At 36.4% G+C, this 264,268-nt stretch overlaps 1 protein-coding gene and 1 pseudogene across 3 annotated transcripts; both read right to left on the bottom strand.

Moving 5' to 3' along the window:
- Nucleotides 1-35,026: 35,026 nt before the first annotated feature.
- Nucleotides 35,027-195,391, bottom strand: ROCK1 (Rho associated coiled-coil containing protein kinase 1). Of its 3 annotated transcripts, none has more exons than XM_030336457.2 (33): nt 194,392-195,391; nt 157,622-157,703; nt 138,234-138,334; nt 137,388-137,525; nt 134,596-134,771; nt 133,657-133,741; nt 132,244-132,388; nt 131,771-131,909; nt 128,044-128,135; nt 116,639-116,798; nt 113,039-113,099; nt 108,211-108,299; nt 106,154-106,202; nt 100,443-100,578; nt 98,996-99,087; nt 98,637-98,883; nt 79,720-79,826; nt 78,040-78,190; nt 73,148-73,308; nt 71,383-71,567; nt 69,756-69,825; nt 66,382-66,476; nt 57,650-57,815; nt 56,340-56,433; nt 55,809-55,897; nt 52,475-52,663; nt 51,461-51,620; nt 44,853-44,923; nt 44,566-44,654; nt 39,298-39,376; nt 38,882-39,143; nt 37,756-37,962; nt 35,027-36,564 (listed from the first exon to the last, which is right to left on the bottom strand). In XM_030336457.2, the coding sequence occupies exons 1-33, from the start codon at nt 194,482-194,484 to the stop codon at nt 36,548-36,550; spliced, it is 4,077 nt and encodes a 1,358-aa protein (XP_030192317.1). In that variant the 5' UTR covers nt 194,485-195,391; the 3' UTR covers nt 35,027-36,547. The 3 variants fall into 3 exon arrangements, with proteins under 3 accessions (XP_030192317.1, XP_030192316.1, XP_030192318.1); XM_030336456.2 differs by having other exon boundaries at nt 35,027-36,567; nt 194,392-195,386; XM_030336458.1 differs by having other exon boundaries at nt 35,027-36,567; nt 108,211-108,296; nt 194,392-194,776.
- A 51,600-nt stretch (nt 195,392-246,991) lies between these two features.
- LOC115528680 lies at nt 246,992-247,508 on the bottom strand (annotated as a pseudogene).
- Nucleotides 247,509-264,268: the final 16,760 nt, after the last annotated feature.

Raw genomic sequence — 264,268 nt, 5'->3', positions numbered from 1 at the left:
GGATCCAGTAAGATAGAAAAAATGCCCTAAGATAGTCGGGAGTTACCTGTAGCCCTCCACTTAGTGGTCTTGGACCTGTTCCCCCAGGAAACAGAGAGAATTTGAATACATGGTTTCTGAGGCCTCTTCAAACTCTAAATTATCCTGGGAGAGGGAAATTCAAGCTTTCTAGATGAGAAGAAGGCCTGTAAATGAAAGGAAAAATTTCAAAGAAATTCGAATTATATTTGAGGTACTTCTTGAGGTAACAGGGACTTTATAATGACCCCAAATTCTGAAAAAGTGTTTAAACTGTCCATATTGCAAAACATAAAAATGATGTCTGTAACATTAAGCGGAAAGATTATGACAAATTTATTGAGCATTATGATTTTAAGTACATAAGATTAATGGTCATAAAGACTTGTTTGAATCCAGTTGTTACTAGCTGTGTGACCTCTCTGAACCTCAGTTTCCTTCTCTATGAAATCAAGGGAATAATATCTACATTATAGGATTGTTATGAGAATTAAATAAGATCATATACAGAAGATGCTTAGCAGAGTGCATTGTACCTAGTACACCACAAATATCTATTACAGATTATACAATAAAAACTGAAGAGGGAATTTGTATGGTATGGTTAGAGTAGTAGTCTATTGGTAGTTTTATTCTCTATTTTCCAAATGTTTAGTCATATAGTTTTATAAAATATACCTGTTTATCTCATTTTAATTCCAGTATATTAACATACAGTGTTATGTTAGTTTTAAATGTACAATATAGTGAGTCAGCAATTCCATACAGCACACACTGCTCATCACAAGTGCACTCCTTGATCCCCACCACCTATTTCACCCACTCCTGACCCCTCTCCCCTCTGGTAACTATTACATTGTTCTCAAGAGTCTGTTTCTTGGCTTGTCTCTCTCTTTTTTCTGAAATGTAGCTTTAAAAATATATTGGATATGGGTGCCTGGGTGGCTCAGTCAGTTGGGCATCCGACTTCAGCTCAGGTCATGATCTTGCAGTTCGTGAGTTCGAGTCCTGCGTCGGGCTCTGTGCTGACAGCTCAGAGCCTGGAGCCTGCTTTGGATTCTGTGTCTCCCTCTCTCTCTCTGCCCCTCCCCAGCTTGCTCTCTGTCTCTCTCTCAAAAAATAAATAAATAAAATTTAAAAAAATATATATATATATTGGATAGATGCTCTATGAGAAAATTGTGTTGCCCTGTATGAAGTTCACAGTAAGGGAGGCCTAAAGATGGAAGGATGTCCCTGCAAATCACCTCTATACTGTACTCTGATTGTGTACTCTGTTTTCCCTCCAGTAACTTTAATCAAACATTTGTTTCTTTAGGGGCGCCTGGGTGGCTCAGTCGGTTAAGCGTCCGACTTCGGCTCAGGTCACGATCTCGCGGTCGGTGAGTTCGAGCCCCGCGTTGGGCTCTGTGCTGACCGCTCAGAGCCTGGAGCCTGTTTCCGATTCTGTGTCTCCCTCTCTCTCTGACCCTCCCCCGTTCATGCTCTGTCTCTCTCTGTCTCAAAAATAAATAAACGTTAAAAAAAAATTTAAAAAAAAAGTTACTTTAAAAAAAAACATTTTGCGGGGCGCCTGGGTGGCGCAGTCGGTTAAGCGTCCGACTTCAGCCGGGTCGCGATCTCGCGGTCGGTGAGTTCGAGCCCCACGTCAGGCTCTGGGCTGATGGCTCGGAGCCTGGAGCCTGTTTCCGATTCTGTGTCTCCCTCTCTCTCTGTCCCTCCCCCGTTCATGCTCTGTCTCTCTCTGTCCCAAAAATAAATAAAAACGTTGAAAAAAAAAAATTTTTGTTTCTTTAATGTCTGTATTCCACTACCAGATTATAAACAGGAATTGTGGCTGTCCAGTAGTCATTCTGGAATTATCTGATGCTGTGAGAACTGGATGTGAGAGCAACCTATTTTGAACTTACTCATTCCTACACATGCCCAGAGAGTTTTCTAGAACAAGTCTGTTTTCAACTCGCACTGACCCCTGCTTTGGTAAAACTAACTTCTGGCCTGGTTTCACAGGTAAGGTCATGTTACAGAAACAGTCTGGCCACTCCTGCCACCAATTTTTGTTTAAGTTTTTTTATTATTTATTTATTTTTAGACAGTGAGTGTAAGCAGGGGAGGGGCAGAGAGAATGGGAGAGAGAGAATCCCAAACAGGCTCTGCACTGTCAGCCCAGAGCCCAACGCAGGGCTCGAATTCATGAACCATGAGATCATGACCTAAGCCAAAATCAAGAGTCCAATGCTCAACCAACTGAGCCACCCAGGTGCCCACCCATGAGTAATTTCTAATTCCTTGTCTGCCTCAATCCCTCGAGGTTCTATATCCTGAGCAAAAGTATATAATTGGCCAATAATGAGGAAAGGAATGCCTGGTTCTGCCTCCCACTTATATATATTGGGGTATAGGACATGGCTGCCCCAAATGGAAGAGCTGTATATTTGTTTTCGATTGCTATTGTAACAGATTATCACAAGTTTAGTGGTTTAAGACAAAACAAATGTATCACCTTACAGTTCTGGTGGACAGAGACCAAGAATGGTCTCAGTCATAAGGTACTATGGGTGCCTGGGTGGCTCAGTCGGTCAAGTGCCCGACTTCAGCACGGGTCATGATCTCACAATCCATGGGTTCGAGCCCTGCGTCAGGCTCTGTGCTGACAGCTCAGAGCCTGGAGCCTGCTTCGGATTCTGTGTCTCCCTCTCTGCTTCTCCCCCATTTGTGCTCTGTCTCTCTCTAGCTCTCAAAAGTAAACAAACGTAAAAAAAAAAAAAATTTAAGACTGTACTCTTTCTGGAAGCTCTAGGGGTGAAACCAGTTTTTACCTTTTCCAGATTCTAGAGAATATCCGCATTCCTTGTCTCACTAAGCCCTTTCAGCAACAGCATCCATCCAACTCCTGCTTCCATCCTCATAGCTCTACCTGTAACTCTAAGCCTCTGTCTCCTTCTTTATAAGGGCCCTGTGATTACATTGGTACCACCTGGATAATCTAGGGTAATCTTCTCATCTTAAAATCCTTTACTTAATCACATCTGCAAAGTTTCTTTTGGCATATAAGGTAACATATTCACGGGTTCAGGAGATTAGAACATGGATATCTTTGGGGGAGCATTATTCTCTCTACCACAGACTTCCAAAAAACCCCACTAAAACTAGCAAATATCCAATACACTTTCTTATAGCATCCATAATTTTTATATTCCTGGGTCTTTTTCCTCTACTAAATTATAAACTCAAGGGAAAAAATCTAAGCCTTAAATAATTTGGGAATAAATATATATTATCCAAATTATTTATTTTTATATAAATATATTTACATATGCATAAAATCCAAATTATTTCTATAAATCCAATATGTATACATATATAATGTTTCATGTATTTTTATATATTTATACCTATAAATATATCCTGAACAGTACTTTGCCTATAAAATGTGTTCAGCAGGTATTTCCTAAATGAATGCATGCCCTGGTTTTGGGTCAACAGATGAGGCAAATTATATTAGTGTGAATTTATGCTACTTAAACAAAGAGGCCGCAAAATTCAATAGCTTTAAGAAGACAACAGGTTATGGAAGGGGACGACAGGGGTGGGGGGAGGGGCGAAGGGAGGGAGAGCAATGGCTCTACTTTATGAGGTTGTTCAAAGACCAACATTCCATCCATAATGTTCATCCGCTGTCCCCAAAAATAGCGCTTCTCAAAGCTTAATGCAAATGTAAATCACCTGAGAGCTTGTTAAAATGCAGATTCTGGTTCAGTAGGTCCTGGATGAAACTTGAGATACTAACAGGTTTTAGGGAATCACCCTTTTGAGCAGCCAGGCATTAAGGGACTTGTCTTTTTCTACTTGGTTGAAGTTGGATTGCAGGCACATCTGGGTTTCAGCTCCCAGGAAGAAGAAATAGAAGGGGGGGGGGGGGGGAAACACAGGGCAGCCATTCCTTTTAAGCCAGAAGAATGAGAGGGATGTATATAAATCACTTCCAATTCACATTTCATTGGTGAAAACAGTTGTATAGCCTAGCTGCATGGAAGTCTGGGAAATGTAGTCTCTAACAGGACAGGGGTATTACTCAACCTTACACTCTACTATTATGCAAGAAGGAGACCAGCAATCTCTGCCATGCAAATGTTGGATTCTTTTGTAAGTAAGCTCCAAGCTTGGAAAGTTTTCTTAAAACACGTGACAAAATTCCTGGTTATTTATGATGTGGAAATGTTGGGGTTCAGAACTGACAGCCAAGAGAGAATTCTTGAGATGTCTTTGTTGCAAAAAGGTGGTTTTATTAAAAACAGGACTCAGTGGTCAGAAAGAGCTGCACTGGGGTTGTGAGAAGCAATTGATTATATACTTTCAACTTGGGAGGGGGTAGGGATAGCATAAGTCTCTAAGGAATTTTGGGAGCAAGTTTCCCAGGACCTTGAGGGGGCTAGCTATTGTTAGGAAAAGGTCATTTATTACTGTCTAATAAAACCTCAGTCATGAGACCCTTCAGATGTATATCAGTGGGCCGTATGCTTGGAATATGATTGCTAACATATATATTGGGGAGTAGAGATAAAGGAAGTTTCCAAAGGAATTTCTACAAGTTAAAGTAGACTTCCAGTATCCTGTAGGTCAGAATAATGTTAAGCTAAAGATTGCCTTTTGCCCTTGGCAAAGTATTAACATTGAGGCAGCTGAGTTCCTAGAAGAAGGTCACTCTGCCTATTTCAAGGACTTGTTAATGGGCTGTAAGCTGTAAATAATTTAATCTTTTCTTTTGCATTTGTTCCCCATATTAGTTTAGTTTTCTTGCCTGTAAAATGAAAATTATATTCTGTCTCTGAATGCTTTCATTGTTGTAAGATTTAAATCACTAGTTGAGTGCATATGTGTTGGGAATAATGACCAAATAGAGCTGATTTAGAACAGAGCAAATACCAGGTGCACTGATATGTTTATACATTTACCTCCTAGGCTAAGTTCAATTCCAGAAGTTTCAATTAATGAACCGAAATCAGAAGAAGCAAATGATTTGTAATCTTCACCCTCAAAAACTTTCTTTCAAAAACAAAAATCTCCATAACCAGACACACAAACAGTTCTGGCTCAATATTTCCCCACCTATCTATTCTACTGCAATTAAATTTGATTATGCTTGAATATACCGTGCTTACTTGCCTTCTGTTTTTTGTCCCCTTTCCCTACCTTGGAATCAAGTTCTCCCCACTTCCTTTCCACTTACATCTCACCCCATGATACATTTCTAAACTTCACAAACTGCAAAGTTTTCAGTCTCTTTGAGCAATTGCTTTTTGCATCATTCATTTAATATTTACGGTCTTCTTTACGTATACACATAACACATATATTTTATCCTTCCATCTAAGTTGTGATTACTTTGTACTTCCATTAAGAAATACATTATAACTGGGGCACCTGGGTGGTTCAGTCAGTTAAGCAGCTGACTTTGGCTCAGGTCATGATCTCACCATTTGTGAGTTTGAGCCCCGTGTCAGGCTCTGAGCTGTCAGAGCCTGCTTCAGATTCTGTGTCTCCCTCTCTCTCTGTCCCTTCCCCGCTCATACTCTATCTCTCTCTCCTCCCTCAGAAATAAACATTTTTTAAAAATAAAGAAATATGGGATAGTTAATTCAATTAGAGAATTCAGGATTATATTGTACTCTGAAATAATTAGATCACTCTCTGGGTCTTATCTACTTGGTGTCTGGAAAACAACTATAGCCATCTTATTCATCTCTGTGTGGCCTAGGTCTGGCACAGACCCAGCACAGAGTAGGCATCTTATGTATTTGCTCAATAATGGATTACATGTGTTGATGATAGGAATTCTGAGAAGAAAGAAATTGCAGCAAGTGGGAGGCAGTTGGGGACAGAAAGATTCTAGAGAAAAAGCAAAAGCAAAACCTCAAAGCAATCAAATTCATTAATTTAACAATTATTTGTTGATTGTCTACTCATGGACCCTGCATTGCAGGAGCTCATAGTCTATCAGAAAATGTAGAAAAAATATTAAAATAAGTAGTAACTGTGAGGATAGGAAGCAGACAAACTAGAATAGAGCAGAAGACATATGCAAAGGGCTGTGTCAATAGACAATGTGAGGTGGGTAATATGGGATATAATTATAGAGAGCCTGGTGCCAGGATAAAAAATTTAGTTTTAGTTAAGTGGGATTTTCTATCTTCTTAAAGCCACTGGTCAACACAAACTAGAAAAGTAATATTGAAATTTTTATATGACAGACTTCCCCAAATTATCTCTCCTTTCAAAGCAAGGATTCCTGTGTGTCAAGGCAGAAAAGTCACTTCAGTATTTTTACTCTTACAATTAGTAAAGTAATACATATACAAGGTTTAAAATTCCAACAGTAGCAGGAAAATATTTAAAGAAGAATAAAACTCCAACTTTTCCCACTCCATCCCCATACTGGTTTCTCACAGGCAACTAACTTCATTCAGCCTTTTGTGATTTTAGAACTTCTGTTGGTCACCTCTGTAATTCTAAATAATATGCTTATAATCCTATTTGTTTATTTATCAAGTTTAAGCAATGCCTCTTGAATCCCCACTATAAAATGTTAGGATGTAGCTTTTTGTAGCTCTTCTTCCCCTTCTCCCTCCTTCTCCCGATTGTTTATAGTTAAAAGTTTTAGTTATTTTATTGGTTACTTTAAAATCTGTAACCTACTGGGGCACCTGGGTGGCTCCGTTGGTTGAGAGTCCAGCTCAGGTCATGATGTCACTGTTCCTGAGTTAAAGCCCCACATCTGGCTCCCTACTGTCAGCACAGATCCCACTTCGGAGATCCTCTGTCCCCCTCTCTCTGTCCCTCCCCCACTTACACTCTCTCAAAAATAAACATTTAAAGAATATGAATAAAATCTGTAATCTACTTAAACCTCCATTTCTTGTTCCATGAGACCTTAGACCATTTCTTGACTGCAACTATACAAGATAAGGAAAGTAGAACTTCTGGCTTCCACTTTCCCTTTGTATCTCCTTTTTCACATTCTAACATTTTCAAACCATACCACACTCTTACACAGTAAAAGATTATCAACAACAGAAACAACGAATATTATGGCATCAACAAGAAATGGACAAAAACGGGGGGTAGCCTCAGGGGGCTAGGGAACAAGAAAGAGGTGATGGCAATGAGTCTGCTCAAGATGATGCTACTCAGATGAGTTAATTCTTTCATCATGTTTTAATATCAACTCAATAATTCTTTTAGTGTCCACTAAACTATATCATCTCCACCACCACTATGTAGGTGATGAACTCTCTTACTTAAGTAGTGTGCAACTTTAATATTTTTTTTCAGTGAGTTTCTGAGAATGGTGAACTCTTTTGTTCTATATTTGGCTCCAAATATCTTTATTTTAATTTTATTCTTGATAATATCTTAGCTGACTTGGAATTAGCAAATTGACAGTAATTTTCCCTCAGCATTTTGAAGATATTTTTTCATTGTCTTCTATCATCTAGTATTGCCAATGAGACTTTATTTTTTAGTTTAATTGTTGTTATTTTGTAAGTATTGTCTTTTCTTTCTGATAATGCTTAAAATTTACTCTTGTTCTTCATATTATGCAGTTTCATTATGATACCTCTGGGTGTGTATTTCTTTTAATTTATCCTTCTCAATACTAGGGGTGAACTTTTGAACTAAGGACTTATATTTTTTGATATTACCCATTCTCTCTTTTGGAATTACAATAGTAGTTTTGTTGAAAATTCTGTACCCTTCATTTCTCTTATTTGGTCTTTAATATTTTTAATCTCTTTATCTCTCTGTGGTAAAGTATATCTAAATACTCAGTACTACCTTCTGAATCATTTGTTCTTTCTTTAATTGTGTCTAGTCTACAGTTTCTCCCATCTATTATTTTATATTTTAATGATTATATTTTGCATTTTCAGGATTGCTTTTTAGGGTTTTTTTCATTATTTTTTATCTTGACTTCTGTAATATTTGCCTAGTTTGTTTTCTATTTTATACTTTTTATAATTTTTAAAGTTTATTTATTTATTTATTTTGAAAGAGGCAAAGACAGCATGAGTGGGGGAGGGGCAGAAAGAGGGTGAGAGAGAGACCCCAGGCAGGCTCCACACTGTCAGCGCAGAGCCGGACTTGGGGCTCGAACGCACAACATTGTGAGATCATAACCTGAGCTGATACCAAGAGTCAGACACTCAACTGACTGAGCCACCCAGGTGCCCCTGCCTATTTTGTTTCCATAATTTATTGGTATTTTTATTTTATTTTAAAAATGTTTATTTATTTATTTTGAGAGAGTGTGAGTGCATAAGGAGGGGGGGGCAGAGAGAGAGGGAGTGAGAGAATCCCAAGCAGGCTCCAAGCTGTCAGCACAGAGCCTGATGCAGGGCTTGATCTCAAGAACCATGAGATCATGACCTGAGCCCAAATCAAGACTCAGATGCTTAAGCAACTGAGCCACCAAGATGCTCCTGTTAGTTATTTGAAAGAAGATAGGATGCTTTCACTCATACTAATTCTTTTGTTGTCATTACTATTTTAATGGCAATTTATTATTTTGAAATAATTTCAAATTTACAGTAAATTTAGAAGACTGACACAGAAAACTCCTGTTCACCCTTTTTCTCAGATTCATCAATTGTTAACATTTTGTCATATTGCTTTATCCACCTATCAATCATCTAAATACACTTACATGATTTTTCTGAATCACTTGAGAGTAAGTTGCAGATATGACGTCTCTAAAGCCCTAAATACTTCAGTATATGTTCCCTAAGAACAGGGACACTCACTTAAATACCAATAGGACAATTACCAAAATCAAGATATTCAACATTAATACAATAATACTATTAACTAATGCATAGACTTTTTTCAAATTGTGTAAAATGTCCTTTATAAGCAATTTTTTCTAGTCCAGAATCCAATCCAGGGTCATGCATTGCATTTAGTGTTATGCTCTTTAATCTCAAACAATTCCTCATCCTAATTGTAAAGTCTTTAAAGGCTTTTATATAAAATTAAATTCATCTAGAATAGAATCATAGTGCTAGTTGTGTAGAGCATAGTACGATGGACCTCTGTATTACAGTATCCAGACCTAACAAAAATTCAAAATTTGCTTAATTGCTTAGTCTACCTTTTCTCCTCCTTATTTCCTTGCTAAAGAACCTCAGTTAGGCATCTTTAAAAATATGTGGGTTATTTTCTTATATAACCACAATGTCATATATAACCACAGTGTCACTTAACAAAATAACAATAATTTCTTGGAATCATCTAATAGGGAGACCATAATCAAACTTCCACGGGGAGGGGGGGCATCTGGGTGGCTGAGTTGGTTAAGTGTCCAACTCTTGATTTCGGCTCAGGTCATGATCTCATAGTTCATGAGATCGAGCCCTGCATCAGGCTCTGCCCTAACGATGTGGAGTCTGCTTGATAAAATGTTTTTCATTGTTGTTTCTTTGTTTTATCTATTTTGTTCTTTCTAGAATCAGGATCCAGCTGAAATCCTTATATTACATTGTTTTTTTTCTCCTAAGTTTCTTTTCAAATAAAGCAGCTCCCACTTACCCCTCCCTCCCTTTACTTTTGTCTACTGACTTCTTTAAAAGCCAGGTAAATTGTTCCCTACTATAATATGCCCCATATTCTAGAGTTGTTGGTTTGCTTCTTAGTGGTATCACTTAATTTGTTTTCCTTTTTACCTCATAGTTTTTGTAAAAAGAAATTAGCTCTAGAGGCTTAATTAAATTCTGGTCAAGTGAAATGGTCTTATATCATTTCATATATACAATCGCTTTTATCATTTTTTCTTTGTTTATTCACCAAGAAATTTTCTCTGAAACTGATTTCTATTGAGAATTGCTTATACATTTCCAAAACTCAAGCTTAGTCCTGTCCCATTTCTCATGTTTTTAAGGTCAATTTTCTTTTTTTTTTTTTTTTTTCCAACGTTTATTTTTATTTTTGGGACAGAGAGAGACAGAGCATGAACGGGGGAGGGGCAGAGAGAGAGGGAGACACAGAATCGGAAACAGGCTCCAGGCTCCGAGCCATCAGCCCAGAGCCTGACGCGGGGCTCGAACTCACGGACCGCGAGATCGTGACCTGGCTGAAGTCGGACGCTTAACCGACTGCGCCACCCAGGCGCCCCAAAGGTCAATTTTCTAAAGATTTGTGGGGGTTATTTTGAGGGGGAGGAATGCATTTTATTCAATAAAAATGCCAAAGCTGATAAAAAAATAAGTGAAAATCAATGTAAAAGTAACAAAACATTAAGTATGTAAGTGTAAGAAGTATGTGAAAACTACATTATACATGTTCTTTTGTGGATGTTTTTCTACATGTACTTTCCATCTGAGGCATTATAGAGTTTTCTGGTAATCTCTGTTCATTAAATTCATTCAATAATCATTTACTGAGCAGCTTCTATTTTTACCAGCTTATTGAGATATAATGACATATAATATTATGTAGGTTTACGGCATATAGCAGGTTTATTTTATTCAGTTATATATTATAAAATGATTACTACAGTACCATTAATTAATACTTAACATATCAACCATTACTTTCTGTGGTGAGGACAGTTAAGATCTACTCTGTTAACAACTTGTAAGTATAGAATACAGTATTGTTAACTATAATCACCATATTGATCCCCCAAACTTATTCATCTTATAACTGGAAGTTTATATCCTTTGACCAACATCTCCCCATTTCCCCCATCCCTCTGTCCTGGCAACCACAATTCCAATCTCTTTTTCTATGAGTTCAGCTTGTTTAGATCCCACATACAAGTAATGAATATATGGTATATTTCTTTCTCTAACTTATCTCACATAGCCTAATGCCTTCAAGGTCCATCCATGTTATCACAAATGGTAGTATTTCCTTCTTTCTCATGGCTGAATAACATTCCACTGTGTATATATACCATATTTTCTTTATCCATTCATCTAGATGGACATTTAGGTTGTTTCCATATCTTGGCTATTGTGATTACTGCTGCAGTAAACATATGAATGCAGATATCTTTTCGAGATCCTGGTTTTATTTCCTTGGATGTATACCCAGACATGGTAATGCTGGATCATATGGTATTTCTGTTTTCCATTTTTTGAAGGACTGCCATACTGTTTTCCATAGCATCTATAGCAATTTACATTCGCACCAACAGTGCACAAATGTTCCCTTTCCCCCACTTGACAACACTTGCCTCCTGTCTTTTTAAAAAATATTTATTTATTTATTTATTTATTTATTTATTTATTTATTTATTTATTTTTGAGAGACAGAAATGGGGGGAAGAGCAGAGAGAGAGGGAGACAGAGGATCCAAAGCAGACTCAGAGTTGACAGCAGAGAGCCTGACGAGGGGCCAGAACTCACAAACTGTGACACCATGACCTGAACCAAAGTCGGAAACTTACCCAACCCAGGCACCCCAAGGGACTTTTTCCTTTTTTTTCTTCTCAGAGTTTTGTAGCTTCAGGTCTTATGTATTAGTCCTTAGTTCATTTTTAGTTTATTTTTGTGAGTGGTGTAAGAGAGGGGTCCAATTTAATTCTTCTGTATGTGATTATCCAGTTTCTCCAGCACCAGTTATTGAAGACACTATTCTTTTCCCATTGACTATTCTTGGCTCCCTTGTCAAACATTAGTTGACCATTTATGTAAGGGTTTATTTCTGAGTCTCTATTCTATTCCATTGGTCTATGTGCCTATTTTTATGCCAGTACAAAACCGTTCTGATTATTATAGCTTTGCAGTATAGTTTGAGACCAGAAAGTGTAGTGTCTCCAGATTTGGTCTTCCTGCTCAACATTGCTTTGGCTATTTAAGTCTTCTCTGGTTTCATATACATTTTTAGGGTTGTTTTCTATTTCTGTGAAAAATGCCATTGGAATTTTGAGAGGTATCGCATTGAATCTATAGCTGGTTGTGGTTAGTATGAACATTTTAACAGTAATTAAGTCTTCCAATTCATGAACATGGAGATCTATTTATTCGTGTCTTCTTCAATGTCTTTCATTAGCATCTTATAGTTTTTGTTGTGCAGATCTTTCACCTCTTGGGCTAAATTTATAAGTATTTTATTCCTTTTGATGTCCAACTGGGGAAACTGAGTGCTCACTCACTTTCCCCCATAGGAGAATTCATGGGCTGAGGGAGGTCTTCCATGGCTCTAAGCTGTGCTGCCTTGGGGTAGCAAGGGGGTGATGTAAGTTAAACTTTCACTTCCTTCTCCAATGCATCCAAACTTCTTTTTTTCCCCTTTCCATTGGTGTGCTGGAACTTCTCTGCTGCAAACATGGACTTCAATAAAGACTTTCTCATCCATGGGTAATTGCCTAAGAAAGTATTTTTTCAGGGGCTCTTGGACCACAGCCAAAATGGGTTGGAGCCAGTTCTCAGGCCACTGTGAGGTCCATAGCTGCAACTGAGGTCTGTATACTTATTATCTAATACACAGGTGTGCAAGACCCCTCTCAGGTCCCTTGGTATATGGTGTTGGTTCCCACAGATCCCACAAAACCACTTTTGTGTATAAATGGATGCCAGATTATTGTTATTGAGGGGAAGGACACAAACAAGAGAAGCTTTACTGAACCATGATGCTGATGCCCAAGCCCTATACTAGAGATTTGAATTAAAGTTTAAGATTCTAAGAAAAATAGGGGTGTCTGGGTGGCTCAGTCGGTTGAGCATCCAACTTTGGCTCAGGTATTGATCTTGTAGTTCATGGGTTCAAGTCCCACGTCAGGCTCTGTGCTGACGGCTCGGAGCCTGGAGCCTGCTTTGGATTCTGTGTCTCCCTCTCTGTCTGCCCCTCCCCTGCTTGCTCTCTGTCTTTCTCTCTCTCAAAAATGAATAAAACATTTTTTAAAAATTAAAAAAAAAGATTCTTTTTTTTTTTATATTTATTTAGTTTTTTGAGACAGAGCATGAATGGGGGAGGGTCAGAGAGAGAGGGAGACACAGAATCTGAAGCAGGCTCCAGGCTCTGAGCTGTCGGCACAGAGCCCAACGCGGGGCTCGAACTCACAGACTGTGAGATCATGACTTGAGCTGAAGTCGGACGCTCAACCGACTGAGCCACCCAGGCGCCCCCCAGAAAAAGATTCTAAGAGTATTCTGTCTTGCTAATCCTGCTGAAGAATGCCCTATTCAAACCACATGAATTTGCCCCAAGTACAGCTGATTGGACAAGAGTGAGCACTTACTCAAAGGGCAACTATTCTTTGGGCTAGCTAGTGACCTATGGGTTGGCTAGCCTCAAACAGATAAGAGCAGCCAATCTGAAGTTCTCAGGAAGTTGAATTTATACTGAGGAAACACTTTAACAGAAATATTTGTGATAAATTATTACTTGGCCCAATCATTTGTTTCATTTCCATCTTTACAGTGCTTCCCTGTAGGTAGTGTTCTTTCCCACCTAATCAACTTTGGGCTTGGCCATGTAACTAGATTTGGCCAATGAAAATAGGTACACGATATATACCATGTCAGAGCAGAGGCTTTATATTTTCCTATGTGGTTTGATTGTTTTTCTCGCTCCTGCTGTCTTTCATGAAAACAGCATCTTGTAAAGAGTAGCTACTCTTTCAGCCCGGGTTGTCAAGTGGGAAAACTTGTTGAGGCCCTCAGAGTCCAGCAAAATTTACCACAGCTGCAGTTGACTTGCAGCCCTCTGTTAATGGGAATAAGAAATAAAATAAGTGTAAGCCCCTGAGAAATTCGGGTTATTCATTACTATAGCAAAAGCTGACTAATGCAAAGGTATAAATAAAAGGAGGTGTGGAGGGTAAAGGATACCATGAATGGTCATAGCAAGCCAATACTTTTTTCTATGAAAGAGAGAAAAGATACATAAAGTAAAGCAGTGATTCAACACGGATGTCCTGGCTCACTAGTGTGTTAGGGTTATCCAGAGAAATAGGACCTAGAGAGTGTGTGTGTGTGTGTGTGTGTGTGTGTGTGTGTGTATAACTAACCATCACAACTACTATACCAAAAATCATGACTTAATTAGAGGAGTTGCCTTTATTGACAGTCAAAACAGAACACAGTAGCAGAAAGGAAGTACCTCCCACCCCTCAAAAAATTGGGATGCTGAAACCAGAAGAAAGGAAAATGGCTGTTGGAGGCAAAATAATACATGATCCTGGGGTGCCTAGTGGCTCAGTCAGTTGAGTCCAACTTTGGCTCAAGTCATGATCTCACGGTTCGTGAGTTCAAGCCCCACGTTGGGCTCTGTGCTGATAGCTCAGAGCCCTGGATCCTACTTCAGATTCTGTGCCTCCCTCTCTCTCTGGCTCTTCCCTTCTCAAGCTCTGTCTCTCTCTCTCTCAAAAATAAATAAACATTAAAAAAATGATACATGATCCTTAGAGTGAGTTTTTGGCCTTGATCAAAAGAGACTAAAATAACTCCAAATCTTCACCAACACTTTTTTCTACAAAAGCATGTAAAATTGGTCAAAAACATGTTGCCTTCAAGGATATTGATATTAGACAAGTCTAACAGTACCATTACTATGGAAAGAGAAAAACATCCTTCAATCACTTATTCCTACAATCCCAGCTCCTTCTCCTTTGTTACTCATTTTTAATTATATAAACAATATTTAAGTATGATATCCTGGTATTATACTCATAAGCAAACTACTTTTGATAAGGTTTTACTCAAGAATAATTATGCAGGGCTACCTGGGTGGCTCAGTCAGTTAAGCGTTCAACACTCGATTTTGGTTCAGGTCATGATCTCATGGTTCTTGATACCGAGCCCTGAGTCAGGCTTTGCACTGACAGCATGGAGCCTGCTTGGGATTCTCTCTCTCTCTCTCTCTCTCTCTCTCCCCCTCACCCCCTCTCAAAATAAATACATAAACATTTTTTAAAAAGTAAACAAAAGAATAATTATTCGGGTATCCCTTTAAACTTAAAACTGCCCATACATATTTACTTGTTTAACATATTAAAGTTTTAGGCTATCTAGTATAGCTTGATTTTTTTTTTTTTATGAAATTTATTGACCAATTGGTTTCCATACAACACCCAGTGCTCATCCCAAAAGGTGCCCTCCTCAATACCCATCACCCACCCTCCCCTCCCTCCCACCCCCCATCAACCCTCAGTTTGTTCTCAGTTTTTAACAGTCTCTTATGCTTTGGCTCTCTCCCACTCTAACCTCTTTTTTTTTTTTCCTTCCCCTCCCCCATGGGTTCCTGTTAAGTTTCTCAGGATCCACATAAGAGTGAAACCATATGGTATCTGTCTTTCTCTGTATGGCTTATTTCACTTAGCATTACACTCTCCAGTTCCATCCACGTTGCTACAAAGGGCCATATTTCATTTTTTCTCATTGCCACATAGTATTCCATTGTGTATATAAACCACAATTTCTTTATCCATTCATCAGTTGATGGACATTTAGGCTCTTTCCATAATTTGGCTATTGTTGAGAGTGCTGCTATGAACATTGGGGTACAAGTGCCCCTATGCATCAGTACTCCTGTATCCCTTGGATAAATTCCTAGCAGTGCTATTGCTGGGTCATAGGGTAGGTCTATTTTTAATTTTCTGAGGAACCTCCACACTGCTTTCCAGAGCGGCTGTACCAATTTGCATTCCCACCAACAGTGCAAGAGGGTTCCCGTTTCTCCACATCCTCTCCAGCATCTATAGTCTCCTGATTTGTTCATTTTGGCCACTCTGACTGGCGTGAGGTGATACCTGAGTGTGGTTTTGATTTGTATTTCCCTGATAAGGAGCGACGCTGAACATCTTTTCATGTGCCTGTTGGCCATCTGGATGTCTTCTTTAGAGAAGTGTCTATTCATGTTTTCTGCCCATTTCTTCACTGGGTTATTTGTTTTTCGGGTGTGGAGTTTGGTGAGCTCTTTATAGATTTTAGATACTAGCCCTTTGTCCGATATGTCATTTGCAAATATCTTTTCCCATTCCGTTGGTTGCCTTTTAGTTTTGTTGGTTGTTTCCTTTGCTGTGCAGAAGCTTTTTATCTTCATAAGGTCCCAGTAATTCACTTTTGCTTTTAATTCCCTTGCCTTTGGGGATGTGTCGAGTAAGAGATTGCTACGGCTGAGGTCAGAGAGGTCTTTTCCTGCTTTCTCCTCTAAGGTTTTGATGGTTTCCTGTCTCACATTTAGGTCCTTTATCCATTTTGAGTTTATTTTTGTAAATGGTGTGAGCAAGTGGTCTAGTTTCAACCTTCTGCATGTTGCTGTCCAGTTCTATAGCTTGATTTTTAAATGTGAGAAGGCATCCACTGAATTTCTGAAATTGAAATTTGTTTTCACAGCTCTTTTTTTAAAATTTTTTTTAACGTTTATTTATTTTTGAGACAGAGAGAGACAGAATGAATGGGGGAGGGGCAGAGAGAGAGGGAGACACAGAATCAGAAGCAGGCTCCGAGCCATCAGCCCAGAGCCCGATGCGGGGCTCGAACTCACGGACCGCGAGATCGTGACCTGAGCTGAAGTCGGACGCTTAACCAACTGAGCCACCCAGGCGCCCCTGTTTTCACAGCTCTTACACTGCGGTAAGGTCCATCTATTTTGTTCTGGAAAAGAAATCAGGTGACTAAGGAAGAAACATTTCATTATCCCAGGATAGGAATGTCTATGCTTTCTGTAGGCTAGGTAGAAACAAAAGGCTGAGAGTCTTGTAAACTTCCAAGTTGGAAATATCCTCAAGAAACAAGATGTAAGGTACTTTTACTTTGGTCACTTTTTTTCTGTTTTAAGTATCAATATACATCCTGAAGTTCATTTCATTGATTGAGTAGTATACCTGAAAGTATAAATTTTTCTGTATTCTCTTTAACAAATAGACAATACAATAAATGATGATTTGCACATCATGTAATTTGGAGCAAGGTTTTTGGAACACTGAAGCAGAAAATTAAAGTGGAAAACTGGGTGGTAGTGACAGAAGCAGTGGTTTAAAATTGCTTGTGTGCTAGGGTGCCTGGGTGGTTCAGTTGCTTAAGTGTCCGACTTTGGCTCAGGTCATGATCTCACAGTTCGTGGGTTTGAGCCCTATGCGAAGGGCTCTGTGCTGACAGCTTGGAGCCTGGAAACTGCTTCAGATTCTCTGTCTCCCTCTCTCTCTGCCCCTTCCCTGCTCATGCTCTCTCTGTGTCAAGAAAAAGAAAAAAACATTAAAAAGAATTTTTAGAAATTGCTTGTGTGCTCTCAGGGTTTTCTTAGTACGACAGGATATGCTGTTGAAAAATAACGGTGGTGCTGTTTTCCTACTAGCAATTCACCGGGGAACCATAGCAACGAAAGGGGAAATTTTTCTCCTCTGCAAAACCTACACATATTTTAACAAAGATTGGTGGTGGGCGGTGTGTTTGGGAGGGAAACAGGAGAAAAATATGTAGACACTTCCCAAAGAAAAACAGACTCTTTTAATCATATATTTTCATTCCCAGTTTATTTTTGATCCTCACATTCAGATTTATTTGATACCACAGAAAAGGTCACCATGTTTATGCTCTAATTTCTTGTAGTAATCATTCCCATGTTTTCCAACATACACCTATTTATCAAATCCATTTCATGGTTTTTTACTCAGTTTTTTTTTTTTTTTTTTTTTAATGTATGGTTTGTGTGGGTCTGACCTCACATGACCGTGATATAACCCAATCAGAAAAGCATTCATTTATGAGCTGGGACACTTGAATTCTATCCTAGTTTGTGTCTAATTGCAATTTAGGACATGAATATGTTGCAATTTCCTCCCTGGATAATGATACAACAAGTAGCTTGATTTGGACTGTCTGTAAGTTCACTTCCAACATAAAAATTTTGTCACTCTATGAAACATAGCCGGGAGGGGAAAAATGGAAAATATTTTACTAAATAAGAGGAAATAGATAAGAAAAAAAAACACTTTTCTTTCAGTAAAACTGCAGATTAAGTTGAGGGGTTCATGTATAAAAACTTGATTTGTTGGTTAAAGAAAGAAACTGTGTGGGGCGCCTGGGTGGCTCAGTCAGTTAAGTGTCCAACTTCGTCTCAGGTCATGATCTCACGGTTCGTGGGTTCGAGCCCCGCATGGGGCTCTGTGCTGGCAGTTCGGAGCCTGGAGCTTGCTTTGGATTCTGTGTCCCCCTCTCTCTCTCTGCCCCTCCCCCACTCAGTCTCAAAAATAAATAAACATTAAAAAAACTTAAAGAAAAAAGAAACTGTGGTAGGATACATTATTGTTCCCCACTATTTCCTGCCTTTCCCTATTGAAATATTATGTATCTTCACCCCCTAATGGCAGGTTTGGCCTTACACTTGCTTTGGCATGAGATATGAATGGAGACACCTGTTGTGTCTGGACAGAAGAGTTAGCTTGTGGGTCACCTGTTCTCTTTTCCTTTGCCATGATGATCAGCAATGTTTCAGACGGAGGTGCTCCATCACCCAGGGTTCCAGAGTGAATAGGACATGGAACAAAGCTGCTGCTGGCCCATAATGGACATGTGGTGTGAGAGAAAAATACACCTTTGTTTTTGTAAGCCACTGTGATTTGGGGAATTGTTTGATACCACAGTATAATCTAGCCTCTCTTGACTAATGGTGTCAGGATGACTAAGCAAAGCTGTATTAAGGTGGTTATGCAGATTCTAAAGATTGTAAACCACATTCATAAAAGCTTGATTTGTTCTATGTATATAACATAGAGTCCAGGTAATCATAATGTAATCATGACTAAGATTGAGGCTAGCACTGTATTATATGGGAAACTCATACAATTATTTTTTTCTCCAAGTGTTTCTTTTTTTTTTTTTTTTTTTTTTTACATTTATTTATTTTGAGACAGAGAGAGAGCATGAACAGGGGAGGGTCAGAGAAAGAGGGAGACACAGAACCTGAAATAGGCTCCAGGCTCTGAGCTGTCAGCACAGAGCCCGACACGGGGCTCAAACCCACGGACCGCGAGATCACGACCTGAGCCGAAGTCGGACGCCTAACCGACTGAGCCACCCAGGCGCACCTCCAAGTGTTTCTAAAATCAGTTGATTAGATGTCAATTGTATTACTTAATAGTAAAAATGTATGGCCTGCAATAGTGCCAGAATCATAAAGGAGCCACATATATAGAAATTCAGTAACAGGAAGTTACTTGAAGCCTGAAGTGATTTTATGTGAAAGGAAATTATGGTTGAAGTAAGAAATAATTATTTATTTTATTTTATTTTATTAATGTTTATTTGTTTTTGAGAGAGAGAGCACACGCACAAGTGGGGGAAGGGCAGAGAGAGAGGGAGACACAGAATCTGAAGCACGCTCCAGGCTTCAAGCTGTCAGTACAGAGCCCAAAGTGGGACTCGAACTCACAAATGCTGAGATCACGACCTGAGCTGAAGTCAGACGCTTAACTGACTGACTACCCAGGTGCTCCAAGAAATAATGATTTTTTAAAATGAGACTGATAGTTATGTGGAAACTGAAATCCAGAGACTTAAACCATAAATGACTGTATAAATTCCCTTAGATATTGGAAAAGAGGTTAAAAATGCCCTCTAGACAAAAGTACGGTAACACCTGAAGCAATAATAAATTGTATTCTTGTGTGCTAAAATTTAATTGTAATTTTCTTTTAGATTTTAAAAGAATATATTGAACACATGCAATTAATACACTTGAGGCCAATGATAAATCAACTTAAAAAAAATTTTGGGGCACCTGGGTGACTCATTTGGTTAAGCATCCGACTTCAGCTCAGGTCATGATCGCGCAGTCCATGGGTTTGAGCCCTGCGTCGGGCTCTATGCTGACACCTCAGAGCCTGGAGCCTGCTTCAGATTCTTTGTCTCCCTCTCTCTCTGCCCCTCCCCTGCTCATGCTCTGTCTCTCTCTGTCTCAAAAATAAATAAAAACATTAAAAACTAATTTTTTTTTTTAAAGAATATGTTTAAAAAAAATTAAAAAACAAAGGGGCACCTCGGTGGCTCAGTTGGTTAAGTGACTCTCAGTTTCAGCTCAGGTCATGATCTCACAGTTTCATGAGTTCGAGCCCCGCATTGAGCTCTGCTCTAGCAATGCGGAGCCTGTTCGGGATTCTCTTTCTCTCCCCTCTCCCTGCCCCTCCCCCACTCACACTGTTTCTGTCTCTCTCAGAATAAAGAAAGAAATAAACCTAAAAAATTAAAAACAAATACCAGGCCAATGAAAATAGAGATTACTTTTTTGAGGGGCATTATTAAGGGATGAGTTACTGATTGAGGGCAATTTTATGTGCCATGATCTGAGGTAGGGAGTATACTATACTGAAAACAAGACTCTGAGGGAGCTTGCAAAGAAAAATGCTTTGAAGGCAATAATGGAGGTTATCCCATAGTGAAGGAGGGTTTTTTGTTTTTGTTTTGTTCTTTTTACAGCATTGGTGTCTGGTGATTTTGAAAATATTTTCCTAGAAAAAATATAACATGAATATTGAAATATAATTAATGGCGGGCTAGGATTTCTAAATTAGAATCTTAAAATTAGTAATAATTTTAGACATCCTATCTAACAATAAGGACCTTCAGAGAGTAATGTCTGATGCACTACTTCCACATCCTAACTAACTCTGAAATACATTTCTTTTTTGGCCAACTCTAATCTAATATCATAAGGGCATGGAACTATGGAAACCATAGTTCCAGTAAAAAACCAGGTTGACACAACAGAAAACCACAGGAAACCTTTAAAAATTTTCTTATATTTTACTTATCTTTCCATGTCTGTACATAAAAATATATTTCTATTTTTTATCATGCATATACAGAATTTTATAATTCAGATGTTAATAAATTGAGATATTTTTATTTTTAATTTTTTCTATGACAAAGGTAATGATATAAATTGTCCCATGACACTCAAACTATAAGAAATATAACATTTGTTTTTCTATATACAATAACATCTACATACAGGTATACCTCGGAGATCTTGCAGGTTCAGTTCCAGAATGCTGCAATAAAGCCAATATTGCAATAAAGTAAGTCAAATGAATGTTTTGGTTTCTCGTGCATATAAAACTTACATTTGCATCATACTGTAGTCTATTAAGTGCACAATAGCATTATGTCTGAAAAAGCAATGTACATACCTTAATTTCAAAATTCGTTATTGCTAAAAAATACTGACCATCATCTGAACTTTCAGTGAGATATCATCTTTTTGATGGTGGAGGGTCTTGCCTACATGTTTTTGGCTGCTGATTGATCAGGGTGGTGGTTGCTGAAGGGTGGGGTGGCTGTGGCAATGTCCTACCATAAGACAAAAATAAAGTTTGTCCCATCAATTGACTCTTCCTTCTATGAACAATCTCTATGTAGCATGAATGCTGTTTGATAGCATTTTACCCACAGAACTTCTTTCTAAATTGCAGTCAATCCTGTGAAACCCAGCCACTGCATTCTCAACCAAATTTATGAGATATTCTAAATCCTTTATTGCCATTTCAACAATCTTCATACCATCTTCACCAGGAGTAGATTCCATCTCAAGAAACCACTTTTTTGCTCATCCATAAGAAGCAACTCATCTGTTCAAGTGTTATCATGAGATTCCAGCAATTCCGTCACATTTTCAGGCTCCACTTCTAATTCTAGTTCTCTTGCTGTTTCCACCGAATCTGCAGTGACTTTCCTCACTGAAGTCTTGAACCCCTCAAAATCATCTAGGAGGATTGGAATTAACTTCTTCTAAATTTCTGGTAATGTTGATATTTTTATCTCTTCCCATGAATCATGTATGTTCTTAATGGCATCTAGAATGGTGAATCCTTTCCAGAAGATTATTAAGTTGACTTTGCCCAGATCCATCAGAAAAATTCAATCTATGGAAGCTATGGCCTTATGAAATATATTTCTTAAATCATAAGCCTTGAAAGACAAAATTACTCTTTAACGTATGGGCTGCAGAATGAATATTGTGTTAGCTGCCATGAAAACAACATTCATCTCGTTGTACATCTCTATCAGAGCTCGTGGGTGACCATATGCATTGTCAATGTAGTATTATTTTGAAAGCAGTCTTTTTTTCTAAGCAGTAGGTTTCAGCAGTGGGCTTAAAATAGCCAGTCAGTCATTTGTAAACAGATGTGCTGTCATTCGGCCTTTGTTGTTCCATTTGTAGAGAACAGGTAAAGTAGATTTAGCATAATTCTTAAGGGCTCTGGGATTTTCAAAATGGCAAGAAAACATTGACTTCAACTTAAAGTCACCAGTTGCATTAGTCCTGAACAGTCTATCCTTTGAAGCATTAAAGCCAGGCATTCTCCTGTCTAGCTATGAAAAGACTAGGGCATCTTCTTCCAATAGAAAGCTGTTTTGTCCACGTTGAAAACCTGTTGTTTAGTGTAACCACCTTCAGTAAGGATCTAGCTAGATCTTCCAGATGACTTGCGGTGGCTTCTACATCAGCACTTGCTGCTTCCCCTTGTACGTTGATGTTATGGAGACGGTGTCTTTCCTTAAACCTCATGAACCAACCTCTGCTCGCTTCCAGCTTTTCTTCTGCAGCCTTCTCACTTCATTCAGCTTTCCCAGAATGGAAGAGAATTAGGGCCTTGCTCTAGATTAGGCTCTGTAAGGGAATGTTGTGGCTGGTTTGATCTTCTGTCCAAACCACTCAAACGTTCTCCATGTCAGCAATAAGGCTATTTTGCTTTCTTACCATTCATGTGTTCACTTGAGTAGCACTTTTAATTTCCTTCAAGAACTTTTCCTTTGCATTCACAACTTGGCTGTTTGGTGCAAGAGGCCTACTTTCAGCCTATGTCTGCTGTTGACATGTCTTCCTCCCTGAACTTAATCATTTTAAGCTTTTGATTTAAAGTGAGAGATGTGCACCTGTTCTCATCACGTGATCACTTAGAAACCATTGTAGGTTATGAATTAGCCTAATTTCAATATTATTGTGTCTCAGGGAATAGGGAGGTCTGAGAACAGGGAGAGAAATGAGGAGAAGGCCAGTTAGTGAAACAGTCAGAACACACACATTTATTTTATTCACTTATTATTTTTAAATAATCTCTACCCACAACGTGGGGCTCAAACTCAGGACCCCAAGAGCAAGAGTCGCAATGCTCTACTGACTGAGCCAGCCAGGTGCCCCAAACACACACATTGATTAAGTTGGCCATATTATACGGGCAATTCATGGTCCCCCCAAACAATTACAATAGTAACATCAAAAAATCACTGAAAGAAAATCACGGGGCACCTGTGTGGCTCAGTTGGGTGAGCTTCTTACTCTTGATATTGGCTCAGGTTATGATCTCATGGTTTGTGAGATCAAGCCCTGTGTCAGACTCTGCATGGTCAGCACAGAACCTGCTTGGAATTCTCTTTCCCTCTCTCTCCGCACAACCCCTACCCCTGCCCCTGCCTGCTCATGCACTCTCTCTCTCTCTCAAAATAAATAAATAAACTTAAAAAAAAAGAAAATCACTTATCACAAATCACCATGACAAATATAATACTAATGAAAAAAATATATAATGTGTGACAATTACCAAAATGTGCAGAGACATGAAGTGAGAAAATGTTAGAACAATGACATGGATAGAATTGCTTGATGCAGAGTTGCCACAAACTTTCAATTTGTAGAAAATGCAGTGTCTGTGAAGTGCAATACAAAGAGGTATGCCTGTATAAATTCCCCTATTTTTCCTATTTTCCAAAGTAGATAAGACATTTATTATTACTATGATGATACTGATAGTATGATCAGTTTACACTGATTGTCTTGGTATAACTCCCTTTCTCTTTCAAAGGTATCCCAGCTTGTACAATAAAAATGTAGGGTCACTCCTGGGGCACCTGGGTGGCTTAGTCGGTTAAGCATCTGACTCTTGATTTTGGCTCAGGTTATGATCTCACGGTTGTGAGATTGAGCCCCACATAGGGCTCCTCGCTGAGTATGGAGCCTGCTTGGAATTCTCTCTCTCCTTCTCTCTCTCTCTTCCCAACCCCACTCTCGTGTGTGCTCTCTCTCTCAAAAAATAAATAAAAATAAACATTTAAAAAATACTTAGGGTCACTCTAATATCAGTCATTATTTGGGGTCTTTGCCTATCTCCACTAGGTGGCACTGGAATCCAGGAACTTATCTTGATCCAGAAAAATGGGAGGGAATCTGGAATTTAATCCACAGTGATTGCCCCTAATACTGCTAATTCTTCTGTTACCTAGATTAGATGCTACTATTCAAACTATCCCCAGAGCCTGAGCTCTCAATGGCCAGTCATCTTTGGTACTCACACAGCCATCCCTGTACAATCCCTATACAAGATCCCCATGGGGTCTTGGACCCTCTGCAGGCTCCTTCTCACCCTCCCCACCTTCCTTCCCAATATTGGTTTAGACGACCCTCAACCCCCCTTAATTTAGAAGACCAACTCTCTTTGCTTATCCTTTATACCATCCAACACTGAATTTTCTTTTAGGGACACAGACCAGTCAAGATAAAGCCTGGGTTGGAGAAATGTTCTAGGGGGCCCTGAAACACAAATATAATGATGAGGGACACTAATATTTTGGTACTGTACTTTTACACTGCATCTCCTTATGCATGTATATGTTGGTGCATATGTGTAAACATTTCAATGAGATTGATAGAAGTGAAATTCCCTATCAAAAGGTACATATATATTTTAAGCCACTATATTGAGGTGTGATTGACATAGAAAAAGCTGTATATATTTAATGTATACAACTTGATGAATTCGGAGAGTATACATACATGAAACCATTACCACAATTAATGCCACAATGCCATAAACACATTGCTCACCTCCAGAAGAGTCCTCCTACCGTCTTTCTTTACTTATTGTATGTGTCATAAGAACATCATAATATTTACCGTGTTGGCAAATTTTTAAGTATACAGTTCAGTATTGTTAACTATAAGCACTATTCTGATTTCTAGGATATATTTATCTTGCATAACTGGAACTTTATACCCTTTGGCCAACATTTCCCCATTTCCTCCTTCCTTAGACTCTGGTAGCCATCATCCTATTCTCTGCTTCTACGAGTTTACTTTAGATTCCTCATATAAATGGGATCATGTAGTATTTGTTCTCTGGTGTCTGGCTTATTTCACCTACCGTAATTTTCTTCAGGTTCATCCATGTTGTCACAAATGGCAGGATTTCTTTTGGCTGAACAATATTCCATTATATGTACATATGACATTTTCTTTATCCATTCATCTATTGACTGACATTTTGGTTGCTTCCATGTCTTCACTATTATGAACAATATATCTCTTCAAGATAATGATATAAATTCCTTTGGATATATACCAGAAGCAGGATTTCTGGATCATTTGGTAGTTCTATCTTTAATTTTTTGAGGAAACTCCATACCTGTTTTTATAGTGGCTTCACTAATTTACACTCCTACTAACAGTGTACAAAGTTTCCCTTTTCTCCACATCCTCACTGACACTTGTTATCTTTTTTTTTTATTTTTACTTTTTTTAATGTTTATTTTTGAGAGAGAGAGAGACAGAGACAGAGACAGAGTGTGAGCAGGGAAGGGGCAGAGAGAGGGAGACACAGAATCTGAAGCAGGTTCCAGGCTCTGAGCTGTCAGCACAAAGCCCAACTCAGGGCTCAACTGTGAGTTCATGACTGGAGCTGAGCCATCCAGGCGCCCCACCTATTGGCCATTTATATATCTTCTTTAGAGTAACGTCTATTCAGGCCCTTTGCCCATTTTTAAAATCAAGTTACTTGTGAGGTACCTGGGTTGCTCAGTTTGTTGAGCATCCAACTCTTGATTTCGGCTCAGGTTGTGATCTCACAGTTCATAGGATTGAGCTCCACTTCAGGCTCTGTGCTGACAGTGAGAAGCCTGCTTGGGCTTCTCTCTTTTCCTCTCCCTCTGCAGCACCACCCCCCCCCCCCCTCTCTCTGTCTCAGAATAAACATTAAAAAAATAAAAACAAGTTGTTTTTTTCACTATTGTATGAGTTCTTTATATATTTTTTGAATATTAACCCTTCATCAGATAGTTTGCAAATATTTTCTTTCATTCCATAGGTTGTTTTTCACTTCGTTGGTTGTCTCCTTTTCCATGCAGAAGCTTTAGTTTGATGTAATCCCATTTGTCTCTTTTTGCTTTTGTTGCCTGTGCTTTTGTTGTCATATCCAAAATAATCAGTGCCAAGGCCAATGTTAAGAAACTTCTCTATTTTCATCTAAGAGTTTTATAGTTTTAGTTCTTATGTGTAAGTCTTTAATCCAATTTGAGTTTTTATATGTGGTGTAAATTGAGTTCAATTTCATTCTTTTGCATATGGATATACAGTTTTCCCAACACCATTTATCGAAGAGACAATCTTTCCTCATTATACATTTTTGGCATCCTTATCGTACATCAGCCAACCATATATGCATGGATTTATTTCTGGGCTCTATTCTGCTCCATTGGTTTATATGTCTATTTTTATGTTTTTACCATACTTGTACCAGTATGCTTGCACCAGTTTTGATTACTGGAGATATAGATAGATAGATAGATAGAGACATAATTTTTTGGCTTTGTAACATATTTTGAAATCAGGAAGTGTGATTCCTTTAGTTTTGTCTTCTTGCTCAAATTGCTGTGGCTATTTGAGGTCTTTTGTGACTCCATGTGAATTTTAGGATTGCTTTTTCTAATTCTATAGGAAATATTTTTAGTATTTTGATAGTCATTGATTGAAATGTAGATTGTTTTGGATTCGATATACATTTTAACAATACCAAATCTTCCAATCCATGAACATAGAGTGTGTTTTCTTTTTTTTTTTTTTTTAATTTTTTTTTAACGTTTATTTATTTTTGAGACAGAGAGAGAGCATGAACAGGGGAGGGTCAGAGAAAGAGGGAGACACAGAATCTGAAGCAGGCTCCAGGCTCTGAGCTGTCAGCACAGAGCCCGACGCGGGGCTCGAACCTACGGACCGCGAGATCATGACCTGAGCCGAAGTCGAACACTTAACCGACTGAGCCACCCAGATGCCCCATAGAATGTGTTTTCATTTATTTGTGTCTTTTAAAATTTCTTTTATCAATGTATTACAGTTTTCAGTGTACAAATCTTTCACCTCCTTGGTTAAGTTTTATTTCTAAATATTTTATTCTTTTTGATGCTTTTGTAAATGGGACTATTTTGATTTAGAGATTTTTTTCTTTTTCTTGACTAATTTCTCTGGTTAAAATTTCTGCTACTATGTTGAAGAGACGTGTCAAGAGTGGGTGGCTCAGTTGGTTGAGCATCTGACTCTTGATTTCAGCTCAGGTGATGAGCCCAGGGTATGGGATCAAGCCCGGCATTGAGCCCTGCATCAGGCTCTACACTGAGAAGACATCCTTGTTTTATCTTGATCTTAGAGGAAATGCTTTCAGTTTTTTACCATTGAATATGATGTTAGCAGTGGACTTTTCATATATGGCCTTTTCTGTGTTGAAGTAAATTTCTTACTCAGTGAAGTAACTTACTCAATGTGAGCTTTTATCATAAAAGGGCATTGAGTTTGGTCAAATACTTTGCATCTATTGAGATGGTCATGTGATTTTTATCCTTTATTCTCTTAATGTTGTGTATCACATTGATTGATTTGCATATGTTGAATATCCTTGCATCCCAAGGATAAATTATATATATCTTTTTAATGTGCTATTGAATTCAATTTGCTAATATTTTGTTAAGGTTTTTGAATCTATATTCACCAGGGATATTGGCTTTTAATTTTCTTTTCTTGTGGTGTCTTTGACTGGCTTTGGTATCAGGGTAATGCTGGCTTTGTAAGTTTGGAAGCCTTCCCCCTGTTCAATGTTTTGGAACCAACAGTTTAAGATGGATTAATATTAATTCTTTAAATACCTGGTAGAATTAAACTGTGAAGCCATCTGGTACTCGGAGTTTTTTGGGGGGAGGTTTTTTATTACTGATTCAATCTTCTTATTTGTTATTGGTCTCTTCCAGGCTACCATTTCTTCTTGATTCAGTCTTGGTACAGTTTGTCTCTAGGAACTTATCTATTTCTTCTAGATCATCCAGTTTGTTACAAATAATTGTCCCTGATTTTTTTTTTTTTAATTTGGGGCATTAGTTGTAATATATCCTCTTTCATTTCCAATTTTATTTGAGTATTCTCTTTTTTCTTAGTCTACCTAAGGGCTTGTCCTTTTTTTTTTTTTTTAAGGTTTTTCTTTTAAAGTAAACTCTACATCGAATGTGGGGCTCAAACTCACAACCCAGAGATCAAGAACTGTATGCTCTACTGACCTAGCCAGCCAGGTGCCCCACTAAAGGCTTATCTTTATGAGCATTTTCAGAAAACTCTTGGTTTTGTAACATTTTCTAATTTCTAGTTTCCATTTTATTTAAAAAATTTTTTTCCATTTATTTCTGTTCTAGTCTTTATTATTTCTTTACTTCTAATTGGGCTTCGGTTCTTCCTTTTTTATATGTTCCTTGAGGTGTAAAGTTGGCTTGTTATTTCAGATTTTTCTTCTTTTTTAATGTAGGAATTTATCACTATAAAATTCCCTCTTATTACTACTTTTGTTGTATCCCGTTTTTGGTAGGTTGTGTTTTATTTTTTGTTTTCTAATTTCTCTTTGATTTCTTCTTTGGCCCAATGGTTATTCAAGAGTGGGTTATTCATTTATTTTTTAGACATTTTATTTTTTATTTTTATTTGTTTTTATTTTAGAAAGAGAGAGAGCACATAAGCAGGGGAGAAAGGCAGAGGGAGAGAGGGAGAGGAAGGGAGGGAGGGAGGGGGGGAGAGAGAGAGAGAGAGAGAGAGAGAGAGGGAGAGAGAGAGAGAGAGAGAGAGAGAGAGAGAGAGAAAGGGAGAATCTTAAGCAGGCTCCACAATGAGCATGGGTTTGATTCCATGACCCTGAGATCATGACCTGAGGTGAAATCAAGAGTCAGATGGTCAACCAAGCCACCCAGCCACCCCACAAGAATGTGTTACTTAATTTCCATGTATTTATGAATTTTTTCATCTTCTTACATTTTAATTTCTAGTTCCATTCCATTGTGTTTAGAAAAGATGTTTGGGATGATTTTAATCTTGCTAAATTGTTAAGTCTTGTTAGACTTGTTTTCTCTCTTAGAATATCAACTATCCTGGAGAATGTTCTATGTGTGCTTGAGAAGAATGTGTATTCTGCTGCTGTTAGATGAAGTGTTCCGTATACATCTATTAGGCCCATTGGATCCATAATGTTATATAATCTCATGAACTGTGAGATCATGACCTGAGCTGAAATCAAGAGTTGGCCACTTAACCAACTGAGCCATCCAGGAGTCCCTATCTATTATTTTTTGTCTGGATGTTTTACCCATAAATCAAAGTGGGGGTACTGAAGTCTCCTACTATCACTGTATTGCTATTTCTCCCTTCACATTTGTTAATGTTTGCTTTATATATTTAAGTGCTTTGATGTTGGGTGCATATATACTCATAATTGTTATATCTTTCTATTGATCTTTTTATCATTATATAATGATAATGACCATCTTTGTCTCTTGTTATAGCTTTGACTTACAGTCTATTTGTCTGATATAAATATAGAAACCTCTGCTCTTATTTGGTTATTATTTTCATGGGATATAATTTTTCATCCCTTCATTTTTAACCTATGTGTGTCTTATATGTGAATCTAAAGTGAGCCTCTTTTATTATTATTATTTTAATGTTTATTTATTTTTGAGAGAGAGCACGAGCAGGGAAGGGGCAGAGATAGAGGGAGACACAGAATCTGAAGCAGGCTCCAGGCTCTGAGCTGTCAGCACAGAGCCTGACATGGGGCTTGAACTCATCAACTGTGAGATCATGACCTGAGCCAAAGCTGGAAGCTCAACTGACTGAGCCACCCAGACCCCCCCACCCCACCATTGTATTCAATTTAATGGCTAAATCATTCTATACAGTAATTTGTGTAAACCTACAGATATAAATATGGATATAGAGATATAGATAGAAATATACAGATACAGGATTAAACAACATATAAATATTACCGTATTCAAGAGCTTTAAATCACACATTTCTAAACATTTTCACTTTTTCTCCTTATAACTTCAATGTCTCAAAGTACTTTATGGGAAAGAAGATGGCTCGGGAAATAGTGTCATGTTCTCATATGACAATTCATAATGTTTTTAATGAAGTAAAATTAACATACAAAGTTAGTTTCAGGTGTAAATACTGACTCAGCAATTCTATACATTACTTAGTGCTCATAAGTATAGTCAACATCTGTCGTCATTCAACATTAATACATTATCATTGACTATATTCCCTATACTGTATATTTCATCTCTGTGATTTATTTATAACTGGAAGTTTGTACCTCTTAATCTTCTTTTATTTATTTCACCCATCCCCTCACCCACCTAACCCTATGGCAACCACCAGTTCTCTATTTAAGAGTTTTGTTTTTTGTTTTCGTTTTGTTCTGTTTTTAGATTCCACATATAAGTGAAACAATATGGTATTGGTCTTTAACTTATTTCACTTAGCATAATACTCTCTAGGTCATCTGTGTTGTTGCAAATGTAAAGATTTCATTCTTTTTTATGGCCAAGCAATATTCCACCACCCACACACACACACACAAACCACACACACACACCTTTTATCCATTCATCTATGGATGGATACTTGGGTTTCTTCCGTATCTTGGCTATAGTAAATAATGCTGTTTTTATCTTTTTGGATTTCTCCTTCTCCTTTTGCCTCCCCCTCCTCCTTTTTCCTCCTCCTCCTTCTTTTTAACTATTGGTTAGTAAATACCCAGTAGTGAAATTATTGGATCATATAGTAATTTTATTTTTAATTATTTTGAGCAACTTCCATACTGTTTTTTCACAGTAGCTGCCACCAACAACGTACAAAAGTTATTTTTTCCTCTACATTCTGACCAACACTTGTCTTTTTGATTCTAGCCATTCTGACAGGTGTAAGATGATGTCTCATTGTAGTTTTGATTTGCATTTCCTTGATGATTAGTGATGTTGAGCAGCTTTTCATGTGTCTGTTGGCCATCTGCATGTATGTTTTCTTTGGAGAAATGTCTGTTCAGGTCCTCTGTCCATTTTTTAATCAGACTGTTTTTTGGTTGTGTTGTAGAAGTTCTTTATATTTTTTGGATATTAACCCCTTGTTGGATAGATCATTTGCAAATGTTTTCTCCCATTCAGTGGGATGCCTTTCATTTTGTTAACAATTTTGGTATAGTCTCAACAGTTAATTTTTGCTTTTGTTTCCTTTGCCTGAGGAGACTTATCCACACACTGCTATGGTAGATGTAAAAAAAAAAAAAAAAATTACTGCCTACATTTTCTTCTAAGATTTTTATGGTTTCAGGTCTCACATTTAAGTCTTTAATCCATTTTGGGTTTTTAATTTTGTGTGTATAGTGTAAGAAAGTGTCCAGTTTTCCTATCTGTTGAAAAGACTTTTCTCCATTATATTCTTGCCTCCACTGTCATAGACTAATTGAGCATATAAGCATGGTTTCATTTCAGGGCTCTATTCTGTTCTACTGATCTATGTATTGATTTTTGTGCCAAGACCATACTGTTTTGATTACCACAACTTTGTAGTATGTATTGGAACTGTGATACCTCCCATTTTGTTCTTTCCCAAGATTGTTTTGGCTATTTGGGGGTCGGGGTGGAGTCTTTGTGGTTCCATACAAATTTTAGTATTATTGTTCTAGTTCTCTGAAAACTTCTGTTGGTATTTTGATAGGAATTGCTTTAAATCTCTAGATAGCTTTGGGTAGTATGAACATTTTAACAATATTAATCCTTCCAAATCATGAGGTTGGTATATCCTTCCATTTGTTTCTTCAATTTCTTTCATCAGTTCTTTATAGCTTGGGTATAGATCTTTCCTCTCCTTGGTTAAGTTTATTCCAACAATTAATTAACATTTGGTGAAAAAGATGAGATATTTAATTTCTGTGTACTTCAGGGATTTCTTCATGTTAAGTAGAATTGTTAGTCTTTCCATAATTCACAAAAGTCCAAGTTACATATATTCTTAAGATAACCTACTAAGGAATTGGTGGGGTAGGGGTGAGGTTTAAGAAGGGCAGACAAGTATTTACTATATGCACTTTTGCATTTCTTTAATTTATTACAATCAGCAGAGATTGCTCATTGCAAAGATTGCTGAAAAAAAATTAATGCTACAAGATATTTGAGATAAAATATACCTAGAGCACTGAGTGCAGCTTTATACAGACATATACAACTAGAAGTTGATTTGTGCAGTAAACATAAAACAATTGTGGTTAAGATTTCTAGTTGTGGATTAAAAAGAAAATTCATTAAATAGATCCTCAGAATATGACCATTTATTTTAATAATCTTATGTGAAAATACTCAACAATCATTATACTTATATAGGTTCTTCCCTTAATTTCTGTGAATGGTTTACAATTTTCTTGGATGTCTTTATACATCTTTCAAGTGGTTTTTATTTTCTTGTAAATATTAAAAACATTTCAGTAATTGTTGCTAGTATACAGAAAAAAACCTTATTTTTGTACATTTATCTTGTTTCCAGTGGCCTTTGAACATTCACTGAATATGAATGCTGTATTTTTAGACTTCTACATATGAAATTAGGACATCTGCAAATATCTCAGTTTTATTTCTGTACAGTGACTTACCAGGTTCATAGACTAGAAGATAAAATTTTAAAGAGGTTAATTTCCCCAAATTGATCTATAGGTTGAATGCAGTTCCAATTAAAATCCTGGCAGAGTCTGTGTGTGTGTGTGTGTGTGTGTGTGTGTGTGTGTGTGTGGAAATTAACATGTTTTTAAAACTTATATGGGAATGTAAAGGGGCCAAGAAGAGCCACATCAATCTGGAAGAACTACAAAGCTGGAAGACTTACACTCTAGCTTTTTTACAGAACTACAGTAATTAAAACTGATATTTACAAGGATAGAGAAATAGATTGGTCACCTGGTTTATGACACAGGGAAGGATAGTCATCAATAAATACTGTAAGACCAATTCGATATCCACGTAGAGGAAAAAGCAAAAAACAAAAACCTTTGATCTTCACACATACACAAAATTCATTTCCAGTTGGATGGCAGAATTACATGTTCATTAAATGATACCACAGAGTTATAAAGCAAGTGTAGTAGGTAGTATATAATGCCATTCGCAATCACCTAATTTTACAAAAACATGGTCTTTATTCAAATGGCTGCTAGTAGTTGCGCTTTATTTCTTAACAGGAAGAATTGTAGAAGAGTTACAAATTGAAAATTAGAAACTGGAAGCTCAAATTAGCAACCCAGTAAGAACCAACTCATTGATTTATGATTACTAAATTTGGATTATTATAGAATTTCTAGTGATATGAAAAGAAAATGAGAACATATTTTATTTAATTTTCTAATGTTTATTTGTGAGAGAGACAGAGTACGTGCAGGGGAGAGGCAAAGAGAGAGAGGGAGATACAGAATCTGAAGCCGGCTCCAGGCTTTTAGCTGTCAGCACAGAGCCCAACGTGGGGCTCGAACTCATGAACTGTGTGAGATCATGACCTGAACCGAAGTTGGACACTTAACCAGCTGAGCCACCCAGGTGCCCCTGAGAACATATTTTATCAAGCAGGGTTTGATTATCATGTTTAGATTCTTTTTTTTTTTTTTTTTAATTTTAAATGAAGTGTACACAAGTCATTTTAAGCTGAAACTTCAAGGAATGGCAAATGACCCATAGTTTCCAGCCTGTGAATAAGGACAGTGGACTGTTTCTTTCTAGCCCAGGTCCCTGGTCTCAGTTCAGGCTTGCAGGAGTGGTGAGTGGGCAGGCTTGATGCTGAACCTCTTAGGTATCTCCCTGTAATAAGTGGCTAGAAAACTGAAAGTACATTTCCCTGATTTCCTTGCAGTTAGAATTCTGGATGTGGTTTAGTTTTGGAAAAGCAGATGTATCCATAGAAGGCAGAAGTGAGATGATGAAAGTGATTTTCTGAGGCAGTGTCGACAGAGATTCCAGTGTCTGGACACAAGGTTCCTTAAGTGGCAACAGGAATTGTAAAACATCTAACTTGGTGTGAACTGTAGCAGACATAACAAATACTGTGAAGAATTAGCAGTAGTGTGCCTTCCTGATCATGGCACTCTCCTGGTTCTTGCCATGTTGGTATACTTTGGGATTGAGTGTTTTTTTTGAACTCAGAAGAGAAGGAGCTCTCTGGCTGACCTGATTCCACATTGTGGCATGCCTCTGTCAGTTCTCAAGAGGTCCATGCTCACGTCTCCTTAAACTAATTAGAATTAAACTGTTCTTTGCAACTTTATAGGACCTTACAGAGCCAAACAATTGTATACTAACACTACAGCAAGCAGCATGAGCTTCAACATTCCTGTCAGTTCTCCTATGCTCCCCCCAAAAATACAGAGTGGCCCAGGGGGTGCTGAGCACTCAGTGGGTTTGCATTACAGCTGAGGCAATCTGAAGTTTAGGGTATTTGAATCTTTTTTAAGGAGTACAAGAAAATATTCCAACTTTTGCTCGGGAGGGAGACGTTACCTTTTATTATACTGGGCTGTAAAACAACCTGCTTTTCTCTTGACAGAGACATGATATTGTCCAAGGCTGTTCACTCACCCCTCTCCCCCACCACCCCCTCCCCCCCCCTCTATACAAATATCTTTGGTAAAGATAGTCCAGAACTAAGGCTGTCAGAGCCACTGGTCACAAGATGTGGAGAAATGCAAGGGGACTTACAGAAAATTGCTTCCCAACAGACATTAGCCGACTTTTCATTTCAACTGTAACAACTTGTTTTAAAGCCCAGACGATATTTTCTTTTAAAAACTCACTTTAATCTAGGCATGGAATTTAACAAACATTGGTATACAGTCAGGGACTAATTTATAACATGGTTTCTATTCATTTCAGCCATGAGAAAACACCAGTCATTGTTAAAGGTATCCATCCATAAATTACTTTTATTTCTCATTAAATGAGCACAGAGTCATTAGCATATTAATAACAGATATGTTTATTATTACATATCCATCAGTGCGGCTTTCAATACCACTTGAAACATGCATATCATCCTAGAGACGAATCAGTTTTCCAGTGCTTCTTATTTGATACACATTACTGCAAAGCCATTATAAATTACTGAGGAGGTATTTGGTTAAAAAAATAAACAATAAATCATACTGCCCATATGAATCAACTCTTGTATAGGACAAGAGTTTAACAGTATTTATCTGGTAATTCCTATGTTAACTGGAAAACATCACAGATGTATTGTCATAATTTTATATTGATATAACCTACATAGTTTGCAGAATTTTATAAAGTCATTCATTATTGTAGCAGGTAGTTTAATGCAAAGATTGTACTCAATTTATGAAAGTCCAACAAACCTCTAAATATTTTAAATTAAACCAATTATCAATGAAAAACCCACTGACATATAATTTTTTGAAAATATGTTCTTTTGAAATTTCTATATTTAGTCATGGCAGTAAAATAATTCTTTCAAATTAAGGCACTAAAAGGGCAATGCAACTCCCATTGAAAGTGTTCTAAGAATAATTTACATTTCAAACAGTGCATACATTTCTTATATGTTTGTTAACTTAATGTCTTTATCACTTAAAACCACAAAGAAATACATTATACAATTACAGAAATGATGTACCCCACAAAATGCTTTTAAAACTTGGTTCTTTTGTACAGTTAGTTCCTAATGTCTCTAGTAGTAAAATAACTCAATATGGCTTGGCAAAAATGCATAGATTAAATGTAAAAAAAAAAATGTTTTTTCGCCTTCTCCCATTCCTCAATCTATAAACGTGCTGAAACACATACAGTATTTTGTAAAGCATAATGTAAATATTTATTCTCCGTAAGTCCACCATGGGCAATCAAAAGTGAGGCTTTTAAATTCTACAGTGAGGGCACTGAAGTCAAGTGATGTCACTGCTTTCTTAAAATAGTTTTGTATAGTCTTGCAAGAGCACAAAGACTGAAGTCATTTAAAAGAATTTCAGTTGTCTCATTTTGAGATATTTTCTTTACTCCTTCCATGAGCTGATCTTCATAGTGATTGGCCATTCCACTTGAAAGTGAAAGTCCCTTCCTCTCACTCATATGAGGAAAACTGTGTTCTATCATGATTGACAGGCGTTTTCTTAGAAATTCAAAAAGGCAGCACCTTTTTAAAAAAATATATCTACCTAAGCTTTCCCCCAATTGTACTTGCATTACACAGTAATAATTAATCTAATCTACCTGTAGGCAAACCCGCAATTAAAACAAAAAACAAAAAAAACCCTCAGTGTGCTTTTGTGCCAAAGCAAGGACAGAATAACAGCAATCTTAACCCTGAAGCCTGTGATATTTGTGTCAAAGGAACAGCCTGTCTGCTCTGCATGGTTAAAGAAGCCTGGTTTATCAGGTAGCATTCCACATGATTCCACAAGGCGTTAGGTCACGTGGTTAACTGCTGGGGTGGGCGACAAAAAAAAAAAAATTGTAATTTAAGAAATATATTCAGTTTAAAAATTCAAGAAACAAATTTAGAGAGAAAGGTAAATAAATATTATTTTTATATGTGATTAATACACACAGTTTGGAAAATAGGAAAAGGAAAAATACACTTTGTATTGTCTTCTTTTTGCTTCTACTCTATTTCAAACACATGGTGTTCTTTTGTTTTTTACAAAACTATAACTCAATTTTACATAGTTTAGATCTAGCTTTGTCCTATACAGTCATACAGGATTTTACAGAAATAGTCAGGAGTCAGGTGATATACACTAGAGTAGTATGGTGGGTGAAGAATCACAGAAGGTGTAATGCTAACTATTTAGGCATTTTCAAAGAATTAGACTTGGTTATTAATAACAGGGAGTGAAGAAATGGTTGAATTAAAATGGTTTTAAGGTCTGCTTGGATGACTTGAGTGACATTAGCAGGAGATGCAAATCAGTGTTAGGTCTCAGCTTCTAGATTAAAATGTTCCTCTTAATACAGGGGTTACACTCTAGGAAAGTTAGTATTTGGTATAGGAGAAAAAAACATAGGCTTCAGAATTGGATAAAATAAAAATAGGTTTCAACCCTGACTATGCCACTAACTCACTGTGTGATCTTGCCCAAGTGGCTTGATTCCTCTGAGCCTCATTTATGTATAAAATGTATAAAATGAGAACTTAATAAGACATTATTACCTCTTTTCAGGAAAGGGTTTAATTATGCCCTGCAGTTTGTTATTATATCATATAAATATTTTGAAAAAATTCTATCAAAATCAGTTAAAAAAAAAGAGGAGAGGGATATTTAACTGGGAAGTTTATTTGCAACACCATTTTCAACTGATAATACCCAAATAATTGTGATTGAAAAACAACCACAATTTGTTTAAAACTTTAAGGGCTAAGTATGTGCCATGTACACCAACCAAGATAGTGGAAATCTGATATGGACTTGGAAGAAAATATGAATTTATAATTTCATATTAATTTCAAACAGGAATCAAACTAATTTGTATAAAGTCATTTCATGTCATATATAAATACTTAACTACAAATGATGCCCTCTATGGGGAAAAGAACAATTAGATTTTAGATTTTAATAGATATTAACCAATCACTTTCACATTTTGTCAAAAGGTTAACACTGCAATCCTTACCCTAGTTTTTGCAGATGTATTTTGACGACTTTTCGGAAAGACTGATTTGCAGTGGATCTTGTAGAAAGTGTTCGAGGGGATGCACGAACAAAACCAGATGGTGGATTCTTAGGGATCTTCTTCACCAAATGTGTTACCCATTTTTTTTGTTCATCCTGAGAACATGCTAACAGCAGCATATCTCTTGCTGATGTTACATCATAACTGACTATTTAAAAAAAAAAAAGACACAAAGTCTTACAGGGGCATCTGGGTGGCTCAGTCAACTAAACATCAGACTCTTGATTTCAGCTCAGGTCTTGATCTCATGGTTCGTCAGACTGAACTGTGCAATGGGCTCCATGCTAACAGTGCAGAGTCTGCTTGGGATTCTCTCTCTCTCTCCCTCTCTCTCTGCCCCTCCCTGGCTTGCGTGCACATGTGCTCTATGTCTCAGAAGAAAGAAACAAACATTTTAAAAATAGAAAAAATAAAGTCATACAGTAAGTACCTAAAATGGTCCCATTGAATGTATAAGTTTGTAAGTTCTTAAAATTTTAAAAGATTTACTATGCTTAAGTTTGGACAATATCTCTCCTTAATTAAGGCTGAAAATTTAAAAGGAGACATTAATCACAAACTACTAAGAAAGATAAAGCAAAAAAAAAAAAATTAAAAAAAGCAGAAGTGAAACTAATGTATTGTAGAACTTAAGTTTCTTATCTTAAAATAGCTATTGTCTATATTCTTTTCCTCAAGCTACCCTTGCTAAACTAGAAGACATTTGTTTATGACCCTGCATGTTGGTCCAGGCAGTGAAAACCGAACAAAAAGAAAACAAGCAGGAGGCAAAAATTCAAGGAGAAATAATATAGTGGAACTCACCTATAGCTCTTCTCTCCAATTTAGAGTAATTTCTTAAAGGTAAGTTTTTTATAAGGCGGTAATTCTCTTTAAAAACATTATGTTCAAAGCTAGATCTGTAGCTGTGAAATGACAGCTACATGTTGGTCCTCTAGTGTCAAAATACTACTTCTTATAATCTCTTTTCAACTTGGTATAGAAAATGCTACGCTTGAAGAAATTATTTTAATGGGACTTAATTTTCTAATTTGTTATAAACTGTAAAAGTAATTTTTATGCCTTACCTTTACATGGAGAAATTAAATCCTCTTTCTTATCTAAGTGATCTCTGTGGCACTTAACATGGCATCTTCGACATTCTAGGGCAGGAGGTGGCTTAAAAACATGCCAGAGAGGTTTGGCACAGGCCTCACAGTTGGCGGGAAAGTGGTAGAGTGTAGGAATGAACTCATGGCCTTTGTGGTTTTGAAAATTAGTCTTTTCAGCTTGCTGTACTGGTTCCATCTCTACATCTTTTCTACATTCACCTTCATTTGCGTATAGTATCTACATTCAGGAATGGTAAAAGGAAGATTTTAAAGTCTTAATTTGTACACATAAGTTTCAAATTATAAAAAACATTGGTGTTTTTGCATACTTCACAAAGTGCATTTAGTCATTAAATAAAAGATTTTCTAAAATTAGAATTTAAGGTTTTCACCTGGAATATTTTAGGAATTTCTTCAGTTTCAGCTCTGTAAACATCTCCTTGGGTTACAGGTCGAACATGAAACAATTTACTAAGATGAAAATAAACAGGACATAAACTATTAAACTCATTTACAGTAAAAGACAAATAAACATTTCATTGAAGAGGACAAACAGGTGGCAGATAAGTACATGGAATGATGTTCAACATCATTAGTCATTAGAGAAATGCAAATTAAAATCACCGTAGGCATCACTGTACACCTATCAGACTTTAAAAAGTAAAAACAGTAATAACACCAAATGCTAACGAAGATGCAGAGAAACTAGTCACTCATATAATTGTGGTAGAAATGTAAAAACTGCAGAGCCACCTTTGAAAAATAGCAATGGCCTGTTTCTTACAAAATGAAACAAACATATGCTTAACATATGACCCAGCAACTGAATTCCTGGGCCTTTATTCCATAGAAATGAACATTTATATTTATAAAAAAACTTGTATATGAATGTTCATATATAGCCCAAAGCTGAAAACAGCCCAAATGAATGGTTAAACACTGGTACATTCATACCATGGAATACTACTCAACAATAAAGAGAAACAAATGGTAACTTGAATGAACCTTAAGAGAATTATGCTGAATGAAAAGAGACAATCTCAAAGGTTATAAACTATTTGATTCCACCTATATGACCATGCTTAAAAACACAAATTATGGAGATGGAGAACAGGATTACAGATGGGGGCAGAAATGGCACTTGTTATGGCTATAAAAGGGTAGCATGATGGTTCCCTGTGATGGAACTGCTCTGTATTTGGTGGTGATCATATGAATCCATTTATGTGATAAAGGCATAATAGACTGGAAAGAGATAAAACTATCATTATTTGGAGATGATGTGATTGTGTTTGTAGAAAACCCCTGTGGAAAACCCAATAAAACTAGTAAATAAACAAGATTAGAGGATTCAAGATGAATATATAAAAATAAATAGTACTGGAATAACCAGATATCCACATGGAAATATACACGCACATACAAAAGTAACTTTAACTGCAACCTCTTACCAAACACAAAAATAAATTCTGAGATTAATCATAACTTAAGGGGTGGCTGGGTGGCTCAGTCAGTTAAGTGTCTGACTTTGGCTCAGGTCATGATCTTGTAGTTTGTGAGTTCAAGCCCGTGATGTGCTCTCTGCTGACAGCTCGGGAGCCTGGAGCCCGCTTCAGATTCTGTGTCTCCCTCTCTCTCTGCACCCTCCCCCTGCCCCCAGCCCCATTCATGTTCTGTGTCTCTCTCTAAAATAAATAAACATTAAAAAATTTTTTTAAAATCAGAACTTAAATGTAAAGCCTAGAAATAGAAAGGTCCTAAAAGAAAACACAGAATACTTTACAATCTTTGGAGAAGCAAAATTTCTTGGACAGACTACAAAAAGCTATCTTTTAAAAAATTAATAAATTTGTTTCCATTAAAAGACACCATAAGAAAATGAATAGCAAGCCACAGATTAGGAAATATTTGCACTGCATGTTTCTGATATAGAACCCATATCCAGAATATATATACAGAACTTTTACAGGGACACCTGGGTGCTCAGTCGGTTAAGCTTCCAACTTCAGCTTAGGTCATGATCTCGCAGTTCACAAGTTTGAGCCCCATGTCAGGTTCTGGGCTGACAGCTCAGAGCCTGGAGCCTGCTTCAGATTGTGTCTCCTTCTCTCTCTGCCCCTCCCCTGCTGTACTCTGTCTCTCTCTCAAAAGTAATTTAAAAACATTAAAAAAAAAAAAAGATTACAAATCTATCTTAAAAAAGGTAAGTATCCAATTAAAATGGGCAAAAGACATGGAGATATTTAAGATATACAAATGGCCAATAAACATCTGAAAAAATTTTTGGTATCATTAGTCATGGGGAAAATACAAGTTAAGACAATAATGAGACAGCATTCATCTTCATTAGAATAGCTAAAATGTTAACTACACTGGTATTAAAATTAAAAACTTAAAAATAATAAAATAAAATAAAATAAAAGAACAGCATAAATCAAAGACTGACAACACCATATGATGGTGAAAACATGGAACAACTGTAACTCATATACTGCTGGTGAGCATAACACAGTGTAACTATTTCTGGGACTATTGGTAGATTTTAAAAGATTAAACACAGATTTACTCAATACCCAGGATTCCACTAAGTAATTACACATGAAAATGAAAACATAAATCCACCAAAAGAATGTTCATAACAGTCTTATTTATAACCAACCCCAAATTGAGAGCAAGCCAAATGTTCCTCAGCAGAAGAATGGATAAACAAATTGAGATATATTAATTTGATGGAATATTATTCAGTAATAAAAGGAATTGCTGAATATATTCAGCAATTGATACACATAGCAAAACACTATGCTGGGTGAAAGATGCCAGGCACAAAGAATACATATCATATGATTCCATTTATAGAAGTTCTAGAATAGGCAAAACTTAGTAACAGAATTCAGATGTTCTTTTTTTTCCCCTGAGAAAATGGTATAAGTGGCTTTCTAGGATGATGGAAATATTCTTTTTTTTTTTTTTTTAACGTTTATTTATTTTTGAGACAGAGAGAGACAGAGCATGAACAGGGGAGGGCAGAGAGGGAGACACAGAATCTGAAACAGGCTCCAGGCTCTGAGCTGTCAGCACAGAGCCCGATGCGGGGCTTGAACTCACTGACCCGCGAGATCATGACCTGAGCTGAAGTCGGCCGCTTAACCGACTGAGCCACCCAGGCGCCCTGATGGAAATTTCTTTATCTTGTTATGGGTAATGATTACATGGGTGTTTGTAACTGTCAAAAGAACAGAACACTTATGATTTAGGCATTTTATAAAAATTATACTTCAATAAAAAGGTAAGACAACAAACTTTCATCAATCTGAAAGCATTTAACTTAGTTGAAAGATGATGTCTCTAATATTAGTATTTATGTATTATTCCATTTAGGTTGAACACTTAAATTTTTACAACCAATGCTTCTTCAAAGAATGAGGAAATCAAAACAGTATGGTACTGGTACAAAAACAAACACATAGATCAATAGAACAGCATAGAGAGCCCAGAATAAACCCATGTTTTTATGATTAATTAATCTGCAACAAAGAAAGCAAAAATACAAAATAGGAAAATGTCTCTTCAACAAATGGTGCTGGGAAATTTACTAGCTACATGCAAAAAATAAAAGTGGACTACTTTCTTACACCATACACAAAAAATAAACTCAAAATGGATTAAAGACCTAAACGTGAGATCTGAAGCCATAAAACTTCTAGAAGAAAAACATAAGTGGTAATCTCTTTGATAAGTCAAAGAATTTTTCTAGATATGTCTCCTTTGGCAAGGGAAACTAAATCAAAATTAAACTATTAGGACTACACCAAAATAAAAAGCTTTTTGCACAGCAAAAAAACCATCAACAGAACAAGCCATCAACCTACTGAGTGGGAGAAGATATTTGCAAATGATGTATGCGATAAGGGGTTAATATAAAAAATATATAAAGAACTTATATAATTCAACACCAAAAAACTCCCAAAGAATCCAAAGAATGGGCAGAGGACACGAATAGACATTTTTCCAAAGAAGACACACAGATGGCCAACAGACACATGAAAAGATGCTCAACATCAGTAACCATCAGGGAAATGTAAATTGAAACAACAATGAGATACACCTCATACCTGTCAGAATAGCTAGAATTAAAAATATAAGAAACAACAAGTGTTGGCAAGGATAGGAGAAAAAGGAACCCTTGTGCACTGTTGGGAATGCATGCTGGTGCAGCCACTAAGGAAAACAGTACAAAGGTTTTTCAAAAAGTTAAAAATAGAATTACCATATGATCCAGTAATTCCACTACCAGGTATTTATTCAAAGAATACGGAAACACTAATTTGAAGAGATATATACAACCCCTATGTTTATTCCAGCATTATTTATAATAGCCAAGATATGGGTGAATAGAGTATTAGCCATAAAAAGAATGAACCTTGCCATTTCCAACAACATAGACGGACCTTGGACCTAGAGGTATAATGTTACATGAAATAAGTCAGTCAGGGAAAGATAAATACCCTATTTCACTCGTAAGTGAAATTTAAGAAACAAATGAACAAAGAAAAAAAAAGAGACGGAAAAAACCAACAGACTCTTAGAGAACAAACTGATGGTTACCAGAGGGGAGGTGGGGGGGGGGGGGGGTAAAATAGGTGAAGGGGATTAAGATTACACTTATTGTGATGAGCACTGAGTAAATATGGAATTGTTGGCTCACTATATTGTACACCTGAAACTAATATAACCCTGTATGTTAACTATAATTGAAAAAAGGAAAAAAACGGGAAATAAAATTTCAGAACGCTCTGGTAGCTGCTCAATTCTTTTTACATTCTAGATATAATTGATTTCACAAATGTTTAATTCCAAACGAATGCCAACACTTCATTTTAAGTTTATATTTTTCATGAATAGCACCCACCACATCTCACTTTGAATTTATATTTTTTTGCATGTTTTACCTTTTCTACTATTTGTATGTAAGCTCCTTAAATATGGAACTGTCTTACTCACCTTTGTACAATCTATAGCACTCACGATGAAACAGACAGCAGTGCTTAAGAAATGGTTTTAGAACGAATACAAGGAAAAATCCTAAGCTTATTAAAGGCCTCTGTGATCTACTACTAAAAGCAAAAGATGTATTTGTATATCCTTAACAATGATTGCATAATCATATACAGCACTTTTGGAGATGCTCTCTGAACCTAAAACTAATAAACATTTGAAATAAAAAATTTGTCTTTAGAATACATTTATCAGCTTTGCAAAATCTTCCCCCTTACATTTTGCTAAAGTTAGATTTAATATGGAGTTCTATTTTTTATTTAAAAAAAATTTTCAAGTTTATTTATTTTGAAAGATAGAGAGAGTGGGGGAGGGTCAGAGAGAGGGGGAGAGAGATAATCCCAAGCAGGCTCCACACTGTCAGTGCAGAGCCCGATGTGGGGCTTGAACCCACGAACTGTGAGATCATGATCTGAGCTGAAATCAAGAGTCGGATGCTCAACCAACTGAGCCACCCAGGTGCCCCGAATATGAAGTTTTAAAATTTGTTAGGAAAAGTAGGCAATATCGTTTAAATAACAAAACATAAACTAAATTGTATGTCTAAAAATAATTATCATAAATTATCACCCTGATGATTTAAAATTCAATGAAAGGCAACTTACTCTATGTCCAATACCATGGATGGATTGGATTGTTCCTTATCTTGCTCATCGTTATAGAACAAAATTTTTTTGCTGCTTACTACAACATACTGAAATGAGGAAAAAAGAGGAAGATATATAGCAACATTAATGTGGTTTAAAATAAGCACAATACTTGTCATTTATGTCTAAAGTATACTGTATTAATCTAAGATCAATGCTAATAACAGAGCAATTAATACAAGCTGTATGTTTTAAAAGTAAAATATGTAACAGATTATCAATTAGAAAAAACAAGGCATATATACCTGTTTCTTCCAGCCATATCGTTTGATATTTCCTCTGTTTGGTATTGAAAGCCAGCCTTCAATTCTTGACTCTAGGAGCAAAAGAATATATAGTATTCAGCCTTAAGTAGTAGTAAGAGGAAAGCTATTACAAGTTGTTTGATGGCATGCAGCAACAGGCATTTGAACACAGCTAAATGAATAAGTGCTACAATTTGCTCTTCCATGCTTCAATCACACAAATCAACTGTAATGGCCATACAAATATTGCAGAAAAAAATTCCAAGCCACTTTTCCCATAAAATTAACATTTGTACTTAATTATAAAAGTATGAAGTAAAACAATACCCTTTAGAGCCAGGCAAGACTGGAATGGATTGCAGCTTAAATGGGATATGATACAGAAGACTTTAAATATCATTTAACACTTATAAAACTATTTAGCAAAATAAAAAATGCAGCAAGTGGAACAAATCAGAGCGATGATTTACACAAGAAAGAGCAAGCAAAAGTACAGAGAGGTGTCCTATTACTCACAGAAGATAAGAATAGAAGATAAATAAATAAGGAATGCAGGCAGAATCAACTAGATACAAAGAATAAGAGACAAGCATTTTATTTGTTTTCTTAGCACAATATTCTGATAAACTTTTTGGTAAAACACCTATAATAATTTCAATAAAATTGCTAAAATCTGGTTGAGGGGTACTTAATTCTAGTGTTAAAGTCCAAGTGTAATTCTTTTCAAACTAAAGAGGTATAAATAAAGACTTTTAAGTATGTGATACCAGAACTTAATAAATAGCCAAAAAACATAGCATTGAGTTGGTCAGCTATTACTTTAAACAGTTTGTGCATACCAGAAATTCCTTGACTAATACAATCAAGGCATTTAAAAATAAATATTATTACTGTTTAAATATAATTAATGTTTATGAGAAATATCTGAAGGAAAAAGATGATTATTAGAAATCATTATTTTATATCAGGTTAGAGATAAGAGTATTTTTTTCTATATCTGTCTTATATTTGAAACACAAAAAAATAAAAAAGTAAGCAATTTTCAAGTACAATGCTTAAATCATGACCCTAACAGGAATATATAATGCCTTTCCCCACATATAAAAGCTGTAAAACATCTAAGTCTTAAAGTAATCGTAACAATAGGTAACATTTACCGAACACTTGTTTGACATGTGCTTTAATCTATGTATATTATCCCATGAATGTATATTATATTCCTATGAATATAGGATAGGATAGATTCTACAATCTCCATTTACAAATGAAGAACACCAAAGCTTAGAAGGTAAACTGACTTGTCCAAGGGTATACTCTATCAGTAACTGTCAAAGCTATAGAGTTTACCCTGGCAGGCTAATTTCTGAGCTTGTGTTCCTAGAACACCATGCTGTTCTGTCCTTAACTAAAAAGCTTTGCAGTTAATTGAACTGAATATTCTTCTTGTACCAACTTCTTCCATGTACCTGTCTTTTGCTTTTGTTACTCCTCTTCATCTAAATTATAGTTGTTAAGGTGGAGAAAATAATGAGAAAACTCAGCTCAAAACAATCCTCTTCTCCCAACTACTCCCAGCAACTTCTTAGTTCATCAATAATTGTTTTGTCTCCTTAAGTAGTTCCTTAGTAAGTTTTGTAAGATCAGGGACCATATCCTGACACTATTTTTATATATTTCAAGGCATCTGACACACAAAGTAGATATATATTTTGATTATTTTACAGTTCTGCTTTTCCCCCCTGAATTAGCCAGTTACAGCTACCCTTTATAAATGATGGTTTAAAAACCAAAGGGCAGTTTTAGGGGCACCTGGGTGGCTCAGTCGGTTAAGTGTCCAACTTCGGCTCAGGTCATGATCTCACATTTCTTGAGTTTGAGCCCGTCAGGCTCACTGCTATCAGCCTATCAGGGCAAAGCCCTCTTTGGATCTTGGGTCCCCCTCTTTCTGCCCCTCCCCTGCTTCCGCTCCCTCAAAAATAAACATTAAAAAAAAACCCAAAGGGCAGTTTTACATTAAACAACACGCAGAAGGTTGCTAATCACTCACAAATATTCTTACAAAAGCATCAAGTTATTGTTAGGAAAATTTTCCTTCGGTGTGCTCCAAATTGCAGCTCGTTTACTCCTCCAATTTACTACCAGTAATTCCTCACAGAAAATATGTGAAAGCCACCGAAATTTTGATCTTTATACAAAATTGTGTATGCCAAAATACCCCACACTCAAGTTATTTCTCCTATGAGAATATATGCCAAAAATATTTATGCTTTATGACTCTAGGTTTGGATTATCTGCCAGTGTTTTCTTTAATGTATTTTCAATGGATTGTTGTAGGTTATGACTTTATCTGTCATTTCAGTGTTTCTTAAGAAATTTTGTACATCAAAGGCATTTTATGAATTAAATAAGCCCTTTTTTATTTGTTCCCATTTAAATTAAGTGAAATTTGGAACTCAAAAAAAGGTGCTGAGGATATGTGAAGGTCTCATCAATTTATAATAATATATTTTTTTAGATTTTTTAAATGTGTATTTATTTTTATTATTTTTTTTAATTTTTTAAAAAAAATTTAACGTTTATTTATTTTTGAGACAGGGAGAGGACAGAACATGAACAGGAGAGGGTCAGAGAGAGAGGGAGACACAGAATCTGAAACAGGCTCCAGGCTCTGAGCTGTCAGCACAGAGCCCGACGCGGGGCTCAAACTCACGGACCGCGAGATCATGACCTGAGCCAGAGTCGGACGCTTAACCGACTGAGCCACCCAGGTGCCCCTGTATTTATTTTTAAAACAGACAGAGTGCAAGTGGGGGAGAGGCAGAGAGAGAGGGAGACACAGAATTTGAAGCAGGTTCCAGGCTCTGAGCTATCAGCACAGAGCCGGATGCGGGGCCCAAACCCACAAGCTGTCAGATCATGACCTGAGCCGAAGTTGGACACTTAACCAACTGAGCCAACCAGGAGCCCCAGGTTTTCACCAATTTAAAACAACAGGGTTACAGGAGAGAATTTTAGTTTTTCCTTCCGGTGCATTCCCTTCACAAAAGCAGGTGAACTAAGCTCAGGGACAAATTAAAAACTACATACTAGCTTCTCCTCTGTTTACTTACTCATGTCTTACATACAAGTTAACATATTAGTTGTGTGTGTGTGTGTGTGTGTGTGTATGTATACATAAACCTCCTTTAAAACCATGACAACTTGTGACATATGTAGCAATCTGAAAGTAAAATGTTTTAAATTCCATCTTTTCCATCACAAACACAGAATCAGCTTCTCCAGATTAAAAAATGTTGAGGACTCCTAACTCTACATTATCATCAATAATATGCTACAAAAGTACAAAGTACAAATACAACTGGCTCCAGGTTTTATGTATTTGTAAAGCAATTTTAACTTATAAAAAATTTATGTATGTACCATGAAAATCAGCAATTGATTCCTTTACCCAAATAAGAGACATAGAGACTATATATAAATCAATATCCAATACAGCGAATTTAAATATCAAAGTTAACTGCTGAAGACTATCAAAGTTTACTTGCATAAACACATACTGCTTAAGAAAACAGAGCTAAGGAACCATTGCCAAATATTTTAATTATATTCAGAAGTGATATAAAAATGAAATTATGTTCAAGAATTCAGATGCATCATCTCCAAATCATTGATTAGATTTGGGCAAGTTGGAAGTTCTCATATACTTAAATACTTGGAAACACACCAAGAAATCCACCATTTACAGGTTTAAATTTCAAGACTGAGAGACATAAAGTTAGATGGAAAGAGAATGAGGCAGATAATCCACAAGAGATAATGAATATTAGAATATTGATACCAAGTGTTTTTCCCTAGTGCTTCATCTTACTTTTACATTCTTTTCAGATTATTAGGTCAATAGTTCCAAAAGAAGGAAAGAGAAAGAATAAGGGAGTTATCACGTTGTCTTTTTGTCACTGAGGCAATAGGAAAATCTTAACTCAAGTGTAATCTTTATATTTACACAGTGTGCTATGCCACAACCTGCTACAGAACCAAAAGGAGGATGAAAACATAAAAGAATTAGAATAAAAGTAATTTAAGAACTTCAGAAGGTTGTACAACAGATAATTTTTTTTCTAAGCTTTTTAGAATTGGGAAACAGGAGAGATTTTATCTACTTAAGGACAAGTAGAGACTGAGCTCTAGATATACAAGATAATTAAATGAGAATCTTTATATTGAATGATGAAATCTAAAACTAAGTTATATTATCAGTTCATCCACCCAACTACCTATAAACACCCATCTCACTGAACTAAAAAATATGATCCATATTTCAAAAGGCCTTTATTTTAACTTGAGTAAATGTATTCCATTCAAAGTTCTTCCTTTTTCAGTCTGTAGTTTAATTTTCTAAAATTAAAAAAAAAATAATGTTTATTTATTTTTGAGAGAGGGACAGAGTGCAAATAGGGGAGGGGCAGAGAGCGAGATGGAGACAGAATCTGAAGCAGGCTCCAGGCTGAGTTGTCAGCACAGAGTCCGACGTGGGGCCTTGAACTCAGGAGCCATGAGATGATGACCTAAGCCAAAGTTGGACACTTAACCAACTGAGCTACCCATGCACCCCTCTGCTGACTGATTCTTAAGTGTATTTATTAGGTCAGGATTCTGAAATCTAAATGGATCCCTAACTTAAGTCAGCGAATCAAACCATCTGATCGTCCTCTGAGTTTAGTTTTCCTGAATAAGCCAGAATGGAGGACAAAACTCATCACCTTCCTCCTCTTTAGATGCCCCTCAAAGTCATCATTCAATTCAAATTTTTTCTGAATAGTATTTACCAATAGTGGATTGACTGAAATGTTTAACCTAATAAAAAGAAAACCAAGATACACATAATAAGACATCATTATAACCAAAGTTAAAGGGAAAGGGGTGGAATAAAGACAAAAAACTTGGACAGGATATTTAACTTTATCTAAATAGAAAGAATTCCTGGACTCTAAGCTACAATTTCAGTTCAACAATTGAAAGAATGTAGCCAAACACCCCTAAAAGTCATACTGATGATTAAATCTAACTTTTGAAAGCTTTTCAAACAACAGCTGAAGCAAGAGGTTCTTGTTAAATCCAAAGTGATTCTCTGATAAAGGACATGCACCTACAAGATTCTGAAGAGGCAGAAGGTTTCAGAAAACCAAAAACGGGAAAAGCGAAGGAATTCCTTGACCACTATAATAGAAATTTACTCCATGCCCTTCTAAGAGATCTGATTTTGGGCTAGAAAACACACAAAAGAAGGAGGGCAGGGATTACATGGTATATAAGTAAGAGTTGAATTCACTTTTCACTTTGAGTCCACTTTCTTGACCAGAACCATAATACCATTTTCTAAGTAGTCTATTAAGTTTTTTATATCAAATTCTCAAAAAACAGTATCTGTTAAAACAGAATCACTATAATATAAAATGTGCTACTTCATAAATATCTATTAACATATTACACAGGAAATACACAAATTAAAATCAATTTTCAAGTTTATGGCCATGTAAACAAAACTTCCAAAACCTTGAACTAAGAATATGCAGTAGTATGTAGGGGGTACCTGAGTGGCTCAGTTGGTTAAGTGTCTTGACTTTCAACTCAGGTCATGATCTCACGGTTCACGGGTTTTTTGAGCCCCGCATCGGGTTCTGTGCTGACAGCTTAGAGCCTGGAACCTGCTTCAGATCTGTATCTCCCTCTTTCTCCCTGCCCACCCCTGCTCGCACTCTGCCCCTCCCTCTCTCACAAAATAAACATTAAAAAAAAATGATAAGCAGCAGTATGTCAAGTTTGTGTGTGTATGTAAACATTATATCTTTAAATTTGTAATGCATGTTTTAATATTTATAACCTATTCACTTCTAAACTGAACGTGTATTATGTGTATTGCTTATCTCTGTTAAAAAGACATAAATGTACTATAACTTACCCTACACTAAATCCAAGAATTTTAATTGATTCTCAACTGGGAGAAAAAAAAAAAGACATCGGAAAAGTCTGAAATCCTAGATACTCTCACTTTTGCCTTTACTTGACTCTCTGCCCCCTGACTGCATCTCTCAATCCCTTTTATCTATTTCTCTAAATTCAAAACTTAAAGTCTGACCGGAGTTTATCTCTACTACTTTAGAAAGGTCTATATATAGGCTGCTATGGTTCTGATTATTAAGTACAGTTCTTAGTTTTTGCACAGAAATACATAAAAACAAAAAAACCCACAGTACATTAAAGAGCTGCTACTCATGAAAACACATATAATAATTTTCTTTAAATAGTGAGAGGTATAAGCAGCTTCAGCTTTCACCATGCAGTTAGGCTGTTTTGGTTCAAAACCTTTTTCAGATTTCTATTCAGGTAGAGCCTCTCAAATTTATTTTAATAGCCTAAAATTTCTTTTGACTGCTTTTATTCTATAAAATGCAAACATAATCAGACTTTGGCTAACAGAAGCATAAATTTCTTCTTAAGGATCCATGGGAAAAATAAAATGACAAAGAGGTAGAAAGCTAAATGAAAGTAACATACATTAATTTCCATGAATGAAGCAAACCTGAATGAAGTAAAAGAAATGTTCTTACCTGGAAGGTTTCCATCAGTTTCATCAGCACTAGGAAAACTAGCAACACTTGTAGAATCCGAAAGGTCCAAAAGTTTAGCACGCAATTGCTCAATATCACTCTCTTTGCTAGCCAATTGCATCTGAAGCTCATTCCTATGTGTACATTCTTCTACCAATTGCTATTTTTGAAATAAAGAAATCAAAATCAAATTTTCAAATTAAAAATTAAGAATTAATGGAACTATGAAGAATCTAAAACTAATACTAAAAAATTAGTATAAACTTCATGAATGTTTACTACCACAGATTTTGATACAATTGTAAAAAATGCAAGTTCTCTTCCTCATTAATACATTGCTTGGTAAACTCCTTTTCTCCTTGCTTTCAACAAATTTTGTTTATATTTTTTAAATATAAAGCATCAAAACACAAAAACCAAACACCTGTTAAAACAGTAGGAAATGCTTTTATGGCTTCAAATGAAACAGTTTAAAAAATATGGAAAGCTTCTCAGGATGGTAAAAACCATAAATGATAGAGAGTCAGTGCTTGTATCCAAGTCAATCTAGGACCAGAGACCAGTTCTCAATTTTGTGCTATTTACAGGCCAGGAAGTATAAAAAAAATTAAGTTTGATATTTTGATTTCAGAAAAGTGAGTCCTGATTAGAGAAAACAAAAAAATATACAATACTTCAAATCCTCTAACTTAACTGTAGTTAGTATTATACCAGTCATACCTCAATTTTAATCAAAAACCAAAAAGGCAAGACTTCTTTTTGATTCTCTCAAAGGAGCATCTCTAATCAAGCAAATGCTAATGGGTAAAAATTATCATGGTTAATAAGAAATGGAGTATCTTTCTAGTTTTTCAACATCATGGTTCATATTAGAGTAATAATGATCAAACTGTGGAGAGTATAAACCTGAATATGCATTTTTATGCTAAAAATATCTAGAGAAGATCAATAGATAACAGGTATAAACAGACATAACAAATTAAGAAAATAATCCTACACACACACAAACCTTACCGCTTGCATGTCATTCAGTTCCTTCTGATGTTTCACCACCATCTGGTTGAATTTCTCTCTTTCTTGGTTGAGTTCCAGTTGAAGCTTTCTATTTTCCTTTTCTTTCTTTCTCAAATCCTGTGTATTAGCTTTCTTTCTATCAATTTTAAAATCTTTCCGATTCATTATTTCTGCCAACTTGTTAACAGCCTATTCAAATATTAAAATATTATTAAATAAGGATCTATGTTGGAACCATCTGATTTAAATCTTCACTAAAAATGTATTTTCTTCCTCAAAATCAGGAAGGACTATTTTGTGTGGGAAAATCAGAAGAACCTAATAAAGGTTGGAACATAACTGGTAGCACAAGTAACTATTACTGTTTTATCTCATTGTTCAAATGTAAGAACCAGATTAAGTCTTGTAAAAATTCATTTACTGTTCAATAATCATTCAGCATTATACTGTATGTAGGCACTTTGATAGGTACTAGATATAAAGACAAAAAATAGAGTTATGCCTCAAAGGTATCATAGTCTGATGGAGGAGCCAGACAAGCACGCATTATAGTACAGAGTGGTGAGTTAAAAGAAAAGAGGCTAACAATGGTGCTATGGGAGCAGTACCTAACTGAGACCTGGGGAAGTCAGGGGTGGCTTCCTGGTGTACCTGCACATGTGTCCACATATGTTTCTTAAAAAGACAAATAAGAGTTGGATAAGCAAAGAAGAAATAGTATTAAAGAGAAGAGCCAAGGAGATGGCATTATAATCAGATGAAACCACACACAGGCAAAAAGGCCCAAGATAATTTTTTTCCTTGGGACAAGTAGGTAAGTAAGGAGACGGTATCTACCAGGCCATACTGAGGCCCTTTTGAATGTACAAGAGAACAGTTGAGGTTAATCCCTTTTGCCAGAAGGAAAGAACATATTCAAATTGAGAAGTGTTAAAAGCATGTGAAATTAAGCTACATAAACTAAAACATAAGTCATGGTATTTTCTGCAATTATGTTTAAAAGAAACCGAAGATTTTTCCATTAAAACAGAAAAAAAGCCCAACTACCATCATTTCCATGTACATTTAGTCCTATCTAGGATGAGGAGCCCATATACATATTTTAATGGAGTAAATGCTTATTTCATTGAACTCATAATGCATATTGTTATTTTTCTAACAGTAAATCTAACATATTAAAAGAAAAATAAAAGACAGAACTATATTATGAAGAAAGTGAAAGCTCTTGTAGTATCACCCATCAAAGAGTACCTCTGCTAAAGTCTCTTTTTTCAATCTGCTGGGTGTGTATCCTTCTAAACTTTTCCTTGTGTATATAAGCTGATTACATGGATATTTATTTATTTATTTTTTTTTTTTGCTTTTTTTTTTTTTTTATGAAATTTATTGACAAATTGGTTTCCATACAACACCCAGTGCTCATCCCAAAAGGTGCCCTCCTCAATACCCATCACCCACCCTCCCCTCCCTCCCACCCCCCATCAACCCTCAGTTTGTTCTCAGTTTTTAACAGTCTCTTATGCTTTGGCTCTCTACATGGATATTTAAATTAGAAAATGGGATCATGCTATACATTCTGTGCTGCAACTCGTTTTTTAAATTTAATACTATATCATATATCATGGGAAATACAGTTTCCCCATGTCATTACATATATGTCTATTTCATTTATTTTTAATGGCTCCTTTGCTCTGTATTGTATGGATATATTATGATTTATCAATACTATGCTGATGGGTGGTTGGGTTATTTTTATTTTTCACCGTTAAAAATAATGTTGTGGGGGTACCTGGGTGGCTCATTAAGAGTCCGACTTCAGCTCAGGTCATGTTCTCGTGGTCCGTGAGTTCGAGCCCATATCGGGCTCTGTGCTGACCACTCAGAGCCTGGAGCCTGCTTCAGAATCTGTATCTCCCTTTCTCTCTGGACGTCCCCCACTTGCGCTTTCTCTCTCTCTCTCTCTCAAAAATAAACATTACAAAAAAAAATGTTGTTGCTGTAGGGGCGCCTGGGTGGCTCAGTCGGTCCGTCATGGCTCAGAGCCTGGAGCCTGCTTTGGATTCTGTGTCTCCGTCTCTCTGCCCTCCCCCCCACTCACGATCTGTCTCTCTCTGTCTCTCAAAAATGAATAAACGTTAAAAAATTTTTTAAAAGTTGTTGCTGTAATTACATTTGTATGTGTTTCTTTTGAGCATTTATGGAGTTATGTATACAGGATAAATTCCTAAGTGTGCAGTTACTGGGTCGAAGAATATGCACATTAAAATATGTTATTCTGTTAATTGTTCTCATAGTTTACTCCCTCAAAAACTACACAAATAAATTTCCCTATGTTCTTGCTAAAGAGGAGTATTATATCTCTCTCACTCAAATGTGCCCATTTGTCAAAAAGATACCTCATTATTGGTTTAATTTTTATTTCTTGGTTTATGGTAATGGGTTAGCTTTTTAAAATTCTTTTTTTCTCAAATGTCTCTTACTTTTTTTTCATAGAAGATTGTCTTTTTATTTGTAGACCCTCTTTTATTCGTATTTCTCTACATTTGTTGTAAATATTCTTTTTAGTTTGTTTTCTTTCAACTTATGTTGTTTTGGGCTCCACAGACCTGAATTTTTATGTAATAAATGTCAATCCTTTTCTTCATGGTCTATGTTTTGATGTAAAAGTAAGTACAATCCTTCTACTGAAGGATTTTCAACAGGTATTAAATACATTTTTGAAGGATTAATCTAGTTGCAACATGAAAAACTGCTGAGAAGGAGAGTAGATAAGTGGTAAAAAAGCTAATATAATCATTTAATAAAAAGTAAAAATATTTATTTTACCATAAAAATCAACTGGGGTACACAGTACCTTATGAAGAATTTAAACTACTGTATAAGTTAGTAAAATGACAAGATACCAAGTTTTAGTAAAAATGTGAACTGCATCATTAAATATAAAATGATGCAGTTCACATAAATATAAAATGATACAGTCACCCCTATAGTTTCTTACTTACTCCTAGTTCTTCTCTTTTGGCTTTAGTCAAGTATTTTCTCTTCATTAAGTTTTCCTACTGTCAATTAATTATAGGTCTTCTGTACAATCTAAAACATGTTCTTACTAGTCAAATGACTAGACAAGCTACTTTCTGAACTCAATTAAAATCCAATTTCCTGAAAAAGACTTCTATATTTAATGAAGAAAGAGTATTACATTATTTGTTCCAGTGAAAAGACTGAACATTACAACCTAAGTTTAAGAAAAGTTCACAAAGAGCAAATGTTACCTTCTGAATATATGATACTCAAATACAAACATATATGGAAAAGGCTGAGAGAGAATGTATACCTGTGTTTTAAGGGTTCTTTCTGTACTGATATTCTTTTCATAGGTAGCCTTAAGATTATTGATCTCTTCCTCTTTCTTCAGTTTATATTCTGTTAGCAAATTATATAAAGTGTTATTATATGACATTAAATTTCTGCATTCAAAATTAATGCTCTTAATTATGCAAATTAGTTTATACATCATAACTTTTAATAACTTCATTAAGATAATTCTTTTTGTTTTATTGAGGTATAATTGACAAATAAATTTGTAAGATATTTAAGTTATACAATATGATAATTTGATAGATGTAAACATTGTGAAAGGATTCTCCCATCAAGTTCATTAACATATCCATCACCTCACATATTTACCATTTTCTGAGATGAGAACATTTAAGTTCTACTAAGATAATTCTTAAGGCTACAGAAGCTATTTAACATATGAAAACAAATATTTCAAAAACCTAATACACAATATAAATAGCTAAGATTTACCTCTGAACTTGATTAAACATAATTAAAACAAAACAAAACAAAAAACCTTACATACCTTCCTCTGTCCTCCTCATTTTATCAGTTAGCTCTTCATTTTCTTTTCTTAATAATTCAAGATCTTTGGTTAGCATGCTGTTTGTTTCTTCAAGCTTAACAAAACACACAAAGGTTTAAGTTACATTCACTTTGCTAGTCTCTTATTTAAAACAGTAACTTCAAAAAAAAAATACTTCACATTCTCCATAGATGAGGACAGGTCAAACGCTGCTTTATTATGAAAATGCCTGGTTTCCGGTTTAACATATGTGGATATAATTAAATTCAAAATATTTTAAAACAATTGTTAGCTTCTAAAAATTACTTCAGCTGGTGTATATGTGTGTGTGTTTTTGTGAAAGGAAGAAAAAAATGTAATGGAAGGAGAACGACTACAAACTTGGGAAATTTAAATTTAGATTTCTAGCTCTGTGATTCTTAGCAAGTCACAATGCTTTTGGGCCTCAATTCCTTCATCTGAATAATGATGATGAAAACGACAATTAAAAACATTTTACTTTCAGTAATGTACTACTTATTCACCATTCTATGTATATTATTTCACTTAATGTTCATAAGAATCTTGTGGAATAGGTATTATTTCTTTTTCTTTTTTTTAAGTAAACCCCATGCCCAATGTGGGGCTTGAACTCACAACCCTGAGATCAAGAGTTGCATGCTCTACTGACTGAGCCAGCCAGGCACCCCAAATATTATTTCTATTTTATAGATGAAGAATCTGAGGCTTAGAGAAGTTAATGCACATTGCCAAGACCATGTAACTTCTTAAAGGCAAAGCTAAGATTTAAACCCAGGACTATCTACACCAGAGCACTTGATGGTAACTTCAAAAGAAGAAAAATCTAACTCCCCCTCCCATTCCCATCATCTATATAGAGAACAGTATAAATTTCAGGAATAGTTAATTATAGTATTGGTTTTCTATAATTAATTTGTAAATATCCATAAAGAATTTCTCATCCCCAAATAGTTTCTCTGAACTTTACAGAATTCTGGCCATAAAACCAGCTGCAATGTATTAAGATAATACAACAAATGAATTTAAGCTAAGCATTTCCTTACATAAAATATATTAAGATCTATAGCCAGAAAGAGAAAAAGTATATTACACTGAAAAAGAATTTCAGTCATTAACAATGGTTTTGGATTATATGAACTATTTTATACAGGAGTACAGACTGACCACCATGTATAAGTAGAGTCAAAGTAAATACACATGCATACATATTCACCTTACCCTAACACTTTAGGATGTGGCCTATTTTTATTTAATTTTAGTCATAAACCTTACGTGAAAACCACACTTACCCGACTAACAGTGTGATCTTTATCTGTAATCTCCTGTCTATTTCTTGAGGCAGCTTTCTTGCTTTCTTGGGTCAATTCAAAATACTGTTCTTCCAGAAGCCCTCGAGCCAACTGCTCAGACTCGGCTTTTGTTTCTGCTAGATCCAACTGAGTAGTAAGAGTTTCTCTGCAACAGATTTATAAGAGAAATGGATATAAAGAAATTCAGTTATTCTTTCAACTTAATGATATGCTTAAAAAGACAACTATATTTAAATAATAATAATTCATTGCTTAAATAAAATCCATTACTTGAATCCACTTGAAAAGTTCTATATAAATAATAAATTTAACCTCTCAGACTCTGAAAAACTATAAATGTAAAGAACTCTTTAATTTTGTATCTGCTATTGTGCTTAACTAAGAAAAGTTAATAAAGCAATGGCAAGTAGTCTACTTTTGAAAAGGAAACTGTTGTGGATTAGAATGGAAGGTAGCATGGCACAGGAGAAAAATAATAGTCTTGTAAACCAGGAGGCCAGACCTAGACCCTTATCCCTATTCTATCACTAACTAATTGGGCCAGGACCCTGGGCAAATTCTTACATTTCCTAGAGCTCAATTTAATCAAATCTGTAAAATGAGAGTTAAGCTAAATGATTTTTGAGGTCCCTTCCAGTTCGGAAATTTAATGAGATTATGAAGACTTATAAACAGATATTTAAACCACTATAAACTGTTCCAAGAATGCTCCTTGGGAATAACACTTTAAAGCTTTTTTGGAATTGACATTCAGACCAGGACCAAATCATTCCAGTTTGCTTGCTCTTCCTGAAGAAGCTATCTTGGTCATAAATGTACCCCTCTATATACAGTAGGTGCTCAAAAAATGTTTGCTAAGTGAATAAATGACTTCCACCTATTTTTTACTAAGGGAATAATACAAATGAAATTTTCTGTCTCAAGCCTCTCTCAAGAGGGAGATATATACTAACTACAGAAAAAAAAAAAAGAACATTCATTTGTCCAAAAAACATTTACCTAAATGGTTACTATGTGCTAAATATGGTTGTACTAAGTAAGACATACAGTAGTAACAAAGTCTCTGCCCTCAGGAAGCATACATTAGTGGGGTGAAAATGGTCAATTTAAAAAATGAGCAAGTAATATACAGTATCCATAGAGAACACAATAAAATGAAAAAGGTAGAAGCAGCTGTGAATGTGGTATTTTATATAGGGTGATCAAGGAGGCCTCTCTGCTAAGAAGACGTGTGAGAAGAAATATGAAGGAAGGGAATGAGCTACGCGTATCTCAAAAGTGGTAAGGTGGAAGAAACATCTAATGAGAAATGCCCTAAGTTTGGTCTGAAAGAAGTTAGTGTACGTGAAGTAGGAGATCGAGGAAAGTTGTGAGAAATGTATTAAAAGAAGTTGGAAGAGATAAAGATCTTATAAGGCTTTCTAAAACAGTATACGGAACTTTGGTTTTACTCTGAATATTCTGTTTTTAAAAGATCATTCTGGGGGCGCCTGGGTGGCTCAGTCGGTTAAGCGGCTGACTTCGGCTCAGGTCATGATCTCATGGCCCGTGAGTTCGAGACCCGTGTCAGGCTCTGTGCTGACATCTCAGAGCCTGGAGCCTGTTTCAGATTCTGTGTCTCCCTCTCTCTGACCCTCCCCCATTCATGCTCTGTCTCTCTCTGTGTCAAAAATAAATAAACGTTAAAAAAAAAAAATTAAAAAAAAATTAAAAAAAAAAGATCATTCTGGTTGCTGTATTAAGATCAGACTGTAGGGGGACAATGGCAGAAGAAGGGATATTAGTTAGGAGGCTACTGAAATTATCAAGATTGGAGATGGTCTGGATCAGGCTGGTAAATGGTACAAGTCATGAGAAATGATCAGATTCTGAATATGATTTCAAATTATAGCTAGGAAGACTTATTAATGGATTGCATGTAGAGTATAAGAAGAAAAAAGAGTCTAGAATAACTTCCAAGTTTTTTATTTAAACAACGGGAAATAATAGGATTACTAATACCAAAATGGGGAAAACAGGGAGCAGCAGGTTGGCAGAGTAAAGGAATCAAGAATTTTTTCTGGACATGTTACAAATGAAATGCTTATTAAACACTCAAGTGGAGATGTCAAATAGATGGCTGGACATACAAGTCTGGAATTCAGGGGAGAATGTGCTTACACACTGATGCTATTTAAAGCCATGAGACTGGATGAAAACAAGGAGGGAGTGATCCCTTGGGCCCTCCAAACTTTAAAGGTCTCAGAGAGGGGAAGGGACAAAGGAGCAAAGGAAGTTAAGAGTAGCCAGTTCAATAACAAAAATACCATGTGGTGGTCCGAGAAGCCAAATGAAGAAATTTCAGAGAGAGTAATGGACTATGTCAACTGCTACTGTTAAATAAGATAAAGACTGAGAACGGACAATTGTCTTTAACTATTAGGAAGTCATCAGTAACCTTGAGAAGGGTTATTTTGATAGAGCGATGAATGCAAAAGTTTGACTGGAATGAGCTGGAGAGAGAAAGGGAGAAGAGAACCTGAAGATAAATGGTATGTCACTTTTCTTTCTTTTTCTCTTTTTTAAAGTTTTATTTATTTATTTTGAGAGAGAGAGAGAGAGAGAGAGAAAGCATGAGCAGGGAAGGGGCAGAAAGAGGTAGAGAGAACCCCAAGCAGGCTCTGCACTATGATTTCTGTGAGATCATGACCTGAGGTGAAATCAAGAATCCAATGCTTACCTGACTGAGCTACCCAGGTGCCCAGGCATGTAACTTTTTAAAAAAATTTATCTAGGGGCGCCTGGGTGGCGCAGTCGGTTAAGCGTCCGACTTCAGCCAGGTCACGATCTCGCGGTCCGTGAGTTCGAGCCCCGCGTCAGGCTCTGGGCTGATGGCTCAGAGCCTGGAGCCTGTTTCCAATTCTGTGTCTCCCTCTCTCTCTGCCCCTCCCCAATTCATGCTCTGTCTCTCTCTGTCCCAAAAATAAATAAAAAAACATTGAAAGGAAAAAAAAAATTTAAAAAAATAAAAAAATTTATCTATTTATTTAACTTAAAAAATATTTATTTTTGAGAGAGAGAGAGAGAGAGGTAGAGAGAGAGGAGGACAGAGGATCTGAAGTAGGCTCCGTGCTGACAGGAGACAGCCCCATGCAGGGCTCAAATTCACAAACGGTGAGATCATGACCTCAGCCAAAGTCGGATGCTCAACCGACTGAGTCACCCAGGCGCCCCCGGTATGTCACTTTTCAAATAAGTTTGCCACAAAAGGAAGCAGAAAAATATGATGGCAGGTGGAAGTGAATATGTGCTCAAAAGATGATTATTTTTTACAGAGACGTTTACCTGTATGCAATAAAAATGACTACAGAAAGGAAAAAATTGATGTAGGAAAGGTGAAGATTACTGGAGTCATGTTCTTAAGTAGGCAGAAAGGGATGGGATCAAGGGGCTGCCTTAGTTAAAAGCACATTTTGTCCATTTACATCAATCAGAAGGAAGGCAGGGTTTATTGGTACAGATGCAGACAGATTAGTAGGTTGTGAGGGTAGAAGACAGTAGAAGTTCTCTGACTTCCAGGAAGCAAGACCATTTGTTGAGTGTGAGGATGAGGACAGGTTGTTGAAGATCTAGGAGGAAGGAGAAGATATGAAATACGTGTCTCAAAGCATAGGGACGTTAGTATGTTAGGAAAAGACGCGAAGTACTGCCAATGGTAAGTCTATGATCCTAGCGGTGGTTCTGCACTATTATACACAGGGCTTCAGACTGGTAACACTCTTATCTGAGCTTACTGCTTTGTATTAAATTCAAATAAAAGTAAGTTATAATTTAAAATTCCAGAAAACCTATTTATCCCAAATTATAGTCCTATCCCTGGCTATGCAACTGTGCAAGAGAAAGCAAGAAACAATGAGATGGTTCAGGGTAAAATTGTCCACAACTACAACCATCCAGACTTCCTTCACAGCTCTCCATAATGAAAGACCTGTCTTTACTGACTCCTAGGGCCAATCTATCACCTTTATTCTCCCGTTTCCTTAATGAAATCAATTAACAACTTCTTTTTCTTCTAGGATGTAAGATTATAAGCAGGGACTTTGTTCTTGTTCACTGCTGTATTCCAAATGCCCAGAAAAGTCTCTGGCCCATAAAAAAGTGCTTAGAAATTTTGTTTCAATCAATGGATAGAGGTGTAACTTTTCTCATTCTGATTTCCTTTCCATGTCTTTAAATATGCTCAAATTTCTACTATCTTTAAAAAGAGATGGCTCTCTTTCACCTTCTCCTTCAGTTAGGGCTCCATCTCTATCTCCTTGCCTTAACACCGTTTCTTAAATTAAAAAAAAAATTATTTATTTTAAGAGAGAAGGAGAGAGAGTGTGTGTGCGCATGTGAGCAGGGGATGGGGAGAGGCAGAGAGAGAGGAGAAAGAGAATCCAAAGCAGGCTCCACAGTCTCAGCTCAGAGCCTCACATGGGGCTCAAACCCACAAACTGTGAGATGATGACCTGAGCCAAAATCACGAGAAGGATGCTCAACTGACTGAGCCAACCAAGCACATCGAATTTTTAAATTTAACAAATATTTACTGACCATCTACAATGTTCTAGGTACAATTCCAGGTGCTACACATATAGCAGTGAATCAGAGTTAAGGACAAAACATTTGAAAATTCCTTTCTTCACTGCTAAATTCTAGCAGAAAGATAAAAACAGCAAGTAAAATAAAATAAGTAAGCAAATTCTATAATATACTGGGAAGGGATAAGTACTGCAGAGAAAAATAAAACAGGGAAGGAAGTACTGAAGGTAGCAAGGTAATGGGGTGGGGGATGTTTGCAATTTTAAGGATTATTTAGGGAAGGCCTCTCTGAGATGACAGTCAGACCTAGACCCAGAGAGGGTGAAGAGGCAGGCTGTGTGGATATTCAGAGAAAATGTTCCAGGTGGAGGGGAGAGCAAGTCAAGAAGCCCTGAGGCAGGAGAGTAACTGACTAGTTTGTTGAATTGTAAGGAGGTAATGTGGCTATTGTCCACATTCTGTCTCTACTTCTACCCTTACCATTAATGTCTCAATCTACTTTAGTATCCATTCTCATTACTATTTAGGAACTGTTCTCAATAAGATAACTAACAACCTTAAATATAATGGACAATGTATTTTTAACTTGACCTTTTTGAGTATTTGGCACTTTAAATCACTTTCTCTTCTTTGAAATATTCTATTTCCCTTAGCTTTTGTGATACCTTATCTGCTTGTCTTCTTGTATTACTGGTGATTTACTTTCTCTTCCTTTGCCCATTCCTTAAAAGTATAGGCACTAGAAGTCTGTTCTTAGCTTTTATGTCTTCTCATCATTCTACACTAGGGGTTACAACTTAGTACCTGAGAGGGTCAAATGAGTCCACATAAGTGTTCCTCCAACTCCCTCCAGACACACAACAATTAAATCTGGGCCAACATTTTACATAAAAATTCAGATTTCTGGGGGCGCCTGGGTGGCGCAGTCGGTTAAGCGTCCGACTTCAGCCAGGTCACGATCTCGCGGTCCGTGAGTTCGAGCCCCGCGTCAGGCTCTGGGCTGATGGCTCGGAGCCTGGAGCCTGTTTCCGATTCTGTGTCTCCCTCTCTCTCTGCCCCTCCCCCGTTCATGCTCTGTCTCTCTCTGTCCCAAAAATAAATAAACGTTGAAAAAAACATAAAAAAAAAAAAATTCAGATTTCTGGCTTCTCTTCAAAAACTAGATTTTGTGGCAGCAAGTGGTTAGAACTGATATGAACTCCTCAGTTTGTTATAATATTCACAACTCACAAAATGAGCTAGTACCCAACTAGCTTCAAATCAGTTACATGTATGGTACCATAGGTTCATGAGTTTATACAATCACCTTAACAAATCTCCTCTATCTCTGTCTCAGTATATCTCTGTTTCAGTATACAATGAATGTCAAATCAGCTTCAAGTCCTTACCTTTCTTCTGAGCTCTGATGCAATAAACCCAAGTGCTTGGAATCCATTCTTTGGATATCCCATAGGCACCTCAAACTCAATTGGTCTGAAATGGAAATAATCTTATCTCCCCTCATTTCATAAACTTGGCATTCTTTAACTCAGGGATTAGTGCTACCATCAACCCAAATGCCTTGGTCAGAAACTTGAGAACCCACCTGAAAATTTCCCCAACTTTTATCCCCATACTCCCATATCTACAGGTCCTATTGCTTCTACTTCTGTTTTTCCCATGTACTTGCCTCCCCTTTACTGTCAATTTCCACTATAATTTTACATCTAGGGATGCCTGGGTGGCTCAGTCAGTTAAGTGTCCGATTCCTGACTCTGGCTCAGGTTCGTGAGATTGAGCCCCATGTTGGGCTCCGTGCTTCTCTCTCTGCCCCTCCCCTGCCCACACACACACTCTCTCTCAAAATAAACAAACATTAATTAAGTTTTACATCTAGATTTTCCAATGGCTACATAATTCAACTTCCTGTATCCACCAGTTTTGCCTCACTCTAATCCATTCTCTAAAGAGTGAAACTTTTTAAATTACCACCTTGTCAATCCCTAGCAATTTGTCATAGACACCTAACTTAATTATAGCTGTCTCCTGACTAGATTCTGAAGTACTGGAGGGTAAGAACTGTAACTTACTAATAATTATATCACTCACATGAATCATAGTACTTAGCACAATACCAGTTACCAATATGTTTCTGTTAAATAGATCAAACAAGAACAAATATATCAACCCCATGAAACAATATATCTGAACACCCTTCATAGTGAATGCACACAACCTGGGATTGTACAGTACACTGTAGATACCATACAAATGATAGACAATAGATTATATAATAGGGGTCTACCACTGTCCCAGAGATTAACCAGGAAAAAAGTATCTTCGCTCCTACCTTAGATTCCACTAAAAATATTAAGTATGTAAGCACTGAGTGTCCATAGTTGCTAACAACACAAGGAGGCAACCGGACAGTACAAGGTACAAGGCAGTCTTCACCTTTCTACCAATCAGATTTGAATATGACTAATACTCCAGATTAGGAATGCCCAATAAAACTTTCTATGAGGATAGAAATGTTCTTGGGGCTCCTGGGTGACTCAGTTAAGCTTCAGACTTCGGCTCAGGTGATGATTTTATCATGCTTTGTGAGTCTGAGCCCTGCATCAGGCTCTGGGTATAGCTCAGAGCCTAGAGCCTACTTTGGATTCTGTGTCTCCCTCTCTCTCCGCCTCTCTCCCACTTGCACTCTGTCTCTCTCTCAAAAATAAACACTAAAAAAAAAAAAAAAAAAGAAAAATTCTATATACCTGTGCTAATATGGTAGATGCTAGCCACATGTTAACTGTTGAGCACCTGAAATGTGGCTAGTACACCTGAGAAACTAAAATTTAAACTTCATTTAAATACACTAAAGCTTGAATTTAAATGGCTATATAAGACTAGGGGCTACCATGTTGGACAGTGCAGCTTTAGATTTAACCGTGAAGCACAGAAGGAGGACAAAAATGTTCAACTAATATGGAAATGGAATCAATAAAATCACAACTGAGGAAAGTACACAGGAAAAATGATCCAGTTCCTTCAACAAGTAAGTGTCAGGATAGTGATTACCCTAGTGGTGGGGAGGGAAGAAGGCATAATGAGGAGGGGGAATACAGTGGGCTTCTAAAGTGGATAGCAAGGTTCTGTCTCTTTCATGGGTGGTATTATAGTATCATAATAATTTATAATTCATAAAACTGTACATGTTTTAATATTTAATGTATTTGTTCAATAATAAAATGGTTAGACTTTTACAATTTCTATATGGAAAGAGAATATAAAAATGTCAGAAAACTAGTTCTAATGTCTGTTCCCTCTAGCTATGAGAAGTTGTTAACACTTAAATAGCTTTAGGTCTTCTCCTTCTTAGGCCCTAAGCACACATGCACGCACGGAACTTAACCTAAGAATACTAAGAGGAAGACCCTAAATACCTTTACCTAGCATAAAATAATGATGTGCAAATGCAGCATGAACGATTTATATACAAATAGATGTTTAAAGATTGAGACCCTTGAAAACAATTTATTGTCACAGTTTAGTGAATCTCTACACAATTGCCATAGTATTAACATATTAAATTATTTTTTCAACATAAAAGGAAATTTTAGCCTAAATTTAGTTTTATTTGTTCTGAATTAGCCCAATAAGATTTGCTATACCACTTCTATCAGAATAAAAGCACATCCACTCTCTACCTTTAAACTTAAAGAATGCTAAGTTTCTCAAGGATCCACATAAGAGTGAAAACATATGGTATCTGTCTTTCCCTGTATGACTTATTTCACTTAGCATAGCACTCTCCAGTTCCATCCACGTTGCTACAAAAGGCCATATTTCATTCTTTCTCATTGCTATGTTTTCACTCTTATGTGGATCCTCAGAAACTTAACAGAAGACCATAGGGGAGGGGAAGGGAAAAAAAAAGTTAGAGAGGGAGAGAGCCAAACCATAAGAGACTCTTAAAAACTGAGAATAAACTGAGGATTGATGGGAAGTGTGAGGGAGTGAAGGGTGGGTGATGGGCACTGAGGAGAGCACCTGTTGGGAGGAGCACTGGGTGTTGTATGGAAACCAATTTGACAATAAATATCATATTAAAAAAAAAAACAATTTAAAGAATGCTATGATGTAGTAGTGACTCTTGTTCTAAAGAAAAATGGACATACTTTTCATTTTGTAGTTCCTGTATTTTCTTTAAATTTTCTCTGTTTTTTTCTTCAATTTCTTCCTTAAGTTCCTTTACCTGGGTTTTATAAAGTGTCTGCAAAACAAGTGATTAGAAGAAATAAGTGTTCATGAGGAGTTTGGTAGTTTCTTATAAAGTTAAACAACATATGATCCAACAATTCCACTCCCAAGTATTTACCCAAGTCAAATGCAAATATGTATCTATATAAAATCTTGTCAATGAATTTTCACAGCAGCTTTATTTCAAATTGTAAACAGATGAATGCAATAAAAAGGAATTACTACTGATACAAACAACATGATAAACCTAAAAAATATTTTGCTGAAAGAAACCAGGTGCTAAAAAGTACATATTGCATGATTCCATGTACATGCAACCCTAGAACAGGTGACAATAATCAATTGTGACAGAAAGCAACTAAGCGGTTACTTGCAGATAGAGGTAAGTGGAGCAGATTGACTACAAAAGGCCACTAGGAATTTATGGTGAAGGAAAAGTTTTATATGTTGATTGTTGTGGTGGTAACACAGCATACAGATTTGTCAAAACGCATCAACACATACATTTATAATGGTTACAATGAAGTATATAGAAATTATATCTCAAAAACATTAAAAGTTATATTGGTTTGGGAAAACATTATAAAGAAACTTAGCAAGCTTACTCATTTAAAAGATCAATTCTTTTTTTTTTTTTTTAATTTTTTTTAACGTTTATTTATTTTTGAGACAGAGAGAGACAGAGCATGAACGGGGAAGGGGCAGAGAGAAAGGGAGACACAGAATCGGAAGCAGGCTCCAGGCTCTGAGCCATCAGCCCAGAGCCCGACGCGGGGCTCGAACTCATGGACCGTTGAGATTGTGACCTGAGCCGAAGTCGGACGCCCAACCGACTGAGCCACCCAGGCACCCCTAAAAGATCAATTCTTGAAGTGAATAATGCTAGAGAAACCACTTCTCTTTTGGGTGGGTGGGATTGAGTGGATGGTTGAGAGATGTACATAAAATACCCACAAACAAGATTTATCAAACATTCTGTTAACATGCAAATAATATATATTTATTATAAAACAATGATTCTTAACAAAATTCATTCGGCTTCTGCCAACTCTATCAACAAATATTAATTTTTTTTTGAGAGAGAGAGAGTGCACAAGCAGGGGAGGGGCAGAGAGAAAGAAGGACAGAGGATCTGAAGCGGGCTCTGCTCAGAGAGCAGAGAGCCCAATGTGAGGCTCAAACCCATGAACTGTGAGATCATGACCTGAGCCAAAGGCAGATGTTTAACCAACTGAACCATCCAGGTGCCCTTCTAACAACAAATATTTAACAGGTGTAAGTGTTAGACCTATACTGTGTTAGGGTGCTGTGGTTACAGAGTAAACTTCTAGTTCTGCAGTCCTTTTTTAAACTATCCCTTTTAGTATAAAAGATAAGGAAAAAAATAGTAAGGACCAGAAAACAGCTGTCGAGAACTATCCTTCTAAGAAATAGCACTTCTCTAGGAGAAAAATACATACATTTCTTATCTATCATTTACCTACCTACCTACCAGAAACAGAGAGCAAGCAGGGGAAGGGCAGAGAGACAGAAGGAGACAGAGAATCCTAAGCAGGCTCTGTGCTGTCAGTGCAGGACTAGATGTGGGGCTTGAACTCATGAACCACAAGATCATGACCTGAACTGAAACCAAGAGTCAGACACTAAACTGACTGAGTCACGCAGGTACCCCAAAGATACATTTATTTCAATGGGAATGTAAATAAAAGAGGACTGATAGCCTGCTTTAGTTTGTAAGTGGTCACAATTTCTAAAAAGAAGTAATTCATTTTGCCTTTAGGAATCAAAATTCCTATCTCTTTGACTTCTGATACTGAAATCTGTATGTATAATCAATGAAAGGATAAATAGAAAAAAATACTCTGATCTGAAAGACCAGATTAAAGAATATCTTATATCTGGTCATAATAGTTTATCAAATTTACTGATACTTAACTCAATCCTCACAAGTAATGAACTAAATCAGAAAGAAGAGACAGTGTCAAGTTTTATATTACTTTATACAGACAAATTTAAGAATCCATAGGAACACCACAAGTCATGTGACATCCATCCCAAAATGTGGAGGCATTGGATGATTACTTTGTGAAAGTATATGGACAAGAAAGTGTGCATGATGTTATAGACCATTTTGCAGAAGTCAGTACTACACACTTTGAACAATTAAGGTTAATCTCTACCCAGGGAAAGATTTTCAATAATACTGGAATTTTTTAAATTTAAAAACATTATTTCAGTGATAGTCTAACAAGTCAAAGTAGGAGATGAGCAGAGTACAGCATGAAGCTCTAAACATGGGAAAGTTCTGTAGAGCTCTAAAGGTGTTCAGATGCAAAAAATTTCCTTTTTGAGTTTATTTATTTATTTGAGAGAGAAAGCGTGCTTGTGAGCATGAGTGGGGAGGGGCAAAGAGGGAAAGAGAATCCCAAGCAGGTTCTGCATTCCTTGCCGAGCCTGACCCATGGCTCAATCTCAGCACTGTGAGATCATGACCTGAGCCTAAATCAAGAGTGGGAGGCTTAACCAACTGAGCCATCCAGGTGCCCTGGTATTCAGATTCTTTATTAATTCATTAATAAATCATTAGTTCCAATACTGTTCACTTGGTTTCTAGGGCATGTTCACTAGCATAACTAGAACTCTCTAATTTAACTGCACTAAAACTTGTAGGAAAAGTGGCTGCCAGGTGTAACAGTAATGGAGAAGCTAGGTAAATGTCAAGTTGAAATGGTAGCATATAAACTTGGCAACCAAAAGAAATAACACTGCAGAACCTTCACTACCTTCAAATCTCAAAGAATTAGCTATGAATGTTAATCAATACTAGTAGTGAAAACAACCTGGCCTGCAGCAAATAAGAGTTAGAATGACTTCTATGGAAAAAAAAGCAAAATAGATACATAAAGTGAATAAAAAGAGCTAAAACCAAAAAAAAAAAAACAACCAAAAACCCTTTTGAGCATAGTTATAACTGTATGCAGTTATACCTGCAAATGGAACATGCATACATGAACCACATATGAAAATACCCAAGTTTGCTAACAGGCAAACAAAACCCTTAACAAAGTCTTACATACAGCTTTAGTTTGATGGCAATTTTAGAAATGTTTCACAAAAACGTTAAGTTTCTTTACAACTTACATAGAGCACGAACTCAGATTCAGAAATGAAATGTAGAGATGGGGACACGAAAAGGGGGAGAAAACCACTTCACAGTCATTTGAAAAAAAGTCAGTTCACATTAAAAATCTAAATACCTAATTTTAAGCCAAGTGTTAAAAATGAATCTTACCGAAAAATATTGCTCTGCTTCAAGCTGATCTTGTAGCTCCCGCATCTGTCCTTCATTTCCTCTATACTGTCTTCAGGTAAAAGAGAAAATAATAAATGAATGCTATTTATACTATACTTTGTATTATTCTTTATTTATTAAAGTTGCTAAAAATAAAAATGTTTACTAAAATGACCTTTGTTTTTAAAAATCATAATTCACTATACAGTATTACTTTAATATTCGTATTTGGTCAGGCCACACTGTCTCATTCTATTTTGCTCCTACTATACAAAGTAGAGGGAACTGTTTTTTACTGAAGGTCACTTTCAGGAGAATATTAATTGTGGATTAATCCAAGTTGCAAAAATAAAAATGATATTTTATAAGTTTTAGTAGAGAAAAGCATCCTTAGGAATAAACCTTAAATGTCACATGTAGTATAGTAAGCGATTAAAAACAGGGCACACGAAAATATTCACAAATAATACTATACATACCATACATTATATATACATATAATACCATACATTATGGCCAATGAAGCATGGAGGTGGGGCTGGAAATAAAAAACCAGGTAAGGAACGAGAAAGAAGGCAAGAACAATACATGACAAAGGAGGAGGAACACAGACACACCTACATATATATAATACACACATGAACACAATTCACAAAGAAACAGACAAGACAGAAACACAATGTAACTCCCGGTTACATATTTTCAAGGATAAACAATTCCATCTGCATCTGCTGGGTTTTCATTTTAGATAGTGATAGATTTGTATTTTCAGCACCTAACAAGGCATATAGTTGATAAAAGGACATAATAAGTGTTCACTGAATGCTGAGTGAAAGTTATTCTGGGAGAAGAAAACTACAGAACACATAATGCGAAAATGAAGGCTCTAAAAGGGGGAAAAGAATTGTGCCAATATAAATCCAACAAAACAAAAACTGACAATTTTACCCAAGAATTACTATGTTGTAAATGAAGCTGGCAAATGAAGGTATTATCACATAAATCTAGAGGAAATAAAAACACGTGACTTGGTATAAAATATACTAATCTTTGACATTAAATTTTTGAAGCATGTCTTTATACAAATTCTGAAAGCAATAATGAAACCTTGCATCATCTCCACTTCAAATAAGTGGACACATCACATTTCAGAGTAGAAGAAAAAAGGTACTTTGCGTTCTGAGATGAACCAAAGGAACAAAACAAAACATAGGGTCATCATGTCTAACTCTAGTTTCTAAAATAAAGAAATACTGAACATTTCCCATAAGACACTGAATACTTAATAAAAAAGTTTATTCCTGATTTTTGTAATTCTAGTGTGAAGAAACAGGCCTTTTGTCGGTATGAAAATCATGAGAAAACTAATTTTTCCACCATAAATGGACTTACTGTAAAGTCAGTGGCCTTGATAATCTCCTTTTTTCTCCCTTTAAAGATCTCTACTTTTTATTCAGTAAGTCTCCCTTGCAAACCTTTGCAAGTAAATTCTTTTTTCTAAATGCTTTTTTCCTAAGTCTTCCTTTCACAAATTGCAAATATATTATTTCTACACATATAAAATATCAAACATAAGCAAATGCAGAACACAAAAAAGAAACAAAAAAATGTTATTTTTGAGACTTACTTTGTAAGCTGAGCTAACTCAAATTCTAATAATCTCTTTGCTTCCAATAAAGTATTTATTTCCTGTTTCATCTGCTTTTCTAGACCTTTTAAATTGTCCGCTTCAAATGCTTGAGTCTTCAATTCATTCTGTAACAATACTCGCTTATTTGATTCCTGCTCCAGTTGCAGGGATAGATTCTTAACCTATGAATAAGAAAAATAATTGCAGTCTTAAATCTCACTAATAATTTAGTAAACATTATTTAAAAGAATATCAATCAAATCTCAAATGTGTTATACTGCCTTATACAGAGAATATTAGTATTCTAAAGAGTCTCCATTGTTGACATGTTATTTATAACTATAGAACTTACTATTAAGTCAAATTAATCCCCAAATTTCAGATATGAGATCTTGGAGGAAAAAAATCTGGTTTCTTTCGGTCCCAACATGTACAGAAATTTTAGAGTAGAGAATGGCTATAAAAGCCACTTTTAGAGGGACATAAGGGGTATTTAAATTCACCTTTTCTGATTCATAAATGTTTGTGCTCTGGTCTATAACCCTCTGAAGTTTAGTGAGGCCTTCCTTAACCCCTGGATGTAATTACTCATAACACTCCTATAGCATTCAGTACTTCCTCTTTAAATAAATGTCATGCTTGTAATTTTGATCTTAATATCTGTCTTTCCTTCTGGGCTGGAAGTTCCACAAAAGTCAAGAACGTATCTATCTTACACAGTAATCCAACTCCCAGCAGAGCCGGGAAGATAAAAGGTGCTCAAAAATTACATTTTGAAATGACTGAGTATGGTCTTCCAAATTTTCAACATACTTTCTTCCTGCATGTTGGCTATAACAGGTATCTGCTAAATCTCTTTTCTTTCTTGTTCATTCTATAGAACACTACCAGACTAATTTTATTTTCTAAAAGAGTATTTTCACCTACAGCCTCCCATTTTAAGTTTAAATCATTATCAATACTTTGGTTCCCAAGTTTCCCATGACTATGTCTTTTCTTCTCTGGTCAGATCAAGTCCTTGTCTTTCACTTACCTATCTTCATTCACTAATCACTCTTTTACTATCATCATTATTGATAATGTTCTCTCTCTATCAACTCTAGCTTCTGACTCTCAAACTGTGAACTTTTGAGGTCTTACTCAATCTTTAAATAATGGAAATATCTCATTCCTCCTGTAAGAAGTCTTTCCTGATTATTCTGGTTTTCTCTCTCTCCCTTTTCTAACATATATGCAGACTGATTCCTTCCAGTCTTATAAGTGATTTTTAAAATACATATAATAACCACAAGGATATAATGGCATTTTATCTTTTATTTATTGCTTTGTAAATGTGTACCCTGTGTTTTCCATCAATCTAAGCCAGTCAAGACTCTGTAGTTAACATTTTTCTTGAGATCTAAGAGCAATTTCTCCTCTTTGGGATTACAAGAGAACTTTACAATAAACTTTTTTGTGTTTGTGTTTTTAAAAAGCAGATGGCAATTTCTTCAGAAGAAGAGCTATGACACTTCTATAGAGTTGTACTGTCATAGTGCAAAATAGTATAAATCCTATGGTGTGACTGTTCAGCAACTATCTGTAGATAAAAATCCTAGGAAGGAAGGATACAGTGGTGGCTTTATAGCAGTAAACACATACACATACAGGTTATTTTATTCAAATCTCCTCCATGTTTTTTAAATTATAGATAATTTTTCACTTATAATTTATGATTACTTCTCTTTTATAAGATCAACAAAATCAATACTGTTTTTCTTACTTCATCCTCCATCCTTTCTTTATTTTCAGTCAAATGCTCAAGCTTCTGCTGAGATTGTTTCAGATCAACATCTAGCATTGAACACTGTTTCTCAATCTGAACAACTCTATTTTCAGCCTTCTCTCGAGCTTCTCTCTCTTCCTTCAGCTTCTTTTCCATTTCTGTGAGGAAAAAAAAAAAGTTACAGACATACATACTTTCACTTGCATGGGCTCTATAAGACAAACTGGTGTCAAAAATCCCTACTGTTTTTATCCTGGGATTCTAATGGAACAATTTATTACAGAAGTCCTAATGTCATTTGAATTATTTGCATAGTAGGATCTCTAAACGAAAGGAGTTATAAAATAAAGTAGAATAAAACCTTCTAAATCCAGCCCACGCCCAATGTTATGAGAAATTATTAAGTGCCATTTCTAGACCAGAAGGTGAAAATATAACTAAAAAAAAAAAAATGAAGTAACTAAAAAGAAAAATGGAGGTAGTTCAGATAAAAGCAGAGAAATAAGGCTGTGGTTATTAATCTATACCTTACATTGTTCCAGAAAAGTTTCAAGGGACTTAAGGCTGATAGGAATTCTAATTTTTGCAATTCAGACAAACAAGATTCCACGGTAGTATAGTACCCACTTTAATTATTATCAAAAGATAAAAGTCTATAGTGAGGCTCCTTTTTTGAGATATGGTAACTAAGGTTCTGAAACATTCAATTTTCCAAGGTCCTGCAACTAGTAAGTTGTACAGACATGATTCAAACTTAGTAAGTCTGCTTTTCCATTCTTGGAGACTGCCCTCTAGGTAACAAAATAGAAACCATTAGAATGGAACTTCCTCATCTTTCCCTCCAAACCTACAAACTTAGCCATACCAGTAATCATTGCCTCTTAATTCCCATCTCTAATCAAACACAAATCCATCCACTTCTGTTCTGGACTTTGTTCCTTCAATTATTTCATTTCTTCCCTGCCTCAACAATTTCCTTCTCCTAACTGAATCATTCTCACCAACATAATAATCTCATTTATTATCTCCCTTCCTAAAATATCCTCTACTGCTCTCACATTCCTCTTTAGCTACTATTCCATCTCTGTTCAGAAACTTCTGGAAGAACTTCCTGTCTCCAGTGCCTCCACTTACTGTCTCCAGTGCCTCATCTACTATACATTTACTACTTTCCCTTTTGGCCTCCATCTCCACCATTCCACTGAAACTGCTTTGTATGATAACCAGTGAGTGAGGTCCATCCTGCAAAATTCAGAAGACCCACAAATGTCTGGGTCTTCATCTTTACTGACCTTAATAGAATTCCGTATATTGAATAACTTCATTTTTTTTCAATATTTTACTCTTTGAAATTCTAACACCACACTTACTTGGTATTCCTGCAACCCCCTTTGACTGTTATTGGTTTCCTTCGTAACATTTGGAAAATGTTAGACTACCCAAGGGCTCTGATATGATTCCATTTCTATTCTGCCCTATTTCCCCTTAGGAGGTTCTGTGCATGACTGTATAACTCCTGCTCTCCTCTGAGCTCCAGACTCATATATCTTTGACATCTCCACCTAGATATCTAACACGCTTTTCAAAGTTAACATTTCTAAAATAGACACCTTTATTTCCCTCCCATCGCAAACCACTCATCCCATCCCAGTCATCTCAATGTCAAAACATATTAACATCCATCCAGTTGTTAAAATTAAAAAGCACCCCCCCCCATAAAAAAAGAGCCAGAGCCTTTCTTCGTTTCTTTTTTTAATTTCCATCCAATTCATCACCAACTCTTACCCTCTTACCCTTTGTATCTACATTTCTTTCATGCTCTACTACCACTAATCCCTACACACTATATAGCCTTCTAGTTGATCTCCATTTTTAAACTGTTCTCTCTCAAAAGCATTCTCCATACAGCAGGAGTGGTCTTTCAAAAACATATGTTACACATGCCAGCACAGCTCAAAACACTACAATGGCTTCTCACTATTCTTAGAATAAGAGTATTGAACTTATCATCTCTTCTGCCTGGAACATACTTTCTCCTGGACGGTTCACTTTGCCTCAAATATTATTAGTTCAGAGAGGCCTTTCCTCAGAACCCCATCTAACATAGCAATACTTAGAAACTATCACACTGTATGTATTTTCTTCATATTAATGATTACAATCTGCACTGATTTTAATTTATTTGCTTTTTTTGATTATCTCTACCATCAGAAAATAATCTCTAAGAGGAAGGATTCTTGTCTTATTCTATGCTATATATTCCCAGGTGTGCCTGGCCTATAGTAGGCAGTCAACAAGTAATGTACGTGAAAGAAATAAAAGTAGTTTAATATGGCTGAAGCACACCAGTTATGTGAAGCACACACATAACAAAGTGCAGAGTAGTAAGACTATAAAGATGGGTAAGTGCCAACTCAAAGGCTCTTTATGTCCTGAGGAGTTTGACGGGTGCCTTGCAAACAATGAAAAGCCACAAAGGACTGGCACAGTAAGATTTAAATTTCAAAAGGATCATTCTGGCTTAAATGAGAACAATAGATTGATGATTAGGAACAACTGGCAGAGTAATAATTAAACAGATCAAGCAAATGATGATGTCACCATGAACTAAAAGAGAAAAGGAAAGGAGGAATATATTGTATATATCATTTGGAAGTAGAATTGCTGAATGATTCCCAGATTTCTGGCTTGGATACCTGGATGCTAAATACCACCACCCTTAGCCATAACAGTATTTCCCATTTATTAAAAGCCTTCTATGTACAGGCACTTTATATGCATTTTTTCCATCTAATGTCTTTTTAATAATCACAGAGTAGGTAAGAGGCAAAACAGATTTGTTTGATTCCAAGCCTGGGCTGCTAAAAACTATACAGCCATTAACTAGGATCATGAGAATAAGAGATTAAAGCAGGTCTGACAGATAGGATCCTAAATTTCCCCTTGAATGAGCAGAATTTAAAGTGCTAAGTGACACTTCCAGATTGTAGCAGGTTACAAAGTAAGTGCAAGGTGAAAAAAGGCAAACTCTTCTTTTTAAAAGTTTGGCTATAAAGAAATAGAATAAAACAGTGGCAGTTAGTAAGGATCAGAGATTACTGCAAGGGTTTGTCTATTTATTTATTTGTTTGTTTATAAAGGAAGAGACTTGCACATGCTCACAAAATTAAAAAAAATTTTTTTTAATGTTTATTTTTTTTTTCTTTTTTTTTTTTCTTTTTTTTTTTCTTTTTTTTTTTAATTTTTTTTTTTTTTTCAACGTTTATTTATTTTTGGGACAGAGAGAGACAGAGCATGAACGGGGGAGGGGCAGAGAGAGAGGGAGACACAGAATCGGAAGCAGGCTCCAGGCTCGGAGCCATCAGCCCAGAGCCTGACGCGGGGAAGCAGGCTCCAGGCTCGGAGCCATCAGCCCAGAGCCTGACGCGGGGCTCGAACTCACGGAGTGCGAGATCGTGACCTGGCTGAAGTCGGACGCTTAACCGACTGCGCCACCCAGGCGCCCCTTTAATGTTTATTTTTGAGACACACACACACACACACACACACACACACACACACACACAGAGCGTTGAGCGGGGGAGGGGCAGAGAGAGATGGAGACACAGAATCTGAAGCAGATTCCAGGTTCTGAGCTGTCAGCACAGAGCCTGACGTGGGGCTCTAACTTAAAAACCACGAGATCATGACCTGAAGGTAAGTTGGATGCTTATCTGACTGAGCTACCCAGGCATCCCACATGCTCAAAAAATTTTATCTATCTATCTATCTATCTATCTATCTATCTATGTATAATGGAAGAGACTTGCACATGTTCACAACAAGAAAGGATTCAGTGGAAGAGAAAAGGTTAAGGATGAAGAAAAAAAAAAGATAGTTAAGATGAGATAAGATGAGGCTAGATCTGAGTACAGGTAGCATATATTAGTCAAACAAGAAGACGGTTAATATCTTTAAAAAAATTTTTTTAATGTTTATTTACTTTTGAGAGAGACAGAGCGCGAGCAGGGGAGGGTCAGAAAAAGGGAGACACAGAATCCCAAGCAGGTTCCAGGCTCTGAGCTGTCAGCACAGAGCCTGACACAGGGCTTGAACCCACAAACTGTGAGACCATGACCTGAGCAGAAGTCAGATACTTAACCGACTGAGCCACCCAGGTGCCCCGAGGATCAATATCTTCTGAGAGGAAAGAAAATGAAGATGGGTAAAGAAGTAGGGTAGATTGATTAAGTAAGAGAACAAGACTTTGAGGCGTTCACACCTATGCTTTCATGATTTCTTTTTCAAATAGGAGAAAAGTTGACCTAAAAGTAGATGGATAAAGAAATGACATACAAAGCTTGAGAACAGAAGTAAAAGTCTGAGAGAAGGAAAACAGTGAGTGATATACTAAAAAACTAACAGCTCGCCTGAGGTTGGAGATAATGCATTGGGCTAACCCTCTCTGAAGAACTTATCTGATGTGAAGAAAGGAACTCATTAGTTTGATCTAGGGTTGTGTTTAGAGTCATAGTAAAGTGGAAACACAAAGGAATTGGAAAATTGAGGGTACTAAACAAGAAAGAAGATGAACTAACAGACAATGATTTTCAGAATGGATCAGGAAGAAAATAAAGGAAAGGGCTAATAAAAACTGGGAGAAAAGAGAGATTCTACTGATATTGGTAGAGAATGGAGGATAATAGAGTGAGGGAAATAGCAGGTAAAATTGTGATTTAAAAAAATGGAAGGTATCCAAAGTGAAAAAGGGAGAATCCTTTTACTAAATGACAATTTATAATTTTTAAGTGTTTATACTACTATAAAGTGAGATTTTAAACAAAACCAGTTTTTTTGGTAGGCATTATTTAAAAATTACTCATGTAGAAAATATGAAAACCAACACTTACCACACATTGCAACAGACTTTGCCTCTTCAATAGACTGATGTTTGTCAGTTAAACGAGCTTTGGTTACTTTATGTTCATTTACCTCTTGTTCTAACCTTTGTTGTAATGATTTAAGCTTATAGTTTAAATCTATCTCTAAATTATTCTTTTCCTGTAAAATGAAAATGACTTATGTAATACACTAAGCAAAAGACACATTATTAAATCTTACATTATGTAATATTCCATAAGAGACAATATATGAATCACACTGGCCTGAAATGTGATACTGTATTTACTTAAATATTTTTATTTAGAACATTTATACTTTCTTGTATATTTCACATTATCATGTCTTACTTTAAAAATCATGATAAGCACATATAGTTAAAAGCAAAATATCACCACCTCCTTCCCCCAGAAGGGTTTTGGTGGTAGTTGTATTCAGGAGGGTTCACTGCTAGAATCAGAAATGAATAGGACAATTCTTTAATTCATTAAAACATTTTTGCTGCCACTTACAAAAAATTAAATTCAGATTTGAAACTATTAATTTACAGTTAAATTAAATGTACACCCAGATTTACATTGCCTTGACTAAAGGACAAGTCAAAATGTATTCCATTTGTTTGGGTGCATCTTCTACTCTTCTTTCTTTCATCCTACATCCACAGTTATACCAGGCTTAGACATACTACTCTATTACAAAACATGTCCAAAGGACAGATAAGTGGTACATTTTCTGATCGTTTATCTGAGGATCTAGTAAACCCACATTTAGGGAGGAAGTGAAAAAGTGAAAGTTAGATCTACATATTATCTATTTAATACTTTTCTTAGCAAGGTAAGGACAGAGGATAACCAATGACAGTTTTTGACTGGTAAGAAAACTATACGCAAGGGCCAATCACTTTATGCTATTTTCTATTTTGCTAACTCTTACCAACAAAATGGAAAAAGCACACATGGTCTACCATATACCTATCCTTTGTTTTCCTTCTTCATAAGGCTAGTAACATTCAGCATCTTCATTTTACCCAAGTACAAAAAACTGGGGGAAAAAATTCTACATGAAAAGATATTTCCAAACGAAAGTAATTTGTGATGATTCGATAATAGGAAACATCTAATACCCTTCAAAGTTAAAAACAAACAAAAATAACACAATAAAAAGCCCTAAGTAAGACACATACACACACTCCCACAAAACCACTACTGATCATAAAAATTTTTAGAAATGCAAGTATATAGGTGTGGCTGGGTGGCTCAGTCAGTAAAAGGTCCAATTCTTGATTTGGCTCACTCAGATCATTATCTCATGGTCATGAGATCGAGCCCCACAGCAGGCTCCTCACTGGGTGTGAAGCCTGCTTAAGATTCATTCATTCATTCTTCTTTCTTTCTTTCTTTCTTTCTTTCTTTCTTTCTTTCTTTCTTTCTCTCTCTCTCTCTCTCTTTCTTTCTTTCTTTCTTTCTCTCTCTCTCTCTCTCTCTCTTTCTTTCTCTCTCTCTCCCTCCCTCCCTCCCTCCCTCCATCCTTCTGCCCCTCTCCCCTGTTCATGTACACATGCTCTCGCTCTCTCTCTCAAAAAAAAAGCAAGTATATAACATCAGGAATGAAGGCTATTTTATAAAAACATGTTATAGTATTTGGTAGCCAAGTACATATATCTCAAAATTGGTACACGTTAAGTCATTTACCTTTTCTGAGTGATTAAGCATGTCTTGAGCTTCTTTTCTTTCTCCTTCCACTCTTTCAAGATTATGCTTGAGATGCTTTACCTCTTCTTGTAAAGATGTAATTCGAGCTATCAAGTGAGAAAAAAGTTCAAGTCACAAAGCCATCAAAAGAAATGTCTTTTTTTCAGCATGACCATTAAGATAAAAAACTTTTAAATTTCCTGATTAGGTAGAATTTATTAAATTATAAAATATTAAAATTATAAATTATTAAATACTAAAATTTTATAATTCATTAATTTAAGAATATTTTGTAATATATATAATAACTACAATATATAGTAGTAAATATGTTATTGCTAATTGGAGACCATTCAGTACATATTCCTAACTTCACAAATGGTCAAAGAGATGAAGCTTGAGCTTTATTCCGAAATTAGATATGAGTCCTTATTCAGTGTTCTTTTTCACCATGTTAAGAATAAGAATCTTTAGTTAATTGAGGCAAGTATTTAAGTTTTCTTTATGGGCCAGACATTCTGAAAAGTGTTTACTTTTTTTTAATATAACTTTATTTTTTTAATTTACATCCAAGTTAGCATATGGTGCAACAACAATTTTCAGGAGTAGATTCCTCAATGCCCCTTACCCATTTAGCCCATCCTCCCTCCCAGTGTTTAATTACTCTTAAACTTAGTGAAACCATACTCTAAAACATGCTTTAGGCTTATAGATTTTTAATGCATAAATATTTAACAAACACACAAATTTAATACATAAACACAGAATCTAACATTAATGAATATAATTATATTGTAAGTAAGAATCTATTTTCTTATTTTGTAATTCAAAGTAACCTAGGATTTGATAAGGAAATGGATAAAGTGCCCCAGAAGGACCAGGAACAATCCTGTACTTTTCAAACTTCAATGTTTAACTTATTGGACCTGCCACAGACTTCAGTGCACTCTAGCTGCCTCTGTATTTTAGTGTTTCTGAATTAGCTTTTTTTTTTTAAGTTTCTTTTATTTATTTTGAGATAAGAGTGTGTACAAGCAGGGGAGGGGCAGAGAAAGAAGAGAGAGAATTCCAAGCAGGCATTGTGCTGTCGGTGCAGAGTCCGAGGCGGGGCTCGAACTCATGAATCATGATAACATGACCTGACTTGAAATCAAGAGTTGGGCACTTAACTAACAGAGCCACCCAGGCACCTCCTGAATTAGTTCTTTGATGGATAAATGAATATTAAATCTTTGGTACCCGATAATGCTTGTCTGCTGGGCTAGTTCTAGGATCCAGACAGCAATGAAACAAATTTATTTACACACAAATTTACAGACAATACTGGCATTACATTCACATAGGAGATATGTTCACATAGGAGAAAGAACTACCTGCCAGTTTCTTTCAAATGGCTGAGCAAAAATACAAATTATGTGTGTGTTTATATGGACAGAGAAAAGGAAATATGGTGATATGTTTAAATGTTGCAGTACTAGTAAAAAATCCTTCTTTCTGTATTTAAAGTAAACAGGCTTTAAAAATCTGTATAAAGATAGTTAATACAGATTAAACTGTATTTTTCACGTGGAATAAGCTTATATAAACCAACTCCTAAGAAGAAAAAGTAAAGAAAATATATAAAATATATATAAAGAAACTATAACTCGTCTGTGTAATACATAAAAACAAAACACCCTCATATACAAAAATTTATAGAAATAGTGAAAGGAATAAGAACCAAAAATCAGGTATCAGAACCCAAACTGATTAAAACAATAAAGCTTCTGGAGGAAAACAAGAACACCTTCATGATCTAATCAAACTATTCAACAGGCCACAATAAATACAGTACTAACCATAAAGGAAAAAAATATAAATTGGACTACATTAATAACAACAAAGGTGAGACCTCTTGTTCATTGGCAGACAGCATTTAAATGTGAAAAGGCAAAAGAGACAGGGAGAAAACAACTATGACACATGTATTTGACAGAGGACTAATACCTAATGCTCATACAAACCAATAAGAAAAAGGCAAACTATCCAAAAAAAAAAAAAAAAAAAAAAAAAAAAAAGAGGCAAAAGACTCGAACAACACATCACAAACTGCCACTAAACATGTGAAAAGTTGCTCAATCTTAGACACCAGGGAAATGCAAATTAGTCCACAAGGAAATACCATCATATACCATTAGAATGGCTAAAACATCAATGCTTGACAAATCTCAAATGGGGAGCAGTACTGTCCTTAATGAGGTTGTGGACCCACTAGAACTCTCATACACTCCTGGTGAATATAAACTGGGGCAGCTACTTTGATATACAGGCATACCTTGGAGATACTGCAGGTTGAGGTCCAGACCACACTAATAAAGTGAATATAGCAATAAAGTGAATCAAATGAACTTTTTGGTTTCCTGGTACATATAAAAGTTATATTTATACTATAGTATAGTCTATCAAGAGCACAATAGCATTGTGCCTAAAAAATGCACATATCTTAATTTAAAAATACTTCATGTGGGGCACCTGGGTGGCTCAGTCAGTTAAGCGTCTGACTTTGGCTCAAGTCATGATTTCATGGTTCTTGAGTTCGAGCTCCATGTCAGGCTCTGTGCTGACAGCTCAGAGGCTGGAGCCTGCTTCAGATTCTGTGTCTCCCTCTCTCCCTGTCCCTTCCCTGCTCTCACCATCTCTCAAAAATAAAATTAAAAAATTTTTTTAAAAAACTAAAAATACGTCATTGTTAAAAAATACTAATAAACGTCATTTGAGCTTCAGCAAGTCATAATCCTTGGCTGGGTGGAGGGGTCTTGCCTCCATGTTTTGGCTGATGACTGATCAGGGTAGTGATTGCTGAAGGTTGGGTGACTGGTAATTTCTTAAAATAAGACAATAACAAAGCTTGCCACATGGATCAAATCTTCCTTTCACAAACAATTTCTCTGTAGCAAGTGATGCTGTTTGAAACCACTTTACCCACAGGACTTCTTTCCAAACTGGAGTCAATCCTCTCAAATCTTGCTGCTGCTTTATCTACTAAGTTTGCATAATATTCTAAATCCTTTGTTGTCATTTCATCAATTTCCACAGCATCTTCACCAGTAGATTCCATCTCAAGAAACCACTTTCCTTGCTCATCCATTAGAAGCAACCCCTCATCCAATTTTTATCATGAGATTACAGCAATTCAGTCACATCTTCAGTGACTTCTTCCATTGAAGTTTTAAATCCCTCAAAGTCATCCATGAGCACTGGAATCTTCTTTCCAAACTCCTGTTAATACTGATATTTTGACCTCTTCCCCATGAATCATGAATATTCTTAATGGCACCTAGAATGGTGAATCCTTTCCAGAAGGTTTTCCACTGACTTTGCCCAGATCCATCATAGGAATCACTATGTATGGCAGTTAAACAGCCTCACAAAATTATTTCTTAAATAGTAAGACTTGAAAGTCAAAATTACTCCTTGATCCCCAGACTGCAGAATGGATGTTGTATTGAAAACAACATTCATCTCATTGTACATCTCTATCAGAGCTCTTGGGTGACCAGGTGCGTTGTCAATGAGCAGTAATATTTTGAAACCAGTCTTTTATTCTTAGCAGTAGGTCTCAACAATGGGCTTAAAATATTCAGTAAACCATGGTATAAACAGATTGCTGTCATCAGGCTTTGCTGTTCCATTTGTAGACCACAGGCAGAGCAGATTTAGCATAATTCTTCTGGGCTCTATGATTTTCAGGATGGCAAATGAGCACTGGCTTCAACTTAAAGTCAGCAGCTGTATTAGCCCCTAACAAGAGAATCTCTGAAGCTTTAAAGCCAGGCAGTGACTTCTCTCTAGCTATGAAAAGACTAGATGGATTGTACGAGAAAAGTCACTTCACCTCTATTGAAAATTTGTTGTTTAGTGTAGCCATCTCAAGTAATGATCCTAGCTAGATCTGGATAACTTGCTGCTTCACCTTGGCTCTTTAATGTAATGGAGATGGCTTCTTCCCTTAGAACTCTGCTAGCTTCCAACTTTTCTTCTGCAGCTTCCTAACATCTCTCAGCCTTCACAGAATTGAAGAGAGTTTGGGTCTTGCTCTGGATTAGGCTTTGGCTTAAGGGAATGTTGTGGCTGGTTTGATTTTCTATCCAGACCACTAAAACTTCTTCTGTTTGAGCAAAAGGCTGTCATGTATTCACTGGAGTAGCACTTTTAATTTCCTTCAAGATCTTTTCCTTTGCACTCACAACATGGCTTACAGTTACATGACAGCTTTCAGTCATCATGGCTTTCGAAATGCCTTCCTCACTAATTGTAATCATTCCTGGCTCTTGATTTAAAGTGAGAGATATGTGACTTTTCCTTCCCACTGAACACTTATGAGGCCACTACAGGGTAATTATTAATTGGCCTAATTTCAATATTGCCATGTCTCAAAGAATAGAGAGGCCCAAAGAGAAGGAGGAGGAGAGATATAGGAGAATGGCTGGAAGGTGGAGTAGTCAGAACACACTCATTTATTAAGTTTGTGGTCTTACATAGGTGTGGTTCACGGCACCCCCAAACAATTACAATAGTAACACCAAAGATCACTGATCAGAGATCACCATAATAAATATAATAATGTGACACAGAGAACATGAAATAAACAAATGCTGTTGGAAAAATGGTGCTTAAAGACTCACTCAATGCAGGGCTGCCACAAATGTTCAATTTGTAAAAAAAATGCAGTATCAGCGAAGTGCAATAAAGCACAGTGTATAAAATGTGGTATGACTATACCTGGGATGTATTTACAAAAGGTAAACAAACTGTATGGCTCTGCCATTCCTAAGTGTATACTAACAAAATGCACAGGAATGTTTACCAAAAAAACATGTACAAGAAAATACCTATAAACACTAATCATAATAGCCCCCAAATGGAAATAATTGCAGTATCCATTCACCACAGAATGAATAATAAACTGTTGTGGCCATACATAATAAATGGAATCCTACATAGCAAGAAAAAACTATTGCCATATACAACAATACAGATGAAAATTTTAAACATAAGGGTAATGAAACAAACCAGATACAAAGGAGTGTTTGCTGCATGATTCTATTCATAAAATTCAAAAACAAGCAACATTAATTTATAGTGTTATAAGTCAGAACAATGATTACTTGGGAAGAAAGGGGTTAGTGACTAAAAGGAAACAAAGGGGGACTTCTGGGTTGCTAGCAGTGTGCAATTTCACAATCTCAATTTTTGTTATGAGGGTGTGTTCGTGTTGTAAAAATTTCTCCAGATGAGTATTTTTTATGTATTATGGTATGTGCTATATGTTAAATTTCAACAAAAAAATGCACTTAAAAAAGAAATCTAAATTTCTTAAAATCCCCAAATATGAAATCTACCCCTTAACCTTGAGGCCCATCAACTACATATAAATCTTAAAAATAAATACATGGGTAATTAGAAATTGCACATTAAGGTGAACAACCCTCAAGCTCAGACGCATTTAATATCATTTATAATAATAAATTCTAATCCAGTAAGAAGATATGTCATAAAACCTTAACACACTAAACAACACTGTATTAAAAATATACAAAGTATGGTATTTATGAAATACCCACAGCTAACACCACTCAAGAAATAATATGAAAAAAAATTAAGGGGCGCCTGGGTGGCTCAGTCGGTTTGGCGTCTGACTTCGGCTCAGGTCATGATCTCGTGGTTTGTGGGTTCGAGCCCCATGTCGAGCTCTGTGCTGACAGCTCAGAGCCTGGAGTCTGCTTCAGATTCTGTGTCTCTCTCTCCCTCTGCCCCTCCCCTGCTCATGCTCTGTCTGTCTCTCAATAATAAATAAACGTTAAAAAGAATTAAAAAAAAATTAAGACAATTTCATTTGAAATAGCATCTAAAAGATACCTGGGAATAATTTAGTCTGAGAGTTACAAGACTTGTGTACTGAAAACTAAAAAACACTGTTGAAATTAATTAAAAAAAAAAAACCCAGATAAACAGAAATACAGCCTGTGTTCATGGACTGGAAGACTTAACATGTTAAGATGGCAATCCTACCAAAAATGATTTGTAAATTCAATATAATCTCCATCAAAATTCCAAAGATCTTTAATGTAGAAATGGAAAAGCATACCATCAGATTCATATGGCACTGCAATGAGCCTTGAAAAGAGCTAAGGCAATATTGTAAGAGAATAATAAAGTTCAAGGACTCAAACATCCCAATTTCAAAATGTGCTACAAAGCTACAGAGATTAAGATGGTGTGGTACTGGCATAAGGAAAGATCTACAGAACACTGGAAAGAACTAAGAATCCAGAAACAAACCCATATAAATACAGCCAACTGACTTTCAACAAGGATGACAAGATTATTCAATGAGGGGTACTGGAACAAATTAATATTTTGACACAAAAGAATGAAGTTGGACCCCTACATCATGCCATTAAAATTAACAAAAATTAACTCAACTTAGGTCAAAGACCTAAATATAAGTGCTAAAACCATAAAACTTTTAGAAGAAGATATAGGGGTAACTCTTGATGATACTAGAGTTGGCAATGTATTCCAAGATATGACACCAAAAACATAAGCAACATATATACAGATGAATAGGATTTCATCAAAATTAACTTCTGTATATCAAAGGACATTTTCAAGACAAACTATAGAATGGGAATAAATATTAGTAAATCATATACCTAATGTACATATATTTTATGTGCAAGTAAGCACATAAAGATATGTTCAACATCATTAGTCATTAGAGGAATGAAAATCAATACCACAATGAGATACCACTTTGCAGCCACTAGGGTGACTATAACCAAACTCACTTAAATAACAAGCATTAGCAAGGATATGGAGAAACTGAAACACTCCTAAATCACTGGTGGAAATATAAAATGGTATAGCTGTTGTGGAAAACAGTTGATAGTTCCTCCAATGTTAAACACAGAGTTATCATATAACCCAGCATTTCCATTCCTAGATATTCCCAGAAGATATGACAACAAGTATTCTAATAAATACATGAATGTTCACAGCAGTGTTATCCACAATAATCAAAAGGTAGAAACTCAAATGTCCATCCACAGATGAATGGTTAAATAAATATGGTATATACACACACTAGATATTACTCAGATATAAATGAAGTACTGATTCATGCTACAACATGGATGAATCTTAAAAATATCCTAAGAAGTCTGACATAGAAAAGGTCACGCGTTGTATAATGTCATTTAACTGAAATATCCAGAATAGCTAAATTCAGAAATACAAAGCAGAAGTTGGCTGCCGGGCACTAGGTGGAGGGGGATATAGGGATGGATAATTTAATAAGTACAAGGTTTTCTTTTGGGATAATGAAAATTTTGGAACTAGATAAAGGAGGTGATTGCACAACATTAAGAATGCATTAAATGACACTAAATTGCACAGTTAAATTTTTTTTGTAACATGAATTTCACCTCAATAAAAAAAATATACAAAGCAAAGCTGTTAGAAATACAAGGGAGCTATAAAAAAAAAAAAAGCCACAATCATAGCGGTAACTTTTAAAACATGTTTCAAAATTTGGGAGACTAGTTGATGGGGGGGTGGGAAGGAGGGGAAAGTGGGTGATGGGCATTGAAGGAGGGCACCTGTTGGGATGAGCACTGGGTGTTGTATGGAAACCAATTCGACAATAAATTTCATATTAAAAATAAAAAATAAATAAAAATTTTAAAAAATTGGGGAGATTAAACACATTTACAGGGAAGATGGTGCAGCAGGAAGAAACTAAGTTTGCTATGGACACACCTTGGTAACAGCCACATCAGTGCAACTAATTCGGAAAAAGACCGAAAGACTGGCAGAACAGACTTCAACAGCTAATCATAGAGAGGAAGCCACACTGAGAAGGGTATGAGAGGTGGAAATGCAGTCAGAAATGAAACTCCATGGTGACTACCCAGAAAGGGGAGGGACACCATAAGCATGAAGAAAGAAGAGGAGCAAACCCTCCCCCAGGCACGCCAGGTATGGGGAACCTGCACTGGGAAGGCAAGTCCCCATAACATTAGGCTTTGAAAACCAGTGGGCTTTAACTTTGTGAGTTTTTATAATCAGAAGGGCTTAACTCTGGGTACTTTAAAAATGAGTTGGCTCAGCTCTGGGAGAGTTGGAGGGCAACAGGAAACTGAGTTACTGCCCCTAAAGAGCCACCATAATAAACAACCCTGCTAAAATACAGCATAGAAGCTGCAATTTGAAAAATTCCTGGAGTATATGGGAAGATGATTCATTAATCTCAGAATGTACACTGGAGGGCCAGGGATCTTTAGGAGACTTCGCCAAGAACAAAAGGCTAAGAGCTGGCAGGTGACAATGTCTCCCCATGGCCCAGCCTAGACTGCCTGACACATTCTTCTGCAGATCCATGCCATCCAACTTGCCCCACTCCAAAGCAGCTTCTGCCAGAGAAACACACTGCAAGTAGCCCTGACAGGGACTCACACAACTTCAAAGCAACTCCTGACCTGGGGAGAGGGGAAGATAACCACACATAGCAGTGCAACTCCAGCCTGAAGATATGGACTAGGGGTAGGAAATGGGTCTGACGCCTGGCCATACCCACCAACATAAGCTTCTTGGGGACAAGGCAGGGAGAACACCCTACAGACTGGCACTACTGTTGGCAGCCCCAATAGACAGAATGGGGTCAGGCATCTGATTTGACTGCAGGTCTTAACCGCCAAAGAAAGCCTCTCCCTGACCTCAACTGAGGTATATGGGCTATGGGCTAAGTTGTGACCTCAACTGAGGTATATGGGCTAAGGGCAGTCATATGCATCAGACTTGGGCTCAGGTCATGATCTCCCGGTCCATGGGCTCAAGCCCTGCATCGGGCTCTGTGCTGACAGCTCAGAGCCTGAAGCCAGCTTCGGATGCTGTGTCTTTCTCTGCCTTACCTGCTCACGCAAACGCATGCACTCTCCTTCCCTCCCTCTCTCCCTCCCTCAAAAATAAACATTTTTTTTTTCTTAAAGGGAAGATTATAGCAATACAGGACTATGTCATGATGAAGCAAGAAAAATCTCAAGTAAACTCACCTTATGCCTAAGGAAACTAGAAAAAGAACAAAGCTCAAAGGCAGTACAAAGAAGGAAATAATAAAGATGAGAAAAGAAATAAATTCAACAGAAACTAAAAATATAATAGAACAGATCAATGAAATAAGGAGCTGGTTCTTTGAAAAGATGAAGACTGATAAACATATAGCCAGATTTATCAAGAAAAGAAGAAAGGACTCAAATAAGTAAATCAGTAGTGAAGGAGGAGAAATAAAAACTGACATCACTGAAATACACAGGATTATAAGAGGATATTATGAAAAATTATATGCCAACAAGTTAGACAACCTAGAAGAAATACATTCTTAAAAACTGAATCAGAAAGAAATAGAAAATTTGAACAGACTGATTACTAACAATGAAACTGAAATCAGTAATTTAAAAATTCCCAACAAACATAAGCCCAGGACCAGACGGCATCACAAGTGAATGTGACAAACATTTAAAGAAGAGTTAATACCTATTCTCAAATTATTCCACAAAATGGAGGAAGAAGGAAAAATGCTATAAGGACACATTACCCAGACACTACAAAAAAAGGAAACCTATAGGCTAATTTCTCTGGTGAACACAGATGCAAAAATTCTCAACATAATATTAGCAAACTGAATCCACCAATACACTGGAAAATCATTCACCATGATCAAATGGGATTTATTCCCAGGAGGCAAGGGTGATTCAATATTTGCAAATCAATCAGAGTCATAAAACACATTAACAAGACAAAGAACAAAAACCACATGCTTTTACAGAAAAAGCATCTGACAAAACAACATCCATTCACGATAAAAACTCTCAACAAAGTAGGTTTAGAGGAAACATACCTCAACATAATAAAGACCATATATGAGAAACCCACAGTGAACATCATACTCATGGGGAAAAGCAGAGCTTTTCCACTAAGATCAGGAACAGAAAAGGATGTCCACTCTCACCACTTTTATTCAACATAGTACTAGAAGTCCTAGGCACAGCCATCAGACAAGAAAAAGAAATAAAATGCATCCAAATTGGTAAGGGAAAAGTAAAACTTTTGCTATTTGCTGATGATATGATACTATATATAGAAAACCCTAAAGACTTCACCAAAAAACCATTAAAATGAATATATGAATTCAGTAAAGCTCCAGGATACAAAGTTAACATACATAAATCTATATACTAATAATGAAGTAGCAGAAAGAGAAATTATGAAAACCTCATGTGCAATTACACTAAAAATAATAAAATACTTAGAAATAACTTAACCAAGGAGGTGAAAGACCTGTACTCCAAAAACTAAAACATTGGTGAAAGAAACTGAAGATGACACAGACAAATGGAAAAATATTCCATGCTCATGGATTAGACGAACCAATATTATTAAAATACCCTTACTACTCAAAACAATCTATAGATTTAACATAATCTCTATCTAAATATCAACAGCATTTTTCACAGAACTAGAATAATCTTAAAATTTGTATGAAACCTTAAAAGGCCTGAATAACCAAAGCAATCTTGAAAAAAAATGAACCAAGCTGGAGGTATCACAATCCCAGATTTCCAGATCTACAAAGCTGTAGTAATCAAAACAGTATGGTACTGGCACAAAAACACAGATGGATCAATGGAACAGAATAAAGAGTCCAGAAATAACCCCACATTTATGTGGTCAATTAATCTATAACAGAGGAGGAAAGAGTATAAAATGAGGAAAAGACAGTCTCTTCAACAAATGGGGCTGGGAAAACTACATGCAGGAGAATGAAAGTGGACTACTTTCTTATATCATACACAAAAATAAACTCAAAATGGATTGAAAACCTAAATGTGACACATGAAACCATAAAACTCCTAGAAGAAAACATAGGTAGTAATCTCTTTGATGTTAGCCACAGAAACATTTTTCTGGATATGTCTCCACTGACCAGGGAAATAAAAGCAAAAGGAAGCTATTGGGACTACACCAAAATTATAGGCTTTTGCACAGGGAAGGAAAGCATCAACAAAACAAATAGGCAACCTAGTGAATGTGAGAAGATATGTACAAATGACTTATCTGATAAGAGGTTAATATCCAAAACATCTAAAGAATTTATACAACTTAATACCAAAAAACCCCACAAATAATCTTATTTAAAAATGGGCAGAATGCCTGAAGAGACATTTTTCCAATGTTGAGATAAGATGCTCAACATCTCTAATCAACAGGGACATGCCAATCAAACTTCAATGAGCTATCACTTTACATCTGGGAGAATGGCTAAATCAAAAACACAAGAAATAATAAGTGTTGATGAGGATGTGGAGAAAAAGGAACTTTCATGCACTGTTAATAGGAATGCAAATTGGTGCAGCCACAGTGGAAAATAGTATGGAGGTTCCCCCCCAAAACTAAAAACAGAATTACCATATAATCCATAATTCCACTAGTGGGTATTTACCTAAAAAAAACACAAACACTAGTTTGAGAAGTTAAGTGCACCCCTGTGTTTATGGTAGCATTAGTTACAATAGCCAGGATACGGAAGCAACCCAAGTGTCTATTAATAAAAGGGTGAAGAAGATGTGGTATACATATACACAACAGAATGTTACTCAGCCATAAATGTGAACGAAATCTTATCATTTACAACAATATGGATGGAGTTAGAGGGTATTATGCTAAGTGAAGTAAGTCAGTCTGAGAAAGACAAATACCATGTGATTTCACTCGTATGTGGAATTTAAGAAACCAAACGAACAAAGAAAAGAAACAAACAAAAATAGACTTTTAAATACAGAAAACTGGTGGTTCCGAGAGAAAAGGTGGGTGGGGGGACAGGCACAAACACAAAGGAGATTGAGTATACTTATCTTTTTTAAAAAATAATGTTTATTTATTTTTGAGACAGAGAGTGGGGGATGGGTGGAGGGTGGGTGGTGCAGACAGAAGATCTGAAGCAGCCTCTGAGCGGACAGCAGAGAGCTCAACGTGGGGCTACAACTCACGAACCATGAGATCATGACCTGAGAGGAAGTTGAACGCTTAACTGACTGAGCCATCCAGGTGCCCCAAGAGTACAGTTATCTTAATGAACAACAACAAATTCACAGAATTGTTGAATCATATTGTATACTGAAATTAGTATAATACTGTATGTTAATTACACTTCAGAAAAAAAAAAAAAACTGGCAGACTAAAGACACAAAGAATAAATGGAATCTTAGAACTAAGTCACCAAGGGGTGAGAAAACTCACTGATTAGAAAATGGACGTTGTTTTTTCTTCCAAAAAGCAACCCTAAAACCATAGTAAGTAAAAAAACCTATACAATTTTCAAGTTCCCATGTAACAGTTAAAAACAAAACAAAAATTATTATGAACTAAAAACAAAAAGAAAATCATTAAACATTTCAGAAGAAGTAAAAACCTGCTAATAGTTTCTGATGACAATACCATAAATTAAGAAATTAACAATTATAATGGGAAATAAGTATTTCCTACTTTTGTCCATTAATAAGTCTTCCAAACATTTACCTACCCATTAGTACTAAGTACCCACAGTACCCAGGCTTCAGTCTCTGAATGCCATATGCCACAAAAAATGACTACTGTTCCTTAGAAAACTGGTAACTCCAGGTCTGGTAGAGAAAATAATTCTAGAAAATATATTATGCATAACAAAAAGAAAAGGAGCAGTAAATTTGAAGAGATTCTCACTGGCCTCAAATGAGCATCAGTAAAAATACTGCAATGGGCTAACGGATATCAAATATATTAAAATCCAGAAGTTCATAAATATATTTAAAAACGTCGTTGGTCATCTTTGGAGGATGGAGGGGAAATGACTTACTGTTCTGAAATACACTAAAAGAATAAATATTTAGTCAGACTTTATTTTATAAGCTGTACCTCATTATAACTATTTAATTGAATAGTAGTATTCCAATTAACAAATGAATGAAGAATGATACAAATAGATCATCATAGTTGAAAACTCCTAAATAGATACAGGATCTAGGCAATGATATTCAATAGCTGCTAACATCACAAAACAAGATAGCCAGACTTTATTTGCTTCCTGGTGCCTAAATAATACTGCTTACAAGTATAAGCTTGTAAACAAAATATTCTTTCAAAGTAATTCAAAAATTCTGTCGAAGCCCTATCTGAAATAGATCAAGCCTCTAGACGCACCAGTTTAAAGTACTACAAGGGACAGAGCAACATGTTTGCTAGTTTCTTCAAATAACAGTAAAAACAAACTTCAAAGAACAAAAAAGAGAGAAGAAACCTATAGATAAAAGAAACCTAAAGGACACATTAATGAAATGCAATGTACAGAGCTTGACAGGATCCTAACTGAAGCTAAATAAATACAACAAAAACAACAGATTATGGGACTACTTGAGGAATGTGAACGCTGACTAGATATTTTACAATATTGTTATCTTTTTTCCAGGTTTGATGATATTATGGTTATTATTCTTTTTCAAGTCCTTATCTTTGGGGTGCCTGGGTGGCTCAGTTGGTTAAGCATCTGACTCGTGATCTCACAGTTCATGGGATAGAGATCCACGTTGGCCTCTGCGTTGGCAGTGTGGAGCCTGCTTGGGATTCTTTTTCTCTCCCTCTCTCTCTGCCCCTCTCCTGCTCATGCTAGTTCTCTCTCTCAAAATAAATAAAACATAAAAAAAAAAAAAGTCCCTGGGAATGCAAACTGGTGCTACTCTGGAAAACAGTGTGGAGGTTCCTCAAAAAATTAAAAATAGAACTACCCTATGACCCAGCAACTGCACTACTAGATATTTATCCAAGAGATGCAGGGATGCTGTTTCGAAGGGGCACATGCACCCCAATGTTTATAGCAGCACTATCAACAATAGCCAAAGTATGGAAAGAGCCCAAATGTCCATCGATGGATGAATGGTTAAAGAAGAGGTGGTATATATATATAATGGAGTATTACTCGGCAGTCAAAAAGAATGCAATCTTGCCATGTGTAACTATATGGACGGAACTAGAGGGTATTATGCTAAGTGAAATTAGAGAAAGACAAGTATTGTATGACTTCACTCACATGAGGACTTTAAGACACAGAACAGATTAACTAACACAAGGGAAGGGAAGCAAAAATAATATAAAAACAGGGAGGGGGACAAAACATAAGAGACTCTTAAATACAAAGAACAAACAGAGGGTTACTGGAGGGGTTGTGGGAGGAGGATGGGCTAAATGGGTAAGGGGCATTAAGGAACCTACTCCTGAAATCATTGTTGCACTATATGCTAACTAAAATGGATGTAAATTAAAAAATAAATTTTAAAAAATAAAAAAAAAATCCAGCGGTTAAAAAAATAAAGTTTATGCAGTATTGTTAAAAACAAAAACAAAAAAACCAAAAAGTCCTTAGCTTTAAGAGATACTGAAATATTTACAAATTAAACAAAGTAATGCCTGAGATTTGCTTCAAAAGAATTCAGTGTCAGAGGTTTGGGAAAGGGAGGTGGGGGTATAAACAAAACATGACTGGCTGCTAGATGAAGATTACTGAAGTTGGATGATGAGTACACACAAGGAGATCATTATAATATTCTACTGTGGTATATGTATGAAATTTTCCAAAATTCAAAGTTGAAGAAACCAACTAAAAAATGGTTTTTAACAAAACTTTTTCAAATGGTTAATTAAAAAAATTTCTCTTTGCATTTCAATCTAAGAATCACAAAGTTACTGGATGACAAGCTTATCATTTCATTTAAAATTGTCATTCCTTAATGACATTTTGATCTGTATCCATTCTTTTTGTTTAAGCCTCTATCTCCTAGACTTTTAGAAGCTAGCTTTTGTCTGTTACAGCAGCCTTGAAATACTAGTCCAAGTGTTGGCAAACTTCAAGCCCTCAGCCTGCTTCTCTATAGACATGAAGCTAAGAATGCTTTTTCATTTTTAAAGGGTTGTGAAAGGTAAAAAAGAATACGTGGGGCGCCTGGGTGGCGCAGTCGGTTAAGCGTCCGACTTCAGCCAGGTCACGATCTCGCGGTCCGTGAGTTCGAGCCCCGTGTCGGGCTCTGGGCTGATGGCTCAGAGCCTGGAGCCTGTTTCCGATTCTGTGTCTCCCTCTCTCTCTGCCCCTCGCCCGTTCATGCTCTGTCTCTCTCTGTCCCAAAAATAAATAAACGTTGAAAAAAAAAAAAAAAGAATACGTAAAAGCAACAGTATGTAGCCCACAAAGGCTAAAATATTTATTAACCAGTTATGTTTGGGAAGTCATTTCCCATACACAACAAAGAAGATTCTGCCCATAATGGATACATGGAAGACATTTAACTAGGAAATAATCATGACCCTGTCAGAAGCCCAGCATCACAAACTATGAGAAATTTATACCTGAGGGACCTGAAATTCCTATGAACCACATAAGATTAATGTAAGATCTGTGGGTTTTTTTTTTACCATGATGAATCTTTAATACGTATATTGAGCCTCATATAAATTGCGTACATCTTTTAAAAGTTTATTTACATGTTGAGACAGAGACAGAGTGCATGCAGGAGTGTGGAGGAGGAAGGGCAGAGAGAGAATTGCTGTCAGTGTGGAGCCTGACCCAGGGCTTGATCTCACAAACCATGAGATCATGACCTAAGCTGAAATCCTGAGTCGAACGCTTAACTGACTGAGCCACCCAGGCACCCCAAGTTGTGTGCATTAAAAAAAATGTGTATTTATTTTTGAGAGACAGCAAGTGGGGAAGGGGAAGAGAGAAATGGAGAGAGAGAATCTGAAGCAGGCTCTGCGAGGTCAGCACAGAGCCTGATGTAGGGCAGAAACGCACAAACCATGAGACCATGACCTGAGCTGAAATCAAGAGTCAGATGCTCAACTGACTGAGCCACCAGGCGCCCCAAGTTGTGTGCATTTTAAATGTATATGAGCTTTTTGATTCATGAAGCATTGAAAAAGGATAAACATCAACAATAAAGCATGCTATATATTTTCCTTACCTTCACCTATATCTAAATATTAGATTCAGTTAAAACCACTGTTGATGAACATATGATGGTCTCTTCCTTGAAAGCAAAAGCACTTCAAAGCTCAGTCATATCCAGCAGATCACAGACTTAAATAATTTTAAAATTGGAGTGATTATAAGGGTCACCTATTCTAATCTCCTTGGTTTATATATACAGAAAGCAGGTGAAGTGACTTTCACACAGGTAATAAGCTGTACATAAAAAGACCTAGAGAAGCAATTTAAGGAAGTGAACTAGGAGGTTTTTTTAACACATATAATGAAGTTACTTTCTTGGTTACATTCAAATCTATTTTAAGTCTAGTCCCTGAGAAATAAGATTGCACAACGCTCCTCAGCTAAAAACCAACAGGAGATCTTAATTTCCGTTTCCATAGTCACAAAAACTGACCCTGACCTCTCTCCACAGAATTATAGCTAGTCATCAAGCCCCATGAGAACCCAAACTATGTTCCCATCCTGTGACTAAGGTTAAAAGGACTACCCCTCCTCCAACTTTCCCCTGAGACATCTGGCAACTTCTATGCGTATCTGTTTTGATTATGTAGTATGGATCCTTTTGCTAATAGGAACAGAAAATAGAAAAATATGTGAGAAGTGGGTAGAGACAGGAATCTTTTTGAAAACAAATTGATTATATTTCCATTACCAAAACTGTTTCTTTACTGTTACACTCAATTTTTTTCCTTTCAGATTTATAAAGACAGCTGATATCTGTAATCCTAACCTTCCTAAGAACATAGTTCTTTATTAGCAATGGGATTCTATTTCTGTAATTCAGTTTCTATTTCTGCCAACAATGCACAAGGAATTCCCAGGTTTTAATAGTTATAATCTTCTTTTGATTAGTCCCACTTTGAGTAAGGCTTTTGTGAATTAGGCATGTTTTAAAATTAAGTTTTCAGTAATCTGGCTGTAAAATTAGAAATACATTACTGACCTCACAGGGGTGCCTGTGAGAGTGAAGAAATTACAATGTGACAGAAAAGTAGGAATTATCCTGAAAGAGAAAGAATGCTAATCACTTCCAATTTCACCAAAGTTATTTTGTTTATGAGAGCAATATGATAAAAAATATATTACTTTACACTTAAAAATGATTAATATGTTTTTAGCCACAATTAAAAATAAATTTTTAAAAATTACCTTCCTTTGATAAACAAAATACGGTATATACATATAACGCAACATTATTCACATTTAAAAGGGAAGAAAATTCTTATTTCTTTTTAAAAATTTAAGTTTTAAGTTTTATTATTTTTATTTATTTTTTATTATGTTTTTCAATGTTTCATTTATTTTTGAGAGAGAGAGAAAGAGAGAGAGAGTACAAGCTGGGGAGGGGCAGACAGAGGGAGACATAGACTCCAAAGCAGGCTCCAGGCTCTGAGCTGTCAGCACACAGCCTAACATGGAGCTCGAACTAGTGAACCACGAGATCATGACCTCAGCCGAAGTCGGATGCTCAACCGACTGAGCCACCAAGGCGCCCCCAAATTTTAATTTTTTAAATTCAAGTATAATTAACAGTGTTATAATAGTTTCATGTATACAATACAATGATTCTACAATTCTATACATTACTCAATGTTCATGGGTAAGTGTGTTCTTAATCCCCTTTACCTAATTTCACCCACCTGTCCGTGGCAACCACCAGTTTCTTCTCTGTATTTAAGATCCTGTTTTTTGTCTCTTTTTGTTTGTTCTTTTGTTTCCTAAGTTCCACATGTGAGTAAAATCATATGGTATTTGTCTTTCTCTGATTTATTTCAATTAGCATTATACCCTCTAGGTTTGGTCATGTTGTTGCAAATGGCGAGATTTCATTCTTTTTTTATGGCTGTGTAATATTCCACTGTGTATACACACACAATGTATACACATATATACATATATATATTACTTCTTTATATAATATACAGTATATGTATATATACACATACATATTGTACATGTTACTTCTTTATCCATTCATCTATGGAGGGACACCTGGGTTCCTTCCATATTTTGGCTACTATAAATAATGCTACATAAAACAAAGGGGTGCACTCCTCTTTTTCAAATTAGTGCTTTTGTATTCTTTGGGTAAATACCCAGTAGTGGAATTACTGGGTCATATGGTAATTCTATTTTTAATTTTTGGGGGAACATCCATACTGTTTTCCACAGTAATTGCACTGATTTTCAGTCCTACCAATAGATGGGAAGTGCACAAGAGATCCTTCTTCTTCACATCTAAAAAAGAAGGAAATTCTGATACATGCTACAACATGGATGAATCTTGAAGACATTATTCTAAAAGAAATAAGACAGATACAAAAGGATAAATATTGTATGGCTCCTCTTTTATGAGGTAGTCAAATTAATAGAGTAGAATAGTGGTTACCAGCAACTGGAAGGACTGGAGAATGGCAAGTTATTGTTTCATGGGTATAGTGTTTTAGTCTGGGATGATAAAAAGGTTCTGGAGATGAATAGTAGCTGTGGTTGCATAAAAATGGACTTTATGCTACCGAGGTGTACACTTAAAAATGGCTAGGGGCGCCTGGGTGGCGCAGTCGGTTAAGCGTCCGACTTCAGCCAGGTCACGATCTCGCGGTCCGTGAGTTCGAGCCCCGCGTCAGGCTCTGGGCTGATGGCTCGGAGCCTGGAGCCTGTTTCCGATTCTGTGTCTCCCTCTCTCTCTGCCCCTCCCCCATTCATGCTCTGTCTCTCTCTGTCCCAAAAATAAATAAACGTTGAAAAAAAAAAATTAAAAAAAAAAAATGGCTAAACCAGTAAATTTTACCACAAGAAAAAATATTACCTTGAAGGTCTCCAATCATCTCAGAATCATGACCTCTGTCTCTTCGTTCAGCTTCTAACACAGCTTGCAGCTGGTAATAGTCCTTGTCCATTTGTGTCTTGGAATTCTCTAAAATTCTATTTCTCTCCTGCAATTCTCTGTTTAAGGACTCTAGCTGACTAATTGACTTACTCATCTCTGTGTGACTCTTCCTTAATCTTACAGCTGTGTCTGATTCTGTCCTAAGTAAGTCATTGGCTTCTTCTAGCTATTAAAAAAAAAAAAAAATAGTGAGAGCAAGAAAATAGGTTGTTGACCAAAATACAATCAAATTTACTTTAATTAATTATAATTTTAAACAGCTTAGTTAAAAAACTCACCTGCTTTTGTAACTGTGTCAGCTTCTCATTGGCAAGCTGTGAATTCTGACTTACTTTCTTTAAGTCTTCTAACTGATCCTTTAATGTAGAAACTAGAAAATGAAGAAAAAATGTAGAAATTAGAAAGTTATTATAGAGGAAACATGTAAGTACCTTAAAAAACTATTGTAGCCATAGTCAGCTACAATAGGTCCACTCCCAAAGTCATATTTCATCATGGAAGTACTTATATTTAAATTCAACAAAAAGTACAGCATTGTTTTACGATATAGACCGCAACAGATTTGTTTTCAGCCTTGTAATAATTAAATTCTTTTTTTTTTTTTTAATGTTTGCTTTTGAGAGAGAGAGAAACAGAGCATGAGCTGGGGAGGGGCAGAGAGAGACGGAGACACAGAATCTGAAGCAGGCTCCAGGCTCTGAGATGTTAGCACACAGCCCAAAACAGGGCTCGAATTCATGAACCGTGAAATCATGACCTGAACCTAAGTCGGACACTCAACTGACTGAGCCACCCAGGTGCCTCAATATTTAAATTCTTTATTCTGTTAATAAGCTCAATCTACTAGTGAAATATAATAAAGCTAGTTCTAGTATTATTTTTGAATAGCATAAATCTTTGAATATCTAAAGATCTAAAAACAGTTCGAAATTCAAAAGTACCAAATGGTCTTAGTGTAGGATAAGCTTCCCTCCCTCCATAGTTTCCCAGTCCTTCTGGTTCTCCTCCCAAGCAACAACTATTACTAATTTCTTGCATATGCTTCGTAAGACAGTGTATGTGTCCATACCCTCATACATAAAAGCACACAAAATATATATTTTTCCACATCTACACACACACTTAAGCATATACAGACAAGCACTCTCATTTTAAACAATACTATTTTTTTCACTTAAAAGTACATGTTAGCCATAATGCTACAATGAATACCTTGTTTTTATATCAGTGTGCATGTGCACAAGTGTATACATAAATTAATTCCTAGAAATGAATCACTGGATCAAGGGTATAGAAAGATATTTTAAATGTATTTTTAACACTAATATAAAAAAACATGAAATTTTAGTTAATAATTCTCAAATTGCTGCTTGTAAGAAATTGCCTAGAGAGCTTATAAAAAATACCAAGGCCCAGGCCACATGTTTAGATCAATTCAATTAGAATTTCAGAGGTTAGGCATGAAATTAGTATTCTTTAAAGCTTCCCAAGAGACTCTAATATGCATACAAGGATGAAAATCACTCTTTTAGCTAAAACAGGACTACTGACTTTAATATGTTATACATTTATCTTGGAACATGGTTAATTAAGTCATGAGGTGTCCTAGGACTGTGACTTCAAAAATATATCATAGGCCCTAACCTTAAGACACCTCATGACAAAGACCTCAAGTATAGTGTTAGCCAGAAATTTCAGTGTTTTTCAAAAGTAGAAACAGTTTACCTTCATTTTCTACATTTCTCCTCTTCTCATTTTCCTGTTCTACTTTTCTTTGGTACTCATTAATTCTATGCTGTAGCAACATTTTCTCTTTCTCAATCTGAGACACTGTAGACTCTAGGTTTCTTCTTTGATTTCCCTGTAAACATAATGATAAAAGTCACCACTGCAATTAAACTCTTTATTTATTTAGAGGAATATTATATTCTTTTAAAATAAAACACACAATGGGGTGCCTGGGTGGCTCAGTTGGTTAAGCATCTGACTCTTGATTTTGGCTCAGGCCATGATCTTCCGGTTCATGAGACTGAGACCTGTGTCAGACTCTGTGCTGTCAGCTTGGGATTCTCTCCCTCCTTCCCTCTCTTTCTCTCAAAATAAATAAATAAATTAAAAAAAAAGAAGACTTAAGATGGATTTTTTTTTGTTTCAAAATCAGAAAGTACCTGTAACGACAACTTTCTAAAAATAGAATTAGCTTGCTTTATAGGAAGACTGAGAGAATCCCCTTATTCAAACTAGATATGGAAAATTTTCAGATTTTTAAATCCATGAATATAAAAAACTATGAATCTTATCAGAAAGCTGCTTTATTAGTTTAAGATGACCACACTGCATTCCATTACCAATATTTTGGTTTATTTATAATCCTAAATTAAAGATATAAATATGAAAGATAATAATTACACATTTGATAATTAAATGGTGCAAAACTCAAATGGTACCAAATGCTAGTGTGTGTAGTAAGTTCACTAGTCCCTATGTGTCTCCTTTAGTCCTCTTCCTGTCTCAACAACTTACCTTTTCTAAAATGTTCTATGTATCTACCCACTAATGCATATTTAAAAAGTAATGGGGGCGCCTGGGTGGCGCAGTCGGTTAAGCGTCCGACTTCAGCCAGGTCACGATCTCGCGGTCCGTGAGTTCGAGCCCCGCGTCAGGCTCTGGGCTGATGGCTCGGAGCCTGGAGCCTGTTTCCGATTCTGTGTCTCCCTCTCTCTCTGCCCCTCCCCCGTTCATGCTCTGTCTCTCTCTGTCCCAAAAATAAATAAAAAAACGTTGAAAAAAAAAATTAAAAAAAAAAAAAAAGTAATGAAGGAGACACTTACTTTAGAAAATAAAACTGCAGGGGAGGGGAGGGTTAAAGAAAAAAAAAATAGCCAAACCTTCACAACTTAAAAATTTATCTTTTTTTTCTGAGTTACCACTTCCATATTGTGCTTTTGAAGCTTCATTTTTTTAAGACTCCACACTGGGAAAATCTCCGTTATAGTGTTTTTCTGGGCTTTCCCATCATTAAGCAAAACTCATGTTTTAAGGACAATGCTGTTAGGTTTAGTAAAATTTGCAGAGATCATCCAAGATCTTTCTAATTCTGAGATTTTATCATTCTAACTTTTAATTCTTTTCATTTTTAAATTTTGATTTCAGGAAGTTGCAAAGATACCACAGAGAGGTTTCTTGTACTCTTCCACTCAGTTTCCCCTAATAGATACATTTTATGTAACATCAGCACAGTAACAAAATCAGGAAATTGATACTGGTATAAGGTATATATGTTTCTGTTATTTTAGCTTATGTGTAGATTCATGGAACCACCATCGCAATCAAGATACAGAACTGTTCCATTGGCACAAGATCTCCTTCCAGCCAGCCACTACTTAAGAGCTTAGAAGATGCCCTTCTCCCACCACCCACATTCCTGGCAACCAGTAATAGGTTCTCCGTGTAATTTTGACTTTCTTTGAGAATACGATATTAATGGAATCACACAGTATGGACCTTTTGGGAAGGCTTTTTACACTCGATATAATGCCCACAAGATCCATCCAAGTTGTTGTGTGTATCAATAGTTCATGCCTTTTTGTTGCTGAGTAGTACTCCATGATATAAATGTATCAAAGTTGGTTCAACCATTCACCTATGGTAGGACATTTTGATTATTTCTAGTTTTTGGCATTACAAATAAGGCTATTATGAACAACAGCATACAGGTTTTTTAAGGATATAAGTTGTTTTTTTTTTTTTTTCTAGGATAAATGCCCACAAGTGCAATTGCTGGGTCGCCTGGTAGATGCATGCTTAGTATTTTAGGAAACTGCAGCAGTATTTTCCAGATTGGCTGTACAATTTTAAATTCCCGTTTGCAATGCATGAGTGATAGTTTTTCTATATTCTTGCCAGTTTTGGTATTGATGCTATTTTTTATTTTACTTGCTCTAATGATTATAAAGTGATTTCTCATGGTAGTTTTAATTTGCATTTCCCTCATGGCTAATGATGTTGAGCATCTCTTCATGTGTTTGTCATTCACTCTGATAAGTGACATGTCTTCTGCCAATTTTCAAATGGGATTGTTTGTTTATTCAACTGCTAAGCTTTAGAGTTCTTTATTCTAGATAGAGTCCTTTGTGATATACATAGTTTGCAAATATTTTTTCCCAATCTATTTCTTGTCATTTCATCCTCTTATCATGTTCTTTCACAGAACAAATATTGTTAATTCTCATGAAGTCCAAATTGTTGAATATTTTTCCTCATGTGGATCATGTTTGTGGTGTCATGTCTAAGAACTTTTCACCAAGCTGTAGGTCCCTAGGGTTTTCACTTATTTTTTTTTTCCTAAAAGTTTCATATTTTCATGTTTACCTTTAGATATGACCCATCTTGAATTAATTTTTGCATAAAGTATGAGACTTAAGTTGAGGTTCATGTCTTGGTCTATGAATATCTAATTGCTCCAGCACCACTTGTTAACAAAGACTCTTTCCTCCATTAAATTGCTTTTACACCTTTGTAAAAAAATCAGTTGGCTGTAAATGAGAGACACTGATTTATGATTTTCTTCGTAGTACTGTCTTTGTTAGATTTTGTCATCTGGGTAATTCTAGTCTCATAAAACTCACTGGGGAATGTTCCCTTCTCTTATATTTTTTGGAAGAGATAGTGTAGAATTGGTATTAATTCTTTTTATTTTTTTTTTTTAAATTTTTTTTTCAACGTTTTTATTTATTTTTGGGACAGAGAGAGACAGAGCATGAACGGGGGAGGGGCAGAGAGAGAGGGAGACACAGAATCGGAAACAGGCTCCAGGCTCCGAGCCATCAGCCCAGAGCCTGACGCGGGGCTCGAACTCACGGACCGCGAGATTGTGACCTGGCTGAAGTCGGCCGCTTAACCGACTGCGCCACCCAGGCGCCCCGGTATTAATTCTTTTTAAAACATTTGGTGGAACTCTCTAGTAAAACCACCTGGTCCTGGAAGATTACTTTTTGGGAAACTTTTAAATTATGAATTCACTTTAATAGTTATATAGGACTATTCAACTAATCTATTTCACATTGTGTGAGTTGAGGTAATTTGTATTTTTGGCAGAATTATTACATTCCACCTAGATTTCACACTTACATGTTTAGAATTGTTTATAGTATTCCTTTATGATCCTTTTGGTATCTGGAGGGACTATAGTGATATGCTTGCCCTGTTTTATTCCTGATACTGATCATTTGTGTCCTCTTTTTCCTTTATCAATCTTGCTAAAGGTCTGTCAATTTTCCAAATAGCTGGCTTTCTGTTTTCATTGATTTTCTCTATTGTTTTTCTATTTTCAATTCCACTGATCTCTACTCTTATCTTTATTTCTCTTCCCTTCTTTTTGCTTTGATTTTACTCTTCTAAGTTCTTGAGGTAGGTGCTTAGATGACTGATTTGAGATTTTTCATCTTTTCTAATGTATGCCTTTACTGCATAAATTTATCTTAGAACACTATGTTAGCTGCATCCCACAAATTTTGATGTTCTATTTTCATTTTCATTATTCAAATTTTTTTTAAAGATGAAGAGCCATAACTTATTTTATTATTGTATAGTTGACACACAATGTTATATTAGTTTCAGGTGTACAGCACAGTGATATGACAGTTCTATGCATTACTCCATGCTCACCATGTAAGTATAGTCACCATACAATGTTATTACAATATTACTGACTATATTTCCTATGTTGTGCATTTCATCTCCATGATTTTGTAACTAGAAGTTTGCACCTCTTCACCAATTTTACCCATATCACCAGCAACCATCAGTTTGTTCTGTGTATTTGAGTCTGTTTTTTTGTTTTCCAGATTCCATATATAAGTGAAATTATATGGTAACTGTCTTTCTCTGCCTGTCTTATTTCACTTAGCATATAACCCTCTGGGCCCATATAGGTTGTTGCAAATGGCAAGATTTCATTTTTTTTTTAGTAAGAGCCATAACTCTAATGTAATGAGATGTAATTAACATTCCAACATAACCTTTCATTCCCGTTTAGAAGTATTCTTTGACCTATGGATTAGTTAGAACTATGTTGTTTAGTTTCCATATGTTTGCAGAATTGCTTGATATATTAGTCATTCTAGTTTGATTACATTTTGGTCAGAGAACACATTCTGTATAATTTTAATTTTTTTTTTTTTTTTTGCAGAAGTTTGCTCAGGATATGGTCTATGTTGGTATGTATTCCTTGAAGGCTTGAAAAGAATGTATATTTTGCTGTTGTCAGGCAGAGGATTCTACAAATGTTAAACATATCTTGTTGGCTGATGGTGTGGTTGAGCTTTCCTATAGGTTTGTGGATTCTCTGTCTAGAGAGTGATAGATATTGAAGTCTCCAACGATAATAATGGATCTGTCTATTCATCTTTTCAGTTTTATTGGCTTTTACTTCACATATTTTGTAGGTCTGTTTGGCAGATACAAATTTATGAATACTATTATTTTCTTAGTGGACTGATCTTAAACTTAGCATACTTGAATTTTACCTGTTTTTTAGAAATGAAATACCCAAAGCTGAGGATTTGCAAAATGGATTTCTTAAAGAGATTTAAATAAATAGTACTAATTATACACTGACCAATGGCAAGTTGGCAAAATATTATACATATATGCATAACATGTATATGTATTACATAAATATGCATATACAAAGCTACAAATGAAAAAAAAACTGACAGATACTATTCCTCAAGAGAAAATTAAGATAGCACAAAAACCACCAGAAAGATTAACTAAAAAAAACAAACAAAAAAACCCCAAAAACAAAACAACAACAACAAAGGAAGTAATCAATAAAAAGGCCATAGAAAGTATATTTCTTTGAAGGGTACTCTTTATACACAGAGTAGAAAGATATCTATAAGCTTATCAAAAGGAATGACAATGTATTATATATTTGCAAACAAACATCTGAATCATGAAATTTTTCCCTGATAACAAAAACTTCTTGCTAGGTGACCATACAAAACATGAATGATTCTAAAATCAATATATTACTCATTTGATCACATAAACTTATGTTAATGTCAGTCCTTTTTAAATTGTATTCTTTCCTCCTTCCTATTTGTCGGTCTCTTTCTGATGTAGTTCGGATCCCATTTGATTCTCTTTTCCTTTCTCACTTTTTAAATGTTAAGTAAGAACAACTGAAATGAAATTTATGTACTAAGATTTCAACATGGTTCTAGCATAAAACTACACAAAGGAAACTGAAGTTTAATCTAATCTGTATCACTTGAACCTACAGCTCCCAAGTGAGGCTTTCATCATAGTTCTCTGACTTTGTTCTGTATTTAAACCTATAAAGTTCCAATGCAATTTTCTTAGAAAACAAAACAATCTGAAAGAGGAAAAACTCTCAAACAGGGAAACTTCTGATTAGAAAACAAAAGTACCTCTTCATCCAATTCTTTCATTATCTTGTCTAGTTTTATGTTTGAAGTTCTGTAAAAACAAAAGCAATATAGATTAGAAATATGTTTATCTTTTTATTGCTCAGGGGTGCAACACCACATTCTTTACTTTTCTGTTTAACTAAGATGTCTTAACTGTTTTTGTGCTGTGGATCCCCTTTGGCACTCTGGTAAAGCCTGTGGGTTTTTCTCAGAATAATATATTTTAAAGCAAAAAAGGATTAAAAAAGCCGAAAATATATTAAATATAGTCTTTTTAAAAAAAAATGTGTTTCAGGAATATGTGTGGCTTCTTTATTAATATATTAAATCACAAGATCTAGCAGCAGTAATTTCAAAGTAGTGATGAGCACAAATGATAGAGATAACTATAATAAATAAAAATATTTGTAGTATCTATTAGTAATAAAAAAATTCAGCTACTGCTAATAGATGTAGATTACTGCTTTTGTTCATAGTGGAAGGAAATGTTGAATATCAGTTATAAGTTAGGGAAAATACTTTTTCTCATCCAAGTTTAAGGACCTTGAATTCATCCATGGACCCTTTGTGGGACGGACCCTATGGATTCCAGGTTAAGGATCCCTGAACTTCCTAACGCACTACTTGCTAATAAACAAAAATTAGCCACTTAACCTTTATACAAGATTACATAGTGAAGAGAAAGGTGGCATATATGGATCAGTAAATATACCACTTAACAAGTAAGGTGAAAAGTTGAGATAAACTAAGAGTGTATTATCTCCATCACATTTTGTTTTCTTTGGCTCTGAACAGAATTCTGAGCTTCAAATCTGCATATGCAATGTTTCACATGTATGTTTCATCAAATATGTCACTCAGCACGCCCAAAATGTTACTTCCTCTGCTCCACACTCTTACCTATGATATTAATTTCTTCCTACTGTAAGTGTCCCTAAGAAAGGACATGACCTAGGAACCATCCTTGACTCATCTTCCTCCTTCATTCCCATTTAGTTGAATAAATGTCAAGTGCTGCCAACTAACTAGAGTGTTCTTTTTAAAAAGCAAATTTGATCAATTTTTTAAGCTTAATAACTTTCAATGTTTTTCCATCATCTTAGGATAAGTTCCAAATTTCTTAGCTTGTTAAAAACAAAGTCCACCAAAATCTACATTCTGTTTATCTTTCCACCCCCATTCCTCTCCTCTAACATTTTCCTATCATTACAGACCACTTTGGCCATTCCTATTACTTCTCAAATTGATTTCCATTGCCACTATCATTAGTTTAATTTTGGATGCAGAAACTTCTCAACATTTATGCATTTCCATATTTTATACTTAGAAATTCCTTCCAAATCCTGAGATCAGTTAATTATTTCCTAATATGTAAGTGCTTTTCTGAAAAAAGTTTGCACTATATACTAATGTATTTAGTCTATCAGGAATGGTATGCAGTAAGAGTTTTACTTGTTTCCTCTTTGGCCCAATCACAAAAATGCCAGTTTTCCAATGCCATTTGTTGAATGTTACTTATTGTTGAATGTGTTACTTATTTATTCAATAGTTTCCACAAAAAATATAAAGTTATTGTTTGTAGTTAATAAGTAACTCAGCATTGTGCCAGGTTATTTTAAATAATATTCATCATTACATATTTCATAAATATACAGGCTCTTATTAGATTTAGTGAATTTTAATATTTAACATTTACATTTTAAAAAGCACCTCATTTAATGTAATCTAATTTGCCTTTTCAGTCAGCTAATTAAAATGGGAGGAAAAAAGTAATAAATCAAGCACTAAGTGAATAGGCACTATAGTTTTTTAATAAAGACTTCCAGGAACAAATACACTTTAAATATTCTGAGGACAATATGTCTATAACTAATGCCAACATAAATATTACTTTCCAATTCTAGGCAAGACATTCTTCATTGAATGTACATAAGCAGTAACCGTATATCGCCATCTTATTTCCAATTAATTTTCAACTGTTTTATAGAAGGCAAGTTTTAAAAAAAGTATTTGCTGTACAACCTTTAATGTTAAAAACATACAAAGTATATTCTCACCTGCACTTCTGCTCCATTTCATCTTTTAATTGCATTTCATTATGCAGTTGTTCTTCCAGCTTATAAATTGTTTTTTGCAAATTTTCCTGCTTTAATCAAAAACAAAACAAAACTCATCCTACAAGAATATTCATAGAGAACTTAAAAATAACAAGTTTATGTTATTCTATACCTACTCAAGAATAAATTATTTGGTTCAATCTTACCCCTTTCCTTTCAATCTGAATTTATTATTAATTTAATAAGCATTTTTTCAACACCTACAAATATGTCAGGCACTGTGGTAGACATTAGTAATACAAAAAATTAAAAAGATTTGGTCCCTGTGCTTATGAAGCTAAGAGTTAAACAGAGAGGCACAGAAGAATAGGAGGATGAAAAGAACCTACAATAATCCAAAGACATACACACAAATATTACAATATAATGTAATGATGATAAAGTTATATATGAGGTGTTCCAAAGGAGGGAAGAGGTCATGTCTAATTCTGCCACGAAAATGTAATGTTTGAAATGAGACTTAAAATATGAGAGATATTTACTAAGCAGAAAAGGTGGTAGAAGAAAGGCATTTTAGCCAGAATGAATGAGTCCAAAAGTAGAGAGGTAAAAGAAAACATGATATATTTTGGAAATGGGAAGAAATCAAATATAGGCAGAGCCCAGAACAGAGAGAATGAGTCACATAAAATCTGAAAAGGTGAGTGAGGCCATGATTCTTGTATGCAAAAATAGGAGTTAGGGACTTTAACCTATAAGCATTTTAAAAAGGGGAACAATATAGTATCTGCATTTTACTTTAGAGAGACAGAGAGAATGCAAGTGGGGGAGAGGAGCAGGGGGAGGGGGACAGAGAGAGACGGTGGGGGGGAAGACAGAGAGAGAGAGAGAGAGACAGAGAGAGAAAATCTCAAGTAGGCTCTACGTTGAGCATAGGGCTCAATCCCACAACCTTAGGGCCATGACCTGAGCCGAAATCAAAAGCTGGACACCCAACTGACAGAGTCACCTAGGCAACATTATTATTATCATTATTATTAGTTTCTGCATTTTAGAAATGCCACTTCAGTAACAATAAGGTGAAAAGAATAGAGGGAAGAGAAATTCTACTCAAAGTAACCAGTTAACAGGCTTTTGAGACAGTTTAAGCAAAAAAGCATAAAGGTTTGATATGAGGCAGAGGCTGTAGGAATGAAGAGGAGGAAATGGATAACTGTGTCATTCAGAAGGCAGAATTAACCTAATAACTGATTAAAAATAAGAGACAAAAAAGTACAGCATAGGGAATAGTCAATAACATAATAACATGTATGATGACAGTTGGTAACTACACTTATTATAGTGAGCATCGAGTAATGTATAGAATTGTCAAGTCATTATATTGTACACCTGAAACTAATGTATCATTGTAGGTCAACTGTACTTCAATAATACAAATGTTTTAAAAATCAAAGTGGGATGGGGCACCTGGGTGGCTCAGTCGGTTAAGCATCTGACTTCGGCTCAGGTCATGATCTCATGGTTCATGAGTTCAAGCCCCAGATTACGCTTTCTGCTGTCAGCACAGAGCTTCCTTCGGATGCTCTATCCCCCTCTCTCTCTGCCCCTCCTCTGTTCATTCTCCCTGTCTCAAAAATAAACGTTTTTCAAAACTAATTAAAAAATTAAAAAGTGGGATTCTGAAAAAAAATGTCAACAGAAGAAAGAAAGAAAGAAAGAAAGAAAGAAAGAAAGAAAGAAAGACAGAGAAAGAACAGAGTACCATTACAAAAGATATGGAACACATAAGAGCTGCTTGGGAGGGGACAGAGAGAGGATGAGTTTAGCTCTGGCATAGGATGAAGTGCTTGTGCCTGACAGAAGGACAGGAAAGGAAATCCAATCAGAGAGAGAGAGAGAGAGAGAGAGAGGAAGAGGTGAGGAGAGAGAAAAGAGAGAGAGAGAGAGACAGACAAGAGAGATACAGCTTTGGAGTTCAGAGGAGCAAGCTGCACACATGAGATTACCTACAAAAAATGAGCAGAGAGCCAAGATCAGAATCATCCTGAGAAACATTTAATAATTAAAGGGGAGGGAGAGAAGAAGAGGAGAGAAGAGGAGAAGGGGGAAGAGATCCTGCCAAAGGGATGGAAAATAAAATCTACACAGGTGGGAAGAAAAAAAGAAAGAAGGGGAACATGAAAGGGTTACAAAAGTTCAAAGAAGGAGGAACTGATTAATCAGTGTCATTTGCAGCAAAAAAGAAAAATAAGATAGGAATGAAAATTATTCATTATATTTGTCAATTGCAAAGCTGTTCATTAGCATTTGCTGGAAGGCTTTCAAGGAAGAGTTGAAAATTACATCAGTTGACTATTGTATTTAGCTGTTAACAGAAATAGTAGGCACATCAAATTTTTCTTCTTCCCCTGTGATCTTTCTTACCAGAGCAAAAGATAAAAGGTAGCAGCAGCCACCGACAGAAACTTCTGGCAATCACCATTGAACAAGATCAGCCCAAAGAAAACACAATTCCACTAAATATTCTTTGAGGCCTGATGTACCACTAATCCCACAGATAAGTAATAAGTGAGAGCTGGGTTACAGCAGCGCCTTATTGTCACATTCCCTAGGTCAAAGATTCTTTAACTTTAAAGATTTCTGAGCCGTTGTTAACTACGTAACTTGAATAGCTCTAATAGGATGAGAATTTAAAAGACATAGATGGTCAATGGGGCGCCTGGGTGGCGCAGTCGGTTAAGCGTCCGACTTCAGCTCAGGTCACGATCTTGCGGTCCGTGAGTTCGAGCCCCGCGTCAGGCTCTGGGCTGATGGCTCAGAGCCTGGAGGCTGCTTCCGATTCTGTGTCTCCTTCTCTCTCTGCCCCTCCCCCCTTCATGCTCTGTCTCTCTCTGTCTCAAAAATAAATAAACGTTAAAAAAAAAAATTTTTTTTAAAGACATAGATGGTCAAAACAGCTAACAGGTACTCACACAGTTCACTCTCCCTTTTTCCACTTTCCCTTCACATCACCTGTTCAATCTTACATTTAAGAGTAAATATATTAAGAAGCAAGAGAATTACATCAGCTTTTAAAACATGATTGCTACTTACACTCCCCTCCTCAGTTAATAATATGTAGGCCACAATACACAGAGTTCAAAGAACTCTCCAAGGATGGCCAAATAATTATTTCTAACATATTTTTTTAAGTAAGCTCTATGCCCAACATGGGGCTTGACCTCAAGACCCCAAGATTGAGAGTCTCATGCTCTACCAACTGAGCCAACCAGGTGCCCCAACTGTTTTTAGTATTTTTAAGAAAAGTCTTGGTCAACTCTAAAGGACCTTCTCAAATCTAAGTAAGATTTTTTAACCTCTGTCCCATGAACATGAGCTAAATGGACAATAAAAAGGACTCCTGTCTCTAATAATTACTTATAACAGTAATTTTCAGTGGACAAATTAGATGGTGCTGACTATACTGGTTATTCTCCCATTTGCTTTCTCTCTTTTCTAGCCATGAAATCCATGCTCCTTGAAATCAATCCTTCCTTTAGCTTGAAATCTATAGACTGCATTACCTGGGTTTACTGTTCTACTTTAATAAATGGGAGACACCAGTAGGAAATCAAAAGGTGGGATAATGAAAGTGTTCATTCTCCCCACCTTTTTATTGCCTTACTGTGGTGATAGCAGTGTTCTACATTCTATGTTCCTCTTTGATGATGCTAGGTTTTTCTGAACTATGGCAACAATACCTGTCTCTCCCTGTCCTTTCAAACTAGGGACAATAGTTTCCCACTATTGTTGATCAATGGGTATTTTCACAGCCTTTATTTATTGCTCCTCTTGACCCTGCTCATGGCACTGTAAATAGTCCTTTCACTAAACTCTCTTTTAATGAACGAACAAAATGTGGTATACACACAGAATGTGATATATTCAGCCTTAAAAAGGAACCAAATTCTGAAACATGTTACAACATGGATAAACCATGGCTAAGTGAAATAACCCAATCACAAAAAGTCAAATATTCCACTTACATGAGGTGTCTAGAATAGTCAAATTCATACAGACAGAGAAAGTAGGATAGTGATTACTCAGGGCTGGGGGTAGTGGAATAAAGAGTTTAATGTGCACAAAGTTTTAGTTTGGGATGAAGAAAAATTCTGGAGACAGATGGTGGTAGAAAACAATGTGAACTTTTTTTTTTTTTTAATGTTTTTAAATTTATTTTTGAGAGAGACAGAGCACAAGTGGGAGAGGGGCAGAGAGAGAGGGAGACACAGAATCCAAAGCAGGCTCCAGGCTCTGAGCTATCAGCACAGAGCCTGACACAGAGCTTGAACCCACAAACCGTAAGAGCATGACCTAAGCCGAAGTCAGACGCTTAACCGACTGAACCACCCAGGCGCCCCTATTACCACAGAACTATACACCTAAAAATGGCTAAAATGGTAAATTTTATGTTATGTATATTTCATCATATATACAACACTCTCTTTAGTTAAGTCTTTTGTTTATGTTACCTGTTTTCTTGTCAAGACCCGTATTGATACCTTGATTTACCATAAATTCCTAATTCTAAAGATTAGAAAGACTGCCACTGTCAATTTGTGTAGCAATTTATAATTTATTAATTATCTCCACATAAAATATCCCATTTGATATTCAGGCAAGAAATCAAATTGGAAGGAGATAGTAGGTTAAAAAATACTATCAAAATTTAAGTTCACTAACTACACAATCAAAAGAAATATGTTTACTTAATGTTTACTTAATATCATGCACACAAAACACACTGTCCACAAAATAACTTTTTAAAAAATAAGAAAAAAATACCTACCAAGCTTTTATCCACATTGGGGCTACTTCGGTTATCATTAGGATTTGCTGAAGACAAGTATCTGAGAGAAAAAGAGTTTTTAGAACTAAAAGAACCAAAAACCTCTTCAATATTCAATAACCAGTAACATATACTACATACTTATTTTTTGGTTTAGTATTGTGCTTGTTCTGCTTTTGAAAAATTGAGTACAAGTTCATGACTCCTTATTTTATATAAAGATTTTATATAAAGATACATATGTATAAAAGTGATACATACATTAAATAAAACCCCCAGTTAGGTCAGAGCAGCACTCTGTAATTATATACCTTACTATCCCTGCAGCCACACATATGACTATTCATACCAAGTAGGATAAATAAAAACTATAAATAGTCTCGAGTTAGTTCAGATTAGGTTTTCGGCCATGAGAGCAGGCTATGGCAGCTTTTGCCACCAAACAAATCACTAAAGTATTTAAAGTTTTTAGAGCTTTTTGCAATAGGGATTGGGGATAAGGAATTGTTGATTTCTACAGAAATGTGCACAGCTTTTCTCTCTGCCCCAAATTACTCTTCAGCCAAGAATGATATTGCCTTTCTGGGCAAAAAAAGAGTTTTTGCCTAAATAGTTAACATAACCTAAGTTCTGGTGATGTCTTGCTAACCTTTTGAGACTCCAAGGCTTTATATTCACTATAAAGGTAGGTAACATATAAGATAGTAGTGATCTTTAGAAGTCTTTAGATATCTTATGAGATTTTTAAACACATCTAAATAGATCATATGAAAAAGATTTTCTAAGCTCTCAAATGTTATATAAAGGTAAGGTACTAGTGCTGCCTTTTCTACTGCTTCTGCTACTTCCTCTACCATGCTACAACTACCACTATTAATACTTCTACCATCACCACCACTATAGTTGCCACCGTGGTCAATCAGTAGAACACTCTCAAAAAGATATCAAATAGCTCCATATACTTCCTAGCTGTTTTAGGGCAACTGATAATGCACTACATATTCACTACTAGTAAAAAACAGAAGATAAGTTCCTTTAAGAGTGTTCTAAAAAAAAAAAGGAAAATATGCCATTTTTATGTTTTCCTTGGAAAATTATTCAGATCAACTAGAGAATAAAATAATCAGAAGACAGTTTTTAGGCACTGTGTAGCAGGTTTGTAGAAAAAAGGTCTCATGTAACAAATGACAAATTCTAGATGTAGTACAATTTCATTCCATTAACTACTGTCTCAGAAATTCAGTGTGAGATTCCACATTATGTGATGTAAATAAAAGAATATGGCAATGCCAGTAGAATCTGAACTAGATAGGAAATCAGACCATTTTCTAAGAGATCTTCTAAATTTTAATATGCTATATAAGTTGAAGTTAATATTTAGCTTCTGCAAAGTTAATAATATAACTTTCTCAAAATGCAGCACTGGAAATTAAGGACACCAAATGTACGCATCCATTCATTCTTTCACTCCCCCCCCCCCCCAAAGTTCTTTTGTATATTACATTGTTGCTTTCATATAGAATCTGGTCATTTAGATAGCTCTTTATGAGAGGTTTTAGATTATTACAAATGTAGCTAGAAGTTTAACCTTTAGACTATTAACAATCTTTGTTCATTTCGCTGTATTTCAGCAATAAAGATCTCTACCCTTGGTAACTGAAAGTATGTTTGGATTTCAGGAGTAAGAATTTCAGAAGTTTTCTATTTCATGCCAATAACTCAAATTATACTTACATTTTATACTAAGGCTAATCAGTATTTTGCTGATTCTTTAAGATCAACCACACCTTCGACCATGTTATAAACAATTACTAAACAACACTATATTATGCAATAAGGTGGTGGTACTGAAGAACAGAGTACAATTTCTGTTTTTGAGAAACTCAGAAATTAGTTTGGAATATGCAACATATGGATGCCAGGAAAAACTAGAGAACATAATCAAGTATGTGACAATGTACTACAAATAGTATGTATAATGTTTATTTAATTCAAGATTACTTTTATATCAATAAACCTAAAAAAAGTGATTAACTGATATAACTACATAAAATCCAAAAACACTGGGGGGGGGGGTGTTTATATCAACATTACAACTGTTCAGAAAGCAAGCCAGAGGATAACTGATAAAAGGTACAAAAATATAGACAGACAGGAAGACAGAAAGAAAGAACTCTTTAGCAAAAACCACTCTGAAAAACTTGTCTGTGTATTTTTTTTCCTCTGTGTATTTCAATATAAAATAGCTACAATGTCATATTCACGAATATTGTGGGAAAAGGATTAAAATACTGGACTTTTCTTAGAATCAAAGTCAAGTACTACCTGCCTGGTTGGTGATACAACAAAAAGTGTTCAGTACTATCTTACAGTTGTATTATTGGAGAAATCTCATAAGGCAGGACTAATCTGCCTTCCTGTTTTCTAAACTTGGCCTGAATAGGGTCTTATAAAAAAGTTTTGACTAAAATGACAAAATGCTACACTTGAAAATATATCCATTTCCTCACTACTGTACGAGCATCTTAAGAGAAGGTACTAATAACTATATCTTATTCATCTTTCTCCCTGCGTGCTTATTCATCTTTGTCTCCCTACCTGACAAAAAATAAGCTGGCAAATATGTTTGTTTGAATGAATGAATGAATGCTCAACATACTGAAATTATGTTAAATGTTTAATTTGTTTCTCATATCGATTTGAAGACTAAAGCTAACATTAGCTCATACTAATAACAGCTAACATTGAGTGCTTATTCCATGCAAAGCATTGTTCTGTTCTACTGTATTGATATAATGAACCCTTACAATAATCCTATGAGACAAGTATCATCGTCATCATCATCATCACCATCCCTATTTTTGAGAAAATGGAAGCACAAAAGGTTGAAGTTATTTGCCCAAGGTCACAAGGTCTAAATGCTGTAAGATATGGTGAATTCATTTAGTGGTTTCTGGGGAGGGATCACTTAATTTTTGAATTACTAAAGCTTACAGGCCTTTGTAACATCAATCTAGTGATGATAATGCTAGAAAACTATATGTTCTTCCAAAGTGTATCATAAAACCAGAATTCTTTGGATAACAAGATTAACTAAAATATAAGTATTAATAGAATCTTTTATTAATTACTGTAACTTTTTTTTTTAACGTTTATTTATTTTTGAGACAGAGAGAGACAGAGCATGAACGGGGGAGGGTCAGAGAGAGGGAGACACAGAATCTGAAACAGGCTCCAGGCTCTGAGCTGTCAGCACAGAGCCCGACGCGGGGCTCGAACTCACGGACTGCGAGATCATGACCTGAGCCGAAGTTGGCCGCTTAACCAACTGAGCCACCCAGGCACCCCAATTGCTGTAACTTTAACACATATATAGTGCATCATTCAGTAAATGATTTCTGAAACACAATATCCTGATCATGGATGAGTCTAAAAGAAATATGGAATAATACAAGTATCATACATCACTGAAAAATGGCATATTAAGATATCTCTTCATATACCATTAAATGTTCTTAAAGTGACTTTGAGATATCCCTAAGAAAATAATAGACTACAAAATTAGTACTTACCCCTAAAATCAATGTTTAGCATACTTACCTACGATTGCTATAATACGTAAATCCTACAAAAGGTAACTGATTGCCAACAAAAGCTTTAGGTATAGGGAATGTTTCTTCATCTCCTTTATCTTCTTCCAAGTCATCAAAATTACTTGTATCAATGTCGCTACTTAAATCAGGTACAACTGGCGCTACAGCTAAAAATGGAAACAAAATTAGTAGCTTACTTCAAATTTAATATAAAAATAAAGTGAAGCAAAGATTCCATACCAACTACTAAGTTTCTTACATACAAATAAGTTGCAAACCAAATTCCAAATGGGTTGAATCCTATTTCACCCAATTTTATTAGGGCTATTAATCAACTGATATTGACCATTACAATTCTATGAAACAATCATCTCCTATAATTATCATCTATACTTCAAGTTTAATTTGAATATTGCAAGTATAAAGGTTTTAGAATATACCATAATATAAATATGCAAAAACAGTCAGGACTCTACAAAAGACTTTGCAGAAACCACAGCATAATAAATTATACTCAAAACTGATTGATTTCAAATGAAACAAACTAGAAATCAAGGTTACCTACCTCTTAGTAGTCCTGGATATAACATTTGGTACTGAAATATATTTATTAATCTAGAATTTAGATGGTTAGTATCCACCCCTCCCCCCAACTCAATATCTCTATAAGACTAAGTCACAAGGAGCAATGTATTTTGAATTTTATTTTCAGTCTAGCTACCTTCCCTGAATCAAGTCATTAAATGATGACTCCATGAGGTATTTATGAAATGGCTGTTAGGAAAAGAGGGTAGAGATACAAAACATGCACACAGAATCTTCAAGAGTTATAAATGTGATGGAGAGCAAGACTCGTAAAAATTTTTTTTAAGTTTATTTATTTTGAGAGACAGAGAGAGAGCGTGTGCTCGTGCACTCACAAGTGGGGGAGGGGCAAAGAGAGAGAATCCCAAGCAATCTGCATACCAGCAGCACAGACACCAACATGGGGCTCAAACCCAGGATCTGTGAGATCATGACCTGAACTGAAACCAAGAGTCAGACACTCAGCCCACAAAGCCACCCAGGCCCCTCGTCTAACAAGTATATACGGCAATGCTTAAATCGTCATAATATGGGAGAAAATAACATGAAACTAATATTACCACTATTTTATTTTGGAACTTGAATAGGCTACAGAGAATACACCTAAAAATACATTTTAGAGAAAAAGCTTTTTAAAGATACAGTAGTATTAATAAAACATTATGGAAATATCAACTAAACATTGAATAATTATTTTAGATATAATCATCTCATGTTTCTTTAAAAAAGATGAAGATGAGCAACAAAAAATAATTGACCTGGTTTCACAGTCTTAATCTTTTATATAAAGGAATCATTTTTCTAATGAATTATCTGGGTATTCCAGGCAAGAAATAACTATTGATGCGCATCACAGATACAGTGAAATATCTCATGAATCTGAGAATGAAACATATTTAACCCAAAGAAGCTATAATATTAACTAAAAATGAATGAGAAAAGACCTTTTCCACCATTCTCTCGTCTTAATGACCAGGAGAACTGCAGTCCTGACTAGATTCTAACTTCCTAATACTACTAACTGCCTAATTTGTAAAATGAAGTGGGAGGAAAGTTGCTTCTTCTTATAAAGTATGTAAGCCAATTATGGTCTTGGCATAAATTGTACTTTTAAACGGTGGGTCTCATTTTTAAAACAACTTTGCCCCCCTGTGGGACATTTGGCAATGACTGAGCTCTTATAACTGAGGGAGGTATGCTCCTGGCATCTAGTGGGTAGAGACCAGGGAACCACTAAACACCCAAGAAAGTTCAGGGTAAGCCACACACAAAAAGACTTATCTGGTCTAGTGTTGAGGCTAAAATCCCTACTTGAAAATTATCATATAAGAATGATTTTAAAAGGAAGCAGAGCATGCTTGGTGATTTTTTTCTTGCTGTTTCAGATGTATCTAGTCTTTTCATAGATAACACAGTAGGGGCACCTCGGTGACTCAGTTAAGCGCCTTACTCTTGATTTCAGTTCAGGTTGTGATCTCATGCCCATGAGACTGAGCCCTGTATCAGGCTCCGCACTGAGCGTGGAGCCTGCTTAAGATTCTCTCTCTTGTTCCCTCTGTCCTCATCCCCTGCTCATATGTGCTCTCTCTCAAACATTAATAAATAAATAAGGAAATACAGATAACATGCCATTTCAGAACAGTTTTAAAATGGGACAAATTCTGTTTAAATTTTGAGGTACAAGTAGGGGAAATCCTGGGAGAATTATAAAAGTAATATTTGTTCTACTTTCAAAGTAAAACATTTAGGCTTTATAGATACCATATAATCACATCAGAATAAATAAGAGTAAGTATAAAGATAGCTTTACAGAATTACCATTGATATATACAGTAGTCTATTTATAAAAATTTACCTTTCAATAAATAACTGGGAATATAGGAACCATGTTCTATAAGAAAGAATCCAGGTGACGCCATAAAAACATGGCAGAGTAAGGAACTCTAAGAAGCTACCTTTCCACTGAAATAACTATTATGCAGGCAAAAACTATCATAAGCAACTTTTTCATAACTCTGAAATCTAAGAAAAGACTTGCAACAAGCAGGGGAATGTTTAATGAAGAGAGAAGCTAGTAAATGTTGGCATTCCGGGAACTGTAACTGGCTGACCAATGAGATAATAATGGGAAAGGAACTTCAGGGGTCACACATGACAAAGAATACAGACTTTGTAAAAACAGTCTGGAAAAGTCACTAAACAAATGGATGACTGAAGCCCACAGCAAGCAATAATAGCAAACCTGGAAGGGGAGAAATCAGATTTCCAGAGTTTATAACACTGTAATATTTATTATGTCCAGTTTTTAATAAAAAGTTACAAAGCGTATTAAGAAACAGAAAAAGTAAGGTCTATTCACAGAAAATGACAGAAAAATCTCTGAGGAAACCCAGGTATTAGATTTATTAAACAAAGACTTTAAATAAATTGCCTTAAATGTGCTCAAGGAAACCATGGACAAAAACTAACTGAGGAGTATGATATCTTAACAAACAGAACATACAAAAAAGGAAAAAGAGGGAACCAAATAGAAATTCTGGTACTGAAAAGTACAATAGCTAAAAGTAAAAATGTACAAGGGTTCAACAGCAGATTTGAGTAGGCAGAGGAACCAATGAACTTAAAGACAGGACCACTGAAATTATCAAGTAGAAGAAAAGAAGCAAACAATGAAAAAGTCAACTTTTGGGGCACCATAAATCATACAAACATATACATTAGGAAAGTCCCAGGGAAGTAGAGAAAGGGGCAGAAAGAATATTTAAAGAAATAATGGCTCCAAACTAACCAAGTGATGAAATTTAAGAATCTATACATTTAAGAACTCCAAGTAAGAAATTCAGATCCACACCATGACATGTTATAATAAACGTTGAAAAGACAAAGAATCTTGAAAACAACAGAAAACTGACTTATCATACATCAGAAATCCTCAATAAGATCAAGAGCCTATTTCTAAGCAAAAACATTGAGGGTCAGAAGGCAGTGGAATGACATATTTTAAAGTGCTGAAAGAAAACAACAGTCAAGCAAGAATTCTATATCCAGCAAAATTATCTTCAAAAATGCAGGGAAATTAAGATATCCCCAGATAAAAGAAAGAGGAGTTTGTTGCTAGTAAACCTGTCTGGCAAGAAATGTTAGAGTTTTTAAGGTTTAAATGAAAGGACACTAGACACTAACTCAAACCTTTACAAAGAAATAAAGAAGGGGCGCCTGGGTGGCGCAGTCGGTTAAGCGTCCGACTTCAGCCAGGTCACGATCTCGCGGTCCGTGAGTTTGAGCCCCGCGTCGGGCTCTGGGCTGATGGCTCGGAGCCTGGAGCCTGTTTCCGATTCTGTGTCTCCCTCTCTCTCTGCCCCTCCCCCGTTCATGCTCTGTCTCTCTCTGTCCCGAAAATAAATAAACGTTGAAAAAAAAAAAAAAAAAAAAGAAATAAAGAAATAAAAGTAACTACACTGATAAATGTAAGAGCCAGCTTTATATATTTTTGTTATATGATCTACTTTAAAAAATAAATAAATAAATAAATCCACTTTCCCCCCTATATGACTTAAAATAAAATGGGTAAAATAATTATAAATTTATGTTAATGAGCACAGAATATATAAAGATACAATTTGTGACAACAACATAGAAGAAAATAGATCTGTATAGAAGCAATTTTTGTATGCTTCTGACAGTAAACTGTATCAATTCAACCTAGACTGTTATCAGTTTAGGATGTTAAATATAATCCCCAGGATGATGACAATAAGAAAATGACAATATATGGAAAAGGAATTAAGAGAGGGAATCAAAACAGTACACCATAAAACAATCCATTAAATACAAAAGAAGGCAATGATGTAGGAGATGAGGAACAGAAAAAAATCAGACATACAGAAAATAGAACAATGGCAGATGTCTTTACATACAGTATTCACTTTAAATGTAAACGAATTAGTCACTAATAAAACGTAGAGATCTGAAAAATGGATTAATAAAATTGATCCAATTATATGCAGTGTACAGACACTCACTTTAGATCCACAGACATAAAAATGTTAAAAGAATGAAAGATATTCCATGGAAAAAAGAGCTGACGTGGCTATACTAACATCAGACAAAATCAGTAAAATGGTTAGAAGAGACAAAGAAAAACAGGACATACTGATGACATTGATAAAACGGTCAACTCATCAAGAAGGTGCAACAATTATAAACAACACATTAACAACACAGCTCCAAAATATTTGTAGTAAAAAATGACATAAATGGAGAAACAGACAGTTCTAAAATAATGGGGTCATCAATAACCCACTTTCAATAAATGAACTAAACAATTAAACAGGAGATGAATAAGAAAATGCAAGACTTGAGCAACATCATAAATGAATTAGATATAACAGATGTACAAAGCTCACTCCACCACCAAGAGCAGAATACAAACTGCACATGACACATTCTCCAGAACTATATGTTAGATCAAAAAAACAACTTAAGCAATTTAGAGAGACTGAAATCATACAAACCAGCCACTATGGAATGAAACAAGATCAATAATAGAAGAAACACCAGAAGGTTCACAAGTATGTTGAAAATAATATGCTTTCTTTTTTGTTAAGTTTTTATTTAAATTCCGGTTAGTTTATATACAGTATAGTATTAGTTTCAGGAGTAGAATTTAGTGATTCATCACTTACATATAACACCCAATGCTCATCACAACAAGTACCCTCCTTAATACCCATCACCCATCTAACCCATCACCCACCCACATCCCATCCAGCAACCCTCAGTTCATTCTCTATAGGTAAGAGTCTGTTTCTTGGTCTGTTTCTCTTTTTTTCTTCGTTTGTTGTGTTTCTTAAATTCCACATATGAGTGAAATCATATGGTATGTGTCTTTCTCTGACTTATTCCACTTAGCATAATATATTCTAGCTACATCCACGTCATTGCAAATAGCAAATTTCATTAAAAAAAAAAAGTTATTTATTTATTTAAATAATCTCTACACCCCACGTGCGGCTCGAACTCATGACCCTGAGATCAAAAGTCCACATGCTCTTCTGACTGAGCCAGCCAAACACCCAAAGATTTCATTCATTTTGGTGGCTGAATAATATTCCACTGTGTGTGTGTGATATCTTCTTTTTCCATTCATCAGTTGATGTACATGGGGTTCTTTCCACAATTTGGCTACTGTTGATAAGGCTGCTGTAAACATCAGGCTGCATATATTCATTTGAAGCAGTATTTTTGCATCCTTTGGGAAAATACCTAGTAGTGTAATGGCTGGGTCACAGGGTAGTTGTATCCTTAACCTTCTGAGCAAACTCCATACTGTGTTCCAGAGTGGCTGCACCAGTTTGCATTCCTACCAACAGTGTAAGAAGGTTCCCCCTTCTCCACTTCCTTGACAACATCTTTTGTTTCCAGTGTTGTTAGTCTGAGCCATTCTGACAGGTGTGAGGTGGTATCTCATTGTAGTTTTGATGTGTATTTCCTTGATGATGAGTGATGTTGAGCATCTTTTCATGTGTCTGTTAGCCATCTGGATGTCTTCATTGGAAAAATGTCTATTCATGTCTTCTGCTCATTTATTAACTGGATTATTTGTTTTTTGGGTGTTGAGTTTGATAAGTTCACTACAGATTTTAGATACTAATCCTTTGTTGGATATGTCATTCGCAAATATCTTCTCCCATTCTAAAGACTGTCTTTTAGTTTTGTTGACTACTTCCTTTGCTGTGCAGAAGCTTTTTATCTTGATAAAGTCTCAATAGTTCATTTTTGCTTTTGTTTCCCTTGCCTCCAGAGATGTATCTAGTAAGAAGTTGCTACAGTTGATGTCAAAGAGATTAAAATAACATATTCTTTAAAAAAAAAAAAAAAACAAACAAGGAGTCAAAGAAGAAATCACAAGGGAGATTAGAAAAAATGCATTGAGACAAATAAAAATGAACAACAACCAAAACTTAAAGGATTTTGCAAAAGCAGTACTCAGAAAAATTTTAGTTGTAAATGCCTATGTAAAAAAAGGAGAAAGATCTCTTGGGGGAATCTGACTTTTTTTTTTTCAATGTTTTATTTAATTGAGAGAGAGAGACAAAGAGAGAGAGAAGAGAGAGAACAAGAGAAAACAAGCGGGGAGAGGGGCACACAGAGAGAGGAAGACACAGAATCGGAAACAGGCTCCAGGCTCCAAACTGTCAGCACAGAGCCAATGTCGGGCTCCAGCTTGTAAACTGCAAGATCATAACCTGAGCCAAAGTCTGTTGCTTACTGACTGAGCCACCCAGGCACCCCATAAGCATCCAACTCTTGATCCTGGCTCAGGTCATGATCTTGTAGTTCAAGTTCGAGTCCCACATCGGACTCTGTGCTAATGGTGCAGAGCCCACTTGGGATTCTGTCTCTCTTCCTCTCTGCTCCTTTCCCTCTTGTGTTCTCTCTTTCAAAATAAATAAACAAACTTAAAAAGAGAGAAAGAGAAAGGTCTCAAATCAATAGCCCAGCTGTCACCCCAAGGAACTAGGAAAAAAGAGCAAACTAAGCCCAGAGCTCAGTTTGGAAAGAAACAACCGTAAGGAAAGAAACAACAGAGATTAGAGTAGCAGATAAACAAAATTAAGAATAGAAAATTAATAGTGAAATTAACAAAACCAATAACTACTTTTTAAAAAAGAATCAACAAAATTGACAACAAATCTTTTAGCAGACTAAGGGGAAAAAACAGAAGACACAAATCAGAAATGAAAGTAGTCAAACTTCAAGCTGTAGTCCTAAGCTATAATCATCAAGACAGTACAGTAGTACTGGCACAAAAACAGACACTCAGATCAATGGAACAAAATAGAGAATCCAGAAATGGACCCACAAATGTATGGCCAACTAATCTTTGACAAAGCAGGAAAGAATGTTCAATGGAATAAAGACAGTCTCTTCAGGAAGTGGTGCTGGGAAAACTGGACAGCAACATGCAGAAAAATGAACCTGGACTACTTCCTCACACCATACACAAAAATAAACTCAAGATGGATGAAAGACCTAAATGTAAGACAGGAAGCCATCAAAATCCACGAAGCCAAAACCTCTTTAACCTTGGCCACAGCAACTTCTTACTCAACATGTCTCTGGAGTCAAGGGAAACAAAAGCAAAAATCAACTATTGGGACCTCAAAAAATAAAGCGCTTCTGCACAGTGAAGGAAACAATCAGCAAAACTATAAGGCAACCAACGGAATGGGAGAAGATATTTGCAAACGACATATCAGATAAAGAGTGAGTATCCAAAATCTATAAAGAACTTATCAAACTCAACACCCACCCCCCCAAAAAATATCCAGTGAAGAAATGGGCAAAAGACATGAATAGACACTTCTCCAAAGACTACATCCACATGGCCAACCAACACATGAAAAAATGCTCCACATCACTCATCATCAGGGAAATACAAATCAAAACCACAATGAGATACCACCTCACACCTGTCAGAATGGCTAACATTAATAACTCAGGCAACAATAGATGTTGGTGAGGATGCGGAGAAAGAGGATCTCTTTTTGCACTGCTGGTGGGAATGCAAACTGGTGCAGCCACTCTGGAAAACAGTATGGAGGTTCCTCAAAAAGTTAAAAATAGAACTACCCTATGATCCAACAACTGCACTACCAGGTATTAATCCAAGAGATATGGGCATGCTGTTTCAAAGGGGCACATGCATCCCAATGTTTATAGCAGCACTATCAACAATAGCCAAAGTATGGAAGAACCCAAATATCCATCGATGGATGAATGGATAAAGAAGAGGTGGTATATATATACAATGGAGTATTACTCGGCAATCAAAAGAATGAAATCTTCCATTTGCAACTACGTGGATGGAGCTAGAGGGTATTATGCTAAGCGAAATTAGAGAAAGACAAATATCATATGACTTCACTCATATGAGGACCTTAAGAGACAAAACAGATGAACATAAGGAAAGGGAAACAAAAATAATATAAAAACAGGGAGGAGGACAAAAACATAAGAGACTCTTAAATATGGAGAACAGAGAGGGTTACTGGAGGCAGTATGGGAAGAGGGATGGGCTAAATGGGTAAGGGGCATTTTAAAGAATCTACTCCTGAAATGTTGCACTATTTGCTAACTTGGATGTAAATTAAAAAAATAAATTAAATAAAAACAAAAAACAAACAAACAAAAGTTTTATAGCAGAAGGAAAAAAAAAGAAATGAAAGTAGGGACACAATTACCAACCTTTTACAAAGAGTGAATAAGATCAGGAAGCTCATGGAATATCTGCCAAAATTCAAGCTATTTTGTACCCTGCGACCACACCATCAAGGAAGAGATGGTGAAGATTAATTGCCATTATAACTTGTAAATATGTAAGTGGTAAAACTACGAAAAGAAGTATTATTTGGAAAAGGTATGCAATACTGCCAAAGAAAATTGGAGTGTCAAAAAAGTTAAAAAGAATTATAACTATTATATAATTTTTAAAAGCTTAGCAGGTCAGAGAGGTCAGTTCACAATAGAAGTATTCTTGGTATTTTAGGGGTGGGAAGTAAAGAAGGGGTAGGAAGAGGGAAAGGGAAGCAGAGAACAGTAAGTTCTACAGACTTCAATTTTTCTTTCTTTCCTCTTTTTTTTTTTTTAAACAATAACTATAAAATAGGAGCCATTAGGATTAGGAAAAGATAGCAAAGTGTTTATGTTAAATCTAAGTACACCATAGCAAAATCACAGATAATATAGATTTTTAAAAAAATAGAGAGGGGCGCCTGGGTGGCTCAGTCGGTTAAGCGTCTGACTTCAGCTCAGGTCATGATCTCACGGTTTATGGGTTTGAGCCCTGCATCGTGCTCTGTGCTGACAGCTCAGAGCCTGAAGCCTGCTTTGGATTCTGTTTCTCCCTCTCTCTCTGCCCCTCCCCCGCTGATGCTCTGTCTCTATCTCTCAAAAATAAACATTAAAAAAATTTTTTAAAAAGATAGAGAAATAACACTAATACTAATATAATTACCTAATTATAGAAATTCTTTAAAGTTTGATTTAAATCAATAAAGTAATTCATTTTACCTGCTCTTTAAATTAATATAAACAGTTACATTAAGGAGGTATAACAATATCATAAAATGCCATTGATTTGGACTCCCCAATTCCACTAGAAGAGCTTTTGTTGGTTTGACCACTGATGTTTTCCTAGTGCCTGAAATAGAATAGTACTCAGAATATAGCAGATGTTCAGTATTTGTTGACTAGGTTACCCCCTCTCCTAATTAATACCAGTTTTTCAGTACACTAAATGAAATATGTCCTCCCTACTGTTTAGAGCGATTTACTCCGTGGTTATTCTATGGTTATTTATGCATCGTTTCATTCTGAAAAATAATTTAAACCAATATGAAAGATACTTTATTTTCTTCAATCGCCTTTTAAATTTTCTTCAGATTATAATTGTATCTGTAAGCTTTCAGCTTTCTTAAACTTCTAAGAGCATAGCTTGAAAAAAAAACCCACAAAATTTTTCAGTGCAACGATTCATCATCCCACTGTCTTCATCCTGGTCTTTACATCAGTTTCTCATGCAGCGTAAAGACAATAATCATGTCACATTTACTTGTCAGGAGGAGGAAGTTCTCTATTTCCCAGTATATAACTATTAATAAATTCTGAGGGTCAAGATGCGCCTGTAGCTTTTCCACATAGCAGGTCGTTCAGTGTCATTCTTTGTAGTAGTATAATTTTTTTAATTCCTCCAAGAATTTATTTCCCCTTTTCCCTCTCAGTCAACTGTATAGCCTGTATACAGTGTATGTGCTGTACCTGAAGGCAATATAACTGTTACTTTAAAAATATTTGATAACTAGGATATTTCACTAATGTTGGCAAAACTACAAACTGCTTCTTCAAAATTAACAAGATTCATTTCTTCTAAGCTTACCCTCACAGTCTCAACTACACAGGGAGTCATTAAGACAAGTATATACTACCTATTTAATTTGTAACTGTCTCTAAAACCACACAGCTGAATTTATTTCCATTATTACTGTTTACTGTTACTGCTACAGCAGGAAGTTAGGAACTGGTATATATTATCCTTTCTGTGAACAGGGAAAAAATTCCTGAGACTTCAACAGGAAAAAGATGAATGCTTGGCCTTCCAAATCCACAAAAAGATGTTGGTCAACTTTGGCACCATTATAATTTTTAGTCCATTATGTTAAACAAGGTTTTCTGTGAATCATTTATAATTTTAACTTTTTTTTTTAAGTAGGGCAATGTCCTAACCTGACTGAAAATGAACTTCTTGCACACTACATACTTTCATTTCTGAACTGCAAGCTGCAAATCTGATGGAATCAAGTATACTGTAATTTCCTGTATCTACATACAAATTAAATTCTGGTATTTATCAATAATAGAACTTTATATTTTAAGTTTAGTAAAAACAAGATAACTTGTCCTTTCACAGGAAATATATTTTAATTTAAATTACCCTTTATTAACTTTCTTCACAATGAGATATTTTAATACTAAGACAAAAGGCAATTCAACAAAGATCAAAGCATTACTGCTGAGCCTAATTCCACCTCATTTATATAATATTTCATCTTGGTATCTCAAATGGGATATAAAAGAAGTAGCAGTACTATTTTCCCAATATTATCAAATAGTCTCTCTCTAATTAGGGTAGGATAATATACATAACCACATCTGTGTACTTTAGATTTTTATTATACACATATATTAGCATGGAAGTTTCAACAGATTATTTACTACAACTACTTTTGAATATCCACTGTATTGTTCAAGAAAAAAATAACTTACTGTCTCTGAGTGTTTCCCAAGCCCACTGATCATTTTTGAAGAAAAGATGTCGTTTGATTTCTTCCACACCATTTCGTCCTAATCTCACCTCTCTGAATAGAGGGAGAGAAAAAAGTTACTAATCATTTAAGATATTATTATAACCTGTCCAGATATCTTTGTGGACATAATGCTAAAATCTGTGCATGATGATAAAAACAGTTTTATGTCACCTTGAAATTACATTGGTTGTCAGTGTAATTTTCAGCTGAAATTTAAAAACTAGTTGAAGACAGAAACCTGAAGAATTTTTAAAAATATGTATGAGGGGGTGTCTGGGTGGCTCAGTCGGTTAAGTGTCCAGCTCTTGATTTTGGCTCAACTCAGGTAATGATCTCACGGTTGGTGGGTTCAAGCCCTGCATTGGGCTCTGTGCTGTCAGCTTGGGATTCTCTCTCTGCCCCTCCCCTGCTTGTGCTCTCTCTCTCAAAATAAACTTAAAAATTCATACATATATATATATATATATATATATATATATATATATATATATAAAACACAGACTTGTTGATACTCGATGACTTTTCTATTGACAACAAAAATACTGATAAATCACTTGCCTTGCTTCATTAGTATCATGAGTAAAACAGTGCATTTTCTTTTTTTTAATGTTATTCATTTTTTAGAGAGAGAGAGACAGAGCATGAGCAGGGGAGGGGCAGACAGAAAGGGAGACAGGGAATCCAAAGCACACTCCAAACTCTGAGCTGTCAGCACAGAGCCCGACGTGGGCTAGAACTCACAAACTGCGAGATCATGACCTAAGCCAAAGTCGGGTGCCCAACCAACTAGTTCACCCAGGTGTCTCATAATACAGTGAATTTTCTTGATAGATTTTCAAAATAGTGGTAGTTATACATTTTTTGCAACCAAGAACTTTACACCAAAAGCTCAGAAAGACATCTTACATTTAAAATTTCCATTTAATACCCTATTATAAATATTTGTGACCAGTCAAAAACCAATGACAACTAATTTTTGACACTACTACAAAACTGAGTTTTAATGGGACAAATTACTGACTCCTGGCCTCTTAGGTGTACACAGAGATAAAATGTTTAAAAATGTGCCTTTAGCTGATTTGGAAAGGAGAACTCAACAACTTCTGTTCTCTACTAGAGTGCTTATAAACAAGAATACCCTGAATTCCAAAATTTTTCATGAGTTAAAAGATAAATTGCTTTTGATATAATGTGACATCTTTTTAAGAAGCTTTCACTGGGGTGCCTGGGTGGCTCAGTCAGGTAAGCCTCTGACTTCGGCTCAGGTCATGATCTCCCAGTTTGTAGATTCAAGCCCCACGTCAGGCTCTGTGCTGATAGCGCAGAGCCTAGAATCTGCTTTGGATTCTGTGTCTCCCTCTCTCTCTGCCCCTCCCCTGCTCACCCTTTGTCTCTCTGTCTCTCAAAAATAAATAAACATGGGGTGCCTGGGTGGCTCAGTCGGTTGACAGTCTGACTTTCGCTCAGGTCATGATCTTGCAGTTTGTGGGTTCGAGCCCTGCGTCAGGCTCTGTGCTGATGGCTTGGGAGTCCGGAGCCTGCCTCAAATTCTGTCTCTCTCTCTCTCTCTCTCTCTCTCTCTCTCTCTCTCTCTGACTCCCCTGCTCACGCTCACTTGCGCTCTCTCTCTCTCTCTCTCTCTCTCTCTCAAGAATTAAAAAAAAAAATTTTTTTTTAAAAGAAGCTTTCACTGACTCTCCCAGGCTGGATCAGGAAACTTCTCCATGGTTGTATGGCACATAAACAGTATTAAACTCAGATCCCCACGTCAGGCTCTGTGCTGACAGCTCAGAGTTTGGAGCCTGCCTTGGATTGTGTGTCTCCCTCTCTCTCTGCCCCTCCCCCACTCATGCTCTGTCTCAGAAATAAACCTCAAAATTTTTTTAAAAAAATAAACATTAAAAAAAATTGTTTTCTAAAAAAAGGTTTCACTGACTCCCCCAGGCCAGATCAGGGAAACTGTCCATGGTTCTATGGCATATAAACAGTACTAAACTCAGAGTACTTATCTCTCTGTACAATAAATGTCTCATTCGCTTGTCTATTTCCTCCAAAGGACTATGAGGTAGTGAACAGTGGATGTATGTCTTTTTCATTTCTTTATCCCTAGCACCTAACGTACAGCATAGTACTTATATTTATAGAGTACATATATTAAATGTAAAAATTTGAAAGACTGTACATTTCAAGCTCTAAAGGAAAAAATGAAGGACAGTAAGTTTATTTTAATTATAATGAATTTAAAATTGAAACATATCTAAAAGCTCTAGGCCTCCCAAATATTTAAATTAACAATATATAAACATAATTATCAAACATAATCTTAGTAAGTCATTTGGTTCATGCTTAAAAAAGTATACCATAAGGGTACACAAAATATGCCATTTTTGTTTCTAAAACACATACATGCATATACATTTATAAAAAGGCTTACTGAATCAGAAAGACATCATACCAATGACCATCTCTAGAGGAAAGGAGGTAGGAAATACATACTTCTTTATAGCTTTGCACTATTTACTTAATTTCAACAAATAGACAGTCATACATAATTAAATCTTTTTTCCAGCTCTGAGGTACATTTGGCAAAATCTTAAGATATGTAGAGTATAAAGTGATGTTTTGACATTGTGAAAGAACTCTCCCATTGAGTTAATTAATACATCTACCACTTCACATATTTACCCTTTGGTGGGGCGGGGGGGGGGGGCGGGAGGGGGGATAAGAACATTTAAATTCTACTCTCTTAGCAGATTTCAACTATACAATACTGCATTATCTTAAACAGTATCAAATGGAAGATGCATCATTTTCCCATCACTAAGATAAATGTTCCCAATTAAATTAATATATGCCATTGACTAGAAGATGTATTCTGATTTCAGAGATGTTCACATGTATTTAAAAAACCCTCAGGGGGCGCCTGGGTGGCTCAGTCGGTTAAGCGTCCGACTTCAGCTCAGGTCACGATCTCACAGTCCGTGAGTTCGAGCCCCGCGTCAGGCTCTGGGCTGATGGCTCGGAGCCTGGAGCCTGCTTCCGATTCTGTGTCTCCCTCTCTCTCTGCCCCTGCCCCATTCATGCTCTGTCTCTCTCTGTCTCAAAAATAAATAAACGTTAAAAAAAATAAAAAATAAAAATAAAAACCCTCAGACTCAAGAAAATATAATTTTTGGGGCGCCTGGGTGGCGCAGTCGGTTACGCGTCCGACTTCAGCCAGGTCACGATCTCGCGGTCCGTGAGTTCGAGCCCCGCGTCGGGCTCTGGGCTGATGGCTCAGAGCCTGGAGCCTGTTTCCGATTCTGTGTCTCCCTCTCTCTCTGCCCCTCCCCCGTTCATGCTCTGTCTCTCTCTGTCCCAAAAATAAATAAAAAAAAAAAAAAGAAAGAAAATATAATTTTTATACTTAACCAAGTTAAAAATTCAACAATGAAATTAAAAAAAATCTAGTCTAGCCATCAGAAAAGAGCATTATTTCAAATTCTGAGGTAACACAAGTGACTTGAGATCCAGAAAAGCCATCTAGAATATCATAAAATATTAGATTTCACTGTCATGAATGATTTGGGGAATGGTTATATTTTTATTTCAATAGTTCAAATATAGGAGCTCAGATACAGACCTCAAATATTGAGCAGCAAAATGAGAATTTCCTTAGAATAAAGTTCAATGTTAAGACTATTTACCTGTCAGTAAGGAAGGCACAAATAAGATTTTTTGCTTCTTTTGATATATCATTATCATCAGGGAAAGTAAGTGAATTTTTATGGTTCATAATCTTACTATAAGTTCCAACCAGAGAATCTGCATAAAAAGGTGTATCACCTGAAAAATTGATAGGGAAACAAAAGAAAAATAAATAAGATACATTAAAAAAATCAGTTTCAAAGGAAAAGAGTCAATATTACCTGTATAAGGATTACTACATATGCATTAAAGACATACTTAATATATATACATAAAAGAAAACATATCACTAAGTTGCTTTAAGCTTCTAAATAGCTTTTAAAAACATACAAAGCAAGTTTGGATCAGTTTGCTTTCTACAAACAAAATTAATATTGCTTAATGTAACAAATATTTTATTAGAAGAAGCAAAATGGCTAAGTTTTGGAATGAACAACTATGTTAGAGGTACACAAAATTCTCCTTTACTCACCTACAAGCATTTCATATAAAAATACCCCAACTGACCACCAGTCACATTCTCGTCCATAATAACCATCACCACCTTGAGATTTTAATACTTCAGGGGAAATGTAATCGGGTGTTCCAACTGCTGTATCACATCGTACCATACCTTCCTAAAAAGAGTGGCAGTTCAACTTTTGAATTAGGATACAAATATAAAGCCTCAATTATTTAAAAGGACTTTCCTAATAAAACCTGTAGAATTCTAAATCTTTGGGCTATAAGATATATTAAAACCTAATGCAAACTTGATAAAAATGAACACACTCTAATCACATATACATATTATATATGTAATATATTTGTAATAATGCGTATGTGTGGATACATCAGTGATTTTTACTTTGTAATAATACTCACTAGGAAGACACACTGCCAAACAGTTGTGCTAATATAATGACTTCATCTTAACAACAGAGAACAACTATATAAGCCAATGCAAACAGATTGAGGAACTGATAGGATGATCATTTGATAACATTAATATATAAAGGTTGATTTAATTATATATATTTTTTTGCTAAAATAGTTGTTCAATTTAATTCTGCTTGAAACTGTGAAGAAAACATTCAAGAATTGACTGTACAAATATAAAATGGGGAAGCATGTGTAAAAGAAAAGGGTGCAATAGCATTGAGCACACTGAATATCTACTTAATATGCATTTTAACTCTCCAAACCCCCCCCCAAAACTAAATGCAAAAACTATACATATCTGTTACTTATTTTAGCTGGTATTAACACAACAGAATTACAATTAAATGTTCACACAAAAGTTCTATGTAGTATTTTCTTCTAACCAAAATAATTCTCCTTTTGAAATAATAAATACGATTTTTTGATATTGTTCTGTGTTAAGTTTCAAAGAATATAAACTGTTTCAACTGAAACAAAGTAAGCATACTGGCTACTTCAGCTATAAATATGTTATTTATTATGTAAGTAATGAGGATAGTATCTTTAAAGATTGACTCCCAAAATACGTAGTAAGATCTTTTACATGTTCTCAGAAGGCTAAGTAAAACACTAAAAAATACACATATCACTGATATCCAATTTTTATGAAAGTCTAATTTTAACACTGGTCTTAGTATTTAGTGACTAATTCCATTTCTAGTTACCAGTAGTAGTGTATATTACAGAGTTGTTATAAAGGATTTAATAAACCTGGCAATGAACACTTACCTTAAATACAGAGAAAAATATAAATCACTTACAAGTTACTAATACAAAATAGAAACCATGCATCTATTTCAACAATCAAGACAGGTCACACCAATTCTGTACAAGACCAGCTACGGTTAGTACATTCTTATAGCATTTTTCTAAAAAGCATCTATCTTGAAATGGCAAAAACTAAATTAAAATCTAATTATTTAACCTTATTCATCTTCATACAAGTACCAAAATCTGCTAACTTCAAATGTCCAGATTTATCCAGCAGCATGTTATCAGGCTTCACATCTCTGAGGGGGGAAAACAAAAACAGTAGAGTGTTTCTAAAACTGGTCAGACACTGATCAAAATTTTATGAGGCAGTTATTTTAGGCCATGTATCTTTACTCATTATAGATAAGGCCATTTCTGATCCCTAGGTGTTTCTATCACATCTATAAATTGAACTTCAGGAGGGAAACTCCTTTACATGTTAATGCCTCAGAGAAGGACATTTAATATTCCCTTTTATTAAAATTTGAATTTGATTCTTACAAAGTGGAAGGCAAACCATGAGAGAGAATAACCATAAAAAACATTACACTCAGACATAAAAGTAACTGAAACACATTTTTCAACATAAATATATAAATAACCCCAGGACTCGGTCTAAATTATGCTCATTTTTGTTATCACTAGCACTTGGCACAGCAACTGCACTGGATTCAAGCAGTGTTTGCAGAAATGAAATTGTTCTTCTAACAAATAAATATGATTTATTCACTAATTAAAAGCAAATTGATTTATATATTTAAAATTTTGCATAAAAAACTAATCAAAAGCAATTTAATTTGTGGACAAAATTTAAAGTGTTTAACTCTCTGGCACATACCTCAGAAAACCAGCTTGTAACTTTTATTTTTCAGAACACCAGATAAAAGCTATGTAATCAGATTAAGGGACATTAAAGAATACATTTATATCAACATTAAGCTGAAATAATAACACTATGAATTTCAAAGTTTTAAATTCTGAAATACCACTTATGTCACATGAGAGGGGAAGAGGTGGATTTCAAGTAGGAAATGCTAATCAAATTAAGTTTAAGTAATTTTCAGCCTCCCCCTTCAACAAATGAAAAAATTTAAAGCATTTTTATCTTTACCTATGAATGAAACCCATGGAATGGATTGCATCCAATGCAAGAACTACTTCTGCAGTGTAGAATCGTGCCCATTTTTCAGGCACATCATAGTTGCTCATTAAGTTTACAAGATCTCCACCAGGCATGTACTCCATCACCATGTAGAGATAACGATCATCTTGGAATGCATAAAAAAGCTATTCAAATACAGAAAAAAAATCATTAAGCAAAACTGTTTCATTAAAAAAATGGCAAAAATACTAAGATTTAATTAAAATAATCAAATTGCAGTAATTATAGTGCTCTTTAAAAAAAAGACACACACAAGCATAAATACCACAAAGACCCTTGCATATTCAAAGGAACTATTAACTGTGATTATTTTTTTAATTTTTTAAATGTTTTTATTTATTTTTGAGACAGAGACAGAGCATGAGCAGGGGAGGGGTGGATAGAGGGGAGACACAGAATCCGAAGCAGGCTCCAGGCTCTGAGCTGTCAGCACAGAGCCCGATGCAGGGCTGGAACCCACAGAGTGTGAGATCATGACCCGAGCCGAAGTCGGACACGCAACCGACTGAGCCACCCAGGCACCCCTAACTGTGGTTATTTTTAAGGAGTTGGAAACTTTTTTCTCTATATGTTGCTATACTAATTAAATTTTATAGAGAATTTTTTAAAAATTATAATACTTTCAAGTCTCCTAAGCAAAGAAATATCGTGATTCTGACTTAACATGTGCTTTGGTGAGGCCTACTGCTAAATTTATACTAATACCACAATTCTCAAGAAGTCTAAAAAAACGATTACAGCCTCAGCTGTCCATTAGCTGTGTGACGGGGCAATCTGTTTAACCTCCTTAAGTCTCTGTCACTACAATCTCTTCCAGAAAAATTTAAGGGAGTATATAAACTTGTTTGACTTTTATACCTGCTGCTAGGTCAAAGACTGGACCTAGCAGCGGCAGTTTGTAAGTGCTTAAAAATGTCTAATGAAGAGAAGCATAAATTAATCTATAAATTGGAGGCATATCAATAAGGATTAACTACCTTTCAGAGTTGTTAAAAAGATTAGTGAATGTAGAACATAATCAGTACAACAGATGCTCAATAAGTAAGAGCAGTCAATAAGAGGAGGAGCAGTAACAACTAACAAGCAGGAAAAGGACAACAGCTAGAGTTAAGCAGGAAGAGTGAGGTCCATTGATATGAAATTCACAAGAATACCAAGCATAAATATAATTTCTTATTTGACCAGCACTGAAGTTAAAAAAGGAGCAAATTTACAAAAGAACATTTTAAATGAGTAAACACAACAAGATTAGAATCAAACTAAAAATAAAGCCCTAGAGAAAATGATACCTTATTTACAGACGTTTGACTTAATCTTTGTTTCATTTTTTCAGTAGTGTTTAATGATTTTAGTTACCAATTTAGTTATTTTAATTTAAAAAGATATTTTAGGGAAGGATAAGAAACTAAGTGGCATCTCATGGCTATCCCAAATTAAAGGATACAATTTGTCATTTGGGCACCATAATTAAAGAAACAATGTTGATTTGGTAGCAGTGGTTCTCAACCAGAGGAAATAACTGTCTTCTGACACCATCCCCCCCCCCCACTACCACCCAAGTAAACATTCAACAGTATCTAAACACAATTTCTGTTGTTGCAAATGGTATGTGGGCTGGGGAGGGCTGCTACTGGCAGCACCTGGGTAGAAGCCAGGGATGCTGCTAAAAATCTGATCATGTACAGGACAGCCCCAACAACGAAAGACTATCTGGCCCAAAATGTCAATAATACTGAGCCTGAAAATCCCTGCTCCATACAACTGATAAAAATAGAGCAGACATTTCAGGCATAAAAAGTCACATGTAAATCTTAAACATTTTCCATATTCTCTTTATTCCAATTACTAGTATGCTTCTTTAGGATACTCCACTATATACTGTAAATTAATAAATCACAAAATTCATATTAGTAATTTAGAAATGATTAGTCTACCAGCAGTTTTTCTTTTTTTAAAACCAGAAGATGATTTACTTACCCCATATGTCTTTACATAAGAACCCCCAATACATAAGACAAAAAAAATATGGAGTCGCTCTAGTTGAGGTAGAAACAGAAAACCCAGAATTATAACCTACCCAAATTCCTGCTTGTCCCCATGACTTCACCTGAGGTATCTCCATAGTTGGAAAAAACAATCTAAGGCAATTTCCACATTTTTGACCAAGGGAATTGAGGCCCAGAGATGTATATCTTGGCCACAGCTTCACAGACAGGTCTTTGACAGTTAAGACTAGAACCTATAACTACTGACTTCTACTGTATTTTTCTTTCTACTGAAAACCCTACAGCCAATACAAGATTATTTGAGGGCCCACCTTAACTCACCTTTCCTTCATTTTCCCATTCCTTCCTCTCCACAAAGTAAGAGAGACAAACAGATGGAGGAACAGATGGTTAAATAAAAGAAAAGGATCTCATATTTGGGGAACAAACTTAAATTTCAATATTAAATAAAAGTATCCTCTTATAAGATAATAATGTACGACTTCCCCCAAATCAAAGCAGATTAGTTAAGTTTTCTAATATTTAAAGTCTATAGGCACATAATTATTTTGCTTTGGCTTTTCTTCCTAGAGACAACCCAATAAAATTAAATTTTATGATTAAAAAATGATATATTAGACAATTCTGTAATCAATAATAAATTCTCTATTACTCTTCTAAAAAACAATCTAAGCTTCTCACATACGTTTAGTTACAAGCTCATAAAGCAATAATGAAGTAGAAGCAAAATCATACCTGAACGACCCAAGGACTGTTAGCAAAAGCCATGATGTCTCTTTCTTCCCAGAAAAAAGCAGAATCAGATCTCTTAATCATTTCAAATTTACTAAGAAGCTTCATAGCATATACCTTCCTGGTAGATTTATGCCTTACCTTTAAAATTGAAAATGGAAAATAATAACCCTTTTGTTAACAATTAAAGCTCAGGATTTACCAGAACAATTTACCAAATTATTTTAACAACTTGTTAAATAATATTATTGTTCTAGCTACTTTTATTTTGTCTCTTCTGCTGAATTATCCCAATTAGATAATCTCAAGGCTTCAATTACCAGAAGCAAGTCATGTTAGAAAAAATCTTTATTCCCTACATTATGACACACTCCATCTCCTCTACCCGGTTATGCATGCTGCTTTCTATTTATAAAACTTATGATTCCACAGCATTTTAGAAGTCTAATATTACAAGTATAGATTTCTCTTCTGATGTCTGAAACCTCTTCTCTACCCATGGATGCTTGGGGAAAATATTTCATATTATCTGCTGTACTTGACTCTAGGCTTTTTCACATCTTTGGCAAGACTATCTAAAATAATTTAAAGCAACAATTTTATAAAAAAAAAAATACCATCCCAAATAATATATCTTAAACACACAAATGGATTTTTTAATTTTAAAGTTATCGTTTTGTTTTGTTTTTAAAGTAGGTTTCACATCCAACACAGAGCCCAGCATGGAGCCCAGCACGGAGTCCAACTGGGATGAGACCTGAGCTGGGATCAAGAGTTGGATGCTCAACCGACTGAGCCACCCAGGCGTCCCTAAAGTTATTGGTTTTTAATTTCATTAAAATAACCTACCAATTGAACTTCTCCAAATGCACCTCTACCAATCACCTTCACTACTTCATAATCTTCAGCTTTCATTCGTAAATCTCTAATTTTATTTATTGTGTCTTTATCTGTATGAAAAGAAAAGTTTATAATTTTAAATCATTGAAGCATTATAGGCAAGTTCTTGAAAAACAAAAAAATTCATTGAGAACTATTTTATAGTAAAATGTAAACTTATAAAAGAGCAATGTTCAATGTATTAAGGATTGTTTTAAATAAATTCTGAAATGACTTCATTCTATTAAAATATTTTCATTATCTCTCTCTGTCCCAAAAATAAATAAACGTTGAAAAAAAATTAAAAAAAAAAAAATAAAATAAAATATTTTCATTAAAATCTAACTTGAGAAATGTTTCAGAAAATAAATATACTACTAACACACACTAAGGAAAATTAGTTAAGTACACAACAAATTTGAATTGAGGGATCACAAGTAAATACTTTAGATTAATGAAATAAAATTTTCTTTTTATCAAGTAAGTTTTGATGATCCAAGAAGATGTAAATAAGATATCCAAGAAAAACATGCAAAAAAAAAATCACTTATATCAATACATTTCTCTATGTGAATTCTCTATTTGAATTTAGTTTTTAACTTAAAACACAGTGGGAATCTCTGCAATTATTTATATAAACCTGTCATGCTACAAACTACAATAATTTACAAATCCCCACTGGATAGATATTCTAATTCCTAATTTGGTCATAGATTAAAATAGGGCTATTTTAATCCACATGGGTCAACACTGGCATGAGATTACATGGAAAAGCTTCACATTTCAACGTGTACAAATACAGAACAGCTATTAAAGTGAAGTTCTAGTTCTTAATAAAAACTCCATATGATATTCTCATCTTTCTTTTTAAATGCACATTTAAACTCAAGTGTTTGTGCACATTATGACCAATAAACACATGCAACAGAAACCAAATTTTTACACAGGGATAACATAAGTACATTTAATTTTAGGTTACGTATCTACTGCAAGATGCATCAGAAAGATACAGGCAGTAATCAAATATACTGCACAATTATTTATGTCTACCATACAGGCTCTTTAGAATCACTGTAGATATAGAAGGATGACTTTAAAACATATTTCCTCCTCTTAAGGAGTCCAACCTCTAGCAAATGAAACAGAAATAAACAATGGAAAAAAAATACAAACAACAACAAAAAAGCTGTAAGGAGGATAAGCAGTTTGTAGAGCACTAAGAAAGATGCCTAACCCCAACCTGCCTGGGAGGAAGGTGGCTAAAAAGGACTTTCTGGAGATAACACCTGAAACAAGTCTAAAATGAAGCAATGCCATTAGCCAGGTGGGGAGAAGAAAAGAAAGAATACTATAGGCAGATGGGTAATATAAGCAAAGGCACAGAGGAACTACATAGAAGAAAGTTCTGTGTTGCTTAAGTATCAAGTTTGTGACAAGGGTTCAAAGGAGGCACTGTAGAACCCCAAACTGCTTAAGGAGCTTGAATTTTACCTGTAGACCAGTAGCTATAAAACTTTAATCATCAAAAATCCTTCTCACAATAAAATTTAAAGCAACTCAATATGTAAAATAGATAAAAGAAAGTGCCCTGCTTCAGGAGGGTAGTGGTGTGGTGGTGGGGATATCAGAGAGAGGCTGGAGCCTCATCTACTTTGAATTCTTCCATAACGCAGTCCCTGAGAGTCCTGTGGGATCTGTTGGGAGCGGAGAAACATCATGAAAGGAAATAAGGCAGATAAACACAGTTAAATTTACATTTCAGCTAACCCACTCTGGAAAATATGTAAAAAGATGAACTGGATAAGGACAATACTGGAAGTGGATAGAATTTTAAGAGTACTGTAATGCTCCAGATGAAAGTTAGAAGAATTCTGAACCAGGATGTGTTATATAATAGGCTGTGGAGTTGAGAAAGGATCCCTAGCTCTGGTTATATGAGGTTTAGAGCGATAAAAAGGCTACAAAGTCTGTTGCTGGAGCTCAGAAAATATATCTGTTGCAAATTTATATGGGAATGATGATCTTGCTTCCTGTTTTAATTTCTGACAGCACAGGAAGTATATAAAGCAGCTTGATTCATGATTCAAACAACATTAGTTGTCAGAATGACTTTATTAATTTACATATGGCATAATAAGCGCTGTTTTGCCTGTTAATTTTAGGTTGTATTCATTAAGAAACATTACCAAGTCTGGGACAAAAACTAACTTCCAAAATTAATCAGTGTTTAATGGAAACTCAGTGACAATTGAACATGGCTCTTCTCACTTAGAAAAACCTTCATCTTGTCTTTGTCTTAGATAGCTCATACTACCATACAAAATACCATAGACTGGGTGCTTTAAACAACATTCATTTATTTTCTCACAGTTCTAAAGGCTGGAAGTCCAGAATCAGGGGACCAACGTGTAATTTCTGGTGAGGCCTCTCTTCTTCGTTTGTTGGCAGCTGCCATTTCTCTGTGTGTTCACTTGATCTCATGTGTGAGACAAGGTTAAGGACACCAACCTATCTTATCAGAGCCCCACCCTAATGGCCTCATTTAACCTTAATTGCCTCCTTATCGGCCCTATCTCCAAATACAGCCATTGGGGTTTAAGGCTTTGACAAAATAAATGGCGGGGGGTGGGGGGTGGGGGGGGGGAATGGGACTACACAAAATTTAGTCTGTAACAATCTTTTTAAAAAAATCACAACCAAACATCACCACTGCTAAGCAATCAACTTGCTTTATACTAAGATAAACTGGATGTTCAGTTCCAATTTCTAACAAAAATTTACAGAATTGATGATGTAAGTCCACAAGAAAGAATGATGTACCACTTACACTGTGGTAAAATAACATATGATAGATTCAGATATTTTCCACAAAGTATCTGCTGATGTATAATAAAATAAATAAATATAGGCTTCAACCACCTTGCTGTTTGCACAAGCTTTGTCAATTTGTCCAACTAAGCCTTTTTCTGTACCATACGTAATTTTAACTACTATCACTTGTAACACACCTTAGCAGACTCCATTTCAAACTGTACCTGTTATTTTCTCATCTTTCTTTAAAAATATTCTTGCCTATACTTGTTCCATGCAGACTACACAGAGAGGATAATTCTTTAGTTACTCCAAACTCAGCACTGACTCCTAAAATAAACACGAATCAAGGAAAATCACTCAGAATTGTTCATCTTATTTTTTAATTGACTATTGATGTTGCTCTCAATGACCTCAATTCTTTGAGCAAGTGTTCTTGCCAAAAAGCTAATGGTCTTAAGGAAATTTTTCTCTCTACACAATATTTTTATTTTTTATTTTTTTTGCTGCTGCAAACACTCACCATTGGTGAACAGCTTTCCCTGTTTGGCTAACAAGCCACTCATAGACTAATGTAAGGTCACAGCCTCATTCCTTTTTACTTATGTGAATAAAATTCTGTAATTAGATATTCCATTTCAAATTTTCTTTTTTTTTCTATTTTTGCTTTCCTGTGATTTGGGAATATGACGATGAGGGCTGACTCTGGTAATGTCAATATATATAATTTCAGCACAGCTACAGTCTCACTGCATAATAAACAATGCTTTGCCATTTAACTTCACAAAATAATCCACACTTGACTGTGCCTCAAAATGGTAACATTCAAAGTTCACTTTTCTCTTTTTTGACACAATGGGGTATGCACTGGTAAAAAAAAATAAAATAAAATGCTGTCGTATGGTGATACACATTAAACTCTGTTCAGCTGTAATTGTATCACTGTGATTTAGCTGAGTAGCCATGTGAAGCAATAACAATGTCCTGTAGGAATTCTGTCTGGACTACTCAATTCAGACACTGTAGCACAAAAACAGTCACAGATAATACAAAAAAGAATGAATGTGGCTATGTCCCAATAAAACTTTATTTTATGGGCACTGAAATCTGAATTTCATACAATTTGTATATGTCATATTTTCCTTCTTTTGAACTTTTATCAATCATTTAAAAAATATAAAAAATATTCTTACCTCATGGGGCATACAAAAACAGGTGGTGGGCCAGATTTTTCCTGTGAGCTATAGTCTGCCAACCAGTGCTCTAATAGAAACCCAGCTCCCCACTAAGAACACTGCTTCCCTTGCAGCTCTCAAGTGGTGACCTTTATCCTCCCCCACACATGTCTTATACCCCTGGCCCTGAAGATGGAACAGAAGAACTGCAATCTCTACATCTCCCACCCTAAATCTGCCAGCTTTGATTTTCATGTTATATGTTAGGTTATATCTCTCACTACCTCTCATTACTGATGTAAGCTACCTCTCTTGGGTCATCAATCTCATTGCTAGACAATTTTAGTTCCTGGTTTACTGACCTCTCCAACATTCACCGGTTTTAATTCCTAAGATTTTAATATTTCCATAGATGACACTTCTAATAACCTGGCCTCTCAATACCTTTAAACTTCTCTCCTTTACTATGTATATATATACATACACATATACATACACTATATACAGACAGCTTCTCTTTCTTATCTCCCCAAATTACATTACATGGTCATTTATTACAATCACTCACTTGCATACATCTTTAATGCCTTCTTGGCTCTCTTCTGCTTCATTGTCCTTAGTTTGTCAAAATCATAATCCTAGTTAAATCCAATTCTCCAACTAACTCTTGTTAGTACCCACGCAGTTAAGTAAGTCTGGATGAATACATAAAATCATATTGACTGATCCCACTTTAAATTCATAATCACAAACATAAAGCTGGCCCCTAATTCTGCTTGGCATTCACACTTCACTAGTCTGTTCACTCTCCCATTCTGCTAGAGACCATATTTTACATTTTCTTCCCTCTTCTCAAACCTCACACAGCTCTCCCATTGATCCTCATTCATAGCTAAGACCTTTTTGGCTACCACTCTGAAGCAAATGAAACCATCAAGAAAACTGCCACAGATTTGTCACCACACACACACCTATATAATTAAATGTCAGCATGGGCACTCATATATTTGGGCACCTTTACTACAGGAGAATACTGTTATTTTATACCAATCTCTTCACCAGTGATGTCACACTCTTTTTCACTAGTTCAGGGACATTGCTTCAGCAATACTACCCTTTTTCTCTTGAATCATTAAGTTTCCGCCTTCCTAACCAGATCCTATGGTTAGATCATGCTACTTTCATTCTCATCTTAAATCTCTTCATCCCATTTCTCTCACCAGCTACTGTCCCATTATTCAACTCCACTACAGCAAATACCCTCAAATGTTGTCTCTCCTCTCAGTTTCTAAATCTTTCTTCATATTTGCTCTTAAATCCACTCTAGGTGGGCTATGGCCATTACCTTTCTATCAAAGCTGCTCGTCAAAGTCACAGACTACCAACATGTTGTTAAATGCAATGACAAATTCTCAGTCCTCATCCTGACGTAACAGCAGCTTTTGACAGTTTGGTCCATCTCTGCTGGTTTACTTTTTTTACTCGACTTCCACATTCTTCCAATAACACCATGGATGTTTTTTCAAACTCAGTGGCTACATCTCAGTTGCCTTTGCTGGCTCTTCCTCCTCCCCCAGAGTTCTTAACACTGAGCATTTCAAGGCCCAGTCTTTCATAGTGTTTTCTTCTCTATATTTATTTCTTTGGGGGGCTTTAAAAGCCATCTACATGTCAACAAATTTTTATTGATTTATTGATTGGTAGTCCAGATGTCTCTCTTAAGCTTCAGATTTATATATTCAAATTGCTTACAAAACATATCTACTTGGGTAACACACCTCTCAAATTTAATGTGCATGAAACTTGAAGAGATGGTTTGATCCAAAACCTCTACTTGTGATCTTCCTATTTCCACTGATAGTTCAATTTTGCTAAAGCCTAGATAGCACATTCCTGACTCCTTTTTTTCCTTACATACCACATCCTATCATTCAGAAAAATATGCTAGCTCTACCTTTGAAACACTATCTCCAACTTTTCACTCTCTATACTGCTTGCTAACATGCTGGACTAAGCCACTATCATCTCTTCCTCGGATTACTATAATTGCTTCTTAACTGATTTCCCTGTGTCTTTCCTTGCCTCTCCATAGTTTATTCTTAACCCTGGGTGATATTCTTAAAAACACAAGTCAGAGCATGTCACTCCTCTGCTCAAAACTCTCTAATGTCTTGCCATCTCAGTCAGAGCAAAAGTCAAAGATCTTACAAGACTCTACATGACCCAGCCTACCTATTTCCTTACTTCTCTGACATTATCCTACTATTCTCTTACTTGCTCAATCCTCTCCAGCCACAATGGCTTCTTCCTTGCTGCTTCTCAAACATGTCAGGTATATTCCGCTCTTAAAGACTTCACACTGGCTATTCCTCTGTATATCATGCCCTTCCCTCAAACATCTGCTTGGTTAGTTCTCTCAAGGACTTCAACGATTCTCTCAAATGTCATTTTTTAGTGAGTACCACTCTAGTTACCTTATCTGAAACTGCAAAAGTCTCAAAACTTCCAATCCTTCTTACAGTGTTCTATTTTTTCCTATAATAAATATCAACTTCTTTGTTCTTTACTGAATTTATTTCATATAAAATTATAAGTTTGGTAAGCCCACATTAATTCTAAGACCAATAAATAGGATTATGTAACCATTAGACCCTTTTACCAATATCTGATTGTCTACTGTGTTGAGTCAAATGATGCTGGCAGAAAGCTAAGATTCAGAGAAGTGAAATATTGTTCCACAGCACAGTAAGCAAAAAATGAAATAGGCAAATTGAGTCACAAATACACACCATAAATCTTGACAGGCCACTAACTAGCTAATCCGTCTCTAAATAATCATAAGTTGCCAAAAGAGACAGAAAGTTTTATAATTTATAGTTTCAGGGTTCCAACAATTCAAAAAGATTTCAATCTTATACAGTCTTCAATCTAACTTTCTAGCAATCAAATGGATGATTTTTCTTAAGGATCTTAAGAAAAAAAAAAAAAAAGACCACGCTTCATATCCAGTGAATTCTACTAGAAATTTGCCCTAAGGAAATTAGATATAATGTGGAACCAAGATTTTTACAATGTTTTTTAAAATGTAAATATTAAATAATTTTACATACATATAATGGAGTATCAGGTGACATTTAAAATTGTGTTGTTAAAAGAATAATCATATAGAACAATAGTCAACATACAATGTTGAGCAAAGAAACAATAAACAACTGCGCAAATATATAAACACAAATACATAATCGGTATGTGTAAACAGAAAAGACCAGAAGGAACTACACCAAAACAAAAATTATAGTCACTTCTGAGTGCAGTGTGATTTCAGAGTATTTTATTACTCACATATTTCAAGTTTTCTATAATTACTATTGCTTTCTACTGAGAAAAAGACATATTTACCTAGTCTAGGATCCAAGATTATAAACTGCACCATAATTTTATGTACCGCTATAGACTGTAAGACACATCCCAACTGCTAAATAAGTTTTTTTTAATGTCAGGACGGGGGTCCTGGGTGGCTCAACTGGTTAAGTGTCCGACTTTGGCTCCAGGTCATGATCTTGCAGATCATGAGTTCGAGCCCTGTATCCAGCTCTGTGCTGACAGTGTCGAGCCTGGAGCCTGCATTGGATTCAGTGTCTCCCTCTCTCTCTGCCCCGCCCCCTCATGCTCTGTCTCTCTCTCTCTCTCTCACTCTCTCAAAAATAAATAAACATAAAAAAATAAATAAAATGTCAGGATGAAATATGGTAATAAAAGCTATGCATAATACACTGACCAAAATACTGCTACTCTTTGCCTAAAGAAACCAGTATACCTTTATACTTTTGAAGTAGTCAAACAAAGCATTTCTAAAAGGCTCTAAAATTACATAAAACTTATCTATAAAATCTACAATGTAATATTCAATTCTATAAAAATCTGATCATTTCAATGCAAAAATTATTTTATGCCCAAATCTTTTAACAAAATTCAAACTCCAGGAAGATGTGCCGTGTTTTGCCAGTGTACACACCCACAAGCGCACACATACACAGAGTAATCCAGTTTGAGAAATAGATGGGGAAGGAAGATAAACCCAAACTCCTTAACACAGTATAAAATGGCTTTTAGACCTTGTCACTGTCTGATTCTCCAGTCTTTTATTTCTACTCCCCCCAGTATGCTCTACCAATGTCCAGTCACTTGCAATTTCCCACATTACCATACTGCTTCACATCTCCATACATTTGCAGATACTGATCATCAGCCTGAAGTGACCTGTCCTACTTTAGCTGACCAAGTTACTATCAAATAATATCTAATTCTGTATGTATCTCCTCTTCAGCCATTGCTGATCCTCTCAAGCAGATGGAATAACTCCCTCTCCTCTGAGACACCACTACTACTTGATTATTTCATCTATCAATCTGGACTGAAATCGCTTATATAGCTATGTTTTTTCTAGTATATAGTACATATAGTACATTCCCATTTCCTTAAGGATAGAGACCACACTTCATTCATGGATACGTCCCTGATGTACATATATACTCAATGATACTGAAACATTAAAAACATTTAATGATATAAATGGAGACAATCAACTACATGCAGCTTTTACCTACTCAGGAACAAAAGAAAAGTCACACATATTTACTCCAAAATAATAAAAGTATATATTTTAAAAATCAGGGGCGCCTGGGTGGTGCAGTCGGTTAAGCGTCCGACTTCAGCCAGGTCACGATCTCGCGGTCCGTGAGTTCGAGCCCCGCGTCGGGCTCTGGGCTGATGGCTCAGAGCCTGGAGCCTGGTTCCGATTCTGTGTCTCCCTCTCTCTCTGCCCCTCCCCCGTTCATGCTCTGTCTCTCTCTGTCCCAAAAATAAAAAAACGTTGAAAAAAAAAAATCAATCTTGTATTTCTCATAGAATTACCATATGACCCAGCAATTCCACTTCTAGGTATCTACCCCAGAGAAATGAAAACACAAGTCTACAAATACTTGTTCACAGTCATAGCAGGATTATTCATGGTAGCCAGAAAGTAGAAACAATACAAATGGTCATCAACAGATAAACGGATACACAAAATGTGGTAGGTATATTTACTCAATGGAATATTATTTGGCAATTAAAAAGAATACATGCTACAACATAGATAATACATTGAATAAATCATGCTAAGTCCAAAAAATGTCACAAAAGACCACATATAATTCCATCTATAGGTAATGTTTATTACCTATAGGAAACTAAATAGACATAAAATAGATTAGTCCTTGCTTAGGGCTGGGGAAATTAGGGGAAAATGCGGAGTGCCTGCTAATGTGTATGGGGTTTATGAGGTTATGAAATGTTCTAAAAGTGACTAGTAATGGCTACACAACTAAAAATACACACAAAACAATGAATTGTACACTTTAAATGAATGAATTTTACAGAATATAAATTACATCTCAATAAAACTATTTAATGAATCAATCTTGGGTTTGGCAATGATTTTTATGCACAACACCAAAAGCACAATCCATAACAGAAATAATTGATAAATTAGACTTTCAAAATAAAAAACTTCTGTGTGAAAGACTACATACAACCTTTTGAGTCTGGAGGTGGAGCTTACTGATCACCCTGACCATAAGTATGGGCAGAACAAGTAACCAGATTGCAAACGACAGGTTTTGGAAAGGGAAAATAGTAATTTTCCAGCCTGACAGACACTATTTTAAACCAAGTGATAAAAGTTAACATTACCAGTGATAAATCATGATGCTATCACAGAACCAGAACCCCAGTCTAACATCAGACAAACACAAATTGACTACAAAATACCTGATCAGTAATCTTCAAAACTGTCATAAAAAAAGGTCATAAAAAATAAGCAAAGACTGGGGTGCCTGGGTGGCTCAGTCAGTTAAGCATCCAACTTCGGCTCAGGTTATGATCTTGTGGCTCATGAGTTCAAGCACCAGGTCGGGGTCTGTGCTGACAGCTCAGAGCCTGGAGCCTGCTTCAGATTCTGTTTCCCTCTCTCTCTGCCCCTCCACCACTCATGCTCTCTCTCAAAAATAAACATTAAAAAAATTTTTTTTAAATAAGCAAAGACTGAGAAACTATCACAGACTAGAGGAGACTAAGAAGAAATGAAAACTAAATACAATGTAATACTCTAGATTGGATTCTGGAACCAAGAGCTTAGTGGAAAAACTGGTATTAAAGTATTTAACTAGTTAACAGTAATACATCAATTTTAATTTGTTATTTTTGCCAATGAGCCATGATTACAGGAGATACTAACGTTAGGGTAAGGACATACAGGAATTTCTATTTTTGCAACTCTTCCATAAGTTTATTATAACATAATTTATTTTAAAAATAAAGAGGATACTTAACATTTCTTTTTAAAAAATCTAATTTAGTGTTATTTTATTTGTAATAGCTTCAAACAAGCTTTTGTAATATACTAGGTCACACTGCATAGTTTATTCAATTTTATGGCTATTTTTAAAATTCCAACTTTCATACCACCTTCTGGTATAAAACTGCATTTGGCACGAAGTATCAAAATGCAAACTGGATATAACTTTTGACTCAGCAATTCCTGGACTCACTCCAAAGAAAGGAGCAGCAAGTACACATCAAACTGTATGTACAAGAACTTTCATCACAGCCTTATTTATAATAGTGAAAAACCGGAAGGACCCTAAGCGTCCACCATTACAGAAACAGTTTTTTTAAATTAAGATAGATTCATTAAATGGAATACACATATTCATTTTTAAAAATGTATTATCTATATTTATTGACATAGAAAGTATTTTGCAACTTACTTTTCATGGAAAGTATCACACTGTGGATAGCTGAAAGATTTCACCCATTGATTTATGTTTGTGTTCTAACTTTTTGACCTAACAACAACACAGATTTGCTATGATGAACATTCCTGTACACTTATAGAGCTGTTTTTGCAGGATATATTTAAGTAAAAGATTAGGTTATGCTCATGAACATTATTAGTTTTAAAATACACTGTCCAACTGCCCTTCAAAATGACTGCACCAATTTTCACTCTCACTTAACAGTCACCAATCCTAGGTATTATTCTTTCTTATTTTTCTCATTCAGATGTGGGGGGTAGGGGAGCCTATTTCTTATTTTAACCCATATTTGTTGAAATATTAATGGATTTGTTCAACTGTTAACTACTCAGTTGTCATTTACAGATTTTCTCCTTTATACTCCATATTCAGTTACTGTGTCCATTTAAAAAATTTTTTTTCTTATTGATTAGAAGGATCTCTTCCTATATTAGAAATATAATTCTATTAAATACATTATAATTCTTTCAGTTTATTAGTGTTCTTTAAATATTTCTTTCCTTACATAGTTTTGATAAGGCAAAAATCTGTCAATGTTTCCTTTACAGTTGCTAGTCCTCAAATCTTGCTTTTAAAAAAAGACATTCCCCCCCCCAAAAAAAAAGACATTCCCTACTTGAAGACTATAAATATAATACATTTAAATTCATCTAGTACCTTATGTCTTTACATTTGAGACTGAAATTCATTTTCTCTTCATATGGATATCGAATATAAATTACTGAACAATCTACCTTTTTCCCAATGACACTAAGTGTCATGTTAAGTTTACTTCAAATTTTCATGTAATTAAAAAGTATGCTTCTGGACTCTCTTTTGGTTCATTTCCTTCAAAAATTACTATTTTTCTTATATTTCAGTATACAGTTGAAGAATTAATCCCAATATATTAGGACTACAACCCTGTTCCCATCTCCCCAAAACAGAGATACATTCACCATTCACGTGCTAGAGTTAACCAAAATATGTAAGCCATTTATAGACCTAATACACAGACACAGACAGACACACACACACACACACACACACACACACACACAATCAAACTTGTCAAAATCTTAGTACATTTCAATGCCTTCTGGCTGAAATATGTCCCACATTAATGCATGCTCATTTTTATACCTTCATACTTAGCAGTGGAGTTTTTAAATGCCACTACCAAATGATAGTTTTACATTTTTATCAGAAGAACCTGAAAATGGAATTGTATGCTAATCACAATACATGATCAATATTATGTATTTATATCTTCTTCTTCTCACATTTATCCTTCTTAAATGTAGAATAGCATATATAGGTAGTACATAAATTGTTTTTATCATTGTTGCTCCTTAGAATTCCCCAAAAAGTATACATCTCTAACTACATCAAACTTTGTATTCAAAGTAGATAAAACGGTCTTTATTTTACTATAGATAATGTAATACTCATCTTCAATATTATAGTACATGATTTTACAAATATAATGAGATACTCTTAGGAGAAACTAACCACCAACATTAAAATAAGGGGTTTTCTACAAGTCATAAAAATGTGTGATGCTTTAATTATTATTATAAGAGAAATATATAAGAGAAAAAGTGTTCCTTTTTCTATTGAGCAATATGTACCTTTTGTGTAATTCTACAAGCAGCTAAGGCAAACAGAGTCAAGTTGTTTTTACTTCTTTAGATGAACAATGGATTCACTGACAATATCAGCATAATATGCTGAACTGAAAATAATTTATTTCTCCTTCATGTTTTTTAATACAAGATAACTGCTCACTGATTTTGATCACCAGGCAATGAATAGCTAATTTAAAGGTAACAGTAACATTCGGTTACCATAATAATCATTTAAGAAGCAGAAAGGTTTCATGATTTTACAAATCTTAAAAGCATGGAAAAAAAGCATTTTATGTTTTAAAACATGCCAGAGTAAAGACATATTAAAACTTCAAGACAGGAGAAGGAGGAACAAACTTTCTAATGATCATTTATGCTTGTTTGCATATAAACAATACCTAATTTGATGTTTAATCTCATTTTTGGAAGGAAAAGAGAAAACAGAAGTTAAACTCCATCTAATGAAACATTAAAATATTGTATGATTGGTTACGAAATATAATTACTTGGAAAAATAAAAACTTAAGATACAACCCTTTTACAACGATAAATGTAAATTATCCTTTGATATAATGATTTAATATAATGATACATACAATGATTTACACCTTAAAATAACAGAAACTTCTGAAAGAAATTTATTTTCTACATCTCAACCAAAATTATTTTGTTCTTGTCATATGTGGCTTGTTTGTTGATCTTTCTGTATGCTTGTTTTTGATTTGGTGATTTTATGTGGGTGGCTTTCTTTTTAGAAATCACTATTCTGAGAAAGTTTAACAAGGACTAAATACGTATATCAATTCTAGGCTAGTGTTCACATCTGGAAGAGGAAGACATGAGGCCCAAAGCTTAGGGTGTAACTTAACATCTTATTTTGAACAAAAGATCAAAAGCAAATAGGGCAAAGAATTAACTACTAACTTATTCATGATCATGGACATGTAGATATGTATTGTATTATCATCAATTCATTTGAAATATGTGGTAATAAAAAACAATTTAAAAAGACAATGATCATATCCAAACTCTACTAACAAAAGGATACTTTCTAGATCATCTCTAACAAGCCAGCATTTAAGCTCTAATACATTAACAAATATTTAATGAGTAACTAATATTCAGTCAGGTTTTGCTATACAAATACAAATGCCCCAGGTTTCATGACACTTTCAATCTACTGATGAGGGAAGGAGAAGAGGAATGGATACTAATCAAATAATCACAAAAATAAATATAACCTAACTGTGATAAGTGCACAAGATGCCATGAAAGCACATGCCTAGCAGCAGTATATCTGACCTAGCACAAGGGGCTAGGAAACTAAAGTGAAGCCTAATTTGAAATTTAAAGGATGACTCTTAAGTTGGATGGGGTTAGAAGGAATTTTAGAAGGAGGAGGGCAACACTGAAAAGTACTGTGGAGATGATATCAAAGTATCTTCTAAAAAGTAAATGTAAGCTGTATGGTGGAGGTGTAAGGAAACAAAGAGTAGCAGTACAGATAAGAATGTAACTTGGGGGTGCCTGGGTGTCTCAGTCGGTTAAGCCTCCAACTTTGGCTCAGGTCATGATCTCACAGTTTGTGAGTTTGAGCCCGGTGCAGGCTCTGTGCTGACAGCTCAGAGCCTGGAGCCTGCTTCAGATTCTGTGTCTCCCTCTCTCTCTGCCCATCCCCTGCTTGTTCTCTGCCTCTTTCTCTCTCAAAAAATAAACATTAAAAAAATTTTTTTTTAAAATGTAACTTGAAAGGTTATATAGCAAACTGTATGAAAGGCTGGGAGTGAGATTTGACTTAAGCAATTTGCAGTCACAACTGAGGGAAAGAAAAGAGCATGCAATTGGCATCTAGAAGGTAGAGGCCAGGGATACTGACTGGTAAACATCATACAATGCAAAGGACAGCCCCTCCTGCCAACAGTGTTATCTGACCCAAAATGTCAACAGTGCCACTTTAGACTAGAAACACTGGTCTAAAATGAACTGAATAGAAAAGCTATAGTATGTTACCATTAAGTATCATTTCTAGGGTTTTTTTGTTTGTTTTTATCTAAACAAATGCTCTCTATCATATTTTTACTCTCAGGTTCATGGAATTTCTCACACACTGCTCTTCCCTCCTCTATTATCTTTTTTTAGACTGTTAGATTTGTTTAATAAGTTTGCTTTTCTACTAACATAATTAACAATCTTATACCCCAAGTCTCAGTGGCATTCATAATGGTTTACAAATATATAGTCATAATCACTGTTCCCAAATTTTCTCTTTCTCCTCCTCCCAATGCACTCCCCTAAACATGTTTCTTCTAAAATGTGACTAACTCCCACCATTTTATTTGGATCTCTAACCCTGACTTAAAATTCACCTTAAAGTATTTATTAGTTATGTGAGGATGATAAACATTTTCTTTGTAGTCCTTTTCATTCAGATATCATACACCAGAGTCCAGAAAAGCAAATCTTTATATTTAACTAATTATTCAGTTAAATGGTCAGATTGTTTCCCTTTTAGTCTGTAAACATTCTTCAATACAAAGGGATGAAAATTAACAGCTTGTAATATAATTAGGCCTGAAGTTTAAAATATTTCAAACTGCTATACTTTAAAGTTGTTACACTCTAGTAAGACTTTAGCTGAATTACTGAAGAGAATGATTTTATCCCACATTCCAGGTATATTTTTAGATCACTATATATGATAACTGTCAACAAAAACCAATTTAAACATTCACCTTTAGTAAAAAATTTTGATGTACTCAATAACAAAAGCTATAAATATCCATATAATTGCATAATGTAAAATATGATCATCCCCTGAAGATCTATTACTCTGTGTGAAATACAACTTGAATTAAAGGGGGATGTTATGTCATACAGACAGAATGATACAGTGTACCCTTTTGTGCCTGGCCTTTTCCACTTACTACAATGTTCTTGAGATTTACTGACGTTGTTGCACATATCAGAATTTACTTAATTTAATTTACTTTAATTTACTCCTGTTTACTACTGAGTATTCCATTATATGGATATACCACAATTTGGTTACCCATTTACCAACTGATGGGCATTTCAGCAGCTTCCAGTTTACAGCAATTTTGAATAAAGCCACCTTAAACATTCTCATAGAGGTCTCTATGTGTACATTTGGTTTCATTTCTCTTGGATAAATACCCAGAAGTGGGATTCCTGGGTCATAAGGTAAATGCATGTATAATTTTATAAGAAAAATGCCAACTGTTTTCCAGAGCGCCTTACCATTTTACAAACCACCCAGCAACATGCCAGAGTTCAATTGCTCCACATTTTCATATATTCTTGATATTGTCAGCTTTAAAATTTTAGTTATTCTTATAGATGTGTTATGGTATCTCACTGTGGCCGTAATTTGGAACTGCCCAATGACTAAACAATGTTGCATACTGGCCATCTGTATGTCTTCTCTGGAGAAATGTCTATTCAATTGACTTGCCTATTTTTAAATTGGGTTGTCTTTTTATTGTTTCTTTAGTTGCTTAAACTTTAGGTATTATATCTAAGAAACTGACTAATCCAAGACCATGAAGATTTATGCCAATGTTTTCCTTTATAGAGAGTTTCATAGTTTGGTTCTTACATTCTGAATGACTTTTGTATATGGTGTGAGTTAACAGTCCAACTTCATTCTTTTAACTATAGATAACCAGTTGTCTGAGCACCATTTGTTGAAAGACCATTCTTTCCCTTTTCACAGGTTTTGCAACTATTTTCTCCTAGTCTATGGCTCTTATTTTCATTTTCCTAGCAATGTCTTCTGAAGAGAAAAAGTTTGAATTTTGATGAAGTCTCATCTATCTTCTTTTAAAAGTAGTCTGTGCTATTTGTGTCCCATCTAAAAAATTATTGCCTAACCAGTCACAAATATTTTGTGTTTTCTTCCAGAAGTGCTATTTTAGCTTTTAAATCTAGGTCTATGAAAAATTCTGAGTTAATTTTTATATATGGTGTGAAGTAAGGCTTGCATTTGAATTACCTTGTCGAAAATAAATCGATGGTTATGTATTTCTGAAGTCTCTATTTTGTTCTATTTATTTTATGTATTTATTCTTTCATTAATATATACTGTCTTGATCTTGAAATCTTGTAGTATTAGTTCTCCAACCTGGCTCTTACTTTCCAAAATTGCTTTGGCTACTCCAGATCCTTCACATTTTCATATGAATTTTAGAATTGCTGGTCACTTTAGAGAAAAAAAAGGCTTCTCAGGTTCTGAGAATAAAGGATTCTATTTATCAGTTAATATGAGGACTCTTAACATATTATTATTGAACTGTCCAATCCATGAACACTGAATATACATTCTTTTTTTTTTTTTTTTTGGTCTTCTGTAATTTCTCAGTAATATGTAGTTTTCAGTATACAAGTCTGATACATATTTTGTCAAATTTATCCTTAAATTAGCCATGTTTTTGTTTCTATTATAAACAATGCTATATTTGTTATGTCAATTTCAAATCGGTTATTGCTAATATAGAGAAATAGAATTGCTTTCTGCATATTAATCTTCTAATTTTCAGCTTTGTTGAACTTAATTAGTTCTTGTAGGTTTTTTGGTAGAATCTTGAGATTTTTATGTATACAAAAGCATGTTGTCTGAATTTTTACTTCTTCCTTTTTAATCTATATGATTTTTTTTTTTATTTTACCTTACTGTACTGTCTAGAACTTCCAGGACAATGTTGAATGAAAGTGGTAAGAGCAGACAGACTTGCCTCTTCATGATCTTACGAGGAAAGCATTTGGTCATACACAACTAAATACAATCTAACTGTAGGTTTTTTTGTGGATTCTTTTTATCAGGGTAAGGAAGTTTCCTTAGTTTTCAGAGAGATATTTTTTTTTTTTCAACGTTTATTTATTTTTTTTGGGACAGAGAGAGACAGAGCATGAACGGGGGAGGGGCAGAGAGAGAGGGAGACACAGAATCGGAACCAGGCTCCAGGCTCCGAGCCATCAGCCCAGAGCCTGACGCGGGGCTCGAACTCACGGACCGCGAGATCGTGACCTGGCTGAAGTCGGACGCTTAACCGACTGCGCCACCCAGGCGCCCCCAGAGAGATATTTTTAAATCATGAATGGATACCTAATTTTATCAAATGCATTTTCTGCATTTCCTGAATGATATTATGGATTTTCTTTTTTAATACATTACTATGGTAAATTACACTAATTGATTTTTGAACCTTAAATTTTACAGTGTAATCCTGGTATACACCCTTCTTTATCACAATTTTTACATAATGCTAGATCCAATTTGCTAAAATTTTGTTATGTTACTCTGTACTTTTCTCCAATTTAAAAACTAAACTATTTAAGTTTATCAGTTAAAAATTTACTTTAGGCTTTATACTTTCACTTTATTTTACTTATTTCTACTGTGGCTTATGATATTTCTATTTATAAAAATATGTAATATAAAGGCATATTTACTATTATGAAAGTAATAATATTGTATAGTAAAATGAGTAATAGCTTAAGAAAGCATGCGTTCCAATCTTTGCTAGCCTATTTCACAAAATCATACAGCACCACCCCCTTGTACTAATAAGCATTTATTCTATGCCTCCCATCAAATAAGAAATGGTCAAGATTCTCCACTTTTTTAGTTTTTTTGCTCTATTTTTGAGTACATTAGGTTGATAAGCAAATGTAACAGTAATAAAATGGTCCTGTAACTTCAGTAAGATGTGAGAAATTAAGAAAACTTATACTTAAAAAGTTCCCAATTCAGACTCTGGCACCAATTACAAAATTAAATCAGACTGAATATTTTTATAAAAAAGAAACTTAAAAAAATTAAATTAACTGATTTAAAAAAATTAAAATTCTGAGGCAAGATTTCAAAGTGTAAAAATGATATAGAAATAGAACGAAGTAAAAAGATCTTACTACTTAGAAAAATAAAATTTTCTAACAAAACATATATAACTAAAATTGAATTTTAACATATTTTAAAACCAGCCTACCCCAAATGTATCACTATGTACAGAAAAGAAATAAAGAAATGGAGTGGGAATATTATATATCCAAATCTTATTGTCATTTTTTAAGATTAAAGTTTAGGGGCGCCTGGGTGGCGCAGTCGGTTAAGCGTCCGACTTCAGCCAGGTCACGATCTCACGGTCCGATCTCACGGTCCGTGAGTTCGAGCCCCGCGTCAGGCTCTGGGCTGATGGCTCGGAGCCTGGAGCCTGTTTCCGATTCTGTGTCTCCCTCTCTCTCTCTGCCCCTCCCCCGTTCATGCTCTGTCTCTGTCTGTCCCAAAAATAAATAAAAACGTTGAAAAAAAAAAAATTTAAAAAAAAATAAAAAAAAAAAAAAAAAAAAAAAGATTAAAGTTTAAAACTATCTTAATAAATTATTTAATCAAGTTTTAATTGATTAAATCTAATATCAAAATCCAAAAAAGTTTTTAGAAAAAAAAATCTGTAAAACCTAATATATAAGCCACCTTCCATGGAGAAAATTCTCATTATCTCATTGGTAGGAGAGCTTTTCATATGCAATCTGTTCTTACCTGCAGGTATTGAAACAGCTAATAATTTACAAAAGAAAAATAAAGAGTAAATATAACACTATTGAAATTCAATATGCATGTATGTATATGATTATTTTAACTTACTTATTTTAGCCATTTACTTTTCGTTCCCTTTTCTGGAAAATATTTTATAAAATATTATAAAATATTCTCCTGTTAGGCATTCATATTAATAAACTAATAAAGTTTCTTTCTTATTTCCTATTATTTTATGTAGGAATTACTGATGAAATAACCAAAGAGTACACAGAAGAAAAAAAAATATTGGCCTGAATTATCTAATATTTCATTATATAGAGTCTGTCATTAACCTCCACAAATAATTACTTACATCTGCTTAAAAAGTTGTCAATATTTTTGTTTTTTCTTAAGGCAGGAAAATCCAAATCATATACCAAAGCATCCAATCCATCCTAAACAAATAAACAAACAAACAGTTAGTTTTGGGATCATACTATGAACACTTTCCTTTATTATGAGTAAAGAATAACACACAACACAAACATTTTGTTTGTCCTCTCTCAAACATCTTGCATTCAACACCTTTTACAAGATTACATGGGCGCTGGAAAGAAGAAAAAAATTGTTTTTATTTATTTCACATATAGATTTTTTACCTTCTAACTCTCCCAGTCTGAGAAGCAGCAAAATCACTATAAACTCACTACATAAAACTTCAACTCATGCCCTTTCCCTTTGAAATTGAAATTCCATTTCCCATGAAATTGTACTTTCACTCCCCCTTCCTACATTTATCTTTATTTGAGATACTCATCAAAAACAAATGGTGTACATTTGTGACTATAAATATTTGACAAGATAGTAACTAAACAGTGACTGTTTGGTATAAAATAAATTCTGCATTTAGATAAATTTTTAATTATAAAAATATATTGCATTTTCATAAGAGTTCTCTTTCTGTGAAGCACTTTATAGGACAACCATTAGTAAAGGACAAAGGCTTTTACTTTTAGGTGGATTTTTAAATATTATCTCAGCAAGTGCAGAGCAGTGTGAAGGTGTACCAATCAATGCTCAAGTGGGAACACATCTATTCGGGTTATATCCATCTTGTGGCAGGAGCAGGAGGAATATTCAGATAATCCCAAGTAATCTTCATTTTATTTACCTGGGGAAATTTAGCGGATCCCAAGAATAAAAACAAAAGCAACAAGGGAAGACACACCTTCTGCAGACCCTGTACAGTCATGTTCATAAAAGGTTGAAGGAAAAATTAAAGCCAGAGGATATGCAGACTTTATACTCTGTGTTAAGCCACAGGTGTGATCACTCAGCTATTTTAGAACACAAGTACTTAAAATATTTCCTGAAGAAACCAGAAAGCAGAGTCAAATTTACACACACTTTAAAATATATCATTGCATAAGTTGGAAACTGAACATGGAAAAAACAGGTAATAATACCAATGCTGTTGATTGCTTAAAAAGACCAATCCATTTGATACTGGCTTTTCAAAATATACAGGTTTGTGCAGATCTGAAGAAAAAGCTCCTCCACTAATGCAAATTCATCTATCTTCAAGATACATTTCCTCCTAATGGCTAACAGACACATAAAAAGATGCTCAACATCACTCAGCATCAGGGAAATACAAATCAAAATGACAATGAGATACCACCTCACACTTCTCAGAATGGCTAAAATTAACAACTCAGGAAACAACAGATGTTGGTGAGAATGTGGTGAAAGGGGAACACTTTTGCACTGCTGGTGGGAATGCAAACTGATGCAGCCACTCTGGAGAACAGGTTCCTCAAAAAATTAAAAACAGACCTACCCTATGACCCAGCAATTGCACTACTATGTATTTATCCCAAGAATACAAAAATGCTGATTTGAGAGGGCATATGCCCTGTATCTTCAAATAAACTGTTTATAGCAGTGCCATCAACAATAGACAAATTATGGAAAGAGCCCAAATGTCCATTGACTGATGAATTAAAAAGATATGTGTGTGTGTGTGTGTGTGTGTGTGTGTGTGTGTGTGTGTGTGTAATGGAATATTACTCGGTGATCAAAAAGAATGAAATCTTGCCATTTGCAAAAACATGGATAGAGCTAGAAAGTATTATGATAAGCGGCATCAGAGAAAGACAAATATGATTTCACTCATATGTGGTATTTAAGAAACAAAACAGATGAACACAGGGGAAGGGAAGGAAAAAGAAGATTGGAAAAAAAAAAAAAACCCGAGCAAACCATAAGAAACTCTTAAATACACATAACAAATTGAGTGTTGCTGGAGGGGAGGTGAGTGGGGGGATGGGCTAAATGAGTACGAGCATTAAGAAGGGTACTTGTTGGGATGAGCACTGGGTGTTATATGTAAGTGATGAATCACTAATTTTACTCCTGAAACCATTATTACACTATATGTTAACTAACTTGGGTTTAAATTAAAAAAAAAAAGAAAAGAAAAGAAAACTATGGGTGTCAAAAAAAAAATACATATCCTAGACTCTTCTAAGCGATTTGAATATTTCTGGTAATTCTTTTTACAGAAAAAACAAAAAACAAAAAAACAGAACCTTTATATGGAAACATGATTTTTAGAAAGACCAGCTGATGCTTGGTCTAATCTAAACTGAAAAGCCAAACCAATAAGTATGTGAATTCACTATTTTCTAGGAAAAGACAAACATGAATTCAAAAAAAAGACTTTTAAGTTAAGGCAGAAACCACAGTTAATATCTTGTTTTCTCCCACAGCACCTTGCAGAATGACCTGAACAAGTAGGCATAAAATGTACATTTAAGCCAGTGATGTTTATGCTCAACAGCAAAGGTATTACATTATTCAAGAAATACTTTTCTCAGATTAGATACTAAATGTCAGTGCATCGGGTTACTCCCCAAAATTAATCTATAGAGTAGTCCAAGTACTCCTGACTACACAATAAAAATTTTAGGCAATATTTTAGTACCTTAAAGTTGTCTGGAAAATGCCTGTACATACAAAGCAATAATCTCAACATATTTTATAATAACTATTATTTTTTTTTTAATTTTTTTTTCAACGTTTATTTATTTTTGGGACAGAGAGAGACACAGCATGAACAGGGGAGGGGCAGAGAGAGAGGGAGACACAGAATCAGAAACAGGCTCCAGGCTCTGAGCCATCAGCCCAGAGCCTGACGCGGGGCTCGAACTCACGGACCGCGAGATCGTGACCTGGCTGAAGTCGGACGCTTAACCGACTGTGCCACCCAGGCGCCCCAATAACTATTATTTTAATAGTTTATAGTAAACATCTACTTCCAAAGATACTTGCCAATTTTAAAAGATTCAGAACTAAATTATAATAGCTTAAATTGTTTTTCACTACCACATGAAACATTAAAAAATGTGGGAAATGTACATTAAATTTTACTCATATGCTCTCTTTGGTAAATATATTAAAGCAACTGCTTCCAATCTTACTCCATATAAGTTTTTTGTTGTTGTTGTTGTTTTTGAGGGTTTTTTTTGTTTTTTTTACTAAATGTTAGGCACAAAAAAATCTCAAAAATTGCCTTGTTGAACCACTTCATCTTATAGCCAGGACAAATAGCAATCAGAAATACTGACTTGTCCAATACTAGCTAGCAACCTGTATCAGAATCAAAATGTTAACTCCTAGTTTACTAGTTATAAATATAACATGACCATGATAAAAATATGATTGAAAAAATCCTGAATATCTCAAAAATGAAATTAGGAATTGAGAATATGTATATTTAAACTCAAGCTGTATTGTTAAAAAATTAACAGAAAACCACAAATCATTCTTCTAACTAGAAAGGTGTCTGGCTAGGATTCAAACTTGTTTTCTCTACTACTCTTTCTCCTACTCTTTCTTCTGCATGACCTTCACTAAACTACTTATAAAAACTGACAGTTCCCCTTGTCTTATTTTTTACTTCAATCTTCAAGCTAGATTTCAAGTGCTTTGAGCAAGCTAAGCCCCAGAACTGAGCATCACATTTTACTGATAACACAGTAGATAGTAAGACTATTGGTTCTCCTACCTCAACAATTATTTCCCCCTTCTACCTTCCTAATTTAACTTCAATTTTGTTCAAGTCACCCAACTTCCTCCACAAGACTATGAGCTCCCAGAAGTAGGGAGATCTTCCTCAGCATCAGGAGGATGGTTCTGATTAGTGTAATCTAAACCAAAATGGTGGCCCATTACTCTTGCCAATGTTCACTTTAAATACAGGAAGATGGTAATAAGCTGGCACATGAAACATGAGGGAAAGTCTTCAGAAGGATTCTGGGGGAAATTTCTTCTCTCTTGAAAGTGATACATGTAAGAAATATCTAGGGGTGCCTGGGTGGCTCAATCTGTGAAGTGTCCAACTTAAGCTCAGGTCGTAAGTTTGAGCCCTGCTCGAATGTGCTGACAGCTCAGAGCCTGGAACCTGTTTTGGATTCTGTGTCTCCCTCTCTCTCTGCCCCTCCTCCCCCATTTGTGCTCTGTCCCACTGTCTCTCAAAAATAAACATTAAAAAAAATTTTTTTAAAAGAAATATCTTCCTTTCATGAGAAAATATCATGTCTGTACGTGACACCTCAAATAACAGCAGCCATCTTGCAGCCTCAAGGGAAGTTGGCAGAGGACAAAGCCAAACACAATGATAATGATAGAGCCAAAGAATGGAAGGAACCTGGGTCCCTGATGATGTTTGTTGAATCACTGAATTAACCTACTCTGGAGCCAGTCTACACATACCTGAGAATGAATTGTCTGACTCAGCGTGCATCGGATTTTCTATTTCTTATAACTTAAAGCATCCTCGCTGAAATACTTAATAGCAGGGGTTCAATAAATGTCACTGCACTGAAATACAATTAACCAATGCATGAGCTATAGGACTTCTTGCACTGAAAGGGCAAGAGAACTGCCCATTTAATAGTCAGGACAGGGGAAAGATGGGGCTGACAAAAGTGTCACTCTTTGGTAAATGTTTGTATAACTGAACAGAACTATGCAGATGAAGGATTTTTGAGTCATGCTTCATAATAAAATGAATTCCAGATGGGTCAAAAGAATTCAAATAAATCAAAAGCATTTTGAAGAAAATAAAACAGTGTATTTGCATGCTACCATTGGGAGGACAAGTCACATAAACTTTCTGAGCCTGTATTCTCCTCTGTAAAATGAGAATAGTAACTACCTACAACTCATAATGGATTTGTGAGAATTAAATAAGTATGTAAAGTGTCCGTTAAGAGTCCTACTTCCCTCTCTTTGCTTTATTTCCCTGACATTTGAAAGTTCTACATATTAGTCTCACTACTGCTAGAAGTGACATAAAGAGAAAAACAGACATTTTAGTCATGTGGTCATAAAACCCTAAGAGTAAATCTTAGGTCACTGTGCTATAAACCCTTCTCCAACATCGTAATCCTGCCTTTTTTTTTTTTTTTTTTTTTTTTTTTTTTAACATTGGGTATCTCACTTTTGCTTGGCCACAGAATTTGATCATACTTTTGTTTATGGAAAATCAGCTGTCTCCACTAATTATATGGTGAGTAGGTGTTTGGACCTAAACCCTACACTTTTAATTTTATAGTAATTTGAGATGGTATATGGCTTTTCAGGATTGTCCATAAGCAAAATTTATATGCCTTTTATCAGAAAAATAAAATGAATAAGAAGGTATTCTAGCATAATCTAAAGCATATACAAAACAGAGGCTAAGGGGAATCAAGACACTGTGGTGGAGGAGAGGTATGCAGGCTTCCACTTTAAAGCAATAGATAAATTACACAAGGAATGAATGTCTATCTCCAACCATAAATCGGAGCAAGGAATTCTGACTTTTATTCAACACTCTAAAGTTCTGTAAATAACAAGTAAGACTTCCCCACTTCCTACAGTCCATATTCTAGTATCAGAACTCAAGACCTTAACAGAAATTAACATTCCCCCAAGTACAAAAACAATTTACAAGACATAACAGCCAAAACATGTAGTCCTACTGCTCCTTCACTTTATTATTTAGGCATGAAGAAAAGCTACCCTCTGCTTTCACAACATGCCCATCATATATAGCTTAATCATCAATTTAAGATCTGAAGAAGAGAGGATACATAAAAGAGGAACCAATGTCAAAGAATTACAATAATTAAATTCTTTGCTACTCATAGCTTAACAATGATACAGCAGTATATTTTCAAAGAAGCTAGTCACATTGGGGAAGTACTTTCACATAAACACATAAAGGCAAGTATAATTAATTACAAATATAACATTTTAAAAGAATATCCAAAGAATGAACATTTCACATTTCCTAAGATGCACTATTATGAGCAAAAGATCGTATAACAAAACTTAAGCAAAAGAAGCAGGAGAAAATTATTCAACTAAACATTTTTACAAATTTTTGTTCTCTACAAAAAATAAGAATCCTATGCATAATATCATTTAAGATTAAATCCATCAGTAATAATATATTTAAGATATGAGAATATAGGGGCCCCTGGGTGGCTCAGTCGGTTAAACCTCCAATTCTTGATTTTTGGCTCAGGTCATGGATCTCATGGTGCCTGACACTGAGCCCTGCATCAGGCTCCACAATGAGTGAGGAACCTGCTTGGGATTCCCTCTCTCCCCTCTCTCTGCCCCTCCCCGGTTCACATGCTTGCTCTCTCTTTCTCAAAATAAATAAATATTTTTAAAAAATGAGAATATAATGGCAGTAGGAAAGAAGATATACTATATATAAAAAACATTCACTTTTAAGTAAAAGTTTAAAATCTAACTGGTTACCATTCTAGACCTAGACATTTTTTTAGAAACTACCAAAAACACATTAAAACGCTGGCAGTAAAACCAGGTTCTCTGAAAACCAAACTACTTCTAAAACAGGCTAACCCTTGGTATTAAAAGATTGATTGGAGTCTGGGTGGCTCAGTCGGTTGAGCGTCAGACTCTTGGTTTCTGCTCAGGTCATGATCTCATGGTTTGTGGGTTCTAGCCTCATGTTGGGCTCTGTGCTGACAGGACAGAGCCTGCTTGGGATTCTCTCTCCTTCACTCTCTCTCCCTCTCTCTCTTACCCTCCCCTGCTCACGCTCTCTCTCAAAAAAAAAAAAATTGATGTCAAACTTTTTTCTTAATTCCCTATGCTGTAATTTTTATCTCTCTGACTTGCTTTATAACTAGAAATCTGTACCTCTTAATCCACTAGCTTGTTCTCTGTATTTGAGTCTGTTTTTTCATTCACTTTTTCAGATTCCACATGAGTGAAATTACAGTGTTTGTCTTTGACTTATTTCGCTTAGCATAGTACCCTCTAAGTCCATCCATGTTGTCACAAATGGCAAGATCTCATTCTTTTTAATGGCTGAGTAATACACCAGTGTGTGTGTGTGTGTGTGTGTGTGTGTGTGTGTGTGTGACATCTTCTTTATCCATTTATCTACCAATGGAAACTTGAGATGCTACCATATCATGGCTACTGCAAAAAAGGATTCCGTGAACATAGGAGTACATTTATCTTTTCAAATTAGTGTTTTCAGGGGCACCTGGTGGCTCAGTCAGTTGAGAGTCTGACTTCAGCTCAGGTCATGATCAGGTGGTTCGTGGGTTTGAGCCCCGTGTCGGGCTCTGTGCTAACAGCTCAGAGCCTGGAGCCTGCTTCAGATTCTGTGTCTGCCTCTCTCTCTGCCCCTCTCCTGCTCATGCTCATGCTCTGTCTCTCTCAAAAATAAAAGAAAAATTTTTTAAAAAATTAGTGTTTTCCTTTTCTTTAGTAAATACCCAACAGTAGAATTGCTGGATCATATGGTATATGTATTTTTAATTTTTTGAGGAATTTCCATACTGCTTTCCACAGTGGCTGTACCAATTTACATTCCCACCAACGGTGCACAAGGGTTCTCTTTTCTCCACATCCTTGTCAACACTTATTTTTTCTTGTTTATTTGATACTGGCTATTCTGACCAGTGTGAGGTGGTATTTCATTGTGGTTTTGATTACACTTCCCTGATGATTAGCGACTGCTGGCCATTTGCATGTCTTCTTTGGAAAAATACCTATTTACATCCTCTGCCCCTTTTTAAATCAGATTTTTTTATGTTCTTTATATATTTTGGATATTAACCCATTATTGGATATATCATTTACAAATATCGTCTTCCATTCACTAGCTTGCCTTTTTGTTTTGTTGATGGTTTCTTTTCCTTTTTTATTTTGGTGTAGCCCCAATAGTTTATTTTTACTTTTATTTCCCTTGCCTGAGGAGACATCCATAAATATGCTAAGACCAATGTGTAAGACATTACTGGCTATATTGTCTTTTAGAAGTTTTATGGTTTCAAGTCTCACATTTTAGTCTTTAATCCATTTTGAGCATATTTTTGATAGTGTAAGAAAACAGTCCAGTTTTCCCAGCACCATTTATTGAAAAGACTGTCTTTTCCTCACTGTATATTCTTGCTTCCTCAGTTGTTGATTAGTTGACCACACAGGCATGGCCTTATTTCTAGGCTTTCTATCTGTTCCACTGATCTTTCTATTTTTGTGCCACAGTACTACAGTGGATTACAATAGTTTTGCCATATGTATCTTGCAATCTGGGATTATAATACCTCCAGCTTTGTTCTTCTTCCTTAAGATTGCTTTGGCTATTTGAGGTCTTTTGTGGTTCCATACCAATTTTTGGATTATTTGTTCTAGTTCTGCAAAAACAAAAACAAAAAAAACAAAAACTGCTCTTGGTATTTTGAGAGAGACTGAACTGAAATCTGCAGATTGCTTTTGGTAGGGTGAACATTTTAACAATACTAATTCTTCCAATCCATGAGGTGTATCTTTCCATTTGTTTGATGGAAACGATGTTTTGGTAACAGAAAATATACCACTTAAAGAAAATATATGGGTATATTTTGCCCTCTTCACTATATAAAAAGAGAAGGAATTTCGCAAAATTAAGCAGTGATATGAAAATGAAAATAGAATTTCCTTAGGAAATTTTAACAACTTCTGATAGTAAATGTGATTAAAATCTGTTAACTAGTGAGACATTACTACATACATCATACTCCCTAAGACAATTATAGTACAAAAAACATATATATTCTATATACTTAGTAAAACATACAGTGGCTCTTTCCAATCAGTCTCTAGCTATACCTTTCCAGCCTCATTTTCTCCATATGCAAGCATCTAGGCTTGGGCCACAGTATGCTCCAGCTATATGCCAAATGGTCATGCTCACTCTACCCCACTGCCTTTAAACCTGCTCTTTTCTCCAGCTGGAATGGGAACATTACATACAAATGCCTCAAATGTTGCTTACTTTGTGCTGCTTTCTCCAACAGTCTGAGAAAATATTAATAAAGACTTCCTATGTGCTATTATAGGAATTATTGTATTTATATTATCATTATTTATAAGTCTGTCTCCTCCTCCATAGAAAAACAGAAGTAATAATAACAGTAATAAACACTTCCTGTATCTGGAAGTAAATAATAGAAGTGTTATAACTAGGTACTACATGATCAGAGAAAGGGCAGTTTAACCAATTTGGGTCTCATGGAAGAGATGAAATTTGAGCTGGTCCTTAAAAACAGAATTTAGGAAGAATAAAATGGAGGTGGGAAAGGCAATCTAGAGAGAGGAAAGGCAAGGAGAATTCAGAAATGAGAAGAGAACGCTCTGGTCCTGGAAGGGTGAGAAGAAGGACATACAGGAGTCAAAGTTGTGAAGATGGGTTACAGAATGTGTATTAAAGGGATAACATACCAAGTTAAGAATTTGAGTATTTATATTCTGATATCCATTTGGAACCACAGGAATTTTGGGGGGAAAAAGAGTGACATAACTGGTTTTAATTTTACTAAAGCCTGGCAATGACAAAGATGATAAATTTGAACAGGAAGAGACAGGTATAAAAAAAAGAGCAATTAGGAGGAAACTGTGGTAATACCAGCACAAGAAGATAAAAGTCTAAACTGAACTGGAGTAACAGGAATGGAACATTAAAAACAAAAGAATCTAGTGAGTGACTAAAAGAGACAGGAAAGGTTAAGAATGATAATGTGATTAGAAAAATAATTATATATCTTCTATTTTAAGTGAGTAGTGACTTCATTAACCAAGGCAGATAATATATTTTGGAAAGAGAAGATAAGTATTTTAGATATACGAATTTGAGGTCCCTGCAGAATACCATTTTATGGTAAATGAGATGGCAGTTGAAAACATGAGTTTGAGTTCAACAGAGTGACTGGACTGTGATATGGATTTGTATTTCATAAGAACACACTTAAATCCAAGAAAACAGATTCAATTACCCAGTGAGTATAAACAATGGAAGAATGGAAAAAGAGTAAAGAATAGCACCGTGGGAAACACAAACATCTGAAAGGTAAGCAGAGCAAAAATGGCTGACAAGCAGTCAGAGAGGTGAAAGGAAGATATAATAGCATCATGAAAGCTGAGATAACTCTAGAACTTAAAAGCAGAGTAAAATACCATAAGAAAGTCAAACAGAATGAAAAATGCAAAAGTAGCCAAATAATTTGTAATTAAATATTACAGATGATGGCTGCACAATGATGTAAACGTACTTAATGTACTGTACATGCAGAAATAATTCAAATGCTAAGTCTCACTTATATATATTTCACAGTTGTTTTTAAAAAGTCACTGTCGGACACCAACAAAATGGTGGACTAGGAAGCTCCAAGCTCTCATTCCCCAGAGAAACAAAACAAAACGAAACAAAAAATCCCAGAAGCTCTCTGAACCAACTTTGCAACAGCTTAGAAAAACAATCAAAGGTTTAGAGTAATCAAGTAAATGTCCAGTTAAGTAAAAGCCATCTTCAAATGGTAGAAAGTTTTGCAACATTTTCACTCACTCTTATCCCACTTCTTCCAAATGAGTAAAGGCAGCAGATGGGTTCTCACTTCCCCCATCTTGAATCAGAGGAAGCAGAGTAAGATCATATTGGGAAGTTATTGTATATCTCTGTTGTAACCTGTCTGGGGGATGCCTTAAAGACTAAGGCAAGGCCCTCATCTCTGTTTTCCATAACTTGGAACACAGGCAAAAAAAAGCAGTGGGCACTGGTCATGAAACATACCAAACAACTATAATATCCATAGACACCTGAGACAAGAGATTATAACAGAAAGGTACAATAGACCATCTAGCCCAGAGGAGAAACAGGGATGAGACTCTCCAGAAAATTAAAAAGAAAAGGTCATTATCAACCTTAAATAGAATGGCAAAAACCAGCTTACAGTAGGAAGAAAAGTTAATGAAAATGAATAAATAAAATAATGGCCAAGGAGTGTGTGGCTGGCTCAGTCGATGGAGCACACAACTCTTGATCCTGGGGTTCTGAATTCGAGTCCCATGTTGGGTGTAGGGATTACTTAAAAAAAATAAATATTAAAAAAATAATAATAATGGCCAAAAGAGATGAGAAAGATTAGAAGCCTGCATGATTAGAACCTAAACTTGATGGAATACTGCTAGGTAGAAGACACATAGTTTTATAGAAGATAAATGATTAAGTAATAATCCAAGAAATGTTAGGGAGAACAGAATGAAAATACAGAGTTGAGACGTTAACCTTGTAAAATAAAAAAAAATATTTTATGTAAACAGTATCTTGTCAGAAGGACATGGGGAGCCATATTCCATTCTAGAACACTTAATAGTCTCTCATGATCTTAAGATGTTATATTAGCCCTCAAAGCCTCAATGCCCTCATCTGTAAAACAAGGATAATAACAGTAACTACTACATAGAGCTGTTACAAGAAAACGATATATCTTAGTAAGCCATGGAAACACTCGTGGACAATTTCAAAGAGGAAATGAGTAAAGGCAGCAGGTGTATAGGTATGGATGAACACAAGCTAGACTTTGTCTTGGTATGAATAAATGAAAAAGTTCAGATGATTTGATATTGCTTTGGGAGACAGTGTTTGCTGTTTTTCAAATTACCCTTTAAGTGACCGATTTATTTTCCCCTTGGGGAAAAACATAGATATCATATGTTCTTTAGTTAGCAGTAGTACAACAACATTAAAAAATACCTAATATTATCTTCTTAATTCCTATAAAAATTTTCATAAGACTAGATCTCGATCATAAGGGGAAAAATGAACTGAGACTCAGAAACCTGTGGAACTGTAACAAAAGGTTTAACATTTGTATTACTGGAAGGCCAGAAGGAGAAAAGACACAGAATATAACTAAAAATGATGAAAATGAAGGCAAAAGATTTCCTACATTTGGCAAAACATATAAACCTAATATAATTGAAGAAGCTAACAAGATATATCCAAAGAAATAACAAACCAACAAAAAACTGTCAGACTAGAATTCTATAGCTGGCAAAAAGAAAAAAGAAGAAGGGAAGGAGATACAGGCTTCCAGTTATGGAATGAATAAGTCATGGGGATAAAACATACAGCATAGGAAATACAGTCAAATAGAATGTAATAATAGCATTGTATGGTGACAGATGGTAACTACATTTATGGTGAGCATAACGTAGAGTTGGGTCAAATCACTTATGCTGTACACCTGAAACTAACGTAACACTGTGTGTCAACTATAATTCAATTAACAAAATGTATTTTTAAAAAAAGATATTGGGGCGCCTGGGTGGCGCAGTCGGTTAAGCGTCCGACTTCAGCCAGGTCACGATCTCGCGGTCCCGGAGTTCGAGCCCCGCGTCGGGCTCTGGGCTGATGGCTCAGAGCCTGGAGCCTGTTTCCGATTCTGTGTCTCCCTCTCTCTCTGCCCCTCCCCCGTTCATGCTCTGTCTCTCTCTGTCCCAAAAATAAATAAACGTTGAAAAAAAAAATTAAAAAAAAAAAAAGATATTGTGAGATGACAGAAAACTAAGCAATTTGTTATGAGTAGACCTAAAATAACAGTTAAAATAAATTCTCTAAATAAAAAGAAAATGATAAAGGAAAGAATCTCGGGCTATCAGGAAGGAAGAACAAATGAAAAGAGTAAAAATATGGGAAAATACAATACGCTTTGATTTTCTTAAAAGTTGAAGCAACAATTATAATGTTACCTAGTTTCTGAATGTATATAAGGTGATATTAAAGATTATAAACAGGGAAAATAAGGGAACATAAAGTGGGTAAGATTTCTACCCTTCACTCAAAATAGTAAAATGTCAACACCAATCAAATGTGACACGGTGTATGTCTAATTTAATACCTGGAATCACCAATTAAAAAGCTATACAAAGAAACACACACAAAAGTGCTATAGGTAAATCAAAATAAAATGGTAAATGTTCAATTAGTCCACAGGAAGGCAAAAAAGGAAACAGAAAAACAAAAAAAGGGGAGATTAAACAGAAAACAAAAAATAAAACAGCACATTTAAGCTCTAAAGTAACAATTATATTGAATATAAATGGTCTGAAGCAACAATTCAAGTTAAAAGACAGATTGTCAGAACTGATAAACGAAACATGACCAATCCCAGACATGAAATTCACTTCAAATGTAACAGTATAGGTAGGTTAAAAATAAAAAGATAAGAAAAAATATACCATGCAAACAGTAATCAAAAGAAAGCTGAGATGGATATATTATTGTGAAATAAATTAGACTTCAGAGCAAAGAGAATTACTAAGAACAGAAAAGTACATGATGATAAGAGAGACAATCCATCAAGAAGGCATAGCAATCTTAAATGAGTATGTTCTAAACAAGACAGCTGCAAAATATGTGAAGCAAAAGTGGATAAAAATGAAAAGATATATAAAAATTCATAAATTTAGTTGAACACTTCTATATGCCTCCCTCAGCAATTGTTAGAAATATTGAGAAAATCAGCAAGAACTCAACACCACCAATGAACCAACAGGATCTAACTGACATTTTTAGAACATTCCACCCAACAGCAGCAAAATACACATTCCTTATAAGTGCTCATAGAAAACTTACCAAGATAGACCAAATCCTGTGCCATACCTCAATCCTCAACAAATACATAAGAATTAAAATCATACTGGGGCGTCTGGGTGGCTCAGTCGGTTGGGCGACCGACTTCGGCTCAGGTCATGATCTCGCAGTCGTGAGTTCGAGCCCCGCATCGGGCTCTGTGCTGACAGCTCAGAGCCTGGAGCCTGTTTCAGATTCTGTGTCTCCCTCTCTCTCTGACCCTCCCCCGTTCATGCTCTGTCTCAAAAATAAACAAACATTAAAAAAATAATAAAAAAATAAAAAATATAAAAATAAAAACACCTGAACCATTATGTTATACACGTGAAACTAATGTTATGTGTCAATTATACCTCAACTGTTAAAAAGTGAAAAGAAAATATAATTCACTACATGAACAGACTAAAGAAAAAAATCATGGTATCAACAGATACAGAAAAAATGAGAAAATCCAATACTTATTTAAGAGAAGAACTCTCAGAAAAATAGGACTAGAAGTAAATTCCTCAAGTTATGAAAAAAATTTACAAAAAACCCTTAAAATTAATATCAGACTTAAAAGTGAAAGATTATGTTTTCTCTCAAAAATTAAGAACAGGGCAAGGATGTCCTAACTCACCACTCTTATTAAACACAGCTCCGGAACTCATAGCCAGTTCAATAATGCAAATACGGGAAATAAAAGGCATACAGATCAGAATGGAAAAAATAAAATTGTCCATATTTACAGATGACATGATTACTTATGCAGAAAGTCCCAAAGATGCTACAAAACAAAAACATACAAACAAAAAACACCTAGAACTAATTAATAAGTTCTACAAGGTCATAAGACAAGATCAACATGCAAAAATCAATTGTATTTCTATACATTAACAATGAACATGAAGAAAACAAAATTAAAAATACAATATCATTTAACTTAAATTTAAAAAAGGGAATATTTAGGTACAAATCTAACTAACAAAACATATAGGACTTATGCTGAAAACCACAAAACACTGATGAAAGAAATCAAAAAAGATCTAAATAAATGGAGAGACATGGTGTTCATGGATTGGCAGACTTAATATTGTAAGGTATATTGTCCCCAAAATGACACAGAGGTTTAACATAATTCCTATCAAACCCCAGGTTTGTGTAGATACAGGCAAGTTTTTCTAAAATTTTATTAGAAAAGCTAAAACAATTTTTAGAAAGAATAATGTGATGAGGCACCTGGGTGGCTCATTGGGTTGAGTGTCAACTCGAGTTCAGCTCAGGTCATGATCCCAGGGTCATGGGATTGAGCTCTGCATCAGGCTCTGCGCTGAGCATTGAGCCTGCTTAAGATTCTCTTTCTCCCATCCTCTGCCCCCTGATCCAATTGTGTTCTCTCTAAAAATAAAAAAATAAAAATAAAAGAACATGGAAAAAAACTACATCCAAGTTTCAAGACTTATACAGCTCTAATAAAAAACAATGTGTGGGGCGCCTGGGTGGCTCAGTCGGTTGAGCATCCAACTTCGGCTGAGGTCATGATCTCGTGGTCCATGGGTTCAAGCCCCGCATCGGACTCTGTGCTGACAGCTGGGAGCCTGGAGCATGCTTCAGATTCTGTGTTTCCCTCTCTCTGCCCCTCCCCCACTCATGTTCTGTCTCTCTCTCTCTTTCTCTCTCTGTCAAAAATAAATAAACATTAAGAAAAATTAAAAAAAATTTTTTTTTCAACGTTTATTTATTTTCGGGACAGAGAGAGACAGAGCATGAACGGGGGAGGGGCAGAGAGAGGGAGACACAGAATCGGAAACAGGCTCCAGGCTCTGAGCCGTCAGCCCAGAGCCCGACGCGGGGCTCGAACTCACGGACTGCGAGATCGTGACCTGGCTGAAGTCGGACGCTTAACCGACTGCGCCACCCAGGCGCCCCTTGAAAAATTTAAACAAAACAAAACAATGTGCTATTCATGGAAGGACAGACATATAGATCAATGGAACAGAACAGAAAGCTCAGAAATAGACCCACACCAAGTATAGCCAAATGATTTTTGATAAGGTACAAAAGCAATTCAATGGAGGAAGGTAGCCTCTTCAACAAATGTTGCTGAATAATTGAATATCCATAAAAATAAACCTCAACCTAAACTTCATAACTCCTACAAAACCTTAACTAAATTGGATCACAGATTTTAACATTAAACATTAAGTGTTTTTCTTTTCCATTTTATTTTAATTCCAGTAGAGTTAACAAACAGTGTTAGTTTCCAGTGTACAATACAGTGCAACAATTCTATATATTATGCAGTGCTTATCATGGTTAAATGTACTCTTAATCCCCTTCACCTATTTCACTCACCCCCCCCACCCACCTCCCCTCTGGGAATGGTGAGTTTGTTCTCTATAGTCAAGCATCTGTTTTTTGGTTTGTCTCTTGTCTTTGTTGTTGTTGGTTTGTTCCGTTTCTTAAATTCCACATATGAGTGAAATCATGTGGTATTTGTCTTTCTCTGACTGACTTATTTCACTTAACATTATACCCTCTAGAACTATCCATGTTGTTGCAAATAGCAAGATTTCATTTTTTTATGTCTGAGTCACATTCCAGTGTGTGTGTGTGTGTGTGTGTGTGTGTACACACATCTTTATCTATTCATCTATCAATGGACACTTGGGTTGCTTGAATATCGTGGCTACTGCAAATGTTTCAATACAGATAGGGGTGCACATATCTTCTTGAGTTAAACAGTAGGTTTTCAGGGGAAAAAACCAAAACAGGGTAAAATATCTGATACCCACAATTTACTGAAGACTTCTGAGACAGGACCAAAAAAGAATGATCCATAAAAGAAAAAAAATTTTTGATAAAATGACTATCAAATTTAACAACTTTTGCTTTGTTGCAAAGATCCAAGTAAGAGGATGAAAGGACAAGCAAATACTGTGAAAAAATACTTGTAAACCAAACATACTAGAGTACTTAAAGAACTCCCAAAGCTCAACAATAAAACACTATCTGATCAGAAATGGGCAAAAGTTATGAACAGACATTTCACAAAGAGGATATACTGATGGCAAATAAACACATGAAAAGATACCTCATTAGTCATTAAATACATGTAAATTAAAATCATTATGAGATATCATTACACATCCTTTGGTACAACTAATATGAAAACATAGTTACAATTCCAGTGCTGATGAGGATATAGATGAACTCTCATATACTGCAGGTGGATATATAAAATGGTAGGGCCACTCTGAAAAACAGCAAATATTATATGGCCTACCATTTGTACCCATGGGCATTTATCCTAAAGAAATGAAAACCCTGTCCGTGGAAAATCCTGCACATGACTGCTCATAACAGCTTTATTTCTAATAGCCAAAGAAGACAAACAACTAAAATATTTTCAATAGGTGAAAAACTAAACGAACCATAATCTATCCATACCATGGAATAATACTGTCATAAAAAATAACAAACTACTGAAAGATACAACTTGAATGTATGTTAGGTGATGAGTGAAAAATCACCTAACTCATTATGATGAGTGAAAAAACCAATCTCCAAAAGTCACATACTGTATGATTTCATTCTAATAACATTTGTCAAATGATAAAATAGAGATCTCCATCTCTATACTAACAGATTAGTGGTTGCCAGGGTTGGGGGGGGCAGTGGGGGAGGGATGGGTAATAACTATGCAGAGGTAACAAAAGGGAGATCTCTGCAGTAATGGAATAGTTCTATGTCTTCTAATGGTTATAGAAATCTACACGTGAAAAAAATGGCTCAGAACTATAAACACACATTGAATCAATTGCAATTTTCTGGTTGTGGTACTGTACTACAGTTATGTAAAATGTAACCACTGGGGGAAAGGTGAAGGTTGTGCTGGACCTCTCTGCAACTTCCTATGAATCTGTAATTTTTTCAAAACAAAAAGTTAAAAAGAAAAACACAGATAACAATGCCAAAATAACACAGAGAGTAAAATGATCTCACAAAGATTTTTAAAATAGTTATTAAAATGCTCAAAAAAATAAGGCCAAACACTCTTGGAATTAATGAAAAGATAGACAGTGTAGTCAATAAAGAAAGAACTAAATGGAAATTTTAAAATGGAAAAACACAATAACCATAATAAAAAACACACTTGATAAGCTTGACAGCAGCATGGAGATGACTCTGTATACTTGAAGATAATTATGCAATCTTAACAACAGTGAGAAAAAAAAGTTTTAAATGAACAAAGCCTTAAGAACCTGTGGAATGACACCAAAAGGGGGAACATTTGTGTCATCAGAGTCCCAAAAGAACAGAAGAAACAGTATGGTGCAGGAAAAATATTTGGAGAAACAAAGGTTGAAAACTTACCATATTTGCAGAAAGACACAAACCTACTGATTCAGGAAACTTAACAACACCACAACAGAATAAACCCAAATGAATCCACTTCTAGACATATGCTGAAAACTAAAGACAAAAAAAATATTTTGAGAACTACCAGAGAAAAATGGCACCTTACTTACAGGGGAAGACTGAACTGGGTAACTCTACATTTCCCACTTGAAACTATGTGAAAACTGAAACGAAGTGGAACACCATTTTTAAAGTGCTAAAAGAAATGTCAACCCAGAATTCTACAGCCGTTGAAAACAACCTGTAAGAATGAAAATGAAGTAATATTCTAACAGGAAGAAAAATATGAGAACTCACAGCCAGCTGACCTGACTGCTGTAAAAGAGCTACACTTGGAGGGAAAACAAACAAACAAACAAATTCCTAAAGGAAGTTCTTTAGACAGAGGGGAAATGATAGAAGGAAACTTGGAACATAAGGCAAGAAAGAAGAGTAACAGAAATGAAAGACATCTGTTCTTCTCCTATTGAGCTCTTTAAAAGGTTTAACAGCTGAAAGCAAAAATCATAACATTTTCCGTTGGGGTTTTCAATGTCTATAGCTGCAATAACGTAAGACACTACAACAAAGAGGAGGATAAATGGGCCCAACTGGTGGTAAGGTTTTTACTTTACATATGAAGTGGCAGCATACTGACTCCAAGCAGATTGAAAAGTTAAGTACGAATATTGAAATCCCTAGAACAGTAGCCACTAAAAAAACTACACAAAAGATACAATAAAAAACACAAAAGGTAAAATTGAATCCTAAAAAAACATATAAATAACCCAAAAGAAAGCAAGAAGGAAAAAAACAGGAACACAGAACAGGAAAAGAAGCACAAACCAATAAAATGGAAGACTTAAAACCCTAACATATTAATATTAAATGTGAATAGTCTTAGCACACTTAACATAAAAGATCATCAGAATGGATTTCTTAAATCCATTACATGTTAATAAAAATAACATTTTTATTAAAACTTGAAGATTTTTTTAAAGTTTATTTATATTTATTTTTGAGATGGGGGGGGGGGCGGCTACAGGCAGAGAGAGAGGGAGACAGAATCCCAAGCAGGCTCTGCACTGTTAGCACAGAGCCCAATGTGGGGCTCGAAATCGTGGAACTGTGAGATCACTGACCTGAGCCAAAATCAAGAGTCGGATGCTTAACTGACTGAGCCACCCAGACACCCCATGAAAACTTTTTTAATTGATAAGAAGAAAGTCATTGCTTTACATTTTTACAAATTTATTTTGGCTAACTAGAAGACAGCTCTCAACTAATTCTGCATTTAATCTGTTGGAATACGCTGTCTTGGTAGAAGTATGAAAATCTAACTTCACATAGCTATGAGTTAAAGAAGTAAAGAGTATTTTTTAAAAGATTTTATTTTTAAGTAATCTCTACACCAAATGTGGGGCTCAGATTCACAACGCTGAGAACAAAAGTCATGCTCTACTGACTGAGCCAGCCAGGCGTCCCAAGAGTATTTTTACAGCATTTTCAGATAATTGTGGAAATTCTTTGCTACAAAACCAAATTTTACAAGTGGTATTTCCTAAAGGTCAGTTGCAATTTGAAATCTTTTATGTTTATTTTGCAACATTAAAATGTATTGGTCTATCTTGAACTTTGAGTAGATCTTTTTAATTCATAAATGATTTTATAACATCATGCATTGGTCATTTAGAAAATATTGGCTCACTGCATTATGAGTTTTTCCAAATGTTGACACATTTCATCATATAATATTGAAAAATCACATTTATCAATGTCATCACCAACCTCACAAGAAAAGTCTTTAGGCCCTGGGAAGTTGTCAAGGTCAGGGTGGCAGATACAACTTTCCAAAATTCTTTTAGCTTTCACCTAAAAGCTCTAATTTTATCATTGGTCACAAATATTATCAGTTGTTTTCCAACCTTTATACTTCAAAGTCCAGTTAGCACAGGTCCTTCCCCAGTGACACACACATACACACAGGTAAAGCCAAACATAGACACACATCCTTCATATTTTAAAGGCCATATATTACCGAATATAGCAAGTAAATGGCAGTTCTGTCACGGGTTAATACGTTCACCAAGTTTTTTTTCCCCTTTCTTTTTTTTTTTATTTTTTTTTTATTTTTATTTTTATTTTTATTTTTTTCAACGTTTATTTATTTTTGGGACAGAGAGAGACAGAGCATGAACGGGGGAGGGGCAGAGAGAGAGGGAGACACAGAATCAGAAACAGGCTCCGAGCCATCAGCCCAGAGCCTGACGCGGGGCTCGAACTCACGGACTGCGAGATCGTGACCTGGCTGAAGTCGGACGCTCAACCGACTGCGCCACCCAGGCGCCCCTTTTTTTCCCCTTTCTTAAAAGTCAGTTTTATTGACGTATAATTCATGTAAAGGAAAATTCATCCTTTTCAGGTTTATAGTTCTATGAATCTTGGCAAACACAGTGTGTAAACACCACCACTGTCATCACAATCAAGATATAGAACACTTCCATCACCCTAAATGTTCTCTTGCACCTCCCTTATCCCATCCTCAGCCCCTGAAAAATGTTCAGTTCCATTATAAGACAGTAATCCAAACACAGGGATATCAATTTTTTTTAACATTTTCTCAAAGTCATCCCATATATTATTTCACATCAATTAAGGAAAACGTTACTACTGTCTACTGTTAAATCATGTACACAATAGTGTTATCAATCAACACCACTGTAAGTATGCACTTTATTCTACTTCAGATCAACATGTTTCACAGCTTAGACTGCCTACCAACACTCATTTTTCAGACATGTCAAATCCAACAAAGATATATTTTAGCAGGTAGCTATTTGAATCTTGTAATACAGTGCAGGTTTAGTCAAAGAACTGGCTCCCATCCCTCATCCAGTCAAGTTACAGATCACTGCTTCTAAGATAAAATTTACAGGACTTATTTTCCCCTCCAAACCAGTCAGTAAATACTTATTAAGATCTTTTCCCTACTATTTCATATCTCATCTTTCCCACTTCATTATTTACCAATTCCCATACATTTCAATTTAAATATTTTTCATTTAGTGTATTCTACATATATATATATATATATCAATATCCTCCTAAGTGCTATGGAAACACTTCTCTTTGTGGCATTGGTGTCTACAACTCTGGTGTTTCCACTATACTACAGGGAGTTTGCCATTTACTGGCTATGTGCTGTTAAGCAAATGCATTTACCTCTTCTAAGGTTTAATTTCATTTACAAAGTGGGAATAATTTTTGTTTTTAATGTTTATTTGAGAGACAGAGAGAGAGGCACAGAGAGAGGGAGAGAGAATCCTAAGCAGGCTCTGTGCTGTGAGTGCAGAGCCCAACGCGGGGCTCAAACCCACAAACCACGAGGTCATGACCTGAGTCAAAATCAAGAGTCGGACACCCAACCGACTGAGCCATCCAGGTGCCTCTGAATGTGCAAAGTCTTATAAAAATGATTATTACTGGCTTTTGGTCCCTCATCCAAAATTCATGTGTCAGGGGGGAAAAGAACCCACCTATATCTTTATCCAAGCCACTATGTTATCCCCCTAGAATAGATACAGCTTAAAAACACAGCACAGAACCCAACAAAGGGGCCTGAAATCAAAAACAGTGAGATGATGGCCTGAGTCAAAATCAAGAGTCGGTCACTTAACTGACTGAGCCACTGAGGCACCCCCTACAAAATCTGTTTTTTAAGTATAGTAAACTATTCTTTTACAGCCTATTCACAACTAACAATTTCTTCGTAAGTTCCTAAGAAAATGCAGGTCCTTTCCTTCTGGCAAAGGGACAAGGTACTAGGGAGTTACCATGATGATTGAGGGTAACACTTCATTTGGACTCGTTATCGAATTTGATTCTCTTCCCCCCCCCAAAACAGATCAAACAAAACCAACTTTTTCAGAAAATGCTCTCTCCTTCATATAACCTGTTTTTTCTTAAACCTTATTTAAAAAAAAGAGAAAATAATTTCTTAAATGGGAGGCAACTGTTTCTATCTAATCCTACTTTGGTTTATTTTTGTTTTCCTCACAGTAGATACCCAAATGAGATATATGCAGGAGGCATAATGTCTGGCTACTTGGCAACTATTCAATTCTTCCCAAATCTGGCTATGCAATCACCTAGGCCCTGTCAAGAACACAAATTTCAGCATACTTATATCTCCCAACTCTAATTCTCATATGGCAGGGCTGTGGTGAAGCCTGCAAGAATCTGTATTTGGTTTTGATGTGGCTGATCCATGAACAGGAATTTGGAAAATTTTCAGTATGTCACCCAAAGATTTAACATTAGGGGTGCCTGGGTGGCTCAGTCGGTTAAGCTTCTGACTTTGGCTCAGGTCATGATCTCACAACTCGTGGGTCTGAGTCCCGCATCAGGCTCTGTGTTTTGGATTCTGTACCTCCCTCTCTCTCTGCCCCTGCCACGCTCATGCTCTATCTCTTTCTCCTTCAAAAATAAATAAACATTAAAAAAAGATTTAACATTAAAGGCAAAGCACCTTACAGGCATCCTTCCATCAAAGGATCAGATGTTATCCCAGTTGTAGTCTTAGGCTGTCAGTCTTTGGCAACTAGTTGGCAATACTTATTTTAAGTCTAGTGTCAGATAACTTAACAATTCAGTAAAAAATTCATTTCCAAAAAATCTAAAGAATAAACTACCATTACTTGGGATTCTTCTGATGAGGAATCTCTACCTAATGTAGTAGAGACTATTTGGGACTGCCCAGCATGTCATTGCCCTTTCTCATGATAACTGACCTCCAATTTCTACCCCTCCCTCATGCAACTCTAATATATCTTGATATAAGGTGTCTTACCCCCCCCAAACTGAGACTGGAGTACATGATGAAAGCCTAAGCTTATGATGATACTATTCTTCTGACTATTGTGATTGGTTCATATACGGGCACATAATCTGAGTTGGCAAAATCAGTTAGAAACTCTATTTGAAGGGTAGAAGAAAAGATTTTTGCTTCCCACTGCATCTGAACAAATAGAGATGGAAGCTACTGGCAATCATCCTACAATCAAAATAAATTATCTACCTCAGGAGAAAAACCATACTAAAGAAGCAGATCTGAAAAACCAGCACCCAATCACATCATTTGAGTCCTGAAAAAGAGATATTCCTCAAGCTAGAATCTACCTGTGAAGTATTCAGAGGCAATAAATGTCCTTCATTGCTTAACCTAATTTGACTTGAATCAAAAGATTCCTGGTTAATACAGAAAAAAAGGAGTAGAAATCTCTATAGGCCCTTAACCTTCAATTCACAAAATCCAGTAGTACTCTGAAACTATTATAAGAAGGAAGAAAGGGGCAGGGGCTGAATTTCAAAGCTACCATTACAAAATAAGCCCACTGCTTTTATTTAGATTATAATTATAATTCATTTAGTTATAATAAATAACTTACTCTAAAACTATCCACGAAAACCTATCTGACACTAATAACTTCTTCCTTCGACTCAGAAAGATGGTAGAAACTACGGGCACAGAGTTGAATAGGGTAATGCCAAAAAGCCAGTTAACAACGTGGAGTGGCAAGATAAGCTCCTATAGGCAAAAAAGCTTTGGGCCAGATGAGCACAGGGAATGAAGGTAAAAGGGACCAAGGGGCAGTCATTTATCATCAGCTTACAGTATTGTTTTCATGAGATTTCAAACTCTATAGATCATCACATTTAATACCCACCACTACCTTATGAAGTAAATTATTTTTTAACATTTATTTTTGAGAGACAGAGAATGAGCAGGGGAGGGGCAGAGAGAGAAGGAGACACAGAATCCGAAGAAGGCTCAGGGTCTGAGCTGTCAGCGCAGAGCCTGATGCAGGGCTCAAATCCCCGATCTGTGAGATCATGACCTGAGCCAAAGTCAGACGCTTAACCGACTGAGCCACCCAGGAGCCCCTGAAGTAAATTATTATTAACTCCATTAACTCCATTGTATAGTTTGAAGAAATGGCTGTTGTAAAGAGTTTAAGTGACTGATCCAAGGTCAAAGAAAAGAAGAAAGGGAGAAGGGATGGTATAATGGACATCTCTTATTGTTTGCCCTGTCCCACTGCCCTCATTTTTCTGGAAACTACTTCCCCATTCTCATAGTTCTCAAGTGATCCTACCCTCTTTATCACAAGTGGTTAGTCTAGGGATAGGCCCTGACCCAAACCAAACTAATGAATCTCTTGCTTCAGAGCTGTCTGGATTTGAGATTTAAAGATCTGAAGTCAGTGGTTAAAGCTGAAGCTGTTAGATACAAAGCTCCAGTGCTCTGGGCAGCCATATTTTCCACAAGTGACTAACACAATCAGAGAGAATGACAACACAAAGAAAGAATAAGAAAGTAAAGGGAGACAGCCATGATTGCATTTGAGGCCCAAGTTCTAGTTCTTACTTCACGAAGCTCAACTGAATCTTTTGAGATCAGGTTTCCCTGAATCTATAAATTCTTCTTGCCTAGGAAAATTCAAGTTGAGTTCTATCATATATAACTGTCAGAGCCCTAACTAATTCAGAGGGAAAGAATAGGAATACAGGGATGAGGGGATAATCATCCACAAAAATCAACAAGTATTAATTAAACAATAATGCCCAGAATTATACTGAGCCCTGATTAGCCCTGAAATTCTGATTAGAGAGGTAAGAACAACACTCAAGGCAGACTCATATAAGATAGCTGTGATCAACTACAAGACAGGGGTGCCTGGGTGGCTCAGCTGATTAAGTATCCAACTCTTGATTACAGCTCAGGTCATGATCTCACAGTTGTGGAGATTGAGCCCCACCTGCTTAAGATTCTCTCTCCCTTAGTCCCTCGGCCCCACTCATGCTCTCTCTAAAATGAAAAATAAATAAACTACATGAGACAGTTACAAATACTGTAAGAGTTCAAAAAAGAAAACTACATTATAACATAGTTATGACTTATGTTAGGCAATAAAGATGAGAAAGGAAATTGGTGAGGAGAATATAGAGGAAAGATAAGGCGTGGAACTGTGAGAACAAACGTTGGGAAAAGCAGTAGAAAGTAGAAAGTGAAAAAATCCACCTGGACCAGACTATTTTGGAGAATAACAGGAAGTAAGGTAAGCTAAATAGGTAAGCTAAGACCACATGACAAAAAGCACTAAAGTTAAGAAAACGAAAGATATAGTATGGACTATATAGGCAAACTGCTAGGATGTCCCACTAATACAAGAATGTTGGGTTAAAAGTCTGGACTTGGGTAGGGCAGCAATAACAGAAAGCAAAGGTAAGACTCAAAAAATATCTCAAATGAAGAACCCCATTCTACTGTTCTCCCAAGTTTATAAGCAGTATTTCTAACTACAGTGGAAACGTCATCAAATCTATAATATAAAGGTAAAGAAAAAAGTAACTATTAACACCTGGATATAAATTATTTCATTTAATCCTCATAAGTAAAACCTATGAGGTAAATATTATCATGATTTTCATTTTGCAGATTTAATATAAGAAAGTTAGATACTTGTCCAAGATCACAAAACTAAATAAAAAGCTGGCCTGTGGTATAGGGAGGTGGATAATAATACACTTGGTCAGCACAAAAGTCTTCTTTCCCAGGACAAATTATAAAGATTTACAACGATGACAACGATGATGATGATAATGATAGCTAACATCTACTAAATGCTGGGAACTATGCAAAGCATGTTACATGCATTATCAGATTTAATACTCTTAACAGCCCTGTAAGAGTTTATGATTAATCTTATTTGAGGATGATGTGTTTGAGGTTTAAAAAAGTCAAGAACTTTACCCAACAATCACCAAGTTGTACACTTGAAACTAATATAAAATTGTGTCTACTATGCTCAAATTAAAAAAAAACAAAAAAAAAACAAAAAAAACTTTACCCCAAGTCACGAGGCTAATAAATGGCTGACCTGAGTAGGATTCAAAATCAGACAGTCTGACTCCAGAGCATGCTCTTAACCATTAGGCTATACTGCCTCTATGATTACAGATTACTAGAAATAAGCAGAGAAAATGCAATTAGGTTGAGATAAGTAAACACTTTCAGAGTGGATGATAAAAATTAGAAAAACATTTTCTTTGTCCCACTGCTAAAGGAACAGTGAAATTTAAGCAATCAATGAAAGAAGAAATAGAAATGTGTATCTGAAACAGAATTTCTTAATAACATTGGAAATTTAAATAAACTTGTATCTAAAGACAAATTAATCTGGACAGGGTTTCAATTAGTAAATTTTGTATTATACTCCTAAAGAAAACTAAAGTTCAGGGACTGGGTATTATCTGTCCAAGGCCAATACAACTTTTCAATTTATAATGTATAGAGTCAATTAGATGAATACAATTTAAGGCATCAGTTCCCCCAACCCCACCGCATTCAGCTCAGTTTTTCTTTCACTATATCATACCCACATTCTTAGAAATCAAACAAATGTGTAATTCTGTTAGTATTGTTAGAAAGATTTTTCATGTAAAAGAAATACAAACTCAAAGTGATGATAAACTGAGATTGGAATTATCAGTATAAAGAATGTTTTCTTCTTTTCAAAAATAAAATTTCATAGTTCTATTCATTAAACAAGAACAAGAAGCAATTTCAACCCGGTAGCAGTGAATACTCCTATAATCCAGATTGTGGTCTCAAAGTATCATTCCCCACTAAAAGGAAAAGTAATGGCTGACTTCCAAGTCTGGGGTAAGAAATGTACAATATGAGCCTGGGCATCTTATTATACAAAAAACAAGGAAGCTCTACCAAAGAGTATTAGAGTCATATACAAATCAGATGGGAGCCAATGTAGAGGCTCCCATTAGTCAAAGGACAAACTGAGCATCAAATAAGGATGACAAAAATCGACTGAAACACACCAAATTTTTTTAATGTCTTCCATAATGATCCTAAAAATAAAAAACAAAACAGAGGGAGGAATGGATGGATGGATGTATGGAGGGAGGGATGCTGACTAGGTAATATCTTGTTTACTGACCCTTAGAGACTGGTTCAATGAGTTCTTTTGCATACTAGCTTTTCAGGCAATGGGAGACCACAGTAGGAGACTATAAGGTAGGAGGTCAATAAAGGCAGGAGATGGTTCTCTCACTGCCAGATCAACATGCTTCTCTCTATTTGAAATCACAGCCCCTGTCAGATATTTCATGGTATGCAAATAGCCCGATTGATGATGAGTGCAAGTTCTTAAATTCATAAGTTCTCTTAACAGGAACAAACAGAGGGTTACTGGAGAGGTTATAAGAGGGGGGATGGGCTAAATGGGTAAGGGGGATTAAGGAATCTACTCCTGAAATCATTGTTGCAGTATATGCTAACTAATTTGGATGTAAATTATAAAATTAAAAAAAGAAAGTAATACATAAGTTCTCTTAACAGAAGAATTATAGCTAATAAATGTAAAAGAAATGATAGAATTAGAAAGTCATTATTTTGCTATCCTTAATGAAATAATTGACTCAATGAAGACCACAAATGGATGGAACCATTAGGTAAAAGGATAATGAAGGATTTTACAAAGGAAGTTATTATAGGCTATTACCACCTGAACACATTAATCAACCTTAGCATCACTAAGGGTGGGCCAACCAGGTATTATATGCCTCTTGATGTGAATCGAAAGAAAACACAATCTATGGGGCGCCTGGGTGGTTCAGTCAGTTAAGGGTCCGACTTTGGCTCTGGTCATGATCTCACGGTGAGTTTGAGCCCCACATCAGGCTCTGCACTGACAGCATGGAGCCCACTTGGGATTCTCTCTCTCCTTCTCTCTCTACCTCTGTCCCATACTCGCTCTCTCTCAAAATAAATAAACTTTAAAAAGAAAAAAGAAAACATAATTTATGAAATACTCTTGACTAAAAATTTATAATAATTAAAATCAAGCCTTTAGATCTAACTACCAATTTACAGGAAATATGGAAGATGCAGGAGCAAATTAAATCACATTACAAGAAAACAACAGAAATCCAGAATGTTAAACACTGTACGGTACCAATGACCCAGTTTTTTTCAGCAAGACAATGTGGGGGTGAGAGGTAGACAAGACAGAGGGAGAAAAGACTAAACTACACAATAAAGAGACTTGAAAGACCTAACCAACAAAAGCAACATGTGGGCTTTGGATCCAGATTCTAATAAAGCGACTGCAAAAAGCACATTGTTTTATATGACCAGATAAATATGAATAAAACTGGGAATCAATGGTACCAAGAAGCTTTTAATTTTGTTAGACATGATAATGGCCATGGTGGCAATGAAGAAAACATTCTTTGTTTTTTTAGAGATACTTACTAAAGTATGTAGGGGTGAATGAAATGATTAGTATCTAGAATCTGGAATTTAAAATATTTTGGCAAGAAAAAATATTTTGGCAAGTAAAAGGGTGATTGTTGAAGCAAGTGTGATAAAATTTTGAAAACTGAGAATCTGGGTAATGGGAGTTCACTATACTATTTTCCCTACTTCTGTGTATGTTAAAATTTGTCATTTACAAAATTACCAAATAAAACAAAAATAAATGTTCTTTCCACTATAACGATAGTTTCCAAACTTGAATATGTCTAAGAATCCACAACCCATGCAGGATCCTAGGACTCATCCCAAAAAATTCTGATTTTGTTTGTCTGGGCATCGGCCCAGATTCCATTTTTAACAAGTTCTCGAGTGAATCTGATACAGACAATCTACAGACACATATCTGAGAATTATACATGTAGACTACTTTACCACAAGTCTTTAAATATATCCCAAGCCTTAAAGGAAAGGTGTGTTCATACCTCTTACCTCCCCTTTAAGCCTTACCCCACTCCTATCTGCTCAAAATTTACCCTTTTCCTGAGACTACCAGTTCTATGAAAGCAGGATCCCTGTTTGAACTCACCATGGTGTCCCCATCTGAGTGCCTAGTACACAGTACACCATATAAACATTTGCTGAATGAATGAATAACAGCAAAGAGAAAAGGGAAGACTTAAAACTCAGGAGCACTATTTCAAAATGAATTCCTCCGAGATAAAATGTCAATTTCTTTCCAAAAGTCGATATAGGAGCATGGAGTAAAGACTATAAAGTATGAGAATAACAGTAAAATAAAAATAAAATAAACATAAATAGGGGCGCCCGGGTGGCTTAGTCGGTGGACTGTCTGACTCTTGATTTTGGCTCAGGTCACGATCCCAGGGTCATGGGATCAAGACCTGCACTGGGCTCCACACTTTACATGGAGCCTGCTTAAGATTCTCTCTTTTTCTCCCTCTCTCTCTCTCTCTCTCTCTCCCTCCCCTTCTTTCTCTCTCTCTCTCTCCCTCCCTCCCTGCCACTCTCCCTCACTTGTCCTCTCAATAAATAAATAAACAAAATTTAAAAATAAACAAACATAGTAATAAAGAAGGGACACAGGTTAGCAAACCTTCTAAAATAAGACACAAATTAAAAAAAGTATAAGACAACTTCTCACTTCTCTGAGACATCAATTTTGAACACTAATTTGAACATCTAACATCCCACCAACTCTTTAGAAACTACAGTGAAAATGTACTTCTGTATTTCACATTCCCAAACAGGGAGGGCAGGTATATTAGAGAAATAAACTACATGTATACAATTTAATGGATATGCAAATAAGTAACTCAATTACTACCTTCTTTGTTCAAAAAGTACAAACCTCTATAAAGTTATGAACACAAGTCACAAATGCAAAAATAAAAAAGTGCCAAATATAACAATTAACAATTAGTTTAGGATGATCTTCTATCGCTATATAAAACTTGTTGCAAAAATAGCACTTACCAAAGATAATTACTATTCTTCTATTTCTACCCTAACACCATTTAACTTTTAAATTCTATCTCTTAAGGGCGCCTGGGTGGCGCAGTCGGTTAAGCGTCCGACTTCAGCCAGGTCACGATCTCGCGGTCCGTGAGTTCGAGCCCTGCATCAGGCTCTGGGCTGATGGCTCAGAGCCTGGAGCCTGTTTCCGATTCTGTGTCTCCCTCTCTCTCTGCCCCTCCCCCGTTCATGCTCTGTCTCTCTCTGTCCCAAAAATAAAATAAAAACGTTGAAAAAAAAAATAAATAAATTCTATCTCTTAAGTAATCAATGACACAACTTTTTAAAGTTTTAATAGAAGTATAATAAAGACTCATAGAAGTTTTAGAGACACAGTGGGTATCAGCAACTATATGGCCCAACTCTTCATTCTACAAATGGGGAAACTGAAACCTAGATAAGAAAAAAGATTTACTTGGTCACACAGAGAATTAAGAGCAAAACAAGTTTATGACAATGCTCTGAATTTTCAGTCCAGAGGGGTTTTTTTTCAATATAAAACATTTTCCATTGTGAAATGCAACACTATCTGTTCATCTTCTTGTACATACACGAGTGTGGTATCCATCAGCTATGCTCTATAGTTAAACTAAATGGATGTACCTGTTTTTCAGTGAGGATGGGAATGGGGAAGTAGAGCAACTTGACTATCTTCAGCGACAGAACTCCATGTGTATATTTCCTGACATGGGGTTTTCTGTCATATGTGAAAATAGAATCTCTATAGTTTTTACCATATACACACAGTAACAAAACTTACAATTATGAAATAAAACTAAACTGAAAAGTTATGCAAAAACTAAAACTGAGAATTTACTCTTTGTTCATTACAAAAATTTTTTATGTGGTTGCTTCTTCTGGATTAAAAACATTTCTGACTCAAGAGATTAATGAATGGTCCAATTCATGTCTCAGCTGTTACTCTGAGCCACCTCTCTATACACCCACAGGGTTACTTGTAGTGCAAGAGGGCCTATTTACAGAGCGCATACTGAAAGTATAACAGACACAGAAAGAGGACAAGATAACAACTCAATCTCCATAAACTAGCTCCAAACTGCCTTTCTTATAAATATAAACCCTTGGCACAAAGTAGGTATGTTATAAATCATGACTAAATGAATAAACAGTCTCCAAAGTCCCTCCCCATTCTACAGAATCCCATTTAAATATCTCCATTTTCAGTTACAACTGGTTTAGACACTTCAGTAAAGTACAGCTGGATTATGAATTTATGGGTATGGCTTGAGGTGCCAGCATTACTCTGTACTTACAGAAGACAATAAATATCAACTTCTAGCCTAAGCATCGTAACATATAACAGGAATACTATAAATATGATGAAGTAGTTACCAATTCACAAATGCTTACTAAATGCCATATGCTCTGATAATTGTTTGGTCTGTATTATTTAACCCTTACAACAATCTAGTAGTATTATCCCCCTACTTTCCTAAAGATAAAATAAACTCTGGAGGTAAAAATAATTCACCTAAAATCATCTAGCAAGTACATGGCAGAGCCTACATTTGAATCCAAGTTTAAGAGCCTACCCAAAGATTCGCTGAATGGTGTAATTTGTTTTTGCTTTTTTTTTTTTAATTCTTGCGACATATTAACATCAAAACAGTCCGGTCAAGGGGCACCTACATGGCTCAGTTGGTTAAGGGCCCGACTCGATCTTGGCTCAAGTCATGATTTCAGTTTGTGATGTGAGCCCCATGTCAGGCTCTGCACTGAGAATGCAGATCCTGTTTGGGATTCTCTCTCCCCCCCTCTCTCTGAGCCCCTCCTCTTGAAATAAATAAATGAACTTTAAAAACAGTCTCGTCCAAACCAAGCAGATATGCAATTGACACTGATAACACCCATTAACTCATAAATTATGAACACTGACATAGTGTTTTAGGCTCAAAGATGTAATGACCTCAGGTCTTTTTAGTTCACTAATATAACCCCAAATGTGATCAATTCAACTGGGAGGATGCACAGAGGGATTAGAGAGCAATAATCTAGACTGTGGAATGCTAGCCAAAATCTGTTGAAATAATCCAACATGTGGCATAGGATTGTTTAAATTCAAAACAAAAATTCCAGGTGAGTGACAAAGACAGTAGTGATGTCAATGACCAATAAGTATATGGAAGAAATTTTATTTTAGAATATAAGGAATTTTCATGACATCCAAGTATAGGTGCGTAGTGGACAGTCAGACACTGAGGATTTAAAACCAGAAAAAAAAGACTGAAAAATAAAGACTTGGATCTCATGGGCATAGAGATGACAGTGGCTGAAGCTGTAAGAATGGATGAACTTCCAAGACAGTGAAGAAAATGATAAGCATTACAAGACCAAAGATTAAGACAGAAAAAGAAATCAGCAGTGAAAAGACAGGAAAGTAGTACTAGGTTAGGAAGCCAAAGAAAAGACAATTAAAAGAAAAACTCAAAAACGAACACCTGAAACTTTGTTTACGTATGTCTCCCACATTCTGAAAAACTGACTAATGAAAAATGGTGGTAACAAGTATGCAGGAAGGGAACAGCAGTGTTAGAACTCAGTATGCACTGTTCAACTAATATTGGTTCCCTTCCCTCCATTCTACCCACTACTGCTGTACCTCCACCAGCAAACAAAAACTAGAAAAAACGGTTATGCTCTTAATTGCATCCGGAAGCAGTAAGCTAAACGTGCTAAAGGCAAGATAGCTGTATTTTCAAGAAATGCATGTCACACTTCAAGACAAATATAAACCTAACGCTCCCACCCAACTACCTTTGTTTTTCTTTTTTAATTTACAAACCATATCCATTTTCCCCCTTTGGAAATTTAGACTTAATAGAGGTACTCAAAAACATTAAGAAATTGTTAATAAGCCCTAGATAAAATAATTGTAAGCTTAAAGAAAAAGCAGGAAAAAGGAAAACAGCTCGTGATAATCATTATAAACTCTAACATGGACAGTAAGAGAACCGTTAAGATACTGGAAAGAATGTGACTTACAGAAAACCAAGGTTGAGTGATTTGGATGCTCTAAAAAATAAGTGAATAGTTACCATATTATCTTAGGATCTGCAGACTATTTAAGCATTCATATTTGCAGTATGAAAAACAGACTTATCTAGTTCTTAAATTATATGTGTTCAAGAAAAGGTTGGATAGCCACTTAACAGGGCATTTTCCAGCTACATTATTTTTTTTTTTTAATTTTTTTTTTCAACGTTTATTTATTTTTGGGACAGAGAGAGACAGAGCATGAACGGGGAGGGGCAGAGAGAGAGGGAGACACAGAATCGGAAACAGGCTCCAGGCTCTGAGCCATCAGCCCAGAGCCCGACGCGGGGCTCGAACTCACGGACCGCGAGATGGTGACCTGGCTGAAGTCGGACGCTTAACCGACTGCGCCACCCAGGCGCCCCCAGCTACATTATTTTATAACTACTAATATTCATCATTAAGACCTCAACAAAAAAAGCTGTTTTGTAAGATGGTTTAAAAGAGATCTGCCAGCAAACTCTTTTGAAACCAAAAGTTTTGGGAACTTTGTGAAGAATGGACCTATTCAAGTAAGTGCAGAACAAACATAATTCAGTAACTTTATTTTTTGATATTACAAAAAAAAAAAGAACCCTAGAACATGAGTGCCACAAATGGCACACAATACATACTCAATAAATGCCACTTAAATAAATCAACAAAGGCCAAAATAATAGAGAAAAGCAATTAGTTTAAAAGGGCTTTCCTCCCTACAATACAAGAGACATCCAAAGTCCAGACAGGGAAGAAGAGTTAAGAACAGACTCACTGAAAAAAGGTGAAGTTACCTGAGAAGTCATTCTGAATGGTAGAATGAATGAATGAATACTTAATGATAAACATAAAATACCATGCCAAAAAAAAAAAAAAAATCAGGCTAGATACTACAAAACTGGAAAAAGGATTTGTCTCCAAAGAAAAATTCAATCTTTACCGAGTTCAGATTAATACGGTAATAAAATTTCAATAACTATCGATGAACAATTATGAAACCAAATAGAAAAAAGGGCCAAGATTGTAAGACTACAGGAGGGGGAAAAATCTGTCCATTGACTATTTTCTTTTTCAAAATGTTATTTTACAAGTCTTGGGCTCCAAGATACCAGGCTGTCCTAAGTCTGAAAAGGCCTTGATTGCCTACTTTCTTGACTCTTCCTCTTTTTTCAACTTTCATCTTTTACCCTTAATCATTGTATCAATTTCAACTTGCATCTCTGCACAAATGATTTCCAAATTGTTATCTTTAATTATGAGCTCAGTTTCCTATCTCCAATAGTCTTCAGATCATTTCTTTGTGGTTAGCCCACTATACTCTAAAACACAAGTCTGAAATCGAACTTATCTACTGCCTATTCTTCCCAAGAGATATCCAAACCCAACTTTGTTATCACCAGTCTCCCTATAACCTACCTTCAAAATTTTTAGAATCCTCTACCTTCTCTAGCTCTGGTTCCCCCTTCTCTCCAACCCTGCTAATCAATCAAGTTCCATTAATTCTTCCTTTCCCATTTTAATTCCTCAATTTGGGGCTTCAATAATTTCTGTACTATTAATTTGTTAAGAAGCCCCCCAATCTCAACCCATCTCCAGTCTTTTTTCACACACTGCATCCTGCATATAACTAACAGATTCATCTTCATTCATCCTGGAACAGTCTCATTTACAAATATGTTAATAAACACAACATACTGAAGAAAATCTAAACTCTTGTAGCCTAGCAATAAAATCCTCCACACTCTAACCCCAATCTGTTATTTCCAACTTTATCTTTGGTTCCCCTAAACATCTCATAGCCAATTCATCCCCACCCTCTATTCATGTTATCCTCTACTCCCTCTCTGAATGCCCTCCACCTAAATCCTATCCACTCATCATAAAGCATACTCTGGCCCTCTCAACACACAGTGATTTCTTCCTTTCAATAACCAAGAGCTTGTGTTACCTGTACCAATTATTTGAAATCCATCACACATTTTTTTCAATTTTTAAAGTGTTCTGTTTTGTTTCTGTATATGTATGTGAGTTTAGGTCTTGGTTTTCCTAAATAGATTGAATTTTCAAGTAAAGAATCCATGACCTCTACTTCTTTGTATCTTCCCACATTTCAATAAATCTGTGAGGTTCCCCTAAATGAAACTGAGGCAAGAGGCTATAAGACAACGACAACAAAAAAAGCTACTAAACCCTCCCTATACTACTGTTTCATGGAATAAGGAGACCAAAAAGCAAAATAGAATCAAAGATACGTGGAAATTGGGTAAAATATTAAAAGAAAATTTGGACTTCTTAAAAGAGACAGAAACTCCTAGTAGAAAGATGTGTTGTTCTAATTTCTTCCACTTCTCTCATTCAATAAAATGTTTTAAACTGTATTAAGTATCCACCATCCTGTTTCTCAATATGAAGAGCATCCATAACGTGGGTGAGACATTTCAAAAACATAAACCACAAGACTTTCATTTCACAGTCAAGGATGCTTAGAGTAATTCTGAAAACTTTGGGGAGAAACTTTCTTGTAAAACAGTACACGTTTAAAAATCTGCACAGGTATTTAGAGTAACTAAAATGCATGTTAATTTTAAATGATCTACATAATTTTCCTGATTCATGAGATTTTTAAATATGATTTCTCTGAATGGCATTATTTTGTTCAGCTAATCTTAATCCCAAATATGGTACATATCTAACATTAATTCTCTGAGGAGGCTGTAAATAACTATCCATATAGATATACTCCCTGAAACTTTAGAGATTATGTGTTTTTGTTTGGACTAAAACAGAATTATAAATAACTTCTAGTTGTTCAGCAAAGTAAAAGAAGAAATTTGCAGAGTTTGCAACTATTAGTATCAGGGAAAATGGACAAAACTTAAAAATTCTACCTACAGATAACTGTCTATGTTATCAACTACTGAGAAATCTTTAAAATTTTGCCTTTTATTGCATAAAAACTTATTCAGAATGTTTTTTTTTTATTTTATTTTTTATTTTTTTTTCTTAAGTTTATTTATTTTTGAGACAGAGAGAGACAGAGCATGAACGGGGGAGGGGCAGAGAGAGAGGGAGACACAGAATCGGAAACAGGCTCCAGGCTCTGAGCTGTCAGCACAGAGCCCGACGCGGGGCTCGAACTCACGGACCGCGAGATCGTGACCTGGCTGAAGCCGGACGCTCAACCGACTGCGCCACCCAGGCGCCCCCAGAATGTTTTAAAAGTGGCAGTGGTTAAGCACACCACCATCAAAAAAGGCAGTTATAATATCTGTGCGATACTTTTGTAATAAACAATATTGTAAAAGAGTTAATATTGTGATGACCTATCATCAGTTACCTTAGGTTTTTACACTTCATAGTCCATCAAAAAGTTCCTCCAGATTCAAGTCACCTATGACATTTTGGCTCAAAAATCACTTCCTCAATATCGATTCTCCATTCAAGTCTAAAAACTAAACCCTTAAGGAGCTAAATCGCTCTAAGTGGAAAGTAGTCTTTCCATCATTACTGTCAAACCAATCAAAAAGATTAATACTACTAAGATCATCATTCAACAAACTATATACGCAATAACTGACGTGGTAACTTTTTATGTGATGCCTGAAATAGAGGTTTATAAGTATCTTTTGGATAATGATGAACTGAGTCAGACCTAAGAGTTCAGAGAGTAGTTAGCACAGAGCCAGTCCGATGATAAATAAGGACACGGGAGATTTTAGTAGTGCTCCAAAGGCTCTTCAGGAAAAACGGCAGATTTTGATGTTTTCCAAGATTATGCACACCTGAAACTTTCTTTTGCAAATAACTAGACTGAATGCAAGAGGAAGGCAAATATATACAGAACCCCAGACAAGCAAAAGACAACAGTGCTACTCACCAGCAAACAATCCGAATTCACTTCCGATTTGGGATCCCGCAGCAGGTTGTCGATTTTTTCAAACCGAGTCTCAAAACTGTCCCCAGTCGACATGTTGCTGCTACTGTGACAATACCTTCGTACCAGCAGCACCAGCAGCGGAAAGCAATTTCAACCAACTTCCTCCAGCGGTGGGTTCGCAGCCGCGGGGCGGAGGAGCCGGAACCTCAGGGTCACCAGGTGCGCCCGGTCCCCTCTCCTTCCCCTCACTGAGGGGATCTCCGCTGTCCAGACCCCGGGCCGGGGGCAACGGCGACCCACAGCCGCTCCGACGCCCAAAGTCGCATCCCACCTGGCAGCCCCTCACGACAGCCGACAGCGCCGTCGCCACCAGCCTTGTCGCTCCGGCGAGGTGCTTCAGCTTAGCGGGCCCCAGCCGCCTTCGCCATGGAGGGTTCCCCGTCCCGAGATGGGTCGGAGGGGAGAGAGAAAGAGAAGCAGGGTGGAGACTCCTTTGGGCAGCAGGGGAGGGAGAAGAGGAAAGGCGAAAATGAAGGGCGGGTGCGGAGCTGTGCCAGCTGCCGCCGCCGCTTGGGCCACGGGCCCGGCCCGCTCCACTCTGAAGTGCTGTAGGCGGTCTAGCCCCGCATCCCCGGCTTTACTTGGCGCGGCCCCGACGCACCGATCCGACTCAGCCAAGAGGTGGTCCCCACGGGATAGCCTCACTCTCCCATTTTGTCCGTCGCTGCTGGGGCTGCTACCGCGGTGTCCGGCGGGGCAGGGCGAGGTCGGTGCCCGATGGAGACTTAGGAGAGGAAGGCTAGAGAGCTCGCGGTGAGGAAGACGAGAGTCGGGTCCCGGCGCTGCTTGATGGGGGAGCTTCTGGGAGGGGCTGCGTCCCTCGCTCCGGAGAGGGCGAGTCGCGGTGGCGAATGCCTGGGGGGGGTGGGGCGAGGGGGGCCGTGAGGGACTAATATGTCCGCCTTCCTGTTCAAACAAACGGAGACCGCCGGCGCGGAGTGCGCATGCGGGGCGCGGACGCTCGGAAGGAGAATCGGCTCGGCGCCGCGCGCGCGCGCACGCCGGCGTCTCCGCCGGGCCGGGCAGGGCCGGGCGGGGCGGAAGGAGGGGCGCGCCCGAGGCCTCTCAGGCGGGCTGGGAGGAGCGGACTGGGTGCGGCGGCCGGCCCCGCCTTCGCCCCGGCAGGCTCTGAGGAGCCCAGCAAAGCTTTGGACCGGTAGAGGAGGTCGGGGCCGGAGGAGGGTGAGCCGGCGGGGTTGCAGCGGACCTCTTGCTGCCTTTGGTCGGGTCCTGGCAGCTGCCTCACTTCTGCTTCCTGTGGGCTGCAACAGCGGTCCGGAGCTTTCTGACAAGAAAGAAAGTGTGCTTGTTATTGTCATTTTGCAAATAGGTTCTTTTTTAAGAAAAGATGCCTTTTCGCCACCAGGCAGCAGCATTTTGGCACCAGCGGAGTAGTGTTGCCCGTATCGTCCCCGCCCTTCGTGAACACCACAAGGTTTAAACCGTGTGCGATTCCATGGGAAAATTACGAAGCAGTCCCATAAGCCGACTGTGTGCGTCAGGGGAGCACCAAAATATTAACTGGATGATATAGTTCAGAGAAGCCAAGTTCACTTTATTTTTTAAAAAATCTCATAGAAAAAAAATCAATGTTTTTAAGTTATTCATACTAGTTCTCCCACACCATTATCATTCCCATTGTATTTCTCTTGATGTGTGATCCTGCCTTTCAATTTCAAAGCGTTCAGTGAAATTTAAAATTGTGATTTTACCAGAACCCCTGTAGAATATGAAAATTATGGGCATTTCCTCTTAAATCAATTGCTTCATTGACTGTGGTGTGAGAGGGTACTTGTTACTCAATCTGCAAAGTAAAGTTCTGCACTGCTGTCAGTGGGAAATGTACTTTAATTTATTTCTAATCTTTAGTTTTGCCCATAGGTCAAATTAAAGATTGCTAGAAATAGAAAATGTGGGTATTTTACCACACGCTGGTAAATACTACAGATGAACCTATTGTCTTTCTATATAAAAAAAAAAACATTGTACAGCATCAGATCGGCCCACCAACTTTCTGCAGTGAGTCAGAGGTTAGGAAAATGTTACATTGTTTGAAAAATATCTATTTTCACTTTATTACATACAAGAAATATTTAGATATAAAAGCCATTGTACAAATCAAGATAGGAAGTAAGGCTTCACAAAAATCATAACAAAGGACAACTAAACAAAATTCAGGTATTTTATTAAATGCTTTTGCAGTGACTTCTTGGCTTCATCCAGTATTTTAAGCTGGTCATGTGAATTAAATTTATTTTTAAGCAGAGGGCTTAAAATAAATCTGGCAGTTGCCCTAAAATAAATTTTCTAAACTCTGCTTGTCCTTTTTTATTACCATTTTTAGGTATTCTTTGGAATTTTGTTGTTTCTCGGAGAACTGTGAGTATTATATTGCTTTCCATTGGACACATGAAAAAGTACGAGTAGCTAAGACAATACATAAGTGGCACTGATAAATATAAGTGGAATTGAAAACCAATCTGGCAAAGCTACTAGAAATATATGTGGGGCCTATATATTTTACTTCCCTATAAGGTTAATCTGATTGTAACCCCTGACTAGTTGTCTTTTACCAGAAGATAGGTGGATTCTATATGTTTTTTTAAAATATAGAAGTCCTCACCTATAACAGGGTGAAATCATATGACATTAAAGTTCCTTTCCAGCTTTAAAATTCTATTGTGTAGGAGTGCCTGGGTGGCTCAGTCAGTTAAGCCTCTGACTCTTGATCTCAGCTCAGGTCATGAGATCGAGCCTTGAGTCAGACTCTGTGCTGAGTGTGGAGGCTGCTTGGGATTTTCTCTCTCTCTCTCTCTCTCTCTCTCTCTCTCTGCCCCTCCCCAACCTCAGAATAAATAAATAAATATTTAAATGAAATAAAACAAAATTCTATTGTGTAATTGTGGCTAATATCTTCAACAGCGTTGTGGATATATTTTTTTTATTTTTTTAATGTTTATTTTTGAGAGAGAGAGAAAGAGAGAGAGACTGAGCATGAGCAGGGGAGGGGCAGAGAGAGAGGGAGACACAGAATCTGAAGCAGCTCCAGGCTCTGAGCTGTCAGTGCAGAGCCCGAAGCAGGGCTCAAACCCACAAGCTGTTAGATCATGACCTGAGCCAAAGTTGGACACTTAGCTGACTGAGCCACCCAAGTACCCTGCGTTGTGGATATTTGAGGTGATCCTTAAAGTATATATTAAGAGGGGCGCCTGGGTGGCTCAGTCAGTTGAGCGTCCGACTTCGGCTCAGGTCATGATCTCACAGTCCGTGAGTTCGAGCCCCGCATCGGGCTCTGTGCTGATAGCTCAGAGCCTGGAGCCTGCTTCAGATTCTGTGTCTCCCTCTCTCTCTGACCCTCCCCCGTTCATGCTCTGTCTCTCTCTGTCTCAAAAATAAATAAACATTAAAAAAATTTTTTTTTAAAAAGGTATATATTAAGATCCTAAGTGCAAATGCAAAATACTGATTTGTATGTATAAGAATATAATATTATACATACTGAGCATTTCCATGTGCTAGGAGTTACTCTATGCATTTTTACATAGAATCTAATTAAAACTTCAAAAGAATTCTGCTATGATTATACCTACATCATAGATGGGGAAACTGAGGTGTAGAAAGATCTGTTACTTGCTCAAGATCGTGACAGATCCAGATTGGAACAGAGGCAGTCAAATTCCAGAGTCCCCATTCTTAACAGCTGAGTATGCTAACACTATCCAATCCTAGTACAATAATAAGTATTTCACAACTGTATTATTTACATTAGCACAGATTTAAATGATTCTATGTAAATAAAATTTGCAGTATGATCATAGTTCCTAGGCAAAAATGTGAAATGATTTCAGCAAGGTTCAGAATAAAAAGGACCCTGACAATGTTCAATAACAGTGGCTTAACTATAGGTTTCTAAACACTGGGTCCAAGAACCAGTGGTACTTCTTGGTGGAGTTTTCCTGACCTGCATGCAACAAAATGAGAATAAAGACATATTATTATAATATGTTTTACAAAGTAAGCACTTCTAATTTAAGACTGTCATTCAGTCTGAAATTCTTTACTATTTTTTTTTAATTAAATGTCCTTTCCTTTAAGAAGCAAGAGTAATAGTAAATGGCACAGTTTTTAGTATTCTTACTTGGAAATTTAAACTTACAGAGTTAGCATCTCTATGGAAACACATAAAGCTAGTTATATCTTAATTTTTCTGTTTTGGGAATTCAAACATCTGGAAACATTTAATTTAGACGAGACTCATGCAGGACCCAATGAAGAGACTGTAGTGCTGAAACAATTTGTGGCATGTTTGGGAGAAATCATGGAAAAATCAGAAAGGTTTGAGTGTAGACTTGTGAATAGTGAAAGGCAGTTAAGTTCAGCATTCTTTTGCTTTTGGTTATTTTGTAGGAAAGAGACTCAGTTTTATGTTTATGGAATTTCTTTCATAAGCATTGATGTGGTAGCTAGCTTCCAAAGATGGTCCTCAGTGAACCATGTCTCCCAGGATGCATGGCCTCCTGGAGTTACCTCCTACACTGAATCTGGGCTGGGGCCTTGTGAGCTGTTCTAACCAACAGAATGCAGCAAAAATGGCATTGTGCCAGTATCAGGCCCAACTTTGAGAGTCTGCCTGGCAACCAACAGTTTAGTGCTCTGGGATAGCCAACTAAACTGAGCTCATCTTGGTGTGAGGAAACCCATGCTAACTAACCACATGAAGAAATCACATGGAGGGCAACAGGAATCCAGCAGACCCTGAAAACAGACTCCAGACTTATGACCCAAGTCAAGCCATTCCATCAGCCCCTAGCCATCTGAAAGGCCCAGATGACACCACATGTAACAGAAACAAGCTAATCCCTCCAACCACTGCCCACACAGTAGAATCATGAAGAAATAATAAAATGATTGCTAATTTCAGCCGTTAAGTTTTGGGGCTGTTTGTCAGCAATAAATAACCAAACAGTTGGGTTTCAGGCAAAGAATCATTCATAAATATGTATATAGATATGTATTTGGAGTACCTTTCATACTTTTTGTATTTCCTACAATACAAGGAAGCTGTCCACAATGAAGTATTGTAAAAGAATGACAATTAACGCATGTTTACTGTTTTCAACAAAACCTTTATTCAAAAGAAATGTAGGGGCACCTGGGTGGCTCAGTTGGTTATGTCCAACTTTGGCTCAGGTCATGATCTTGCAGTTCGTGAGTCCAAGCCCCACATCAAGCTGTCTGCTGTCAGCGCAGAGCCCATTTGGATCCACTCTCTCCCTCTCTCTCTGCCTCTCCCCAGCCTCTCAAAAATAACTAAACATTAAAAAAAAAAAAAAAAAAGAAATGTAAAGGTTTTTTAAACAAATTAATGAATGCTTCTGGATTTTAAAAAGTATTATGAAGTTATATTCCCATATAAATACATTTTTACATGTATTTTTATATTTTCTCAATTTAGTGCGTAATCATGTCTTATGCTGTCTAAAAAATGTACTAATAATCAGGTACATAGTGTAAATTGCATATCAATTATAATTCAGTACCGTAAATTGCAAGTAATTTCAAAAATGCATACCACAAATGTGTTAAGAATGTGATGTGGCTAAGTTCCTATAGAAACTTTAGCTAAAATTTCCAAACAAGTTTGATACTTACTATATTTAATACAACTTTCCAAAATAGCATTAAAATTTTCTTTAATGTAAAATGATTTCACTTGATTCTGAACTACTTTAATAAACAGAAAGTTGTAAAAATTTAGGTTCAGTTTTAAGAACTTGGTTTTATATGCTTAATATTTACCCCAAAGTAGTTTATATGTCCATATTTCTCTACATCTGAGAAGTGAATCAGGAAGAATATGTTCCTTTGCCTAAGGGTACTCTTTATGAGATCAGCCAAACTATTCTTTTCTTTCCACAGGACATTCAGGCTTGGGAGTCAGTGTAGTTTGACATTTTTAAATCCACTACAGCCTTGGTGCAGCCTAGGCAGAGTTGGGAATTCCAGCATCTATTGAGATAAAATCAAGGAAAAGTGTAGGGCCAGCCGTGAGCACAGAGTGCTTTAAGGGCTTCTCCTGACTCACCCTGAATGCCTTCCTCCAACATCTGTTTTTTATTTCCTAGAAGCTCTGTTCCATTCAACTGCAAATATACTTGCATTGACCCTAGAAACAGAATGCAGAAATAGAAAGAAACAGATTTCTGTAAAACAATTACTTTCCTGCTCTGCGTCATTGCCATCTTGGGGACCCTACTGATACCACACTCACGAGCTCAAGCATGCAAATAACTGATAGTACAATTTTTTCCAAGGACGGGGACTGTTACATTTGTGGAACCCCTGAGATGTTGGTGCATGACCACAGTAAGAGAGGGAAGCTTAGATCAAGGAGATAATAACAGATACATACAGATGGTCACATACTCTTTCTCATTTTTTGCAACAGCCTTCCATCCAAATTTCACCCTCCTACCCAGCACCACTCCACTGAGTCCGTAGACTTAAGTGTGCTTTCTGACCCACTGCTTTTTAGGTTCTTATATCTTCCTCTTTGGTGCCCTTAAATTGGAGAATTGCCTTTTTTGGCATCAATAGGCTCATCATCCCATATTTACTTCCCTTTTTTATTTGTCACAATTTTTATCACTCCTCTTCAGTCTCAACTTTGACTTCCATACCAAACACCTAGAAAGAGAAAAATGTCTTTCTGACATTTCACTATTTTTATCTCTCTTCCGTCATTTCAAGCCCTCCTGAAATATAACATTTTCCCTAAAATCTCTGTAACTGGAATAGAGGCACTGATTCTTCATACCCACCCATCAACATATAAATATTACCCATATACACTCTATATATGCCCTTTACCCCCCACCCCTTCTTTTGCAGACAGTATAAATATTCTGCTAGTTGAATTTATACATTTGTTTTGGTTTATGTGCTCTTGTCATTGCTGCTTTATTCATTCCCTAGGGCATAGGCTAGGACTTTAAAAGCAACAATCATACTTTTCATTATAAAAATAGTACATACTTATTTTTAAAATTTTGGAAAATATGAAAAAATAAAATAGAACAAAAGAATTGAGAAACTCTGAGGAACCAATGATACTCTCTAGTCTTTCCAGGCCAAAATGGTTCTCATCTCTGCTTCTTGTCGGTCTATTTTATTCTTTTTCCTCTGTCCATGAACTGATTTTTTCTACTTCTCCTGGTACCTAAGCCAAATATAGCAACTTCAGCATCATACACATACAGTGAATTTAAGTACTTACAGGGGTCAAGAAGGAGTTCTTATTCCAATCCATATTCTATAAATTTTACATAATTATTTTTTGGATAGTTAATACTTGCATATGACATATAAATCCAAAAGATACAACATGGTACATAATGAAAAGTAATTCTTCCTCCCACCTCTGTCCAGAAGCCACTAGTTCCTTAACACAAAAGGGAACAGCTGTTCAGTTTCTTGTATTCTTTCCATAGGTACACAATCATATTTGTTATATAGACTTTTCTCTGCCTTGCTTCCCACCCACCCCCCCCCACCGCCCCATCTTGACAATGTGCCTTAGATTTTGTTCTGTATCAGTAAATATAAAACTCATTCTTTTTAACTACTGTAGAGTAGTTCACTTGTTACATGCACAACAATTTATTTAACTAGTACCTTACTAATAGACATTTAAGTTGGTACCAATCTTTTGCTATTACAAACAATGCTGCAATTAATACTTTCATACACAAGTCCCTCCTATTTATTTTGATTCTTCTTTCAGTTATATGGTCTCTACAATATTTTTTTTAAAAGAAAGTCTCATAGGTACCATGGCTTTCATTCATTTTTTCTTTTTTAAATTTCCTACTTAGTCAAGGTCTTTGCTTCCTATATTTTTCTATATAATCTTGAACTTATTTTTCCTTTTGCTTCTGCAGTGATTTGGATTTTGGAATAAAGATTTCTGATTTTTAGTCTACTAATAGTTATCTTTAAACATAATGCTGAGTATGCATTTTTATGATTACAAATTTTAAGAATAAAACTAACTTTTGAGAACTTCCTATTTGCACAGGAAACTTGGCACATTTTCTGCCCAACTTTATCTTTCTGCCTTCTCTTCTGAAAATACTACAATCCTTTTTTTCAAGTTTGACAATATTATCTTCAGGTTTGTAACTACATTATAACAATTTGATTTATTTCTGTATGTTTGACTTCTATATTTGTTTCCAGTCCTTGTAGAGAATCTGTTTTCTTGCATTTTAATTTTTACTAATTTTTGAGTGGTCTAAAGTAAAACCTTAAATAATTTTAAAATGAAGAATACTTAGGTGAGATCTAGCATATCTCTAACAATGTCTGTTGTTCCTCACACATCAGTGAAAACATGGATAGGCAGTTTTTTGGGTCCACAAATTTTTGCGTTAAAAATAATTAGATTTACTCTTTTAGACTTTTTTAGACTTAGTGCTACTGAGGAAATTAGAAGACCAACCTGTGTCTTGCTGCTCTACTGGCAGCATTTTCTTACTTAGCTCTTGTAGGATTCCTGAAATTCAAAACCTTCACTGGGATAATTCTAGAGGTGGATCTCTTGTCATAATTTTATTTTTCCTGAAAAAGAGAACACCTTAAAAGACTCAGGTCTTTCTTTACCCAAGTAAAGTAAAATTTTTGTCTAAGTTTACTGCACATGCTCCGTTTATCTTATTTTCTTCTTTTGGAACAACTCTTGGTAATTAGGATCTCATCTTTGTCCTCACCTCTATTTCTTTGGTCTTCTACATTCTGGGAAAGCTTCTCAAGTTTTTATTCTGAAACACTGATTTGATTTTCTGCACCAAGAAGTCGGCTATATACTGATTCCAGAATGGATTCTATTTGAGTTGCTGCATTTCTAAATTTTGGGTTCCTTGAAGCCTTTTCTAGTTTGTTTTCTTCTCACCCTAATCTGTTTTTATTTCAATTTGGCCTGCTCTATTTTTTAATAGCCTGTATTTCATAGACACAGATTTTTTTTAAGACATAACTTATATCTATAATGGACAAACATTGTGTGTACAACTCAATAGAGTTTACATAAAATGCACTCATGTGAACAATACTCAAATCAACTATAGAATACTTTCAACACTCCCAACTGTTTCCTCATTCTCCCTATCCATAAATCCCTCACCAAGGTTAATTAATATTCTGATTTCGATCACCATAGACTAATTCTATTACCATTAGGTTAGGTTATGTGTTGGGGCACCTGGGTGGCTCGATCAGTTAAGCAACTGACTTAATTTCAGCTCAGGTCATGATCTCATGATTTGTGGGATTGAGCCCCACATCAGGCTCTGCACTGAAAGCATGGAGCCTACTTGGGATTCTCTCTCTCTCTCTTTTTCTGTCCCTCCCCCACTCATGCTCTCTCTCTTAAAATAAATAGATAAAACTTATAAAAAAAGGATTAGGTTACATGTTTTAGAATTTCACAGGAATGGAATCATATAGTACATACTTTTTTGTGACTGACTTCTTTAGTTTTATACATTTTGTGACATTTTTTATTGTAGTAAAATATATATAACATAAAATTTCACATTTTAATCTTAAAAATTTTTTTTAAATGTTTGTTTATTTTAAGAGAGAGAGAGCAGGGGAGGGGCAGAGAGAGAGGAGAAGAGAGAAAATCCCAAGCCCAGATTTGGGGCTCAGTCCCACAAACTGAAAGATCATGACCTGAGCCAAAATTAAGAGTTGGACACTTAACTGACTGAGCCACCCAGGCACCCCCCATTTTAACCATTTTTAGGTGTACAGTAAAATGATATTAAGTATACTCACATTGTTGTGCAACCATCCATCCATCTCCAGAACTTTCCATCTTTTCAAATTGAAATTCTATATCCATTAAACAACCACTTCCCATTCCCTCATCCTCTGAGCCCCTAGAAACCATTATTCTACATTTTGTCTCTGTGAATTTAACTATTCTAGGTACCTCATACAAGTGGAATCATGTAACATCAGTTCTTTTGTGTCTGACTTATTTCACTTCACATAATGTCTTCATCTATATTGTACCATATGTAAGAATATCATTCCTTTTTAAGGCTAAATATTTCATTATACATATATACTCATATACATATATATTCATTTTGTTTATCTATTCATTCTCAATGGACATTTTTTTTAAAGCTTTCTAATATTTTTTCCTGTTCCTGTGGTAAATCAGTAGTAGATGAAGATGAAAACCTTTTAAAACCTCTTAGATTATTTCTCTTGTCTTGCATGCAAAAATGTATTCCATGGGGGGGGGGGGTGCCAGGGTGGCTCAGTTGGTTAAGCGTCCGACTTCGGCTCAGGTCATGATCTCGCAGTCCATGAGTTCAAGCCCTGTGTCAGGCTCTGTGCTGACAACTCAGAGCCTGGAGCCTGTTTCAGATTCTGTATCTCACTCTTTCTCTCTCCTCCCCTGCTCATGCTCTGTCTCTCTCTTCTCAAAAATAAATAAACGTTAAAAAAAATTTTTTTTAAATGTATTCCATAGGTCCCACTCCTTTCACAATTTTCTCAACTTGGAGGTGGGAAAAAAATATCTAGGCCCAGAGTTTGAAAAAAGATAAGGTAAGGAGTTTTGCTGTTTACTTCCCTCATCTAACTTAGGTACTGATTGACTCTTCTTCTCTAATAGTCTGTGATTCAATATGCACAGGCCTATTCCAGTTTTTATTGCTTAACAGGCATTTATCTTGTGTGTTTCCTCTGAAATGAGATAGAATCACTTCCTGATTCTCTATTAGAAAGAGGATGTTTAACATAGAGAATTTAACTGTATTGACTCCTCTTTAATGACATTGAGTGGTGAATGTCAGGTCCTCTACCTGACCTGAAATTCTTTACTTTTGAGAGGATTAAATATACCAAGATATTGATTCTCTTTATCCTAGCTTTACTCTGTGCTAGGGATTATAGAAACTGAATTAATTAAGAGAGACACTTATGAAAGGAAGGGACTCTGTTCAGAAGTCTGTTTCCACACAGTGAAGGCCATGGCTGCCTATCTTTCTCATCAGTGAAGCTCTGTGTTCCCAAACTATGGGCAGTAGTGAGGGGAATCATGGGGAAGTATGACACAGAATTCTTTCTACCTATTTTCTGGCTGTTCTTTCCTTCAAAAGATGCTGTGTGCTTGAGATATCAATTCTGTTTCTTAATTTGGCACTATTGAAAATTTAATAATAGGAATATTTCCAGAAATGTCTTTTATGATTGACTTTTAGTCTTTGGGAGTTTGTTGTGCATTTTCATCTTTTGGTACTACTTAGTGAATATTTAATAGAAAGTTGGGAGAAGAGCTATTAAATGCTATTATTACTCAGCCATTTTCCTAACCCTGAGGTGTGGGTCCATGATTGTTTGACTTACTTTATATAACCTGGGTATTATAAGACACCCGAGGAAGAGTATCTTCCCCTACTGGCCTGGTACCTTAAATGCAAGTATTAAAACAATTTGTGTTAAGTATTTGCCATTCTCAAGATTCTCATGAAACACAAATATTCTCCAAAGGGATAAAATAGGTCAGTATCATCTTGGTTTGATAACTTTAAGTTGTCAACCAAAGCTAGTTTGCTATGGCAGGGTGGGAGAAAAGCACAAAAGCTAATGACAGCTAAAGTATTTTCTAGGATTCAGACCACAACTTTAAATTAGGGAAGCAGAAACACTTTACCATGGAGCCCTCCCTAGTGCCCCAGGCAATCCCTGACAAGTCCTCAGTACTTCCTATCTAGAGGAGCATCAGAGAAGAGTTGGAAAGCACCATTACCTATGGCCAACTGCTAATCAGTCCCAGGATCTTTACCACAAACTGGTGGCTTTCTATGATTCTTTTTTTGCTTTTTACCAATGTAAATCTTAGTTGTTATGACATGTTATGACACAGTCTAATATGAAAAACAGATAAAAGTGTACTGCTCTAATTGAAGCAGGGAGTGGTTTCAGAGAGTATACCCTCTCCCCACTACTTTGGCCTTGAACAGGCTCTATGGAATGCCTAAAGCTCTGAATAGCACAATTTCTAAATCACTATCCTAGACATCACTAAAGGATGTTTGTGCAAACTACCCACTGAAGAAGAGTATGAGAAAGGGCATCAAGATGTCTCAGCATAACTAGAATGCTTGAATTCTGATTTGGTCAGTTATTTTAAGAATATACTTGATTGGTGTTGTCTATACTTAGCACCCTTACCCTCTTCCTACCCCAGGCAACTATTGAGGGAGTTCCATTGGGCTGTGTGATCTCCAAGACCTTACTCTTCCATTATATTAATTTTATATATCATTACAAACATCCTAAAGAAATGTATTTCTTACATCTACTCTCAAAATGTGGCTTCCAATTCTGACCAAATGAGACTGCACCCACTGTGGCCTATCTCTCTGATTACAACTAAAAAGCTCTGGACAAAATACACAAAAACAATGACCTGAGGACTCTTTTAAAAAAAATTTTTTTGGGGGGGCGCCTGGGTGGCGCAGTCGGTTGGGCGTCCGACTTCAGCCAGGTCACGATCTCGCGGTCCGTGAGTTCGAGCCCCGCGTCAGGCTCTGGGCTGATGGCTCAGAGCCCGGAGCCTGTTTCCGATTCTGTGTCTCCCTCTCTCTCTGCCCCTCCCCCGTTCATGCTCTGTCTCTCTCTGTCCCAAAAATAAGTAAACGTTGAAAAAAATAAATAAAAAAAAAAATTTTTTTTTTAAATGTTTATTATATTTTTGAAGGAGAGAGAGACAGAGTGTGAGTGGGGGAGGAGCACAGAGAGAGGGAGACACAGAATTGGAAGCAGGCTCCGGGCTCTGAGCCGTCAGCACAGAGCCAGACGCGGGGCTACCCACGAACTATGAGATCATGATCTGAGCCGAAGTCGGACGTTCAACCAACTGAGCCACCCAGGCGCCCCATGAGGACTCTTAAACATAAATGGAAATCAGGCAGATTGTGAAGTGGAGTCAAAACTTGAGAAGCAACACATTTGAGAATGAGTTTTCTGTTCCCTCCCCACCTTTTCTTTCTTTTGTCTTTTCAAAAATTTTTTTACTATTAATTTATTTTTGAGAGAGAGAAAGACAGAGTGAGAGCAGGGGAGGGACAGAGAGTGGGACACAGAATCTGAAGCAGGCTCCAGGATCTGAGCAGTCAGCACAGAGCCCAATGTGGGGCTCAAACTCATAGACCTCGAGATCATGACCTGAGCCAAAGTTGAAGGCTTAACCAACTGAACCACCCATGTGCCCCTTCCCCCCACCCTTTTTCCAGTGGCTTTGTCCCAAGGGTGGGCCCCATGTGCAGAAATGCTCAGCAGCCGTGATATAAGCAGTTAAACCTCTAAAAAGAAATCTCTCCTTTCTGCACAAAAGAACTGGGAAAAGGGGTCTCTGTGGGGGCAGAAAGCATAGGAGGAAACCTGGAAAGAGGTGAAGTGAAGAGGATGCCTTACTACTGTGTAAAAAACTATACCGGATTCTAGTTTATTCTTGAGCTGCATATGCATAGGACAGACCCAAGTCTGCATAGCAAAGCTTTGAGAATTGAACTAAGAATTAAACCACCAACCAGAGATCAAAGAGAAATAAAGGGAGTCCACCGACACTGAACATCTGCACAGTCATTTCGGGCTGCTGTATGTCTTTATTACCTCAAGGGCACGTAGGGATGAGGCCCAGTGACCCTGCAATGATTTATAGACCAATCTCCTCTCTCAACAAGGACAACAATGGAGGTGATCAGGTAGGAGAATGGCTGCAATGAGAGCTCGGGAGAAATTAGTCCAAGGCCAGTGAATGAACTGTATCTTGGTGTGTAGATCGCATATGTAAATGACAAAGAATATCTCAGCACAGACCATCTCAACCACCAACAGAGAAGAGTATCCTGGCGTTGAGATGCTGAGCCAGATTAGAATCACCTGGCGCAATATAATCTCAGCAAACAGTAGAATTCCCTTTCTAGTGCACAAGAAGTTGGTGCAGGCAGCCCAGCAGCCATGGGCTGAGAGACGCTCAGACTCCAGCATGGGGAAGTCTGGAGTTCCTGGGGGCATGAAGGATCTGCATTCTTGATGGAGAGTTCTGAGCAAGACGTTGCACACCCTAGTCGTTTGCCTGCTGTCTAGAAAGTGATTTTAAAAATTTATAGTCTGAAGCTAACTGGATTGACCACTTGCTAAAACTTTGATGATAATGATATGATGATGATGATGAATGATGATGATATCCCTTAGAGTATTTTAACAGTATTCATATCTACACAATTTAATATTTAAAAAGTTCAGAATACATTCCAAAATTACCTGATAAGCAAAGAACTAAGAAATGTGACCAATTCTTCAGGGAAAGACAATGAACAGGTGCAAACCCTAAGATGACACAGATGCTGAAATTATAAGACAAAGACTTTAAAACAAGAGATACTAAAATAAGCTCCGTGAAGTAAAGGTAAACACACATTAAATAAAATTTTTGAAAGGTAAAGTTCTCAGCAAAAAAATTAAATTACAAAAAAAGAACAAAACAGTTTTAAAACATACAATCTTTGAAATTTAAATTTTACTGGTTGAGCTCAAAAGCAGAAGGAAGATGACAGAGAAAAGAGTGGACTTAAAGATAGATTCTGAAGAACAAAGAGAAAAAAATGGAATTGAATTTCAGGGAGTCATGGGACTATATCAAAAGTCTCACATTTGTATCTGTCTTTCTCTGTATGACTTATTTCACTTAGCATAACGCTCTCCCATTCCATCCACGTTGCTACAAAAGGCCATATATCATTCTTTCTCATTGCCAAGTAGTATTCTATTGTGTATATAAACCACAATTTCTTTATCCATTCATCAGTTTATGGACATGTAGGCTCTTTCCATAATTTGGCTATTGTTGAAAGTGCTGCTATAAACATGGGGGTATAAGTGCCCTTATGCATCAGCACTCCTGTATCCCTTGGGTAAATTCCTAGCAGTGTTATTGCTGGGCCATAGGGTAGATCTATTTTTAATTTTTTGAGGAACCTCCACGCTGTTTTCCAGAGTGGCTGCACCAGTTTGTATTCCCACCAACAGTACAAGAGGGTACCTATTTTTCCACATCCTCTCCAGCGTCTGTAGTCTCCTGATTTGTTCATTTTAGCCACTCTGACTGGTGTGAGGTGATATCTCAGTGTGGTTTTGATTTGTATTTCCCTGATGAGGAGAGACATTGAGCATCTTTTCATGTGCCTGTTGGCCATCTCAGAAGACCATGGGGGAGGGGAAGGGGAAAAAAAAGTTAGAGAGGGAGACAGCCAAACCATAAGAGACTCTTAAAAACTGAGAATAAACTGAGGGTTGATGGGGGGTGGGAGGTAGGGGGGTGGGATGGGGGGGTGGGTGATGGGCATTGAGGAGGCCATCTGTTAGGATGAGCACAGGGTGTTGTATGGAAACCAATTTGACAATAAATCTCATATTTTAAAAAAAGTCTCACATTTGTAACAATGGAGTCCTATAAAGAAATTGGTGCAGAAAAAAAAAGTGAGGAACCAAAGGCTGAAAAGTTCCTAAATTTGGTGAGAGACATTAACTTGCATATTCAAGAAGTTTAGTTAACAAAAACAGAATAAACTCAAGGAAAACCACCACCAGACATATTATAATCAAACTTCTGAAAGCTAAATATATACAGAAAAAATCTTAAAAGCAGCTAAGGAAAAATGACATATCACATATAGGAGAACAATGATGTTAACAATGATGGTAGACTTCTCATCAGAAACCATGGAGGCCAAAAGACAATAGAATGACATTTTTAAAATGATAGGAAAAAATCGTTAACCCAGCATTCTACATTCAGCAAAATATCCTTCAGAAATGAAGGAGACATAATGATATTCTCAGAAGAAGATAAACAAAGTTAGAGAACACATGACCAACTAAAAGAAATGTTAAAGGAAGTTCTTCAGACTGAAGGAAAATAATACCAGGTGAAAACTGGACTTTAGGAATGAAAGAAGAATAAAAACAGTAATATCTGGGTAAACATAGAAGACCATTTTTTAAAAAGTTCCTTAAAATATGTGTAATTATTGAAAGAAAAGTTTTCATGTCTGATGGGGTTCTAAATGCATGTTAATTTAGAACAGCGACAACTATGCAATAAAGGGGAGAGATTAAGGGATTTATGTGGTTGTAAATTTCTCATATTACTTAAAATTAAAACATTACTTAAGAAGACTCTGAAATGTTAAGTATTTCTACTCTACTATCGAGAGCAGTGGTTCTCAACTTGCAATAGTTTTGCCCATCAGGGGACAATTGGCAGTTTGGAGACAGCCATCACTGGGGGAAATGTGTAACTGGCATCTGGTGGGTAGAGGCCAGAAATGTTGCTAAACGTCCTACAGTGCACAGAACAGCTGTACAGAACAAAGAATTATCTGGTCCAAAATATCAATAGTATTATTGTTGAGAAACTCTTCCCTAGAAAAAAACAGAAAAAGAGAGAGATAGAAATGGAGACAGAGAGAATAACAAAATATAATACATAAAGTAGAGTGTAATACTCAAACTATTTAAACTATCCAAAAGAAAGCAGAAAAGAGGGGAAAGGGGAACAAAATATACATAGCAAAATAGTAAACCTAAAATCAACCACACCAATAATTATATTGAATGTAAATAGTAAACACACCAATTAAAAGATCAAAGTAGTCCTAGTGGATTAAAAAAAACAACTACATGTTCATCTCAAGAAACCCGGTTTAAATATAAAAACTTAGATAGGTCTGGGGTGCCTTGATGGCTCAGTCAGTTGGGTGGCTGACAACAGCTCAGGTCATGATCTTGCAGTCTGTGGGTTTGAGCCCCACGTCGGGCTCTGTGCTGACAGCTCAGAGCCTGGAGCCTGCTTCTGATTCTGTGTCTCCCTCTCTCTGCCCCTTCCCTGCTTGCTCGCTCTCTGTCTCTCAAAAATAATAAACATTAAAAAAAAAAAACTTAGATGGGTTAAAAGTAAAAGGATAGAAAAGGATGTATTATGCAAACAATAAACAAAAGGAAGCCAGAGTGACTATTTTAATATCAGACAATGTAAGCTTCAAAACAAGGAATATTATTAGGATAAAAAAGGCCATTAGAGATTAAGAAGATGGTCACTTACCAAGAAGACATAACAATCCTAAGCAGGTACGGTACACACCTAATAAGGAGACTTTACATAAAATACATGAAGCAAAAACTAATCGTGACAAATTTAAATAAAATAACACAAAGTATGTTAATTAACCATAATAAAATTGTATTATAAATCAACAACAGAAAGATAATTTTCTTTTAGTTTTGCATGTGGGTGTCAAATTGTTTGATCACCAGTTGCTGAAAAACTATTCACCACTGAATTCTTTGGCAACCTTGTCAAAAATCAATTGACCAATTTGTATGAAACTAAACTCTCTGTTTTGTTCAATGGATCTATATGTTTTTCCTTTACTAGTATTACACTGTTTAGACAACCATAGGTTTATAGTAAGTTTGAATCAAATAGTGTGTTTTCCCATTTCAAAATTGTTTCAGCTATTGTAGGTCTTTTGTTTCTGAAGTTTTAGAATCAACTTGCTAATCTCTGCAAAATACTCTGCTGAGATTTTGATAGAGATTACATTAAAACTATAGATTAATTTGGGGAGAATTGATATTCTAAAAAGCCTTCCAATCCATGAATACAGTGTACTCTCTATTTATTTGGGTCCCCTTTTACTTCTTACATCAATAATTTATAATTTTTAGCATATATGTTGTTAGATTATACCTACATATTTCATATTTTTATACTATCATATAGTTTTCAAATTTCAATTTCTAATAGTTTTTGCTACTTTACAGAAGTAGAATTAATGTTTGCATATTATATGTAAAGTATAATCTTATGACTTTCCTAAATTCACTCATTAGATCCAATAACTGTTTTATACATTCTTTGGCATTCTCTATTTGCTGTCGGTCAATAGAGAGAGATTTCTTTCTTACCTTTCAATATGTATTTATATTATTTCTTTTTCTTGTCTTATTGCACTGGGTTGGCCCTCTGGTACGATGTTAGATAAAGGCAATGAGGGTGAACATCCTTCCCTTGTACCTTATCATAAAGAAAAGAATTCAGTTTTTCATCATTTTGTGAGTTACAGGTATCCTCTACTAAGATGGGGAGTTTCTTTTTTTTTTTTTTATTTGATAATCTTTCTAAAAATTCAAGAATAGATGTTTTTTCTGCATCTCTTGAGATGATTGTGTAGTTTTTCTTTTGTATTGTATTTATATGGGTAAATTACATAGAATGTAAAATATTAAACCAACTTTCCATTCCTTGGGTAAATCCCAAACTTATCATGAAGTATTATCCTTTCTACATATTGCTGGATTCAATTTACAAATATTTTAAAGGTTTTTTTGTGTGTGTGTCTATGTTTATATTATGTTTATTTCCTTTTCTCTTTTGTTTATATTTTTTGCTTGTTTTATTATTATGGTAATGCTAGATTCATACAATAAGTTGGGAAGGGTTCCTTTCTCTACCATTTTCTGGTAGAGTTTGTGTGGAATTGATATATCTTTGAGGATTTAAAAGAATTTTTTAATGTTTATTATTTATTTTTAAGAGAGAGAGAGACAGAGTGAGATAAAGTCTACGTGGAGTTCCACTCTGAGCATGGTGTCTGCTTGGGATTTTCTCTCTCTCTCTCTCTCTCTCTCTCCCTCTGCCTCTCTCTCTCTCAAAATAAATAAACATTTTTCAAAAAAAATAAATATTTATTTTTGAGAGAGAGAGAGAATCCCAAGCAAGCTCCATACTGTCAGTGCAGAGCCTGATGTGGGGCTCCAACTCACAAACTGTGAGATCATGACCTGAGCCAAGATCAAGAGCCAGATACTTAACTGACTGAGCCACTCAGGCACCCTGGTACTTGGTTTATTTTAGAAATGTGTTGTTTAACTTCCAAATATTTGAGGATTTTACTCATATCTTTCTATTGTTTTCTTGCTTAATTTTGTTCTGGTCAGCTAACATACTGTGTATGTGAATTTTTCTCCAACTGATTTTATCTACTGTGGTAAAAGATACATAAAAAATTTTACCATTTTAATAATTTTTAAGTGTACAATTCAATGACTTTACACACATTTGCAATGCTATGTAACTATCACCACTGTCTATTTCTAGAATTTTAAAAATTATTTCAAATAGAAACTCTTAACCTATTAAACAAAAACTTCCTTCCCCCCAGTCTCTTGCAACTCTAGCCTACTTTCTGTCTCTATGAATTTGCCTATTCTTGTATGGTTTGAATTCTTTAAATTTGTTAAGATTTGCTTTATGGTCCAGACTATGGTCTATTTTGGTAAATGTTCCATATACATTTGAAAAAATTATTATGCTGATGGTAGAATATTCTATAAATGTAAATAGGATCAAGTTGATTGATGGTATTGTTCTTTTATATTCTATTGGTTTTTTATTAAATTGTTCTATTGATTTCTAAGAAAGAAGTATTGATACCTCCTTGTATAAATGTGGAATTTTCCGTTTAGTTCTATTAGTTTTTGCTTCATATATTTTGATGCCCTCTTGTTAGGTGCATACACATTTAGGATTGTTACATCTTTTTGATGAGTTACCTATTTCTTTTTTTTTTTAATGTTTATTTATTTACTTTGAGAGAGAAAGAGAGAGCATGAGCAGGGGAGGGGCAGAGACAGAAGGAGAGAAAGAATCCCAAGTAGGCTATGTGCTGTCAGCACAGAGCCCAATGGGGCTCTCAATCCCATGAACCAATCCCAAGAACATGACCTGAGCTGAAATCAAGATTCGGATGCTCAACCGACTAAGCCACCCAGGTGCCCAGAGTAATCCATTTCTGATTATGTAATATCTCTCATTATCCTTGCTAATACTTATCTTTCCAAATCTTCATTATAAGCTCTCCAGATTCATAAACTGGAATTACTCCATCTCATAGTCTCAAGTCACATATCTTCCCTGCTCCACCCAGTGATATATCTTAATCTGATTTTGTGAGATAACTACAGTAGTTTACATGTTTCTAAAAACAGAACTATTTGGCTTGCAGAACAAATTGAGAGTTGTGTGGCGACTGAAACATATGCCCTCCAAATACAAGGTAATCTCACATTAGCAAAAGAAAAATTTTAGAAAGCATTCTATGGTGGATATTTGAAATAGTAGATTGAATGAATTGAAATCCTATTTAGGACACCTTATTGTGTTTTATCTTACATTTTGGGACCTCTGGCCTGTTTCCTTGTCCTGTATTCCCTCCTAACTAATGTTCTAGTAAACATCAGAGGGACTGAGCATCAGAGTGACCCCTAATGCCAGAGTACACACATTCCCACTCCCTAAATGCCAAGCTAAATTCCTGAGGGAGCCAGGATCGACTTAATATCTATTTCCATATTATAGAATAGTGGAGAGTTTTGTAAGGTTGGTTTGAGTCCTCACAAGGCAGCATTGGCCATCATAGTTTGCTGTGTCAATGTGTAGGAAATAGTATCTCCTTGCCACCTATACATGACCATTATTTCCCCAGCATGGGACTTTTAAAAAAATCACTAACCCAGAAAACAACTCTTAACTGCCTAGAGAAAGGGAAAATTATCTTTCTTGTGATTCATCAGAAAAGTTAAATGATGAAAATGGGGAGTATCCTTTCTGAGTCTCAAATTTTTCATCTGGAATATGGGAATTATGATAATGCCTGCCTCAGATATTGCTGTGAGAAACAAATAAGATAATTGATAAGAACTAATTTAATAAACTATAAAACTCTAATATTGGTTATTAATATTGCTTTTTATAGTACCAATAAGATTTATTACCTTAATAACCTAGTTTTAACTGGGAAAGATGATGTCTTCCTTTAGCTTATATTTCTTTCAAATTCCTTTTTCACTTTATGAAAAGAAGCAGTTGGCATTTCAGCAAATTTTTTCTTTCAGTTTTGTTGAAATATGATTGGTATATAGTATTGTATAAGTTTGAGCATATAGCAAAATGATTTGACTTACACATATTGCAAGCAAATTATTACTATTATTTTTTAAGTTTATCTATTTATTTTGTGAGATAAAGAGAGAGAGCAAGGGGCAGAGAGAAAGGGAGAGAGAGAATCCCAAGCAGGCTCTGTGCTGTCAGCATGTAGCCAGACACAGGGCTCCATCTCTCGAGCCAAGGCAAGGAAGGCTCAATCCCAGGAACCATGAGATCATTACTTGAGCTGAAATCAAGAGTTGGACTTTTAACTGACTAGGCCACCCAGGCACCCCATAAGCAAATTATTTTTAAAACTCCTTTATCCTTTATATTAATTCCTCTGCTTTCTATTTTCAACAAAATGATTCAATCTGTCCATATCATTTTCAACGAATCCATGTCCACTTAAAGGTATTTTAAGAAGACAAAATATTTCCATGAACATACATGGTACATCTTATCTTTTAAAGACTAAATTTGAAAAGCTAAATATCTTTCCTTAGCTATTTCTAAAATATGTCACCCCTATATACCAGTCTTCAAGTTCTCAGAATTCATATTCAATCATCACTATAGCTCAAGATATATATATATATATATATATATATACATATACGTATATGTATATATATACACATATACATATATACATATATATACACATATACATATATATATACACATATACATATATATACACATATACATATATATATATACACACATGCATATATGTGTATAAAACTTATGTTTCAGATAAGGCCAGCTAGAATACAGTCTTACTGTATAATACAGCTTTTTAGTCTATGCAAAGCATAGTATTTTTCCTAAAGTGGGCCTAATGCAGGGCTTGAACTCATGACCCTGAGATTAAGACCTGAGCTGAGATCAAGAGTCAGACATTCAACTGACTGAGCCATGCAGGCACCACCCATAGTACTTTTTTTTCTATTGCAGCATAATTGACACATAATATTCCATTAATTTCAGGTGTACAACATAGTGATTCAGTATTTTTTACACATTACAAAATGATCCCCATGATAAATCTAGTTACTATCTGTTACCATACAAAGTTATTGAAATATTATTGACTATATTCCCTATCCTATATATTACATCCCCATGACTTCCTTATTTTATTACTAGAAGCTTGTACCTCTTAGTCCTCTTCACCTATTTTACCCTGCAAAGCATAGTTTAAAGTCTCTGCACATACAGTGTATGTGTTTTTTTGAAATATGAGTTTGACAAAAAAAATAATGAATTGCTTACATTATTCAGAATAACTTAAAGATTTTAGTGGGTTCAACATCATACTTTTGAACACCATGTGCTGACATGAACACCTGTTTATAGAATCTGTAAGAAACACTGTTGAAAGCATAATCTAAAAAAAATTTTTTTTTTTTATTTTAAAGTTCTCCAAATCAGCTTGCCTATTTGGAATTAATTTTGATTGGGATTTTCTTTGCAAATATGAAGAGTAAAATGTTTTCGATTATTTGATTATCTCAACTACTTGCACTCTAAATAAATGAGTTTTATGCATTTTCACTGAATAGGTAATTAGGAAAGGGAGAATGCATTCATAATGACCAAGAATTGGCATTTGTGAAAAATAAAAACACAATTATTTATAAGTGAATTGTTCATTTCGCTATTGAGTTTCTCACTATTAAAATGTAATTATCTGATTTCTAAATAGAAGCATTCCAAAAGATTAAAAATTTTAGTTATAAGTACTTTTTAACTTTTTTCGTAAAGAGACAAATACAAGTTTTTCACTAAGATATATTATTTATTTTAGACTTCATAAATTATATGGAATAAAATGTCAGAAAGGTGTTGGATAAATGTAATAACAGTTAATATTTGTAACTGTAATGAATATTTATTATGTTTATCAATGTTTAGTAAGCCCTTATTATGTACCTTGTATATTTCTAGAATTTTATCTGATTATCTCATTTTAATTATCATAACCCTCTGACAGATCTCCATCTGAAGATAAAGACACATTGAGCTTCAGAATATTATTTAACTTATACATGTCAAGAAGCTAGTATATGACAGAAGCATAATTTGAACAAGGTCTCTGACTTCATAGTCTGTGAATTTGCTTGTGTTTAAGTGTATTTGTGTATGTGTCTCTATCTTAATATACAAGTAAAGACTCTGTACTATTTTCAGTTGTATTAAAAGAGGAAGCTAAAAAAATTTTCCTTCCTCTAGTATCTAGTATGAAGGACCAAATATTTATATAATTTTTAGGGTTTTTCAAAAATATACGGTGTGAATAGTTATACTGCATATCTCATGAGTATATGTATGTTTTTATAGTTCTTATGCCTTGAAGGAATATTCTTATCTGATATTTTGATAGAAGTATGGTATCCTCTAACATTATAAAGGTATGAAAAATTTGAAAAACCAAACCATTTCAGTGGCTAAGAAATCACATACAGACATGCCGTAAAACGTACTAAATAACTCACAACAGAAGTTTTAAATATCTTCATTTTTGAAAAAAGTTTGATAGATTTCATTTTTTAGAACAGTTTTAGATTCACAGAAAAAATGAGTGGAAAGTACAGTAAGTTCCTATAGTTATATCCCTGCCTCTGAAATACAGATGTTCCTCCACTTAACACCTCTACCCCTAGTAGTACATTTGTTACAATTGATGAACCAACAGTGACACATCATTATCGCCCAAAGTCCATAGTTAACATTAGGGTTCTGTCTTGATGTTTTACATTGTATGGGTTTGGACAAATGTATAATGACATGTATTCACTATTATAGTATCATACAGAGTAGTTTCACTGCCCTCAAAATTCTGTGTTATGCCTATTCAAGCCTCTCTCCATCATAACCACTGACATCACTGACATTTTTACTGTCCCCCTCCATATTTTTGCCTTTTCCAGAATGCCATATGGTTGGAATCACATAGTATGTAGCCTTTTTGGATTGGCTTCTTTCACTTAGTACTATGCATTTAATTCACCTCCATATCTTTTCATGGGTTAATAGCTCTTTGTTTTTAGTGCTGAATAATATTCCATTGCCTGGATGTACTACTGTTTATCTATTCACCTACTAAAAGACATTGGTTGCTTCCAAGTTTTGACAGTCATGAATAAAACTACTAAAAGCATCTGTGTGGATATAAATTTTCAACTCCTTTGGGTAAATACCAAGGAATGTGATTACTGGATTATATGTTGAGTATGTTTAATTTTATAAGATACTGTCAAACTGTCTTCCAAAGTGGCTGTACTATTTGCATTCCACCAGCAGTGAGTGAGAGCCGTTGTTGATCTGTATTCACGTCAGCATTTGATGTCATCAGCATTCCACATTTTGGCCATTTTAACAGGTGTGTGGTGGTATCTCATCATTTCTTCAATTTTCAATTGCCTACTGACATACACTGTTGGGCATCTTTTCATTTACTTATTTACCATCTGTGTATCTTCTTTGGTGAGATGTCTGTTTAGGTCTTTTGCTCACTTTCTAATTGGATTGTTCACTTTCTTACTGTTGAGTTTTAAGGATTCTTTGTATATTTTGGGTAAGAGTCCTTTAGCAGATATTTTACAAATATTTTCTTACATTTTGTGACATGTCTGCTCATTCTGTTGTCATTGTCTTTCTCAGAGTAGAAGTTTTTAATTTCTCTGGAGTCCAGCTTGTCAATTATTCATTTCATGGATCATGCCTCTGGTGTCTTATCTAAAAAGTCATTACCATACCAAGATCATTGATTTTCTCCTTTGTTCCCTTCTAGGAATTTTATAGTTATTTTACATTTTATATTTACATGAGACCCTTTTTTTAAAAGTTTATTCATTTATTTTGAGAGAGAAAGAGAGCACACATAGGGGAGGAGCAAAGAGAGGGGGGTGAGAGAGAATCCCAAGCAGACTCTGCACCACCAGCACAGAGCCTGATGTGGGGCTTGAATTCATGAGCGATGAGATCATGCCCTGAGCCGAGGTCAAGAGCCAGGCACTTAACTGACTGAGCCACTCAGACGCCCCTACACAAGAACCTTTTTGTGTTAATTTTTATGAAAGGTGTAAAGTCTGTGTCCAGATTCATTTGTGTGTGTGTGGATTTCCAGTTGTTCAAGGGCCATTTGTTGACAAGACTATCATGGCTCCTATTTTACTGCCTTTGCTCCCTTGTCAAAGATCAGTTGACTATGTTTTTGGGCTTTCTATTCTGTTCCATTGATCCATTTGTCTATTTTTCTACCAGTACCAAACTATCTTGAATATTTTAGCTCTATAGTTGGTGTTTTATTGTTTTTTAGAGAGAGCAAGAACAGGAGTGAGAGGCAGAGGAGCAAAGGGAGAGAGAGAGAGAGAGAAGGAGAGAGAGAGAAAGTGGATCTTAAGCAGGCTGTACACCCAGTACAGAGCCTGACTGGTTCTCGATCCCACAACCATGGGATTGTGACCTGAGCTGAAATCAGGAGTCAGATGCTTAGCAGACTGAGCCATCCAGGCATCCTTGATTTGTGTTTTAGATCATTTACATTCAATGTGATTATTGTTATTTTAGGACTTAAATGTGCCATTTCATTTTTTGTTTTGTGTTTATTGTCTTTTTGTTTTGCTTCTCTGTGTTCTTTTTTTTCTGCTTTCTAATGGGTTACTTGAACAATTTTTATAATTCCATTTTTATGTATGTGTGGTATTTTTTTTGCATATATCTCTTTGTATAGGCTTTTTTAGTGATTATTCTAGGTATTACATTTTATATGTGTACAACTTTTCACAGTTTACTGGTGTTGACAATTTACCAGTTCAAAAAAAGTACAGAAACCATGCTTATTTTTATATCCTTTTACCCTCCCAGTTTTAATGCAATTGTCTTAAATATTTCCTTTACATACATTAAAAAAATTTTTTTTTAATGTTTACTTATTTTTGAGAGAGGGAGAGAGAGAGAGCACAAGCAGGGAAGGGCAGAGAGACAGGAAGACAGAGTCCGAAGCAGGATCCAGGCTATGAGCTGTTAGCACAGAGCTCGACGTGGGGCTCAAACCCATGAACCATGAGATCATGACCCAAGCTGAAGTCGGACACAACCAGCTGACCTACCCAGGCGCCCCTCCTCTACATACATTTAGAACTACACCAGGCATTGAGATATCATCCAGGGTAGGCCTGACCAAATCAGAAGAGACTTTGAAAGAAGATACAGATGATAAACATTAGAGACAACATTCCCACTGGTCTGTTACCTATGAGGGCCCTTGGGGAGCTTAAAGTGGTCCCACACCAACACCTAGCAAGAAAACAGTGATCTCTGTCTTACAACTACAAGAAAGTGAATTCTGCCAACAGCTTGAATGATCTCGGAAGAGGACTCCAAGCCTCAAGTGAGAACCATAGCCACAGCCAACACCCTCACCTCATTTCTGCCCAGTGAGGTCCTGAGCAGAAAAACCAGCTAACCTATACCAGGACTCCTAATCCATCGGAACTGTGAGATAAATTTGGTTTTGCTTTAAACTGCTAAATGTGTGGCAGTTTATTACACAGCAATAGAAAACTGGTACACAGATCTTGCTTTTGAGCTTTGGTAGGTCCAACTAGAGCGGCTTTGAATCCATGGCTAATTTTGTCCCACTACTGAGGCAAAACCTTTCTGGCCAATATTCTGTTAGTTATGAGGATTTCTACTCTGGAATCAGGACAAGGAAGTATTTCCATCAATGGATTAACTCCAGGGATTATTCCCTTTAAACCTTTTGGTTGTTCTTTCCCCAGCCTCAGATAGTGTCTTCACATGTAAATGTTAATCAGTACTCAGCTGAAGACTCCAGGGGAAAATCTTTTCAGTCTCTGGAGTTCTTTCTCTTTGTAGCTCCAGTATATTTTGTTGTAAACAATAGGCACCTGGTCTCCTGAGACTCCTGGCTCCCCTCAACCCAGGGAAACAAGCAGGCCCTGCCTAAGTTTCCTTCTCCTTGAATCATGGCCTGGAAATTCTCTCTAGGTAAGTTGAGCCAATCATGAGGCTCATGTTACTTGTTTTCCACTTTGCATCTGTCATTATCCTTTGTTACCTGTGTATAATATCTTGAAACCATCATTTCATATATTTTATGAAATATGAAATTTCCAGTTGCTTCAGGTGAGAGGATAAACCTGGTTCCTGTTATTCCATCTTAGCTGGAAGCAGAATTACAGTGCTGCACTGTGTACTTTTAAATTTTGATGTCTTTGTTCACAGTGTTCTGTCTTCTACCTTATCCACTTGGTGAGCTCCTCATTATCCCAAGGACAGGTCAAATGTCACCTTCTCTATAGAATCTAATCCTGATATTCAGGAATAAATAACCATGCTCTCCTTTGTGCTCCCATGGGCCTTACTGTATCATGTTTCTACTCTGAGATGCATCAGATTATATCCCAACTGCTTGAGTAGATATCTCACTTTTCCTTTTGGGATATGAAAGGAAATGGCTTCCATTGAATTGACATTGCCTAAATCCCAACAAATCAGACCCATGCTAGGGTTGAGGCTACAATGATGAAAAGATATGTTCCATTAAAGAATTAGTAGCCTAAAGAAAGGGTATTCTCTTAAGCCAATAAGCAATCCCAGTGCCAGAAGAGAACAGTATATACAAGATGCTGTGTGCTATGTGTAGGAAGAAACATCACGAAACAGAGGAGTCCACCTAAGCATCACAGGAGCATTATTCCTCCATCTGAAACTTGAGGGCTAAGTAGGAATCTATAGGTAAAAGGCTAATTAAAAGAAATTCTACACTGGGTTATCAATGGGTCAAAATCCAGAGAGATGTGGAGAACCTGGTATGCTTGGATAAGTGCAAATAGTTTTAGCATTTGTAAATGTTTAGAAAAAGTAAACTAAAGCCACTTTATCCCTCAATATTTATTGAGTGCCTATTCTGTGCCATGCTCTGCTAGATTCTTGGGCTGTACTGATGAGCAAAAAGAGGTACAATCCCTTGGTAGCTAATGGCCAACATCAATTGCTGTATTATCTAATATGGAATGTATATGTAGAAAAAAATAGCATCTAATTATCTTATCAAGGCAAACCAAGTAGTTCCTATGATGCAAACACATGAAGTAGAAATTGCAGGTTGAGTTTTTCTTCAGCACACTATTAGCCTACTTCTCATCACCAGTGGCCTAGGCATCTGCCCTGTGCTTAAGGAATACAAACTAATGCTAATATAAGTTTCATCAGCACATAGAAATGAAGGGCAGAAGGAAGGAAGTAAAGAGGAAGGAAAGCAAGTCTATTGCCCCCAGAGACAATTAAAAACATTTTTTTTTCTATCTCCTGTTTTCTTATGTATTATCCATGCTACTCTTTTTATTAGTCCATTATATTTAGCTCAGTTAAGTACAGGCCTAGGATGATATTAAACAGACTATGTTTCACATTGCTGACATTCTCTTCTACCTACAGAGACCCGAATTCATAGACAGTGGGTTTCTCATGGGAAGTTAATTGCAATTTTGAGAAGCAATATGGCTTAGTGAATTTAGAACAAACAAATCTAGAAGAATAAGGGGTTGGGGGTGGGGGTATCTAGGGATAGGGGAATCTGTTAGACCCTGTTACTGATGGATTACTATTTTCTGAGCATTGCACATGTGTTTCAAATAGATCTCAAGAGGCATTTGTATATCATTTTTAAAAGGGGGAGAGGGAGAAGAGTTTGATACTTTCTGCTCTGATCTCGTTGAGATGCTCTTTTTTTTTTTTTTTTTTTTTTTTTTTTTTTTTGTCTAATGTATTCTTCCTCAAAAGGGCAGAATCCAGGCCTGATGCAGTGTGAGAGAAGGGGTTAGTGTGTTCTATAAACTGTTAGAGAGATTTAAAAAATAGGCAATCTAATTGACTCATACATGGCTCACAGCCATATAAATGCTTGCAAAATTGCTTCTTGCGCAGCAGTAGTGACCACAGAGAAGCAGAAGTAAAATGGAAGTAAGTGAGATGAGAACTCTTAGGAAATCCTTAACAGGACTTTAAAACTTTTGTTAAACCTGTGTTTAACTTTGTGAGGAACTATCCTTCAGAAAACCAAATACATTTCAATGAGCATACTGCAAGTCAAAATTCACATACTTGCCTACAAAATAATACATCTCGGTGTAAAAGTTTGTTTCTACCAAATACATTGCCTTTCAGAACCAACTGCTGCCGAGAAACAATTTTTTTTTCAAGAAGAACTGTGACTACATGGTTACTAGGAGATTTGTAATCTGCTTTAAACATGTTACTAAAATAGAAGTTGACATAATGACTGAATTTGCTGTTTACATTTAATTAAAGGCATTGCTTAAAATAAAATATATTTGGGCACTTATCTAAGCTGTCAGCAATGTACATATATATAACTTTCTCTATTTTCACTTTTTTAAAATTGAAGCATAGTTTACATACAATATATGTTAGTTTCAGGTGTACAACATACCTGTATTCACTTTTAACAACAACGTTCTTGTCTTCTTCAAGACTCTACCTTTATATTGGTTGGCTTTATCTGTGATTACTTTCTCCTTTCTCTCTGTATGCTTTGCTGAAAGTTCCCTCATACCATCACTCAGTATCATTTGTTTTTTCCTTGTCAATCATACTCCAGAAAGTCTTTCATCTGTTTGTGTTTTCCTTTTACTAATTAATTAAATGTAATCTGCTGAAATACAATATAAGTCATTTGTAGCTTTAATATCTAGATTGGTCACCAACTTGGAAGCAGGAAATCATTTCCTTCTGTCTAAGACTTCATTCTAAAAGCCTGTTGTCATAATGATAACAATATAGTTACTCAACATGTTCTTTGTTATGAACAATTATCTCCACAGTTACCAAAGACATTTTTCAGGCATCCACTTGAATTTTTAAACTAATTTTATGATTTGTTTCATTACTCTCCTATGTTAGTTTTTACCGATTCCTGGAACCTAATATCATCATATTAAGTCTAAATGAAAACTGAATTTTTTTAGAAACTAAACTAAGAGCTGAGATTCATTATTAAAGTGGGATTTCTTTCTTTCTTTCTTTCTTTCTTTCTTTCTTTCTTTCTTTCTTTCTTTCTTTCACTTCTGGTGATTTAGTTATGCAAAACTGAAAAACACTTTGTGTGTGTGTGTGTGTGTGTGTGTGTGTGTGTGTGTGTTTGTGTGTGTGACTTACCAGGCTATACCAACCAATAAAAGGGTCAAGGTCAAGGCATTCAAAAGGGATAGATGTTTTATTTAAGTATTTTATTTCTTGCTACGCAATAATAAAATTATATGCATACACACACACACACACACACACACATACAAACAAATGAGGAGAAAAAAATACTGTTTCTCAATATACTTTATTCCAAATTTTGAAGGTAGATGTTCTTTTAGGAGAGATCTCTTTGAGGTTCAATTTTACTGAGAATGTATTGAAAAGTAATAGGTTCTCAACTGGCAACACCGAAATTTCCAATTCATCTAGCTCTCTAAAAACATGTTTGATCTAATATTGAACATACCATTCCTGAATTGAAATTCATCACTTGCTTGTATGGTACCAACTTGTTTTTGTTTTGTTTTGTTTTGTTTTTTTGGGACAGAGAGAGACAGAGCATGAACGGGGGAGGGGCAGAGAGAGAGGGAGACACAGAATCGGAAACAGGCTCCAGGCTCTGAGCCATCAGCCCAGAGCCTGACACGGGGCTCGAACTCATGGACCGCGAGATGGTGACCTGGCTGAAGTCGGCCGCTTAACCGACTGCGCCACCCAGGCGCCCCGGTACCTACTATTTTTGTACATCTCTAGAGTTGTAGAGAAGGCAATGATGATTCACCATGATTAGAATAATTTCTGGCTCAATTAAATAAATGTGGAAAGGTGAAAAAATGGAAAAAGACAAAGTGGAAGGGATCTTTTAAAAGAGTTACGTAAGGGATGGGATGCCTGGGTGGCTCAGACAGTTGGTCATCAGACTCTTGATTTGGGCTCAGGTCATGATCTCGTGGTGGTGGGATCAAGCCCCGCATTGGGCTCCATGCTGAGTGTGGAGCTTGCTTGGGATTCTTCCTGCCCCTCTCCTCCTTGTGCTTGCTCTCTCTCACTCAAGAAGAAAGAAAGAATAAAAGAGTGTAAGGGGCCAAATACAAATCCTACCAAGTTTTTGCCCTGGCCTCAGAAAATTTGCCCTATATGCTATACTATAGCTAGTTCCAATCATTGAGATTTCCTATGGGTCTCATGAGATATTTTGAATATTTTCCAAATCAAAAATCTCAAGTATTCTCACAGAATTTAAGGATTATAATTAAAATATGTGGAAAAATGGGAGCTTCAACTTAATCACCACCAGGATAGGTCCTGTCCTTTTTTGCCTACTCTTTGTGGCTACTCATGGAGGCAGAGGTCGAATGAAGTTTTGGGAAAATACTGCACTTTTTAACCCAAAGAAGGCAGGGAGAACAGAGTCATAGGTCATAGTCTTAGCCACTGCCACCAAAGTTTTGATTCTTCCTTTAGGAGAGCCAACAATTAAAGAAACTTACTTCCAGCCCCCTCTAGATGAAAAGTAAATCTGAATAAATTTAACCCCTACATTGCTATCCTTTTACCTTCCAAGCCACTGGTTGCTTAGCAGAATAATCTGGTTTCTCCTTCATTTCCAGGTTTACATATATGGGCCTCACTTTACTCTGAAACAGAAAGGCTGTCGCTTAAGTGCTGTAGGTAAGCCCTTTACCTATGTTGACAGAACTCTACAGGGCAGTCCAAGCAAACGAACGTGCTTGTTGCTAGGACACCAGGCTGTTTCCAGGGCAGCAACCCACTGCTGTTTGCTATTCTCTTGACTAACTAGCACTACACCTGTTCCTTAAGAAATAGCTTATTTTTCCTTCATTATAAAGCAAACACTGAGTGGGAAATAACGTAACTGTGTGGCTGCAACTTCTCTGTAGCTTTCCAGGAGGAATGTAATATACCAAATTCAATTTGATTTGTGGAAGGGGGATTCACATACCCATACAAGATCTAAGTCTTCATATGTGATAAAATGTTTATGTGATTGTTTGAATCATTTAAAAAAAATTTTAATGTTTATTTTCCAGAAAGAGATAGACAGACAGACAGACAGACAGAGCACAAGCAAGGGAGGGGCAGAGAGAGAGGGAGACACAGAATCTGAAGCAGCTCCAGGCTCTGAGCAGTCAGTGCAGAGCTTGACATGGGGCTAGATCTTATGGACTGTGAGATCATGACCTGAGCCGAAGTTGGACGCTTAACTAACTGAGACACCCAGGTGCCCCTGAATCATTTTTATATTTATAGCTCATCATGTGCCACAGAGGATGTGAGGCAATAATACACATTCTTTTAAAGTCACCCCAAGATTCATTCTACAAGTGCTTATTGGGTGACTGTCTTTCTATGAGTTTTTCAAAGACTACACGTGATGGCTTCCAATGGAACTCCCCATTTTCCCCCTGCTATTTGCATCTAGTTGTCACCAAAATTGCTGTCTATGCTTGCTAACCAGGGCTGGAACTAAGGCACCTATGCACAAAAATTAAGGAAGCCCCTGTTTTCAGGGGCATGCAAGTGCTATGCTGCCAACATCTACCCGAAGGTAGTAAATACCTGATTCAAGTGTGCTAAGATCTTTGTCAAGAGCAATTATCCTTCTAATGATGAAATCACTAATTCCAAGGGTTCTTAATCTCTCAGTTCAGTTTTGATGCCATCCTTTATTGTGTCCCACTACCTTAAGACTGAAGTAGAAGTCTGTGGGAACTGGGCTAGAGAACAATTTAATTAATAGACAGTGCTTTATTCAGAACTGTCCCTCTCTTCTAACACTGACTATCCAAGCAGGATCCTTGGTCATTCTATGTAAATAGACTTCCACAGCCCTAACACTGTTCCTTAAAGCATGTGCACATATTCGCTTGGATTCTAGGTGAATAAGGTTCGGGTTCAAGATAAATCTTCAACAGCACATAATTTCTACTCTTTAGAATGCATCTTCACTTGATAAAGTATCTCTGTAACATGGCATTAAAACTTATTATTAGTATATCTACTGGATAACTGAGAGTTTGACCCACTTGACAAGATTATATAACTGACACCATGGATTGCAAAGATATGATGTCTCACGGTAGCTACAAAACCACTTCATAGAGAAATGATTATTCTCCTGACTTCAAAGGGTCTCTGCAGTGCCTGAAAATAGAGTTCAAAGTGCTTCCCTTCTTCTTGCCCAGTAAGTTTGTCTTTCAAATGTTTTATTCTGGAGGTTCTCTTAGCTTTTTTTTTTACTCTGCTTCAATCAGGGGCAAGACTTGCCTAAAGAGATCTGGACTCTTTTCCCAGTACAAGTAAGAGGTTCCACACATGTCAAGGTATAGAAAAGGAAGTGAACCTCTCCTTAGGATAAAGGTTTATCCATCTAAGTTGTTAATGCTGCTTATCTGACTTTGACTTGACCCAAGATTCTTTCTTGCTCTACTTTAGTTGCTTTCCTGAGCATGACCACTCAAAACCATGGCATTATATATAAGTTATATTCTCATTATCTCTTGCCTATACTACACTGCCTTTAGTTTGTCTCATCTAATGCAACCAACATTATGATCAGATTGTCTCCCTGTCTCAAAAACATGGAATGATTCCCTAATGCTGAGGTCAACAAACTACATCCTGTGAATCCAATACAGCTGCCTGTTTTTGTACAGCTTGTGAACTAAGAATAGTTTTTACATGTGAACATTTGTAATGCGTTTGTTGTAGGGTACACTAACTTTGAACCCTAAGTAAGCAAAATGTGATCCCCAAAAGAATTTCATACTGTAGGCCTGTATTCAAAAAAGTGCTCTATTATTATTATTATTATATTTGAATTTCATTGTGAAAATTTGTTTTGTCTCTTGTCATGTAAGTACTTACATAATACCCTTGATTTTGCCTCTTACTCTGCAAAGCCCAAAGTATTTGCTATCTGGATCTTAATAGAAAAAGTTTGTTGACTTACGCCTTAGCACATTTAGAATAAATCTGAACCCTATAGCCTGAGGCTCAAAAACCTTTTTACAATCTCATCCCCGACCCTAACCTGTACTTTCACTGACCTATTCATTGTTCTACATTTTCCTGCCTGTTTTCTTTATTCTATTCTTTCCCTGGAATGTCCTTTCCATCTCTTGATACTAAAGCCATCCCCTTTCTATGAAGTTTTTTTTTTTTTTTTAAGATTTCCACTGTCTGATTATATATTCTCCTCATCTCTTCTTGTATTGTGCAATATCCCCCAGGTATAATCAGTCCTCAGTTAATTAGGATAATAAAACCACACATGTATTGGAGGCAAGAGTGGAGGAGATCATATGAGCTGTCACAGTCAGAATATGTTTTGAAGTGGGTTTAAGGTAAACTTATCTGCTTGCGAGTTATACTGGTGTACAGTAAGCACTGTTTCAAAAGTCCTTTGAAACAGATAGAATTAGTTCTGCCACAAAAACAAACAAATCTTGTCCTAAAGTAGTAAACAGATGGTCACATATGCCAGCTAACACTGTCTAAAATTTGTACAGAATACCAGTCACCTATCTTGATATCATGGTCATGATACCTTTGACAGTCGTATTTTTTTTTTTAACTTAGAATAACTTCTGATATGCCACTGTCTCTCTTCTCCCCTATACACTTCCTCGCATCTAAGGATAAACAAATTCACCTTACTAAAGGGATTATCAGAACTTTAGAAATGATGTTACCTAATAAAGCTAGAGAGAATTGAAAGGAAGCTTGATGACAGAAATTTGGAAGATCCATTTCATGGAAACTGACCCCAAAGCATTATGACTTAGCAGTGCTACTTATTGGACCCACATGTGTCAGAAATCATACTCCCAACACCTCTGTGCTAGTGTCCTCAGTTTTCAGGCTTATCCAGTTCATATTTATTACCATTGTTTACCATCTAACAGGATAAGCATGGCTGGCATCAAACTGCTTTGTCTTATTCTGTCCTAGGCATTTCCAGTCTTAGACTTACACTTTAAAAAAAAAATACTTTTTTTACTTTTATTGTTTTTAGAGAGAGAGAGTGCATGAGGGAGGAGAGGGGAAGAGGGAAAGAGAGAGAAAATCTTAAGCAAGCTCCATGCTCAGTGAGGAGTCCGACAAGGGGTTTGATACCACGACTCTGGGATCATGATCTGAACCGAAATCAAGAGTCAAACACTCAACTGACTGAGCCACCCAGGCACCCCTCTCCTTTACATTTTTAAAGGGGGAGATCCATGGTAAAGTTGCTAAAGTTTTGGCAGGATCCAGACTGAAATTCAGGAAAAAATGGGATAAGGGGCTATTCTAGCCTATTTCAATAAAGTTATTTTGAATTGTATTTTCCTCATTTTACTTATTAGGACTTAATCAATTTTTCCATTTATTTACAAGGGCTTAATTATGCTATGCACTGACTTAAAATAATGAGATATGGAATATGCTATAATTCATTCTTTTTTATGCTATAATTCATTCTTGTATCAGTTCGCCTTTATTCCATCTTTTTATTTCTCTCTTTCCATAGAATTATTAAGCAGATAAAGTTTTACTATAAATTTTGCATAATATACATATCAAAACTGAAAAAAAAGCTAAAGGCTAACAGTTTTTGTTTTTGTTTTTGTTTTTGTTTTTTAAACTAAAACCCAGGGTGCCTGGGTGGCTCACTCAGTCAGGCATCTGACTTTGGCTCAGAGCACGATCTTGCGGTCTGTGAGTTCGAGCCTGCATCAGACTCTGTGCTGACAGCTCAGAACCTGGAGCCTGCTTCGGATTCTGTGTCTCCTTCTCTTTCCGCCCCTTACCACACTCTGCCTCTCTCTCTCTCTCTCAAAAATAAGTTAAAAACATTTTTAAAAATTTAAAAAACTAGAACCCAGGTAAAATAAAAATGATTTTAATGTTACTCTATTGATTCCAGTGTATGTAGCAACCTTGCCTCTTTGCTGAAATATATATTTTGATGTCTCATGTCACCTGTCCAATAAACTACAATCACAGAATTCTTTAACACATCCATATTCACACTATCCACATCAGACCATACAGGTAGGAATGATCTTATATACAGATGGGTGACTCCCTTCATGAAGTGTTTGAAGGGTTGCATAAGTTATATATGTTATATAACTTAACCTAGAAATTTTGGAAGGCAGAGAGATGATTTATTCCCAATTTACAATTCCTGAAATGCAACATGCTTTGCTCATTGACATCACCTGTCCAGTTCCTGTGATGTGTGATATGATTACCATTAGTTTAGGTTTAGGCTTTGATCCCTGTAGATACCTCTGGGAAGGAACATAGGAAGTCATGTTAGCCATTTGTATTTTGGGGGGAATATATCTGACATATTCCTGAGAACAGAAGGGAAGAGATGGTTGGAATTAACCAAACTAAAAGGGGGTGGGGGATGAAGACTAAGGGAAAGGGGGATTCTTGATGTCAAATATAAATTATCCCCTTCACAAATTTGTCTGGAGCTGTTTGGGGAAGGAACAGTTTTTCTTCTGCTGAGTAGAAGTAAAAACACTTGTTTGTGAATGCCCACGCACGGAGCTCTTGCCTAGACTGCCCCCTCCACATCCTGAATAAGATTTAGCTAGATTATTTTGGTCTTATGAGAATTCTGTGAGTTTTACAGACTGCTTAAAAATTTTTAGGTCTGTTTATATTTTTAAAAGCTTGTTTATCTTTCCCAGTAAGATGTTTAGATGCATTCAAATGGGAAAGAGGAAAATATGTTGGCAAAAAAGTGTATTATGCCACAGTGCATCTGAATGCAAGCCACAAGAAAGCAGTTTAACTTCCCTCTGGGTCTTGTATGGGAGGGCAAGTCAATAAAATTTGCTCTTTGAGGCTTTGATTCCATTCCACGTGACAGCCTCATCCACACACTAGAAAAATGATCTGAGTTATGTTATCACTGAGAAGAGGTGACTCTAGCACTAGTAATGGAAGAATGAAGGCACGTTTTAGAAGGAAAGTAAACACATTTCTCACAGAACATTAGGTGCATAGAGTATGTAGTAAAACCATTAAAATAACGCTGGACTATATTATCAGGAATCCAAATGTAATTTCTTCAGTTTGGGGTTTTACAAGTTAGGAGGAATAGGGAGAAACTTGAAAGTATGGAGAAACAAGTAAAGACTAAACAAATAAAATTTAGAAAGGGGATGAGGAGATGGGAGGTCAGAGAAGATCTAAAGGCAATTGAGGTAAATTCAAAATAAAAAAAGAGCCACTATGATCAAAAGATTCTTTTTTTTTTTTTAATTTTTTTTCAACGTTTATTTATTTTTGGGACAGAGAGAGACAGAGCATGAATGGGGGAGGGGCAGAGAGAGAGGGAGACACAGAATCGGAAACAGGCTCCAGGCTCGGGCCATCAGCCCAGAGCCTGACGCGGGGCTCAAACTCACGGACCCGCGACATCGTGACCTGGCTGAAGTCGGACGCTTAACCGACTGCGCCACCCAGGTGCCCCTATGATCAAAAGATTCTTGACTGAGATATTTAGGCTATGAAATTTGTGACTATAAAAGGGACTGGTTACTTCACATTAAAATAATATTTATATTATTTATTGTTGTTTTAGACATTCTTCTAAGTCATAGTCACTGATCAAACTTAGGATCTATACTTTAGGGGCTGAAAGCCACTTCTCAGCTTTTAAAGAAACTATTTCACTTTTTATGCTTGACCTCTGATGAAAAACTGCCACTAATTTAACCAAAAAGGTCTGTCTTTAAAATCTGAAATAAGAAGCATGTGGTACCTTGAAACTTCATTTCATAGAAGATGTAGAGTTCTCCATTTCAGCACACTGGGCTTAAAACAGCTTCTACTTTTGTATTTCATCAAGGTGAGGTGTGCTCCGTATATGGCGTCACAGTCATCACCATCTTATGTTTTCTTTCCATGGTCTTTCTTGACTTAACTGCATCCTCAGGCATATCATCACATTGGTAGTAAAAACAATATCTGAGCGTCTGTTAGGACATTTTGAAATACCTATTGCATTGAGGGCCTATTTCTTTAACAGGTATGCATGTGAAGCTGTGGCTTGTCCCTGACACAGAAGTCACAACCTTATTAGGACAGGCACTGTTTAAAGCCAGGGTAGTTGGTATTGAAGTGCCAGATCTGCTTTTATAACACCAAACTTAAGTATAGAATAGTTTGCTTTTCTCTTTTTTTATTATTTTTTATTTTCTTTTTTTCAGAGAGGAAGAAAGCATGAGCGCGGAAGAGGGGCAAAAGGAGAGAGAGAGAGAAAGAGAGAGAATCTTAGACTCCACGCTCAGTGCAGAGCCAACATGGGACTCAATCCCACAACCGTGATATCGATCATGACCTGAGCTGAAACCAAGAGTTGGATGCTCAACCAACTGAGCCACCCAGGTACCCCTGGAATAATTTTCTTGAAGAATTAGATCCCATTCTAAATAGGGACTTAAGTCTGTAGTTTGGAAATGTAAAGTAGTATCTATCAATTGACATGACTTTATCAATGATAAAGTTTGTTGTTGTTATTTTAACTTTGCAAAATCTGTTTTAAAAAAAAACAAACCAAAAACAACTCATGCGAGAAGAAAAGTAAAGTTTGGTCAGCCCAACATTAGATTAGTAGTATCACATTACCACTAACAATGATGGATTATTATCATGGCTGGAATAAAATTTTGCATCATCAAGAATTTTATTTTACATATAGGAAAGAAAATTCCAATTTTTATTTTGTGAGTCTCGGTTTGAACACTTTAATTCCTATATCCTTCAGAAGTTGTGCACAAAGTCATCTGTTGGTGTGCTCTTGGGGGAACACTATCTTTTTTTATGTTATTTTATTTTTTATTTTTATATGTATTTTTTTATGGTAAGGTATATTTTATTTATATTTTAATATATAATTTATTGTCAAATTGGTTTCCATACAACACCCAGTGCTCATCCCAACAGGTGCCCTCCTCAATGCCCATCACCCACTTTCCTCTCTCCGCCCCCCCCCATCAACCCTCAGTTTGTTCTCAGTATTCAAGAGTCTCTTATGGTTTGCCTCCTTCCCTCTCTGTAACTTTTTCTACCCTTCCCCTCCCCCCTGGTCTTCTGTTAAGTTTCTCAGGATGCACATATGAGTGAAAACATATGGTATCTGTCTTTCTCTGCCTGACTTATTTCACTTAGCATAATACTCTCCAGTTCCATTCACATTGCTACAAATGGCCAGATCTCATTCTTTCTCATTGCCAAGTAATATTCCTTTGTATATATAAACCACATCTTCTTTATCCATTCATCAGTTGATGAACATTTAGGCTCTTTCCATAATTTGGCTATTGTTGAAAGTGCTGCTATAAACATGGGGGTATAAGTGCCCTTATGCATCAGCATTCCTGTATCCCTTGGGTAAATTCCTAGCAGTGCTATTGCTGGGTCATAGGGTAGGTCTATTTTTAATTTTTTGAGGAACCTCCACACTGTTTCCAGAGTGGGTGCACTAGTTTGCATTTCCACCAATAGTGCAACAAGGTTCCCGTTTCTCCACATCCTTGCCAGCATCCATAGTCTCCTGATTTGTTCATTTTAGCCACTCTGACCAGTGTGAGGTGGTATCTCAGTGTGGTTTTGATTTGTATTTCCATGATGAGGAGTGACATTGAGCATCTTTTCATGTGCCTGTTGGCCATCTGGATGTCTTCTTTAGAGAAGTGTCTATTCATGTCTTCTGATCCATTTCTTCATGGGATTATTTGTTTCTCGGGTGTGGAGTTTGGTGAATTCTTTGTAGATTTTGGATACTAGCCCTTTATCCAATATGTCATTTGCAAATATCTTTTCCCATTCTGTTGGTTGCCTTTTAGTTTTGTTGATTGTTTCCTTTGCAGTACGGAAGCTTTTTATCTGATGAGGTCCCAGTAGTTCATTTTTGCTTTTAATTCCCTTGCCTTTGGAGATGTGTCAAGTAAGAAATTGCTGCTGCTGAGGTCAGAGAGGTCTTTTCCTGCTTTCTCCTCTAGGGTTTTGATGGTTTCTTGTCTTACATTCAGGTCCTTCATCCATTTTGAGTTTATTTTTGTGAATGGTGTAAGAAAGTGGTCTAGTTTCATTCTTCTGCATGTTGCTGTCCAGTTCTCCCAGCACCATTTGTTAAAGAGACTGTCTTTTTTCCATTGGATATTCTTTCCTGCTTTATCAAAGATTAGTTGGCCCTACATTTGTGGGTCTAATTCTGGAGCCTCTATTCTATTCCATTGGTCTATGTGTCTGTTTTGTGCCAATACCATACTGTCTTGATGATTACAGCTTTGTAGTAGAGGCTAAAGTCTGGGATTGTGATGCCTCGCACTTTGGTTTTCTTCTTCAATATTACTTTGGCTATTCGGGGTCTTTTGCGGTTCCATAGAAATTTTAGGATTGCTTATTCTAGCTTCGAGAAGAATGTTGGTGCAATTTTGATTAGGATTGCATTGAATGTGTAGATAGCTTTGGGCAGTATTGACATTTTGACAATATTTATTCTTCCAATCCATGATCATGGAATGTTTTTCCATTTCTTTGTATCTTCTTCAATTTCCTTCATAAGCTTTCTATAGTTTTCAGCATATAGATCTTTTACATCTTTGGTTAGGTTTATTCCTAGGTATTTGATGATTCTTGGTGCAATTGTGAATGGGATCAGTTTCTTTACTTGTCTTTCTGTTGCTTCATTATTGGTGTATAAAAGTGCAACTGATTTCTGTACATTAATTTTGTATCCTGCGACTTTGCTGAATTCATGTATCAGTTCTAGAAGACTTTTGATGGAGTCTATCAGATTTTCAATGTATAGTATCATGTCATCTGCAAAAAGTGACTTCATCTTTGCCAATTTTGATGCCTTTGATTTCATTTTGTTGCCTGATTGCTGATGCTAGAACTTCCAACACTATATTAAACAACAGCGGTGACTGGACATCCTTGTCGTGTTCCTGATCACAGGGGGAAAGCTCTCAGTTTTTCCCCATTGAGGATAATATTAGCTGTGGGCTTTTCATAAATGGCTTTTATGATGTTTAAGTATGTTCCTTCTATCCTGACTTTCTTGAGGGTCTTTATTAAGAAAGGATGCTATATTTTGTCAAATGCTTTTTCTGTGTCGATTAACAGGATCATATGGTTCTTATCTTTTCTTTTATTAATGTGATGTATCACATTGATTGATTTGCGAATGTTGAACCAGCCCTGCATCCCAGGAATGAATCTCACTTGATCATGGTGAATAATTCTTTTTATATGCTGTTGAATTCGATTTGCTAGCATCTTATTGAGAAATTTTGCATCCATATTCATCAGGTATATTGGTCTGTAGTTCTCTTTTTTTGCTGGGTCTCTGTCTGGTTTGGGAATCAAAGTAATGCTGGCTTCAAAGAATGAGTCTGGAAGTTTTCCTTCCATTTAAGTTTTTTGGAACAGCTTGAGAAGGATAGGTATTATCTTTGCTTTAAATGTCTGGTAGAATTTCCCAGGGAGGCCATCTGGTCCTGGACTCTTATTTGTTGTGAGATTTTTGATTACTGATTCAATTTCTTCACTAGTTATGGTCTGTTCAAAATTTCTATTTCTTCTTGTTTGAGTTTTAGAAGAGTGTGGGTGTTTAGGAATTTGTCCATTTCTTTCAGGTTGTCCAGTTTGTTGGCATATAATGTTTCATAGTATTCCCTGAAAATTGCTTGTATTTCTGAGGGATTGGTTGTAATAATTCCATTTTCATTTGTGATTTTATCTCTTTGGGTCATCTCCCTTTTCTTTTGAGAAGGCTGGCTAGAGGTTTATCAATTTTGTTTATTTTTTCAAAAAACCAACTCTTGATTGCATTGATCTGCTCTACTGTTTTTTTTAGAGTCTACATTGTTTATTTCTCTTCTTCTGCTGGACTTGGGGTGTCTTTGCTATTCTGCTTCTAGTTCCTTTAGGTGTGCTGTTAGATTTTGTATTTGGGATTTTTCTTGTTTCTTGAGATAGGCCTGGATTACAATGTATTTTCCTCTCAGGACTGCCTTTGCTGCACCCCAAAGCATTTAGATTGTTGTATGTTCATTTTCATTTGTTTCCATATATTTTTTAATTTCTTTTCTAATTGCCTGGCTGACCCATTCATTCTTTAGTAGGGTGTTCTTTAACCTCCATGCTTTTGGAGGTTTTCCAGACTTTTTCCTGTGGTTGATTTCAAATTTCATAGCATTGTGACCTGAAAGTGTACATGGTGTGATCTCAATTCTTTTATACTTATGAAGGGCTGTTTTGTGACCCAGTATGTGCTCTATCTTGGAGAATGTTCTATGTGCACTCGAGAAGAAAGTATATTCCATTGCTTTGGGATGCAGAGTTCTAAATATATCTGTCAAGTCCATCTGATCCAATGTATCATTCAGGGCCCTTGTTTCTTTATTGATTCTGTGTCTAGATGATCTACCCATTGTTGTAAGTGGAGTATTAAAGTGCCTGCAATTACCACATTCTCATCAATAAGATTGCTTATGTTTGTGATTAATTGTTTCATATATTTGGGTGTTCCGAATTCGGTGCATAGACATTTATAATTGTTAGCTCTTCCTGATGGATAGATACTGTAATTATTATATAATGCCCTTCTTCATCTCTTGTTACAGCCTTTAATTTAAAGTCTAGTTTGTCTGATATGAGTATGGCTACTCCAGCTTTCTTTTGACTTCCAGTAGCATGATGGACAGTTCTCTATCCCCTCACTTTCAATCTGAAGGTGTCCTCAGGTCTAAAATGAGTCTCTTGTAGAGATGGGTAGAGTCCACTTACATTCAGTGTTATTATTAAAATATATGGGTTTACAGTCATTGTGATATCTGTAGGTTTCATGCTTGTAGTGGTGTCTCTGGTACTTTGTGGTCCTTGCAACATTTCACTCACAGAGTCCCCCTTAGGATCTCTTGTATGGATGGTTTAGTGGTGATGAATTCCTTCAGTTTTTGTTTGTTTGGGAAAATCTTTATCTCTCCTTCTATTCTGAATAACAGATTTGCTGGGTAAAGGATTCTTGGCTGCATATTTTTTTCTGTTCATTACATTGAAGATTTCCTGCCATTCCTTTCTGGCCTGCCAAGTTTCAGTAGATAGGTCTGCTACTACTCTTATGTATCTACTTATGCAAGTTAGGGCCTATTTATCCCTACCTGCTTTCAGAATTCTCTCTTTATCCTTATATTTTGCCAGTTTCACTATGATATGTTGTGCAGAAGATTGATTCAAGTTATGTCTGAAGGGAGTTCTCTGTGCCTCTTTGATTTTAATGCCTGTTTCCTTCCCCAAATTGGGGAAGCTCTCAGCTATAATTTGTTCAAGTACACCTTCAGCCCCTTCCCCTTTCTCTCTTCTTCTTCTTCTTCTTCTTCTTCTTCTTCTTCTTCTTCTTCTTTTTCTTCTTCTTCTTCTTCTTCTTCTTCTTCTTCTTCTTCTTCTTCTTCCGGAATTCCTATGATATGGATATTTTTCCATTGATTGCATCACTTAGTTCTCTAATTCTCCCCTTGTATTCCTGGATTTTTCTATCTCTCTTTTTCTCAGCTTCCTCTTTTTCCATAATTTTATTTTCTAATTCAGCTATTCTCCCTCTGCCTCTTCAATCCATGCTGTGGCTGTCTCCATTTTATTTTGCATTTCATTTATAGCATTTTTTAATTCATCATGACTATTTTTTAGTCCCTTGATCTTTGTAGCAATAGATTCTCTGCTGTCCTCTATGCTTTTTTCAAGCCCAGCAATTAATTTTTATGACTACTATTCTAAATTCTTGTTCAGTTCTATTGCTTAAATAGGTTTTGATCAATTCATTAGCTGTCGCTACTTCCTGGAATTTCTTTTGAGGAGAACCCTTCCATTTTGTCATTTTTGGCTAGTTTTCTGTCCCTTATGCATTTTAAAAGCTTGTTGTGTGCTCTGCACCTGTGAGCACTGCTACATTAAAGGATGGTCATACACTGTCCAGTGCCTGGCCCTTCAGGAGGTGTTTTTTGGAGATTGTTACTTGCTCTCTGTTGTTGTGACTTTGGTTATTTTATTACCCTACTCATAGTGATATTTTTGACCTTCCACCAGGTGTGCTTTGATTTGTTCCTTGGAGTAGCCTTGTAAAGGAAAAGATAGGCAAACAGGAGACAAAAACATGCAAACACACAAACAAATAACACAAACAAACAAATAAACAAAAACAAAGACCTAAAGACTAAAACCAAAAAACCCAAAAACACTGACTACAAGTAAAGAAGAGGGTGGAGGCGGTGCTGATGGAACAGCACATACAAAGAGAGAAATTACAGGAGAGGGAGCGGGGGTGGGGGTGGGGTGGGGGGTGGGGGAGAAGAAAAAATAAACATTGACTAGGCAGAGAGACTAAAAGGCTTAATCCAGAGAGAGAGAAAGGAAAATAAAGAAGGAGGCAGGGACAATGAAATGAAGATAAAGTTACCCAGACAGAGAAACTACATGACTTGATTATTCCAGAGAGAGAGAAAGGAGTGTAAAGGAGGAAGTGTGCAACATGTATCAGGATAATGGATTAAATATGTATGTTTAGATAGACCAATAACCAGAGTAACCAGCCTAGGGTAGGGAAGAGATAAGGAAGAGAAATGACGAGGGGGAGGAGAATGTATCTATATATCCAGAATTGACCTAGAGTTAATCCAGGCAATGCTGCATCGCTTGTCAGGAAGAGCTTTCCATAGGGTCTGTGCCGCTCAGGTGGATACGAAGTTACCCAGTGTGAAGGGGCATGGTTTGGTGTAGTCTGGACCCACCTCCACTATGGGCCCTGGGAGTGATCCCTGAGGCCCAGCCTTGGTGATGGTGTGGGGAGGGGTCAGGGAATGGTGATCCCCTAGTCTCTTCTCCACGGAGCTGGACCTGGTGGACTCTGTTTGAGTCGTCCTCACGGTGCCGCAGGCCAGACAGGGCTGTTCTTCTCATTCTGCCAATCCCCTGACCCTGTGCTTAGGATTCAAAGTCCCACTCTGTGTGCTCTGGCTCTGGGGAAGTGCCTCTCAGTGTGGCCAATATGTGGTCCTGGCTGGCTTTGTCTGTGCTGCCACACTTCAGGGAGGACCGCCTTCTCCTATGCAGACTGAGGGCCGCTGCCCTCTCTGCGAGCCCCCTGGGGTGGTGGAAGCAGGCAGACTTTGTACTATCAGGTAGCCCTCCAGGGAGGGAACCACTTTCTCCAACTGCGGACTGAGCCCCTGACCTACCACTGCACCCAAGCCCCTGGCTCCCCTCCTCCCCACGTGCACGAACAGGGAGCTGGCTCCAGTCCGAAGAAAGCCCTGCAATTAGAGATTGGATCCCTCTCAGTCTTAGTCCAAGGTCTTTCTCCTGTCCAGATTTGGTCCTACACTCTCCTAGCCGCTCTTTCTCTTCTCTTTGTCTCTCCGCAGAAGGGGTCCCTCCCCTCCATGCCCATGCGGCCTTTTTTTTTTTTTTAATCTCTCCCAGTTCGCAGTTACCCACCTATCTTTTTTCCAGCTTTCCCATTTTCTTCCTAGAAGATTCAGTCTCTTTTCCTCCCAGGCTCTAGTGTTCAAAGTCCTTTGGATTCTGCACTTCTTTGTTTGAGAAACAGGGGAAGTAAGGACCCCCTACTTATCCGCCATGTTGGCCCCTCCCCTCTTTTATATTTATTTTTGAAAGAGAGAGAGAGAGAGAGAGAGACAGAGAAATAGAGTGTGAGCCGGGGAAAGGCAGAGAGAGGGAGACACAGAATTGGAAGCAGGTTCCAGGCTCTAAGCTGTCCGCACAGAGTCTGACACAGGGCTTGAACCCATGAACTGTGAGATCATGACCTGAACCGAAGTTGGAGGCTTAACCGACTGAGCCACCCAGGCACCCCTTATGTTATTTTAAAGCAGAGGGAACCACTATCTTGCTAGTTATTCCCAGGTAACTCATTCTTCAAAATCCAGCTCAAAGAAAAGATGTATGTACCGGAATGTTCCTTATAGTATTATCTACCATAATAGAAAGTTGGAAATCAACCTAAAAATCCTACAGTAAAGGACTAATTAAATAACAGATAGTAATTTCTTATTATAGAATACTATGTAGCCATTTTGTTATTTTTGATGGCTAATGACATGGGGAAATGCTTATGATATAATGTTGATTGAAAAGAACGAACAAGAAAACTATGCATACAATATGAACTCAATTCATACACATACACACAAAGAAAGTACTGCAGAATGTTAACAGTAGTTTTCATTGGTGGTGGGATATTAAGGGATTTAAATTTTTAAAAATTTTTTTAAATGTTTATTTTTGAGGGAGAGAGACAGTGTGAGTGGGGGAGGAGCAGAGAGAGAGGAGACACAGAATTCAAAGCAGGCTCCAGGCTCAGAGCTGTCAGCACAGAGCCCATTGTGAGGCTTGAACTCACAAACTGTGAGATCATGACCTTAGCCAAAGTTGGCCGCTCAACTGACTGAGCCACCCACGTACCCCCACCAATTTTAAACTTTTTTAGAGACTTTTCTACACTGAAAAAAATCTCTACAATGAATTTGTTACCTTCATAATTAAAAGAAAGCCAATAAATGATAATATAACTTTACAAGATCCACCTCGAATGTTTCCTCTCTGAGGCCTTCACCAACAAGTGTTCCTTGTTCCTCCTTCATCTTCACATAACACTCAGTATATATCACCCCTAACCATTCTCTACTCTGAACTAGAATGATCTTCCTAAAAAGTAAATATTGCAACCCTGCCGTTCTACTTTTAGGTATTTACCTAAGAGAAATGAAAACATATATCCATTCAAAACCTTATACAGAAGTGTTCATAGCAGCATTATTCATAATAGCCCCAAAGTGGACACAACCCAAATATCCATCAAATGATGAACAGATAAATAAACTATGTACTTGTTATAGGTGGTAGGCAAACCACTGTATATCTACATCTAAAACCCCAGAATCTGTGAATATGTTAAATTACAAGACAAAGGAGAATTAAAGTAGCAGGTAAAGTTCGCTAATCAGCTGACCTTAGAATAGGGAGGTTGTTCTGGATTATTCATGGGGCCCCAATGTAATCACAAGGGTTCCTAACGGTGGAAGAGGAAGGCAGAACATTGGAGTTATGTAACGTGAGAGGACTTAGCCTGTTGTTGTTGGTTTTGAAGATGGAGGAAGGGACCATCAGGCAAGAAATGTGGGCAACCACTAGAGGTTGAAAAAGGTACAGAAATAGATTCTCCACTAGAGCTTCCAGAAAGGAGTGCTTCCCTGACAACACCTAGATTTTAGCCCAGCAACACTAATACTAGACTTCTGACCTATAGAACTGTAAGGTAATAAATTTGCATTATTTTAAGTCACTAAGTTTGCATTAAATTGTTATAGTGATAGAAAACTAAAACAAATGGAATGTTACAATAAAAAGGAACGAATACTCATACATGCTATAATATGGATAAACTTTGACAACATTAAACTAAATGAATGAATACAGTCACAGATGCCTACATCTTGCGCGATTCCATTTATATAAAACGTCCAGAATAGGCAAATCTATAGGCACGGAATGACTGGTGGTTGCCTACAACTGAGTACAGTTTCTTTTTGAAGTGGTGAAATCTCCTAAAACTGATTATTATGGTAGGAGCACAACTCAGTGAATATACTAAAAATCATATGATATGTGAATTATATCTCAATAAAACATATATACACATATATGTGTATGAATACGTGTGTGTGTGTGTGTGTAGGCATGTGCGTGTGTGTGTGTGCACACATACATATTCTCTGCAGGAACACCTTCGATGGTTTTGCTGCCCTAAAAACTAAAATCTATTAAAAACAATTTTTTTTAATTGAAAGCAGCCTCAGGGAACTGTGGGACAACAAAAGATCTAAAGTTCCTGTTAGAGGGGCGCCTGGGTGGCGCAGTCGGTTAAGCGTCCGACTTCAGCCAGGTCACGATCTCGCGGTCCGTGAGTTCGAGCCCCGCGTCAGGCTCTGGGCTGATGGCTCAGAGCCTGGAGCCTGTTTCCCATTCTGTGTCTCCCTCTCTCTCTGCCCCTCCTCCGTTCATGCTCTGTCTCTCTCTGTCCCAAAAATAAATAAATGTTGAAAAAAAAAAATTAAAGTTCCTGTTAGAGCCTCTGAAGAGGAGGAGAAAGGGTGGAGCTGAAAAAGTACTCAAAGAAGTTATGGCTGAAAACTTCTCAAACTGGGTAAGATATAAACCTACAGATTCAAGAAGCTGAGTAAAACCCATATGAGATAAACCCAAAGAAATCTACACCAAGATATATCATAGTCAAATATCTGAAGACTATAGACAAAGAAAGAAAAAAAAACACAAGCAGAAAGAGAAACAACACTTTATCAATAAAGAAATAACAGTTCAAAAGACAATAAAAATCTCATCAAGATACCCAAGAGGCCAACAAAAAGTGGGACAACAACAGCCACAAAAAATGGTTTGGATAGCACAGCATACACAGTCCCTCGTTACCTGGCCCCTATTCACCCGGCCTGCATCTCTTCCCACTTTCTACTATGTATCCCAGGATCCAGACATACTAAATGATTTGCAGTTTTCCTCATCTTTCTACCTTTGCAAAAGTTGCTTTTCTGACCACAATGTCCTTAGCCCTCTTCTTCCTCTTACCTCCTATTAGTTTTTCTGTACTCTGTTTAAATTTTACCTATGAGAAGATTTTCCTACACTATTCTACAAGGTCAGGTTAGGTACTCTTTCATAATTTCTTCTGTATTTGTGGGTCTCCTCTATCACACTATAAGCTCTCATAGTCTTAACTCTTAATATTTTTAAAAAACGTTTACTTATTTTGAGAAAGAAAGAGAGAGTGTGTGCATGGGTGCACACATGTGCATGTGAGTGGGGGAAGAGGCAGAGATAGAGGGAGAGAGAGAGAATTCCAAGTAGGCTCCATGCTCTCAGCGCTGAGCCCAATGCAGGGCTTGATCTCATGACAGCAAGATCCTGAACTGAGCTGAAATCAAGAGTTGGACACTTAACCCACGGAGCCACTCAGGTGACCCTTATCCTTAACAGCTAGGTTAGGGTCTGGCACATGCTGACACTAAATTTATTAAAAAGTGTTTACTGATGAATTAATATCTCAATTACAGTACCCCTTGTATTGTATTATAACTCATTTGTGTCCTTTTTTCAATAGATGAAAAAAGATGAGAAAAGATGACCTTCTCACTCATTCATCTTTGCATTCCTCAGGCAACACGATCCAAGTATATAATAGATAGTCTATAATAGAAAAGATGGATGGATGTTACACATAGTAGATTTATGTCCCTTAACAAATTTAGTGGAAAACCCTTAAGTCTCGGTTGTTGTACTTTTTTGCTCTTTTAGGATAGTGACATTTTGATGGCTTTCTGAAAGTCCCAAAATGTGTTTTTTAAAAATGACAATATATGCTGCAAGTGTGATTTAAATATATAGAACTATATTAATAGTTTATCTAATTCATAAAGATTTCATTCTACAGAGAAATACAATTTGTAAAGTAGTAATATACTCCAGTTGATTAAAACTCACACATAGCTAAAGTAATTTAACAATTGAACATCTTTTCCCAGCAGACACTAATTCAAAACAATCTATCTTTGTTTGTAGGATATGACTGAATCCTCAGCAGCAAATAGAATCCACTGGTCCATTATATGAACACAAAGGCTGTTAGAATGTGCATGCCTGGTGAGTATTAAGCACTGACATTCAGGAGTCAGGTGGAACAGTGTTTTATAAACTCAATCCGTCTTTATTTCGAAGCAATAACAAATCCTTTCACAGAAATAATCTTCATGCTCATCATATCATGGGGTTCATATAATCCAAATCTGAATGGCCACATTTGAATGATCAAATATATTTTTATATAAGATAATAACAAAATGTTAATTTTGAAATCATTACAAGTGACAGTTGATTTAGGAAGACTTATGGGGCATAATCATATTATATACCCATTTACAGATGAATAAACCAGGATACAGAAATGCTAAGTGACTTGTTCAAGATCACATCAGTCCAAAGTGGTAAATCCAACCTTACCAAAGTATTCTGGCTTTAAATCTAGGATTCTTCCCATTGTACCATGCTGTCTGCATCTTTTTAAGATATGCCTTTGGAGGTCCAATGTAATATGAATTGAAGAAATTATAGAAGAGATGCAGACTCCCCACTCCCACTTCATGTCTGTTGATTTCAAGTCCAGTGACCAACTAACTTAATGATGTTAGGTGGCAGAGTCAATGGGTAGTCCCTGAATTTGGGCTTCACAGACATTTCCTCCTGACCTCATGGACTCCTTTCCTCGTTGGTTGGCAATGACACTACTCCCAGATACTTGGAAGTGAGTGATAAGGGTTTTTTTTTTTTTTTTTCAACGTTTATTTATTTTTTTTGGGACAGAGAGAGACAGAGCATGAACGGGGGAGGGGCAGAGAGAGAGGGAGACACAGAATCGGAAACAGGCTCCAGGCTCTGAGCCATCAGCCCAGGGCCCGACGCGGGGCTCGAACTCACGGACCGCGAGATCGTGACCTGGCTGAAGTCGGACGCTTAACCGACTGCGCCACCCAGGCGCCCCGAGTGATAAGGTTTTAAAGGAAGTGAACTGTTCTTGAAAAAAAATTGTTCTTCTTGACTTTTTAGACTGGCTAAATTATAGCCATCTTTCCTATGACATACACTAATTTACTTGTACTTACTGTGCCCAATCATTGCACTAAGTGTTTTACACACTTTATCTCATTTTACTTTATCTCCATAAAAATTTGGTGAAACATATACCATTCCTACCATCTTATTTTACAGACAAGGTAACTACAATTTAAGAGAGGTTAAGAAATTTGCTTGAGATTGGGAGGTAGCAAAAGTTAAATGAAGAATTTAACCAACAGACTAAGATTCCAGATCTCAGGCTATTAGTCTCTTGCCTTTGAACACGAAAATTGTTGAGGCTGTTCTGTGATGACCTCCCATCCCCATGCCTCCATCCAGCAGTTAAGATATGCACAAAGGTTTTACATGGGTTCAGACTAACGTTGCAAAACAAATAGCAGAAGTAAAATGTGCATTTTAGGCTAAAAAAAGACGTCTCTAAGATTTAATGTGATAATAGAATATCATTCAGCAATAAAAAGAATCAACTACTTATACATGCAAAAACACACATGAATCTCTTCATTTTCTTTCCAAGTTTTTATTTAAATTCTAGCTAACATACATGGTAAAATTGGTTTCAGGTATAGAATTTAGTGATTCATCACCTACATATAATACCCAGTGCTCATCCCAACAAGTGCCCCCCTTAATACCCATCACCCATTTAGTCCATCCCTCACACACCCTCACACATCCCTCCACCAACCCTCAGTTTGTTCTCCATAGTTAAGAGTCTCTTTGGTTTGCTTCCCTCTCCCTTTTTCCCTGTTCCATATGTTCATCTGTTTTGTTTTTTAAAATTCCACATATGAGTGAAATCATATGGTATTTGTCTTTCTCTGACTGACTTATTTTGCTTAGCATAATACCTTCTAGCTCCATTCATGTCATTGCAAATGGCAAGATTTCATTCTCTTTGATGGCTGAGTAATATTCCATTGTATATATATACCACATCTTCTTTATCCATTTATCAGCTGATGGACATCTGGGCTCTTTCCATAGTTTGGCTATTGTTGATAATGCTGCTATAAACATCAGGGTGATGTACCCCTCCAAATCTGTATTTTTGTATCCTTTGGGTAAATACAAATGAATCTAAAAAGCATTGTGCTGAGTGAAAAAAAAACATATTCAGGAGACCTTATAGTATATGATTTTACTTATATGACATTCTGGAGAAGATAAAAATACAAGGACAAAAAAATACATTGGTGGTTACTAGGGTCTAGGGATGGAGAGAGGGGTTAACTACAAAAAAGAACACGGGAACTTTTGGAGGTGATGAAAATATTTTATATATAATTTTCAAAATTCTTATGATGTGCACCTAAAAGGGTAAGTTTACTGTGAATCTGCTTTCTAAAAAGTAAAAATGAATAAATATGGTCTCTAAGACACTGTTTTCCAAATCTCCATTAGTGAGATACAACCCATCAGTGAGTTATGAACTCAATTTAACAGGTTGTGATTGGCATTTTAAAAGGTGCAATAGAACAAAATAGGAATATCAGAGTCTGTAAGCAGTAAAAGGAATATTGTTAATGAAGCATTTACTTCTGTTCCCCATATATGTATGTGATATAATTATTATTATTATTTATTTTATTTTTACAGTCTTGACGTCTTTTATTTTTTTTACACTTATCATGCCATGAATTCATAGGGAATGGGTTCCAACAGCTCAGGCTCCTTTCCATTGGTTCTCACAAAGTGTGCTTCTCTGGGTGGGGCAGGCTGGCGCTTCAGTTGAACCCAAGTACCTTTCTCCTTGGCTTCCTTCTTTTTCTGATCATTTTCCTTCACACGCTTCAGGAAGCTGTCTCAGCTCTTTGAATGCTTAATGTGCTCAATACGTACATTAATTCTCTTAGCAAGAATCTTGCCCTTAACTTGTTTGTTTACAACAATGCCAACAGCATGCTGGGTAACATTGTAGACTCTTCTAGTTTTGCCATGGTAACATTTGTGGGGCATTCCTTTTTGAACAGTGCCCATTCCCTTGATGTCCACAATATCACCTTTCTTGTAGATTCGCATGTATGTTGCCAAAGGAACAACTCCATGTTTTCTAAAAGGCTTAGAGAACATATAGCGAGTAGCTCTCCTCTTTCCCTTTGTGTTGGTCATTTTGGCGAATTATTGGAAGGTGGCGGTTCCCCTGTATGTGATATAATTAAATATCAGGAAAAAGATATCATTGTCAGAGTGTTCTCTTTTTAAGTTTATTTATTTTGAGAAAGAGAGGATGGCAGCAGCAGAGAAAGAGGGAGAAAGAAAGAATCCCAAAAAGACTCCACACTGTCAGCTCAGAGCCCTAGTGGAGCTTGAACTCATGAAACACGAGATCATGACTTGAGCCAAAATTAAGAGTTAGACGTGGACGCTTAACCCACTGAGCCACCCAGGTACCCCCTTGGTCAGAGTATTTTTAACAGAGAGAATTTAACACAGGAAACTTGTTTCACAAATGATGAATAGGTAGAGAAGCCAAATAAGGGAAGATAAGACAACCCAGAGATCAGCAATGGCAGAAACCACATACCTTTCGACTGGAGGGATAAAGGGAAGTAGCAGTGTTGCTGGGTCCCAGAGTTGGGGTCATCCTGGAGAAGCTTAAATCGCAGGGGGACATTTTTGGCTGGAGCTGGAGCCACAGAGAAGAGCTAGTCACTGTCAAAGATGCACTGCAGGCAGAGAAAGATGGGGAGAATCATCCTGGCTTTCCCATTCCTCCCACCCTCCAGTGTCAGGGCAGGACTGCACATGAGTGGCACCCACCCAGAAGTCAGTTAACGTAACTTGGGAGCCGTGGAAATACAGCCTCTTGGGATCAGCATCCTTAAAACTTGGCAGAGGAAGAGCAAGGAATGGATTTGAGAACAAACAGTCCCAGGGTTGGCATAGCTGTGAAGTAAAACGCATTTCTGATCGAAGGTTAAATTCCAAAAGGTTTAAAAGCCATTACTTTAGGGGACAAAGCTATTCTCTATGTTATTCTCTCTATATACAGGAAGAACAAAATCACACTTTCGACCATTAGAGGATGCCAAATTTTGCCCTTTAGGATGTGTTTGAAAAGGCAGTTTGAATTAAAGAAGTTGGATTGTAAGACTAACCCACTTGTCTCCTTACTATCGGAGGAGTCATACCAAGATCTCTTAGCAAAGGCAAAACTCTTAGCAAATGTAGATGAAATTTAGGCTAGGAACAACAGAGCAGGAAGAAAGTACACAAGAGGCAAATGTGTAAGCAAAGTAATAGTGTGGAAGGAAAATAATAGCAGTTAAAAATCAATATGCTGAGTATCAAATGGCCTCTGTCAGCAGCTGTTTGTGTGACAGCTCTATAAAACTTCCTGGATCCACAAGGAGTAGCAGCCATAATTCATCAACACAACCTTATTCCTGACTCTGATGACTATTTAGTTATTCCCGTTCCAAAGTTTTGACCTTGAATTATTTGGGATTTCTGATCTCAAGAAATGACTCCTGAGGCTCCCTCATTGAGTCAAAACTAATGCTTGATTCCTTGTGTTTAAAAACACTCAGAGCCACTCTCCCCTCCAGCCATGCAAAATGTTGAATGGAAAGAAGGCTAAGGGGAAGTGGGTGGCCCCAGTCCCTGCTGTCATGAAGAAGCAGGAGGCTGAGAAGGTGGTCAATCCGTTGTTGGTGAAAAGGGCCAAGAATTTTGGCATCAGATAGGACATTGAGCCCAAAAGGGATCTCACCTGCTTTGTCAAATGCCGCCCCCCCCCCCCCACATCCTGCTGCAGCAGCAAAGGCTGTTCTCTATAAATGTCTGAAAATTCCTCCTGCAATTAAGCAGGTCACCCAGCTTTGCACTGCCAAACACTTATTCAGCTGCTTATACTGGCCCACAAATACAGACCTCTGGTCAAAGCAAGAGAAGTAGAGACTGTTGGCTCAGGCTGAGAAGAAAGCTGCTGGCAAAAGGGGTGTCCCCACTAAGAGGCCTCCTGTCCTTCGAGCTGGGGTTTATATGTCACCACCTTGGTAGAAAACAAGAAGGCTCACCTGGTAGTGATTGCACATGATGTGGATCGCATTGAGCTGGTTGTCTTCCTGCATGCCCTGTGTTGTTAGATGGTGGTTACCTACTGAATTGTCAGGCAGAAGGCCAGCCTGGAGTGTGTGGTCCACAGGAAGACCAGGAAGACCTGCACTACTGTCACCTTCACACACATTAACTCAGAAGACAAAGGAACTCTGGCTAAGCTGGTGGAAGCTATCAGGACCAATTACAATGACAGATATGATGACATACGCCATCACTGGGGAGGCAACATCCTGGGTCCAAAGTGGGTTGCTGGCATTACCAAACTGGAAAAGCAAAGGCTAAAGAACTGGCCACCAAACTGGGCTAAGTGTACACTGTTGAATTTTCTGTACATAAAAGAAAATTGTTTGTTTTCACAAAAGAAAAAACAAAAAACATGCAGTGCCTACTTTTGGACTTTGCCATCTATATCAACCGTCAGGAACAATGTACTTCAATCTGTTTCTTTTCTGTCTAGTTTCCTTCAGTTATTTTATTTTTAAAGTTGTTTTAATGTTTATTTATTTTTGAGAGAGAGAGAGGCAGAGTATGAGTAGGGGAGGGGCAGAGAGAGAGAGGGAGAGAGAGAATCCCAAGCAGGTTTCACACTGTCAGCGCAGAGCCCGACACAGGGCTCGATCTTTCGAACCATGAGATTACAACCTGAGCTGAAATCAAGAGTCGGAGGCTTAATCTACTGAGCCACCCAGAAGCTCTGTCTCCTTAAGTTATTTTAAAATATGGTTCTGGGGGGGCGCCTGGGTGGCGCAGTCGGTTAAGCGTCCGACTTCAGCCAGGTCACGATCTCGCGGTCCGTGAGTTCGAGCCCCGCGTCGGGCTCTGGGCTGATGGCTCAGAGCCTGGAGCCTGTTTCCGATTCTGTGTCTCCCTCTCTCTCTGCCCCTCCCCCGTTCATGCTCTGTCTCTCTCTGTCCCAAAAATAAATAAATGAAAAAAAAAATAATAATAAAATATGGTTCTGGGAATATTGTTTTAAATTCAACTACATCATTATTAAGAGTTCTTTTTCAAAGCATTTAATATTTGTTGAATGGAAGAATGGATGGATGTGCAGATGGATGAATGTAGGCAATGTGAGTGAGTGTCAATTCTAAGTTTCAGTCAGGCTTATGGGGAGTCCTCAAGCCAGTTTCCTGGTTCTGATTTGACTAGTAGTTTTGATTTAAATTAAATTAAATTAAATTAAATTAAATTAAATTAAATTAAATTAAATTTTTTAATTTTTTATTTTTTTAGAGAGAGTGCAAGCACGGGAGGGGGCAGAGAGTGAGAGAGAGAAAGAGTATTTTAAACAGGCTCCACGCTCAGGTGGAGCCCCATGAGGAGGTCAATGCATCCACCCTGGGATCATTACCTGAGCCAAAACCCAGAGCGACGCTCAACAGACAGCAACCCAGGCACCCCATTGACTTGTAATATAAAGACCACCAGAACACCACTGTGCTGCCATCTAGTGGTAGCATAACCTATATGTAAGAAAGGTAATTGCAGAAAAACAAGCTTGTATGCAAAACGAAGTATCACAATTCTTTTCCTGGTTCCAGCTGCTTATGGCTCCTGATTTGGCTATCTTTGATAGTCATAGCACTTCACCTTGATGCTTAACACATGTACAAGGAACGCTCTCAGGATTATATAAATCGATGTCATCAGCTCAGGCACCATATGGTGGAGTAAGTCCTCCTTGATACAATAAATGCCAAAGGTCTCTATGTATTTTGACACAGTCAACAGGCTCATGGTTTTAAAAAATATGATAACAGCTGTTCTTAAGAGAAAGCATGATAATAATTTTATTGCTTCCATACTTCAATTTCAATTTGATGACCCTCTTTAAAAGATATACTTTTTTTTTCTCTACAAACACTAACATCTTAATTGGAAAAAAAAAAAAAAACACATTTATCCCAGAATATAACTACATAAGAATAAAATAAAATAGTTGCAAAGTTTAGGACACCATGAGTGTAAAATAAGGACTCCATTCTTGGGCATCCTGCAGCCTAGCCAAGTTGACACATAAAATCAACCATCACATGTGCCTTGGTGTGGACCTATTTTTATCCATGTACTGTGCTCTCAATGGACTCTTTTAATCTGTAGACTCATGTGCTCCAGTTCTGAGAAATTTTATTGATTTTTTATTTTGAACATTCTTATACATTTTCTTCTATTTCTGGATTCCTATTATTAGGATTTCACAATTTCTAGCTGGTCTCCCAATGTTTCTGTCTACTTTTACCATTTTTCATCTGCCTTTACCTTGCTCACTGGAAACTTTTCTTAATTTTTTCATTCAACCATTTAAAAAAAATTTTTTAATGTTTATTTTTTGGAAGAGAGACAGGGGTGAGTGGGGGAGGGACTGAGCGAGAGGGAGACACAGAATCCAGGCTCTGAGTCAGCACAGAGCCCAACATGGGCTTGGGCTCACGAACCTGAAGATCATGACCTGAGCCAAAGTCTGGTGCTTAACCAACTGAGCCACCCAGGTGCCAATTTTTTCAGCCCCTTTATGGAGTTTTTATTTTTGCCATCATGTTTTTAGTTTCAAGAGATTTTCTTTTTCTTTTGAGGGACCTCTGCATCCTTTCAAAATAGTATCCTATTCTTGATTAATTGGCAATACCTTTTCTTATCTCTCTCAAAATATTAATGGCAGCATTTCTTTTAAAAAGTGTTCTTTTCTCTCATGTGGTTTGTTTCCTCCAAGTTGCTTTTTTTCTGTTTATTTCTTTGGTTTCTGTCTTTCATACTGGAAACTTCCTTCGGATGTCTGGTTGTTTTCATTTCCTCAAGAGTAGGGAACTAAAAAAAGCTGCTTATAGGCTCCAAGAGGGGAGGGGAAAAGGGACATTCACAAAGGGGTAGTTGGGGACCACTACTGTCAGTATATGGTTTATTGGGCTGGCCAAATTCCTTAAAGGAAACTTTTCTGATCTCCTTTCATAAAAACAAGGTTGTCAGTTGCTGATTGGGAGAAGAGGCCAAGGTGTCTTGGGATCTGTGTTCAGTACTATATGCCCCACTTGCAATTATGCCTGATGTCAACTGTGCTAATCTCTCCCGAGAATAAACCCTTATGGTCTCACAAGGTCACCCTGACGGCCCAGCTTCAGAGTAGGCAGAAGACCTGGGGTCCAATTTCTTAGTAGACTCTCAACCAACTGTCCTTTTTATTCCACTTCTATGTCCTCTTCTTATTCCACTTCCCTACCTCCAGAGGTGCCAGAGGCTGCCACTACCTGAACCCATGGAGATCCTGCAGTGTAAATTGAGATGAATGTCAGCTTTCCTGACTTACTATTCTATTTTGCAGGGTTTGCTAAGCCGTCTGTTTTGTAGCTTCAAAATCTTGCTTCTGTTGCCTCCTTTCTCTTTCCTCTTCATCTGGGGAGGGGGGGAGGAGGGGCAAGCCTTTATGCAAATCCCTTCACTGTTGTTTTAGTAGGGTTGTGAGAGGAGCAAGAAAAGGTAGATGCCTGTCTTTACCTGGAAGGCCTTTGGTGGGATCTTTGAAAATAATTTCTGTTTATGAAGCTTCTATTCATTTAAACATTCTTTAAATGTTTTTAAAGTAGAAAAGTTAAGATTTTTTGTGGTCAAACATAATTAATTTGTGTATATTATTTCTTCCCTTGTTTCCAAACTTAAGAACTCTTTGTCCTATGTTAAGATTAGGTATTTACTTGGATCTGTCCTAAGTAAAATTGTCAAGTAACCATGGGTTTTTTTGCACCAGCTTCCAATCTTCTATTGGTGATGATGCCCTATCCCTCCTTCTGGAGTGTCCCCGATGCCTCTGAGAAACCCCATCATGCCCTCTGTTCACTAACATTCTCAGCCAAGACCCTTTCTTTTCTTCCATGGTGACTCCCTATGCTTAAGGCCTTCTCCAGTCCCATCTACCGCATTAAAATATAACCTGTCCAGGGTCTTATTTCATTATGCTCTGTTCTTTCTTAGCTAACTAAAGGTACAAGAACTGATTTAGAGGAATTTTACCTTCATTATTGATTTAATCCTTATGACAACCTAGTATGGTAGATATTACTAGTCCCATTTCATAGATTAATAAATTGAGGCCTAGAGAGGTTAAACCTCTCTTATCCAGGGTCACTAGGCTGGTAAGTCAGAGAAGGTCTATAGTACAACAGCTTGTAACCACTGTATACATTCTCCCTATACTAGAAAATATTTACTGTGTTAACTCACATAATAAGACATTTAACAAATTTTAATGGCTATTTTTTAAGGCAGTACTTTACCCTAAATAGTGAGTCTGATAGTGAAAATTTCGAATACAACTGAAGTTTTAGGCAGCAGGGCCTTTTATTACCATTTAGGGTTACCTTTCTCCTCCCATCCATTCCCACAGAATGCAGCGTTGATTTGGCATTTTTAACACTGCAGCTAACGATCATAAAAATAAAGCCATTTAGGACCATGAAAAGCTCTGCAGGAGTTACGTTATAAACTATAGCACTCAGTTGAGAAAGACTAGCTTTTAAGCAGTGTATTTAGATATTTTGGCATGTTATTAGACACATACTTGAGCCCATTCTCCATTTCACCTCTGTATTTTCAATTCAAAGAAGGATTTTTATTCTTTGTGGAAACAAATGATATCAAAATCACAAGGCATCTTCTCTGATTATTTCCATCTAAGGTTATATAAACACCGTATTTATGATTTCATACACATTTTTTATCCTTACTGGGCTATGTTGGTTTCTAAGAATGAATAACAGAGTATTCTAGATCTTTTCCGGGGATTCAGTATTAGCCTTCCTGTAACCCAGAACACTCAGCTCTCCACCTGACATCAAGTTGATCAAATCCCCCAGTTTCATACAGAAACACACACATTAAAGGACTACTGTGTGCATTGTATGTGACATCAGAATAATAAGACAATGACTCTTCAGAGAACTCATGGTCTAGAGAAGAGAGACGTATAATATGCCATAAAAATGTAAGAAAAATATTTTAATTTTTTAAATGTTTATTTTTTGAGAGAGAGAAAGAGAGACAGAGAGAGGGAATAGTGGGGAGGGGCAAAGAGAGAGGGGGACAGAGGATCCCAACCAGGCTCTGTGCTGACAGCACAGAGCCGGATGTGGGGCTGAAACTCATGAACCTGTGAGAACAGAAGTCTGACCCTTAACCGACTGAGCCACCCAGGTCCCCCCACTTAAAAAAAAATTTTTTTTTTTGAGAGAGAGAGAATGAGTGGGGGAGGAATTTTATTATTTATTTATTTATTTATTTATTTATTTATTTATAAGTAGGCTCCATGCCCAACATGGGGCTTGAACCTACGGCCCTCAGATGAAGAGTTGCATGCAACACTATTGAGCCAGCCAGGATCCCCAAGGAAAAAAATGTTTTTAATCCATTCCTGGGGTGCCTGGGTGGCTCAGTTGGTTAAGCATCCAACTTTGGCTCAGGTCATGATCTCACAGCTTGTAGGTTTGAGCCCTGTGTGGGGCTCTGTGCTGACAGTTCAGAGCCTGGATCCTGCTTGGGATTCTGTGTCTCCTCTCTCTGCCCCTCCCCCACTAGCACTCTGTCTCTGTCTCTCTCTCAAAACTAAACATTAAAAAAAATTTAAAAAATCAATTTCTGAATTTTATCTTTTACACTTCTAGACAAAGAAAGGAGGCTTCAGACTCTTTGCTTCCTTACCTCCCACCCCCATCAAAAAACCCCTGAATCTTCTCATACTCTGTCTTCTCTCAGTAAATGGCATCCAGGCAGATTTTCAGGCCCCAAACTTCTATTACTCTTAATGTCCACGTCTATACTCTTCTTGCTGCTCTAAATCCAACCTATCAGTAGGTACCGCCAGCTCTAACTCTGACATGCACTGAACAGCTGACTGGAGTCCGTTCTGATGGCTGCTGCACTAATTTAAGCACTGCCGTTTCTCACTTGGACTCCTACAAATACTTCCCGAATGGACTCTGGTTTCCTTTCTTCCATTTTTGCTCCATGACAATTTATCTTCACAGAGCAGACAGAAGCTCTTTTAAAAGTGACATCAGGGGCACCTGGGTGGCTCAGTTGGTTAAGTGTCAGACTCTTGATCTCAGTGCAGGTCTGGATCTCACAGTGGTGAGTTCAAGCTCCAGCACTAGGCATGAAGACTGCTAACAAAAAAAAAAAAAAAAAAAAAAAAAAAAAAGCACATCAGCTTCTGTTTCAGTCATGGTGGAAACAGGGCCTGGATTCACCTTCTCCCATAACAAGAAACTGGACAAAATGTATTTAATACTTGCTTTCAGGCATTAGACAACTAGCAGCCCAGTCCTGTCAGCTCTGAGAGAGAGGAAACAATCAGGTGAACCCTGTGATTGTCCCAGGTTACCTGTAGTAGTTTCTAGGCTTCGTGTAGACAAATCCCAGAGGTCTTACTGAACTGAACAGAGATGGCAGTTTGGGGAGGCCAAAGCAGTGAGAACTTGTGCAGCACCGGTTCTTGAAAAGACTTTACTTTCCATATCAAATGACCTTCGTCGCTATGTTGTCAGTCAGCTTTCAGTTTCAGTTCCCTTTATTTATCAATCATTACATCATTACCAAAGCATCTTAATTACTCCAGCTTTAAACAGTCCTACGATGAGGGGGCTTATGGCTTCCAGTTTTGTTCTTTCTTCAAGACAGTTACTCTAGGTCTTTTCTACTTCCAGAAAATGTTTAGAATCAGCTTGTCTATTTCTAGAAAAAAAAAAAAAAAAGCCTGTTAGGATTTTTATTGGAATTGTGTTGAACTTAAAGATCACTTTGGGGGGTGCCTGGGTGGCTTAGTCAGTTGAGTGTCTGACTTTGGCTCAGGTCATGAGTTTGGTTCATGGGTTCAAGCCCCACCGTGGGCTTTGCACTGACAGCAGGAGCCTGCTTCAGATTCGGTGTCTCCCTCGCTCTCTGCCCTCTCCCACTTGTGCACGTGCAAGCTCTCTCTCTCAAAAATAAATAAACATTAAAAAAAATAAAGATCATTTTGGAAATACTATTAATCTAATTATACTGTATCTTCTATTCCATGATCATGATATAACTTTCCATTTATTTAGATTTTCTTTAATATTTCTTATCAATATTTTGTATTTGTCACTGTAGAAGTCTTACACAATTTTTGTAAATTTAATTTTAAGTATTTTATTTTTTTTAATGTTTATTTATTTTTGAGAGAGAGAGAGAGAGAGAGAGCACAAGCAGGGGAGGGTCAGAGAGAGAAGGAGACACAGAACTCGAAGCAGGCTCCAGGCTCTGAGCTATCAGCACAGAGCCTGATGCAGGGCTCAAACTCACTAACTGCGAGTTCATGACCTGAGTCAAAGTCAGACATTCAACCAACTAAGACACCCAGGTGCCCCAGTAGTTTTTTTTTTTTTAATGTTTATTTTTGAGAGAAAGTATGTGCACATGGGGAAGAGAACAGGGGGAGGGGCAGAGAGAGAGGGAAACAGAGGATCCAAAGCAGGCTCTGCACTGACAGCAGAGAGCCCCATGTGGGGCTTGAACTCACAAACCTGGAGATCAGGACCTGAGCTGAAGTTGAACCCTCAATTGACTGAGCCACCCAGGCGCCCCTTTAGCAGTTTATTTTTGGTGCTATTGTAAATGGTGTTTTAAAATTTCATCTTCTGATTATTTGCCAGTAAACAGAACTATGACTGATTTTTGTATATATTTAAAAAAATTTTTTAACGTTTATTCATTTTTGAGAGACAGAGAGAGAGAAACAGAGCATGAGTAGGGGAGGGGTAGAGAGAGAGGGAGACACAAAATCTGAAGCAGGCTCCAGGCTCTGAGCTGTCAGCACAGAGCCCGACATGGGGCTCGAACTCACAAACTGTGAAATCATGACCTGAGCCAAAGCCAGACGCTTAACTGACTGAGCCATCCAGGCACCCCGATTTTTGTATATTAAACTTCTATTTTATGACCTTTAAAATTCACATATTAAACCTACTAGTTCTTTGTACATTCATTTTGATGTTTCTGTATAAACCATCATATCATTTGTAAATAAACACAGTTTTATGTTTTCCTTTCTATTCTAATTCCATTGTGGCCAGGGAACATACTCTGTAAAATTTTAATATTTTTGAAATTTCATGAGACTTGTTTTATGGTTTATCATTTGGCCATGTCCAAGAATTTTCCAGATGTACTTTAAAAATGTTTTTCCAGGGGCGCCTGGGTGGCGCAGTGGTTAAGCGTCCGACTTCAGCCAGGTCACGATCTCGCAGTCCGTGAGTTCGAGCCCCGCGTCGGGCTCTGGGCTGATGGCTCAGAGCCTGGAGCCTGTTTCCGATTCTGTGTCTCCCTCTCTCTCTGCCCCTCCCCCGTTCATGCTCTGTCTCTCTCTGTCCCAAAAATAAAATAAACGTTGAAAAAAAAAAAGTTTTATAAAAAAAAGAAAAAATGTTTTTCCATTGTCTTCTGGAATCTATTGTTTCTCATGAAATATCATTTCCATGATGAAATACCATCATATATCATTGCTCCTCTGTACGAAATGTTTTTCTCTGGATACTTCCAATATCTCTTTATTTTAGTTTTTGGTTGTTGGACTGCGATATACTTAGTTGTGCTTTTCTTGTATCTATCTTGCCTGGAATGTGTTGAGCTTCTTTGGTAGGTAAGTAAATTATTTCCACAAATTTGTGGAAATTTCAACTATTTTTTTCTCTCACTCTTTTTTTGGTTCCATTCTCTTTCTCTTCTCATTCTGAGACTCAATTTGCACATCTGTTAGATCACTTAAAATGTCCCATTATTTGTTCATTATTTTTAATGTTCATTTGTTGTGTTCATTATTTATAATCTTGTATCCCTTCCATTTTCAGAATGTATAATTTCTTTTTTTATTTTTTATTTTTAAAAATTCATTTTATTTATTTTGAGAGAGAGAGAGAGTGTGTGTGTGTGTGCGTGCACAAGCTGGGGAGGAGCAGAGAGAAGGAGAGAGAGAATCCAAGAAGGCTCTGAGCTGTTAGTGGTCTCTTAAACTATGAGATCATGACCTGAGCTGAGATCAAGAGTCAGACGCTCAACTGACTAAGCCACCCAGGTATGCCCACAATATATGATTCCTAATAATCTTTCTTCATGTTTGCTGACTATACTGATATTGAGAATTGCCTTCCAGGCCACCAGCTACCAGAAACATAATTGAGTGAGGGCCCAAGTTGTTATATTGTGAAATCCATGACTGTTTGTGCTTAGGCCACAAGTTCTCATGGGCTGCTCCTGGTCAAACACTAAGGAATCCTCTGATGGCTCATGTTGGCCTGAGGACTCCTTGTTGGCATTCCTGAACTTTCCTTAGACTACATGACACCTAATGTTCCTTCCTCCTCTCCTTTACTCCAGGTCAGACTTGAACTGTGATATGATGGCTATCACAGCCTCCCCCAGTCCCTTTTCCATTTTCTGTAAGAAGCATTTCCCTGAACGCATTCTTTTTTTTTTTTTTAATTTTTTTTTTCAACGTTTATTTATTTTTGGGACAGAGAGAGACAGAGCATGAACGGGCGAGGGGCAGAGAGAGAGGGAGACACAGAATCGGAAACAGGCTCCAGGCTCTGAGCCATCAGCCCAGAGCCCGACGCGGGGCTCAAACTCACGGACCGCAAGATCGTGACCTGGCTGAAGTCGGACGCTTAACCGACTGCGCCACCCAGGTGCCCCTGAACGCATTCTTAATGTCTGCTTTTAGGGAGTACCTGGACTAACACAGGTAAAATCAGGAGTGTTCTGAGAAAGCAGGATGGAAAGATGAGGATTTGAGACTGTCTTGCCTACTACCTGGCAGGCCAACAGGATGGAACAAGGAAAGTCTCTGGCAGAAGGCTGCAGCTCATCTGCTGAAGGTTTTACTGGTGGTGAACTAGGAAAGTATATCTGTGGAAAGCAATGTTGTTAAAGGTAAGATAATACAGACATACATCCAGACTGTGTTCTGAAAACTATTGATGCATTTGCATCAAGGGTATACTTGCCATAAATGAGTGTGGCAGGGAACAAAGGCAAACTTGCTCCTGGGAAACACAGACCCTTCTGGTGGCAGACTTTGGCTCAAGGATTCTCCATTGCCCTCTCCAAACCTTCCATAGACTGCACAGACAGTCCATCCAGCAAACCTTCCTTTCCTCTCTCCTTCACTTGGAATCAGACTTACATCCCAGTATGATGGCTCTGGCTTTTTCCAGCAACCTCCCTATATTCTCTCCCAAGTGCTTCCTGTAACACAACACTTGCATGTTTAATCCCTTCTTGGTGTCTACTTCTGAAAAGGGCCAGGTTAACACATTGGCCCTTTCTTCTGCTATCTCCAGTAACTGTTAAGCCCAACCAATGAGTGGTTTCATTTCATAAATTATACTTTCCAGTTATTGAATATATGTTTGGCTCTTTTTCATAGTTTCCATTTGTCTGTTGACATTCCCCATCTATTAGTCATTATTCCAGTACTTTTCATCAATTTTCTAACAGATGAAAAAAGACCAATTTCTTATCTAGACAAACTTAAAAAAATTTTTTTAATGAAGTTGAATGTTTTATTATTAAACTATTTATCTTCCTGCAAGGCTGTTGCTTCACCATATAAAAATAGCACAATATATTACAAAATTAAGATAGTATTGTTCTTGATCTGACCTGAGACATCAGGTTACATAGTAATGAAATCTTTCATTCATGCCAGTTTAGGTAAAGTTCCTATTTCTTGCTGAAGGAGCCCTGATTCATATAGTTAATAAATATAACATGTATTCATTTGTTACTACAATAGTATTTGTATAGCTAGGCCACAAAAGGCCTAGAATATTGATCCTTTCAGTGAATTACATTTTGATCTTGAAGAAATTGTATCTCTTCTTTCTAATATATTTTAGACAAATCCAACTCCAAATTACTTTTTTCCACTAAGCGTTAATGGTGCCTTTTCTTTTTTTTTTTTTTAATTTTTTTTAACGTTTATTTATTTTTGAGACAGAGAGAGACAGAGCATGAACGGGGGAGGGGCAGAGAGAGAGGGAGACACAGAATCAGAAGCAGGCTCCAGGCTCTGAGCCATCAGCTCAGGGCCCGACGCGGGGCTCGAACTCACGGACTGCGAGATCGTGACCTGAGCTGAAGTCAGACGCTTAACAGACTGAGCCACCCAGGCGCCCCAATGGTGCCTTTTCTATTCATGCTCCTGTTTTATGTTATATACCCTTCCTGAGTAATCTTTTTCACTGCCATTATTTCAGCAACTCCCTCTACGCTGGTAAAACTAATGTCACATGTTTTGCTTAGTCCTCACCTTAGAACATTAAGAACCAGATACTCAATTGCCTTTTGGCATGAACATATCATTATTTCCCATGTACCTCAATGTTAACTTGTCAAAATGAACTTAATCACCTTTCTCACTAACCATGCTTTCTTATAACTTAACAATATTAATTAATGAACATAGAATCTACATGATCGCTAAAAGGTGATATCCTTGACTTTTGCCTTTTACCTTTACGTAAAACCAAGCCATCAAGTCCAGTTATTGATATAGTCTCCAAATTGTTTATTAAATCTATCTTCTCTTTACTACTACCATCATCTACTTTAGTAACATCCAATTTTAGTCTCAACCTCTCCCCCAAGACACTCCCCACTTATGCCACAGCTCTATTCAAATTGCAAGGCTATCTCTAAGGTGGCTTCCTATTACATAGAAATTACAAACTCTTCTTTTTTTAAATTTTTTTTAAATATGAAATTTATTGTCAAATTGGTTTCCATACAACACCCAGTGCTCATCCCAACAGGTGACCTCCTCAATGCCCATCTTCCACCCTCCTTTCCCTCCCAACCTCCATCAGCCTTCAGTTTATTCTCAGTTTTTTTAAATTTTTTTTTCAACGTTTATTTATTTTTGGGACAGAGAGAGACAGAGCATGAACGGGGGGAGGAGCAGAGAGAGAGGGAGACACAGAATCGGAAACAGGCTCCAGGCTCTGAGCCATCAGCCCAGAGCCTGACGCGGGGCTCGAGCTCCCGGACCGCGAGATCGTGACCTGGCTGAAGTCGGACGCTTAACCGACTGCGCCACCCAGGCGCCCCAATTCTCAGTTTTTAAGAGTCTCTTATGGTTTGGCTCTCTCCCACTCTAACTTTTTTTTTTCCTTCCCCTCCCCCATGGGTTTCTGTTAAGTTTCTCAGGATCCACATAAGAGTGAAAACATATGGTATCTGTCTTTCTCTGTATGGCTTATTTCACTTAGCATAACACTCTCCAATTCCATCCACGTTGCTACAAATGGCCACATTCCATTCTTTCTCATTGCCAAGTAGTATTCCATTGTGTATATAAACCACATCTTCTTTATCCATTTGTCAGTTGATGGACATTTAGGCTCTTTCCATAATTTGGCTATCGTTGAAAGTGCTGCTATAAACCAAGTGCCCCTATTCATCAGCACTCCTGTATCCCTTGGGTAAATTCCTAGCAGTGCTATTGCTGGGTCACAGGGTAGATCTATTTTTAATTTTTTTGAGGAACCTCCACACTGTTTTCCAGAGTAGCTGCACCAGTTTGCATTCCCACCAACAGTGCAAGAGGGTTCCCGTTTCTCCACATCCTCTCCAGCATCTGTAGTCTCCTGATTTGTTCATTTTATCCACCCTGACCAGTGTGAGGACAAACTCTTCTTGATCTCAGCTTTGCCTCCCTCTCCTATTTCCCTTCCAGATACTTAGTGTCCCCTGATTTACACTGGAGCCATTGAACTTGTTCCACAATATTATTCTGTAACTTGATTTTCTACCTTGACTCATGCTGCTGTCTCTTTTGAACTCTTCCCATGCTTGTCGCCTGTAACTTTTCCCCTTTCCTTACATATTAGTTCAGGCAAGAACTACTTCAGGATACTACTCCTGAATTTCTGAAACCACATTAGAGACTCTAGACTCTCATAAATGATGCACCTATTTTTGATTATTATTATTATAATTATCACAGTGATCCTTTTCATTTGTCTCCCTCTCATTCATTTTTATGCTGCATTCACTATCTTGTAGGCAGGGTAAAATGATGAAAGTATAGGTATACCTTAGAGATATTGCTGGTTTGGTTCTAGACTACCACAATAAAGCAAAAAAAAAAAAAATCACAGTACAGTGATTCATATGAATTTTTTGGTTTCCCAATACATATAAAAGTTATATTTAGCTTATACTACAGTCTATTAAGTGTGCAATAGCGTCATGTCTAAAAAATGTATATAGCTGAATCAAACAATACTCTGTTGTTAAAAAGTGCTAGCCATCATCTGAGCTTTCAGGGAGCCATAATCTTTCTGCTGTGGAGGGTTTTGCCTCCATGTTGATGGCTACTGTGATTAGCATCTGTTGAAGTCTGGAGTGGCTGTGGCAAAATCCTAACACAACAATGAAGTTTGCCACATTGGGTGATTCTTCATAACTGATTTCTCTGTAGCATGCAATGCTGTTTGATAGCATATTGTTCACAGTAGAACTTCTTTAAAAATTGTAGTCAATCTTCTCAGACTCTTCCACTGCTTTATTAACTATGTTTATGGAATATTCTAAATGCTTTGTTGTCATTTCAACAATCTTCATAGCATCTTCACCAGGAGTAGATTCCTTCCCCCAAAACCAATTTCTTTGCTCATCCATAAGAAGCAACTTCTCATCCACTGAAATTTTATCATGAAATTGCAGCAATTCAGTCACATTTTCAGGCTCCACTTCTAATTCTAGTTACCTTGCTATTTCCACCACATCTGCAGTGACTTCCTCCACTGAAGTCTTGAACCCCTCTAACTCATCCATGAAGGTTGGAATCAACTTCTTCCAAACTCCTAGTAATGTTGATATTTTGGCCTTTTCCCATGAATCATGAATGTTCTTAATGGAATCTAGAATGATGAATCCATTCCAGAAGGTTTTCCACTAACTTTGCCCAGATTCATCAGAGGAATCACTGTCTATGGCAGCTATGGTCTTCTGAAATGTGTTTTTGTAAATAATAAGACTTGAAAGTCAAAATTACTGCTTGATCCCCAGGCTACAGAATGGATGTTGTGTTAGCAGGCATGAAAATCACATTCATCTCTGGGGCGCCTGGGTGGCGCAGTCGGTTAAGCGTCCGACTTCAGCCAGGTCACGATCTCGCGGTCCGTGAGTTCGAGCCCCGCGTCAGGCTCTGGGCTGACGGCTCAGAGCCTGGAGCCTGTTTCCGATTCTGTGTCTCCCTCTCTCTCTGCCCCTCCCCCGTTCATGCTCTCTCTCTGTCCCAAAAATAAATAAACGTTGAAAAAAAATTAAAAAAAAAAAAAGAAAATCACATTCATCTCATTGTACATCTCCATAAAAGCTCTTGGGTGACCAGGTGCATTGTCAGTGAGCAGCAATATTTTGAAAGGAATCTTTTCTTCTCAGCGACTGTCTCAACAGTGGCCTTAAAATATCCAGTAAACCATGTTGTAAACAGACATGCTGTCATCCAGGCTTTATTGTTCCATTTATAGAACACAGGCAGAATAGATTTTGCATAATTCGTAAGGGCCCTGGATTTTCAGAAGTGCAAAGGAGCATTGGCTTTAACTTAAAGTCACCAGCTGGAGTAGCCCCTAACAGCTTGTCCTCTGAAACTTTGAAGTCAGGTATTACTTCTCCTCTCTAGCTGTGAAAGCCCTAGTCAGCGTCTTCCAATAGAAGGCCGTTTTTCTACATTGAAAACCTGTTGTTTAGTGTAATCACCTTCAGTAAGGCTCTAGCTAGCTTTCTGCAGCTTCTACATCAGCACCTGCTGCTTCCCCT

This window comes from Lynx canadensis, chromosome D3 (genome assembly GCF_007474595.2).
Source record: "Lynx canadensis isolate LIC74 chromosome D3, mLynCan4.pri.v2, whole genome shotgun sequence".
Lineage (NCBI taxonomy): Eukaryota > Metazoa > Chordata > Mammalia > Carnivora > Felidae > Lynx > Lynx canadensis.
This window is presented reverse-complemented; position numbering and strand designations above follow the sequence as displayed.

Excerpts from the sequence above, each read along its gene's own strand:
- ROCK1 (XM_030336456.2), bottom strand. The coding sequence starts at position 194,484 with ATGTCGACTGGGGACAGTTTTGAGACTCGGTTTGAAAAAATCGACAAC. Across the intron at positions 157,704-194,391 it reads TGAATTCGGATTGTTTGCTG|GATGGATTGGATGCTTTGGT; the intron begins GTGAGTAGCACT and ends TTATTTGTTTAG. Across the intron at positions 69,826-71,382 it reads GAGTTAGCTCAGCTTACAAA|ACAGTATAGAGGAAATGAAG; the intron begins GTAAGTCTCAAA and ends TTTTACCTGAAG.